At 41.3% G+C, this 288358-nt stretch overlaps 3 protein-coding genes across 5 annotated transcripts; 2 read left to right on the plus strand and 1 right to left on the minus strand.

The window, feature by feature from the left end:
* The first annotated feature begins 15756 nt into the window (after positions 1–15756).
* LOC140732532 (collagen alpha-1(XXVIII) chain-like) lies at positions 15757–78856 on the plus strand. The gene is made up of 12 exons (XM_073055301.1): positions 15757–15843; positions 16263–16429; positions 18701–19251; positions 21052–21072; positions 21226–21285; positions 23219–23272; positions 42576–42620; positions 44920–44946; positions 46029–46073; positions 56811–56855; positions 63204–63257; positions 78704–78856. Exons 2-12 carry the CDS (start codon positions 16285–16287, stop codon positions 78854–78856), a joined length of 1200 nt encoding a protein of 399 aa, XP_072911402.1. The 5' UTR covers positions 15757–15843; positions 16263–16284.
* Positions 78857–86617: 7761 nt separating this feature from the next.
* On the plus strand, positions 86618–212216 carry LOC140732055 (uncharacterized). 3 transcript variants are annotated; one of them, XM_073054178.1, is made up of 26 exons: positions 86618–86687; positions 88230–88298; positions 101588–101656; positions 108237–108305; positions 109533–109601; positions 111127–111195; positions 116745–116813; positions 120629–120700; positions 132037–132105; positions 138710–138781; positions 145389–145457; positions 153427–153495; positions 153634–153702; positions 158667–158735; positions 159831–159899; positions 160943–161011; positions 162654–162722; positions 166318–166398; positions 166507–166542; positions 168007–168043; positions 176232–176786; positions 179411–179592; positions 181391–181616; positions 187095–187270; positions 205690–205769; positions 212040–212216. In XM_073054178.1, exons 1-26 carry the CDS (start codon positions 86652–86654, stop codon positions 212128–212130), a joined length of 2610 nt encoding a protein of 869 aa, XP_072910279.1. In that variant the 5' UTR covers positions 86618–86651; the 3' UTR covers positions 212131–212216. The 3 variants fall into 3 exon arrangements, with proteins under 3 accessions (XP_072910279.1, XP_072910281.1, XP_072910280.1); XM_073054180.1 differs by lacking the exons at positions 205690–205769; positions 212040–212216 and adding an exon at positions 195209–199384; XM_073054179.1 differs by lacking the exons at positions 205690–205769; positions 212040–212216 and adding an exon at positions 189548–189935.
* A 534-nt stretch (positions 212217–212750) lies between these two features.
* Positions 212751–237311, minus strand: LOC140732056 (glycoprotein-N-acetylgalactosamine 3-beta-galactosyltransferase 1-like). Its single transcript, XM_073054181.1, has 4 exons — positions 237062–237311; positions 230420–230665; positions 222127–222794; positions 212751–217928 (listed from the first exon to the last, which is right to left on the minus strand). The coding sequence occupies exons 2-4, from the start codon at positions 230643–230645 to the stop codon at positions 217785–217787; spliced, it is 1038 nt and encodes a 345-aa protein (XP_072910282.1). The 5' UTR covers positions 230646–230665; positions 237062–237311; the 3' UTR covers positions 212751–217784.
* Between the last annotated feature and the right edge of the window lie 51047 nt (positions 237312–288358).

Here is a 288358-nt window from a genome sequence, read left to right on the forward strand (position 1 = left end):
GGAAGTGGCCAACTATGTGAGCACATTATTAAACTTCAAGATCTTAACAAGCATCTACTGTAATATTACACAGAGTGCCATTTATGCTATCTTTGAGAGAGCATGGGAATTCATCCCTCTTTGGGGTGTCTCCAAGACTGCAATCCAAAAAAGATGCCATTAATTTCTCACAAATTGCAAAATTTCTCCCTGAAGTTCAGAGGGCAATATATGGAAATCAAATAGCATAAATTGCAATACAGCCTTTTATTGTAAAATCCTGGAATTTTCTGCAGGTTCCATTTCTTAAATACAAGCAGCAGTGACACATTTTCTGTTCAACGCCACATTTCAATGTAGCTGTTCTAATGTTTCCCACTCTATTAAGGAAAGAAAGTTAAGTTTGCGACTGGTTTCTAGGCAATAAGCAAATCTTTCTGTGGTTGTAATTGTAATAAACTTTTTATTACAATCTGAATCATGCTATTCTGAGCTACTGGAGACTAGTTTACTCCACCTGGTCAATGGTGATCTGAATGATGATATGGAAGACCTAGCAATGGTTCAAATTTGAATACCCCTGACATGCCATTGAATGCCAGGGATATTCAAATTTGGGCCAATCAGCTGAGTTGACTGCCCTTAAGAGCAACTTACTTACTTATTGCCCTTTACACCACTGGCATTTAGGCAGCAATGAAGGTCCTCCATTTCTAGTGGTGTTCAGGGCCCTCTTCATCGTGTCAGTAGCTTCCTAAGTTCTCACTGCTGTCTGCAATGCAAATGAATACCGTCGCACTCAGATATAGAAGGATTCTTCATTGCTATTTCCATAACGGTTTTGTTTTATTAGTCAGGTTTGTTAACCCTGAGCTGGATCCTCGGATCTGGAGGACAGGTAGACCACTCTTAGTCTAGCCTCAACCCTTTGACCTGTTTGGCATGGGTGATCCTACCAAGAGTCAACTCATTAAAGCCCTGACTCCAGCCAACATCGCTCTCCAAGTCATTGAGGCAAGCCTCCAAACCCAATAAGAAAGCTGTGATCCTCTTGGAGGCCTTACGAGCAAGGCAACATTTAACTGAGTACAGCTTCAAGGGGGCTTGGTAAGTCAGAAGTCAATGGGCGTCAAGGGGAAAACACCGGAGCCAAACTTGCACAAAGGAAAATCATTGATGTTGGTGGTGGTTAATCATCTCTGCTGTACTCTCTGAGAGCCTTTGGCTATTTCATCAATGATCTTTCTTCATCACGATGACTTCACAATGTTCAACTCCATTTAATTCCAAAGCAAATGAAGCGGTCCATGTTTGTGTGCACCCAGACCTAGGAAACTCTGAGCTGTGGACTGAAAAATGCAAGGCAATTACATCTCCAAAATAGTCCAGCCAACTACTCCTCTCATTTATTGGCATTACCATTGTTGACACTCTCACGTCATCATTCAGGAGATTACCATTGACCAGGAGTTCAACTTGACACAAATATTATGGGCAATAAAGGCAGACTGGGTATCTTGTAGCAAACAACTCTCCTGCCAGAAAAAGCCTTTCCATCACCTATAGGCCGTCAGTTGGATGAATACTTGTTTGAATGTGTGTAGCTCCAGCAGTACTCAAAAAAGCTTCAAATTATCCAGGCAAAACAGTTCACTTTAGTGGAATTGCATCCATCATGCTAAGCAATTACTCCCTTATTACTGAGTGCATGAATCAAATGAAAATTTGGTTTATTATTGTCACATATAACAAGGTGTAATGAAAAACTTTTCTTTTATACCAATCCATACAGATTAATTCATTGCAACAGTGCATTGAGGTAGTACAAGGTAAAACAATAAGAGAATAAAGAGCAAAATTAAGAGTTACAGTACAGAGAAAGTGAAGTCAGATAGACATAAGGCACAAGGTCACAATGAGGTAGATTGTGAGGTTGAGTACATCTTGTTGTACCAGGAAAGCATTCAATAGTCTTATAACAGTGGGACAGATGCTGTCCTTGAGCTTTGTAGTATGTACCTTCTTCCCGATGGGAGGGGGAAGAAGAGAAAATGTCTGTTATGGGTGGAATCTATGATCATGTTATCTTTAGTGAGAATTGTGGTCAGAGTACACATGCAGGGAAGTCTGGTTTCTGTGATGTGCTCAGCTCTGTCCACAACTCTGCAGTTTCTTACACTTGCAGGCTGAGCAGCTGAGCTACCATAAGACCATAAGATAGAGGAGCAGAATTAGGCCATTTGGCCCTTCAAGTCTGTTCCACCATTTCATCATGGCTGATCCAATTTTCCTTTCAGCCCCAATATCCTGCCTTCTCCCCGTATCCCTTCATGCTTTGTCCAATCAAGAATCAATCAAGCTCTGCCTTAAATATACAAAAAGACTTGGTCTCCACAGCTGTGGCAAAGAATTCTATGGATTCACCACTCCCTGGCTAAAGAAATTCCTCCTCATCTCCATTCTAAAAGGAAATCCCTCTATTCTGAGGCTGTGCCTCTGGTCTTAGACTTTCTACATCCACTCTATCAAGGCCTTTCATCATTCAATAGGTTTCAATGAGGTCACCCCTCATTCTTCTGAATTCAAGTGAATACAGGCCCAGAGCCATCAGACTCTCTTCATATGACACACCATTCAATTCTGGAATCATTTTTGTGAACCTCTTTTGAACCCTCGCCAGTTGTAGCACATCCTTTCTAAGACAAGGGGCCAAAAACAGGTCACAATGCTCCAAGTGAGGCCTCACCAGTGCTTTATAAAGTCACAACATTATATCCTTGCTTTTATATTCTAATCCTCTCAAAATGAATGCTAACATTGCATTTGCCTTCCTCAGCACAGACTCAACCTGCAAATTAACCTTCATGGAATCCTGCACAAGGACTCCCAAGTCCCTTTGTGCCTCCGTTTTTTTTTTTGTATTTCCTTTCCATTTAGAAAATAGTCAACCCTTTCATTACTTATACCAAAGTGCATGACCGTACACTTCCCAACATCTGCCACTTCTTTGCCCATTCTGCCTAAATCTTTTTGTAGCCTCTCTACTTCCTCAAAACTAACTGCCCCCCCACCTATCTTCATATTATCTGCAAACTTTCCAACAAAGCTATAAATTTCATCATCCAAATTATTGACATATAATGTAAAAATTATCGATCCCAACACAGACGTCTGTGGAACACTTCTAGACGCCAGCAGCAAACCAGAAAAAGCTCCCTTTATTCCCATTCTATGCCTACTGCCAATCAGCCACTGCTTTATCCATGCTAGGGTCTTTCCTGTAATATCTTGAGCATGTAGCTTGTTAAGCAGCCTCATGTGTGGTACCTTGTCAAAGGCCTTCTGAAAATCCAAGTACTCATCATCAACTGATTCTCCTTTGCCTATCCTGCTTGTTATTTCTTCAAAAACTTCCAACAGGCTTGCTAGGCAAGATTTTCCCTTGAGGAAAACATGCTGACTACAGCCTATTTTATCATGTGCCTCCAAATACCCTGAGACCTCATCCTTAATAATTAACTCCAACATCTTCCCAACTACTGAGGTTAGACTAACTGACCTGTAGCTTCCTTTCTTCTGCCTTGCTCCCTTCTTGAAGAGAGGAATGACATTGCTATTTTCTAGTCTTCCAGAACCACTGCAGGATCTAGTGATTCTTGAAAGATCATTTCTAATGCCTCAATCTCTTCAGCCACCTCTTTCAGAACCCTGGCGTGGACACCATCTGGTCCAGGTGACTTATCTACCTCTAGACCTTGCATTTTTCCAAGTGCCTTCTCTCCATTTATGGTAATTTCACACACTTTATGACCCCTGATATCTAGAACTTCCACCATACTGCTAGCGTCTTCCACAGTGAAGACTAATGCAAAATACTTATTCAGTTCATCCACCATTTCATTGTCCCCCTTTACATGATATGTACCAAATCATGATACAACTGGATAAGATGTTTTCTGTGATGCCTCAATAGAAATTGGTGAGGGAGAAAGAGGAATGCCAAACTTCTTCACCACTCTGAAGAGATGGAGGTGCTGGTCAGCTTTCTGGGTTGTGGTGTCAACATGACTGGACGAGGGCAGGCTATTGGTGATGTTCATGTCAAGGTACTTGAACTCAGAATCAGGTGATACCTCACACACTTTTGATCTTTTGAAGGATTTCAGGTTCCCTGGCTCCCATCATTTTATTTTTACTATGGATGTCCAGTCCTTATACACACCCATTCCCTCCAGGAAGGCCTCAAAGCTCTGTTTATTTCTGGACACCAGACCCAACCAGTTCCCCTCCACCACCACTCTCTTCTGCCTAGTGGAACTTGTCCTCACTCTAAATAATTTCTCCTTCCTTCAAACAAAAGGTGTAGCCATGGGCACTCGCATGGGTCCCAGCTATGCCCGCCTGTTTGTCGGCTATGTGGATCAGTCTATATTCCAAGCCTACACTGGTGACCATCCTGCACTTTTCCTATGCTACATTGTTGCTGCTTCCTGCACCCATGCTGAACTTGTTGATTTCATCCACTTTGCCTCCAACTTCCACCCTGCCCTCAAATTCACTTTGTCCATTTCCAACACTTCCCTTCCCTTTCTCGATCTCACTGTCTCTATCTCCAGAGACAGCTTATCCACCAATGTCTATTACAGCCAACGGACTCTCACAGCTACCTGGACTGTATCTCGTCCCACCCTGTTACTTGTTAAAATGCCATCCCCTTCTCTCAACTCTTCCGTCTCCGCCACATCTGCTCTCAGGATGAAGCTTTTCATTCTAGAACAAAGGTGATGTCCTTTTTTCAAAGAAAGGGACTTCCCTTCCTCCAGCATCACTTCCATTTCATGCACATCTGCTCTTACCCCATCCTCCTGTGACACTACCAGGAATAGGGTTCTTCTTGCCCTCACCTACCACCCAACCAGCCTTTGCGTCCAGCACAAAATTCTCTGAAACTTCCACCACCTCCAACTGGATCCCACCACCAAACACATCTCCCCCCACTTTCTGCTTTCTGCAGAGATTGCTCCCTATGTGACTCCCTTGTCCATTCATCCCTCCCCACTGATCTCCTGGCACATATCCTTGCAAGCGGAACAAGTGCTTCACCTGCCCCTACACCTCTTCCCTCATGATTATTCAAGTTCCTAAACAGTCCTTCCAGCTGAGGTGACACCTCACCTGTGAGTCTGCTGGGGTCACTTACTGTGTTCGGTGCTCCCTGTGTGGCCTCTTGTATATCGGTGAGACCCGACGTAGATTGGGAGACCGCTTTGCTGAGCATCTACGCTCTGTCTGCCAGCACAACCAGGATCTCCCAGTGGCCACCCAATTTAATTCCACTTCCTATTCCGATATGTCCATCCATGGCCTCCTCCACTGTTAGGATAAGGCCACACTTAGGTTGGAGAAACAACATCTTATATTCTGTTTGGTTAACCTCCAACCTGATGGCATGACCATTGATTTCCCAAACTTCCGTTAATGCCTCCACACCCCCTTCACCATTTCCCATCCCCTTGTCCCTCTCTCATGTTATCTCCTTGCCCACCCATCGCCTCCCTCTGCTGCGCCTCCCCCCGCCCCCTTTCTTATTTTTTCCATGGCCTTCTGTCTCTTTCACTAATCAATTTCTTACTCTTTACTTCATCCCTTTCCCTCCAAGTTTCACCTATCACCTAGTTTTTCTCTCTCCCCTCCCCCCCCCCACCTTTCAAATCTACTCCTCAACTTATTTTCTCTAGTTCTGCCGAAGGGTTTTGGCCCAAAATGTCGACTGTACTTTTTTTTCCATAGATGCTGCTTGGCATGCTGAGTTCCTGCAGCATTTTGTGTGTGTTGCTCGGATTTCCAGCAACTGCAGAGTTTCTCTTGTTTGTGAGACAAAAAGTACTGAGGTCGTGTTCATAGATTCATTGTTCATTCAGAAATGTGATAGCCGAAGGGAAAAAGCCATTCCTGAAATGTTGAATGTGTGTCTTCAGGATCCTATAGGTCTTCCTTGATGGTAACAATAACAAGAGGGCATATCAGGGTAATGGGAGTCCTTAACCATGGATGCCACCTTTTTGAGGCATCTGGTTTTGAAAATGTCCTGAGTTCTGTCGAGGTTAGTGTCCATGATGGAGCTGGCTGAGTTTACAACTTCCTGCAGCTTTCTCCCATTCTGTGCAGTGGCCCCCTCCATACCAGATGGTGATAGACCTGGTTAGTATGCTCTCCATGGTGCATGCGTAAAAGTTTGTGAATGTCTTTGGTGGCATACCGATTCTCCTCAGAGTCCTAATGAAATACAGCTGCTGTTGCATCTTCTTTGTAATTGCGCCAATATGTTGGGTCCAGAATAGATCTTCAGAGATGTTGACATCCAGGAACTTGAAACTGCTCACCCTTTCCATTGCTGTTCCTTCAGTGAGGGTTGGTGTGTGCTCCATTGACTTCCCCTTCCTGGTCCATAATCAGTTCCTTGGTCTTACTGATGTTGAATGCAAGGTTGTTGCTGTAACACCACTCCACCAGCTGATCTATCTCACTCCTGTATGTCTCCTCATCACCATTTGAAATTCTGGCAACAATAGCTGTGTTGCTGGCAAATTTATAGAAGGTGTTTGAGTTGTGCCTAGCCACACAGTCATGAGTGTAGAGAGAGTAGAGCAGTGGGCTAAACACGCATCCTTAAGATGCATTAGTATTCATTGTCAGTGAGGAGGTGTTATTTCCAATCTGCACAGACTGTCACCTCCCGGTGAAGAAGTCAAAGATCCATTTGCAGAGAGAGGTACAGAGGCACAGTTTTTGGAGTTTGTTGAACATGAGATTCAGTTAATAACCAACAGCCTGTTATACGGGGGCGACGGAGGAGAACCAAAGTGCAGGACACTGGCATGTCGACTCAGTTGGGGAGGCTGGCGTAGACCTGAACGTAGAGCAGGAAACCAGAGGGATCTTCACAAGGAGACGGGATTCACAGGGACTCTCTAGAAACTAGAGCGGAACTTAGAACTACCGGTTCTGATCGGAACAGGGAAGGAAGTATCACACGAGAATTGACCAACGAACTGGCAACCAGTGATAGAGTCATCATCATATTTATTTCCCAATCTCTGATGAAAGCCAGATGTACGGTAATTGGGTAACTAGTAGCAATTGACTGAAATTGGGGCATAATCGGGGAGAAAGTAGTGTTAAAGGGGAACGGCCAACTGGAACCATGACACAGCCTAACATACAATGGGTGTAGCTATTGTCCATGTGATCCTAGGCTGAGTGGAGAGCCAGTGATACTGCATCAGGTATAGATCAATTGTAGCTATAGGCAAATTGCAGCAGCTCCTGGTCCTTGCTTAGGCACGCAAACCTCTTAAAGCACTTCATCACAGTAGATGTGAGTGCCACTGGGTGATAGTTATTGAGGCATCTCACCCGCTCTTCTTGGGCACTGGTATGATTGTCACCCTTTTGAAGCAGATGACAACTTTCAATTGCAGCAGTGAGAGATTGAAAATGTGCTGAACTCTCCCACCAGTTGGTTAGCACAGGTTTTCAGAGCCCCGTCAGGGGCTAATCCCATGTGAGGGTTTACCTGTTGAAAGATGTTCTGACATTGGATTCTGAGACAGTGATCACAGGGTCACCAGATACTGCAGGGATTTGCACAGGTGTAGTTTTATTCTCCCTTTCAAAGTGTGCATAAAAGGTGTTGGGCTTATCTGGAGTGAAACATCACAGCCATGCATAATGTTAGGATGGCTTTGTAGGATGTAATGGCCTGCAAACCCTCCCAGAGCTAATGTGCATCCAATTCCATCTCTAACCCCAAATTAGAATTGTCTTTTCATCCTTACCATAGTCTTCCATTGTTTGTCCCTGGATGTCTTGTATATTTCTGGACCACCAGTCTTGAATGCCCTCAGCAGACTACAAATCTCCTGCTTCATCCACGGCTTTTGATCTTTGTATGTCCAATATGTTCTTGAAGGCATACGCTCTTCCACACAGGTCTTGATGAAGTCATTAACAACTGTTGGAGTCATTTGGACTCTAAGAAAAATCAACAAACAGAACAGAATCTGAAGATACTGGAAATCAAAGCAACACACACAAAATGCTGGAAGAACTCAGCAGGCCAGGCAGCATCCATGGAAAAGAGTACAGCTGACATTTCACGTACTGCTGAAGAGTCTCAGCCTGAAACATCAACTGTATTCTTTGCCATAGATGCTGTCTGGCATGCTGAGTTCCTCCAGCATTTTGCGTGTTTCTAAGATGAGACCCTGAATATTGTCCCATGTGTTGACTCAAAGCAATCCTTTGCCTCCCTTGACCATAGCTTTTTTTTTGTCCCCTCCACTCATGCTGCAGTCTTTAGTTTCTGCTTATGCATTGGATGGAGAAATACAGCCAGATGTCCAGACTTCCAAAGTGCTGGCATGTGATGGCACAGGAACTGTTCTTAATGATGGTGTTACAGTGGTCAAGTGTGTTAGCTACTCTGGTTCCACAGGTGATATGTTGGTGGTTATTGTTCAGAGACTTACTCAAGCTGGCCTGGTTGAAATCTCCGGCAATGATAGGAAACTCTCAACCCTAAAAATCTCTTTCAATATTTTTACTAATTTCTACATAGAAGAATACAGAATACAAGAAGAAATATATTATAAGTCAAAAAAAGATAAAATAATAGCAAATACATTATATTTGAATCACACTTGCAATCTCATTACCCTATATTCATTTAAATTAAATTAAATTGTAATATTGAAATGTGATAATTTTACTATACAAAAATAAGAATCTAAGCCCACTACCAAGATCAAAGCTGTTTGGTAAAGAAAGAAAAAAGGGAAAAAATCCTCATCATATAGTGAAATATGTTATTAGCCAACATCTGTACTTTACAGAGGTTTTGAAAATAGTTCAAAAATGGTCTCCACAATGTTTGAAAGTCTTGACTAGATTCAGAAATTGAACAACGGATCTTCTCTAAATTTAAGCATAACGTTTGTTTGTTGGAGGAAGTCTCTTTTCGTTTGAGCAATTGTCAGCTAAATATAGCTTACCAAAAACCCACTTTTTTCAATATCTACAAATTAGAGACTTTCTCCGATCTCAATTATATACATTTCCTAAAAGTCCCTATAAGAACTTATTGGATGTCATTTCTAATTTGAAACCTTTTCACAATGGCTCAATATCCAATATTTATGGCTTGTTGCTGGGAATGAGAAATGCTCCTTTAGACAAAATTAAAAATCTTTGGGAACAAGATTTACAGACTTCAATTTCTGAGGAAACTTGGAATGAAGTTTTTAAATTGGTTAACACTTCATTGTTACGTGCCCGCCACTCCCTCCTACAATTTTTTTTCATTTTTAGTATCTTTTTATTGAAACATTATCTTCTACAGCTATAAAATGATACAAAACTTCAACAAGTTGATATATATACAATTAATAAAGCTGAAGAAAAGAACTTATCAAAAAAAGATAATATATGATAATGAAAAAGTTTTTTTTTATATAAAGAAAAGAAGGAAAAAATGAGAACCCAACTTACTAAAAAAAAAGAAACCCCACTAACTACAAGAGAAAGAAAAAGAAAAAGGAAAAAAAAAACATTAGGAATCAACTCCCGGAGCAATACGACTTACCATCATCCATACATATAAAAAAAGAATCATCAACTGCCAATTCATGTTTATATAAAATAAAATTGGAAGGAAACCATATAAAATAATTCAAATTAAATGATAATGTTTGGCATCTTCTCTCATAATCAAATCGAGGATCAAAAGTTCTACTTCTGATTTTTTTCCAAAATAAGACATAGCATTACTTGAGAAAACCATTGAATTAATATAGGGACAGAGGTGTCTTTCCATTTCAATAAAATAGCCCTTCTTGCCAACAATATAACAAATGCAATTACATGTTGGTCTGAAGATGAAATACCCTGAATATGAAGCGGAACTATTCCAAATAGAACGGTTAATGAATTAGGTTGTAAATTAATTTTCAGAGCTTTAGAAATTGTAGTAAATAAAGATTTCCAAAAAGATTTTAATGAAGGACATGACCAGAACATATGAGACAAAGTGGCTACTTTCAGTGATTGTCTATGTTAGGAAATATTTTAGATAGTGTCTCCTTTGTTAAATAATAACGGTGAACAATTTTAAATTGAATTAAACAGTGATTGACACATATCAAAGATGAATTGACCATTTTCAGAACTTGCAACCAATCTTCGTGAATAAAGGTCATATTAAGTTCTCTGTCCCAATCTTGTTTAATCTTTAGTGAGAGTTTTTTTTTGTAGTAAAAATAAATTATAAATTCTACCAATAGAACCTCTTACTAAAGGATTCATATTCAAAGTAGTATCCAACAAATCAGATTCTTGCATATATGGAAACTTAGATAAGTATTTTTGTATAAAATGTCTGACCTGTAAATATTGCAAACAGTGTGAATGAGAGAGTATTTGCTAATTAACTCTTCAAAAGTCATCCATTGACTATCACAAAATAAACCTACAAAAAAACAGATCCCCTTATTTCTCCATAATAGAAAAATGGAATCAGTTATTGAAGGTTTAAATAAAAAATTTCAATATAGAGAGCTAGACAATTTAAATTGTTTAATTTTTTTAAAATTGTGAAACTGAAACCAAATCCATAAGGACTGTTTAATAACAGGGTAGATATTTAAATTTGGAATTTTAGAGAGTAATAAAGGTAATGGAGCTCTTAATAATGAGGTTAAATGAAATTGTTTGATAGCTTTTAATTCCAAATCAATCCCAGCTGGTTTTTGGCTCTTGTCGAGCCAATATAGCCAAAAACATAATTGTCCAATATTAACAGCCCAGTAATACAATCTTAAATTAGGAAGTGCAAGTCCACCATTTTTTTTTGATTTTTGTAAATGATACTTATTAATTCTTGGTCTTTTATTGTTCCAAATAAAGGATGAAATAATACAGTTAATTTGATCAAAATTTTTTTTTGTTGAAAAGATAGGTATATTTTGAAAAATATATAAAACTCTAGGTAAAATCATCATTTTCATGGCATGGATATGACCTATTAAAGAAAGCGTGTGGGTTCCATCTAGAAAATAATTGTTTCATAAAGTCCATTAAAGGAACTATATTAGCTTTATAAAGATCTTCATATTTTTTAGTAATTGTAATACCTAAATATTTAAAAGAATTAACAATTCTCAAGTCAAGTCAAGTCAAGTCAACTTTTATTGTCATTGACCATAACTGCTGGTACAGTACATTGTAACAATGAGACAACATTTTTCAGGACCATGGTGTTACATGACACAGTACAAAAAACTAGACTGAACTATGTAATAAAAAAAACAACAACAACAACACATGAAAGCTACACTAGACTACAGACCTACACTGGACTTCATAAAGTGCACAAAAACAGTGCAGGCATTACAATAAATAATAAACAGGACAGTAGGGCAAGGTGTCATTCTAAATGGAATATTGTTATATATGAAAACAGGAGCATTTAATGAAAACAATTCACCTTTACTTAAGTTAAGTTTATATCCTGAAAATTTTCTAAAATCATTTAGTATTTCCAGAAGATTAGGAATAGGTTCTTCAGGGTTCGAAATATAAACCAAAAGATCATCTGCGTAAAAAGAAATCTTATGTATAGTCCCATTTATAGAGATACCATGAATATTTTTAGCTTCATGAAGTGTTATGGCCAAAGGCACCAGTACAAGATTAAATAATAAAGGGCTTAATGGGCATCCCTGTCTAGTACCTTGTGAAAGTGAAAAAAGGAGGACCTAAGATTATTTGTAATAACAGTAGCAGTAGGATTTTTATAGATAATTTAAATCCACCTATTGAAATTATTACCAAAGCCAAATTTTTCTAATACCTTAAACAGATATGTCCACTCAACTCTATCAAATGCCTTTTCTGCGTCAAAAGAAATAACACATTGAGGTTTCTTAGGTAGTGATGAATATATAACGTTCATCATTCTCCAAACATTGGAGAAAGAGCAACGGCCTTTAATAAAGCCTGTTTGATCCATAGAAACAATTTTAATTAAAATATTTTCCAAACGGTTAGCTATTATCTTAGAGAGAATTTTTGTGTCCACATTTAATAATGAAATAGAAGAAAGTAAATTACCCTTCTCAAAAGATTCATGAAATATTTCCAAAAGATATGGAGAAAGTAATTTTTCAAATTTTTTGTAAAATCCTACTGAATAGCCATCAAGTCCAGGAGCTTTTCCTGATTGCATTGACAACATAGTTTTCTGAATTTCATGCTCAGTAATTGGAGATCTGTTGATCTTCAACAGTAATTTGAGGAAATTTAATCTTATGTGAAAAAGCATTCATTTTAGAGGAATCTGCAGGAAATTGAGATTTATAAAGATCAGAAAAAAATCCTGAAAAATATTATTAATGTCTTCATGGTTACAGTACTTACTAAATCCTGATTCTCTTTATGAATCTTCAAAATTTGTCTTTTATCTCTAGCTGCCCTTAATTGGGAAGCTAAGAGCTTATTATTTTTATCCCCAGAAATATAAAACTGACTTTTCATTTTAAGCAAATATCTTTCAATAGGATAAGTTAACAATAAGTTATATTGCGATTGTAATTCCACTCTTCTTTTAAACAAATCAATATTTGGAGAGGTTGCATTGAAGTTATCTAAATCTTTAATTTGTTTGGAAATTTTATCTAATTCCATTCTTGTCTGTTTCTTCAGCTTAGCTATATATGAAATAATCTGACCACATAAATAAGCTTTTAATGTATCCCAAATCACTAATTTTGAAACATTTTCTGTATTAAAATCAGTAACTTATTTGAAAATGATACCCTCCTACAATTTAAAGTGGTCCATAGGGCCCACATGACCAAGGATAAGCTACCTCGTTTTTATTCGGATATATCTCCCTATTGTGATAGATGTAACAATGGAGAAGCTTCACTAATTCATATGTTTTGGACATATCCAAGTCTTGAAAAATACTGGAAGGAAGCATTCCAAACTTTCTCTGTACTTTTCAAAGTCAATTTTAAGCCTAACCCTTTGACTGCCTTATTTGGTATTGTTGGAGGAAAAGATATTATTTTGGAGACATCTGATTTGCATATTTTGGCTTTTATTTCTCTTATAGTTAGGAGGGTGCTCTTGCTTAAATGGAAGGATGTTGTTCCACCTACTCACACTCAATGGTTACATGATGTTATGTCATGCTTAAATTTAGAGAACCCTAAAAATCACAAATTCCTCAAATCAATGTGTCACGGTCCAGTCCGCGGACTCCAGACTCCGGGTCCTCCGGCTGCCCCTTGTTTTGGTTGGACTTAATCATCAGCACCTGATGCTCATCTTGAGGCTGGGAATATAATTGGCCCTGAGATTGAGTGTGGTTGGGGGATTGTCTTGTCAAGATTCCTTGGGAGTAAATGGCTGGTGGAAGGCTAGAATGGCCACTTGCCATCTTTAGGGCACGTTGAAGAACCATTGCTTCTTGGAGCCTTGCTGTCAATAGTCGGAGCTGTCATTGCGGTATGGAGTCGGCCGTTTCCCGGGCCAGCTGGGTGGCCGTCAGCCACTCCGAGCTAGGTAGGGATCCAGTTATATCCGTAGCCAGTCAAGGTTGCTGGCCGTAACTGCGACTTGGAGTAACCCCAATGCAGAGATGGAATTGTCTGTCGTTCCTTGGTGTTTGTCTCTTCCTGTCCTCGCCCCATGGGGTAAGTCAGGCCGTTCTGCCATTGCCCTGCGGGATGATCTGTCTTGACTTGTCCTCTCCTCCGTGGGGGAAGTCAGGCCGTTCTGCCGTTGCCCTGTGGGGGGAATCTGTCTTGTCTTTGCCTCCATCGGGTAAGTCAGGCCGTTCTGCCGTTACCCGATGGGTGGACCTGCCCCACCTTGGTGTGGAGTGAAAGTTGAGTCCCGGCTTGTCGAAGGATAAGTCCCGGTTCTATGTTGATGTACAGTTCCTAGTCTGCCTCCAAGCTCCAGCCTCTGAGTTATGCAAGCCTCAAGACCCCAGCTTTGTCTTCGCCTGGTTTGGGGTCCAAGCCCGAGATAAGACCCTGGTTTCTGGGTCCTTGTCCAGTCTTGGGCTCGGAGTCCAGGCCCAGGCTCCTTGTTCCCAGTCCCCCTTCCTGGTCCTGCTTCCCTAGCCTAGTCTGTGACCTGTCCCGTCCTTTAGTTTTGTCCCATCCTGTTCCTAGTACTTCAGTGTCTGTGTCCTACATTTGGGTCCATTCCCAATGCCATATGCCACAATGATACCCTCAACCCTCCAATTCTCAGCAACCAGAGCACTTGCACTGCCTCCGCCCCTTCCTAAGTCAACCTCTTCTATTTTGAAGAAGACTAGCTCTTTTTTGCTGATACCGAGAGAAAGGTTGTTGTCATGACACCATGTCATTAGGTTCTTTATCTTCTTCCTGTAGTGTGACTGAGATTAAGGCAACTAAGGCAGTATTCTCTGCCAACATGTAGATGGAGTTAGAATCTGCCTACATAGTCATGAGCTTATAGGGAATAGAGTAGTGGGCTGAGGACACCAATTTGTGGAGCACCAGTGCTGAGTATAATAATGGTGGAGGAATTGCAGCTTATCCTTGCTGACTGGTCAGGAAGTCAAAGATCCAGTTACAAAGGAAGGTGTTGAATCCCAGGTTTAGGAGATTGGAGGGAACTTTGCTTGGAACTAAAGTATTGAAGGCAGAGCTGTAGTCAATAAGCAATAATTTTTTTTTGCCTTTACTGTCCAGATGCTCCAGGGATGACTATAGGGTCTGGGAAATAGCAACCTATTTCTGCACAAGGTGAATTGCAGCAGATAAAGGTGTCTGGGGGTCTGGAGTGAACACTTAATAGGACCAGCTTCTGAGTTCCTCCAGGTGTGTGTGTGTGTGTGTGTGTGTGTGTGTGTGTGTGTGTGTGTGTGTGTGTGTGTGTGTGTGTGTGTGTGTGTGTGTGTGTGTGTGTGTGTGTGTGTGTGTGTGTTGCTTGGATTTCAAGCATCTGCAGATTTTCTCTTGTTTGGAAAGAATGCAGCAAGGAAAGATTAAAAATGTTTGCAAATACTTCTGGCAGATGATCAGTGCAAGATCTAAGGCCAAAGAAACCATACAGGTCCGTTGCTTTTCCAGTAATTCACTCTCTGGAAGACTGATCCTACACCTGCAATGGTGACTGTGGGTTGAGATGTATTCGAGGCTATTGGGGTGGGTGATGACATTCCAATCCCCTTCTGTTCAAATCATGCATCTTAATGTATAGTTGTTTTTATATATTCTATGGTATTTATTTTCCTTTAACTGCTTGCAAGAAAACGATTCTCAAGGTAGTATATGGTAATATTTGGTTACAGGGTATATGATTTGGTAATAAATTCTACTTTGACTTTGAATGCATTGAGCTCATTAGGAAGGGATGCGCTGTTGTCTGTGATGCTGCCTGACGGTGTATTGGAGCCCGTTATAGCATGTAAGCCCTGGCAATAATTAAGAGTAGTCTCGCTCTGTATTTCGAACTTGTACTTGTCTCCTAGCATCCTTGCTACCTTTACGGAGTAGTGTCTCGATTTCTTGTGAAGCTCCTGGTCTGAATGCCGCAGTTCTAGACTTCAGTGGGGAGAATATCTCCCGTCAGATAGAGAAATTAAAATATAGGTCAGGAAATACAGATTCCCTCCCACCGCCCGCGTCTCGTAATATCCGCGACCCGTTCCAATTCACCAAAGCGCTTCGGGGGGTTTAGCTCACTCAACTGTGGAAAGCCCCGGAATGGAGTTTTACCCCTAGGAAAGGGCTGCAAGTTCTCTTCCGATTTTCAGACAGAGTAAGATTTAGATAGAACTTTGATTTTAAAATCTTTCCGTATCGTTATTAGTATATTCTTTCGTGTGGACTTTCTTGCCTCGCTTTCTTTAGATTTATTTCTAAGCATTAAACTTCCTTGCTGCACTTGTTGCTTAGGGAGGAAAACAGAATAATTTGCGATTTCTAATCCTCATCGACCAAGCCAGCTGTTTAATCGGTCCGTTAGTGATTTTCTTTGCTGTATCACAGATTTGACAACCACTGGTTTATGAAAGCCTATTAATACTTGGAGAAGGGCGATGTTAATTTTACTAGATAATAGATCAGTGGAAATGTAATTGTGCTTAATGCGTTGATTAATATCTGTGTCGATGAGAGACAGCTTTTGGTCATAATGTGAGCTGGGTAAAAATTGCTCTTGCTTTTCTGTTTGACAAGGATAGGTGACGGCATTGAGAGGATGGCACCTGGATTCGTGAGAGCGATTGTTTCACTGTTCGCTTTTCTGACTTTGGTTCCAACTGAAATTGGCAGCCGCAACGTTGGTAGGAAGAAGGGGAGAAAACAGCCTGCGTCAATTATCCAGCAATTGGACCAAGCCACAGGTAGTTTAATCTTGCCTAGATTTATACACCGGGTAGCTCGATCTTAATGATCTCTTCTCATCGCGACAGATTTAGCACATGTTTATTTTAGGACAGTGCTTTACCCACATTTCACGACTCATTTTATCAGGGCCTCGACTGTCTCTTCGTTTCCCTCGACAGATGCTGCCTAACCCGCTGAGTTCCTCCAGCAGTTTGCTTTGTGCAAGCGTGTGGAGTTGCGTTGGATCTTCCGGGTATCCGAGAGGCGGCGCTTTGGGATAAATTAATCCTCACTTGTGAATAAAGTTTAATTCTGTGTTAGGGACGGTTGCAAAGCAGTCGAGGAAAAATACACAAGCTTAGAGAAAAAAAAAACCAATCCGATTGAATGTGTGGATAGTTTGTACATATGATAAATTTAATCATGTATTTTTAAAACTGTTGAGTTGTTGCATGAACCGGTCCTGGCCGCGGGACTGAGTGATGTTGCAATTCAAAAAATGGCAGGAGGGCTGGAAAGATTTGGAGTAAGGAATTCAATATAGCGGAACGCAGGCGATGAATCTTCTGTTTTAAATCGCACTTTTGAAGGAAAATTCCAGGTTTATGGCCGTTACGGGAGCAAGTAAACTGTATGGTGTAAAACTGCCAAAGCAAACAGGAATAGGAGATTTGTAGTCACTGGACCTGCACAGTACATCCTCTTGAATTGTAAGAGGGATAGCTACTTTCCATAGAGCAAAACAAGGAACTAACTTGGGAGATTACTCTAATGCATTTTGGTTCTTAAAACGGTGATTATAGTTAGTAAAAAAACTCATTTGTTCCGAAATGCTTTTACATAACCTAAGATTTGAAGGTCTCTAAGTTATGAGAGCATAGATCAGATAACTAAATTATATGTTCACCATAATGGAATGACTATGATGAGCTAAACTGCAAAATTGAGGGAAAATAATATTCATTTTTTCAGGTAATATTGTTTGCCACTTAGCTGAAATCTTGACCTAAGTTTTGGTTTAGTCGGGTTTCATTGACGTTTATGTAACCTGGGAAAGGCATTAATTTAATACAGGGGAGACTGGAAAGCTGAGAAGAAGAATGATTGATGTTTGTGAAATGTTGTCCAAACATTTCAAAAAAAAACCCCTCAAGTTTGGGAAATAATTTAAGGGAACACAGAAAAAAATGCTGGAGGAACTCAGCAGGTCAGGCAGCATCTACAGAAAAGAGTAAACAGTTGAAGTTTGGGGTCAAGACCCTCCTTTGGGGAGTTTGCTTTCTGCATAAATGATAGAGCCAGAAAACTAAATTTTGCTCAATTGCCACCAATGAAACCTAAAATGTTATTCTTACAATCTGATTTTTGATCATTGCCACAGCTTGTGATTATTTTAATGTTGTCCTCTATAGACTTCAGTTGAAGATTTTTTAATCATTGTGACAAAATATCAGTTAATAAGATCTGCTTGTAAATGAATATAGAAAACACCTCCAAATGCTACAGGGACATCGGGACTTGCGCCACCAAGTTCAAGAACAATTACTAAACTACATTCTCTTGCCCCATCATTGAAATGTTCCTGCAACCATTGATTTCACTTTAAGGACTCTTTACCTCAATACATATCACATGTTTTTTGTTACTTACTGCTATTTTCTTATATTTGCATTCACACAATTTGTTGTCTTCAGCACTCTGGTTGATATTTCATTGGTCCTGTTCTAGTTACTGTTCTATAGATTTGATGAGTATGCTCACAAGAAAGGGTTGTATATGGTGACACATATTAGTTTGATAATAATATTTACTTTGAACTTTGAACAGCTGTATGAAGCTGAGTCATAACTAATGGTACCATGTTCGGTAGAATGATAGGTTTTAAGGAACATCTTAAATAAGCAAAAAGAAATGGAATCATAGATGAGGTACAGTTATTCAGTTTATACTGACTTGATACAAAACCTCAAGTGATTTGGACACATAAAAATAATTGTATATTTTAAAGTATTATGTTAGAGTATGTTCAAGAGTTGCAATCTTTTTATTTACAATGTCATTCCCGGAGTCTTTTGTTAAATAATTGGGTCAGAAAAGCATCCGCGCTTAGTGATCAGGACTCTTAAAGTATAAAAGTACAGCAAGTTTTAAATTTTTGAGAGAATGGAGTACTAAACTCTTGCAAGTTTTGGAAAGGAGCTTGATAAATTTTGTTTAGTAGCATCCTTAGCTATATTAAGTAGTAAGATAAACATTTAAATACACTCACAAGATAACTTTATTTTCAGATCTCAGCTGCACTATAGAAGTTGCTTTCATTTTGGATAGCTCTGAAAGTGCCAAAGATTTCTTATTTGAAAAAGAGAAGGAATTTGTGATTGAGTTCACTGAAAAAGCTTCTCAGACCAATAAGTCAAAAAAACTGAACCTGCACTGGAGAATGGCAGTTCTACAGTACAGTAGTTCAGTCAAGATGGACCACAGTTTCCGAGACTGGCAAGGCCTAGATCTATTCAAGAATCGTGTGCGATCCATGATACACATTGGCCATGGCACATACACTTCATATGCCATAGGAAATGCGACTCGACTCTTCCAGACTGAGGCAAGGCAGAACAGTGTGAGGATTGCCATTTTAATGACAGATGGAGTGGATCATCCTCGCAATCCAAACCTTCAAGATGTTGCAGCTCATGCTAAGCAGAATGGAATTTTCTTATTTTGTATCGGGCCTTCACATATTTCTTCAGAACTGTCGACAGTGGCAAGTCTTCCAGCGTCACAATTTGTTCATGGCATTAGGGATACCAACCTTACAAGCAATATACTCCATGAAATAGTAAGTGAATTGTACTTGGAATTCGTATGATAATTATTTGGAAATGAAATATATGACTTAAATTGATTGAATTCTCACCTCATTATCTATTAACATTTTAAAATTAAAACAATACCTGGAAAATGAATTAAGTTTGTTTGCTTGTAAGTCAAAAGACTGATTAACTTTATGGATTAGCAAATAGTAACCAAGGATGATCTTTATATTCCTTTTACCTCTTATTGTGAAGATGTTTTTAACGGCATATGTATTTGCCTGATGCTAATTTTTAAGTGTGATAGGCAATTTCCAATTGAAGTGTTAACTTGCCTTTACTTTAGGTGTTGTTGATGTGCTACATTTTTAAAGAAAACTATTTCTAGTTTATGTTAACTCTCAATTTTTAGTTCTCAATTTCATGCTAATAATGTTCCTGATCTCCATAGCAGATAATTTATTATGTGATCTAAATACAATCTATGATACACTATTTCCCCACAAATACAGTTCATCAGACTCTGAGAAGACCCAATGTCCCTATTGCTGAATATTAGTTGTCTTATTCACTATTTTCATATGTCCTTTCATCATTTTACCACTCAACATCCAAAGTGGAGTTGAAAGAATGTCTAATATGTTTAGTATTCCTGACAACGGATGAATTTCTATGCAATCATCTCTCGTATTTCTTGCCTTTGGTTGTTCTGGCTGCTTTCTAGTGGAATTTCATGAGAATATTTTGAAATGAACCCAGCTTTTAATATCAAAAGGCTCTGTAGATCCGTAGATTTCCTACCTCACTCCTTGTGTCAGTGATTATATGCTCTATTCCTGACATCAAATTACAATGAAGACCTTTATTTCTTGATTAGAATTCTCTTCCATGTTGGACCTCAGGCATGTGTTTCATTACATAGTGTCTGCATAAGTACATATTGTAAACACTTCTCAGAGACCAAAATGACACAAGCAATTGATTCAAAGTGATCTTTTAAATAATTTAACCTTTGTAGTTGAAACAGAATTATGACAACTACATTCTTCTTTAACAGTTTAATGCTATAAGGATTCTTGGAAGCAAAATAATGCATTGGTGTTCCAATGTTTATAAATGCAGTTTAATAATGAAAAAAAGAGCTAATAAGAATTCTTATTTTAATTGGATATTTCTAAACTGTAAATTGACTCCTGACGTATATGTACAAGTATATTCTTATTTCACTATTTGGTTAATTATTCACTCCAAATATAATTGCCTTTTTCCTCAAATTAAAAGAAGTGAAGAATACTTCCACAGTATCTGGGAGATGAATTGTAATTCAAATTCAAGTTTATTTTCATCTGAATGTAGAACTAAATGAAACAACATTCCTCCAGACCACAGTGCGGCCACAATACATATATCACACATAGGCCATAAAAAAAAATAGTATCACAAATAGTTTAATAAAATAATCTCTTGAGATTGATAACTGAATATAGTGGGTGCCAAATTGAGCTTACATGAATGCACTTTCAAGATATTAGTTGTGTACCTGCATAAGTTTGAAACCACTCAAGGTTGGTTTTCTGTTCATATCTTAAACAACTGGCTTATTTGCTTGTATGGATTACTTGTCCTCTCATGTAACCTGTTTATTTTACTCATGGGAAAAGTTTCCACGATTTGTAGAACATCTGACAAAATTAACCCTATGGCTAATGATAAATATAAAACTGTCATGCATTATGTAACTTGTAATTCTGAAAAGATCTGAATCACCATTCATAACAGTTTATTATGCAAATTAACTGAAATCTGTTTCCTTTTTTTTACTTTAGTTGAAAATTGCCAACGAGTCGGTAAGTCTTGCATCAGCTTTACTATTGCTGAATATACATGCGCTCATGTAGTAACTAAGTCTTCAAACTTGAGCAGTGAGATTTTATACACTTCTAAAAAAATTAAATCAATTACCATGGATGCATGTAATTTATTTTTTATTTGTAAAACAGTGTCCAAAAGAAAAGCCATGTACATGTGAAAAGGGGGATAGAGGAAAAGATGGAGCTCCTGTAAGTATTGGCAAGAAATATGTACTGAATCTGATGAAAGCTGCCCTACTGAACAGATGCCAATTGTTAGCATTAATTTTTTTTCCTGACCAACAAATAATTAGGGTGAGGAATATTGGCGGATACTCCAGCTACACAAAATATGTCATAAGATAACATGACATGTAAATAACTCTAAAACAAAATCTAGGCCTCCATGTGAATTTTTTTTTCTTCTGGAAGCAGCAGAGCAGAAGATCACAAGGTTTGCTTCAGTGAGGAAGCTCTTTCAGATTATTTAACCTTAAACTTCCAGTATTAATTGATCCACAGGATTGAAGAGCTTTCCTGTGTTACGTACCCCGTAACTGGGTCACTTACCAGCAAAGATAGAGAGGTCCGTTGAAGTCTGATGGTACTATTTTTAACAGTATTTATTGATAAAATACACAAATAATATCAATGCAAACATACAGATAATATACGTCATCAATACTAAATCTAAAAGCGCGGGTATAATAATAATCAATAAGAAATAGCTCTATCGTTGTCTAGGGGATAATATATTGTCCGATGGAAATATAAAAGTCACTCAAGTTCATTCAAGCTGCAGCTTTTGGTTGGAGAGAGGGACGGAGGTTTAACTTGCCCATTCCTTTTATGATGTCAATCCTTCGAGAGTCGTTGGGGGCTGATTTCCCCTTTGTTGTTAGCTAAAGCCGTTCTTCTGTGGCAAGGCCACCAATTCCGAGGCAAATGGAAAAGGACGCACGTGGCTTTCCACCGGCTTTCGCTATTACGCTGTTACAGGATTTCGAGCGTTTCTTCTGGTGCGTCTGAGGGGCTGTTCCCACAGACCCTCTTTTATCCTGACTCACAGGGTCTCAGATGTCAATCAGGGTGGAATGATGCCAGCCCTCCACCAACCCCCCTCGGTTCATTGCCTGGGGGGCTTCAATGAATCGTACAGTACTCAATACACAATTCTGTCTCCAAGAGATAATGGCCGTTATCCGTGGCTTTGTCTCTCGGAGGCCCAGGACACATTCCAAACATTGAGGAATCTGCGTGTCTCTCTCTCATTTCCTGGGTCTCCTGACCTGAATTAATAGCGATCTTGCGATTCTCAAAAAGGAGGGAGCTACAGGCGTAACACCTGCTTCCATTAAATTGTTGACTGCTCTCCGTGGAAAGGAAATCTTTTTCATTCTCACAAGGAAATCTTTCTCAAAACCATGAACTAACATCACCCACCCCTGCTTTACAAAGCTTGAATTTTGAATTGTTTACAACATGAGAGGTCATGAAGACTTGATTGACTATCACTTTAGTTCAGAGCTTACTGGCAAACTTCCACTGGCTAAATTCATCACCCACGCACTCCCTACACCCCACACACATGCCACCCTCCATGCCCAGTAGACCAAATTATCATTATTATCTTCTGTCCTGCAGTAGCATGGAGTGAGTAACCACAGAACTGTAGTGAAGAAGCTTCATGTCAAAATGCTCCTGAAAATTTACATAGTGAATAAAAAGATAGAACTGTTCACTTTTAAATAATAAAAAGGCACGAGATATCAAAACATTTAATTGAAACAAATTTTAAAAGGGTATTGTTATTTTCTGAAGCCCCACAATCAGTATTGAAATCGGCAGAGCTGCAGATTCTAACCAATCTAGTCAATCATAAGAGGGAAAATTACCAGTGAATCTGAAAACAAGAAGAGTTCTGCCAGATGGTTTCACATGGAGATTTTGGCTTTTTGCATTTCACAGCAACTGAATTGCCAGCAAGATCTGAACAATCATCAGATAAACAGTTTCACACGTTTTAGTTGGAATGCATAGATAAACCACCTAGAAGAAATCAGCTAATGATGTGTTTATAAAATGTGAAATATGATGTATTGTAATTTTGGTAAACATTATACTAAAATTTAGATATTAATAGGGAAGAAGAGGAGATCGAGGTCAAGATGGCAGTCCTGGTGAAAAAGGAGAACAGGTACTGGAAAAAGTATTTAAAAACATAATATCTATATATTTAAATGCTACATTAGTTGGAAACAAATGGCTAGCAAGAGTAGCTTCTATATAAATGCACAGACAAGAGAAAATCTGCAGATGCTGGAAATCCAAGCAACACACACGAAATGCTGGAGGAACTCAGCAGGCCAGGCAGCATCTATGGAAAAAAAACACAGTTGACGTTTCGGGCCAAAACCCTTTGGTGGGATTTGAAAGGTGGGGGGAGAGGAGGGAGAAACACCAGGTGATAGGTGAAACTTGGAGGGGGAGGGATGAAGTTGATTGGTGAAACAGACAGAAGGCCATGGACAAAAGAAAGGGAGGGAGAGGCACACCAGAGGGAGGTGAAGAGTGAGCAAGGAGATAACTTTAAAGGGGATGGGAAATGGTGAAGTGGGGGGTGGCATTACTGGAAGTTTGAGAAATCGATGTTCATGCCATTTGGCTGGTTCATGCCAAATTGAACATAAGGTGTTGTTCCTCCAACCTAAGTGTGGCCTCATCACGACAGAGAAGGAGGCCATGGATGGACATATAGGAATGAGAATGGGAAGTGGAATTAATATGGGTGGCCACTGAGAGATTCTGCTTGTTCTGGCAGATGGAGTGGCGATGCTCAGTGAAGTGGTCTCCCAATCTATGTTGGGTCTCACCGATATACAGGCGCCCACATATATAGCACTGAACACAGTATATGACCCCAACAGACTCACAGATGTAGTGTTGCCTCACTTGGAAGGATTGTTTGAGTCCTTGAATGGTAGTGAGGGAGGAGGTGTAGGGGAAGGTGTAGCACTTGTACGGCTTGCAAGGATAAGTGCCAGGAGATCAGTGGGGAGGGATGAATGGACAAGGGAGTTGCGTAGGGAGCAATCCCTGCGGAAAGCAGAAAGTGGGGGTGGGGTGGGAAGGGAAAGATATGTTTGGTGGTGGGATCCAGTTGGAGGTGGCAGAAGTTTCGGAGAAATAAGTGCTGGACGCATAGGCGGCTGGGGTGGTAGATGAGGACAAGAAGACCCCTATCCCTGGTAGTGTGGTGGGAGGATGGGGAAGAGCAGATATGTGAAAAATGGAAGAGATTTGGTTGAGTGCAGTGTTGATGGAGGAAGGGAAGCCCCTTTCTTTGAAAAAGGAGGACATCTCCTTCATTCTAGAATGAAAAGCTTCATCCTGAGAGCAGTCATGGCGGAGACAGAAGAGTTGAGAGAAGGGGATGACGTTTTTATAAGTAGCAGGGTGGGATGTGATATGGTCCAGGTAGCTGTGAGAGTCCGTTGGCTGTAATAGTCATCGGTGGATAAGCTGTCTCCGGAGACAGAGACAGTGAGATCGAGAAAGGGAAGGGAAGTGACAGAAATGGACCAGGTGAATTTGAGGGCAGGGTGGAAGTTGGAGGTAAAGTGGATGAAATTGACAAATTCAGCACAGTTGCAGGAATCAGCACCAATGCAGTCGTCGATGTAGCATAGGAAAAGTGCGTGAAGGTCACCAGTGTAGGCTTGGAACATTGACGTTCAACATAGCCGACAAACAGGCAGGCATAGCTGGGACCCATGCGAGTGCCCATGGCTACACCTTTTGTTTGACAGACTGATAGACATACTTTATTGATCCCGAGGGAAATTGGGTTTTGTTACAGTCGCACCAACCAAGAATAGTGTAGAAATGTAGCAATATAAAGCCATAAATAATTAAATAATAATAAGTAAATTATGCCAAGTGGAAATAAGTCCAGGACCAGCCTATTGGCTTAGGGTGTCTGACACTCCTAGGGAGGAGTTGTAAAGTTTGATGGCCACAGGCAGGAATAACTTCCTATGACGCTCAGGGTTGCATCTCGGTGAAATGAGTCTCTGGCTGAATGTACTCCTGTGCCTAACCAGTACATTATCGAGTGGATGGGAGACATTGTCCAAGATGGCATGCAACTTGGACAGCATCCTCTTTTCAGACACCACTGTCAGAGAGTCCAGTTCCACCCCCACGACATCACTGGCCTTACAAATGAGTTTGTTGATTCTGTTGGTGTCTGCTACCCTCAGCCTGCTGCCCCAGCACACAACAGCAAACATGATAGCACTGGCCACCACAGACTCATAGAACATCCTCAGCATCGTCCAGCAGATGTTAAAGGACCTCAGTCTCCTCAGGAAGTAGAGATGGCTCTGACCTTTCTTGTAGACAGCCTCAGTGTTCTTTGACCAGTCCAGTTTATTGTCAATTCGTATCCCCAGGTATTTGTAATCCTCCACCATGTCCACACTGACCCCTTGGATGGAAACAGGAGTCACCGGTGCCTTAGCCCTCCTCAGGTCCACCACCAGCTCCTTAGTCTTTTTCACATTAAGCTGCAGATGATTCTGCTCGCACAATGTGACAGAGTTTCTCACCGTCACCCTGTACTCAGCCTCATCTCCCTTGCTGATGCATCCAACTATGGCAGAGTCATCAGAAAACTTCTGAAGATGGCAAGACTCTGTGCAGTAGTTGAAGTCCGAGGTGTAGATGGTGAAGAGAAAGGGAGACAGGACAGTCCCCTGTGGAGCCCCAGTGCTGCTGACAACTCTGACTGACACACAGTGTTGCAAGCGCACATACTGTGGTCTGCCAGTCAAGTAATCAATAATCCATGACACCAGGGAAGCATCCACCTGCATCACTGTCAGCTTCTCACCCAGCAGAGCAGGGCGGATGGTGTTGAACGCACTGGAGAAGTCAAAAAACATGACCCTCACAGTGCTCGCCGGCTTGTCCAGGTGGGCGTAGACATGGTTCAGCAGGTAGACGAAGGCATCCTCAACTCCTAGTGGGGGCTGGTAGGTGAACTGGAGGGGGTCTAAGTGTGGCCTAACCATAGGCCGGAGCTGCTCTAGAACAAGTCTTTCCAGGGTCTTCATGATGTGGGAGGTCAATGCCACCAGTCTGTAGTCATTGGAGCCACTGGGGCTTTGGTACAGGGATGAGGCAGGACATCTTCCACAGCACAGGAACCCTCTGGAGACTCAGGCTCAGGTTGAAGACATGGTGAAGTACTCCACATAGCTGGGGGGCACAGGCTTTGAGCACCCTGTGGCTGACACCATCCAGGCCTGCAGCCTTGCTTGGGTGGAGACGTTTCAGCTGTGAAGCCCACCATGGTGGTTTCAGGTGGGGGAGGGGTAGTCATGAGAGCAGGGTGGGGGGCTGTGAGGAGGGGTAGGAGGAGAGAGTGGAGTATGTGTTGGTTGGAGGCCGACAACAGATGAATCGTGGGGGATGGGCAGGGGCCACAGTGTCAAATCTGTTGAAGAACAGGTTAAGTTCGTTGGCCCTGTCCACACTGCCTTCAGCTCCTCTGTTGCTAGTTTGCCGGAACCCAGTGATGGTCCTCATCCCACACCAGACCTCTCTCATGTTGTTCTGCTGGAGTTTCCACTCAAGCTTCCTCCCATACCTGTCTTTAGCCTCCCTGATCTTGGTTTTCAGGTCCCTCTGTATTGTCCTCAGCTCCTCCCTATTTCCATCTCTAAACACCCTCTTTTTAGCGTTCAGGATGTCCTTAATGTCCTTTGTTACCCATGGCTTGTTATTTGAATAACAAAGGACAGTTCTTGCCAGAACATTGCAGTCCACACAGAAGTTGATGTAACCAGTGATGCACTCTGTGAGCCCATCAATGTCCTCTCCATGTGGCTCACAGAGTGCCTGTCAGTCTGTCACCTCAAAACAATCCTGGAGTGCCTCATAAACCTCCCCCGAACATTTCCTCACTGTCCTCGAGGTTGCAGGTTTACTCTTCACCAGAGGCACGTAGCAGGGTTTGAGATGCACCAGGTTGTGATCTGACCTTCCCAGTGGGGGGAGGGGAGAGGAGCTGTATGCATCCTTAACGTTAGCATACATCAAGTCCAGGGTCCTCTCCCCTCTGGTTGAACAGCTCACATAGTGAGTGAAGTTGGGCAGGGTTCTAGCCATGGTAACATGGTTGAAGTCACCCGAGATGGTAATGAGGGCACTAGGGTGCTGGGTTTATAGTCTGGCTATGACGGGGTGAATGATGTTACATGCCGATGTCGGGTTGGCAGAGGGAGGGATGTACACAACAACCACAATTACATGAGGTTTCCCTTGGCAAATAATATGGCCGGAGTCCAACAACAAAAAGTTCAATGTCCGGGCTACAAACACGTTCCTTGATTGTAATATGCCCAGGATTGCACCTTCTGTTGTTAACCAGAACAGCAAGCCCCCCCTCCTTTACGCTTACCGCTCTCAATGCAGGAAGGAAGTGGGAGGAGCCAAAGGAGAAATTATTAAGAGTGAGGACTAGTTCTGGTAGAAAGAGGAGAGTGGTGGTGAAGGGGAACTGGCTGGGTCTGGTGTCCAGAAAGAAACGGAGGGCTTTGAGGCCTTCATGGTGGGGGATGAAGGTGTATAGGGACTGGACATCCATAGTAAAAATAAGATGATGGGGGTCAGGGAACCTGAAATCATTGAAAAGATCAAGAGTGTGTGAGGTGTCACAAATGTAGGTAGGAATGGTCTGAACTAGGTGGGATAAAGCAGAGTTGAGGTATGCAGGTGAGTTCAGTGGGGCAGGAACAAGCTAAAACAATGGGTCTACCTGGATAAGCAAGTTTGTAGATTGTGGGTAGGAGTTAGAATCGGGAGGTGTGGGGTGTGCTAACTATAAGGTTGGTGGCAGTGGGTGGGATATCCCCAGAGTCAATAAGGTTGGTGACGGTGTGAGGGACAATGGCCTGGTGTTCCTTAGTGGGATCCTGTTCGAGGGCTAAGTAAGAGAAGGCATCTGAGAGTTGGTGCTGGGCCTCAGCAAGATAGAGGTCAGTACGCCATCCCCTATCTGTGGGTTTGGTGGTGAGGTTAGGATTAGTGCGGAGGGAGTGGAGAGCCAAGTGTTTGGAAGGGGTGAGGCTGGAATTGGAGAGAGGAGTGTTAAAGACTAGACAGTTAATGTCACATCGGCAGTTGGCAATGAAAAGGTCCAAAGCAGGCAGAAGATCAAAGCGGGGTGTCTGGGAAGAGGAGGAAGGTTGAAGATGGGAGAAAGGGTCATCGTTGCGGAAGGGGGAGTCCTTGCCAAAGAAATAGGCTTGGAGTCGGAGGCGGGGGAAGAAGAACTCAGTGTTGTAGCGGGTGTGGAACTCACTGAGATGTGGCCACAGAGGAACAAACGTGAGGCCCTTACTGAGGATAGAATGTTCTGCCTCAGAGAGGGGGAAGTAAGAGGAAATGGTGAAAACCCGGCATGGTTGAGAGCTGGGGTCAGAGAGGGGAAGGGGTTTAGTAGTGTCTGAGGGGAAGGGAGGTTTGGAATGTTCAGCAAAGGTGAGGTGAGAGGAAGATAGAGAGCACCCAAGAGCTGGCGGTGGGACCTGAAAGAAAGAGGATAGCGGAATGGTGGTGGGTAAGGGGAGATGGGGGTTCCAGCGGCAGCATGTGAAGACCTGGCCTGGAGGTCAAGGCTGGATTCGGAGTTGAAGTTACGCAGTCGGCAATCTATATAAATGCTGCCATGTTTGGATCATCACAATGACAAAGGTATGTTTTACAGTTCGTGAAGGCTGTAAATCGGAAATAATTTCCTCTCCTGTATACCTTTATAAATTAATAAAAAGTACGTTTTCCTTTCTCTCATTATAGTAATTTCTTCCATTAAGAGCAAAATCCAAGAAGAATATTGAATTTTACATCACATACTTCTCTCACATTCAACATCTCAGATCATTATCTTCTGAGAGCCTGGAATTCACCCAGTATATTGGACACTTGTCCAGAATATAATGAGGAAATTCTTGTTAGTGTTATTGTACTTACCATTCCCACTGAGATTCTCCAAATTTGGGTGCTCATGGAATAGGAAATCCAGAGAAATACATTAAGCAGTAAATGCTTGCAGAGCAGGGGCCATCTTGTGCTTTTACAGTGGCCACAGGCTTAGCCACTCCTGAGAAATAGGAAAATTAAAAGAGTGTTAAATTTCATTATAAATTTGGTTCTGGTGCAATCGTGTGGCAGTTCACTTCCATGGAACCTTTCTTCACAAGATGGTTTTATTTGGAATGATTGATGCTAAGATGTATTTGAATATGGAAATTGAAAATGGATGTTTTCTTACAAAATCTGACAATCAAAGAAATATTTGTACTCACAAACTCTGGCTGGGATGAACATGTACCCAAGAAAGTAATGCAGCCAGTTAGGATTTAATTAGTCGAAAATGGTGAATGTGTAGATCATTTTCAGGGAGAGGAACTGGAAATGGTTAGCAAATTCAAGAAGTTGTTAGATAATAGGGAAAACATTAAGAAGTGTTTGAAGTTGAGATTGTTTAATAATGCACTCAATGGCCACTTTATTGACTACGGGAGGTAACTAATAAAGTGATCACTAGGTGTATATCTGAATGTTCACACTCTTCTGCTGCTGTAGCCTATCCACTTTGAGGTTTAATATTTTGTGTGTTCAGATATGCTCTTGAAGCAGGATGCTAATTTTATCAGAAACATTGAACACTAAAGCTGATTGGATATTTGCACTAATGAGCAGGTATGCAGGTGTACCAAGGAAAAGTGGCCACTGAGTGTATATTTCAGATCAAAATAATCTGCACTTGCAATTCATTTATGTTGAAGGGTGGATTTAGAAACCAGAAATCATGGAGCAAATATAAAAGATGACATTTGTAGTATTTTTGTTCAACAACCTCTTCGATTTGATCCTTTCTTCATTTTGCCCACTGATTCTCTTGAGTGTCTTCCAAAGTGATAGGAGTTCCATCCCCTATTCATTAAGGTAAATTTTCAGCCTGGATGGTACCATTCAACTAGGCTGTGGGTAAATTTAATCATACTCCAAAAGTCAAAGTCAAGTTTATTGTTATAGGCACAAGCACCTGTAAACACAGGTACAATGTAAAACTTACTTGCAACAGATCACAGGCACAGCAGCATATAAGCAGCATTCACAAGAAAAGCATAAATGATACACTACTCTTACAAGAAAGAACACAGAACATAAAAAGTCCCTTTTAGTGTAAAATAATCAGAGTGATCATAGTATTGCTAGACTGTAATGATTATGGAGTTTTTTTGGTAGGCTCAAGACCTGAATGGTTGAAGGGAAGTAGCTCCTGCTCTGTGGTAGCTGTGAAAAGCTGGTGTGACCTAGATGGTGGGGATCTTTACTGAAAGATGTTTCCTGAGGCAAAGGTTCCTGTAGATACTGCTAGTGGTGTGGAAGATGTACCAGTGATTGCCTTGGACAGAGTCTGTTATTCTCTGCAGCTTCTTGTGTTCCTGCACATTCAAACTGGTGTTCTAGACCATGATGCAATCATTCAGGTTACTTCCAACAACACATTTGCAGAAGATTGTTAGAGTAATTGATGATAAGATGAAACTCCTTGACCTCCTGAGAATAGATGCTGTTGGATGTAGAGCCATGTACCTGTCTGTATTGTATTTGTGTTGCCCAACCTCATTCTGGGTTAATGGAATTTATCATGTTAGCGGGTGATGCGCGGTGTAGGGTGGTGGTTAAAGTAGAAGAATATAGTCACCAGTTCCCCTCCATGGTGGCATAGAGAGGGGGTGAGTAGGGAACACATTTTTCATTAACTGTTCATCCGTGTTTGAATTTGATCCATTTATGTTCATCTTTGACCGCTCATCTTTGTTTTATGTGAATTACTGAAGAGTCAAATTAATTTTATTATTGGCTTGCATTAAAGGATTAAACCTACTTTATCGACTTGGAATTCAGTTACTGTAGTTGGAAGCGTGTAATACAGTGCGATACTCCCTCACCTAGCCTCTCAGCATCTTTTAATTTGTTTTCAACTAGTTGCGACATTTCGTTGAAGAAAAACATGCCTTGTCTTCCAATAGGCAATGCTTCCCAAGTTCCAATGTATGTTATGATTCTGGATAAAACAGGTGACATGCAAGGTGATGGAAGACCAAGTGACAGTGTGTCAAATGTTGAAAGCAGAAGGACTAGTTTATGGAGCTGTGCTGCAGGAAGAAAATCTTCTGTATCAACTACCTCCTCTGCAAACAGAGGCTGGTTTAGCTGCACTGGTAGCACATCGATGATTACTGAAGGACAAATGTGCTGGAAGAACAAGACGAGCAGCTACAGAAAAAGAAGCAACAGCTTAAGGTGGAGGAAGAAATCGCTGCAAATATGGCTAAAGTTAGTGTGCAAAGGGCCTCAAGCGTGTTGAGTACTAAAGGCGCTGCAACAGGACTTTCCAATGGCGTGAATTCCTTTCTTGAAAAAGCACAAAGTAAAACAACAACACTCACTGTCAATGCTGATTTGTTCATTCCTCGAGGATCTACGAAACATGTACAAAATCCCCTTGAGGTCATTTGGGTATTTACTCTCAGCCTGCACTATTGAGGCACTTAACCAACATCACATCCAATAGCTCAAAGTGCCCATGAGAGCATTTACTTACAGGGTGGAAAAACCCATGTTTTAGATGAAGGATCAAAACAGTATTTTTGATATTATAAGGAAGCAAAATGAAATAATCCAAGAACGTCACCTTTCATCTTTGCCTAAAAGAGTGAGTCAAGTTTTTAATGATATATTGCTGATTCATGCATTCATAAAGACCTTTGAAAATAGTGTTGAAAGCAAAACTGACAGCCATTGTATTTACTTGGGCCCTTATCTCCTAAGTGGAGTATGGGCCATTGGTGACCTCCATCGTCTTCTACAGTCAATGGTATGTTTGGAGTTATCAATGTTTTTGCAATCCATTGCATCGGCTGCCCAGGGGATTGGCCTATACAGCTTCTCCAGTGTGCTGTAGACTGGACTTGACAGTTTCCACCTCCCACAATGGAGACCATAAGAGACCATAAGACATAGGAGCATTAAATACCCCCAACAACCTTGTCTCCACAGATGCCTGTGGTAACAAATTCCACAAATTCATCACCTTCTGGCTAAAGAAATTTCTCCGCATCTCTTTTTTAAATGGACGTTCCTCTATCCTGAGGTTGTGCCCTCTTGTCCTAGACTCCCCCACCCTGGGAAACATACTTTCCACATCTACTCTGTCTAGGCTTTTCACATTCTAAAGATTTCAATGAGATCCTGCCCCCCCCATCTTTCTAAATTCCAGCGAGTACAAACCCAGAGCTATCAAATGTTCCTAGTATGAATACCCTTTCACTCCTGGAATCATCCCTGTGAACCTCCTCTGAACCCTCTCCAAAGCCAGTACATCTTTTCTTAGATGAGGAGCCCAAAACTGTTCACAATACTCAAGGTGAAGCCTCACCAGTGTCTTGTAAAGCCTCAGCATCATATTCTTGATCATGTATTCTAGATCTCTTGAAATGAATGCTAACATTGCATTTGCCTTCCTCACCTGCAAGTTAACTTTTAATGTGCTCTGCACAAAGACTCCCAAGTCCTTTTGCATCTCAAATTTTTGGATTTTCTCCCTGTTTAGAAAATAGTCTGCACATTTATTTCTATTATCAAAGTGCATGACCATACATTTTCCAACATTGCATTTCATTTGTCACTCCCTTGCCCATTCTCCTTATCTGCCTAAGTTCTTTTGCAGCCTACCTGTTTCCTCACCATTATCTGCTCCTCTACCAATCTTCTATCATCCGCAAATGTGGCAACAAAGCCATCTATTCCATCATCTAAATCATTGATATACAGCGTAAAAAGAAGCAGTCCCAACATGGACCCCTGCGGAATACCACTAGTCACTGACAGCCAATCAAAAAAGGATCCTTTTATTCCCACTCACTGCCTCCTACTGATCAGCCAATGCTCTAGCTGTGCCAGTAACTTTCCTGTGATACGATGGACTCTTAACTTGGTAAGCAGGCTTGTGTGTGTCACCTTGTCAAAGGCCTTCTGAAAGTCCAAATATACAACATCCCCTTTATCTATCCTATGTGCCCTCTCCTCAAAGATCTCCAACAGGTTTGTCAACCAAGATTTTCCCTTAAGGAAACCATGCTGACTTTGTCCTGTCTTGTCCAGTGTCAGCAGGTACTCCATAACCTCATCCTTAACAATTGACTCCAACAGTTTCCCAATCATCGTAGTCAGGCTAATTTGTCTATAATTTCCTTTCTGCTGCCTTCCTCCTTTTGTAAAGACTGGAGTGACATTTGCAATTTTTCAGACCTTTGGCACCATGCAGGAGCCCAATGGGTTTTGAAAGTTCATTACTAATGCCTCCACAATATCTACCGTTACTTCTTTCAGAACCCTAGGGTGTATTTCATCTGGTTCGGGTGACTTATGTACCTTTAGATCTTCCAGCTTTTTGAGCACCTTCTCCCTTGTAATAGTAACTGCACTCCTCTTCCCTCACACCCTTCAACATCTGGCACACTGCTAGTGTCTTCTACAGTGAACACTGATGCAAAACACTCATTTAGTTCATCTGCTATCTCCTTCTCTCCCTTTATTTCTCTGGCCTTATGTTCTAGCAGTCCTATATCCACTCTAATCTCTCTTTTATTTTTTACATATTTGAAAAAGCTTTTTCTATCGACTTTGATATTGTTTGCTAGCTTGCTTTCATATTTCATTGTCTAAGATTTTTAAAGCTTCCCTGTCCTGTCTTCCCACTAATTTTTGCTTTATTGTTTGTCCTCTCTTTTGCTTTTCTTTTAGTTTCCACATCTCTTGTCAGCCATGGTTATATTATTTTGCCACTTCTTCATTTTTGGAATACATCTATCCTGGACTTTCCTCATTTTCCCTAGAAACTCACACTATTGCTGCTCTGCTGTCATCCTTGCCAGCATCTCCTTCCAATATACTTTGGCCAACTCCTCCCTCATGCCACTGTAATTTCCTTTACTCCGCTGAAATACTACTATGTCAGACTTTACTTTCTCCCTATCAAATTTCAAGTTGAACTCAATCATATTGTTCTTTTACCTTAAACTCCCTAATCATCTCCGGTTCATTACAATACACCCAATCCAGTATAGCCAATCCCCTAGTAGGCTCAATGATAAATTGCTCTAAAAAGCCATCTCATAGCCATTCGATAAACCCACTCTCTTGGGATCTGTTTCCAACCCTATTTTCCCAATCGACCTGCATGTTGAAATCTCCCATGACTACCATAACATTGCTCTTTTGACACATCTTTTCTATTTCCTGTTGCAATCTGTGGTCCACATCTCAGCTATTGTTGGGAGGCCTGTACATAACTGCCATCCACGTCCTTTTACCCTTGCAGTTTCTTAACTCAACCCAAAAGGATTCAACATTTTCTGATCCTATGTCACATCTTTCTACTGATTTGATGCCATTCTTTACCAGCAAAGCCAGGCCGCCTCCTCTGCCGACCTTCCTGTCCCTCCGATACAACGTGTAACCTTGGACTTTCAGCTCCCAACTATCGTCATCCTTCAGCCATGATTCAGTGATGGTCACAACATCCTGCCAATGTAGAGTGCAACAAGAACCTCTGCCTTATTTCTTATACTCTGTGCATTGAGACATAACACTTTGAGTGCTGCATTTGCTACGCTTTTTGTTTCTGCATCCCTAATGCACTGATATTCATCTTGCTGGCTGAAATTATGTCCTATCATCTGCCTGCCCTTCCTGACAGTCTGCCTGTATGTTATCTTTGCTTTTGTAAAAATCATCCATGCTATTCTGAGTTCCTTCCCTCCAGTTCCCACCCCTCTGCCAATTTAGTTTAAATCCTCCTCAACAGCTCTAACAAACCTGGTCATGAGAATATCAGTTCCCCTTGGGTTCAGGTGCAGCCCATCACTTTGGAATAGGTCATACCTCCTCCAGAAGAGATCCCAATGATCCAAGAAACTGAAGCCTTGCTGCCTGCACCAGCTTCTCAGCCACACATTAATCTGCCAAGTCATCCTGTTTCTACCCTCATTGGTGTGTGGCACAAGCCGCAATCCAGAAATTACTACCCGGGAGGTCCTGCTTCTCAGCTTTCTGCCCAGGTCTCTAAATTCTGTTTTCAGGACCTCTTTGTTTTTCCTTCCTATGCCATTGGTTCCACAATGTACCAAGGTATCTGGCTGCTCTTCCTCCCTCTCCAAAATGTTGTCGATGTGATCGGAGACATCCCTGATCTTGGCACCAGGGAGGCAACGTACCATCCAAGTGCCCCGTCACATCCACAGAATCTCCTGTCTGTTCCCCTGACTATCACTATTGCTCCCCTCTTCCCCCTCTTTCCCTTCGGCACCACGGACCTATGCTCAGTGCTAGAGGCGTAGGGTTGGACTTCGAGAGGCTGACGAGACTTTGTGACAGCTTCTATTTCCTTGAACAGTACACTAGGGGTCACCCCCAGGGACCTTGTTAGAAGTTGCCACCATGCTGACCTGAAGAGAACATAGATATATAAATATATATATTTGATTAAGCATTACTGTTCCTTTTAGATGATTATCGTGATGCATGAGGGCCTTGCTTAAAGCAAACATGAAGCATGAAGGTACACCCATATTTCGGGCTCTGTTTTCAAATTAATTTAATGTTTTGAAGTTACAAAACATATGACATTGAGATATTTTTAAAAATTAACTTGATGTGGCTACCAATCTGTTGCAGCGAGACGTTCAAAATAAAATAAAGTACAGAGAGAGAACTTCAAAATAGAGCAGCATGTGTCTCTGGAAGGGATGATGCGATTGAATTTTCTTTTTTTTTAAAAAAGGCCATAAATGGAAGAATTCAGGGTTCATAAACTGTGAGTACCAGGTGATACTAATTATTTAAAAAAATCAGAAATGACTGCATATATTGGAAAGATTGATGAGTTTGATAAAATAATGGGTAATTGGCTCATGTATGCTGAACTATTGAAGCAGTAATTTGAAGCAAATTAAATACCCAAAAAGAAGCAAATGGCAATTTTGCTGAGTTCATTAGGTTTATGACACATACATAGTTTGCTTCACAGTTTGACTGTACCAACCAAACCACCAGAAACGAACTTTGCCACTTTGGTAAAAGCAGTGCAGGAACACTTCAAACCCAAGCTAATCTTAATTGCAGAAAGCTTTAGGCTTCATAAATAGAATCGAAAAGAAAGTGAGTCCATTTCAGTATATGTGGCTGAATTGAAGAGATTTTCTAAGCATTGTCAGTTTGGTAAAGGTCTTAATGATACACTAAGTTAGCATTCAAAAACACTCCTTACTGAAGCACAGCTTACATTTAAAAGAGCAATGGAAATCACTATTTCAATGGAAACCGTAGACAGAGATGCATTTGAGTCACAGTCAGAGCATGATCAAAATTGCAACGTCTAAACAGAAACCTGCCTGAGTGAACAAATTGTGCTACCATTGTGGCAGGAGCTCACATCCACCAGATTAATGCAGATTTAAAGGCAAATTATCCAGGAATAGCAACAATGTAGGACATATCGAAGAGCATGTTGGACAGACAAAAATAAATGGACTGCATAGCGAAGAGAAAATGCTGAGAAGTCAGGTTGCAGTTTCAAAAGAGTACTAATCTGCATGCTGCTGATGGACTGGGTGCTACAAGGCTGCCTAGACACTCAGTGTTAGCTGGATGACTTCATTGTTACTGGCAAGGGTGCCAAGTAGCTTTTCCAAAATGTCCAGACGTTATTAAAAAGCTAGAAGTTTTATGGGCTCAGAGAATGAGACAGCAAGTGTGAATTCTTCAAGTCAAGCATTACTTAATGCGGTAAAATGATCGATGCATAAGGATTACATAAGTGTGCTGAGAAAATTCAAGCAGTGGTGAATTCCCCAAGGCCAAAGGACGTGTCATAATTATGGTTAGGATATGTCAATTACTACAACAGGTTCTTGCCAAATCTGGCTACTATGCTCCACCCATTGAACTCATTACTACAGATTGTGAAGAAATTGCAACAGCCAAAACCATGTGACGTGCCTTTCAAAAAGGTAAAGGAAATGGTGACACAAGACACTATACTCACACATTATGATCCACACTGCCCAGTGAAGCTTGCCTGTGATGCCTCACTTTATGGCATAGTGCAGTCGTGTTGTGTGATGAGAACATTCCTTAGCCTTTGCATCATGTACCCTGACCTCTGCAGAGAAAAGTTACACCTAGATTGACAGACAGGCCTTTTGTCTGGTTTGGGGTGTATAATGTTTCACCCAGTACTTGTTATCTGAGGGACTTTACCCTCATTACTGATCATCAACTACCAGTGCTCATTTTCAATCCACCAGTGGTGTTCCAAGGGCGGCAGCAGCATGAGTGCAGAGTTGGGCTGTTTCTTGGAGGACCCAATTACAAGTTTGAATTCAAGAGGATGTATAATCATGGAAATGCTGAGGGACTGTCCCATTTACCCTTGGAAAAGAAAGTACAGGAAAAATTTAAAGAGAAAGACACTCCTCTTAATTTATTCTCCCTATGCAAATTGAAAGTCTCCCTATTACGGCAGAGATGATCCAAAGGGAAACCAGAAAAGACCCCACACTGTCTCAGGTCTACATGGCCACCCAAAATTGCTGGTATATGCAATAGCAATCCCACTTCCCCCATTTTTACCAGTGCCGGGATGAAGGTGCCCTTGCCTTCTGTGGGGATTGAGGTTTGTTGTATTATTCAAGCTGAGAGCTAAAGTGTTGGAGGAGCTACATGCTGGTCATCCAGCCATGGTTCTAAGCTTTTTCTAGTGGCCTGGGACAGATGAACAGATCGAGCAGCTTGTACGGGATACCAACGTGTCCAGAAGATGCCGAGGGCTGCACCTTGCCATCATTGGGAATGGCCTACATTACTGTGGATTTTGTCAGGCCATTCATGGGCACAAATTTCTTGGTAGTAGTGGATGCAGCTATAAAGTGGTCAAAAGTGTTCCCGGTAGTTCCACTACAGTGTCACGCACTGATGATCTATTGAGAAGTCCTTTTGCAAGGATTGGTGTTCCAGAACACTTAGTCAGTGACAATGGACCACAGTTTATGGCGGAACAGTTTCAATCATTCCTAAAAGTGAATGGAATAAGGCATATTACACCTGCACCATACCACCCAGCTACAAATGGCTTGGCAGAAAGGTTTGTCTAGAGTCTAAAGAACACACTGTGAGCAACGTCAGCAGGACACACTACACTAACTCTGAACCAGAAGCTCGCCAATTTCCTCTTTGCATATCGTAGTGCAACACACCCCACAACCAACAACTCACCAGCTACGCTGTTCCTGGGTTGTCCCTCGCATTCATACTTGGATCTCCTCAAACCCAGTCTCAGAAAGAGGATGCAGGGCAAACTGAAGGCTTCTCAAATAAGGTAGTTTGATGTTCCACTCCTGAACAAACAGTTCTGGTGAGGGACCACAGAGATTATCCAAACTGGGTGCCAGAAAGATTATGGCAGAACTGGACCACTTTCCTACACAGTGGAGATTGAGACTGATATACCCTGGAAAAGACACACCGATCAGTAGAGAGCAGATTCAATTGATAGGGAAGAAATTTGGCCACTGTTATCAGAGCCATTTCCTGCAGTCTCAAGTCAACTTCTACAACTGCCACAGAGGCGGCCCCGGAACCTAAGATTGCTTCACAGCCACAAGTCTCACCTACCAAACAGTAATCCCTCTTTTCAGGAAAGAAGTTGTCCCACAAGAATAAGAAATCCACTACAGTGGTTAAGTCTTTAAGCCTGAATGGGACTTTAAAAATTTACTATCTGTATGTCTGTATATATTAGTTGTATTTCATGTATCTAGTTGAGATGCATACAACATTGAGTTGGAGTTTATAGCAGGTAGGAGTTTTGTTTGTTTAGTGTTTCAGTTCTGTTTGAGTAATCTTGTGTGTGTGTGTGAGTATATATATATATAGTCTGATTAAGCATTAGTGTTCCCTTAAATAATTATGGGTTATATGTAAAACTAAGTTAATTGTATACGTCATTACACTACCACATGATATGTGCACGCTTCACTTAAACTCGAAGTTCCACTTGTATTTCAGACTCCCCACATCTTTTTTTGAATTAATTTAATGTTTTGAAGTTACAAAACATAACACCCATCAAATCTGAAGATGTGAAAGCTCTTCAAGATTTGTTGTTTTCTTTTCCAGTCTAAGACCTGGAGGCTGTTGCAATGCCATGGAAGTGCAGTTCATATATCAGCTGGATATGCCTGCCAAGATGTTGACTGTTATGAAGAAATTACCCTATATGCTTAGGGAAAGAAAGAGAATGGTGGCCTGTGAACTACAAGAAAGGCACTACCATAGGGCTACTTTCATTGAGCTTAGTAATTTTATTGAAAGGCAAATAAAGATTGCCCGCCTGGTGTTTGGGTGTATACAGGATATGCTACATCAGCAAAGGTGTGAACAAAACCAAGTCACAGCTTCATTCCAGAGCTCAGGGAAGCAGCTTTGCCATGGCGAGAAGTAGAGTTCAAACTGAACCTGGAACTCACGGAAGGAAAACTGTCTCATCAGCCAAAAGGGTTTGGCTGTTCAGTGGGGTGAACACAGATTGGATTTATGCCCTCGGCTGGAAGTAAAGGGCTCATAGTGAGAAGATTGTCTTCCTAAAGGAAAATGGTGTCTGGAAATAACTCGGAATACATGTGGCTCAGGTGGTTGATGGTTTTGGGTTGAGCTGTTCTCAGATCTTTGCAATCCATCTGCAGACGTTTCCTCATCAGACGAGGAAACATCATCAGTGCGCTGTTTGTTTGTAGTGAGTTCTCTGAATGCTTGGTCTTTATATACTTATCAATCAGCTGACTAGTTGTCATTCAGGAAACTCAGTTGTGACGTAGGGAAAGGGGTTTCATTGCTAACAGGTTGCGTGGCAAATTCTGTGCATTATGGTCTGGTATTTTGTCCGAATTGGCTTATAAAAAGGTCTACATGTCAGTTTACAGAGTTGTTTTGGGGAAACAATGCTTCTAGGAATTCTGCTTGTGTGTTTGCTTGTGCCATGACTTTCATTGATTCCCAGTTGAATTTAGGTCCCTCTTGATCTTGGATAGAGACAAGGGAGAGTTGGTCATGACACTTTACAGCCAGGTGACATTCATGAATCCTTTTGGATAGTTCTCACCTACTTTAGCTGATTGTAATATTTGATGCAGTACCTACATTGAATTTTGAAGACCCCATTAGTCTTGTCCAGAAGCTTGGTTTGTTCTTTTGGTCTGCAGAGTACTTTCCTCAATGTCGCTGTTGGCTTATGTGCGACTGAAATTGTATGTTCCTGGAGCAGTCGGGCTGTCATTGCCAAGATATTTTGAATGCATTTGAATGCAAAGGACTACCTTTCAGGGTGCATATTGGTTGGTGTGTTGTCGACTTCATAGGCATCTTCATATGAAGTTACGTGGGTATCAGTTCCATGCGAATACTTTGTACAGACATTTCTCCTCTTAGCTTTTAATTCTGCTGTGATGCAGTGTGCCTCTGATCTTCAAAACAAAGTTTGATACAGCTCTTCTTATGTGCATTTGGGTGGTTGCTGTGATTGTTTAGGATCTGATCTGTTTGTGTCCTCTTACAATCAATGGATGTCTCCAAAGTGCCATCTGTGTTTCTACTGACAAGCATGTCCAAGAATGTCAGTTTCCCCTCAATTTCTTTTCCATAGTGAACTCAATATTGACAAACACATCGTTGATTAGTTTATAAAGTTCTTTGTCTGTTTGTGTACTGGATACATCACCAAAGATTGCAGGAAGTGTCTTTCATGCAAGGTATGCAGTTTTAAGCATCCCAGCATCCCAAAGGAAAGGGGAGCAGAACCAGAACAAGCCGTGAAATAATCAGGCATAGCAGTGAGTCATGCCTTGGTACTTAATGGCCTTGCAGGGGCTGGTGATCATGATTGTAAACTTCCTATAGATCCAGTACAAGCAAAGTCTCAGAAGGGTAACAAGACAGTGGTTACTTACGCTTTCCTAGATTAAGAGAGTACAACAGTGTTCAGCACAGCAGATCTCATGAACAAGCTCAAACTCGTCCTTGTTTGAATTTGATCCAATTACATTTGTCTTTGCTCATATTTGTTTTACATGAATTACAGAAGAGTCAAATGATTTTACTGTTGGCTTGTATCAAAGGTTTAAACACATTTTTTTGATTTGGAATTCGGTTAGTTGGAAGCGCGTCACACAGTGTGATACTCCCTCACTTAGCCTCTCAGCATCTTTTAGTTTGTTTTCAACTAGTCACTATAGTTGGGTTTTCCTTGGCATTATACCGTATCTTATGTGCTGGGCCCAGGACATATCATTGATATGTTAACACCCAGGAATTTAGAGCTGCTGACTTTATCTACTCCCTATCTCCCAATGTAGACCTGCACATCTTCATCTTCCTAAAGACAACAAGCAGCTCTTTAGCTTTGCTAGCACTGATTGAGTAGATGTTGTGGCACCACTCAACGAGATGTTCTATCTCACTCCAGTAAGCTGATTCATCATCAACAGTAGTGTGGCTGGTAAATTAGAAGATGGCATTTATGTTGGTATCACCTATGTAAACTTTGGACATTCCTCCTGTTACCATATTCATTCAGGGTTGAGCCAGTGTCACTGGGGTTGTGAGAACAGCTGAACTACCTGCAGTGCTATTGCGCTGCTCAATGCATTACCGATCGTTAGTAGCAGTGATTTGAGATAGTAAATGTCAGTAGGGCGGTTTCCTTTGGATACGAATCAGTTTCTAAAATTTGGTTGTCTCCACCTCAATGGTTTAGTTTTCTTGTAAATTAAAGGCAGCATTGCATGAAAGAACATCAGTATTATGTCCCATTCTCGAATGTGGTCTACTATCTCTCAATAAGAACTGAAATAGGGGAACAGTTAATATATAGTAAAAATCATATTTAAAATGTGTGAATTTTTTTGGAGAGCAATTAAGAGAGAAAATAATTTAATATGGCTAAAGAAGAATTCAAGTTTAGTGGATTATTTGTTTGGTGGGGTTGTGAGTTGAGGAAAGTTGAATAAGGCTAATGAAGATCATGGAGAATTGATTGGTCAATGTACAAGATACATTAAATGATTACCTTTTAACTAAGTAAATTTAGCCAATTAACATCATACTTTATTCCACCTGAAACAGGTAATTGATTATCTTCTGGTATCTATTTCTGTATTTAACTATGATTTATACAGCTGTTTAATTTCATTAATTCTGAGCAATATTACATTATCCAAACATATGGCTAAATGTTTAAAATTAAAAATCTTATTTTAAAACAATGAAAATATGTCAGACTGTTGTTTTTGATTCTTTGTTGTCAGGGAGCACGAGGCTTAAAAGGAGAGCCCGGAATTCCTGGAGAAGAGGTGAGTGCACTTTTGATTTAGTATTGCTTTGGTAAACACGTATAAATGATTGGATGTCTATTTTGTTTATTGGAATTTGTATATCTTTACATCAACGTGAAAAGTTAAACAAATCCGCAGTTTGAGCTGATTCAGTCTCATATCATCACTATATAACCACAGTTCAGATTATCCAAGAACGCTTGACAAGATGCTGTTATTTTTAAAATATTAGCATAAAGACAATTTACCTTTGCTTCATTAATATCATAGTTCTACAATGATTAAATGTAGAGCTATATGAGGGTGTCAGCACAACCTAAATCGGCCAGAACCAAGTTATATCCATTTGAATGTTGCGAGCTGCAGCAGTGAATTATTGGTTCGCAGTTAATCCTCTTTGTTATTTTCCTTCTGGGTAAATATTTTACAACCTGGATGGAAGATTTCAGCTCCAGCCTAAATTTATCATTAGATTTTGGTTTAAAACTCATTAATTTTCAACAAAAGAATCAGACACTTTATTTCTCCCTGTCAGCTTGATCCACTCGTCTGCATCCTAAAGTCTTTGTTCCTGTTATGCATTCATTTTGTATTAGTCTCTAAAGAAAATAGCAATTACTAGAACCAAGCCTTGTAACCTAAAGAGCTTGTGTCAAGTCCAATAAAGTTATGGCTTAATTGCTATACCTAATTATTTTCTTAGTTGTACCTTGATTCCTCTCTCCTTGAGCTACTTCCCAAGGCTCCTATATTCCATATGTAATTTCTCCTACTAACAAAGAACCTTCCTTCTATTCACCCGAAACAACATGATCTTCCTTGTCCAGGCTACTTATGAAGGCTCCTCTCAGTCTCCTCCCAGCTAACAGGAGTCACCTGCCACTCATCACCTGCTACTTATTTAAACCCACCTCTCATCCACAGTACTTGATTCACCCATTGAACCAGCCGGCCTCAACCAGTTGCCTCTAGCCTTCAGTTACTTGGTTGCCTTTGATTTTATTGCCTGTTGTGTTTCATTTCATGACCCCTTATGGTTTATTATTTTGCAGTTTATTATTAAAGTTATCGCTCAGTGGTAAATCGTCTTCACCTCTCTACTTCTGGGTCAAGCCTGCTCTCCATTTCCCGACAGGATGAGCGAGCCAGCGATTGACCCAGCAGTGTTAGCATGCCTACAACAGACCTGACAAATCAACCCATGTCAAGCTTGCTGAGCAATTCAACTTCATCTCCCACCGATCTGGCTCTAAGAACACCAAGGTGGATGCTCTGTCATGACAGTTTGACCCAGGTACAATGGAGATCAGCTCACAGCCCATTGTAGCATCCTTGCAGATCCTCATCTGATCATCTGGGATCTTGAGAAGCAGATTTGCCAGGCCCTACAGCAAGAGCCTGCTTCGGCTAACACAACTGACGTGAAACCTGTTGGCCATGAGCTCTGGGGCATTCCAGAGGGCCCACTCTTCACCCCTCTCTGGCCATCTAGGTGCACAATGGACTTTGAATTTTCTTACATCGGTTCTGGTGGCCCACAATGATTGCAGATTCATGTCAGGTCATTACTGTTTGCTGTCAATGTGCCCTGTCCAGTTCCTCCATCAGAGGCCTTCTGGGCTCTTATGGCCCCATACGGTCTTCCGATGCATGTAGTTCCATATCATCATGGATTTCATCAGAGGTTTGCCACCTTCTGATGGGTCCACGGTGGTCATGACAGTGGTAGACTGGTTCTCCAAGGTGGACCATGTCATTGCCCTCCTCAAACTTCCATCAGCTACTGAGATGGCAGATCTGGTTCTTTAACATGTAGAAGGGTTAGAGGTGGTGAAGCATTGGAGAAACTTCTCCACTTGCTGAGTGGCTATTTCTGACTGCCTGTTGATCTGCAGGTGATAGCCAGAGGACAAACTCACTGAGGTGCAGAGGAGGGAGCAGAAGGCTTGCCAGAAGTGGGAGACAGATTTTAGGCTCCGGTCTGACATGATGTTCTGAGGGAAACTGTGGAGGCAAACGACATGTTCTGCTCTGGGCCAAACTGGCAGACAGAAAGAGATGAAAAGACAAATTTTGATTCCTCAAATGCACTTGGAGAAGTCCGTGTGTTATTGCATCTGGTATTCCTTCTGTACTGATCACCAGTCCAATACCTTTCCATACCTTCTTCATACTTCCCCTTAGTGTTTGCAACTGAAATTTGTCAAATAGCAATAACCATAATTCATGGATTTGTAATGCGTGAATATTAGAACTGATCTTGAAAATGCTATGGTACTCTGACAGATTATTGTAAATCTTTTTGTATTTCCAATAGGGCGATGCTGGGTTCAAAGGAAACAAGGTAGATCATACTTTCATTAATTTCAAGTGTACAATGCTTTACTCTGAACGCAGAGTCTTCCTTCTCATTGGTTTGTTTTCATGGATCTTCAAAACTCTGCAGCAACAAAGCAATTCACTTGAATTGCTGAACAATCCGGAGGGGAGGTAAAAGCCTGTGTGTATCAACATTATTCACTTTGGAGATGTAGAAGTGACCTATTTTAGGAATGAATAGGTAGATAATGATTTGCTGATCATTCTGTTACATGTATGCGGATCTCTCCTCCACAAAAGGTGTTGCATGAAGTTCAAAGAACATGGGTGAAAGTTATAAAGAAATATTTTAGTAGAATATGAAGTATTTTCTATTAAATTTCACTTGAAGTAGGAGTAACCTCTTATTGGTTGATAGCAGGAGGAGGTGGATTATTTAAGGAGGGAAATCTCATTTAAATTAAACTACTGGAAGAGAATTCATGGACACTCATATGAATGTCTAGCAAACTCCTGAAGGAGATGTGGAAGAAAATTTCCAGGAATTTAATTATATTTCAGAAATCTGCTGAATTGTCAATATCTCTCAGAAAATTACATCAAAATAAGCTTGGCAAAGAAGAAGGCAGATAGTGGGGCAGAATAATATGTATGCTTAAAATTCTGAAATGACTTGACAAAGTATATGGAAACAGATTGCTTTTCACTATAAAGGAGTATAGATTCAGAGATAATAGACATTGGACTAAATGTAAGAAATTCGGAATGGAAATCAGAACAAGTTAGTTGTGTGGAGAGAAATGAAAGTTGTGTTGGTGAATTCCGGGGTTTCATGGTAGACTAAAAGATATGGTTCACAGAGGGAATTTAATCTTACAAAACTGAGTGAAATAAATGCTAGTACTATTGACTAGATTTGTTGGTAGCTAGTTTCTATGTTTATTTTGAATATTTAACTTAAAAATAAACCTTCAACCTTTGAAGCAATGAACAACAATGAAAACAAAGGTTATTCAATTGTTCAAAGAGATAAATATTGGCTGGTTTAACATTGTATTCAAATTTTCAAATTGTAGCTCCTTTTTATTATTATTATTCCCTGTGCAGGGCTCGAAAGGAGAATGTGGGTTCCCAGGAATAAAAGGTGAAAGTGTAGGTATCTTTTTACATTGCTGTGATAGCTTTTGAAATGTTTATTTAACCTATTTTCTTTATTAAAAGTTAAGAGCTTGCGTTCAAAAAGTGCCAGTCACAACAGCAATATTGAGTTCCTGTACTGTAATTTCTATAACTCAACAATTTTTCTATAACTTTAATTGCATGTATGAAACTTATTTTAACCTTTGCCTCTCCTCACTCCCTCCACCATCCCCCATCCTTTCCTTGAAGCAACATGCTAACAGGTCCCAGTTCCAAATATATGATCAACACACCTTCCCCGGGAATGACTGAGAATAGGAATTTGTGGTATGGGAATAATGTAGTGAAATTCACATTTTTGGCAGTGCCTTTTCTCAGCCCAAAGCAGATTGCTTAAATAACTGACCATAATTTACACAGTCTAACTCGGAACCCAATGGGAAAATAATTCTATCAGCTGCCATTTAGGTGCCATGTAAATTGAACTTGGGCAGTCATAATCAAAATCTAAGTTCCAAAATTCAGTTTTTTCTAATTTATCACTAGTTATGACCATATTTATAATCATTCTCAGAAGAATCACAGAATAGCTGATGCATAAATTGAAAACTAAAATAATAAAGAATATCATTCTAACACTGAGCTGGAAGTAGATTTTATTTTGGGTGGAATATAGAGAATGGTGCTAAATAATGCTATAACTGAGTGCCTAAGAGTGGAAAAATGTTCTGTATCTCTGATGGCATCCCTTATTTAAATGAGCACTTCAACCAAGTATTGATGGTACTCCAGTACTCAACTAAAATCACTAAAAATAATACAGCTGCATAGCTACGCTGCTATGTGTTTTGCACCCATACTCCAACAGTGACCATGCAGGAAATATGTTGTGGAACACATTTCTATGTTCCCTAATCAAAAGATATGGTAGAAATATTTGGTTCTTAACCAAAGTCTAAAATTTGTTCTAAGTGAGATGATTTTTTCTTATTGTTTTAAAACTAATGCCCTATAATTATTTCATGATTTTAGCCATTTCTTAGATCTATAATCTCCTTATAATATCTCAAAAATTTATCTGATTGCTCTCTTTTGAAGCAACTTGGGACTGACTACTAGATTAATGCACTCTGAATCAATTAGCTGAAGTTTCATGGAAATAGTTAAACAGTATGAAAAGCACAAACTGAGTAATAAATTCTGTATTGAAATGAAATTCAGAACAAATTAGAACACTGCTTATAGCAGTACAGTGCTATAAAACTGTATTAGCTCCTAATAGTTATTGACAGAGGAACAAAATTGGCATTATCTAGTGCAGATAATGGACTGCCTTCATACAATGCTATCAAAGATTCTGTCCTCCAAATCTTCATTTTCATTGTAACATTTACGATGATTGTCAATACCGTCAAATTCTCCATAGTTCTTAACTTGTTGAAGTAGTGAAACAGTTAAAATTTCACTCCCAGCCTTTTCTAACAACTCTAAGACTGAATGCTGGAAACCATAGTGAGCAAAACAATCCTGAATTGTCTTACTACTTATTTCAAGCCAATATTCAGTGATAAAAAAATCACTGCTTTCCGAGCACAAACATGCAACTGATGTTATTTAAAAACTGTTCGCTGTAAGCAATGCATAATGTTTAACAGCCACACATGCATGCAACTGACATGAGCTCGGCAACAGTCTCCTGTCACAATTAAGTGGTGGTGTCACAAATAAATCAATTCGTTATTGTTCTTTGAGTCCTCCCAATGAAATGGCTGCTCTGAGTAACTGATGACCCAAATAACTGTGGGGAGTGGCGAGCACGCACACACGCACGCACGCACACACACACATGCGCACACACACACGCACACACACACGCACGCGCACGCACGTGCGCACACACACACACACACACACCTCTCTTAGAATGTATTTCTAGAATGTTTGGATGTAAAAATAGGTCTATCCTGGTTTGATATTTGAGAAGATTTCTGGTTATTAGTTCTTTGATCACCTACCTAATGCTATATCTGATCCTGTGCTTCAATTTTGTTCTCCTGTTTGATTCCTATATTCTCCGAATATTTGTTTCAACCTTAAGTTTACTCAATAATTGAGTAAGAAAGTACCAATAATTTAGAGTCATAGAGAAGTACTAGTATATTTTGGCTGTCCGTCGATTTTTGATGATGACTGAGGCCTGGGCAAGGTTGCAGTTGCCCAAGCTGCTAGTCTCCCCTCTCCACGCCACCAATGTTGTCCAAGGGAAGGGCATTAGGACCCATACAGCTTGGCACTGGTGTCGTCACAGAGCAATGTGTGGTTAAGTGCCTTGCTCAAGGACACAACATGCAGCCTCAGCTAAGGCTCGTACTAGCGACCTTCAGATCACTAGACTGATGCCTTAATCGCTTGGCCACGTGCCACACCATAGAGAAGTACAGCATAGAAACAGGTGCTTCGGTCCATCTAGTCCATGCTGAAAACAGTTAAATTGCCTCCTCCCAATTACCTGCACCTTGACAAAAACCCTCCATATCCCTACCAACCATGTACCCATCCAAACCTCTTAAATGTTGAAACCAAGCTCATATAGACCACTGTGGAGATGGACTAGCAATCTGTTGATAGTTGCATTAGTCCCAGTGCTACCTAACCCCTTATGGTCTGTCTGAATAGGCCTTTCTTACTACCTGAGTACCTTGTCTGTCCTGTCCTGCGGAGCTCCCTTTTTTTAGGTGGTATAAATCTCGCTAAGAGTCATAGAACATTACATTAAAGACACTGGCCCTTTGGCCCATCCAGTCCATGTCTTGTCCCATGGACCTCCATCCGAACCATAGCCCTCCATATCCCCATCCATGTACCTACTCAAATTGCTCTTAATTGTTGAAATCGACTTTGTGTCCACCACTTGCGCTGGCAGCTCATTGCACACTCTCACGATCCTCTGAGTGAAGAAGTTTCCTCTCATGTTCCCTATAAATTTTACACTTTTAACCCTCAAGCAATAACCTCTGGTTGCAGTTCCACCCAACCTCAGTGGAAAGAACCTGCTTGCATTTACCCTATTTATATCCCTCATAATTTTGTATACCTCTAACAAATGTCCACTCAGTCTTCTATGTTCTAAATACAAACCTAACCTATTCAATCTTTCCTTATGACTCAGGTCCTCCAGACTCGGCAACATTCTTGTAAATTTTCTCTGCACTCTTTCAGCTTTGTTTACATCTTTCCTGTTGGTAGGTGACACAATCCTCCAAATTAGGCCTCATCAATGTCTTATACAATTTCAACATAACATCCCATCTCCTGTACTCGATACATTGATTTATGAAGGTCAATATGCTAAAAGCTTCCTTTACAACCCTATTTACCTGCGACACCAATTTCAATGAATTATGAACCTGTATTCCCAGATCCCTTTGTTCTACCACACTCCTCAGTGCCCTACCATTCACTGTGTAAGACTTGCCCTGGTGGTCCTACCAAAGTGCAAAATCTCACATTTATCTGTATTAAGTTCTATCTGCCATTTTTCAGCCTGCTTTTCCAGATGATACAAATCCCTCTGCAAGCCATGATAGCCTCCTTCACTGTCCACTACAACCCTAATCTTTGTGTCATCTGCAAATCTGCTGATCCAGTTAACCACGTTATCATCCAGATCATTGATATAGATGACAAGCAACAAAGGACCCTGCGCACGCACTGGTCATAGGCCTCCAGTGAGAGAAGCAACCCTCTACTACCACTCTCTGCCTTCTCCCACAAAGCCAATGTCTAATCAAATTTACTAGCGCATCCTCAATGCCAAATGATAGAACCTTCTCGACCAGCCCCCCCATGTGGGACCTTGTCAAATGCCTTACTGAAGTTCATGTAGACAACATCCACTTTTCTGGTAATTTCTTCGAAAAACTCTTGAGATTGGTTAGACATGTCCTACCACGCACAAAGCCATGCTGGCTATCCTTAATCACCCCATGTCTATCCAAATACTTGTCTATCTGGTCTCTTGGAATACTTTCCAATAGCTTTCCCACAAGTGATGTCAGACTCAGTGGCCTATCATTTCCTGGTTTCTGTTTAGAGCCTTTTTAAAGTTTGCTGATACCAAGGTTCCCTACCTATCTATTGGGCCAGTGCTATCTCTTTGCATATTTGCTTTGAAACTAATGGCATTGTAGTCACTAGATGCAAATTGCTCCCCAATACAAACTTCTGTCATCTGCCCAGTCTCAGTTAAAGTATCACGCACTCTCTCATTGAGACTTTTGCATGCTGATGAAGGAAACTTTCCTGAACACATTTGACAAAATCTATCCCATCTAGTTCTTTTAAGTATGGGATAGTTAAAATCACCTACTTTAACAACCTTGTGTTTCTTGCAACAGTCTGTGATCTCTTTACAGATTAGTTCCTCTAAGTATCTGGGACTGTTAAGTGGTCTGTAATAGAGCCACGTAAGCATGGTCATTCTTTTCTTATTTCTCAGTTCCACCCGTAATGCTTCACTAGTCCAGCTCTCTAGTCTGTCCTGACAGAGCACTGCTGTGGCGTTTTCCCTGACTAGTCACACCACCCCTCTCCTTTAATCCCTCCCGCTCTGTCAAATCTAAAACAACAGAACCCAGGAATATTGAGCTGCCAGTCCTGCCCCTCCTGCAACCAAATCACACTAATTCACTAACCGCATCATAATTCCAGGTGGTGATCCATGTCCTGAGCTCATCTGCTTTTCCTATGATACCTCTTGCACTGAGATATGAGTTCAGGACAGTAGTCACACCATGCTCATCCTATTGATTCCTGACTTTGTCTGAGGTCTTATCAGCATCTGCCTCCACACTAACATCACCACTAACTGTTCTGGCACTCTGGTTTCCATCCCCCTGCAACTCTAGTTTAAACCCCACCATGCAGCATTAACAAACCTTCCCACTAGGATATTAGTCCCCATCCAGTTCATGTGTAAACTGTCCATTCTGTCCAGGTCCCACCTTCACTGAAAGAGAGTCCAATGATTCAACAATCTTATGAGACCCTAAGATTTAGGAGCAGAAGTAGGCCATTCGAGTCTGCTCCACCATTCAATCATGGGCTGATCCACTTCATCCAGTCATCCCACTCCCCTGCTTACACCCCATACCCTTTGATGCCCTGGCTAATCAAGAACCTATCTATCTCTGCCTTAAATACTCCCAATGACTTGGCCTCCACAGCCGCTCATGGCAACAAATTCCACAGATTTACCACCCTCTGACTAAAGTAATTTCTTTGCATCTCAGTTCTAAAAGGACATCCTTCAATCCTGAAGTCATGCCCTCTTGTCCTAGAATCCCCTACCATGAGAAATAACTTTGCCATATCTAATCTGTTCAGGCCTTTTAACATTTGGAATGTTTCTATGAGATCCCCTCTCATTCTCCTGAACTCCAGGGAATACAGCCCAAGAGCTGCCAGATGTTCCTCATATGGTAACTCTTTCATTCCTGGAATTATTCCCATGTATCTTCTCTGAACCCGCCCCAATGTCAGTATATCCTTTCTAAAATAAGGAGCCCAAAACTGCACACAATACTCCAAGTGTGATCTCACGAATACCTGATAGAGCCTCAACATCACCTCCTGACTCTTATATTCTATACCTCTAGAAATGAATGCCAACATTGCATTCGCCTTCTTCACCACCGACTCAACCTGGAGATTAACATTTAGGGTATCTTGCACAAGGACTTCCAAGTCTCTTTGCATCTCTGCATTTTGAATTCTCTCCCCATCTAAATAATAGTCTGCCTGTTTATTTCTTCCACCAAAGTGCATGACCATACACTTTCCAACACTGTATTTCATTTGTCACTCCTTTGCCCATTCCCCTAAATGATCTAAGTCTCTCTGCAGGCTCTCTGTTTTCTCCACACTACCCACTCTTCCACCTATCTTTGTATCATTGGCAAATTTAGCCACAAATCCCTTAATACCGTCGTCCAAATCATTCACATACATCGTAAAAAGTAACGGTTCCAACACCGATCCCTGTGGAACTCCATTGGTAACTGGCAGCCAGCCAGAATAGGGTCCCTTTATTCCCACTCTCTGTTTTCTGCCGACCAACCAAAGCTCCACCCACGCTAGTAACTTTCCTGTAATTCCATGGACTCTTATCTTGCCAAGCAGCCTCATGTGCGGCATCTTGTCAAAGGCTTTCTGAAAATCCAAGTACACCATGTCTACTGCATCTCCTTTGTCTAACCTCCTTGTAATTTACTCAAAGAATTGCAATACGTTGGTCAGGCAGGATCTTCCTTTCAGGAAACCATGCTGACTTGTCATGTGCCTCCAGATACGTCATAATCTCATCCCTAACAATTGATTCTAACAACTTCCCAACCACTGATGTCAGGCTAACAGGTCTATAGTTTCCTTTCTGCTGCCTCCCACCCTTCTTGAATAGTGGAGTACCATTTACAATTTTCCAGTCATCTGGTACAATGCCAGAATCTATCAATTCTTGAAAGATCATCGTTAACGCCTCTGCAATCTCTCCAGCTACTTCCTTCAGAACCCGAGGGTGCATTCCATTAGGTCCAGGAGATTTATCCAAACTCAGACAATTAAGCTTCCTGAGGACCTCCTCAGTTGTAATTTTCACTGCATAAACCCCATTTCCCTGACACTCTTGAATGTCCGGTATACTTCAGACGTCTTCCACTGTGAAGACGGATGCAAAATATGCATTCAGTTCCTCTGCCTTCTCTGCATCTTTCATTACAATATTTAGTGTCATTTAGTATAGGTCCTATATCCAACCTCGACTCTCTTTTACCTGTTATATACTTAAAAAAGCTTTTAATATCTTCTTTGATATTAGTCACCAGCTTCCTGTCATAATTAATTTTTTCTTTCCGAATGACCTTCTTAGTTTCCTTCTGCAAGTTTTAAAAGCTCCCATTCCTCTATCTTCCCACTAACTCTGGCTTCTCTTTTGCTTTTACTTTGACTCTGACTTCACTTGTCAGCCACGGTAGTGTACTTCTTCCCTTTGAAAATTTCTTCTTATTTGGAATATATCTGTCTTGCACTTCCCTCATTTTTCGCAGAAACTCCAGCCATTGCTGCTCTGCTGTCCTTCCTGCAAATGTCCCTTTCTAGTCAACTTCAGCCAGTTCCCCTCTCGTGCCATTGAAATTTCCTTTATTCCACTGAAATGCCGACACATTAGATTTTCCCTCTCAAATTTCAAACTGAACTCGGTCATATTGTGATCACTGTTCCCTAAGCGTTCCTTAACTTTAAGCTGTCTTAACACCTCCTGATCATTGCACAACACCAAATCCAGCACAGCCAATCCCCTAGTGGGCTCAGCAACAAGCTGTTCTGAAAAGCCATCCCTTCGACATTCTACAAGTTCTCTCTCTTGAGGTCCAGTACTGGCCTGGTTTTCCCAATTCACTTCCATGTTAAAATCCCCAGTGATTATCATGACATTGCCTTTCTGACATATGTGCCTTTTCTATCTCCTGCTGTAATTTGTAATCCACATCCCGGCTGCTGTTTGGAGGGGGGTATACAACTGCCATTAGGGTCCTTTTACCCTTGCCATTTCTTAACTCAACCCATACAGACCCTACACCTTCTAATCCTATGTCATCTCTTTCCAATGATTTAATATTATTTCTTAAATGCAGAGCCACACCGCTCCCTCTGCCAACTAACCTATCTTTGCGATACACTGTATATCCTCGGATGTTCAGCTCCCAATGGCAGCCATCGTTTAGCCAAGTTTCAGAGATGGCCACAATGTCATACTTGCCAATCTGTAGCTGAATTTCAAGATAGTCCATTTTATTTCTTATGCTACGTGAATTCAAATACAACACTCACAGTCCAGTATTTGTTGCTTTCTGTTTTAAGTGCACCATGCCTCTATTGTCCTGTAATTCATGCCACTGGCTTTGATTAAGCCTCACCTCTTGTCTGTTCTATCTACATTTGTATAATCTCTGTTGCATGCTATCTTTGACTTATTTCTGTTATCCTCTTCCTCAGCCCTATCACTCCGGTTCCCATCCCCCTGCCAAATTAGTTTAAACCCTCCCTAACAGCTCTATTAAATGTACCTGCTAGGATACTGGACCCCTTTGGGTTCAGGTGTAACCCGTCCTTTTTGTACAGGTCGTACCTCCCCCAGAAAAATCCCAGTGATCCAGGAATCTGAAGCCCTGCCCCTGACACCAGTCTCTCAGCCACGCATTAATACACCTGATCATGCTATTCTTGCACTCACTAGCACGTGGCACAGGCAGCAATCCCGAGATTACTACCCTTGAGGTCCTGCTTTTAAGCTTCCTACCTAACTCCATGAATTCTTTCTTCAGGACCTCGTCCCTTTTTCTACCTATGTCATTGGTACCAACATGTAACAAGACTTCTGGCTGGTCACCCTCTCCCTTCAGAATACTCTGTACCTGATCCGAGACATCCCGTACCCTGGCACCTGGGAAGCAACATACCAAACGGGTATCTCTATCAGGCTGACAGAACCTCTTGTCTGTTCCCCTCACTATGGAATCCCCTATCACTACGGCATTTCTCATCTTCCTCTTTCCCTTCTACACCAGGGAACCAGGCTCAGTGCCAGAGACCCGATCGCTATGGTCGTTCTCTGTCAGGTCATCCCCCTCAACTGTATCTGAAACAAGATAACAATTATTGGGGGGGGGGGGGGATGGCCACAGGGGTGCGCTTTATCATCTGAACTCTTTCCCTCGTTTCCCTGACTGTCAGCCACTTATCTGACTCCTGCAGCCTTGGGGTGACTAGCTCCCTGTAGCTCCTCTCTATCTCCTGTTCACTCTCCCTAATAAGCTGTAGGTCGTCGAACCGCAGCTCCAGATCCCTAACACAGTCTCTCAGGAGCTGCATCTCGGTGCACCTGGCTCAGATGTGGCCATCTGGGAGACTGGAAGATTCCCTAGACTCCCATATCCGACACCCAGAGCAAAGTACTAACCCTACCGACATGCTCTCTATCCCTCAAAAACCTCCTACACCAACTCCTTAACCATGTATTAAACTGTATAATCTTCCTAGTTCTGGCCTCTCCAGCATGTGGCATGGGTAGCAATCCAGACATTGCAAGCCTGGAAGTCCTGCCTTTAACTTAGCACATAAGTCCCTGAACTCCCTATGCAGAACCTTATCACTTGTCCTACCCATGTCATTGGTACCTACATGGACCACGATTTCTGGCTGTTTCTTAAGTGAGAGAGTGAACAGCCAGAAGTCATGGCTGAGGACTCGTTCCGAGTTATCCTGGACCCCGGAGGCAACATACCATCTGGGAATCTCATCCTCACCCATAGATCCTCCTGTCCATTCTCCTAACTAATGAATCCTCTATCACTACAGCATGTCCCTTCACCCACTCCCCTTCCCTTCTGAGTCATGGAGGCAGACTCAGAGCCCAAAGCCCGACCACTGTGACTTTCCTCTGTTAGGTCAAATCCCAACCCCCTCCCCCCCCACAAATGGTATCCAAAGTGATATACTTGTTGTTGAGGGGGATGGCCACAGGGCTGCTTGCACTGGCACCTTAATTCCTTTCTCCTTCCTGACTGTCACCCAGTTTCCTGTGTCCTGCGCCTTAGGTGTAACTACCTCTATCTGTCCTATCTATTACTCATTCAGCCTCCTGAATGATCAGAAGTTCATCCAGTTCCAGCTCCAACTCCTTAACACAGTTTGTTAGAAGCTGCAGCTGAATGCATTCTTGCAGTTGTAGTGGTCAGGGACACTGGAGGTCTCCCTGCCTTCCCACATCCCACAAGAGGAGCATTCCACTGTATCTCCACTGTCCTAGCTGAGCAGTTAAAAGGAAGGGATGGAAAATAAACTTAACCTAGAGCTTTTCTTTGCTTTCTCTGACTGGAGCCTCGAAGATCTAAAGCCTCAAGATCACCACTCTGACTCCGTCCACTCAGACAACGGCCGCTGCATTTGCCCCTGCCTTCCTTTAATTTGCTCTTGCTAATCAATCTCAAACATGGATTGGTCGCTGGCTAAAGCTCTATTAGTCTGCCGTGACCTGCTGCTGCCTCTTCCTCCTCTGGCATTGGACCCAAGTGAAATCTCCTCCTCTCAAACTTCTGATGTCCAGACATTGGTTGCTGGTCAAAGCTCAGTTTCAAATCATCTACAGTACATAAAGAAATTGCTTGTCATTTTATACATGGGTGGTTGACCTCTGCCTTGTGATTATCCTCCAAATCCTACAAGGAGAAAACAGCTTCTCTGTTTCTATCCTGTCAGCCCATCTCAGAATCATACGTTTCTGATTCTTCTGAATTTTTCTTTATTGGACTAGTATGTTATCCCTAGCTGCTACCTCCACCTACTTACTGAAGAAACACACCTACTTTTATGGATGAGTATTTACTATTTCATCATCATTTTAAAACACTTGTGTGTTTTTCTCTTCTTACCAAAGTGCAGCACTTCACATTTCCCCTCACAGAATAGAAAAATGTTGAACAGAGTAAATAACCTGCAAACTTCAATGAAACTTAACATGCTTCTGCTTTCTTAAGCTCAAAATGATGGCACTAATTTAGAATGCACTGTTTAATTTTTGCATTCCTTTCCAAGCAGTTCACACATGCTTTGGGTATTGACAGTTCATCAAGTATGATCTCTAATTAATATATTTGCCTGTGAAGCTTACTGATGTTGTCATTGTTCTTCTAGGGTCCTGAAGGGCCACCAGGTCCAAATGGACAAAGAGGACCACCGGTAAGGGAACATTCATGATATGTCAGTTCCCAGTTTCAAACACAACAATCAAATTAATTATATTTATTCATTATGGCTGTGTTTGTAATTTTGATAATACTTTTATTTTCATTATTGATGAAGAATTAATAGGTATCTTAAGTAATGGGATCTCTCCCCACCATCTTATTGGAAATATCAGAGACTACATTGCATCTAGGTCAGGACAGGGACAATGAGCAAGCTGCACTCCATAAATGTGATGACGATCACAGGTTGGATTAGGCTCATAATTCAGTCTCTTCATTTTTGGGAATTCCTTGGTGAGTAGAAATTAGTTTTGATTTTCAAGACAAAGTTTAAAATAAGATGGAAATGAGTGAAGTATTTAAGTGATTCTTTAACCTGCCATTTCCTCAGGCTTCCTATTATTTCTAAGTAAAAGAGACTAGTATAGTCTGACTGTTTCATATAACCCATTCTAATCTTCATCAAGATCCTAGTTAATCTTGTCTTGGCCCCAAATGTACTTTCCACTTGATTCCTTATCACACTTCACTGTTCTCCAATTATCTGTCAATCTCCACTTCAGTGACGCAGGCTATAGAGCTCTCCGAGTCAGACAATTCAAAACAGTCATGGGACTTACATGAGAATGAATTCTCCCTCATTTTAAAATGGTCAAGACTTTTTTCAAAAAAATGTGCCTACTTCTGGATCTCCACATAAGGGGAAAATCCTTATGATGACAAGGCCCTTCAGAATCAAACATATTTCAACAACATTAATGGTTCAATGGGAGATGGAGCTTTACACTATTTTGCCATTTTATGAATCATTTGTTATTAATCCAGAGAGGAAGATGAGGAAGGTATCTCCTTGAAGAAATAATTTTTTTTGGAATCAAATTAAGCCATTTCTTTCTATGCTCAAAATTGTATTCAAGGGTGAAGTCATTAACTGCAAGGTCCCCATCAGATAAACACAAAAAAGATAGTTAGTGGCTGTTTTGTTTGGTGTATGATGTTATGACAATCCAATCCTAAAGGAAATGGGCCTCAATTTGTTCTCAAGCCACTTGGGTGGAGAAAACAGTTGGTGTGAGTCTTGATTATTGAGGCAGTGTGATCATTCCTCCTTACGTCATCAGCCTGACAGTTCAACCACATTACAAGTCAACAATCTCCAGATGCATTGCATTACATGGAAACTTTCTTACTTAAGCAGAGAGGCAGGCATTATGGCAGCTTGCATTATAGTGGCCTGGTTTAGGTGGTAAAAATGATGAGAAGGAAAGCTATTGATGGTCTGCCTCATGGTTTCCAGTGGTTTCCCATTTAATCCTTCCCTTAGTTAAACAACATTCACAAGGAATATTCAGAGGGCCTCTTTTTTTTCCCACTGGTGCATTTACACCCTGATGTGTCACACCTACCACACAGTGCAAAGAAAATCAACTATAAAGTACAATCTAGTAAAGGAAAGTGGTACATTAGTGAAAGAAGAGAATAACAAAATAATGTACAAAAGTTAGTAAAGAAATGCTGGAGTGAATCTTTGTTTAATGCCCAAGACTGTGATTAATCTCTATATATAAGATAGTGTGATGGAGCCAGACAGTTCGGAAATAAGTCATTCAGCCCACCACATTCAGTGGGCACCCATCCATTTCCAACTTCAGCATTTGCCTAGCCTTTGAAGTCAAAGTAATCTACTGTAGGTGCTCTTCCAGACACTTCTGAAATTGCGGTCAGTGACTCTTCTTCCACCACTCCCTCTGGTGCATCTACTCATCACTCTCTGGGTGATAAAGGTGCCCCTCAGATCTCCCACCCATTGCCCTAAATCTATACCATCTAGTTTTATTCATCTCTGTGGAAAACTTTCCTGCATTCTATCTTATCTAAACCCATCTTAGTTATAAACCTCAGTTATGTCATCCCTTATCCTCGACTTGTGGGGAAAAGGTCTCACCAGATAACTGAGACACTCCCTCTTAGTCAATCTGGTGAACCTCCTCTAAACCATCTCCAACACTGTTACATCTTCCCCAGGCTATTGGGCAGGCAGTGCTTTAACTGAGATATGAGTAGTGTTTTATAAAATTGGAACAGAACCTCCTTGCTTTTGTATTCAACACCCTGATTAAGGAAGGCCAGTATTACTTGTGTCTTCTTAACCACACTATTTATCTGTAATGCCAACTTCAATGATCTTTAGACTTTTAAAGAGGTCCCTCTCTTTAAAATGGCCTAGAACTTCATTATTCATGATATAGGTCCTAGCTTCATAATTGTTGAAAATACATCACATCTTTCCTGTAGGTAGGTAACCAGAACTACATTCAATACTTTAAATTAGGCCTCACTAAGGTCTTATATAACCTCAACATAACATCTCATCTCCTGCACTCAATCCGTTAATTTATGAAGGTCAATGTGCCAAAAGCTTTCTTTATGACCCTATCCAATTTCAAAGAATTATGGACCTGTATTCTTAGATCCCTTTGTTCCACCACACTCAGTGTCCGACTCTTCACTGTGTAAGACCTACCTTGGTTGATCTTACCAAAGTGCAACGCCTTACATTTATCTGCATTAAATTCAATCTGCCATTTTTCCAGCTGGTCCAAATCCTGCTGCAAGCTGTGATAGTCTTCCTCACTATCCACTGCTCCCCCTATCTTGGTGTCATCTGCAGATTTACTGATCCAGTTAATCACATCATCATCATCCAGATTGTTGATATAGATAACAAACAATGGACCCAGCACTGCTCCCTGTGGCACTCTACTAGTCACAGGCCTCCAGTCAGACCGACAATCATCTGCTGCCACTCTCTGGCTTCTCCCACAAAGCCAATGTCTAATCCAATTTACTACCAGTGACTGAACCTTCTTGACCAACCTCCTACGTAGGACCTTGTCAAATGCTTTGCTAAAGTCTATGGTACAGGGGTGATTGATAAGTTTGTGGCCTAAGGTAGAAGGAGGCAATTGTGGAAAACCTAGCACATTTATTTTTCAACATAGTCCCCTCCTACATTTACACACTCAGTCCACCAGTCATGGAGCATATGGATCTTGGACCACAAGTGTCCACAGCAGGGATGATTGATAAGTTTGTGGCCTAAGGTAGAAGGAGATGAGTTATACAGCTCTCATTACACGCACATGCAGTTCAACTCTTTGAGTGATTATGCAGAAAGTTTGAAGTTAATAACTGTGTCATAATTTCAGTCTTTGATCTGTAGCCTGAGCTCATCTGCTTTTCCTACAATACTTCTTGCATTGAAATATATGCTGTGCAGGATGTAAGTCGCACCACGCTCAACCTGGTGATTCCTGACTGCCTGAGGTCTTACCAACATCTCTCTCCACTATCTGTTCTGGTTTTCTGGTTCCCATCTTCCTGCAACTCTAGTGTAAACACATCCCTCCTGCCCCTGTGTAACACTAGCAAACCTTCCTGCTGGGATATTAGTCCTCCTCCAGTTCAGGTGCAAACTGTGTTTTCTCTACAGGTCTCACTTTCCCTGGAAACGAGCCCAATGATCCAAAAATCTGACACCTTTTCTCCTAAACCAACTTCTTAGCCACCTGTTAAACTGTATGATCTACCTACTTCAGGCTTCATTAGTACATGGCATGGGTAGCAATCCTGAGATCACAAAACCTGGAGGTCCTACCCTTAACTAAGCACCTAACTCCCTGAACTCACTTTGCAGAACCTCGTCTCTCTTCCTACCTATGTCATTGGTACCTACATGGACCATGACCCCTCCCATTTAAGAATGCTGAGAACTTGATCTGCGATGTCCCGGACCCTGGCACTCGGGAGACAACATACAATCCAGGAATCTGGTCCTCATCTGCAGAATCTCCTTTCTGTTCGCCTTCTTTATGAATCCCCATCACTGCAGCTCACCTCTTCTCCCCCCACAACCCACTTCCCTTCTGAGCCACAGAGTCAGCCTCAGTGCCAGAGAACTGATCACTCTGACTTTCCTCTGCTCAGCCATTCCCTCCCCCCAAATAGTATCCTGTTATTGAGGGGGATGGCCACAGGAGATTCTGCACTGGCTGTTTCACCCCTTTCCCTGTCTTCCACCTGCACCCATGGCTTCATGTGACCGTGATCAGAAGGGGAGGGGGTAGAGGGTTGCTAAATAAGCGCTACACCGTTCTCAAGGGTGACGTGTAAGCTAGCAGAGGGAAAAAGTGCTTTACATCTCCTTTGGGAGAGACATATCTCCTCCATGCCGCACTATTCCAGACAAATTTTGATAATAATGAAATAATATAAAACATGATCAAATCATGTAGCCATAGGAATGCTTTATATCTTAATAGCAAAAAAAGAGCAATTGGTAAAGGCATGGTAAAGTAACAGTTCTGGTACTGCTATTACAGTGCCAAAGACACAGTTTCAATTTTTGCTTCTGTCTGTAAAGAGTTTGTACATTCTCCCTGTGACCACATGGGTTTCCTCTGGGTACTCCAGTCTTTTCCCACATTCCATAGATGTATGGGCGAGTGGGTAACTTGGTCACATGGGTGCAATTGGCTGGTGCGGGTTAGTTGGGCGGGAAGGGGCTGTTACAATGCTGTATCTCTAAGCAAAAGCTATCAGTTATAACTTAATGGCTTATGGAGAGGCAAGTATGTGTCCTCACTGTAATGAAGCAAATTTTTCTGTCTGTCTGCATAACCTCACTTTTTTCATATACAGTACTGTGCAAAAGTCTTAGTCACATATATATAGAGCTAGGGTGCCTAAGACCTTTGCGCAGTACTGTATTTATCAACGTGGAGGTAGAAGAAGGGAAATTATAAGCCAGTTACTCTGACCTCAGTGGTTGGGAAGAAGTTGGAGTCAATTGTTAAGGATGTGGTTCTGGGGCTCTTGGAGGCACATGATAAAATAGGTTGCAGTCAGCATTCTTTCCTCAAGGGAAAATCTTGCCTGACAAATCTGTTGGAATTCTTTGAAGAAATAACAAGCAGGATAGACAAGGGACAATTGGTCGATGTTGTGTACTTGGATTGTCAGATGGCCTTTGACAAGGTGCCACACACAAGGCTGTTTAACAAGTTAAGAGCCCATGGTATTACAGGAGTGATTCTAACATGAATAAAGCAGTGGCTGATTGGCAGGAGGCTGAGTGTGGGAATAAACCTTTTCTGGTTGGTTGCCGGTGACTAGTGGTGTTCCACTGAGGTCTATGTTGGGACCTATTCTTTTTATGTTATGTGTCAATGATTTAGATGATAAAATTGGCTTTGTTGCAAAGTTTGCAGACAATATGAAGATAGGTGGAGGAGCAGGTAGGGCTAGAGAAGGATGTAGGCAGATTAGGAGAATGGGCAAAGAAATGGCAGATGGAATACAGTGTTGGAAAGTGTATGGTCATGCACTTTGGCAGAAGAAATAAAAGGGGTGACTATTTTCTAAATGGAGAGAAAATACAAAAAACCGAGGTGTAAATGGACTTGGGAGACATTGTGCAGGATTCCCTAAAGGTTCATTTGCAGGTTGACCTTGTGGTGAGGGAATACGATGTTAGCATTCATTTCAAGACGACAAGAATATAAAAGCAAGGATGTAATGTTGAGATTTTATAAAGCACTGGTGAGGCTTCACTTGGAGTATTGTGAGCAGTTTTGGGCCCCTTATCTGAGAAAGGATGTGCTAACACTGGAGTGGGTTCAAAAGGGTTTGCAAAAATGATTCCAGGATTGAACAGCTTGTCATATGATGGTTTTTCATACATTTGATGGCTCTGGGCATGTGTTCACTGGAATTCAGAAGAATGAGTAGTGGCCTAATTGAAAACATGAGAAAACATGCAGTTGCTGGTAACGCAAAGCAATACAATTGAATTGTGACCTAATTGAAACGTATTGAAAGCTGAATGGCCTTGATAGAGTGCATGTGAAGAGAATGTTTCCTATGGTGGGAGAGTCTAGGACCAGAAGACACAACCTCAGAATAGAGTGGCATCCATTTAGAATGGAGATGAGGAGGAATTTCTTTAGCCAAAGAGTAGTGAACCTGTGGAATTCGTTGCCACAGCCAGTTGTGCAGGTCAAGTCTTTACGTATATTTAAGGCAGAGGTTGATAGATTCTTGATTGGTCAGGGCATGAAGGGATGTGAGACAGGAGATTGGAGCTGAGTGGGAAAACAGATCAGCCATGATGAAATGGCAGAGCAGACTCCATGGGCCAAATGGCCTAATTCTGCTTCTACATATTATGGTCTTATAATTACCACAGGATGTTGGAAAATTTATGAAAAAATGTTATATTAATACAGTGATAAAACAATATAATTAAGGAAAATCTGAATATTTTATTCTTTTTCAACAGGGACCAGCTGGCACAGCTGGTGAGCAAGGCCCTGAAGGAATCCAGGGCTCAAAGGTAGGGAATGCTCATTATTTGTGCTAATTGTTTGAATCTCCACTAAAAATGCATAAAACTCAAGTGTATCAACATGCCATTTTATTCTATTTTAATGAAGATATGAATATCAATATTTATGAAAATAAGAAATAACAAGTAAGTTTTGTTCAACTTGCCTTTGTGTTTTTTTCTAATATTCTCTAACTCAAAAGGGATGTGTTGACTGATTTTTCCATCTTGTATCTTGCTGGAGCAACGCAGTGATGTTTGAATTAATGATACATCTTCAGACTCAGGATGGATGTCAGTGAAAACTGAGGAGGTTTATAATTTAGTTTTGAATGATTATTATAAATGTAGCATACTAAGGCAGTGATTTTTGACATTGAAAGGCAAGGTAAAATGGATGATAGTGGATTGATAATTTGCCTTAAATCTTTCTTGCATTTCTTTTGTTTGCATTCATCGGTTTTATTTCAATGTAATAATTTATTAACACTTCTGTCTTTCTTAATAATGGACTCCAACATCTTCCCAATCACTGAAGTCAGGCTGACTGGCCTATACTTTCCTTTCTCCTGCCTCCCTCTCTTACGGAGGAGCAGAGTCACATTTGCAATTTTCCAGTCCTCTGGACCAATTCCAGAGTCTAGTGCTTCCTGAAAGATAATTTCTAATGCCTCCATAACCTCTTCAGCTACCTCTTTCAGAACCCTTGGTTGTAGTCTATCTGGTCCAGCTGACTTATCTAGCTTCAGACCATTCAGCTTCCCAAGAATCTTTTCCCCAGTAATAGCAACTGCACTCACTTCTGCCCCATGACACTCTTGAATTTCAAGCATTCTAAGGTCTTCCATAGTGAAGAGTGACTGACACTAACCTGTATAAGAAGAAGAAGGCCCTTAACTCTGAGTGGAGTCATCAGGATGCCGTCGTGACAGTGTTTTTTAGCAGGCTTTCTTATTTTTACGAGGCCGAGCAGCTAGCTCGACACTCAACCCAGCACAGATGGAAAGCGTGCAAGGGAGGGAACCTGTATAAGGAAGCATTTTTTGTTTGTGTTATTGCTCATTTTAATAAGTCAACTGTGAAAAACATTATCAGCTAGTGTACTTACTTCTGCTTCATGCTAACAAATGCAGTGGGGCATTGCCAGAGGAGACTAACAAAATCCAGATGTGAAAGATGTGATGGTGACCCTGAATCTCCTCTTCACAGGATCTTTACAAGCTGCTGCAAACAGATGTCTGTGATGTCTCGGTATTTGCTGTTCACTCCAGCAGCAGAATCTTCATCAATCTGAAACATTAATTCTGCTTCCCTTTTGACAAATGCAGACTGGCCTCCAACATTTTCTGCTCTGGTGGCTGAGGTGCACACTCAGGCACTTCACAGGAAACAGCTGTTAGTCCTAACTGGCTGTTCCTGTCAAATCATATCGGAAGCTTCAGTGAGATCATGTTGGAAATCAATATACTGAACAGTTTCAGTTGGCATATGAATAAAACAGTAAAAGGAAAGGAATTAAATAACAGGATCTCTTCTTTTAAAAGGGAGTAGTGAGGGTTATTGTACTAATTAAAATTAAAGGTAGGATGAGGCACTAAAAAAAGCCTGAGGAGAGAAAAGATAAGCTAGTGAAAAATATTAGAGGTTACCAAAACCTCTAATGATATAGGAAGAGTAAAAAAGAGATAAGAGTGGATTTTAGACTACTAGAAAATGATGCGGGGGGGGGGGGGGCAATGAAATGGTGGATGAACTAAATAAGTATTTTGCATCAGTCTTCACTGTGGAAGACAGTAGCAGTATGCCAGAAATGTGAGAGTGTCAGAGGGCAGAAGTGAGTGTGGTTGCTATTAATAAGGTGAAGGTTCTTGGGAAACTGAAAGGTCTGAAGGTAGATGAATCACCTGGACCAGATGGTGTACATCCCTGGGTGCTGAAAGAGGTGGTGGAAGAGATTATTCAGGCATTAGTGATAATCTTCCAAGAACCATTAGATTCTGGAATTGTTCTGGAGGTCTGGAAAATTGCAAATATCATTCCATCCTTTAAGAAGGGAGTGAGACAGAAGAAAGGAAATTGTAGGCCAGTTCGCCTGACTTCAGTGATTGGGAAGATGTTGGGGTCCATCATTAAGGAAGAGGCTTTGAGGTACTTGGATGAGCATGATAATATGAGCCAAAGTCAGCATAGTTTCCTTAAGGGAAAATATTGGCTGACAAATCTGTTGGAATTCTTTGAGGAAATAACAGGCAGGGTAGACAAAAGAATCAATGGATGTTGTGTACTTTGATTTTCCACAGGCCTTTGATAAGATGGAAGAAGGAATAAAGGCATAGACTATTTGGTAAATGAGGAATGAATTAAAAAAAATCAGGGGTGCAAAGGGACTTGGGTGTCCTTGTGTAGGATTCCCTAAAGATCAATTTGCAGGTTGAGTCTGTGATGAGGAAGGTAAATGCAATGTTAGCATTCATGTTGAGAGGACTAGAAAACAAGATCAAGGATGTGATGCTGAGGATTTATAAAACATTTGTCAGACTGCACTTGTGAGCAGTTTTGAGCCCCTTCCCTCAGAAAGATGTGCTGACATTCCAAAAGATCCAGAGGAGGTTCACAATAATGATGTTGGGAATGGAAGGGTTAATGTGTGAAGAACATTTGATGACTTTGGGCCCGTACTTTCTGGAGTTTTGAAGCATGAGCTTGGGGATCTCATTGAAACCTATTGAATATTGATAGGCCTAGACAGAGTGGAAAGGGTGTTTCCTATGGTAGGTCAGCGTACGACCACAGGGCACAGCCTCAGAAAAGAGAGGCATCCATTTAGAAGAGAGATGAGCAGGAATCCAGAGGGTGGTGAATCTGGAATTTATTGCCAAATTGGCTGTACAAGCCAAGTCATTGAGTATATTTAAAACAGAGGTTAATAGGTTCTTGGTTAGTAAGGGTTTCTAAGGTTACGGGGAGAAGGCAGGAGAATGGGGTAGAGAGGGATGATGAATCAACCCTGATAGAATGGTGGAGTACTCAATCCGCCAACAAAACTATGGTCTAATCAACATAATGGATACCGATCCTGTGCACTGTCTTTTATCTGGAGATACGTAAGCCGGCCATCAGAGGGAACGGTTGAAGCAAACTTTAAAGGGAGGCTGGAATAGCAAACATAAGAGAAGTGAATGAGCTTGTGCTCATAGCAGGAATGGAAGCTGGATTGAACCTGTAGTACACTCTGGCATGGCTGTACTGTGCATTCCTTTCTATTGTCACAAATTCTATGTAGTTCCACTTTCTCTCTCTACAAAGCTGTCTGCTTTGATTCCTAATTGTAGAATAGATGAGCCTGAGTTATCATATTCTTCATATATTAGGTGCCACAGTAGTGTTGCGGTTAGCACAGCACTATTACAGCTTGGGAGTTCAATTCCGGCACTGTTCTTTAAAGAGTCTATGTATGTCTTCCCCGTTGAATGTGTCCGTTTTCCCCAAGTCATCTAGTTTCCTCCCACAGTCCAAAACCCTACCGAATAGGTTAATTGGTCATTGTAAATTGTCTTCTGATTAGGTTGTGGGGTTGCTGAGGCAGTGTAGCTCAAAGGGTCACACTGAATAAAATAAAATATTGTTCACAAGATGTTGTTGGTTTGCTTGGGAGTCGCTGTCTGCAATAAATGATATTCTATTGTTTTGTCTCGTCTAAGTGCGGCTTTCATGGTACCTGATATTCTAGATGATTAAGTATTTTCATTTCTTTTTAAATGGCATTACAATTTTTTTAATGAACCAGGAGAGATGAAAGGTAGTACAGGACCCAGTGAGTAAAAGAGACAAGAAGTTGGACACAAGTGGGTGGAAAGAGCACAGGAATTTCTTCCCACTTTCTCCAAACTTGAGGTGTAGCCATGCCTGCCTCTTCATTGACTAGATTGAACAGTTTGTGTTTGAAGGCTTCCTAGGTAATTCTCCCCAACTCTTCCTCCATTACATTGATGACTGCATTGGTGCTGCTTCATGTAACCATGCTGAGCTCTGCAATTTTATCAACTTTCCTCCAAATTTCAACACTGCTCTTAACTTCACTTGGTCCATCTCTGACACCTCCTGCTCTTTTTCAATCTTTCTGAATCCATTCTGGAGATAAACTGTCAACTGACAGCTTTTATAAACCTACTGTTATCTATACCTCTTCCCACCCTATCTCCTGCAAAAATGTCATTCCCTTTCTCAGTTCCTTTGCCTCCACCGCATCTGTCCCTGGGATGGCACTTTCCATTCCAGGTCATCAGAGGTATTCTCCTACTTCAAAGAATGGGGTTTCTCTTCCTCCACCACTGATGCTGCCCTTACCCACATCACCTCATTTCCCAAGTGTCCACACTCACCCCATCTTTCTGCTGCCTTAACAGAGACAGAAGTTTCTTTTGTCCTTACCAACCACCCCATCAGCCTTCACATCTAACGCATCATCCTTTGTAACTTAAGCCATCTCCAAAGGGATCCTACCACTAAACATACCTTTACCTCCTCCTCCCCTGCTTTCTGCAATTCTCTGCGATTCCTTGTCCATTCATCCCTCTCTCCTGGCACTTATCCCTGCAAACAGCATAAGCACTACACCTGGCCATAGGTATCCACCCTCACCCCCTTTCATGGCCCCAAATAGTCCTTCCAGGTGAGGGAACACTCCACCTGTGAATCTGTCTGGATCATCCAGTACTCCTGTTGCAGTCTCTCTAAATCGGTGAGACCGTCAGAAATTGGGGGACTGCTTCGTTGAGCACTCCACTCCATCAGCCATAAGCAGAACTTTCCAGTGACCAAACATTTTAATTCCTATTTCCATTCCTGTTCTGACATGTCAACCCATGACCTCCTCTTGTGCCAAGATCAGGCCATCCTCAGAGTGGAGAAGCAACACCTTGTATTCCACCTGGGTAGCCTTCAACCTGATGGAATGAATATCAATTTCTCCTTCTGGTTAAAAAAAAATCTCTCCCCTTCTCCTCTTCCTCTGTTCCCCACTCTGGCCTTTTACCTCTTCTCACCTGCTTATCACTTCCCCTCGAGTCCCCTCCTCCTTCCCTTTCTCTTATGGTCTGCTTTCCTCTCCTATCAAATTCTTTCTTCTCCAGCCTTTGACCTCTCCCACTCACGCAGTTTCACCTTTTAGCTAGCTTCCTTCCACTCCTCATACCTCATTATTCTGTCGTCTTCTCCTTCCCTCTCAGTGCTGAAGGAGGGCCTCGGCCTAAAATGTCAACTGTTTATTCATTTCCATAGATGTTGCCTGACCTGCTGAGTTCCTCTAGCATTTTGGGAGTGTTACAGGTAATGAGGCCTTGTTGAGTTGAAAGGGTGTGTGGCAATAGTGCCAAGATATCTGGATTAATTGTCAGTTAGTGTATTATCAGAGTTTTATTGCGCTTGCAATAACACCCAAGAAAGCCACAATTACCTCATCTGGCAATAAGTCTGGAATGCTTCTTCAAGTGAGAGTACCAGAAAAATGATTCAGTGTGGTAAAACTAGGGAAGCAAGAAAAAACATGTGCTTTAAGTGAGCCGAGAAGTTTGAGATGTCATAAGGTGCCATAAGGTGGGCGTTGGGAACGGATCCAAATGCAAGACACAGACACTGAAGTACTAGGGAGAGGACTAGGTGCATCAAGAAAGCAAGGGAAGTGGGGAAGAAACGACACTGGACAAGACTAGGAGACAGGGCATGGGCTAGGACTAGAGTAGGAAAGTGGGACCTGGATGAGGAACTAGGAACTGGGAACTAGGAAGTAGGAACCTGGACAAGGACTCCGAGCCAGAGACTGGACAGGGACCTGGAACCTGGGTCTTAACATGGGCTCGGACTCCAGATCCGGGCTCGGACTGGACATGGCAAGGCAACAGGACTGGACGTGGGGGCAGGATGCGGAACTCCAGGGCTGGACGAGGATATGAAGCTCAGATATGGTCTTGATTGAGGGAGAGCAGGAATGCAGAGCCTAGGTTGAGGGACAGCAAAGCAGAAGCAGGGAGAGGCATAGCTAGGCACAGCCGCTAGCCCTGGGTGAGACCAGGACTCACGGCCTAGGCTACAACTTGGACTTGGACACAGACTGGAACCTCCTCAGAGCCTTGGACTGAAGCACAGGTACACAGAACACAGAGCCAGGACCCCACCTTGGGAACAGGACATAGGGCCAGGGCTTTACACAGAGTCAGGATCCCTCCTTGGGGACAGGACTCATACACAGACACTAAACACAGGGACACAAGGAGACAGTTCCAAGCTCAACAATAGATAGTTCCTTCTGTTGGCATGGCAATGCTCCATTCTCACTCCAGCAGCTGAATTTGACAGCAATACAGGCAAGGACACAGGCATGGTTTGCCAGCAAGGCTTCAGAGGGAGGGAAAGAAGGAAACAGTCCAACCTCTGGGTAATGGCAAGGACAGGATACCAACAAACCAAACCAGCAACCACACTTGAATCCAGGGCCACTTATATTCCAGCCCCAATATGAGAATCAGGTGTCTGTGATTAAGCCCAACTGAAGCAATGGACAGCCATAAGACCCGGAGTCCGGAGCCCAGGGACCGGACTGTGAACCGGAATGTGGAGTTCACGGACCAAAGCATGACATGAGAAGTGCCCTTGAAAGCTCATTCATTCTTTAAATGAATAGAGTCAAGAGGCTACAGGGAGATACATCAGGATATTGACTGGGCTAAAGGATTTTATTATAGGAGGGAGTCAAAGGACTGGAGGAACACACAAAATTCGATGCTCAGGCAGCATTTATGGAAGAGATAGATAGTTTCTCACAGGACTGGAAAGAAAGAAGAGAAATAGCTGGATTAAAAGGTGGAGGGAAGGAGTGGTGCAAGGGCTGATGGGTAATAAGATCTGTATCTCCAGGTGAGAGGCCGAACCACTGACTCCTTTGCTACCTTGACAAAATCTCTCCCCACCCTGTCACCTGCAAGTGTGCAATTCTCTTCCCTCCGTTCACCTGTCTCCAGTGCATCTACTTTCCCAACGAAGCTTTCCACTTCAGGATATCTGAAATGCCCTCTTTAATTTGGAAAATGTGGATTTCCCTTTTGCTACTGATATAGTCCTCATTGGCATCTCTTCTACATCTCACATGGTGCCCTCACTCCACCTCAATCCACACCCACGACCCCCCACCCCCCACAACCAGGCAAACATAACAGAGATGGGGTTCCTTGCCCTGCCCTACACGACCCGAATTATCATTCCCTGAAACTTTAGCCGAGGAAACCGCAGCAGCAAGCATACCTTCTCCTCTTTCTGATTTCCACAGGGATTGCTTTTCCCGTGACTCACTTCTCTGTTCTTTCCTCCCCACCAATCACCTTCCAGACACTGTACCTGCCCCTACACCTTTCCCCCTGCTAACACTCAGTCCATGAAGGGGAGTGTGAATACGTAAATACATTAGTGTCATTTTTTTTGCATCCAGTGCTCTTGGTGTGACCTCCTCTGTGTTGGTGATACCCAATGCAGATTAGGAGATTGCTTCCTCAAGCACCTTTGCTCCAGCTGCCAAAATAGCCAGGATTTCCCAGTGATTAGCCACTTAATTCTATTTCCCACCACACACCAACTTGTCTGTTCATGGCTTCCTATCCTAACAAGTCAAGGCTAGATGCAGATTAGAGGAACAGAACCTCATGTCCCGCCTTGTTAGTCTCCAACTTGATGATGTAATCATCAATTTCTCTAACTTTTGGTAATCACAGTCTTTCTCCTCCCCCCCCCCCCATTTTCCTCATACCATCACACTTGCTCCTTTTCTTGTCCCATCCTCTCAATCTTCCCATCAACCACATTTTCCTTCTTCTGATTTCCCTCTTCTGTCCCTTTGCTTTATTCCTTTGTCCAATGTCTCCTCCTATCTGATTTCATCTTCTTTAACTCTTCGTCACTTCTACCTCTCACTTCCCAGCTTCTTATATCATTGCCTCTCCCGCCCTCCCTCACCTGCCTATCATCTGCCCCTTACCTAGATCCACCTATCACCTGCTAGCTGTTGCTCCACCATTTTACTCTGGCTGTCTCCCTTCTTTCTTTGGTCCTGATAAAGGTGTGTCAACCCAATACATTGACTGTCCATTAATCTTCATAGATGCTGTCCTATCTGCTGAGTTCCTCCAGCATTTTGTCTGTTGCTCCAGATTTCCAGCATTTGTCAGCTTTCATGTCTTCATTGTTTAAGCCGGCCTTGTTTTCCCTGGACCTAATAATGCTCAGGGTCAAACTGGAAAGGCTTATAAACTTACAGGAGGGTTAGATGAGGCAGATAGTCGAAACCTGTTTCTCATGCCAAACACATGAGGACACTGGTTTAAGAGAGTGGGGACCATTTTAAAGGGGATTTGAATAGGAAGCTTTTCATAAAGAGCATGGTTGATATCTGGAATGGCTGCCAAAGGACGTGGTTAAGGGGATGTGCAATTACAACATTTAACAGGCCATCAGATAGCACTTGGATAGGTGGAGCCTAGAAGGACATGGACCTAATGCAGGCAAATGGGATTAGTGTAGATTGGGAGAACACTTGGATACAGATGTTATGGGCAGAGAGCATGTTTCTCGGTTGTGTGACTTAATTCCGAGCAGGTTCAGTCCCCTTTCAAGTACAGGCCTCTTGACACTTGGCAAGTTCAGTTACATCAAAAAATGTTTTCAGGACTAGTTTGCTGAATTGAGATGGATGCCTTTTGAACCAATGATTGGAGACTGGAGTTTCCAGAACAACAGAAAGCCCTATTGGTGAGCAGTTGCAAGATGGCTGTCAGCAATAGCCAAATCATTCTGCTACTGTGGTCACTTTCTGATTGAGAACAATAGTAATGACGGCCAGTTACTCCAGTCAGTAAAATCGAGAATTGGTAAACCCGCAATGCTGGGATACGATGTGTACTGGGAGTATTTCCATCACCTTCGGATCAGGTGGACCAAGGTATTCTTGTGCACTTAGTCAAAAGAATCCCTTAGAGTCAAGAGTGAGAGAGACTGTTGGGTTCAGTTACCTATTGTGGTTAGCTGTTTGTGTGGACTGATGGAGTGTTCTATGGAGGTATAGGCCAAGGTAAATTTCTTTTAAAAAAAAAAGCCTAAAATTATTTGGTTAAATATATAACTTGTTACTACTAGTCCTCGGTTTCACTACAGAGAAAGGCACAAGACGTCATGGTAACACTCCCAATATATGTATTGGTACCTGGTGGATTACATCAGGGTCCAATGGGAGATCCTGAAGAAGGCAAGTTTATACCCTGACAGATGCAAATCAATAACCAATCTGTTCTATTAATTTTAATGCCTTATCACAAAATGATGGCAGCAATTGAACTGTTACTGCAGGAAAACTTAGTATAGATATCAAGTATCTTTCAAACAAAGTTAATCTCAGATGGCCTGATACCTCACGGTGTTCACAAAGTCTGGACAGCCCTAATGACATCATAATTGACACAATGGCGAGACAATTAGCTTCTCTCCTAGATGAGGATAACTAGGAGATCTGGCAATTAATTAACAATGACCACAAGATATACTTGGATTCAAATCACCACACTTCATGGGAACCCTCGACTATACTTACTTACTGCCCATTCTGCTGCTGGTGTTTTAGGCAGAAATGAAGGTCTTCCACCTCTGGCAATGTTCAGTGCTCCCTTCATTGTGTCAGTAACTTCCTCTTGGTTTTCACTACTGTCAGTCATGCGGGTGTTGGGTGGAGACTCAGATGTAGGATTCTTCATTGCTGTTACCATAACAATTTTGTTTTACCTGTCAGGGTTGTTAGCCTTGAGCTGAACCCATGAACCTGGGGGACTGGTGGACTATTCTTAGCCTGGCCATTGACCTGTTTGGCATGGGCGACCTTACCAAGAGCTAAAGCATAAAGCCCTGACTCCAGCCCAGAGCTCTCTGGGTCATTGAGGCATGCAAGCCTCCAAACCTTCTGACAAGGTTGCGGTCCTCTTGAAGGCTCTACTAAACCAGCACCTGAAATCTACAAGAAAAAGTTGTAAGCTAAATGGTTAGATGGAAAGGGTGCAAACGATCCAGTGATTTACTGATAACTATGATGTACGCTGACGGATGTCAGCATTGTCAAGGCTGTCCAAGATTCCAATATGAAGTAAGGTGTAAATCTCATCAATGATGGAAAAGCAATTAGAGAAGACAGACATTGTGATCAAGTTCTTCTTCACCTTAAGTGAGTCAGTGCACTCTGGCCGCACAAAGATAAGTATATTTCAAGGTCAACACCTCAAACCTAGCGATGAGTTGCCATCCTTGGCCTATCTTGTATGCTGAGTCAGACGACCAAAAGTAGACACTTCATTGCACTGGAAATATTTTATCAGTAATCCTCCCTCAAAATCCTGTATACTGCCTATCTCCAACAGGTGATGCACATTGTTTGTATTGTTGATCCCAGATGAATTAAGCAATCACTATTGAATTTCAACAAGGCAAGGGATTATCAGGGTGGCAGAGGAAATGCTTCAAGAATTTTCCAATTTAAAAAAATTGCAACATCCTCCCCCCTCCACCTCCTCTCTCCACTCCCCTTAGGAATCTCTGACTCAACAGGAACATTTGGGGATGACACTGAGTTTCTTTGTTGGAAGCATATAGAAGACCAGTAAAAGTAGTGACGAGAATGGTCAGGTTCCTCTGGATTCACCTGTGGTAGAGTCTGTGGTCCACAGAATGTTGAGAACTCGACTGGAAATAAGTTGCACTCGTCATCAAAGGACTACCCAGGAAGTACTTGAAGCTGACATTTCCTCTTCTCCACCCTTTGTCTATTTATTTTAAACCTCCCTTGCTCCCTCTGTAGTTATAGCCTTCTTGCTGCTCCCTGAATATTCAAAGCTGATAATTATATTTCTTTGAAAAATACACCCTTCTTTGTACTTGGAAACCATTGCCTCATTTTTTAACCTCAAACATTTATTTTCTATCAAATCTGTATCTATTTCCTGCAACTCCACATCGGAGTGCTAACTCCTGTTGACAATCTGCATTTCTATGTTTCCTTGCTCTTTATGCACAGACAAGGTACCCCATGCAAGGCTTTTTCAGATAGTAAGGAGGCATAGGATCCAAGGTGACATTGTTTTGTGGATCCAGAACTGGTTTGCCCACAGAAGGCAAAGAGTGGTTGTAGACGGGTCATATTCTGCAAGGAGGTCGGTCACCAATGGTGTGCTTCAGGGACCCTTACTCTCTGTGATTTTTATAAATGACCTGGATGAAGAAGTGGAGGGATGGGTTAGTAAATTTGCTGATGAGACAAAGGTTGGGATATTGTGGATAGTTTGGAGGGCTGTCAGAGGTTACAGTGGGACATTGATAGGATGCAAAACTGGGCTGAGAAGTGGCAGATGGATTTCAACCCAGACATGTGAGGTGGTTCATTTTGGTCAGTCAAATATGATGGCAGAATATAGTATTAATGATAAGACTCTTGACAGTGTGGAGGATCAGAGGGATCTTGGGGTCTGAGTCCGCTGGACACTCAAAGCTGATGCGCAGGTTGACTCTGTGGTTAAGAAAGCATACGGTGCATTAGCCTTCATCAATCGTGGGACTGAGTTTAGGAGCCGAGAGGTAATGTTACAGCTATATATATGACTCTGGTCAGACTCCACTTAGAGTGCTGTGCTCAGTTCTGGTTGCCTCACTATAGGAAGGATGTGGAAACCATAGAAAGGGTGCAGAGGAGATTTACAAGGATGTTGTCTGGATTGGGGAGCATGCCTTATGAGAATAGGTTGAGTGAACTCGGCCTTTTCTCCTTGGAGCGACGGAGGATGAGAGGTGACCTGATAGAGGTATACAAGATGATGAGAGGCATTGATCATGTGGATAGTCAAAGGCTTTCTCCCAGGGCTAAAATGGCTAGCACAAGAGGGCACAGTTTTAAGGTGCTTGGAAGCAGGTACAGAGGAGATGGCAGGGGTAAGTTTTTTATGTAGAGAGTGGTGAGTGCATGGAGTGGGCTGCCAGCGATGGTGGTGGAGGTGGATATGATAGGGTCTTTTAAGAGACTCCTGGACAGGTACATGCAGCTCAGAAAAATAGAGGGCTATGGGTAACCCTAGGTAATTTCTAAGGTAAGGACATGTTTGACACAGCATTGTGGGCCGAAGGGCCAGTATTGTGCTGTGGGTTTTTTATGTTTCTAAGATACAAGTAAAGAAAAAATTACAGTGTGAGGCAATAATGAGTTCTTGAGAGAGGTCTGGGAATGGATGACATTTTTAAACACATAAGGGGTTGGGTGTAAGATTTTTTGAGAAAGATGCAGTGATGATCCTAAAATAACACAGCAACACAGGCAGCATATTTAATAGCACACAAATGGGAAAATGAATCACTTAACTTGTTTACTCATTTTTGCTTCATATAAAGAGCAGGCATTTATGTTGTGACACGCCAACAGGAAAATAAACCAGTGTCAATTTTAAATTTAGAGCTTGTTAATTTCCAACGGACAGAGTTCCAAATGACTCTTTTTAGTTATTGGCATTTCCAAATGACAAGTAGTCATTGTTAGAACCCACGGAATTGCAACTATTTTAAACTGCTTCTGCAGTTACATTGAGAAACAATAGGTCCTTAGTTCTTAGTACTTTGATTGCTCCTTAAGACTTCTGACAGATTCCTAAATGCTTACAACATCTTTTCAGAAAGAGTGACTCCTAACTATTTACACCGCAGTTCGTATGTCCAAAATTCTTATTTTCAATTATTTGATCATTTTCAAAACAAAATGCAAAAATGGTCTAGATGCTGCAAATCATCCAAAAGGAAGAAATGTTGGGTAGTATCTCATAGGTCAGGAAGCAGGGTCAGAGGAAAAACAAACAGCAAGAGCAGTGGCAAATATTTGAAAAGTAACAATATAAAGAGAAGGGGGAATAAATGTGGATATGCATGCACACAATGGAAAAGAAACCTTTGGAGGAAAGCAATTAAGCTGAGAAAGAAGGCAAAATAAAAGATACCAAATAAATTAAACTATACATGAGAGACAGTTATTCTATATTAAATTACTTCCTCTTAGTTTCACCCTGTTAGTCCCAATTTTCCATGTCTTTGACAACATGTAGGCATACAATTTAATAAACATAACACACACAAAATGCTGGTGGAACACAGCAGGCCAGGCAGCATCTATAGGGAGAAGCGCTGTCGACATTTCGGGCCAAGACCCTTCAGTCCTGACGAAGGGTCTCAGCCCGAAACGTCGACAGCGCTTCTCCCTATAGATGCTGCCTGGCCTGCTGTGTTCCACCAGCATTTTGTGTGTGTTGTTGTTTGAATTTCCAGCATCTGCAGATTTCCTCGTGTTTGCTTAATAAACATAAGAAAGTTTGCAGATGTTGGAAATCCAGAACAACACTCACAAAATGTTGGCCTAAACAGTTGACATTTCCATAGGTGCTTCCTGATCTGCTGAGTTCCTCCAGTGTTTTGTGTGTGATGTGGTTGGCGTACAATGATAGTTTCTGGTAATCTGCTTTTATGTGTTTGAAGTGACAGTTAATTATAATTTTCTTCCAATTTGTTACACAACTTGTTTTTATTACAACAACATTTGCACATTAGCATAGATGAGTTTGTTCCTTGATGCACATACAGCAAAATTCTCTCCCTGCCATTGTATATTTGTATATTTAGGGATACTGTGTGGCATATGTCCTACCTTCCAACCCAGCAACCCCACAACCCCGATTAACCATATCCTAATTACGGGACAACTCACAATGACCAATTAATCTACCCAGTACGTCTTTGGACAGTGGGGGGGGGGAAACCGGAGCACCCAGAGATAACCCATGCATTCCACAGGGAGGACTCCTTGTAGAAAGTCACTGGAATTGAACTGCCTGGGCGGTAACAGCATTGCACTAACCACTGTATCCTTGGTGGAAGTGAGTTTAGTAGAGTCCTGCTCTTGCTTCTACTCACCTGAGCTGATTTCTGGAGGCTTGTTTGTCTCTTAATTGCTTGTATATTGGGACAAGCAATCACTTGGTTAGAGAATGCAACTTTTCTTGACTGAACTATTTGTAGTTGGAAAAATAAAAAACTTTAAAGGTGACTAGCAGATAGGGCGAAAGATCTGGGAAAAGTTTCTGTACCGAATGATCCAGTATAGAAGTTATAATATCAGAGTTCAGCAACTTGATGTATGAACAATGTCAACATTCAGCATTTTGTTCTGTAAACAAAAAAAATTACAAAGAATCTTTAAAAACGTCATGGTTCACTTTTCAAGATTTCAAGCAGTTGCACAACATGGCCTGGCTTGGATTAATTAATTTTAGGCAGGTTTTACAGGTTCTATATTTAATAGTACATTTTCCTATCCTTCATTTCCTCTTTGGCATTTGAAAGTTCTTCGCATGGATTAATTAAATAGAAAATAGAGTTACAAGCTGTTCCTTGTTGAAACCATTTACATGGGATTATTTTGGCTTTTCAATATTCAACACGTCTCAATGAGATCCACCCTCATTTATCTAAACTCCAAGTATTGGCCCAGAGCCACCAAGCACATCCTCATATGCTGACTGTTTCACTCCCAGCTTCATTTCCTCGATCCTCTCCAAAGCCAGAACATCTTTTCTTAGATAAGAGGCCCAAAACGGTGCACAATACACAAAATGCAGCTGACCAGTGCCTTATAAAGCCTCAGATTACATCCCTGCTTTTATATTTTAGTCCACTCCAAATAAATGCTGACATTGCATTTGCCTTCCTTACCACTGACTCAACCTACAAGTTAACCTTTAGGGAATTCTGCACAAGGAATCCCAGGTCTCTTTGTGCCCCTGAATTCTGAATTTTCTCCCCATTTAGAAAATAATCTACACTTGTATTCCTTCTTTCAATGTTCATGATCACACACTTTTCTACACAATATTCTGTCAATTCTTTTCCTTTTCTCTGAATCTGACCAAGTCCTTCTGCAGACTCCCTGCTATCTCAACACTACCTGCCCCTCCACCTATCTTTGTATCATCTGCAAACTTGGCACAAAGCCATCAATTTCATCATCCAGATCATTGACATATAACCACTGAAGTCAGCCTAACAGGCCTATAATGTCTTTTCTTCTGCCTCCCTCCCTTCTTTAAGAGTGGAAGGTCATTTTCAATTTACCGGTCTTCTGGAACCAGTCCCCTGGATGTCAGAATACCTCTGCAGTTTCAGTGTATTGGGTGCTAACGAAGCAAGTGCATGAGAAACTCTTTCAGTGGGACGATACAAAGATTAGCTTTAATTGTAACATGTATATCAAATTAATGTCCCAGGCAAGGCATAGAACTGCATGCAGGCGCAGGGGTCCACAAGGACTATGAGGATGATGGAGTCCTTTTAACCGTTAATGGTACTCCCAGGTGTCCCTTGGGCAAGGACTAGCGCCTGTCAGCCTCCCTTACCAGGGTTACGGTGAAGACACTGGCAGCAGGGTGTTGGATGACAGCATTGGTAGAGGAACTCAACAGATTAACGGCAATAACGTCAACTGCACAGGCGGAAGAACGCCATAATGGCATCAATGGCTGGGCAATTTGGTCAGTGAGTGACCACTGCTCTGTGAGAAGGGCATGGGGGACCACTCACAGAATCCTCTTTCCTCCAAGACAACCACTTTCACTCCATGACGGGACCAATGAATGACAAAAACCTTTCCATGGGCAGTGGGACCCGCAGGCTGGATCACGGTACCAATGCTACTAGGGAAGAGGCTGATGGCACTTCAAGTACCTCTGATCATAATGACAACACTGGAGGAAATCCTCTTCCAGGAACCCCGGAATCTGACACAACCAGTGCTGGAACGGAGACCCTCAGACTTAACAAACATTATATCAATATTGGCATTTGGAATGTTCGCACTCTAAGAAGAACAAGGAAACTTCACCTTCTCATCGATGAAATCAGTAGAATCGGCTGCGATATCATTGGAACAACAGAGATCAGATGGTCTGACAGAGGTCATTTTACAACAAAGAACAGCTACACAATGTATTACTCCAGATCTGAGAAAGGAGGAAGAGCAGGTGTTGTGTTCATCTTGAAGCAAGAAATAGCTAAAGCAGTACTAGGCTACAACCCTTTGAACGAACGACTAATGTCCATCCGCATACAATGCAAGCCTTTCCCAATCACACTCGTTGTCAACTTCTCACCAACTAGCGATGCAGAGAAGGAAGAGCCTGAGGGATACTACAACAACCTGCAAGGCCTCATTGATGATACTCTGAAAACTGATGTTGTGCTCATTCTCGGTGATTTCAATGTAAAAGTAGGTCAAACATCTCTGAATAAGGAAGCCATGGGAAACAGCAGTTCAGGAACACCAAATGAACGGGGGACTTGGCTAGTTGGGTTCTTCAAGAAAACCACCTCTGTATAATGAAGACAATATTTGATCAATGCCCTCGGCGCAGATACACATAGACAGCTCCTGATGGTAAAACCGGGGACCAGATTGATTACTTCCTCACCAACAATAGATGGAAATCAAATATTCTGAAATGCAGGACATATCTGGGAGCTGACTGTGATACTGATCATCAACTGCTGTTGGCCAAGATGAAGCTCAGGGTTAAGAACATAAAGTGAGCAAAACCACCAGTCCGATATGATCTCTCAGACATACCAAATTCTTTCAGCATAGAGGTTTGCAACAGTTTTGAAGCCCTGCTCAACTTACAAGAAGAGGTCCAACCAGAAGAACGTTGGAATGCAATAAGAGATGCATTGACAACAGCAGCAGAGAAACACACTCCAAAGCGACGCAAGCACAAAGGCACAGAATGGACCACAAATGAGACGCTGCCTGCAGTACAACAGAAGAGATTGGTGAAAGATCAGAAAGGAACACCAAGTAAGAAATATAAGGAGCTGAAGCGTGAAGTACAACGACGCTGCAGGCTTGACAAAGAGGAGTACCTCCAACGCATCTGCTCCAACATGGAAAATGAGGCAAATAAAGGCAACAGAAAGATAGCTTATGCTGCAGTAAAATAACTTACCGGCACCTTCACAACAAGAATTGGTGCAATCAAAAATTCTGACGGAAGATGCAGATGTGAGGGAAAGGTGGCTTGAGGACACCAAGAAACTCTATGAAGATCACAAGAATGAAAACCGTGACAAAGCCACTGACTGGACAACACTAGAACATGAACCAGAGCCACTCTTCTCAGAGGCAGAAAGAGCAATCGAGAAGATTAAAAAGAATAAAGCACCTGGTTCAGACAACATACCAGCAAAACTAATGAAAGCAACAGGCACGTCAATGGACCACATCTTGCATCGCATTGTCTGCACCATCTGGAAGACTGGCAAATGGCCAACAGACTGGTGCAAATCTGTCTACATTCCAATTCCTAAGAAAGGGAAGCTCCTGCAGTGCAGTAATTACAGAACAATTGTATTGATATCACACACCAGCAAGGTTCTATTCTTAATTATTTCTGAGAGACTGAAGAACTACTGTTATGAAACCGGTAACTGGTTTCACTTACCAGCAAAGATAGATATGTCAGTTGAAGTCCGATGGTACTATTTTCAAAAGTTTTATTAATAAAGGGGCACAAAAATTAAGGTTTATACAAACATTCAGATAACATGCGTCAATACTCAATCTAAAACGCAGGTACATTAATAATCACTCAGAAATAAGCTCTTTCGTTGTCTAGGGTATAATACTGAGTCCAATTGGAAATATAAAGAGTCACTCTGAAGTCTGCAGGCTTTTGGTTTCACGTGTTGGAGAGAGAGAAGAGAGATTGTTAGGAAAAGAGAACACTTGCCGTTGTCTTTATGAATCAAATCCTCAGCCTCAGAGGATTTGGCTTCCCCGTTGTTAGTTAAAAGCGATCTTCCGTTGGTTCCAGCCACAAACCCCGCATTCGGAATTTAACGCACGTGGCTTATTTCAAAATGGCTTCCCGTTCCCACGGGAAGCGTTATCGTGCTTCTTGGTGTCTCCTTGGTGCGTCTGAGGGTCGTCCTCTTTCAGACCCTTCTTTATACTGCCTCACGGGATCTCAGGTGTCAATCAGGTTGCAGGTGATGCAATCTCTCTCTCAACCAGCCCACTTTGCCCGAGGGCTTTACAATGTCCCTGCGAGTTGGCACGTCTGCAGTCCCCAGGTGTCTCCTGAGAACAATGCCACAGTCACCAGCTTTTGTCCCAGTGGAATGTCTTTCCATTTCCTGTGTCCATTCAGCCTGTCTCTCTCTCTCTCTTGGGTCATTGACCCCCCTTTTACTAGGGCTCTTGCAATTCTCACAAAGGAGGGGGCTGGTATCATAACACCTCCCCTCTTAAAAAGGTTTTTACCAGCGGTTAAAACCCAGAGTGGTACAGTCTTACAGAAATTTTGAATCTAATACAATACAGAAGCTTTTCTTTTCACTACAGAGTAATACAGTTATACATTCAAGTCAGCATCTAAACAGTTAACAAGTACAGTGCCCCTTTTCTTTAATACCTTACCCTACCGTGCCCTACATCGCATACTCAATTCAACACCTGGATAAACAATCCGCTAGCACATTATCACTCCCCTTTATGTGCTGGATCTTAATATCAAATTCTTGTAGCATCAGACTCCATCTCAATAACCAGCTTATTTATTTGCTTTCTTCAGCAACATAACTAAGGAGGTGTGATCTTAGCTTAGGTGCATCTACAAAAGTTTATGCGAATACTAATCGTTTTGGTCGGTTTACTTCGCCGGCAGGTCTCCAAAGGTCTGTCTTTATTATTCACAGGCTTTGGCGCAACCCGTAAAACCTGCTTTGCTGTTTAAAAAAAATGGCATCCCCATTAACCGTCACCTCTTTTCTGGCGAGTCCCCCCGTTGGGACTTTGAGTAATTTGGTGTGGTGAACTCCCGCCCGCCTCGTTCATCGGGGCTATTTTTTCAACACCATGCCCCAAGCTGTCAAGACCCTTCAGGCTATTTGTTTTTAATTCCAACTCCTCTTTCAGGTAGCATTTCGAATGCAACCTCTTCACACCCCACCCTGGCGTAACAATAGAGTGGGGGGCCCCGCTATTTCCCGACTCACTCTGTGAGCGATCTGCCAGGTTTAAAATTTCTTCCTTCGACTTGGGAACTACAGACTTTCCGTTTCCTTCAATAACAATCCTCATTCCCCCTTTAAATTCGGCATTAACCTTGGCCCCACTCTCGAATACAAACACCGTGGAACTCACACTTCCCACGGTTACCAAGGTTAACCCTTTTCCTACTGAACCAACCCTATCTGATCCACAAAGACGGCCGCCCCGTCCCCCTGAATCAAACACCTCAGACTTCCTCTGAGCTCTGTTACCAGGTTCAGCACCACGTGCGCCCCCATCTTGGACACACTCAAACGGGACATTGGCCCCTTCCAGGCTTTCAATACCCGTACCTTTTTCAAATTCTAACGTCTCCCGATCCTTCCAGTTACTCTCTAGGCAGCCCCCCGTTGGGGAAGGCGCAACCCTGCGAGCTGAAACAACCTCCTCGGCCATTTCAGCTGACTTCTCCACAGCAAGGATACCCTTCCTCTCTAAGACTGCCCTCATTTCACTCTCGGGACCATCGAGAACACCTTTAGAACTCTGAACTTCTTCAAACAATTCTGCCAAACCAGACAGATTAACCATGTCCAACTCTGGACATTTTAACAACTTTATCCGTTTCTCAACTTTAGTTCCTACCTCTAGGACCTTTCTCTTCACTAAGGGCAGGGCTATTTCCTCTCCCTTACCCCCTTTTACTATACTGCTTTCTGTTTTACCACCCTCGGAACCCTCATGGTACAGGGTCGGTAAAAACATCTTGGCCAGATTACTGCTGGCTTCATTTAAACTGTCCTCTTTCTCAGCCGCTTTTTCCGACAGGCTGCGAGTGACCGCGCATGCGCGATAGCTTTGGGACTCTAGGGGCGGGGCCACCGCACTCGCCAGTCTGCGGGTCGGCATCATGGCTGCCCAAATCCTCCCTCCTGCTAACACACTTTGTAACAACGCGACCCACTGCTCTTGTGGCCACTTCTGGTTCACTGCCACCTTTTCAAAAAGCAAGAAATAACTATCAACATCCGTCTCTTCGAACGGAGGTACTACTTTCAGCTCCCGACTAACATTAAACCGCTCTCTCCTTAGCTCCTCCCTCTCTCTTTCTCTCCCCGCTGCCGCTCTCTCGGCTGCTGCTAACTCTCTGATCCGAATTTCATGCTGTCTTTGCCTCTCAGCGTGATCCTGCTCGTTTTCCACCTCTAACCCCTTCGCCAAATTTAACAAGTCTGATTTGGTGCTCATAAATTCACACACGTCCATCTTTGCTGGTTTTTCTGTCTGGCTACCTGCGTACCAGATCCAAATTAATTTTTTTTTTTTTTGACTTACAATCCCGATTGACTGACCTCCCCCTTTTTGGTGTCAAATCCCGAGACGAGAACCCCACTTGTTATGAAACCGGTAACTGGTTTCACTTACCAGCAAAGATAGATATGTCAGTTGAAGTCCGATGGTACTATTTTCAAAAGTTTTATTAATAAAGGGGCACAAAAATTAAGGTTTATACAAACATTCAGATAACATGCGTCAATACTCAATCTAAAACGCAGGTACATTAATAATCACTCAGAAATAAGCTCTTTCGTTGTCTAGGGTATAATACTGAGTCCAATTGGAAATATAAAGAGTCACTCTGAAGTCTGCAGGCTTTTGGTTTCACGTGTTGGAGAGAGAGAAGAGAGATTGTTAGGAAAAGAGAACACTTGCCGTTGTCTTTATGAATCAAATCCTCAGCCTCAGAGGATTTGGCTTCCCCGTTGTTAGTTAAAAGCGATCTTCCGTTGGTTCCAGCCACAAACCCCGCATTCGGAATTTAACGCACGTGGCTTATTTCAAAATGGCTTCCCGTTCCCACGGGAAGCGTTATCGTGCTTCTTGGTGTCTCCTTGGTGCGTCTGAGGGTCGTCCTCTTTCAGACCCTTCTTTATACTGCCTCACGGGATCTCAGGTGTCAATCAGGTTGCAGGTGATGCAATCTCTCTCTCAACCAGCCCACTTTGCCCGAGGGCTTTACAATGTCCCTGCGAGTTGGCACGTCTGCAGTCCCCAGGTGTCTCCTGAGAACAATGCCACAGTCACCAGCTTTTGTCCCAGTGGAATGTCTTTCCATTTCCTGTGTCCATTCAGCCTGTCTCTCTCTCTCTCTTGGGTCATTGACCCCCCTTTTACTAGGGCTCTTGCAATTCTCACAAAGGAGGGGGCTGGTATCATAACACTACGTAGATCGAGAAATTGCACTCGAATAGGCTGGTTTCAGGAGTGGCTGAGGTACCAGGGACCAGCTCTTCAATATGTGCCTAATAATGGAGAAAATGAGAGCGGTCAATACCCCCCTGTACATCTGCTTCATAGACTACTCAAAGGCATTTGACTGTGCCCAATACACCAAACTGTGGATGACAATGATTCTAGGAACACTGTATGCTGCGCAATCCTCCAGCCTTCGGACCACATCTGGCGAGACTGAATCATTCTGCGATGGGAAAGGAGTCCACCAAGGCTGCATCCTTTCTCCACACCTTTTTTAACGTTTACACGGAGATGATCATGAGACTGGCGATTCCAGACAACGCTGGCATTAAAATAGGAGGAAGAACCATCAGTAACTTGAGATACGCAGATGACACAGCCCTGCTAGCCACAACAGAAGAAGACCTACAAACACTACTCAATAATGATGCAAAAGTCTCTGCTGAATTTGGATTGCTGGTAAATGTCAAAAAGACCAAAGTTATGGTGATAAGCAAAACTGTAATTCAAGCTGACATCTACATTGGAAACGACAAGATCGAACAAGTGTCCTCCTTCATATACCTTGGTGCAGAACTAAATGACACAAAAGAATGCAGTGAGGAAATGAGGTGAAGGCTAGCAATGGCACGCACAAGCACTACCAAACTCTGGAACATCTGGAAAGTTAGATCTGTGAGCACTGACACCGAGATACGCCTCCTCAAGAGTCTCGTCTGGCCAGTAACCCAATATGGCTGTGAAACATGGACCCTAAAAGCAGCTGATGAAAAGAAGTTGACAGCACTTGAGATGTGGACATACAGACGGTTCCTCAGGGTATCAGACATTGAAAGGAGATCCAACAATTTCATTCTAGAAAAGATAGGCACGAAACCAATACTCCTGGAAACCATTATCCAAAGGAAACTTCGTTATTTTGAACACATCTCAAGAACTAATGACACACTGGAACGCAGTGTGATTGAAGGCAGAGAAAGCAGGGAAGGAAGCAATTCCCTAGGTAGACAGAGGACAACCTGGATCGACAACATCAAGAAGTGGACCAGCCTCACCGCCAGAGATGCAAGGGGTTTGACTGCCGACAGATCGCAGTGGAAGAAAGTGGTTGCCGAGGCTCTGGCAGAGTATGGCACATGATGATGGTAATGATGATATCAAATCATTGAAGAGTACAGTGAAATCTAATGTTTGCATCAACATCCAACACAGTCTGAGATGTACAATTGTTGCCATGGTTCTGGCACCAACATATCATGCCCATAACTTACTAATCCTAACTCATAAGCCTTTGGAATATGTGTGGAAACTGGATCACCTGGAGGAAACCCACGCAGCACTAGCTCCTCACGGGCAGCAGTGGTAATTGAACCCAGATCTTACAGATGCCACTGTACGATGATATGGCTTTCTGACAACTTTTGTCTTTTGGGAACATTAGACATACTTCCCCACTACGAAGTGTCAATAATGCTTGCAAATAACAGTGATCTATCGTATCTGGATCATTGTTGTATCTTGGGGCATTTGGTGAGGAGTGGGGACTGTGGTATGATGTTATTGGCAAAAAAAAACTAGCAGAATTGCTGAGTAATTTTGATTTCATATTTGTAACCAATTGAGTGACTATTGTATATCATCCATGACATTATCAATTATATGTAGTCCTTCTCTCCCTTCCAACCATTATGCTTTAAATTATCTCAAATAATTGTACATGATTTCAAATCCTATCATCAAAAGTGTCACTCAAAGCATGTGTTCCACTGGGGGTGAGGACAATTTCTGAAGATTTGAGCTGTCTGTTTGTTAAGTAATAACAGCTAAAAATGTCTACCAGTGTACTATTAATCTCACAGGTAATATGTAGGTTATGTGGAATTTCTAGTCATTAGGTCTTGCTTTAAGAATGATTGATTGCCTTGTTACATGATCTTTTTACTAAGTTATCTTTTTTTTCTCTCCTAAAGGGTGATCGTGGTCTTACTGGTTTAGAAGGTCCAATGGGAAACCCTGGAATTGGATACCCAGGACCAAAAGTAATTAACAACATCCTATTTCTGTCTGTATTGAAATTAGATTTGGTTTGTCAAATGCCTTACCTTTCAGAAAACCAACCTTTTCATTTCTGCTGAGAATTTATGAGAGATAATCAGCAACATGCTACAAGAGACAAATATACCAGGGCTATGTGCCACACCAAAAGTCATCCTACTATTAATCTCCTTCTTGGGAGCATTACCCAACCCACCAGTCATCCAGCCAAATCCTATTGTATTTTCATGTGACAACTTTTAAATGTAATAAATCCCTAAGTTTTTCACTGGGCACAAGGAATTAGAATTTTCTGTGCTGGACGTTTTTGTGTTAGGTAGGTCAGGACAAGTGGCATAGTATCTAACTAATCGACATGTTGAATTTATAGGACTTAGTGTGACTGACTTAACTGAGTCCAATGACCACAAATGCATGAAAGTCTATGTCAGTTGATGGAAGTTCATGCAGAATTTTGGAGATGGACCGGGTATCTTGTAAACTGTAGTAAAAATTTAAATGTATCTCTTACACACATACTTATTGTGATATAGATTGGGGTCACTTAGTCCATTTGGTTGTCTTTCTTCAACTTATTCTCTCACACATAGTATTTTTGATTCTTCTGCTGCTTGCCCACCACTATGCTACAATGCCACTCCATTCATTTTATGTACCTCTTACCTTTCCTAAACAATATTCATTTCAGTAACCCTTTCATGAACTATTAAAATAATATTTTGAAAGTAGATTGCTTAAACAAAATTCAGAATGCATAGATTATGTTAACAATATGAAAGTGCATGAAATTGGAGGTAATCTATTGGCTCAGGTAACTAAATGGGAGGCAAGAAATCACATAGGAACAAAGGGTAAATCTTCTGGTTGTCAGGATCTTATTAAAGGTATCTCAGGCGGATTTGTAATAGGGTCATAGAATCTCATTGTAAAATGTCAAAATTGTGGGTGACTAGAAACATTTAGAGTTCAAGTACAGTAAACACGACTTTTGCAGAGTGGTTCAACGTTAATCCTGTTCCACCACTGATTTTCCCAAATACCGTTTAAGAAGATAATGAATGCTGGTATTTGGTTTGGGGATTGACATTATTTGATTGCTGCCAACACAGTCTTTCTGGGTGCCTTACCTCAGAAAGGATATGTTGGCTTTGTGCTCTATCTTCTGTGTACGTCCGTTTTTTGTGGAATAAAACTCAGATGGATTCTATGAGAGTTAAATAATTGACTATTTCTCCCATGCAGTGTGAATGTAAATAATGTACCCCACATATTAACTTTATACCGACAACAGATTTCCTTATGTTGAATAGTGTAATAAATAAAGTTTTCCTTTATAAAAAAATTAAGGCAATTTCCTTTGTCCATTTTCAGAATATGTTTTTCAGAAAATTATTAGTTTATTTCTTGTAAATGAGTCAATGAAGTTTTACAATATTCAGTGATTTATTTTTAAATTGTTTTCAATAAACAATGCAAAGCAATGCCAAGTAAATGAAATGTATTATTTTTGTTTTTTTTATTGTTAGGGTGCAAAAGGTTCACAAGGAGCATCTGGTCCTCTTGGTCCTCCTGGGATTGGAGAACCTGGATTACCTGTAAGCAACGTTAAATCTTTTTAAAGCAAAATTATACTGTAAGGTTGGTTTATAATATTTCTCCTAAATAGGAAACTACTGAACGATTATTTTAATGCAATAATTTAACCTGTTTTACATCACTATTTTATTTCACTTTTCTCATTTGAAGGTGGGTGTGAACAATACAGAGGGTATTGAAGATTATGTAAATGAAATGTTTATTTGGTGGAATGGGAATAAGCTGCAAAATATGTTCTTTGATGGTACAATAAGGATAAGGCTCCAGCTGTAGATTTTGGAAGCACATCAACTGATTGAAGCACATCTTAAGAGATTAATGTAGCTATGCTTTCCTTCAAAGCATTCTTTTCATACGTCCCCAGCAATTCGGAGGCCTACAATTCTCCAACTTCTTTAGATTCCTTATCCCAAGGGCTCCTTTTTGTAGATCACTCAGTGACCCATGCCTAGTAACATTGTCTAATCATCCCATTATTGATTCGCTGGTGTGAAGGAGCAAATGCACAAAGCCAGATGGGAGAAACATGACGTGAATATTAAGTGATAAGACAAGCAGACTCCTTTCTCTAAATTACTGTCCTGTGCTGAAGTCTCTCTTTAAAGATTTCACTCTAGTTTCCATTTGTTTTGGCACCACATACACCTCTTTAAATAGGATTTATAGAAATTAGTACTCCAATATATTCTTAAGTTAACACTCTAAGTAAATTCTTCCATCAGTACCCCTTGAGTCACGACTGGGTTATGTTTAATAGAGTAGATGTGAAACAATTGTACTGTGCTGCTACATTGATGTTAGGATTTATCTGTTTGCTCCCATTAGTTTAGCATGGTTGGGAGTTTGTGCACTGGGTTGGAAAGCTTCAGAGTAATTTAGGCTGTAAGAACAACAAAAACAGTCAAAAGTTTAGTGGAATTAAAGCTATGTGGGAGAAGATCATTTTTATTTTCTGGAAGACATTAGGCATTACTTCTATCTGTACAACTTGAAGTGACATGAACAGTTTTGATTGACGCCTGCATCAAGCTGCCATGGTCACGTTTGTGGTCTGCATGTTAACTTAAAGGTAGTGTTCTCTGTGAATGTGCTTGTACAGTTTGGCAACAGTACAGGAAAGAAAGCATTATTGTGCATACCAAATTACCTTGCAGGGAGCAGTTAGTCACCTTTACCAAAAGTAGGCAGAGAAATTAGGTGATAAGTGTATTTGTGAACAGTATTAGAGTTAGACTTACATCTTCACTGACTATCCAGGAATCAAACAAAGCAAGACTCCTCCTTGCTCTATCAAAGATCACATTTAATTTTTATTCATTTAAAATTGGACAAGTTCTGTAACACACAGCTTCGGTAAAAATGAGAAAATGAAGTTAAAATGGATGAGTTGCCCAGTTGTACAGATTATTTAGAATAAGCTTCATCCTGAGTTTATGCCTTCTTCACATTCTTTAGATTGAGTATGCTTTACAATTTCATCACATCCTGAAACCCAAAGGGAACTATTTTTAACCACATTTCTACTGCTTAAATTAACTTAGGCATTTGCATATGCAGCTTCCTGTTTTATAATATAGTGCATGGTTCCCTAAAAACACCAAGTTCAAAGTAAATTTATTATCAAAGTACAAATATGTCACCATATACAACTCTGAGATTCATTTTGTTGTGGGCATTCTCAGCAAATAGTAACTATAACATAATAATGAAAGAGAGTGCTGAAGAAGACACATGGCATAGCGAAAATGTTACGCGCACCCATCCGCACCAGCTTCTGAGGATTAGACACTCTAACTCCCTGGAGTATGGGTAGCTGGTGCGGCCCTTTTAAAGATTCAGGGAAGTCCCGCTAAGTGGCAGTCTCATGTTTTGGACACCAGGGATTGAACGCTTAAGGAGTGTCTGATCTGAGGTTCGGTGCTCAGTTGTAAACCTTCCTAGTGATTTTGTCTTGTGTTTGTTCTGTGCTCAGTTCTCAATCCAGTTTGAGACCACGTCTCAATCCAGTTTGAGACCGCGTCTCGATGCAGTTTGATAGCGTGTCTCGATCCTTGCTTAGAATACTCCAGCATTTGGGTCCAAGCCATCCCTGTCAAGGACTCTCGTCACAGAAAGTGTAGAAAACATTGACAAAGATGTTGCCAGGAGCGGTGGGCTTGAATTCTAAAGACAGACTGGATAGACTGGGAATATTTTACCTGGAGTGAAGAAAGGACGATGGGTGACCTTGCAGAGATAGGTAATATGATGAGAGCTGCAGACGGGGTCGAGGTCAGAGTCTGTTTCCATACTATGAGTGTCTGAAACAAAGACATAAATTTAATGTGAGCAAGGTTAAAGGTAAAATTTTCACACAAATGAGCTGCCAGAGTGGGTGGTAGAGACATTTAAGAGACATCTGGACGGCCCCTTGAAAGAGAAGTCTTAGAGGGATGTAGAATTAATGCAGGCATGTGGCACAATACAGATGGTACGATGGTCAGCATTGACATGGAGGGTTACGTCTTGTTTCTGTGCCGTGCAACTCCATGGTTCTAAAATAAAACATCGGGGAATAATGAAAAGAGGAACACTGAAAGAGGACACTTGATTTCTAAAATGTGCACCACATTACAATGTGATAGTTATTCACGACTCTCAAGTTATCGTCTCCCACACTTCCCAATTTTCTCTAGCAAAGTTTAAAAATGAAGTTCGACCATCGCGTTCTCAAAAAGTACTTTTAGCAGTTTGCACTGCTGTTAAAAGGGTTTGGATTTCCTATTTCATTTGGCAATGAGATACATCTTTCTAAACTTTAGATTCTAGTACATTCCTCTCAGCGGCTCAGCTGTGTGTGAGAGAGCAGCCTAAAAACTTGTACTGCAACATAGTTGGCAGGACGCATGTTGCTCTTGCATAAAATGATTGTGCATCCCATCATAAATTAAATTGTGGTAGGCGTCAGTCCCTTTGCATATTTAAACAAAGTGCTTCAATTCCAACTTCCACAACAAAACTGTCTTTCCCATACCAAAATCTCTCTGGAAAGCCAGAACATATTTGTGACCTTAAAAGCAGAGTTCAAAGAGCTGCCTGTTAGGATGTAACCAAACAGATAAATCAGCAATAAATTTTAGAATCATGATTAAAGGGAATAACCAGTAAGAACAACTCAAAGCAAATTAAATAGTCAAAGAAATGCCCAGTTCATATTCTGTCTAAGTAGCCTGCATTCTGATGGCATGAACATTGACTTCTCTAATTTTTGGTATAATATTTCCCCTTCCCTTTTCTCTTTTTCCATTCCTTATTCTGATTACTCTCTCTCCCTTCTCATCACCTGCCAATCACATCCTTCTGGTTCTCCTCTACCTTTGCTTTCTTCCATGGTCTGTTGTCGTCTCCTCTTAGATTCCTTCTTTCTCAACCCTTTTTGTCTTCTAATTATCCCCTCGCAGTTTCTTAATTCAACTGCCTACCACCCCACCCCCCCACCTAACATGGTCTCATCTATCACCTCCCAGCTTATACTCCTTGCCCTCCCTTCCTCCTAACTGCTTATTCTGTCTTCTGCCCCTTCCTTTCCAGTCCTGATGAAGAGTCTCAACACAAAATTTTGACCGTTTATTCTGCTCCATAGATAGTGCCTGACTTGCTGTGTTCCTCCAGCATTTTGTATGTGTTTTCAGATTTTCAGAATCTGCAAAATCTCTTGAGTTAAAGAAATACCCAGTCTGCATTTTTTTTCATAGAGTCATAGAGAAGTACAGAACAAAAACAGGCCATTTGGGCCATCTAGTCCATGCCAAAACCACTTTTGCTGCTTACTCCCATTGACCTGCTCCAGGAAAATAGCCCTCCATGCCCCTACTATCTATGTACCTATATGAACTTCACTTAAATGTTGGAAGTGAGCTTGCATGCACCATTTATGCCGACAGCTTGTTTCACACCTTCATGACACACTGTGTGAATAAGTTTCCTCTCATGTTCCCCTTAAATTCTCACCTTTCACCCTTAACCCATGACCTCCAGTTGTAGTCCCACCCAACTTCAGCAGAAAAGGCCTGCTTGCATTTACTCTATCTATACCTCTCATAATTTTGTATACATCTATGAAATCTCCTCTCAATCTTCTATGTTCTAAGGAATAAAGTCCTAACTTATTCAATCTTTCCTTATAACTCAGATCCTCCAGACCCGGCAACATCCTTGTAAATTTCGTTGTATCTTTCAATCTTATATACATCTTTTCTGTTGGTAGGTGACCAAAACTGCACACAATACTCTAAATTAAGCATCACCCACGTCTTTTACAACTTCAACATAACATCCCATCTTCTGCACTCAATACATTAATTTATGAAGGCCAATGTACCAAAATTTTCTTTACGACCCTATCTACCTCTGATGCCACTTTCAATGAATTATGGACCCATATTCGCAGATCCCTTTGTTGTACAATACTTATCAGTGCCCTACTGTTCACTCTAAAAGACCTACCCTGGTTGGTCCTACCAAAGTGCAACATGTTGCACTTGTCTGCATCAAATTCCATCTGTCATTTTTAAACCTACTTTTCCAGCTGATATAGGTCCCTCTGCAAGCCATGATGGCCTTCCTCACTGCCTACTGCACCCCCAATCTTGGTGTCATCCACAAATTTACTGATCCAGTTTACCAGATTGTCATCAGATTGTTGATATAGATGACAAACAACAACAGACCCAGCACTGGTCCTTGCAGTACAGCACTTGTCACAGGCCTCTGGTCAGAGAAGCAGCCCTCTACTACCACTCTCTGGCTTCATCCACACAGCGTCTAATCCAATTCACTACCTCATCTTGAATGCTGAGCAACTGAATCTTCTTGGCCGATCTCCCATGCGGGACCTTGTCAACTGCCTTACTAGAGTCCATGTAGACGACATCCACTGCCTTGCCTTCATCCACTTTCCTGGTAACTTCCTTGAAAAACTCTGTAAGATTTGTTCGACATGACCTACCACGCACAAAGCCATGCTGTCTAGCCTTAACCAGTCCATGTCTATCCAAATACTTACATATCAAATTCACTTAGAATACCTTCCTACACCTTTTCCACAACTGATGTCTGACCTCTAATATGCTTAGAGCCTATCTTAAATCATGGAATGACATTGGCTAATCTCCAAACCTCTGGTACCTTTCCTATCGCTAATGATTTTTTAAATACCTCTGCTAGGGCCTCTGACATTTCTGCACTTGCCTCCCATAGGGTCAGAGGGAACACCTTGTCAGGCCCTGGAGATTTATCCAGCTTGAGTAGCAAACACATCCCCCTCTGTATTCTGTACAGGGTCCATGAAGTTGATGCCACCTTTGCCTCACTTTTATAGACTCCTGTGTCCATCTCCTGAGTAATTACAGATGCAAAAATAATATGTAAGATCTCTCCCATCTGTTTTGGTTCCACACATGGATTACTATTCTGATTTTTCAGAGGACCAATTTTGTCCCTTGCAATACTTTTGCTCTTAACATACCAGTAGAATCCTTTAGGATTCTCTTTCACCTTGTCTGTGAGAGCAACTTCGTGCCCTTTTTCAGCCTTCCTGATTTCTTCTTAAGTGTTCTCGTGCATTTTTTTATAGTCTATATGCATTTCATTTGTTCCTACCTGCCTATAACTGCTATGCATCTCATTTTTTCTCTTAACCAGAGCCTCAATATCTCTTGAAAACCAAGGTTCCCTACACTTGTTATCTTTTCCTTTTATTCTGATGGGCACATACAAGCTTTGTGCTCTCAAAATTTCACTTTTGATGGCCTCCCACTTTCCAAGTACACCTTTGCCAAAAAACAGCCTGTCCTAATCTACACTTGCCACATCTTTTCTAATTCCATCAAAATAGGCCTCTCTAATTTGGAATCTCAGCCTGTGGACCAGATCTATCTTTTTGCACATTTACAAGAAAACTAATGGCATTGTGGTCTAGATGTAAAATGTTCTCCTACATGAACTTCTGTCACCTGCCCTGTCCCATTCCCTAATAGCAAGTCAAGTATTGCACAGTCTTGAGTTGGGACTTCTACGTACTGATTAAAAATACTTTCCAGAACACATTTGACAAACTCTATCCTATCTAGTGCTTTCAGTCCCAGTCTATATGTGGGAAGTTAAAATCACCTACTATAACAACCTTATGTTTCATGCAACAGTCTGTGATCTCTCTGCAAATTTGTTCCTCTAAATCCCTTGGACGGTTGGGTGGTCTGTAATATAGCCCTATTAATATGGTCATACCCTTCTCATTTCTCAGTTCCACCCGTAACGCCTCACTAGACGAGTTCTCCAGTCTACCCTGTCTCAGCACTGCCCTGACATTTTCCCTCAATAGTAACACCACCCCTCCTCCTTTAATCCCTCCCACTCTTTCATGTCTAAAACAATGCAAGCCCAGAATATTGAGCTGTCCCTCCTGCAATCAAGTCTTACTGATGGCTACAATGTCATAATTCCAGGTTTTGATCCTTGTCCTGAGCTCACCTGTCTTCCTTACGATACTTATTGCATCAAAATACACATGGCTCAGGATGCTAGTCACACCATGCTCAACCTTTTGATTCCTGACTTTGTCTGAGGTCTTACCAACATCTCTCTCCACAGCCTCCCCACGAACTGTTCAGGCACTCTGGTTCCAAGTCTAGTTTCATGAGATTTGTTTTCAGCAAAACACATAGAGTTTTATCCTGATGTTAATTCTCACGAAGTCATGTTCAACTGGCAGAAAGCATATCATGTTCTATGATTACCACAGTGCCTTGAGGATTCTATTTCCCTCTCAGTGCTGATTAAATAACCAGCAACCCCAGCAACATGATCCCATTAGGAAAAGGACATCGTGTCTTCATACCACATCAGTCACTCAGTTCCTGAAGAAGTAACCCAATTTCCACTCCACTGCTTTCCACCACCGCCTGCTTCAATCTGTGAGCTGAACGCACAGGGAAATATGCATTTGAAGTCTGCCAAAAGTATTAAACTAGGTTGAATCCAGCATGTTTGTCAGAAACAGGATGGAAATTGCTTCTCCACAATCTTGGCGTCAGTCCTAACTGAGAAGAACATTCTGCTTTGTTTTCTAGCAACACACACAAAATGCTGGCAGAATGCAGCAGGCCAGGCAGCATCTATAGGAAGAAGTACAGTCGACATTTTGGGTCGAGATCCTTCGTCAGGACTAACGGAAAAAAGAGATAGTAAGAGATTTGAAAGTGGGGGGGAGGGGGAGACCCGAAATGATAGGAGAAGACAGGAGGGGGAGGGATGAAGCTAAGAGCTGGAAAGCTGATTGGCAAAAGGGATACAGAGCTGGAGAAGGGGGCAATATCATAGAATGGAAGGCCTTGGAAGAAAGAAAGGGGGAGGGAGGCACTAGAGGAAGATGGAGAACAGGCAATGAGTTATTGTGAGAAGGAAAGAGGGAAAGAAATTTTTTAAAAAGAATTAGGGATGGGGTAAAAAGGGGAGGACGGGCATTAACAGAAGTTAGAGAAATCAATGTTCATCCCATCAGGTTAGAGGCTACGCAGATGGAGTATAAGGTGTTGTTCCTCCAACCTGAGTGTGGCTTCATCTTGACAGTAGAGGAGGCCATGGATTGACATATTGGAATGAGAATGGGACACGGAATTAAAATGTGTCACCACTGGGAGATCCTGCTTCCTCTGGCAGACAGAGCGTAGGTGTTCAGCGAAACGGTCTCCCAGTCTGCGTCAGGTCTCACCAATATGTAAAAGGCCACACCAGGAGCACCAGACGCAGTATACCACACCAGCAGACTCACAGGTGAAGTGTCGCCTCAACTGGAAGGACTGTCTGAGATCTCCGGTACCTCCAGTGCTGCTGTGTTTGAGCCTCGATTTTATTGGTGAATACTAGGAAGCCAAAGAAAATGGTGAGGCCCCACAGTTGATCCTAAATGCAGGAGTCAGTGGATCAGTGCCAACTCCTTGAAAGCAAATTGGGGGGAGGTAAAGATGTGCTTGGTGGTGGGATCCCATTGGAGATGGCTCGACATATGAAGCCACACTCAGGTTGGGGGAACAACACCTTATATTCCATCTGCGTAGCCTCCAACCTGATGGCATGAACATTGATTTCTCTAACTTCTGTTAATGCCCCTCCTCCCCTTCTTACCCCATCCCTTATTTAAAAAAAAATGTTTTTCTTTCTCTCTTTCCCTCTCACAATAACTCCTTGCCTGTTCTCCATCTTCCTCTGGTGTTCCCCTCCCTCTTTCTTTCTTGCAAGGCCTTCCGTCCTATGATACTCCCCCCTTCTCCAGCTCTGTATCCTTTTTGCCAATCAACTTCCCAGCTCTTAGCTTCATCCCTCCCCCTCCTGTTTTCTCCTATCATTTTGGGTCTCCCCCTCCCCCTCCCACTTTCAAATCTCTTACTATCTCTTCTATCGGTTAGTCCTGACAAAGGGTCTCGGCCCAAAACGTCGACTGTACTTCTTCCTATAAATGTTGCCTGGCCTGCTGCGTTCCACCAGCATTTTGTGTGTGTTGCTTGAATTTCCAGCATCTGCAGATTTTCTCATAGCTGCTTTGTTTTCTCACAAGTTAGAACATGAGTTGAATGTACGTGTAATTATGGGAGGTCCCACTACCCAAATTCTCACTCCCAGCACCAAGACAGAAGAACTGAACGATCACATCTTGTATTTAAATCCCATAGTATGAATTTTTTTTTTGGTCTATAATCGCTATCAGAATGAGAATCAGGTTTAATATAACCATATAACAATTACAGCACGGAAACAGGCCATCTCAGCCCTTCTAGTCCATGCTGCATGCTTACTCTCACCTAGTCCCACCGTCCTGCACTCAGCCCATAACCCTCCATTCCTTTCCTGTCCATATACCTATCCAATTTTACTTTAAATGACAAAATCGAACCTGCCTCTACCACTTCTACTGGAATATCACCAGCATGTGTCACAAAATTTGTTGTTATGCAGCAGCAGTACATCGCAATACATAATATAAACTCTGAATTATAGTAAGAAATATAAAAATTAAATTAAGTAAGTAGTGCAAATGAAGTTCTGAGTTAGTGTATGTGGGCTTAATGTGCATTCACTGTCCACATACAGTGAAACTTTGATAGTTCACCATTTGACTGAAAATTAGGTAGTTCACATCCAGCTCACTAAGTGCTAACTTTGCCTCTCTCTTTACAGTTCCTGCCTTCAGTTCCCGTGTTCCCTTTAAGGTAGCAGGTGCTGATTTTTTAGTTCTCCTTCATACACTGGAGCCCCAGTTCTCACCCCCCTCTAAGCTCACCTATTTCCCATATTTACTCCTCTGAAAATCACCTTGTCTATTCCTGTGCTCCCGTGAAACTGATCTGTTTCTCTTCCCCACAACCGCTTGAAAATTTAGTGTTTCTTTTTACCCTCACTATTTTGAAACTTAACAGGTACTTGTTTCAGGTAATTCCTTTATACATACCAGGTCTACAGGGACAATATGTTATTCTGCTGTGTAGCGTCTAAAGCAAAGGAAGAAAAAGTGTGTTGAAGTATTAATAGGGAATACCAACCTAGTCCAGAGTCTGTTGAATTAATAGAGTTTTGCTGTAATGGTAAAAGCATTAACATAGGATTCAGTTTCCCAGACCTGGAACATTAAATCATCTTCTTCCCACTGCTAAGTTTTTCCAGCATTATCCATTTTTATTTCAGTAATGGAATATTGTTTGGTTTGCTTACACACAATATACTTGAGAACAATCTGGTTTATGTATCTGTTTTGGACAAAAGCAACAGAAACCGTTTGTGTAGATTCAGTGCAAGTTCACCAGAGTTGATAGAGGTTTGCAAAGTTAGTCCATTTTTACTGGTGATGAGAAGTTGAGGAGTAGAGAAGAGTATAAGTAACCATGGATTAAAATGATAACAAAGACAATTGAAAGGAAACTTAACACAAATGCAAAAGAAAAAAAACTGTCAGTTTTTACCAAGGGTTCACGTTATGGAAAGTCACTATATGGACTATTTCCTACACCTCCATAATTGGACATTATCATCTCCTCAAAACAAACAATCCATCATCTAATCAGGCACGTTGATACAAATTTGGATACCTTGGTACTTCACTTTGGGAGTGCAGAATAGTAATATGAGAAATTGAAGCGTATTAATAAGACATAGGAGCAGCATTAGGAAATTCAGCCCATTGTGTCTGCTCCACCATGCAATCTTGGCTGATTTATTATTCCTTCTCAACTCCATTCTCAAGCCTTCTCCCTGTAACATCTGACATCCTTACTAATCAAGAACCTATCAATTGATCAGAGGCTCTTCAGAGGTCCAGAATGGGGCATACGGCATATTGCTTACGATCATTCTATTAAGTGAAAAAGGATCTAGTGCTTTCCTGGCGTATATGGCACATAAACTCTGCTTGGGCTTCCAGCTGAGTACAGATATTGAGTGTAACCAATGCTTCATTGACAATCTCTGCCATCTTCTTTAGGGGTGATTCCCGGGCATGTCTTGTCCAGTGGTATTTATACCCCCATAGTCTGTCCCTAATTTTATTAATAAAACTAGAGGAAAAGAATTTTAACAAAGATGAAGATCTCACTCTAAGTGGGAACTGGAATTCGATTGTAAACAAGATGCAAGAGTGAAAACCTGATTGGACGAGGACTAACCAATCAGGAGGGATGGACTATGAGGATATAAATACCACCTGGGAGTGAGAACTTGGGTAGTGGGACCTCCCATAATTACAGACATATTCAACTCATGTTCTAACTCGTGAGAAGACAAAGTTCTTCTTAGTTAGGACTGCTGTCAAGATTGTAAGGAAGTTATTTTCATCCTGTTTCTGGAAAATATACCAGATTCAACCTAGTTTAATACTTTTGGCAGACTTCAAATGTGTATTTCTGTGTACCTTGCAGCTCACAAATTGAAGGTCTTTTTTCTCTTGCAGTTCTTTAACCGTGCCCACAATGGTTCTACATTTTCTGATCCTACATCATTTCTTACCAACCAAGCCACCCCACCCCTCAGCCAACATGTCTGTCTAGAAATGATTACCTTTCTCAGTTCTGTTTTTTAAATTTTGTTCCTCAGTGCTCATATTCCCCCAGCTGAACCCTTTCCTTGTTCTACCTCTGTCATTAGTACCAATATGGACCACCACAACTGGGTTGTTCCCCTTCCACTCCAAATTCCCCTCAAATCAAATGAAGTGTCTGACCCCAGGTACCCAATCAAAGAATGCAGTCTTTGGAACAAAAAATCCTTATGAGTGAGAGTTTTGATTATACTATCCCCTTTTCTCTTCTCTCTCCCCTCTTGAATGTCCCCCTGAACCATGGTGCCACAGTCAGGTTGCTCACTTATCCTAATGGGAGTTCCTTTAACATGGACTGGTTGACTATTTGGCTTTGTGCTTATTGATGTTAAACTTTAAGTTGTTTTGGGTGTGTAGGCTGCTCTGTTATGTGGGGAATCTGAAAATGGGTGTGATTTTTTTTTTCCCCCCAGTCAGCAGTTCTATAACCCACCATTGGTCTAATATATTATTTCTGGTCTTCCTGACCAGGTAGGTTGAATAAATGTGATGACAGCATCCATTTCAACTCCAGACTTTAATGGGGCATTGCAAATGTGACACTCAGTTCTGGGATTCCTGCTGGTTTAAAATGTGTCTGGTGTCGTTTTGACTGCTTGTCGAGTTTCTAACTTGAATTTTAATTTCACGCAGCTGGAGTACATGCTGAACCAAGGCATCAATGTTATAGTCCTTTAAAATAATCTCCAGTTAACAAGAGTGATCTTTTACCCCAAATGTTGTAACAAAGCCTTTCAAAGAAACAGGTGGAAAGTGTCTAAGGGGTTACTTTGCTTATTGCTAGATGCTTCTGCTGAGATCTCCGGTACCTCTAGTGCTGCTGTGTTTGAGCCTCGATTTTATTGGTGAATACTAGGAAGCCAAAGAAAATGGTGAGGCCCCACTGCAGGAGTCAGTGGATCAGTGCCAACTCCTTGAAAGGTTATCACTTTTAATCTGTCACCAAGACTCAAAACCTATGTCTTTCTATTTCAAATTCAGTCCAAGCTGCCTATAATGAAAACTACTCTATGCTTTTACATAATAAACACCAATTTAAAGTAACATCCCAAATTTCATTGCTTCCTGTGTCACAGCAACAGTTACTTAACAATAACCAGGCATATTTCATTTAAAATAAGTAAATTTCTCCCAATTTCTTTAAAATTATGGAGGGCTGCTCTTTGAAATTTGAGTATGGTTCTAGCTCAGTCATTCTGCATTCAGTTGAGGATGTGCAGAGTCCATTGACAGAGTGAAGTGACAGATACAGAACCTTCTGGAGTAAATTGAACTGCAGTTTTGGAGCAGAAGTTTAGTATTTGTGAACACTGTTACCCATGTTCTGAAAGGCTGTGCTGTAACAGTCCTTGTCGAAAGGCATTGAATCACCGCATGTTTGTGATGTTAGGTTCTGAACCATCAGTTTCTCTGTTATTCAAAATGTCACAAATACTGTTGTGTTTGGCTCTTGAACACTGTAAGACATTATAATTACGACAAATGACCTTTCTGATGCAGAAAATGTGTTTTAAATATCAAAGAAAACTCAGTTATTACCTGGCTGGTCAGAGTTAAATGTGGGAAATTGGACATGGTGAGATGATCGACCTCATATAGTAAATGAACAAAGCCTAGAAAAGTTTTAAGATTTTTGTCTGTGGTTTGACTTATTTCACTAAAGCATTAATTGAATTAATCCACCAAATGCAGCTAAAAATATACAGTACATCAGAAATAATGGCTGATGTTATTGGGGCAGCAGGGTAGCTTTGTGGTTAGCACAATGAATTACAGTATAGGTGACTTGTGCTCAATTCCCGCCACTGCCTGTAAGGAGTTTGTTTGTTCACCCTGTGACCATGTGGGTTTCTTCTGGGTGCTCCAGTTTCCTCCCACAATCCAAGAAATACCGCTTGCTAGGTTAATTGGTCATTGTAAATTGCCCCTGTAATTAGGCTAAGATAAAGAGTCAAAGGCTATGGGGAGAAGGCAGGAAAATGGGGTTGAGATGGCTATTTAATCAGACAGGATGGAATGTCAGAGCAGACTCAACGGGCCAAGTGTCCTAAATCTGCTCCTATGCCGTATGGTTCTGTGGTCTATTTGATCTCCTAATTTGTTTCTCAAAATGGCAACTGGTAGCATGAAACTTTACATTCTGTTTATCTTTTCCACACTTGATAGGGTTATAGAGGAGATGCTGGTGCAAAGGGTGAAAAAGGACTGCCAGGACAAGGTGCTCCAGGACCAAAGGTCAGGAATTACTTACAGCTCAAAAGAACATCTTAAAGCGTTCCCTTCTGGTTGATGACCAAATGCAAGACTGATGTGCTGACCTGAAAGCTGAGCAGTAAAGCTTCAGTTATTTAATTCCAGCCGGTCTTTGTCTATATGATTAGAGTGTTTCCAGGTTGTGGAAAGATGGAACCGAGCAGATATCCTGTTCATTATTATTAACCTGTAATTGGAAAGTGCCTTTTTTGTGCATTTTAGCTTGTCTGTTGTAATGTTTTGTTGTAAGTAAGTTACAAACATTATCCATTTTATCTTGTCTGTTATAATGTCTCTTTGCAAACAAGTTACAAAACATTATCCACACATAAAGATGCAATAGTTAGTTGATAGACTGCCATTGCTGCATCTAGGAGATGAAATGATTAGGGAATGTCCATTAGAAATTTCCGAAAGTTTGTCAGATATTTTACTGACTTTAATGAGAAAAGCCGAGAATTAAAATAACATCAAATGCCAAATGCAGATGCTTGTATGGAGGAGTGAGCATGAACTTTAAAAATTGAGCACAGCCTTTCAGAACGTTCCAGCGGGCTTGAGGTATTGTAATTTCTTAGGCACTTGGCAAACAACTTAAAAAGAAATGGTGCAGCCATTGTGTGAGTGGACAGGGTTAGAGCGGAGAGCTGGGGATTTGGTTCAAGAAGTGTCAGCAAGAAGAGGTGAAGACTTAGTTAAGTTTCTGGTATGTATATTTTTACTTTCTTTGCCTATTGGTCCTAGGTAGAGTGGCAAGAATGGTTCCAGGGTCAATAGTGTGTTCTTTGTGTCAGATGTGGGAATTCTGGAAGCTCTCCAGTCTCCCTGATGACTATGTCTGAGTGAAGTTTATCCAGCCGCAGCTCCTTACAGACTAGGGAACTGAAGCTGCAGCTGGATGACGTATAGCTCATACAGGACAATGAGGAGGTGGGAGGTAAGAGCTACAAAGAGACTGTCACCTTAAGTTGCAGAAGGCAGGTAGCTGGGTAGCTGTCAGGAGAGGGTAAGGGGATAGGAAAACAGTGCAGAGTACACCTCAATAACAGGCATAAGACTTGGGATACTAGGGCTCTAGAAGGTTACAAGGTAACCGGGAAGGATCTTAAGCGATGACTTAGGAGAATTAGAAAGGGGAATGAGAAGGCCTTCTCAAGCAGGATTAAGGAAAAGCCCAGGTCATTCTACATGCATATGAAGAACATGAGGATGACTAGTGTGAGGGTAGTATTAATGAGGGACAGAAGAAGAAACATGTGCCTAGATTCAGAAGAGGTAGGGAACATCCTTAAAGAATACTTTCCTCCAGTATTGTGTATACTTGGCACGAGGGACCTTGACGTTTGTGAAGACAGCATAAAACAGGCTGATAAACTGGGCATTAAGAAAGCAAATGGGCTGGAACCTTTGAAAATCATTAGGATAATAAGTTCCCAGGGCTGGATAAAATAAACCCCAGGTTATTACAGGAAGTGGGGTAAGAATTTGCTGCATCTGATCTGATGATCTTTGAATCCTCACCAGCCACTGGTCACAGCAGTTGTACGAGATGATTGGAGGGTGGCAAATGTTTCTTTGTTCAAGAATGAATGTAGGGACAACTCTGGGAATTATAGACCAGAGAATCTTACTTCACTGGTGGGCAAATTACTGGAGAAGGTTCTTAGAGACGGATTTACAAGTATTTGGAGAAGGGGCAGGACATGCCTCAGGAATTTAATTTTTTGAGGATGTGATAAACACATTGACAGAACTGTGGCAAATGTAGGAGAATTAGTGTGGTGTTCACCAGAGGGAATATTAGGCTACTTATTTTGTGGAGAGATATACATTTAGTGATTGGGAGTTGGATGTAGAGGCTGACGGTTCAAAAATGGCAGTGAGAGGAGTTGTGGTAGTCTTTGAGAATGCATGAAATTACAGAATTGTACAGAGTGGGAAGAAACCATTTGGTTCATCGAGTCTACATTAGATCTTTCAAAGAAAAATACAGATTTCTTCATATGCCTGAAATTTTGTCTCCTCTGAGTACTCGTCCATTCTTTTTGTTATGCAAACTACCACTGAATTTGTTTCATTACCTTTAGGTAGTGTGTTCCTAATCATAACTGCAGGTTGATCTCACGTGGGCTCTGGTTCTTTTGTTCTTTATCCCTGCCATCTTCCAAACCTCCCACTATGTCCTTGATAAAATGAAACAAATTCGAGACTGTTTCAACTGGAGTGAAGATTGATTTTTACATGGAATTGGACCACGCTGAATAGGTCCTTTGACCCACGATTACTGCTCCGATTATGGATTTGCAGTCTAAACTAATCCAATCTGCCTTCATAAGATTCATATCCCTCTTCCCTGCCTGTTCATTTGTCTTTCTAAATATTTATTAAATGTTGCTGTCAGCTTCTACCAATTCTCCTGGCACCTGCCATCCTCTGTGTAAAACAATTTACTTCATAAATCTTCTTTAAGCTTCCCCCTCTCACCTTTAAAACTATAGTATTTACTATTTCCAACCTGGGAAACCAAAGCCTGTCCATCTAACCAATCTATCCCTCTCATAATTTTACATCATTCTGTCAGAATGCTCTCCGTGTTTTGCTACGTTCCTGCAAAAAAGTTCCATGATTGTCCAACCATTTCTTATAGCTAATACTCTCCAAACCAAGCAACAACCTGATAAACCTCTCTGAAAGACTTCATATCTCCTTGTGTCACTTCTTGCTGGGAAGTAATGGATTTGTACCCCAGGATCCCTCTGTACATCAATGCTCTTTCGGGTCCAGCCATTTACTGTGTACATTCCCTTACTCAATCTCCCAAAGTGCAACACCTCAAATCAGTTCTTTGAAAGAATGACTAATTACCTCTTTGCTTTTCTCTTCAATGCTGTAGCATTTGCTTGCTTCCTTTTGGTAATTTCTGTAGAAGATTTTTTTTTTAGGTAAAAACGTGGTCGTTCAAAAAAGGGAAGGTTTTTGCATGCTGCCTTATCAAGCTGATGTCTTGAGCTGAAATGCCATTTTAGCCTGCAAAAATACAAACAAGTAGTTTTGTAAAACACATCATGCCTCAAAACTTGTTAAGGAGCTGATGCCATTTAAATTACCTTCTAGTGCTCATCAATAAGATTACATAGAATTCTGGTGGATTACAGTTCGCCAAATGTTTTCTCCTAAAAGCAGTTTGCTGAATGTCAGTCCATAAGTATTGTGAGCTTTTCCTGAAAGTATTGTAACTTACTGCTGGTGGGTTGAAAACAATTTTGAATCACAGGCAGAGACTTTCTAAGACTATACCAAAACTTGAGTAATAGCTATTCTGAAAAATGATCTCAGCATTTCAAAAGACAGCGTTGTGTCACTGCACACCATTGGATATCAGGAGATGGAGAGTGCTTAATCTCGGGCAATGCACTAGGTAGCCCTTCAGTCAGTCAAGGTATAGGATGAAGTCCTGAGGCCAAGCTGAGATGTACCGATACAGCGGAGGAGAAGGTCAGCAGGACAAGGAGCCTTACAGCCCTTTCCCTCTGTGAGTACACCGCACTATTTCCTTTCTGAACCTTCTTCACTAGCTCAGTATGACACCTGAAGCCTGCGTACATGCTCATTTTGTCCATGAATCTTGAAGCCTGCACTCAGTGTACTCCTCACCAGCAGTGGAATATGGAACTGGCAAATCCTGCCCCACAGAGCTAATACCCGAAGAGCTGCTGAGTACTGAATCAGCATTTCTGCTTACTGTCTCCAGGCAATGTCAAATAATGGTGATCACTAATTTTAACAAAAGTTCATCACTCAGTTTCAAAAGCATGAAACTAAAAGAGTCCTGGTGAAGAGTGTCATCCAGAAACATTGACTGTTTACTATTTTCCACAGATGCACCCTGTCCTGCTGAATTTTTCCAGCCTCTTGTGTGTATTGCTTTGATTTCCGGTGTCTGCAGATTGTCTCTTGTTTGTGAAACCAAAATTCCCAGTTGTTTTGTTTGTTTCCACACTTCTACTAAAATAATATCCTAATGCTCTACTCGAGCCAGAGTGAAAGCGACTGATGTTTTGAAGCAGGGGATTAGGGAGCATAAGGAAAGAAGATTTAAAGCTCGGCTTCTCATAATTAAATTACAAAAGGGATGGTAGTTAAAGGCAAAATGAGGTGTACTTGAATAACTTTAAGAAAGAGGTTTGTAATAAAGGAGGGTTAAATAGTTACATCTGAATAGTATAGTGGGAGGATAATATGGAAAATGTGACAAGTGGATGCCTTAGTCTGGGAAAACAATGGAGAAAGGAGAGTAGACCCCAGAAGACTGAACCTATTCAGTAATCGTGTTTGGAGGATTTTTATCCCAATCACAAGCGAAGACCACTTTTGCTCCTTTCTTACACTCAAATGTAACTATTAGAGTTTTTTGCAATGCTCTATATGGCTCACAAGAACCTAAAGTTTTGTGTTTTCCTTTGAGAGATTTTGTTTTAACCCAGGTTCTATGTTCTTCATCAGGTAAATCCTGAGATCTGGATGCACTTTGTGGAGAGATAAAATTGCTCATACAAATTAGCTGACCTCTGTTTCTTCATACATTTATTTTAACCTTCAAGCAAATAGAAATAAAATAACCTTTCAGAATCTTTAAGATGATTTAAAACTGAACATGGGATCCTAACTGAAAAACAAATATAAGTTTTCATTCACTCCTGGAATAAGTATTTTTTTTTATTGGATACAATCCAGGATTTTCAACCATTTAATGCAGATGTTTGTTTTCTCAATTATTTTCATTTTGTTGACAATTACTCATGCTCTTTTCTCTTACACTATTTAATTTTAAGCAGACTTGGACCAATCATTGTCAATTCTAAGATTTTGGTAAACCTACACACCTGCAATAACGTGTTTGCATGAGACTTTACAATTCATTCTATTTCCCTTTTAATGCTAAATAGCATTAATGTTAAAATACTCCTGTGTGCTTTTCATTATTGTTTAACAACTAGCAGTACAAAATTAAAAATACATCCAAAAACAGTTCAACAAGGAAAATCACTTATATTCTTTCAAATTTCAGAAACCAAGGACGCTTTGTTGACAAGCTCAAAATTCTACGAATGCTAGATTATTCTGATTCATGAATTAAGATCAAATTAATGATATAATGTGACATGAGAGTTGGTTACTGTATGTTGGACGTAGGAATAAGTGTGATTAGAATATTTTTGGCCTTAAGTTACAATCTCAGATCTACTGAAATCATTATAATGCCTAAAGGAAATCCGCCAAAATCAAATTGTGTATGGAATCATTTACCACCCCCTCCCCACTTTTTTTAAAAGTTATTGTGCAAAGATTAAATGTTCCGGAAAGTATTGGATTGAAAAATCTATTGCCTCATTTTGGTAAAGGAATGATGAAGGAAAGATTGAAAAAATAATTTGTATTTAATTATACCAACACCACCATATTTTCTGAGAACACAAAAGCTAATAAATGACTTCTGAAGGGCAAATAATCTACTATTTTGCATATGCAAGGCTACTGAAGAACCAATAAGATTTTACAAGTGTAACTAATCTGTCTCAGTGATTTTCATTGAGAGACCTGTGCTGGCCATGATAATAGATCTCTTTTATATTCAGGTATTACTATATAGTTTATAGATCAAAATGAACTGCCTGTTGAAGCAATGGCATGAACTCAGTTTTTCCTTTCCATGGATGCTAACCTACTAAATGTTTGAGGTATTTTCAGCATTGTTTGCGAGCACACTCGTTGTCAGCCATCTTGTTCAACCAAACGTGTTTTCAATTTCCCATCTTCAACGCTTTTAGTAAAGTTTGTGTTTAAAGAAAACAGGCATGTTCAATAAATATGTTTTAAAACCAACAAGTAAAGGAGCATCGATGGATCTATATCTAAAGCTTTAGGCAAAAGATACATTTTTCAATGCGCTGAAAAGGTCTTCAATCAGTTATTGGAATCTGGCACTCACAGCTTTTGAGGTTGCTGGGAGCAGAATCAATCATTGCCTTTAAATGGGAATTGGAAGTACACTTCAGAAGGAAAAGTTCTCAGAACTCTGGGAAAGGATTGAAAGTATGGGAGACGTAGGGACAGAATGGACTTGATGAGGCAAGTGGCCTCCTTCAGAACTATGAATTAAAAGATTTATTGAATGTTACAATGATTCCATAAACATATAGAAACAGTTTTCTTAATTGCTCACAGAACAGGATATTCACAGAGCCATAGAGCATAGAAACGGGGACTACAGCCCGCCATGTCTATACATCACCAAAAAATAAAACATCTAGGCTAATCACACTTTGCTTCCTGTCTCCCAGTCAACTCCACCCAACCCACCAAAATTATGATGCACCTATTTGGCTTGTAGGAGAAAATAGAGTACCTGTGGTGGACCCACACTACCTGGAGCAGACCAGCAACATATTTAGGCTGATCTTACATTTTTATGAATGCTTACGAACTAAAGTTGCAATATATTTACTTGAACATATATATTTTCGATATATTTATTGATTCTGCATGGACTTAACATTTGCAGGGTGAAATTGGGTATAGTGGACCTAAAGGTTCTCGAGGACCTCCTGGAGCAGGAATCAAAGGTGTCAAGGTAAGAATATTTGCCAGTCTTTATTTCTAGTATGTTAAAATCTGCAAAGAACTCATAGAATGACCCTGTGGTTTAACATAGTGTGAAGATATGCTGAGTTACTTTGATCAAGAAAGCCACTGATAAAGTCCAATTTTAACTCAGTCAAATGGAGCAATTTGGCTTCAACACTGTTATACTAGGGAAATAAATATTTGGACAAGTATTCCTCTCCTTAATATTATATAGAATGACTGCTATAGTGTATTTTCATGAAGACAGAATGGATTCAGTTCCCATATTTAGCAAGTTAGTAAAATTTCTTGAGTACATTGTAACACTCAGCAAATTTCCGATGGGAAGGGAGCTGCTGAGTATGAAACAGACCCCAAGTTTGAGATCTGCCTCTTTTGTTATGTTGTTAGCCAAATGACCACCTGAACCTGGTGCAAACACTACTTAAAAAAGACTTGGCTGATATCGAAACACTTCTATCCAATATCGCTCTCAAAGAATATTGGACCATATTGCATTGAACCCTGAGCAGTTGAAAGATGTTTGTAATGCTTCCAAATATCGCTAATGAGCAAAAAGATTTAGAAATCATTGAAAAAAGTTAAAATAATTAAAAATAAGTCTATTTGAATCCATATTTTAACATGTTAGTTAATTAAGGGGCATTAGTATTAATTAAATGAGGAAACACCTTTACTATTCACTTAGTGAATCAGACCAGCCTGTGGATGGCAAATAGATGAGGATTCAAAAGCAATGTATTGCCATCTCCTCAGCTCAGTATATTACAGAATTCCCCAGATCCGGCCAACTGTTGTTCCCTTTATAGCCCAGTGTTAGTAAGGAGGTGCCCTGGTGAATATAGCCATGACTGTAAATATCTGAGGACCAGCATCCTAACTGAACATTGGGAAATTATCCCTTTATTTCCATGTAAAATCCCAAATCCAGCAATGCTGTTATTGGAGAGAAATGGGGGAGTTTCTAAGAGAAACCAGTGCCGATATTAAAAGAAGCAGAAGAAAAATCTAACATCAAAAAAGTATTTGCACCAATTTAGCACAAAAGTACAAAATATAGCTGGAAAGGTATAATCAAATTCTACATGGGTTCATGCTTATTACATAACAAAACTTAATTTTTGATGTTTAGTTCCTGGATTATCCTTCAGTTTTTAAACATTAAGGGGAAGTATATTTGAAGTAAAGATATTTTTGTCTCTGTTTTCCACAGGGCGACATTGGGTATCCTGGACCATCTGGTCCAAAAGGCACAGCAGGAATTGGTTTGCCAGGCCAAAAGGTGATGTAACATTAATCTATTACTTCCCTATAATAGTCATAGAGAGATGCCATGTGGAATTAAAGCAGATCCTGGAAGCAACTTTTCACCTAGGAGAAACCAGATTTGACATTCTCACCCTGTATTATGTCCTGTTTTTGTATTTTGCTGTGTGAGTTCAATGCACAGCAAATGGAACGCTGGTGCTACTGAAAATTGAATGTAGGATACTAATATAAATTATTAACCACAAAATGTTAACAACATATTTCACAATGGTAATTTATGCACATCTCCCTGAAGATTGGTCCAATCTCAATGCGCCTTATCCAAAGTCTCTTGATCAGTTAACTACTGAAGAAAGGGGACTGGACAGTTCAGATTCTAGCAGAGGAGTAGTCTCCTTTCCCTGCTCTTTTTCTTGTGGATGAAAACTACTTGTCTTTGAACAAAGAACAGGGAAACTTGTCCTTCTGCACTACTGAGATATTAATTCTGCACTGTACATATTATAATATTAATTACACAATGTTCACATTTTCATATTCAATGCCTATATAAGAAAACTGACTTATTCATAAAGCCTGTGGACCAAATTTAAATTGGAATACTCTGCCCTTGACTCTTGATTCTTACTTTCCTGCTTGTTATAAAATGTAAGGAGGCCATTCAAATTATCAAATCCATGCTAGTTCCAGCTGGGTAGCTTCATTTTCTTTAGCCCTGCAAAGTGTTCTTTCACATATGTGCATCAACTTACTATGGTCTTTCCCCTCCACTTCCACTGTAGGATTACAGTACTTATAATCAATATACAATCAGGTGTTTTGGTATGGGAAGAAACTGGAGCAGGGGGGTTGGGGAGGGGGAATGGTCTTGGAGAATATGAATTATCATGTCCTCTCAAGTCAGTGCAGGGGGATTTTCTTCCTCTCCTCCACTGAAACTTCTAATAAAATGGAAACTGAATGGAGTCCCAGTTCTGATTCTCTGACTGAAGATTGAATCTGACCAGCGAACAGTCTGCCTGAGGGACTCCAGCAGTATCTGTACAGGGAGAGAGATTGTTGACGTTTCTGACTGAAACACTGTCTCGGTTCCTCTCCCCTCACAGATGCTGCTTGACCTGCTGAGCTCCCCTAGCAGTTTGTGAGTTGTTCCAGATCCCAGTGTTTGCTTCTCTTCTGTCTCTCATCTGATCATCCTGACTCCTTGTTTATCCCCAAACTTAGAAATGTGTTTCAGTGTCTTGTAGTTTGATTCTACTTTTACATGTTGCACATCCAGCAATTCCACTGGCTTGATTGGTCACTTATTATGTTACTCGACTAAAAAATAAATTGCACTGTTAGCATTAATTGGAGTAAAGTTTGGTTTGGTAGAGAATATATTTTTGTTTTGAATAAGAGAGCCAATTAAAGTGACCATCATATACGCTATCCAGTGAAGAATATATGGCAAGGAACTAAAAACCAGATAAATATAACATTGGAAGCCACTTAAGTAACAATGCACTGAAACTTAACAGATGTAATTTTTTATGCAGGGAGACCAAGGCTTTATAGGACCACCTGGGCCAAGAGGTGCAACAGGAGAAGGACTCATTGGAGAAAAGGTACCAAGTAAAATTACTTTCATGAAATGAACATCTTTTATAGCTTGCATATAGTACCTCAAAGAAAATGGACTGTATTTTCTCATACAGAAAGAAAAAAAATTGTGGCATTGAGGAATTTAACAAGTTAGCAATTTCCTTCTGCGTCTTCTGTTCATCTGATACTCTGAAGCAAGTTCAGTAGTGTGCAGTGGTAGGCAGTCACACCTGGACACCACTCCTGTGATTATTATTACCATTTCCCTCATGGACAGCATGGGCCACTCTTGTAGAAACAGCACTCTTAGCACATATGGGGATACCTTCTATATTGCTTGTAGGGGATTTGTGGAATTTAGCACTGGAGTCCAGGAGATATAGATACTCCTCAGGTAGTGTATTTAACAGAAAAAGTTATTAAGGAGGTAAAAATGGAATATGAAAGTAAACTAGCCAATAATATTAAAGAGGATACATGAAGTTTCTTAAGATACGTAAAGTGCATGCAGAAGAGAGACGACAGTGGATATTGGATGATTGGAAAACAATGCTGGAGGTAGTAATGGAGGACAAGGAAATGGTGGATGAATTGAATAGGCATTTTGCACCAGTCTTCACTGTGGAAGACACTAGCAGAATGGTGGAAATTCCAGGAGTCATGAAGAGTGTGAATTTACCATTATTAGGGAGAAGGTTCTTTGGAAACTGAAAGATCTGAAGGTAGGTAAGTCACCTAGACCAGATGATGTACACCCCAGGGTTCTGATAGAGGTGGTGGAAGAGATTTGGAAGCATTAGCAATGATCTTTCAGAATCACTAGATTCTGAAATGGTTCTTGAAGACTGGAAAATTGCAAATGTCACTCCACTCTTCAAGAAGGGAGAGAGGCAGAAAAAAAGAAACTATGGGTCAGTTAGTCTGATTTCTGTGGTTGGGAGGATGTTGGAGTTGTTTATTAAGGTTGAGGCACATGATAAAATAGACTGTAGTCAGCATGGTTTCCTCAAGGAAAAATCTTGTCTGACGAATCTGTTAGAATCCTTTGAAGAAATAACAAGCAGGATAGACAAAGGAGAATTGGTTGCTGTTGTGTACCTGGATTTTCAGAAGTCCTTTGGGAAGGTGCCACGCATGAGGCTGCTTATCAAGCTACAAACCCAAGGTATTACAGGAAAGATTCTAACATGGATAAAGCAGTGGTTATTTGGCAGGAGGCAAAGTGTGAAAATAAAGGGAGCCTTTTCTGGTTGGCTGTTGTCAGCTAGTGGTGTTACATAGGGGTCTGTGTTAGGACCAATTCTTTTTATGTCGTATGTCAATGATTTGGATGATGGAATTGATGGCTGTGTTGCAAAGTTTGAAGACAATATGAAGATAGGTGGAGGAGCAGGTAGTTTTGAGGAAGTAGAGAGGCTACACAAGAACAGATCAGGAGAATGGGCAAAGAAGTGGCAGATGGAATACAGTGTCTGGAAGTGTATGGTCATGCACTTTGGTAGAAGAAATGAAAGGGTTGACTATTTTCTAAATGGAGAGAAAATACAAAAAAAACTGAGGTGTAAAGGGGCTTGGGAGTCCTTGTGCATGATTCCCTAGATGTTAATTTACAGTTTGAGCCAGTGGTGAGGGAATGAGATGTTAGTATTAATTTCAAGAGAACAAGAATAAAAAAGCTCACAACATTGAGACTTTAAAAAACACTGCTGAGGCCTCACTCAGAGTATTGTGAGCAGTTTTGGGCCCCTTATCTTAGAAGGAATGTACTGAAATTGGAGAAGGTTCAAAGGAGGTTTAGGAAAATGATTCCAGGATTGAATGGCTTGTCATATTCAGATTCAGATTCAGTTTATTGTCATTTAGAAACCACAAATGCAATGCAGTTAAAAAATGAGACAATGTTCCTCCAGAATGATATCACAAAAGCATATGACAAACTTACTAGAATTCAGAAGAATGAGGGATGACCTAATTGAAAGCTATCAAATGATGAAAGTTCTTGATAGAGTGGATGTGGAGAGGATGTTACCTATGGTGGGAGAGTCTAAGACCAGAGGACACAGCCCCAGAATAGAGGGACATCCTGTTAGAACGGAGATGAGGAGTAATTTCTTTAGCCAGGAAATGGTGGATCTATGGAATATGTTGCCACAGGCAGCTTTGGAGGCCTAGTCTTTATGCATATTTAAGAAAGAGGTTGATAGATTCTGGATTGGTCAGGGCATGAAGGGATACGGGAGGAAGATAGGAGACTAGGACTGAGAGGAAAATTGAATTAGCCGTGGTGAAATGCTGGTGCATATTTAATGGGCCAAATGGTCTAATTCTGCTGCTATATCTTGTGGTCTTATGCTGTTAGCTTTCCCTTAGGCCATCTAGTTACACCCTCCACCATCCCACCTAGTCTTGATTTTAACTGCTATACTCCAGATCACAATTTTTGCCCATCTTCCTCACTAACTATTGATCTGATGCCTGAGTCCTGCCCATTTCCAAATCCCTTTTCTAATCTTCCAGCTCAAGCCTCTATTGAAAACCATCAAGTCTCTCTCTTCTGCAACACACCCCCCCCTTCCCCAACTCTATGTTCTTTACCCAGGCAGCTAATTTCTGTGTGCATTTTGCTGTGCTGATATTCAGGGAATACAATTAATGTGCTTCATATGTTCCTGTATTTTGCTGCAGCAGTTTTTTGAATGAAGCGTTCAATGGACAGCTGTATTCTGGCCTATTTATGTGGTTGAACATGGCCCATTTATTTTCTAGACCAAATATTTTAAATAATGGGTTGAGGAATGGTATGCACACTTCCTCTAGCCCACCCACAAGCTGTTCAGGATTTCATTTGCTGTTTGTACACGTTCGAAGGTTAAATCTCTGAAGAAAAAGAATATGCATTATATTTCCAACAGTTTCATTACTAGCATTTTAATCTTTTCAGATCATAGGTTTTCAAGACTTCATAAGTTTATGAAATTTAATTCCCAAAATTCCTTTAATATCACAGCTCTCAGTAACTGGTTTGATGCTCTCTCTTAAATTAGCTGATATTTTTCTCTATTTCAATTCTCATTTAAACCAAGATGACAAGGAGGTCTTGTTAAATAGCTAATTATAATGCTCTGGTATTGAGCTACTGAATCTGTGAGAGTGTATTTTAATGAAATGTGTTGCAATTTGCAATATGGAAATAGACCATTCAGTTCTGGCTATATCAGCTTTTGCCCTTGAAAGAAATTAATAATTCTAATCACATTTTCCCACTATATTTCTTCAACTCCTGGTGTCTGGTTGTCCCATTATAGGAAGGATGTTGAGGCTTTAATAGAGTGAAGAAGGGGTTAATCAGGACACCGCTTAGATTCGAGGGCATTTGCTATAAGGCGAGGTTGGACAAACTTGGATTGCTTTTTCTACAGCAGTGGAAGCTGAGAAGAGATCTGATAGAAGTTTATAAGATTATGAGGAGCATAGCTAGACAGCCGGTGTATTTTTCCCTGGATCTAACATCGGAGGCATGCATTAAAGGTGAGAGTGGATGTGCTCAAAGGTAATGTGCAGGGCAAGTTTTTTTAATCTAGTGAGTAGTGGGATTGTGCTACTAGGGTTGGCATTAGAGGAAAGAATGATGGTGGTGTTTAAAAAGCTGTAAGATAGACACATGGATATGAAGAGAATGAAAGGATATGGACTTGTGTCAGTAGAAGGGATGAGTTAAGTTAGGTCTGCCTGGTCCTGTGCTTTTCTACATCTATGTGTTATGTTCCTGACCCTTTAGCCACCTAAACAATTTTACCTCGAATGATAACTTAGTTTTAAATCAAATGGTTCAATTTAATATCAGAGAATGTATACAGATTACAACCTGAAATTCTTACTCTTTGCAGGCATCCACAAAACAAGAATCCCAAAGAATGATTGATAGGAACTTCAGAGCCCCAAGCCCCCCCTCCCCCCCACTTGCATCAGTGGAAGTACCACCCTACTCCCACCATGCAAGCAATAGCAAAAGGCCCCAAAGATACTTTGATCTGGATTCCATCAAAAACTACAATACATAACCCAGCACCTCGCTATCTCAGACAGGTTCTCTCTCAGGGGAAAGATCTCTCCTGCAACAACGAGAGCAGGAGACCAGCAACTCACTGTTCCAATATTACAATCTTCCACTTTGCTTCTCCAGGTTCCCCCCACCCCCCCACCCCACCCACCATTCTCGGGGACTGACAAGAAAGGGAGAGAGGGAGGGATATTGCTTGAGTACAGGGGCCTTCTTCTGACAGCTGCTGTCTCATTGCTTCAGTCAGTGAAATTGGTGAGGAACAGGGTCATCTATGGGGCCGCACCCCGAAGGTGCATGTCCTCCAAAATGCCAGGCTGGTGAACTTATGGAGAACTGTAGTTCGAGCTATCACTGTGCATCATGGATTCTGACAGAATCCCAGCCACCTTGATGAGAAAAGAAAGACGTAGGAAAGGAAGAATAAGCTGTTTTGTGTATGATCTGGAAGAAGTTGCCAGGGTCTACAAAAACCTCTGATGCTATCTTCAAGGCCTGACTTAGAAATGTGACACTTGTTCTTGCCAATAAGTTTAACTTATCACAGAGCCATAAAGAGATATTCAATACAGAAATGGGCCAACTGGTCTATCCTGACCCAGTTGCTAGTGTTTAGCCCATAACATTCCAATCCGTGTACCTTGATGACTGCCTTTTAAAAGCTGTTATTGTATGTCCCTCAACCATTTCCTCTGGTAGCTCATTCCATATCCGTCCACCCTTTGTGTAAAAAGAAATTAATCTTCAAGTTTCTATAAATCTCTTCCCTTCACCTTAAGCCTGCGCCCTCTATTCTTGATTCCCTAACTCTGGGAAAGAGGCTGAGTTCATTTCCCCTATTTATGCCCCTTGTCCTATGTTGTAAGTCAATTACATCATTTCTTTCATCATTGGTCCCTTTGGTTAAACTCAGATATTAGACTCTATGATGTTGTATTTATCCTAAACTACCTTCCTTACATTAGGTAGCAGTCTAGCAAAATTGTGCTGTACCCTTTCTGAAGCTTCTATATCCTTATTTTAGTGAGGTGTGTTGTGCTTCAAATAGGTTTATTGAGATCAAAATAATGTTTTACATGAATTCTTCATTAACTTTTGAATTTTATATTCAGCTTTTGTTGAAATAAACTATGTTTTTCTAACAATATAAATGAGTTGAAGACCTTCTGATGTTCCATAATATTGAGTCTAATTCATTAAAAGCAACAGTTAACGGTGCAAAATTAGCAACAAAGCCCACTGCCCAATCCAAAGACCTGGACAGTGGACCCTCGACTAAACTGTTGACTTGGTGAAATCCAACACCTCTGTACTGCTTTGATCAATTATTTCAATACTTGGATCTCAGGAACCAAGAAAAGCCTTTTCTCAAATAGTGTTTTTCTCTTTTAATTTCTGACCTTTGTATTAAAGTGAATGAAATGTTTAAAAAGTATTTCATTGCAATCTGGTAATCATTAAACAAGTTAAATAATATTAAATATATCAAATAACTGATATACTACATAACAGGGAGAACGAGGATTCCCTGGAGAGAAGGGTCAAAGAGGATTGGGAGGAAGAGGACCTCCAGGTCCTAAAGTGAGTATGTTTTAACCTGTCTATGAATTTTACATCACCAATTAGCAACAAAAAAAAATGTTATCTCAAAATGTGTGCATTTCATGGAAAAATATTATGAGATATCCAATTATTGTTACATTTATAAATCAGAATCAGATTTATTATCATTGACTTGTATGTTGTGAAATTTGTTCTGTGCAAAGACATAAAAGTACTGTAAACTATAAAATAAATAAATATTTCAATATAACAGAATGAAAGGGTAGTCGTACTAAACATGGTGTTGGGTAATGAGCCTGTCCAGATGGGAGAACACTGACTTTCAGGATAGCTATAAATTAGGATAAGTAAGATCCTTTGGGAGAATTTTAAATTGGATTAAGGCAAATGATGAGAGCATTAGGCAGAAACCAAGAAGAGTTAATGGGGAACACCTTTTCTCCGGTAAGTCCACATCAGACATGTGGAGGGTGCTTAAAGATCATCTGCAGAGAGTACAGAAATGGTATGTTCCTGTTAGAAGGAAGGATGGGCATGGAATGATAAGAGAACCTTGGATGTCAAGACAGGTGATGAATTTAGTCAAGGTGAAAAGGGAGAAGTATGTATAGCTTCGGAGTTAGGATCAAACAAAGCACATGAAGAGTATAAAGAAGCCAGAAAAGAACTAAAGAAGGGATTTAGGAAAATCAGGAAGAGCCATGAAGAGTCCTTGGCAAGTAGGATAAAGGTGAATCCCAAGGCACTCTATGCATACATCAGAACAAGAGGATAACTAGGGAGAGGATGGGACCACTCAAGGATAAAGGGGGGAACATTTGCTTGGAAGTGGAGAACATGTATGAGGTATGTAATGAGTACTTTGCCAAGTATTTACCAAGGAAAAGGATATGGAGGACCAGGAGATCAGAACTAAGTGTATAAATATATTAGGGTGTTTAGAGGTCAAGGAGGACGAAGTGCTGGACTTCTGAATGAGTATTAAGGTAGATAAGTCTCCAGGGACTGATGGGATTCAGCTCAGGTTAATGAAGGAGATTTCTGGGCCCTTGACCAGTATCTTTGTGTCCTCTCTAGCCATCGGCAAGGTCCCAGAGAACTGGCAAGTGCATAATTTTGTACCTGTATTTAAGAAGGGAAGGGAAAATCCTGAGAACTATAGACTGGTGAGTCTCACATCAGTTGTAGGGAAATTTGCTGGAGAAAATTCTAGGTATAGGATAAATATGAGGATTTGGAGACCCATAGCCTAATTAAGGAGAGCCAGCCTGGCTTCGTGTATGGCAGGACATGCTTTACCAGCCTGATTGAATTTTTGACAAGGTGAGAGAGAGTGATGTAGTCAAGTCAATGGATGTTGTCTATATGGATTTTAGTAAGGTGTTTCACAAATTCCCTCATGGAAGGCTAATCCAGACGATTAAGACTTGGTGAATTCAATACTGGTTTGCACATAGAAGACAGTGGATAGTGGTTGAAGGAACATATTCGACCTGGAGGTCTGAAATTAATGGTGTTCTACAGGGATCTGTGCTGGGACTTCTGCTGTTTGTGATCTATATAACAGACCTGGATGAAAATGTAGATGGATGGATTTGTAAATTTGCAAATGATGACAAGATTGGTGGAGTTGTGGATAGTGTAGAAGATTGGCAAGAATAAAGAACACAGAACGATATAGATCAATTGCAGACATGGGCAGAGAAATGGAGTTTAACCCAGACAAATGTGAGGTGTTGCACCTTGGTGGGGCAAATGCAAGGAGACAGTACACTGTTAAGGGCAAGACCTTTAACAGTGTTGCTTAGCAGAGAGATTTTGGGGTCCCAAGTTCATTGGTCCTTGAAAGTGGCTACACAGGTCACTAGCGTGGTTAAAAAGGCTTATAGAAAGCTTGCTTTTATTAGTCAAGACACTGAGTTCAAAAGTCAAGAGGTTATGTTGCAGCTTTATAGAACTCTGGTGAGGCCACATCTGGAGAACTGCATGCAGTTCTGGTCGCACCCCCCCCCCCCCCCAAAGGAAGGATGTTGAGGCTTTAGAGAGGATGTAGAAGAGGTTTACCAGGATGGTGCCTGGTTTAGAGGGCATGTGCTAACGAGAAGCTGGATAAACCCGGGTTATTTTCTGTGGCGGAGGCTGAGGGGAGATCTGATAGAGGTTGATAAGATTATGAGAGCCATAGATAGAGTAGACAGGGAGTATCTTTTTCCTAGGGTAATACCAGAAGGCATGTATTGAAGGTGTGAGGGGTCAGTTTTTTACTCAGAGTGGTGGATGCCAGGAATGTGCTGCCTGGTATGGTGTTAGAGGCAAATACATTGGAGGTTTTTGAGATGTTTGGATAGGCACATGGATGTAAGGAGATGGTGGGATATGGACATGCTGTAGGTAGGTGGGATTAGTGTTTGTGTGTTTCTGATTTGCTTTTTAGCTGGTTCAATACAACATTGTGGGCTGAATGGCCTGTTCCTGTGCTGTACTGTTCTGTGTTGTATGTAGTCATAGACCATTGACAAATCTGATGGTATAAGGTAAGAAGCTGTTACTGAATCACTGAGTGAGGGTCTTCAGGCTCATATTGGTTCCCACCCTCCCGATGACAGTAGCCAGAAGAATGCATGTCCCAGATGTTGAGGCTCATTAGTTTTGGATGCCACCTTCTTGAGGATATCCTTGACGTTGGAGAGGGTGGTGTTGGAGCTGCCTATGTGTATATGGGCCTCTGCAGCCTCTTGTGACCTTTTGCAGTGGAACCGCCATACCAAGTTTTGATGCAACCAGTCAGAATGATCTGCACTGTGAATCCACAGAAATCTGCAGAAGTCTTCGATGACATACCAAATCTACTCAAACTCCTAACGAAGTAGAGATACTGGTGTGCTTTCATCAATTGGGCTCGGCCCAGGACAGATCCTTTGGAAATGCTAAAACCCAGGAGCTTGTAGCTACTTTCCTTTTCCACTGCTGACGCCTCAAATAGGACTGGTGGTGTTCTCCTGACCGATGTCTCCAATGTATGATTATTGTGGTGAATTTATTTATTTTATTTAATAATACAGGAGTCTGCCCTTCTGGCCCTTTGAGCCAAGCCCCCGCAGCAACCTCACAACCCTGATTAACCCCAACCTAATCACAGGACAATTTACAATGACCAATTAACCTAACCGGTATGTCTTTAGACTGTGGTGGGAAACTGGAGCACTGTGGAAAACCCACACATTCCACAGGGAGGAAGTACAGAGACTGCTCACAGAATGGTGCTGGAATTGAACTTCAAACTCTGCGATGCCCTGAGCTGTAGTGGTGTGTTGCTGTGCTACTCTGGCGTCCATTTGCTCCAAGTGGAAATTCAGGGTATCTTCTAAAGTGGCACTGGTATTAGGCCAAAGTATTTGTTAAACTTTTTCATGTTCCTTGACTCCTGCATGATTCTTGGAAGCCAGCTTGCTGTTACATTCTGAAGCCTGTATAGATGAATTGCATGAACCAGTTTAGTATTCCCTTATAGGCATTGAAGATCATAGCATGATTTTAAAAAAATATTTAACAGGCTAGAAGGATAATCACAGAGAAGGAGCCTATTACATGTAATAGTATCTTAAAATTAAAATTAGACTGCTTAAGGGCAAAATCTGACAACACCCATTCGTACAAACTGGAATGTAACTTCATGAAGCAGTGATTCTTGATAAGTTAACTGAAATGTTTAAAATGGGGATAGATGTACAATTTTCAGGCTGTTGTCTGTTCTGATTGTAGTTTGATAAATCATAGAACATATATAGGACCTTGATTCTATTTCAAATGATGCCACTGATCCTTTTTTTCAGGGAGATCCTGGAGTGCCAGGGGCAGCAGGAACTCCTGGAATTCCTGGTGATTTGGGATCGAAGGGAACAAAGGTATTATTAATATTTATACCACTTCTTACTCTTTGTTCTCCCTCCTTTTCGAGGCAGCAGTAATTCATACCATTATTATGTTCTGTACACAGCTGGCAGTCCTTTATCTAAACACTCATGATATTAAAGTTTAGCACCAGACTAAAGAGTAAACCAGGCTTTTCTCCAGCTATCAATGGCCCATTAAGTTTCTCCACTGTTATTGTTAGCTAGGATTTCAATGTTTTCATTCTGTACCTTCATAAAGTTTATGAACATGTAGTTGTGAACAAATTCCTAAGCAATATGAACTAAAACTGCCTGCAGGTTGCAGCAGACAAACTTTATAATCACACCTGTAGATATATGATTTAAAACATTCCTTCAGTGATGGAACGTCAAATGCTTTGCTTCATCTTCTAAACCTGTTTTTCCACTTCAACAGTTGTTGATTCAGGTTGAATGTTTGCTCAACCTGGAGTTGTGTCACAATGTCAGTAGTAACAAATTTTTATGTGTGGTGTTTTATCTGTCTCGTTGTCATTCACTCTATTTCAACATGGAATTCTAAATTCTGATTTGACAAAACATCCAGTTTACTGATGCCTGGATTTTAGCTTTTGTGGGCAACACAAAAGAACGGGTATCCTAGAGTTGCACTGAAGGGAAGCTTTAAGTGATTCCCCAGTGCACTTGCAAACCTGACTGACAGGACAGGGACTTTGTGGGCAGAGCTACACAGTTGAAATGTTCAAGAGCAGACGAGAAAAGGTGAAAACTTTCAGCCTGGAGATTCAGATTGTGGAGTGAGAAGTGTCTGATAGTGGTTGGGTATATTGACTGCAGTGTGAGTGTTATGGTGATGGAGGTGGGTTTGCACAGATGCTTGGGCAAATGGTGCCGATGATGATTGAATTGAATTGAATTTTGGTTTATTGTCATTTAGAGACCACAACTGCAATGCAGTTAAAAAATGAAACAATGTTCCTCCAGAATGATATCACAAAAGCACATGACAAAACAGACTACACCAGAAAATCCACATAACGTTTGGCAATCCCCAATCCAGAGTCCGGAGAGGCTGCTGCATATTAATATTGCGCTACCATCTTAGCACGTTCCCTGGAAAGGAGCTCCAAACCCATCAGACAAAACAAGGCTACCCAGACACACCAAGTCAGGAGACCAACTCTACTACCCAACAAACCAAAAACTAAAGCTACAAGACCTACACAAAACCACATAGTTACAACAGTGCAAACAATACCATAATTGATAAAAAAAAGACCACAGTAAAAATAGTCTAAAGATGTTAAAAGACTATAAGTTCGAAAGAAACCACCACACAGTTTCCACAAGTCCTCAGGGTCCCAATAGACTCATCATCTCATGCAGGCGGCAGAAGGGAATACCCATGCTATTGACTTCCACGGTGCCGCCGGACTCAGCCTCGCAGATGCAGCACACGGTGAAAGCGCCCCGACTGCAGCGGACTCTGAGTCCATTGAAACTCCAAGCCTCCGACCATCCCCTCCGGCACAGCCTCTCTGAGCACCCTCCTCTGCCAAGCGCACTACGATGCCCCCGCCACCGGCCACCGGCAACACGACCCTGAGGACTGGGTGCCTGTTCTTCCCAGCAGAGACCCGGACCTCACAACAGCAGCAGCAACGAAGAAGGCCTTCCTGGAGACTTCCAGATGTTCCTCCGTGCTCCCACGTCCGTTTTTCATCACATTAGAATTGTGTACGGCACCCCGCTTGACGAATAACAGATATCAACTCTGGGGAGGCCGCTGCAAACTGCGTCGCGCTGCCATCTTGAAGATGGTTTGAAAGCTGTATGATCTGACAGTGATCAGAGAACCTTTAGTGGAGGTTAACTGGTGGTTTATTGGTGGCCTATTGCTGTGGAAGAAACTTCCTCTTCCTGATTGACAGGGCAGTGGTGCATGAAACTCTGTCCTCCACCACCACCTTTCCAAGGACTGAAAAATCTGGTGACCTACAACTGAAAATTTAAGATAGTGTGCCTCACCTCTAGCCCGGATAATTAAATAACAAACTCACTTGCTGCAGTCTCACTGGTCAATTACTCTTTCCTCTGTCTCTGAAATGGATGTGTTTTTTCTGTTTTTATCCTCTATGCCAATCTAAACCTTTCTTTTTTGTTAGTTAAGATTTCTAGTTGCCTCTTGTCTGTAAATTCATTTTAAGGAACTGATATGAATCAAACGTTCACTGCCATCTCACCTTTGATATTTAAGTTTGATTTGAACCCAAAGGGAATAGAGATATTTTTCTCAGTGGTCAAAGTTTCTGAAAACAGTGAGTTTCAGCATTCATCCTGCCAGTTAAGATTTATTTCATGAAACTGCCCTCTGATTTGGAATTAGTGCACATTTTAAAGGTGCAAATTGGGAAACTTATCTGGGCTGTTCCAGACGTGATTTAACTGAGTGAGACTATTATTTTACCTGGTGTCAGTCACAAATGAAGTTCTGCAGTTGCAAATATTGTGGCGCACCATCCGTCACAAGCATGATTTCCCAGTTGCCGGACATTTTAGTTCCAAATCCCATTCCCGTTCCGATGTGTCAAGTCCATAGCATCCCCATGTGTCAAGATGAGGCCATGCACAGGCTGAAGGAGCAACACTTTATATTCCATCTGAGTGGTCTCCAAGCTGATGGCACAAATATCAACTTCTCTTTCCAGTAAGCAAATTCTACCCCCACCTTCCTCGATTTCCCACTCTAAAGTGTACCTCTTCTCAACTGCCTATTACTTCCCCCTGAGAAAAACCCCTCCCCCTTCACTTTCTCCTATGGTCCATTCTCCACTCCTATCAGATTCCTTCCTTTTAGGCCCTTAGCCTTTCCCCAACCTGGCTTCACCTATCACCTTCTGGCTAGCCTCCTTCCCCTCCCCTAACTTTTTTATTCTAGCATCCTCCCCCTTCCTTCTCAGTCCCGAAGAAGGTTCTCTGCCCAAAGGGTTGACTGATAATTTATTTCCACTGATGCTGCCTGCCCTGCTGAGTTCTTCCAGCATTTTGTGTGTGTTGCTTCAGATTTCCAGCACCTGCAGACTTGCTCGTGTTTAAACGTTAATGGATGCAACCTACAAATTTGGGTCGGTAGTCACAGAAACAAGAATCAACAAGCAGCTAATTTGCAGGAATAAAGAACCCCTAACTGATGTTTATCTCACAGTAGCTGCTGACTCATTGAACAGAGAACAAACTGTACAGCACAGGAACAGAGCCTTCAGCTCCCAGTGTTGTGCTGAAACAGCTAAAATACAAATCAAACCACCCAAACACTAATCCCACTAAGTCCATATCCCTCCATCTTCCTTACATCCATGTGCCTATGCAAATGTCTCTTAAAAGCCTCTAATGAATTTGCCTCTACCACCGTACCAGGCAGTGCATTCCAGGCATCCACCACTCTTTGAGTAAAACAAAATTACCTCTCACATCCCCCTTGAACCTATTCCCTCTCACCTTTCCTACTCACCCTCTGGTATTGGACATTTCAACCCTGGGAAAACAGATATTCTCTGTCCACACTATCTACGCCTCCCATAAACTTGTAAACACTGATCAGATCTTCTCTCAGCCTCTGACACTCCAGAGAAAACAACCCAAGTTTATCCAGCCTCCCGTGATAGCACATTCCCTCTAAACCGGGCAGCATCGTGGTAAACCTCTTCTGCTACCTCTCCAAAGCCTCACATCCTTTATTTAATGGGGCAACCAGAACTGTACACAATACTCCAGATGTGGCCGAATCAGAGTTCTATAGTTGCAACATAACCTCCTGACTTTTGAACTCAATGCCTTGACTAATAAATGCAAGCATTCCATAAGCCTTCTTAACCACCTTATTAACCTGTGTAGCCACTTTCAAGGATCTATGAACTTGGATCCCTCTGCTCAGCAACACTCTTCAGGACTTTGCCCTTAAAAGTGTGGTATATCATTGCATTTGCCCTACCGAGGTGCAACATCTCTCATTTATCTGGGTTAAACTCCATCCGCCAGTTCAGAGCCCATATTTGTAACTGATCTATATCGTGCTGTATTCTTTGCCAGACTATCCACAACTCCATCAATCTTGGTATCATCTGTAAACTTACAAACACACCCTTCTACATTTTCATCCAGGTCATTTATATACATCACAAACAGCAGAGGTCCCAGCACAGATCCCTGTAGAACTCCACAAATTACAAACCTCCAGCTCAAATAAGCCCTTTGACCACTACTCTCTGTCTTCTATGCACAAACCAGTTCTGAATCCAAACAGCCAATTCCCTGCAGATCCCATACATCTTAATCTTTTGGATTAGTCTCCCATGAGGGACTTTGTCAACCGCTTTACTAAAATCCATGTAGACAACATCCACTGCTCTACTCCCATCAATCTCTCTCATCACCTTGTCAAAAAGCTCAATCAAGCTGGTAAGGCATGACCTGCCGTGCACAAAGCCATGCTGGCTCTCCCTAATTAGGTCATGGGTTTCCAAATACTCATAAATCCTATCCCTAAGAATTTTCTCCAGCAACTTCGCTGCAACTGACGTGAGACTCACCAGTCTATTGTTCCCAGCATTTTCCTTTGTTCACCTCTGAAGTAGAGGTACAACTTTAATCATTCACTCGTCCTCCGGGACCTCACCTGTGGCTGGAAAGGACACAGATATTGGTCAAAGGCCCAGAAATCTTGTCTCTTGCCTCTTTTGTTAACCTGGGGTAAATCCCATCAGGTGCTGGGTCTTATCCACCTTAATACTCATTAGGAGGCCCAATATTTCCTCTTCCTTGACTTCTAAATGCCCTAATATACATTGCACACTGATTTCCTGACTAAATTCATCACCTCTCTTGATGTCCAAGGTTTCATCTTTCCATCCCTGTCCTTCCTTCTAACAGGAACATACTTTTCTTGTGCTCTGTGCAATTAATCTTTAAACACCCTCCACATGTCTGATGTGGAGTTGCAAGAGAAAAGGTATTCCCAATTAATGCTTCTTAGTTCCTAACTAATGCCCTCGTAATTTGCTCTACAATTTAAAACTCTCCCACAAGGACCGTACCTATCCTTGTCTATAGCTATCCTGAGTGTTAAGAAGTTGTCACTGTTCCTTAACTGGTCACCCACTGAAAGGCCCGTCACCTGGCCAGGCTCATTACTCAACACCAGGTCCAGTACAGACCCTCCTCTCATTGGACTGTCCACATATTGATTTTAAGAAACCTTCTTGAATGCACTTAACAAATTCAGCCCCATCTAAACCCCTTGCACTAAGATCTCAGTTTATAATTGGGAAGCTGAAATACCCCACGACAACAACCATAATATTGTTACACTTTTCCTTAATCTGATTACATATCTGTTCCTCAATGTCCCTGTTTCTATTAGGCTATCTGTAGTATGATCCCATCAGTGTGGTTTCACTCTTCCTATTCCTTGTACATTAATTACCCATTCCTGCCCCTCTCTCAATCAAGTTTCAGTAATAGCCACTGCATTGTAGTTTCATGTACTGATCAATGCTCTAAGTTCATCACCCTTACCCATAATATTCCTAGCTTCAAAATATGTACACTTTAAACTATTCGAATCATCATACCTGTTATTTCAATTTTGCCTTTCAATATTTCCCCTGACACCTACCTTCTAGTCCAATCCTTCCTTTCCCGACACGGTGCTCTGGTTTCCAGTTCTCTGCAAAACTAGTTCAAACTCTCCTGTGTAGCGTCAGAAAACCTCCTGGCCAGGATCTTGGTTTCCTTCCAGTTCAGGTGCAACCTATCCCTCCTGTACTGATCCCGCCTTCCCAGAAAAGGTTCCAATGATCCAACAACTGGAAACCCTGCCCCCTGCACCATCTCCACAACCATTCAGTCATCCGTGTTGTCAGCCTATTCCTACCTGCACTAGCCGATGTCATTGAGAGTAATCTGGTGGTCCTTCTCATTAGCCTCTTTCCTGACTTATTATACTCACTGCGTAGGACCTCTTCCCATTCCCCGCCTGTGTCATTGGTGCCAATATGCATTGCGACCTCTGGCTGTTTCCTGAACCCTCCCCACCAAGAATATCCTGCATCTGCTCTGACTCATTTTAAATTGCTCATTGAGAATGCAGAAATCTCACTTTGTGTACTGTCTCTGACTCTACACAATGTTATGTGTTCCACGTGCAACTGTACAGATAAAGTTTTATCACATAAATACTGGTGAAAACCACCTCAATATTTTCTTTGTTAACAGAAGAGATTCTGCAGATGCTGAAATCTTGAGCAACATACACAAAATACTTGCAGGCAGTGTAGCACCGCTGAGAAGAGCCAAATGAAACACAAACACTGTAATGTTCTTGCGTCAGTCACTTTATGGTGAATGAGTACAACGTGTGCTGCCTTTCCCCCTCAGCAGGCAGGCATCAGCAATCATTCGTGTGCTGAAGATTGAATGCAAGTCAATGGCAGATTCAGTGCTCGATACTATAAAAGAACACCATACACACAGATTCGGGATGCAGAGGCAGAAATAAACAGGAGTTACAGGGAGATAGTCACCCCTAAGAGTCAGGAGGTAGGTAGCGGGGTGACTGTCAGGAGAGGGAAGGGGAATAGACAGAATGAGCAGAGCACCACTGTGGCTGTTCCCATCAATAATAAGTATACCATTTTGGATACTGTTGGTGGGGATGACCTACCAGGGACAAGTTTCAGTGGTTGCGTCTCTGGCACTGAGACTGGACCCTCAGCTCAGAAGGGAAGGAGGGAAAAGAAGAGAGCAGTAGTGGTAGGGGATTCGATAGTTAGGGGGACAAATAGGAGGTTCTGTGGAAGAGATCGAGAACCCCAGATGGTCTGTTGCCTCCTTGGTGCCAAGGTCTGCGATATCTCGGATCAAGTTCTCAGTATTCTCAAGAAGGAGGGTGAGCAGCCAGATGTCGTTGTCCATGTAGGGACCAATGACGTGGATAGGAAGAAGGAGGAGGTCCTGCAAAGAGAATTTAGGGAGTTAGGTGCAAAGTTGAAGGACAGGATCTCCAGGGTTGCAATCTCAGGATTGCTACCCATGCCATGTGCTAGTGAGGCTAGAAAGAGGAAGATAATGCAGCTAAATACGTGGCTAAGGAGTTGGTGCAGGAGGGAGTGCTTCATGTTTCTGGACAATTGGGCCTTGTTCCAGGGAAGGTGGGACCTGTTCTGACGGGACAGGTTGCACCTGAAATGGAGGGGGACTAACATCCCTGTGGGAAGATTTCCTAGATCTGCTCCGGAGGGTTTAAACTAGATTGGCAGGGGGAGGGGAAACCAGAGTGTTAGAGCAAATAGTGAGGTGGAGGAGGATAAAGGTCATGCGAGAGCTGCAAGTATAGTGCATGGAGTAAAGCCAGATTTAACATATAAAGAGGCTTTGAGGAAAGAGCAGCAGAATAAAGGGTGTAAAGGTAGTAAGGTAGAAGGGCTAAAGTGTGTGGACTTCAATGCAAGAAGCATCAGGAACAAAGGTGATGAACTGAGAGCTTGGATACATACATGGAATTATGATGTAGTGGCCATTACAGAGACTTGATTGGCACCAGGGCAGGAATGGATTCTCAATATTCCTGGGGTTCAGTGTTTTAAAAGGGATGGGGGGGAGAAGGGGGAGGAGGGGTGGCATTTCTGGTCAGCGATACTATTACAGCTACAGGAAGGGTGGGTATTGTAGCAGGATCCTCTTTTGAGTCAGTATGGGTGGAAGTCAGGAACAGGAAGGGAGCAGTTACTCTACTGGGAGTATTCTATAGGCCCCCTGGTAGCAGCAGAGATACCGAGGAGCAGATTGGGAGGTAGATTTTGGAAAGGTGCAAGAATAACAGTGTTGTTATCATGGGTGACTTTAACTTCCCTAATATTGATTAGCACCTGATTAGTTCCAATGGTTTAGACAGGGCAGAATTTGTTAAGTGCATCCAGGACGGATTCCTGTCACAGTATGTTAACAGGCCGACTAGGGGGAATGCCATACTAAATCTAGTATTAGGTAACAAACCGGGTCAGGTCACAGATCTGTCAGTGGGTGAGGAAGACAGTGACCACCTCTCCCTGGCCTTCAGCATTATCATGGAAAAGGATAGAATCAGAGAGGACAGGAAAAATTTTTTATTGGGGAAGGGCAAATTACGAGGCTATAAGGCTAGAACTTGCGGGTGTGAATTGGGATGATGTTTTTGCAGGGAAATGCGCTATGGACATGTGGTCGATGTTTAGGGATCTCCTGCAGGATGTTAGGGATAAATTTGTCCCGGTAAGGAAGATAAAGAATGGTAGGGTGAAGGAACCGTGGGTGACAAGTGAGGTGGAGAATCTAGTCAGGTGGAAGAAAGCAGCATACGTGAGGTTTAGGAAGCAAGGATCAGATGAGTCTATTGAGGAATATAGGGTAGCAAGAAAGGAGCTTAAGAAGGGGCTGAGAAGAGCAAGAAGGGGGCATGAGAAGGCCTTGGTGAGTAGGGTAAAGGAAAACCCCAAGGCATTCTTCAATTATGTGAAGAAGAAAAGGATGACAGGAGTGAAGGTAGGACCAATTAGAGATAAAGGTGGGAAGATGTGCCTGGAGACTGTGGAAGTGAGTGAGGTCCTCAGTGAATACTTCTCTTCAGTAATCACCAATGAGAGGGAACTTGATGTTGGTGAGGACAATATGAGTGAGGTTGATGTTCTGGAGCATGTTGATATTAAGGGAGAAGAGGTGTTGGAGTTGTTAAAATACATTAGGACGGATGAGTCCACGGGGCCTGATGGAATATTCCCCAGGCTGCTCCACGAGGTGAGGGAAGAGATTGCTGAGCCTCTGGCTAGGATCTTTATGTCCTCGTTGTCCATGGGAATGGTACCGGGGGACTGGAGTGAGGCGAATGTTGTCCCTTTGTTCAAAAAAGTTAGTAGGGATAGTCCAGGTAATTATAGACCAGTGAGCCTTACGTCTGTGGTGGGAAAGCTGTTGGAAAAGATTCTTAGAGATAGAATCGATGGGCATTTAGAGAATCATGGTCTGATCAGGGACAGTCAGCATGGCTTTGTGAAGGGCAGATTGTGTCTAACAAGCCTGATAGAGTTCTTTGAGAATGTGACCAGGCATATAGATGAGGGTAGTGCAGTGGATGTGATCTACATGGATTTTAGCAAGGCATTTGACAAGGTACCACATGGTAGGCTTATTCAGAAAGTCAGAAGGCATGGGATCCAGGGAAGTTTGGCCAGGTGGATTCAAAATTGGCTTGCCCGCAGAAAGCAGAGGGCCGTGGTGGAGGGAGTACTTTCGGATTGGAGGGTTGTGACTAGTGATTCCCACAAGGATCAGTTCTGGGACCTCTACTTTTCGTGATTTTTATTAAAGACCTGGATGTGGGGGTAGAAGGGTGGGTTGGCAAGTTTGCAGATGACACAAAGATTGGTGGTGTTGTAGATAGTGTAGAGGATTGTCGAAGATTGCAGAGAGACATTGATAGGATGCAGAAGTGGGCTGAGAAGTGGCAGATGGAGTTCAACCCAGAGAAGTGTGAGGTGGTACACTTTGGAAGGACAAACTCCAAGGCAGAGTACAAAGTAAATGGCAGGATACTTGGGAGTGTGGAGGAGCAGAGGGATCTGGGGGTGCATGTCCACAGATCCCTGAAAGTTGCTTCACCGGTAGATAGGGTAGTTAAGAAAACTTATGAGGTGTTAGCTTTCATAAGTCAAGGGATAGAGTTTAAGAGTCACGGGGTAATGATGCAGCTCTATAAAACTCTGGTTAGGACACACTTGGAGTACTGTGTCCAGTTCTGGTTGCCTCAATATAGGAAGGATGTGGAAGCATTGGAAAGGGTACAGAGGAGATTTACCAGGATGCTGCCTGGTTTAGAGAGTATGCATTTTGGGTTGATCCGAGATTAAAGGAACTAGGGCTTTACTCTCTGGAGAGAAGGAGGATGAGAGGAGACATGATAGAGGTATACAAGATAATAAGTGAATAGATAAGAGTGGACAGCCTCTTCCCCAGGGCACCACTGCTCAGTACAAGAGGATATGGCTTTAAGGTAAGGGGAGGGAAGTTCAAGGGGGATATTAGAGGAAGGTTTTTTACTCAGAGTGGTTGGTGCGTGGAATGCACTGCCTGAGTCAGTGGTGGAGGCAGATACACTCGTGAAATTTAAGAGACTACTAGACAGGTATATGGAGGAATTTAAGGTGGGGGGGGGGTTATATGGGAGGCAGGGTTTAAGGGTTGGCACAACATTGTGGGCCGAAGGGCCTGTACTGTGCTGTATTGTTCTATGTTCTATCCCTTCACATGTAACATTTGTAATGATTTCATACATTTAAATTACCACATTAGACATAAAATGATCACAGTACAGTTGGTCCTCCTTAACTGCAAATTCCGCATCCGCGAATTCAACCAACCGCAAATCGCAAAAACCCAGAAGTGCTCTTCCAGCACTTGTTGTTCGAGCATGTACAGACATTTTTTTCTTGTCATTATTCCCTAAACAATGCAGTATAACAACTATTTTACATAGCATTTACATTGTATTAGGTATTATAAGTAATCTAGAGATGATTTAAAGTATACGGGAGGATGTGCGTGGGTTATCGGGATTAAAAAAAATTGGAAGTTCTCTTACTGAGTAAATAGGAACAGGTATATCCGGTATTATTTAGCATCAGTTAGTCAAATGTTTGTCTTAGTACATAGTATATATTTTACCTTTCTATGCATATAAAACACTTAAGAACGTATGTTTCAGCACCCTTTCCACCGTGCCGGGTTGATGTGGAGGATCAAAAACCCCAAACCCCAAAACCTAATAATTAAACCACTGCGTTGCTTAGTAATAATTGTAGCTTTCATCGGGGCAGAGCTTTTCTCACTTTATCCTTTAAAATTGTTCCGATCGTTGACCGACGTAGCCTAATGCTTTTCCAGTGACCGATGTCGTTTCACCTCTTTCCGATCGCTTTATTATTTCCACTTTATTTTCAGTCGTGATCATGATTATTTTTGTGAACAGAAACACTGCACATTCAGAGCTCTGGCGCTGGGTCTTATTGTCCATCGCACTGAGACAGGTTAAATAAGGTCTGGGGTTCCGCTGGGTCCTAAGATCCACCGTATTGAAACGGGTTGAATAAGAGACTTGAGCATCCGCGAGGGTTCCCGGAACCAATCCCTCGCGGATAAGGAGTCTCTCTATATATATATATATAAACTGTGCAATTTACCTTCAATTTACAAACGTACTTTGTTTTATTATTTGATCTTTCATGATTATTCAACAGTAAAGGCTCATTTTATTTTGCTAGGGTGACCAGGGAAATCCAGGTCCAGCTGGCCCACCGGGTTTTGGCATCAAAGGAGTGCCAGGCAAACAGGTAAAATTCTTATTCGTTTAGCACCAAATGTTCCTCTTTAATTTATGGCATTTTAAATATTGAATGTACTGAGACTGTGCACTGACTGACCTGCTGATTTTCAACGTATCTGTCCATATGAATTCCAGTTTTGCTAGCTTGCTCTTAAATGAGTACAGCAAGCTCATTTCCAACTCACTTTTAGCTCCAAATGAATTTTATTTCCACAGTCAGTGGTGCTCCGCTTTTGCCCGGTGTGCTTGTTTGATTTGATTTGAAGCCATGTGTGTACAAAGCTATTTCATAATTTGATCTTCAAAGTTTAGATTGATGAAAACAAAATAGTAAAAAATGATTATAACACTTAGGCATCTTCTGTTAAACCGTTTGTCCAAAGCATGAATAAAATGTTAACACATCTTGCTTAGCAGCAGCAGTATTCTGTCTGAACTTAGTCTCCTTCAAGGATCCAGCAGAAGATAGCATCCTTCTCAGGGGCAGTGATGGAACTGTGGTTTCTACTGTAAACTGATTTGCAGATAATTTCCTTTGGCAATGCTCAACCTAACAAATCTAACAACCTTGTCTATGTCTTTGCTATTGGGGACTGCTACATCTTTATCAGAATCTACAGCATTCTGATGAGTTAGGCAACAAATACAGCTCTGCTCCCCGGGCAAATATGTGTAGCACACACATTTGTAACTATTTGTGTTATTTTCTTTTCATAATATAGCAAAATTTTAAAAAAAACAAGAAATGCTGTTTCTGATCATGCATATGGACTCCCAAAGTCCAGGTGATATTGTGAGCTTGAAGATGGGGTCAGCTTCTATTGTATCACTTAGCCCCTAACAAAAAATATGTATGATTTAGGAACTGGACTGGGCCTCTTGGTCCCTCAGATCTGCTCTGCCATTTAATAAGATCATAGTTGATCTGATTCTCAGTTCAACTCCACATTCCCATCTACCCACTTCAACCTGTACTAAAGCTTGGGACACATACCACCAAACTCCAGGACATTTCTATCCTGCTGTTGCAAGACTCTCGATCAGACCTCTCGTATGATAGATTCAGAATCAGAATTAAGTTTATTGTTACTGACATACTGTATGTTGTGAAATTTATTTTGTGACAGCTGTAAAAGGCATAAAAAAAGTTACAATAATATATAGTGCAAAAGAGACAAACTCTTAGCCTTTCAGTCTACTTCGTCATGACCCTCACACCCTATTTGTATGTCTGTGTTGCACATTCGCTATAAATGTAACTCTCTATTCTGTGTTCTGTTATTCTTTATTCCTTCTGTACTTCCTCTCTACATATGCAAGGAATGGTCTACCCGGTAATTAGACAGAAATTGTGAGGAATAAGACAGCAATTGCCAAGAGAACAGTCCTCTGTTCTTCACAAAATGCCGAAAGCATCCCATAGATTTATACCCGAATCCTTATCCCAAGAGCTCCTAATTCTGAAAACATACAAATGGATTCTGCCACCACTGAAAGAATATTTTCTGTCATTAGTATTATTTTTTAGAACTGGCAATAACACCTTTTTTAATAGCTTAATGGAGACAAAATGAATAATATTCTTTAATATTTTTCAGTTTAGTTTTAAAACCCGTGAGAAATATTATTACCAGGTTTTTTTTACTAGTATAACCATCCAAGGAACAAATAGACAAATATGATTTTTATTAGAAAATGAAGTATTAAGTCATCAAAATGGCATTCGCTATCTGCCAATTCCTCCAATAAAACTTCTAACTTTCTTTCATTGTACTTGTGTATCTAGGAAAAGAGTAACTTATCTAAACAATATATTTTGTTTTTGTTTAAGTGTACTATAGTCTGATTTTCTCTGTGCTTCCCCTGCCACCAACATCATCATCCTCTGTTGCCTTCTCATATATTCTCCCTTGCTCTCTACCATATAATGGGGCTTCTTTTTGTTATTTCCCTCTTTTTTCTCGGCACAGAAAACGTGCTTTATCTCCAACATCTTTGATGAAAGATCAGCAACACATTCCCACATATGACAATGTTAAACCAATTACCAATGACTATTGCCTTATACACTCTTGCTTATCAAATATCTATCCACTTTGCCCTTAACAATTATTCAGACTGTTTCTCCTGCTCTCACAAAGAGTAAGAGGGAGCAAAGGAGGGAAATTTTGGGATTGGAGCATGGTGCATATCTTAGATGCCAGATCCAATAATGCAGAGAAAAGGAGACCAACAGCAGAGATAGCGCCCTATATGATCTCAGGTTTTGTGAGCTCCTCAGGGAGAAAAGCAGAAGAAGATGGCTTGCAATGTAGAAGAGATGCCTAGGTTTATTTTTCTGCCTTCTTGGATGGTCCTGGCAAATGGGACTGGTTTGCTTAGTCACTGTTGATACAACAACTCTGCCATCCCAGGAACCAACCCTTGGGTAGGTTTTAATGGGGCTTCACATGATCCAGCCAGATTTGGTCGTTAATGGCTAAACAAACCATTTACCATGTTCATTCAAGTCACATCTTTGGACTGGAGAAGTAGGCACAATGAAAATGGGTAAAGGTTTAATTAGTAACAATTAGATCTGTTTGCTTTCCTCTTTAATGTCCACTTGACTATAATTAACCAAATGTGTGCTGGTAGGTTAATTGGCTACTGAAAGTTGGCTGTAAATGCAGAATCAAAAAGAAATTGACGGCATGGGTGTGAGGTCATAGATTGTAGTGGTACAGTGATTTAAGCAGAAAGGGACTGGGATTGATGGGGTTGCTCTGCTGGGAGATAGCATGGTTCCAAAAGGCTAAAAGGTCTTCATCTGTGTCAAAATAAATAATGCATACATTGAAAGCATTCATAAGTATTTATTCAACTTGTAGGACAAGGAAATTCACATAGTCGATGCTAATGCAGATAAAAATGTCCTTTGCATCATTTTACTCTGTGTTGCCCTGATAATATTACACGGTTCTGAAGACGAGAAAAACTGTTCCTACTATATTCACATGATAAACATGAATTATATAAATGTACAGTTAAAGACCCTGCTGCAAAATCTGATGCTAAGTTCAACTAATATTTCCAGCCGAACGCTATGACTGATGAGACCTCCTCAGAGAAAGCACCACCAGACTGAAAGAAAAGTAGCATTAAATATTGGCAATCGAAGCAAGTTTGAGAAATCTGCCGGTGTTACTGAAGAGAAAGGATAGTTTAATATGTTGAACATAACTTTCATTAGAACTGAAAACAAATTAATTGGTGGAGAAAAGGAGGGCAATGAGAATGCTAGTTTAATCACAGAGAGGAAATTCAAACTACAAAATAGACAAGGAGCACATTGTCAAATTATACAAAAGATCATTGCAGTGAAGCAGTGAAAGATGTCAGATGGACATAATTGCAAACTGCCAATATAAAAAGGCCATCTAAAGAGAAAAGAGACCAGCTGATCAAAAGGATGGAACTGAGTTGACAGAGGTCTACAGTGGAAACATGCTGTATCCTAGGTAATTTCCCCCCACCCCCAGAGGAAAAGCTACTGCCCTTTAATTTGACATATTTTCCAGAATGGAATTTTTGTTTCCTTGTGGAATAGTCTCAGTGAATAGCTTGACAGCTGTTGGTCTAAATATGTGAGAACTAGAGCCAGCACAATAAGACCTAAGAAATTCAAACAACAACACACACAAAATGCTGGTGGAACACAGCAGGCCAGGCAGCATCTATAGGGAGAAGCACTGTCGACGTTTCGGGCTGAGACCCTTCGTCAGGACTAACTGAAAGGAAAGATAGTAAGAGATTTGAAAGTAGTCGGGGGAGGGGGAAATGCAAAATGATAGGAGAAGACCAGAGGGGGTGGGATGAAGCTAGGAGCTGGAAAGGTGATTGGCGAAAGTGATACAGAGCTGGAGAAGGGAAAGGATCATGGGACGGGAGGCCTCGGGAGAAAGAAAGGGGGAGGGGGAGCACTGGAGGGAGATGGAGAACAGGCTGAGTGATGGGCAGAGAGAGAGAAAAAAACAAACAACTAAATATGTCAGGAATGGGGTAAGAAGGGGAGGAGGGGCATTAACGGAAGTTAGAGAAGTCAATGTTCATGCCATCAGGTTGGAGGCTACCCAGCTGGTATATAAGGTGTTGTTCCTCCAACCTGAGTTTGGATTCATTTTGACAGTAGAGGAGGCCATGGATAGACATATCAGAATGGGAATGGGACGTGGAATTAAAATGTGTGGCCACTGGGAGATCGGGTCTCATCAATATATAAAAGGCCACACTGGGAGCACCGGACACAGTATACCACACCAGCTGACTCACAGGTGAAGTGTTGCCTCACCTGGAAGGACTGTCTGGGGCCCTGAATGGTGGTGAGGGAGGAAGTGTAAGGGCAGGTGTAGACCGTTTCGCTGAAAGACCCAACGCAGACTGGGAGACCGTTTCGCTGAACACCTACGCTCGGTCCGCCAGAGAAAGCAGGATCTCCCAGTGGCCACACATTTTAATTCCATGTCCCATTCCCATTCTGATATGTCTATCCATGGCCTCCTCTACTGTCAAAATAAATCCAAACTCAGGTGGAGGAACAACACTTTATATACTGGCTGGGTAGCCTCCAACCTGATGGCATGAACATTGACTTCTCTAACTTCCGTTAATGCCCCTCCTCCCATTCTTACCCCATCCCTGATATATTTAGTTCTTTTCCCCCCCTCCTTTTCTCTCTCTCTCTCTCTCTCTGCCCATCACTCTGCCTGTTCTCCATCTCCCTCTGGTGCTCCCCCCACCTTTCTTTCTCCCGAGGCCTCCTGTCCCATGACCCTTTCCCTTCTCCAGCTCTGTATCCCTTTCGCCAATCACCTTTCCAGCTCTTAGCTTCATCCCACCCCCTCCGGTCTTCTCCTATCATTTCGCATTTCCCCCTCCCCCCACTACTTTCAAATCTCTTACTATCTTTCCTTTTGGTTAGTCCTGACAAAGGGTCTCAGCCCGAAACGTCGACAGTGCTTCTCCTTATAGATGCTGCCTGGCCTGCTGTGTTCCACCAGCATTTTGTGTGTGTTGTTTGAATTTCCAGCATCTGCAGATTTCCTCGTGTTTGCTCTTTAAGTACAAGCAGAATTAGGCCACTCAGCCCATTAAATCTGCTCCACCATTCCACCATGTCTGATTTATTATCCCTCTCAACAAAAATAGTATGTTGGCCTTTGTTTGCGGGAGGATTTGAGTTAAGATTGCAGATACCAAGATCTGGTGCAGCATCGGGAATATTGCATACAGCTCTGACGTCCCTACCTTCCATAAACTGAGTTTAATGATGTTCACGAGACTGATCTCTGGAATGACATATTTGTCATATAAGGAACTGTTAAGCTGACTAGGTCCTGAATTTAGAAGAGTAAGGAGTGATTTCATTGAAACGTGCAAAGTTTATATATACTGTAGTTGCTGAGATCGATGTGGATTTGATGATTCTCCTTGTTGGGATACTTGGAACCAGAGGACGTGGATGCATAATAAGGGGTTCTTCAGGATTGGGACAAGAAGTAACGTACCTTGGGAATTTTCTACCCAAGCCAGAAAGGTTCTGTCACTGAGTATATTCAAGACAGAGTTTAATAAGTTGTTAGACTTTAAGGGATTCAAGAGAAATAGCGTTAGGGAAGTGTCATGGAGGTGAAAGATCAAGCATGATCATTTGATTGGTGGGGTAGGTAAGTAAGATGGCTCAAACAACACACTTTTTGTTCTGTTTCCTTTATTATATAGAGCAGGGGAGAGTATCGGCACATCTTCTAGACCAAATAGACTATTAAGTGCTTCCTCCTGGGCCCCCAAACTTCGCTGCTGTCCTGGCACCACCTCTGTCTGTAGGGTCATGATCAGGATCAAGCATCCCTTGAGTTGGGGTTGTAGCCCTTATCCCTCTTCCCACTAATATAGCAGTACGATCCTTGTTTGTCGTTGCTGCCTCTGCTATATTGGTCTTTATTTGATTGAGAATCAATCCTATCAACTAGTCTGGGTGAATATATTGCTTTAAAAACAAAAGCAGCTTGTTGGGTTAAAACTGCATGTGGTGAAAAGTAAAATTTATAGCTGAGGACCTTGCCCCACTATTTGAAAACATGGCACTGGAATATCAGGACCAAGCTTATTACTGCAAGATTAAGATGGAATTATTTATTTTCAAATATATAATATAATATAAACTTCTCTGCTTTTCAGGAACACTGGAGACTTGTGTACTGCCAGTGAGACATCAGAGAGTGATTTTATTTTTAACTTAGTGAGGTGTTTGGGCATCAGTTCCCTCGCATCAGTCTTGTGCAGCCACTGAAATCCCCAAAGTAAATTTCTCAAATATGATAGAGATTAGGAAAACAATGCTGTAAAAACAAAAAAAAATTTCTTACTAATATTTTTTAGAAAATCTGACAAGTTCAACTGGCTACACAGTGTGAGCAAGTTTGTCTTCACTAACTACTAAGCAGTATTTGAGGGATGTGACCTGAGAGCTTTCTGCAACAGAGTTCCACATAAAAATAAAGTTGAAAAATGTGTTTGTAGTTTGTTACTGAGTAAGTTTGTTATTCTGGAACTTTCTTACTGTGTTCTAGGGTGAGCCTGGTAAAAGGGGACCCAGTGGTTTTCTTGGATATCCTGGACCAGCCGGACCTATTGGACCCAAGGTAAATTCCTTTATATTGGTCTTATTCTTCAGAACCAAATGGAAAATCCCATTCAGCTAAATTTTACTTGTAAATAGTAATTTAGCTCTCCAATAAAATAATGCATTTCTAATTGTTAATAAAATCATTAATTTATGGCACTGTAAAGCCATTTGTAGAAAAGCCACACAACACAGAAAAAGGCCTCCTGGCTCATTGTGTTCAAACCAACTATGAAGCACCAGTCTAATACTAATCCCATTTTTTTCCCCACATCCCTCTCAGCCCTTCCATTCGCTTTGCCGCCCCAATTGCAGTTTACAGTAGTTAACTCACTATCCAGCTCAGTTCATCTTTGGGAGAAAAGTGCTGCATCCAAAGAAACCACAAAGGGATTACTCGAGAATGTATCTGGTTTACAGCCTGAGCATCTAGGCTCTGGAGGTTTGAGACAGCACTGTGACCCTATTTAACTGAGTTTTTAATGTTTAATTCTATTGGCTGCTCTCTCCCTAATTGAACAAAGTTAGATAATGACCTGCTTAGCAAGTCATGCACAATTTAATAAAGCTCATTTGAAACAGATGTTCATATATAATTATGTTAATAATGGCATCTTATATGAAGTTAACTGGAAGCACAAATTACTCACCACCTCCCACAGTAGGCCCAGACAATACAGATAATTTGCACCCAGTGCATAATCAATAGGAACATTTATCAGAACATTGGGCAAAAAGGATTTCAGTAGTCCAAATGACCTAATGCTGAATTAAGGTGTGCGAAGTGCTTGGATTGCATTCTGGCCCTTTGATGTGTGGGGGAAAAATACTCTATTATTCCATCACCTTGCTTGCAGTTTCCATGGTATATTAATACTTTCCTTACAACATTCGTTACAGGGCTGTTGAGTTCTGATGGGAGATGAGTAAGGGAGATGGGGCAGTGGGATGAAATCAGAAGAGTGCTTACCATCTTAACAATGAGACTGAAGGAAACAGTAATTCTGTATGCAATTCCCTCATGTAAGTTCAGTGAGAAGGGTTTCAGTGATACGAGTCCAAAACAAAGGTGGAGAGCAGAGCCTCTCATGGTGCACTTGGATGAGGATATGTCACCAGATGGTGCACATGCTGCTGAAGCAACGGAGAAGTTTTTTGGCTTCAGATTTTACCACAAGGGAAACGTCTGATTTATTTCTTCTGGAAAGGAAACTAGAACATGTTGCAGGTGAAAGGCACAATACTGATCTCACTTCAGAGTCAATGTGACTAGTGAAGAGTTTTGTAAATTTAGGGTGAATAAATCTGAGGGACTTGATAAAATGCATTGCAGGAATTTTTAGGGAATAAGACAGGAAATTATAGAAATTATATGAATTATAAAATGCTACAGAAGTCAGCGGAATTACTGGAATGATGCCAAGAATTGCAGCAAGGCAGCTGCTATTGATTTTTTTCTTCTGTGGTAGGAAAATATAAGGTCATCCATTTTGAATTAAATTCTAAAGTAATGATAATATCCTGGAACATCTGTACAGAGATAAAATGATAAAAGCAAGCAATAGTGCCGATTATGAAAGGATCTTCCTTGTTGACAGTCTTTTATGGTGTAACAAAGGAGCTTTCTGACAACTTAGGGAAACTAAGACTGCAAATAAAGAAATCAAACCATAGTCAGTGGTAGCATTTCTACTGGATGATAGATACAAATGTAAGAGGATTGTCTCAGCTTCACAATATGTGCCCTTTGTGGTAGCTGTGGAACTAAACCTGTAGAGCTGATAGTGACAATAAAAAGTCCTGGATATATGCAATTGTCAATTAGAGTTCAGTGAAAAGGTGCGTGAAGTGCCTGAGAAATGGCCAAACATTCTAAATGACAATGTTGTGCAATTTTTATTAGGAATCTCTTCATGGGTGCTAGAGGATCAAGTGGTTCCACACATCACTTTAGCCTTAATCCTAAGGAGCTGAAATCTAAAAAGGATGTCGATATTAGTCCCCTAATGTCAAGGCAAAATGTAACTTCTTATAGTAATGAGAAATCATAATAAAAATGAATCAACTAGAATCACACTCAATGTAAAAAAGAATTTTGGTGTATTTTGGAGTCTAATCATCTTAGATTGAAGACATTGACTTGCTTAGCAGTTCATTGGTCAGTGTCTTCAGTCCAAATATCATCATAATTATCATTGTCATTTCTTGCATTGTAAAGTCAGAAGTAGCTGTGTTTGCTGATCGTTACACAGTGTCCAATTCCTCAAAGAATGACCTAGTTCATACTTGCATATAAGAAGACTTAGACACCTGTCCAGCACAGACTGATAAGTGGCAAAAATGTTATGCCACTGAAGAGTCATCTAGTGACTATCTCCATCTTTGGAGAGTTTAACCGTCTACCCACAATCTTCACTGCCATTGGCATCACAGAGTCTTTAATATTACAGGGGTAATTATTAGACAGCTATATGTGGCTACAAGAGCAGGATAGAGTCTGGATGGGGTGCCACCTAGTACAGTGGTTAGCGTGATACTCTCACAGCTCAGGGTGACGGAGTTCGGAGTTCAATTCTGGAACCATCTGTAAGACGTTTGTAAGTTCTTCCCGTGAGTGCATGGGCTTCCTTCAGGTGCTCCTGTATCCTCCCACAGTCCAAAGACATACCAGGTAGTAGGTTAATTGTAAATCATCCTATGATTAGGTAGGTAGTCCTCCGTTAGTCTCGATAGACCATGGATTTGCGCCTTGGAAAGTTTCCAGGGTGCAAGCCTGGGCAAGGTTTTTTTTTATGGAAGACTGGCAGTTGCCCAAGCTGCAAGCCTCCCCTCTCCACGCCACCAATGTTGTCCAAGGGAAGGGCACTAGGACCCATACAACTTGGCACCGGTGTCGTCGCAGAGCAATGTGTGGTTATGTGCCTTGCTCAAGGACACACACGCAGCCTCAGCCAAGGCTCAAACTAGTGACCTTCAGATCACTAGACTGATGCCTTAACCACTTGGCCACGCGCCAACACCATCCTGTGATTAGGCTAGGGTTAAATAGGGGGTTGCTGGGCAGTGTGGCTTGTTGGGCTGGAAGGGCCTGTTCTTCACTCTACCTCTAAATAAAATAAAACAAAATAATTTCTGTGGCGAGTGACTGTCATTCGAAACCTTTCAACCATGAAAATTATATTACTGGGAATCATTTCTAAGCAAAGGCAGTCAATGATGATTAAACTTTCTGTCACTTCCAGTGCTCTAGAAGAGTTTTTTGGCTATTCGAGGAAAGAGGTATTTGAATACCTAGCACAAAATCCAAGGTCTACTGGACAGCAAAGACGCTTCTCCTCCTTTGTATGTCAGAGACTTAAGCTATCAACCCAAAGCACTGGAGAATTGTCACTAATGCTGTTTCTACAAAACTCTTCAAATCCACTAAAAGCACGTGAACAAAAATCAGGGTCCTCATGTAGGGTTTCAATCTGAACTGTTATTAATTTCTTTTCTCCAGCGATATTACTCAACCTGCTGAATTTCTCCAACAGATTGTTTGTTGTTTCAGATTCGAACACATGCAGTCTCTTGTTTCTCTCTGAATCAATATCAGTGTCCTCTTCCGAGTCACCATCCCCAGTGAAACTCAAATTGGCTTCTTAGGTCAGGGTATGACATTTTCAACAGATGGACTGAAGACACCATTCAAGGATATCCACAAAACCAAAATCCTTGGGAAAAATGCAAGATCTCCATTGACTCCTAGGGGACCCTGACCAATGATAGCTCACAATGGAGGAGCATTTGGGATGGCACTGAGAATCTCAAACCTGTGCATTGGGAGCAGACAGAAACCCAGCATTAACAACAGCGAACATGCCTCAGTTCCCTAACTTCTCACCCTCAAAATCTGTGATTCCACATTCAGCTCAATAGTCGCCTTCAAACTCTCAGGACCGGAGTGAAACCGGGTCATCCTTGATATCAAGAAGCAGGCTGAGCGGGTTCCTGGCATGTAGTTATTGGTTAAGTGCAATTCTGCTGTACTATAAATTATTGGATGCTGGAGGAAGGTGTTAAGAGTTCGTTGGACAGCAAGAAGATCCAACAAGTCAATACTTGAAGAAATACAGCCAGACTGCTCACTAGGAGGCTTGATTACGAGACAAGAGCTCAGATATTTCGGCCACATCATGAGAAGACAGGATTCCTTGGAGAAGTCTCTCACGTTAGGTAAAATAGAATGTAAAGAAGGAGAGGACAATAGCGGCTACGATGGATAGATAATATTACTCAGACAATGCATATGACCTTGGGGGATCTTAGAGAGGCAGTTTCCAACAAGAAGGCTTGGTGTGCAAGAGTCCCTAAGGTCACAAAGAGTTGAACTCAACTTAATGACTGAACAACAAACACATAAATCAATGTGTAAAGTTCCATTTGTTAGAATGTACAAAATGTATGGCAGCGTTGATCTGATAAATGGCAAACAGATTAGCTGACAGAATAGAGGCCAGATGTTGTGGAGTTATTGGTGAAGTCTGCAGATTCCCAGTGGAAGTTAAATGAAATATGAATTGGTTTTTTGGGTTGAAAAGCTGTAGGCCTTGACCAGCTATTTCTGCTTGTGATCAGAACCTGAAGATGGAGTTGAAGGGCAGTACATTCAACATTAGTTTAAGAAATCATTCAACGTATGCACTTTCAAGCTGTGAAGTTAATTCATGAAGAATATGGATTTGCTGATATATGTTGGCTAATTAAGATACAAATTAAATAGATTTCTTTCAAAAAATATCATTTTGTGAGCAGGAATCAGAATGAGAAAATGAGGTGCAATGCGTGGTATGCTTGTGAGGAAAGAGGTAACGTGAGACTTTCCATAAATCAGATTTTCCACATGATCTGTTATTGATTTTGAATGGATATTAATTGTTTTGAATGGTCAGCAACAACTTCAGGATGTTTGACAACAAACTAGATGGACAATCTGTTCTCAGTTAATAATACACCTGCTACACAATTCATCCAATTCCTAGTCACCTTCTGGATAGGGAAGGTTTAGAGGGATACGGGCCAAACCCAGACAGATGGGATAGTCTTAGGGACACCTTGAGTTCAGCCAAAGGGCATGTTTCTGTATTGTACAGTATATGCCATGAATCTAGTATTTTGTCCAAATGGTCTATTGTAACCCAGAAAGGTCAAAAACAGGAGGTGAAGAACCTAAATGATGGTGGATTGCATGAATGATGGTGTAGAGATCAGTAGTAGTTAATGGCTAATGGGAAAAATGGGAGATGAAAGACACGCAAATATTATTAAGACGTTTTCTAATTGCTTGCATGTTCATACTATAAAACTTCATTCTGTTCAATTCTATATGATAGACATTATTTAATAAATGGGGTAAATTCATTTTTTATGTTAATGAAATTACTAAACTCTTAACATGGCTTTTGGATAAATTTACGAAAGGAAACACAGAAAGCTGCGTTTTGTGGGGTAATTATTAATTTTAATATAGAAGGAGGCCATTTGGTCTATCAGGTTCATCCCAACACTAGGAAAAATTCCCTCAGTTCCATTCCTCCTCTCTTTATTTCCCTGTAGTCCCACAACTTTATCAAATCTCATAGCTGTGGAACTAATCCAGTTAGTCCATCTAGTCTACATTGATTCTGAAAGTAATCCATTCAGTGCGGTCCCCCACACTTCCCTGTAACCTGTTGTCTTTCACATGTCTATCAATTATCCCAGACTCTCTAGCTTCCCATCTGCGCCTGGTGAAATTTGTAAAGGTCAGTCAGTCCACCGGTACATCTTTGCGATGTGGGAGGAAAGTGCAGCTCTTGGAGGAAAGCCGCACCATCTCTGGAAGAATGCAGAAGCTCTTTTGTTCTCGCATGCACTTCAAATTCCCTTTGACTTTTTTGCCACTATATTAAAGGTTAATTTACAGGAACCAATGGGAGATGGGACCACGCACCACTCATACAAACTCTTCTCCCTCCTGTCGTCTGGGAAAAGGCACTGAAGCATTCAGGCTATCACGACCAGACTATGTAATAGTTTCTTCCCCCAGGCTATCAGACTCCTCAATACCCAGAGCCTGGACTGACATCAACTTACTGCCCTATTGTCCTGTTTATTATTTATTGTAATGCCTGCACTGTTTTGTGCACTTTATGCAGTCCTGGGTAGGTCTGTAGTCTAGTGTAGTTTTTTTTTTCTGTGTTGTTTTTTACATAGTTCAGTGTAGTTTTTGTACTGTTTCATGTAACACCATGGTCCTGAAAAACGTTGTCTCATTTTTACTATGTACTGTACCAGCAGTTATGTTCGAAATGACAATAAAAGTGACTTGACTTGACTTGAGAAAACTGTACCACCCAATGGAGCACAGTCATAGAGAGAACACACGAACTGCACAGTCTACACTCCTGACTTGGGGTCCTGAGAGTCTGAGGCAGCAGCGCTGATTGCTGTGACCAAATCAAAGCAATTCATAATTACTGTCTGTGGAAAATACGGCTGTTTTCAAGTTTCCATTATTGAGCTGTCTACAGCTTGAATCTGCTTTGAGTTTGAGTTTGCTAAAGGTTTGAAAGCACTGTAATGACCTCATTTCCTTCCAATTACAGGGGGAGCCTGGTCTGCGTGGTGAGGTTGGATTACCTGGACCTGCAGGAAAAGGGATTGCAGGACCAAAGGTAAAACCAGATCAATCTGTTAAAATGCTTTCAGAGTGAAGGCATTCTATGGCAATGAAGACAGTCTTAGTCAACCAAAACTGTCTCCACTGTCATAGAATGCCTTTAGAGTTGGTGCATAATACTACTGGATCAGTTTTGGGAACTTTGAAACTAAGAGAGAACTTGAAAATTACCCTGAAAGTGTCTTAAGTTGAAATCTCAGCGTTCAAATAGGGAGCCTGTGGTGGACAGATCAAAATGGTGGCTCATTAGGTAACACCTCTGTAACAATCGAGCAATGTCAGTTGGAAGTAAGTAGTCAGGTGTGTGTGGTTCTAAAGCTGCTAGTCCTACAGTAACGCTAATAAACTGAGGCTCTCAGCTGGGAGACTGGAGATGTGCTGTTCCCTGTGTTTTCATGTTTACCTTAATAACAGAGACACTTTGCAGAAATAGAAATGCATTCAGCCCTTTGAGCTAGTCCAATGTTCAGTTAGTTCATGGCTGATCTCCAATCCATTTACAGCCTTTGTTCTATTTCCCTTGTTAATCTTATCCATCCCTGAAAATTTTAATTGACATAAGTTCAGTCATGTGGAAATTGCTTTCCAAATACTTATTTTTCATGTAGGAGAAGTACTTTAAATGACCTGAACTGCTTGAGTTCTTTCAAGGTGAATCCTTATGTCAAGATAGGAGTTATTCTGCTACACATTCAAAGGAAAGTAAGAGATATTCATTTTGGCTACATGACTTAAACTCTCATTTTATGTGTTCACTTCCCTATGGAATTTGGCCAGAAATATTTTAGATTTATTTGAAATCAGCCATATATACTCAGTGACCACTTTATTAGATACCTCCTGTACTTGAGTCTCTGTTCATGGTCTTCTGTTGCTGTGGACCATCCACTCCAAATTCAACGTCTTGTGCATTCAGAGATGCTCTTTTGCACACCACTGTTGTAACACGTGGTTATGTGAGTTACTATCACCTTTCTGTCAGCTTGGGAACCAGTCTGACCATTCTCCTCTGAGGTATCTCATTAACACAGTATTTTCTTCCACAGGACTGCCACTCATGAGATTTTTTTTTGTTTTTTTTTACATCATTCCCTGTAAACTAGAGACTGTTGTGCGTGAAATCCCAGGAGATACTCAAACCATCCAGTGTGACGCCAGCCATCATTCCATAATCAACATCACTTAGATCATGTTTCTTCCCCATTCTGATGCTTGGCCTGAACAACTGAACGTCTTTACTGTGTTTGCACTGAGTTGCTCACACGTGCTTTGCTGATTAGATATTTATATTAATGAACTGCTGTAAGGTGTATCTAATAAAATTGCCACTGATTGTGAGTACAGCTCAGCCTTATAAACGAAAGCTGACCACCACATTTTTGACAGTGTCAATATCACATTGGTGTGTTGCTAAACAAGTTCTGGTTATAATTTGAGGCAAAGAGTGGAGCTGGTGATGTCAGCCTGGTCTATTCAATTTCCCGACCCCTATTATAACAGGAATCAGAATCCGGTTTATTACCACCGGCATGTGTCATGAAATTTGTTAGTTTAGCAGCAAGAGTTCAATGCAATGCATTATATAGAAAAAGAAGAAAAAAAACAATAATAAAAAATAAATAAATCAATTCCAGTATATGTATATTGAATAGATTAAAAATAGTGCAAAAAACAGAAATAACATACTTTAAAAAAGTGATGTAGTGTCCAAGGGTTCAATGTCCATTTAGGAATCGGATGGCAAAGGGGAAGAAGCTTTTCCTGAATCACTGAGTGTGTGCCTTCAGGCTTCTGTACCTCCTACCTGATGGTAACAGAGAGAAAAGGGCATGCATGTCCTGGGTGCTGGAGGTCTTTAATAATGGACACTGCCTTTCTGAGACACCGCTTCTTGAAGATGTCCTAGGTACTTTGTAGGCTAGTACTCAAAATGGAGCCGACTAGATTTACAACCTTCTGCAGCTTCTTTTGATCCTGTGCAGTAGCCCCCCTCCATACCGGACAGTGATGCAGCCTGTCAGAATGCTCTCCATGGTCTATCTATAGAAAGTTTTGACTGTATTTGCTGACATACCAAATCTCTTCAAAATCCTAATGAAGTATAACGGCTTTGATATGTTGGGACCAGGTTAGATCTTCAGAGATCTTGACACCCAGGAACTTGAAACGGCTCACTCTCCACAATTATCAGGGACGGCTCCTACGCTTCATAAAGTGGTGTCTAATTCATTGGGCAGTAGTTAGAAATTAGGGATGTATAACTGAAAGCAAAAATTCCATCAGAAAGAAGTAGCTTTGACGAAGCGTTTGAATGTGAAAAGAAATGAAGTAGAATATTTAAGGACAGAAAATCAAAAATGAAATTGACATGCTGAAAAAGATCTGAAGCAAGGTTAGAGAGAGAAATGTGCTGGAAATGCACATCAGGCAGCATATGTGGAAAGAATAAAATAGTTAATATTCGGATTGGAGTCCTTTTATCAGTACTGGGAAAGAGAGAAGAAATTATGTTATGTTGGAGGAAGGGATGAGCAAGAGAAAAGAGAATATATGTGATAAGGTCAGGCCAGGGCATGAGATGTTATGGGAATGTTAGAGAATGACAAAGAAATGTGTGGCATGTTGCATATAGCTAATCTTTATATGACATTGGAGAGACAAAGGTCAGGCCTATTGTCACTGATGAATATCTTAAAGCTAATATTTCCATTTAAAGATTAAAGATTCAAAAACTTTATTGTCATTCTAACCGTACATCGGCTCTGCAGGGCAGAATGAGACAGCGTTTCCCAGGAGCAGTGCAATCATAACATAACAGACGCAACACTAAATAATAAACATAACAATAAATAGTAAAACACAACAGCCACATGTCAGTTTGATGCACCATCAATAACTCTCAGAGACGGGAGGCAAAAGATAGGCTTTTATTAGCTGCAAACGTGACCACAACATCTTGGAGACTGAGGGAGGAGCAGTGCCTCCAATCGCCTTTAAACAGGGGTCTGTGGGAGGAGCCACAGAACAGTCAGCAGAGGGGCGTGTCCAGACAGGTATACACATAGTTTACCACACAGTTAAAAACAAGTTATAAGTGTCCAGTGCAAGTTAAAAGTGTCCAAAGCAGAGTCAGGTAGAGCAGCTATTTAGCAGTCTGACTGCCTGTGGGAGGAAGCTGTTTAGTAGCCTTGTGGTTTTAGTTTTGATGCTCCTGTAATGTTTACCTGATGGCAGAAGAACAAACAGTTCATGGAGAGAGTGTGAGGGGTCTTTAATGATGTACTGTGTCTTCTGGAGACATCAACTCTGAAAGAGGTCTTGGACAGAAGGTAGGGAGACCCCAATAACTTCTCTGCTCCCCTAACCACCCTCTGCAAGGCTTTTTTGTCGGCAGCACTGCAGCTGGAGTACCAGGCTGTGATGCAAAAGGTCAGCACACTCTCAACCATGCCTCTGTAGAATGTAGTTAAGATGTTAGTGGGGAGTGGTGCTTGTTTAAGTTTCCTCAGAAAGTGCAATCTCTGCTGGGCCTGTTTCACAATCCCAGTGCTGTTCCTGGACCAGGTGAGATTGTCCGAGATCTGCACCCCAAGGAACTTGATGTTTTCCACTCTCTCCACTGTGGAGCCGCTGATGCTGAGGGGTGTGTGCTCAGGCTGAGACCGTCTGAAATTGACGATCATCTCCTTGGTTTTGGTGACATTAAGCATTAAGTTGTTGTCACTGCACCAGCTCTCTAGGCATTTAACCTCCTCCCTGTACATTGTTTCATCAATTTTGTTGATGAGCCCCACCACTAGAGGAAGTGGGTTATTTACTGTTAAAGAAATTGTTATGAAGGTCACAACGTGCCCAAAAGATGAGGTGTTTAGCCTCAAGCTAGTGCTGGTCTTTAGTAAAATCGTACAGAAGAGGGTGGATAATTGAAGAGGCGGGCAACAGGTTGCTCAGGTTTGCTGCTGGAGGCTGAACTTAAATCACCCTGCTGTATTTGATTTCTCCAAGATTAAGGAGAGCAGATTGTGAAATGCACTAGAATGGCAGAAATACAAGTGAATCACTTCTTCTCCCAAGTACCTGGAGGGCAGGAGGAGACAGGTGAAAGCACAGATGCAGTGTTTGCTGTATTTGTATGGGAAAATGCTGCAGGATGGAGAATGGTTTTTGGAATGGACCAAGGAGCAACTTTGGGAGCACTCTCCACAAAACGCTAAAAGGGAAGGGGAACAGAAGATGTGTCTGATGGTGGAATCTTGATGAACATGGCAGAAAATGTGAAGAATGATGGGATGAAAAGTGTGTATGAGGGCAACCACTTTCTTCCTGGGTGGGGGGAAGGGGGGGAGTTGAGAAATAAGTGAGACAAGGAATCTGACCTCAAGAAAGGGGAAGCCACTAGCACAGGTAAAAGGAAGATGGGTCATAAGTGCTTGTGTGGGAAGTCTCAACCTTAGAGCAGTTATTATAGATATAGAGGAACTAGGAGGATGGAATGGAGTCCTTACTGGAGGGAAGGTGGGAAGAAGTATAGTGGATATCTGTATGAATCTTTAGGTTTATAATAGATGTTTGTGGCAAGTCTCTCCCTTGAGAGATCTAAAAAGGAAAGGGAAGAATCAGAGATGAATTATAAATATGCAGGCAGATTGGACATGAACCGGTACAGCAGGACAGCAAATGTAGTTAAATCTTCCATTCTGTTCAATGCGGTTGTCAATATACAGAAAGTAGTTGAGAGCAGAGTCCTGAGCAGAACAAGCAGAGTTTTCATTATGTACAGTAAAGTGCCATTAACCCAGCGTTCTTTGGTGATGCTGGACTAGCAGATTTTTATGGACCGTAGAATAATAATCTACTGATACTCCAACCCCAAATAGAATAATACATTTTACGGTGAAGTAGTCAGTTCCAAATGAGTCCCAGAACCAAGGCTTCAGTGAGGGCAAAGAGTGTATGGGAACCAAGACTCCAGTGAATGGAAAGAGGGCATAGAAACTGGGATCCTGATAGGGCAAATGTGAAACCCTTAGGATTTCCAAATGATTGGATAGTGGAGTTTTACTGTAACTATTTATGTGATCTCTTGACTTTCAGAAAGCTCCTCGCACCTTGTAAAGTTGTGCTGAATCATCATCATAATGGTAAAGTAGTAGAAATATTGGATTATAAAGTAGGTCTACAGTAGCCAGGACAGCAAAGGGAGTAAATGGGCGATGCAAAAAAATAGAACGTGAAGTGAGATAAAAGATATTGCAAAGGTTGCAGAGAATTAGATCCCTTAGCCCAAGTACTCTTTGTCAGTAACTTTTTTTATTAGCTTATATGTGACATTGCTCTCGGACAAACTTTAGACAATTTTGTGGCTAGTGCTGCCCTAGGACTGAGCCTTACACATCTGGAGTAAATCTAATGCTGCTCTTGTACTGAGCCATATGATATATCCAGTTCCAACACTTGCCTTAATTGGGATCTTCTTCTTCCTTACACACATTTTAAAGGTTATGGTTATGAATATGCTGAGGCGATGTGGTTATTACTCATGATTGATGTGAAGAGGGGGTGATATTGAATCGTAGGGAATGAATGCTGAGGTAAAAATGAATTGTTCTCATGTTCCACCTGGATCTGAAGGCACACTAGAATTTTCCCTTAGTTGCAGGAAAGCAGCTTTAGTGCAGAGATTTTTAAATTTTTGTTTGAGTCTACACCAGCAATCAAGCTCTAAGCAACATTTCTGAAAAAAGGCCAAACAGAAGATTGTGTCAGGAAACTGACATTTTTTGTATTGCACAATCAGCTCACCAAGAATGAGGCAGGGAGCTCCTTAAAAGGGAAGTTCTTGGAGAAACTACTCAATTCTGAATGGGCATTCCTGGGGCTTGCAATTATACTCTGGGTGACTGTGACTTGAATGTGCCCAGAGTATTCTGGGCTCCTTTGTGCATTTAGAGAAGTTATGTAATCAGACATTTTTGCTCAAAACTGGACTGATTAATGCAAAGGCAAAAAAATACACAAGTGCAAAGTGCTTAAAACACAGATTCAGGCACTGGAAATATCAAATTATCCCTTTTCACAAAATTCTGACATATATTTCAACTGCATTTTATATTTATCTACAAGGCTGAACTTCCTGCAACTAATGAGCTATGATAGATTACAATCACATCCAGACCCGAGTGCTTCTTCTAATTGATGCTTCAATGTGAAATTGTCAGTGCTGCTATTTTTCTGACTAAAAAATATAAAATGATTGTGCCAGAAGTGGCTTAAACCCAGACTTGTGACTTAGATGTGAGAGTATTGCCAATAGGGTCAGATCAAACTGTGTTGTTCCAGATTTCAGTATCTGCAGTCTCTTATGTCTCCAAATCAAATTAAGGATAACCTGGACAAAACCAATCAATAAAATTACTATATGTTCTGTTGAAGGAGTTAATTTTTTGACTTTTGCTTAACGTTTTATCCAGAGACTGACTTCCTATTTAGAGGGGATAAAGGGTGAACAAAACTAGGCGTTGCATTGTGCTAGTGAAACATAGAACTAGTATCTGAATTTTATTTGTCCCAGAAATGGAAAGAAATTATTATTTCAGTAATAATATAAATGCACAGCTAGAAATATACCTATAATTACAAAACAGTCCTACTAAATTTAACTATTGTGTCATATACTGATTTGTCATCTCAGATCAGCAAGGAAATCTGTAGACTTGTTTGTTACAAACTCTGTCACAACAATTAATATAATTGGATTTGAGATGATTTCTCACTTCTTCCCTTAGCAAATCTATGAATCCATCTTACTTTTATACAGGTGTCACATTCTTAAAGAAAATGTAATGAGCTGAGCTATATGCATTCATTGAAAAGGATCACTCAACAGAATTAAAATATGGACAATGTTTGAACTCTGCTCATTTGTTAGCACTGTCAATATCGATGTGGTAAAAACTGAGAACTAGTCAAGGAGTTAAACATAATTTATGTAGCCACCTTTTATAGCTCAGAAAACTCAGTAAGTTACTTTGGAAAATTACTATTAATATGTAAGCAAACTTACATATTTACATTGATGTGTAAACAAATGTAGCTAACAATGTGTACATATCAAGGATCTACATTTAATAATAGAATGAAATACCAGATAATCAATTTTATGATCTGTTGGTTGAGAGAATGGTCATTACTCTGGTCTTCAAAATGTTTCAGCCAATAAGGCAGATGCATTGTCTCAGGGCGGATTTTTTGTAGTAGTAGGAATCATAATAGTATACTCGGATATCAAATTAGTATATGTGTTCGGATACCTGAGCACTGATCAACTTCACAACTTTCTTGTACAATCAAACTAATGCATGTGGTGTTGGATATACCGACAGTATGAAAGTAACCATACGAAGACGGGTTATGCCCTGGGCCTTCGCATAAACTCGTAATTATTTATTTGTGCCATAGCATTATTTTGGCAAAAGTAAATAAAGCTTTGTGTATTTCTTGATTCATTCACTCAATATTCATTTTGTTCTTTAAAGGTTTCTGAAGGCAAGGACAGGGTTTATACAGCAGCTGACTAGACCAATAACTTACCAGTTGGTTATAACACATTGAATTTTTCCTGCTGCTATGATCAAATTGTGCGACAGAAGCTCAGCGAGAAGATGACTGCCAGTGCTGGAACAAATCTGTTTAAAAGAACAAATGTAATTAAATTTAATTTGAAAGACAGATATAATCTGAAAATACAGAGAAATATGTGAGTTAAGAGAATCAAATGTGTTATTGTATGGATGCAACACTCATCAGAAATGGTTTCTAAACCTCCAGTTAGGTGTTTTGTAATTTGAGGATTTTAACCCCTATGTGTTGTATCTGCTCACCAAGATAACCAGAGAATCATGCATATTGATATTTAAATTATATTCTTTGAAAATCACTGTATACCTAACTTGCTTCTGTTGCAGGGTGATCGGGGGCCGCCAGGGCCACAAGGTCCTATTGGGGACCCAGGAGTTGGCTTAACGGGACCCAAGGTAATGGATGTTGTCACAAAAATGAATAGGTCTGAAGATAGCATATCCTTGATATTTGATTTAATTTTACTTTTAAAATGATGTCTGGTATATATTAAAATAGGAGTAAATTTCAGCTCTTTATTGTCTCTATATTAGGGACGTCATGGAGATCCTGGATTACCTGGACCAGCTGGAGCCAAAGGAGATGGTTATCCTGGCCCTCAGGCAAGTATTGTGGTAGCTTTAATGAAATGTTTTCTTTAACTTTTGCAGAGTTATCATGAACACACAACTTGTATGACCTAGTTAGTGACAAGTCCCTGGAGCGAAATCAGATGAATATATTGCTTTCAGCCTTTTACTTTGCAAGTCATGGTCTATGTTTGCAGCCATTTACTTGGTGCCAAAATGCCTCTCCATATAGGCCTGCTGTGTTCCACCAGCATTTTGTGGGTGTGTTGTTTGAATTTCCAGCATCTGCAGATTTCCTCGTGTTTCCCATTAACTGGGCTGTTTTTCAGAACTGGGATGGTTCAGTAAGGAGTATCAAGACTGAAAGAAGCAACACTGTCAACGCTGGTGAATAGCATATGTTAATGTTGTTAGCCATGAGTTCAAAATACTGAACATGCTCGTATAAACTCAATGAAATTTTCTGACAGTCTTTAAAATGGCCTCTGTAAAGCTCAGTGAGCTAATACATGAGAATCGCTACTTAAAGGAAAAATTGCAAAATTGTTGTCAAAGCAATTGACTTTAATTGATTCTCAATATCGGATGTGGCAGGATCCCTAGATGTCCTTAAAAAGGTAAGTAAACTTGTTGATGCACCATCAATAACTCACGCTGAGACGTAGGAAGCGAGATATCGGCTTTTATTGACTGGAAGAATAAACAACACTACATCCTGGGGAAAATGAGGAAGAGCAGCAGCCCACAGTCGCCTCTACACAGGGGTCCGCGGGAGGAGCCACAGGAGCAGTCAGCAGGGTCTGTGGGAGGAGCCACAGGAGCAGTCAGACAGGTATATCTAGTTCACCACATTCACCCCCCCTTTGTTTTAAAAGAGTCCCCAAGTATATTTACAGGTTAAGTCTATCAGGTGGTGGAATTGTTCGCTGCGATAAAAGCCCTGCGCCAGCTCTTCACTCTGTTCGGATATCCCTGCTATATCCACAGTGATAGAGGGTCCTCCTTTATGAGTGACGAGTTGCGCCGGTTCCTGCTAGCTAGGGGCATTGCTACTAGTCGAACCACGAGTTATAATCCCCGGGGGAATGGCCAGGTGGAGAGGGAGAATGCCACAGTGTGGAAGGCCACACTTTTAGCCCTTAAGTCAAAAGGGTTGCCGGAGGTGGTGATGGCACAGGTGCCGGAGGTGGTGATAGATAGATAGATAGATACTTTATTCATCCCCATGGGGAAATTCAACTTTTTTTCCAATGTCCCATACACTTGTTGTAGCAAAACTACTTACATACAATACTTAACTCAGTAAAAAAAAATATGATATGCATCTAAATCACTATCTCAAAAAGCATTAATAATAGCTTTTAAAAAGTTCTTAAGTCCTGGTGGTAGAATTGTAAAGCCTAATGGCATTGGGGTGTATTGACCTCTTCATCCTGTCTGAGGAGCATTGCATCGATAGTAACCTGTCGCTGAAACTGCTTCTCTGTCTCTGGATGGTGCTATGTAGAGGATGTTCAGAGTTATCCATAATTGACCGTAGCCTACTCAGCGCCCTTCGCTCAGCTACCGATGTTAAACTCTCCAGTACTTTGCCCACGACAGAGCCCGCCTTCCTTACCAGCTTATTAAGACGTGAGGCGTCCCTCTTCTTAATGCTTCCTCCCCAACACGCCACCACAAAGAAGAGGGCGCTCTCCACAACTGACCTATAGAACATCTTCAGCATCTCACTACAGACATTGAATGACGCCAACTTTCTTAGGAAGTACAGTCGACTCTGTGCCTTCCTGCACAAGGCATCTGTGTTGGCAGTCCAGTCTAGCTTCTCGTCTAACTGTACTCCCAGATACTTGTAGGTCTTAACCTGCTCCACACATTCTCCATTAATGATCACTGGCTCCATATGAGGCCTAGATCTCCTAAAGTCCACCACCATCTCCTTGGTCTTGGTGATATTGAGACGCAGGTAGTTTGAGTTTCACCATCTCACAAAGTCCTGTATCAGTTTCCTATACTCCTCCTCCTGTCCATTCCTGACACACCCCACTATGGCCGTGTCATCAGCGAACTTCTGCACATGGCAGGACTCCGAGTTATATTGGAAGTCTGATGTGTACAGGGTGAACAGGACCGGAGAGAGTCCGGTTCCCTGCGGCGCCCCTGTGCTGCTGACCACCGTGTCAGACCTACAGTCTCCCAACCGAGGTGGCGTTTGCACCGGAGACGGAGAGTGGGTTGGTTCTGTCCCAACTGGAGGTGTCAGGGATCCCTCGCGTGTGTGCGAGGCCCCCGGAATAGACGCGTACGAGATGCCCGGTACATGAGCGTCGTGAGGAGTCTGGGTGTGGCACGGTGTGTGCGGTGTCACCTCGGGTACAGGGTTTATAGTTACCGTGGAGTATACGGGGTAGTGGTCTGCTGCTCCGGCGGGCGCCAGGTCGCGGACAGAGACCGTGTCCTCCCGCCCATCAGGCAAGACCACGTAGGCATACTGGGGATTAGCATGCAGGAGGTAATAGAGCCTGCCACCCACCTCGAAGGTGGTGTAGGGGCGGTCCTCTGGGCGGATGGGGAGCTGGTGATAAGCGGATTTCAGATCTATTGTTGAGTACACCTTGTACTGAGCTATCTGGTTGACCATATCCGCAATGCGGGGTAGGGGGTACGGGTCAAGCTGCGTGAATCTATTGATGGTCTGGCTATAGTCCACAACCATCCTATTTTTCTGCCCAGTCCGAAGAACCACCACCTGGGACCGCCAAGGGCTTGTGCTTGGCTCAATGATCCCCTCCCCGAGCAGCCGCTGCACCTGTGCTCAAGGCCACCCGCCCTTTTGAGCGACTGAGTGTTGACTTTAAGGGCCCCCTTCCCTCCACCGACCGCAATGTCTATTTTCTCAGTATTATTGACGAGTACTCGCGATTCCCCTTTGCCATTCCCTGCCCCGACACTACTACCACGTCTGTCATAAAAGCCCTGCGCCAGCTCTTCACTCTGTTCAGATATCCCTGCTATATCCACAGTGATAGAGGGTCCTCCTTTATGAGTGACGAGTTGCACCGGTTCCTGCTAGCTAGGGGCATTGCTACTAGTTGAACCACGAGTTACAATCCCCGGGGGAATGGACAGTTGGAGAGAGAGAATGCCACAGTGTAGAAGGCCACACTTTTAGCCCTTAAGTCAAAAGGGTTGCCGGTCTCCCGATGGCAGGAGGTCCTCCCTGAGGCACTCCACTCTATCCGCTCCCTGTTGTGTACGTCCACTAATGCCACCCCTCACGAACGCCTATTCTCTTTTCCCAGGAAGTCTGTCACTGGGACCACCCTACCAGTTTGGCTGATGTCCCCGGGGCCAGTGCTGCTACGTAAACATGCGAGGAGTAATAAGTACTCCCCGCTGGTCGAGAGGGTTCACCTCCTGCATGCTAATCCCCAGTATGCCTACGTGGTCTTGCCTGATGGGCGGGAGGACATGGTCTCTGTCCGCGACCTGGCGCCCGCCGGAGCAGCAGACCACTACCCCGAACATTCCACGGTAACTATGAACCCTGTACCTGAGGTGACACCGCACACACCGTGCCACACCCAGACTCCTCACGACGCTCATGTACCGGGCATCTCGTACGCGTCTATTCCGGGGGCCTCGCACACACGCGAGGGATCCCTGACACCTCCAGTTGGGACAGAACCAACCCACTCTCCGTCTCCGGTGCAAACGCCACCTCCGGCTCCTGTGCCATCACCACCTCCGGCACCTGTGCAATTGCAGCCGGAGCTACGTAGATCGCAGCGAACGATTCGACCACCTGATAGACTTAACCTGTAAATATAGTGTTGTTTATTCTTCCAGTCAATAAAATTGATGCACCATCAATAACTCACACTGAGACGTAGGAAACGAGATATTGGCTTTTATTGACTGGAAGAATAAACAACACTACATCCTGGGGAAAATGAGGAAGAGCAGCAGCCCACAGTCACCTCTACACAGGGGTCCGTGGGAGGAGCCACAGGAGCAGTCAGCAGGGTCTGTGGGAGGAGCCACAGGAGCAGTCAGACAGGTATATCTAGTTCACCACACTTGTGTTAGAGATTCTCTTAAATTGGTAGTATAGAGAGAGGTCCAAATATCTGACCTGGCATGCCAATATATGTCTAAGTCGGTACAATGTTTTTCATGGATGCCATGATATACCCATGCCTTGCCACACCTCATATTCGAATTGGTGACACACTCAAGTTTGAGAGGCACTGTCACAAAAATATGATCTGCTTCTCCTCCATTTTCCTGTCGTGGCAATTGGAATAGTACAAGTTGTATGGGAAGAGTATGCTTAGGTTTGGCAAAGATGGTGATCAGAAGCTGAATGCTCTTCCAGAGAAGTGAACTAACTGCACAAAGGTTAGTCCATGGAAGCTTCACTCATCTGCTGGAAACCTGCATACATAATTTTAAAAGTTTACCCAGTAAAATAGGGAAATCATCCTAATACTTTTAGTAAACAAATCTTGATAGTTTGTCAGATCAATTGCAATTTACTTGTTTGTTTTAAATTTAGTAACACAACTCTTCAAAACATGCCTAGCAATTCATAGTAGCAGCAGTGTGTTGAACTCCACTTCTGAAAATCAATTCCATTCAACAAATTTTATAAATAGAGTGCATTATAAACATTCTATGAAATTCATATTGTGCTGTGAACTGGGTATGGTTTTCTGTTTCTACATTTCTGTGGTATACAATTACACCATAGTAGAGAGGCTATTTTAAAATGCCTATTGATCTCTTTTCACCTATTGCCTGTAATGTTGAAATGTTTGTCATTTACATAAATAAACATGTTTTCCTTAATTTCACACATAAATTATGAATTAGGCAATATTTTAATATTCTTGATTACCACAAACATCAAATACAATAGTCATGTAATAATCCATTTGCCTAAATTCTTCTAGCATTGCTATGAATACAGAAGTATTTACACCATTTTATTTTAGGGTGTAGCAGGGCTGCCAGGTCCACGTGGCGATCCAGGAAATGATGGCAGAGGATTTCCCGGACAAAAGGTAAATCTGCTCTTCTGCTTTTCAGTTTCAGAAATAGAGTTGACAATTGAGTGTCCACAGAAGGATGGTAATTGGAGGAGGGATACGTAGTAACAGCAAATCATTGATACCATTTGTTGACCAAAAAAAACCCCACACTTGAACACTTGAGCAGTGGTCAAAATCAAAATCTCTTGAGTGCAGTATTAAGGAACATCCCACCCCACCCCCACCCCCCATCACCCAGGACATGGCCTCTCCTCATTGCCACTATCAGAATTGAGGTTCAGAAGACTGACTGCGCACACTCGACGATTCAGGAACAGCTTCTTCCCCCCGCCATCTGATTTCTGAATGGACATTGAACCCATGAACACCACCTCACTACTTTTGTTTGTTTCTATTTTTGCACTACTTACTTAATTTAATGATTTTATGTATATGTACTTAAAATAATTCACAATTCTTTCTATTATTATGTATTGCATTGGACTGCTGCTGCAAAGTTAGCAAATTTCACGACATTTGCCGGTGATATTAAACCTGATTCTGAAGCCCTGTTTACATAGTGCCTCCAGTATTGCCAAAGACCCCTCCCGTCATTCCCACAATCTCTTTGACCTCCTGCTGTCTGGCAGAAGGTACCACAACACAAGAACCAGAGCTGTCAGGCTGGGTAACAGCTTCTTGGCCCAGGCTGTAATACTTCTTAACAGCCGGCTGCCACCCAGCACAAACGTACACTCTGCCTGAATGCCTCCCGACCCCACACTCCAACTCACAGACACATTCTCATCCTGCATTAGTTACTTTTCATCTTCTATTCAAAGATTTATACGACTGCTTGTTTTATTATGATAGTGCCAGTAACATCATAAATATGGACCTTGCGCTTTTGGCAACATGCCAATCTTCAGGCCACGTCACTCAGAGTCTTGTGCTAACACTATCATGTGACTGTATGTGCTGGACTGTACATGTGTTGTGTGTGACTATACGTACTGTGTTTTGCATTATTGCCACAGAAAAACGATGTTTTGTTTAGCTGTATACACGTGTATGGTTGAATGATAATAAAATTAAACTTACAACTTGAACATGAAATATCATTTTCAGGGTGAAACTGGCCCTCCAGGATCACCAGGCCCAGTTGGAATTCCAGGAAAAGGATATCCTGGTGAAAAGGTTAGTTTTGATAACCAAAATGTAGCCCTTGCATATCTAAATAGTTGTATCCTTGTTACTCATTTTCCTAAACTAATATTTGGACAGTGCATATCAGAAATTATCAGCCAACTGTTAACATATCAATGTAAGAATAAATGATCAAAAATAGATTTAGCCTGGAGTAAATCATATTTCCAATCACTTCACGGTGAAATCACAATGACTGTGGGATCTGAGAGGAAACACCCAATCAAACTGAATTTTGATCAAGCTGAAGCTTAAATAGGGTTGCCACTTGAAAACTAGTACAGCTTCTGCAAAATTCCTCTTGATTGTTAAGACTATTCAGTGGGCAATCAGCTTGGTGATATAGTAGCTGCAATAGAACCTCTGGAATAGAGTCTTCACTGTGGATGAAAAGTTTTTGTTTAAAACTGTGCTTACTTCTGGAAATTAATAATGTTAGTCCAATTTCTGTTCGGAGTCATTTACATAATCAAACCTGTGGTAGAATCAGAAAGCTTTGAAATTGAAAATATTATTTCTTTCATATATATCAGTAACAGCCTGCTGAAAATTGATTCATCGCAAAAAAATGAAATAAAAATATAATCAACTTCCACCAGATTGTAACTGAGAAGTTATTTGGAAAAACATACAGAGCCATGTAGTCTTTTGTTGTAATAAATGTTTTCAACTGGTACCCTTTAAACAAAAAAGGGAATCTGCGAAGACCAGCGAACAAGCACAATCAGAAGGAATTTGCACAGTGTCTTATTTGTCTTGGAAGCATGGCAGGCTACTGATAATTTCTGGAGTGATTTTCTGAACCATTATAAGAGTTCACTGTTCTTATACATTGAATGTATTTGTTACTAACTTGGAATGAAAATGCTGTATGAAATTAAACCCACCGCCTTATCTATTCCGATTCAAGAACAACGTAAAAACTCTTGTCAAAGGGTTACAATATATTGCATCAGAGTTGACCCAAAAATCTCACCTAGGCCAAGGAAATATGTTATTTTAATTGCCTCTGTTGTCTGTTTATACATTATTAGGGCGCGATTGGAAGGATTGGTTTACCTGGCCCAAAGGGGCCCCAAGGAAATAGCATACAAGGGCCAAAGGTAATAAAACAGAGCATTTAAAGCAGAATCAGAATCAGGTTTAACATCACTGGCCTATGTTGTGAAATTTGTTGTTTTGCAGCAGTAGTACTTTGCAATACATAAATATCATAAATTACTATATATGCAATTAAATAATTAATCCAAAAAGAGATCTTCAAGGAGCAGTGCCTCAGAAAGGTGGTGTCCATCATTAAGGACCCCATCACCCATGACATGTCCTCTTCTCACTGTTACCATCAGGTAGGAGGTACACACTCCTGAAGGCACACACTCAGTGATTCAGGAACAGCTTCTTCCCCTCTGCCATCCGATTCCTAAATGGACATTGAACCTGTGAACACTACCACCCTTTTATTTCTGTTTTTGCACTATTTTAATTTAATTATATACACACACACACACTTACTGTAATTGATTTACTTATTTACTTTTTTTCTTTCTGTATTATTTTGTATTGCTTTGTCCTGCTGCCACTTAGTTAACAGATTTCACAACACGTGCTAATGATATTAACCTAATTCCGATTCTGATTCTGAAAAAGTACTGAGGTAGTTCGTCTATTATGTGGTTTATAAATTTGTTTTTTTTAGCTGGCTTTTAGTTTTGACCAGCTCATTACTGTGATAGTAGCATTAAGAGATGCATCTGCTGGTGAAGGGGGGAATGGAGTTCTGCTGATCAGGAGTGTAACTTTTTTTTGAAACGCTCCGTACTCGTTGTGTTGCTCCTACCAGGTTCCTCTGTCTCTTCCTAAGACCTCACAGTCAAACATTTGCTGCCGGTTTTTTATTACCCTTAAGGCATCCCCTTTATTCTCAGTATCCAGCCCCTCTCAACAAATGGTTTCCTATTTTCCAGTTTTGATGATGAGTGCTTGATTCAGTGCACTTCTCTGTTTCTCTGTTACTCTCCCCACCTGTGGTGTTTGTTCTGCCAAGTGTTTTCTGTTCCTGTGTTGGATTTTGAGCATCTGCCGTTTTGTTCTTGAACATTTTGCTTAACCTAATGTCCTCTGGCAAGAGAGGTGAAATTTAAATAGCTTTCTTAAAACAAAGCATGCTGCTGATTTTCCTTATACAACAATGGCCAGTCATCCAGAAGGTATTGAAAATAAGTTTAATGCAGGTGGAAAGAGCTTGATACAGAGCTGTTCCTGTCCTGCCCCAAGTTTGGAGTAATAGCTGGACAATGGACATGGTTCAATGGGCTACTTCTGCCTGAAAATATAGACTTCAATGAGGTGTAGCTCACTATAACTTTGCATAGCTTCCGTCTGACAGGGTGCTCCTATCTTCCCCCTTTCCCACCGTAAAACCACCTCTAAGTGGAATGCTTGCTAATCTCCGGGACCAAGTGTTCTGTCAGGAAGCTTGAAGTCAAGTCAAAGTACTTCAACATCTAAAAGTTCCTGCACACCACTGGATGATTGAAGAAGCATAGCCACAGCCTGTAGTAAGCACCAGCTAACAACCTGCAGCTAGTTGGTTATCCTTCATAGCAGTAATAGGGGAGTGGAAGGTGGGGTATTTCCTGCTCCTGAGGATGTGTAAGTCAAAGCCCTGTTATATTCAAGAACATAAAGCTGTCTAGTATCAGCGCCTCTCTTGCAGCACGTAATGAGTAAATTTTACCTCTGCAGGGAGAACCAGGATCTCCTGGTTTGATGGGTCCTAGAGGGCCAGCAGGTGAAGGTATACCAGGACGAAAGGTAAATAAAAACCATTGCCACTTTCAGTATTATTCTTAAGAATGCTTACTCATTTATTTGAAACTTCAAGATCTATTTTAATTCATAGAGGTACAGTCTCTTAAGCCAGTTAGGGAGGTTGTCCATTCATCTTTCCCCACTAATCTCCCTCCCAGTATTTATCCCTGCAGGCAGCCCAAGTGCTGCACTTGCCCATTTACCTTCATTCAGGGCCCCAAACAGTCCTTCCAGGTGAGGCAACACCTCTCCTGCGAATCTGCTGGCGTCATCTATTGACCGTAAGACCATATGACATAGGAGTTATATTAGGCCATGTGGCCCATCGAGTCTGTTCCACCATTCAATCATGTCTGATCCTTTTACCCCCTCCTCAGCCCTGCTCCTCGACCTTCTTCCCATAACTTTTGATGCCGTTTTCCAATCACGAACCTATCAAACTCTGCCTTAAATACACCAAACAATCTGGCCTCCACTGTTGCCTGTGGTAATAAATTCCACAAATTCACCATCCTCTGGCTAAAGAAATTTCTCTGCATCTCTGTTTTAATGGATGCCACTCTATCCTGAGGCTGTGCCCTCTTGTACTAGACACCCCCCCCCCACCATGGGAAACATCCTTTCCATCTTTACGCTGTCTAGACCTTTGAACATTGAAAAGGTTTCCAAAAGATCATAACATATAGGAGCAGAAGTAGGCTACTTGGCTAATCGATTCTGCTCCACCATTCAATCATGGGCTGATCCAATTCTTCCAGTCATCCCCACTCCCCTTTCTTCTCCCCATAACCTTTGATGCCCTGGCTAATCAAGAACATATCTATCTCTGCCTTAAATACACCCGGTGACTTGGCCTCCACAGCCGCTCATGGCAACAAATTCCACAGATTTACAACCCTCTGACTAAAGTAATTTCTCTGCATCTCTGTTTTAAATTGACGTCCTTCAATCCTGAAGTCATGCCTTCTTGGCCTAGAATCCCCTACCATGGGAAATAACTTTGCCATATCTAATCTGTTCAGGCCTTTTTACATTTGAAGTGCTTCTATGAGATCCCTCCTCATTCTGCTGACCTCCAGGGAATACAGCCCAAGAGCTGCCAGACGTTCCTCATACGGTAACCCTTTCATTCCTGGAATTATTCTCATGAATCTTCTCTGAACCCTCTTCAATGTCTGTATATCCTTTCTAAAATAAGGAGCTCAAAACTGCACACAGTACTCCAAGTGTGGTCTCATGAGTGCCTCATAGAGCCTCAACATCACATCCCTGCTCTTATATTCTATACTTCTAGAAATGAATGCCAACATTGCATTCGCCTTCTTCATCATCGACTTGATCTGGAGGTTAACCTTTAGGGTATCTTGCACAAGGACTCTCAAGTCCATTTGCATTTCCGCATGTTGAATTCTCTCCCCATCTAAATAATAGTCTGCCTGTTTATTTCTTCCACCAAAGTGCATGATCATACACTTTTCTACATTGTATTTCATTTGCCACTTCTTTGCCCATTCCCCTAAACTACCTAAGTCTCTCTGTTTCCTCAACACTACCCACTCCTCCACCTATCTTGTAGATTTGGCAGGTTGTGTTCATCCTTATCGTTGATTTAGATATAGTTGATGACGACAAGATTGGGAATGTAATGGACAGCAAGGAAAAGTATGAAAGCTTGCAGTGGAATCTAGACCTGCTGGCAAAATGGCCTGAAAAATGGCAGATGGAATTTGAAGCAGACAAATGTGAGGTGTTACACTTTGGGAGGACATACCAGGGTAGGACTTACACAGTGAGTGGTAGGGAACTGAGAACTGTGGTAGAACAGAGGGATCTGGGAATACAGGTCCATAATTCCTTGAAAGTGGTGTCACAGGTAGATATGGTTGTATAGAAAGCTTTCAGCACATTGCCCTCCATAAATCAATATATAGAGTACAGACATTAGGATGTTATGTTGAAATTGCATAAGACGTTGGTGGAGGCTTATTTAGAGTTTTGTGTGCAGTTTTGATCACCTACCTGCAGGGAACATGGCAATAAGATTGAAAGAGTACAGAGAAAATCTACAAGGATGTTACTGGGACATGAGGACCCGAGTTATCAGGAACAGTTGAATTGTTTAGTACTTTATTCAAAAGAGGATAGAGGTATACAAAATTACGATGGTTATAGACAGAATTAATGCAAGCAGGCTTTTTGCATTGAGTTTGGGTGAGACTACAATTAGAGGCTATGGGTTAAAGGTGAAAGGTGTAATGTTTAAGGGGAACATGAAGGGGAACTTCTTCACTCAGAGAGTGGTGGGAGTTTGGAATAAGTTGCCAGCATAATTGATGGATGTGAGGTTGATCACAATACTCAAGAGAAATTTGGATAGGTACATATATGGGAGGTCTATGAAGAGCTATGGACCAGGTGCGTCAATGGGACTGGACAATTTAATGGTTTGACACAGGCTAGATGGGCCAAAGGGCCTATTTTTGTGCTGTAGTGTTCTATACTCCAATGGTAGCCAATGCCTCATAAAGAAGAAAGAGTATAGACAAAGAACATTTAAATGTTAAAATATTTTTCATATGAAGGGAATTAAGAAGCTGTAATTTCTATTGAAGGATATATAAAAGGATCAAGGGCACTGTCAGTTTTATGTTAAATGTAATGTTATCACAATTGCAGGAATAATTGTGGTAACACAACATTTTATTTCTCTGAGATATGATTAGAAGCATTGCATTAACTTTTAATCCCAATCTTACATCCATTTTATTCAGATGATTTTCTAGTAATTTTGTTAATCAATGCTACCATTATTCTTCTAGTGATATAATTGCATTACAGGATCAATTATATGACTAACTTGATCAATGCATACCACTCAACTCAAAGTCTGACTTCTGCACTTATTACAGACTTTTTGGTCTAGTCATTTCTGTCGGCCCAGTTATAGTTAGTGCACTTCCACTGCAAATTAATTCATTTCCAAGACCCAACTCACAACGCCACTCTATATTGCCATACATTCCATGTTACATCTTTACCCCCAGGGATAAACATTTCTCTGAACTTAGTGTGCCTCAGTGATGGCTTCCTCCTTTCCCAGCCTTAGCACTTGACCACTGGATATGCTTGAAAAATATCTCGAACTTCACATTAAGGACAGAGCAGAGAATAGACTAGTCATGACCACATTCACAAAAACGCGTTGCTGTATCTCCTAGCTTGTTGAAATATCTTTTCATCTTCCACAGCCCATTTTCTCTGAATGCTCCGTGAAATATGTGTGCATTATTTTGGGTCAAAGGCATTTTTCGAGGGCCGAGGAAAAATGTTGCTATCTGGAGAAAACGCATTCCTTTCAGGATTATTTCAAGATACAGTTACTGTGTTTATAGAAGTCATAAAGAAACAAAATGTGTTAAAAGTGAAATGAAGTAGAAAATTCTGAAAATGTGCAACACCAAGTGATAGAAAAAGATCAACTTTTAATTTGGCCTCAGTCAGATTTGAGGAGTTTATATTTGTATGCTGTGAATTAATTGAACACTTACTGTTGATTTTTGGTGGAAATGTATTTAATATTTACATGTTCTTCTCATAGGGAGATCGTGGATATAAAGGAGAAAGAGGGAGTAAAGGAAACAAAGGTGATGAAGGAATCCCTGGCATTGATGGTGATCCAGTAAGATACTTATTTCCAGATAAAACGTGAAAGATTGCATGGTTTGGTTTTGTGAACAAATATTTAGGATACATGGGAAATGACGTCTTGTGTTTTCTAAATCTGTAGGGAAAGAAGGGTGAGAAGGGTGAACCAGGTTTCACAGTAAGTATCTAAACAGACGTTTTGTTGTGTGTCTACAAAGGAGCACCATATTGAGTGAGGACAGGATTGAGAGAATTTGTTATTTTAATATAGTAACAAGTTTAATTTCCACAGTGTTCATCAATCACTCATTTGTTTAAGCAGAAGAGTGGCTGCTACTCCTGAGAAAAGGCGTAATTGCCCTTTTTTTAGACATTTATACCTTCAGGGTTTCCATCAAGTTACAGCAACCCTTTGAACTTACTTCCATTTGCATTACATTCTCAAAAGGTTCTTGGTAAGGTTATGCCTTTGAACATTGTGCAAAAGCACTAAGGACTATTTTTTTTAATGTGTTCTTTATGGATGTTTCTTGTTATTTCATTCCAAGGAATATATACCAGTAACTATAGTGAATTAGAGATAATCTTGGTGTTTTCCACTCCGATTAAATATCTTACACTTTGATCTCTCTGCTACATTGCAGTTGTATGTCTTTGTGATGGAATTTTGGCAACTTTGTGAAGCTTCGGAATGAAATGAACAATATCCTAAACTCTGTTGATTTCATCAATGGCAGCTTCTACAAAATTCTATTTTCAAAGTTAATTTTTAAATGAGTCATTGTTAGCAAAGCACCAGCTGGTCTGTTGGACCTTCACACAGAGGGACCTTCAAGGCCTTATAAACGAGACTGATGCCAGTAGTGTTAGGAGGGGACAGGAGATCACTTGAGGCCAGAAAAGGAGGTGACGGTGGTGCATTAAAGATTATATGAGTTCACAAGACATTAAAGGAGAGTTCTACACCATTATAAATGCATCAATTCCTTGTTTCCACTAACTAAGAGCAGGTCTGCATACTGGGGAGGTTGCCGTCTATACTGGGAGTGTTCCACCAAAGCCCTTCATATGAGCAGTCTAGGTGGATGTCTTGTCTCCTCAGACTCTCTGGGAATGGGACCTTAGCTGATGACTTTTGTTTCATGCTCCAAAGTTCAGATAACCCCCACATTACTCAGGTCATAGGGTGCTATCAGCAATGAAGCAGCCAAACATCGATGCTTAAAATGCTTACTGTTGCTTGGTGAAGAAGCCTAGTTTAAATACCCCAATTGTGCTTAATTGTACTGAGAGTGAACAGCCAAGGTCACAAGGTGCAACCAAAAACACCTGGCAAAGATTAAAATAGGTTGGCATAACTAGCAACATCAGCAGCTACAGGCAAACATCAGATGCACTAATACAGAGGTTTGGGTTCTACAGACTTCATCTGGAAATGATTGCTAGGTGGATCTAACTTGGAGAAAATTATCTCAGACTACTTCAGAGAAACACCTTGTCATTACTTTCTATGGGTTTGCTCAAAGGTTGAATAGTACTGTGTAATGAGCTAATTCATGTTTGGTTTAGAAGACCGTTTTATTGTGTGGCCTCAATGTATTGAAAATGTAAAGTCTATTTTATCTTTCCATCTTTTCTTTAGAGAGAGGAAGTAATCAGGTTGATTAGAATGATCTGTGGTAAGTAGAAGTGTATACATTAATTCAATATGATATAAAGGGTACTTTTAAAGCAGTTGTCCATTTTCTATTTAAACTGATTGATCATGGATATGAAAGGGCATTTTGTTCAAACTAATGTCCACAAAATACTGGAGGAACTCAGCAAGTCAGCAGCATCGATGGAAATGAATAAGCAGTTGATGTTTCGGACTGAGGCCCTCCTTCAGGAGTCATAAAGAAGGGTCTGAGCCCAAAATGTTGATTACTTACTCATTTCCATAGATGCTGCCTGACTTGCTGAGTTCCTCCGGCATCTTGCATGAGTTGCTTTGGATTTCCAGCATTTGCAGACTTTCTTATGTTTGTGTTCAAATGAGAGTGAATGAAGATTGAGTTGTGTACTCTGCTAAAGTTAGACACTCAAACCAAATGAGTCATGCTCGCTTTTCAAAGTGAGTGTGAGGACACAATTGTATTTCACTGTTGTCATTGCTTGTCGTCTTGACACCAAAGGCAGACATATGCTAGAATTCAGGATAAAAACATTCCTCAATCATCTCCCATCAGATTGGAGATACAGTGGAGCATGGTTAACATTTGGTTCAATAAATGTCAGATATTATGAAATTCAAAAAGTCCAGAAAGGGGTGTAGGAATGAAATTGATCTTTAGTATTGGAATATCATGATTAAACTGGGACATTTGGAGGATATATCAGTATTAATTTATAATGTTGACATTTGCATTGAAATCCTGAGTGAAATTCTAAGGCTTCTGAAAAAGCAAATGTTGCTCTGCCTGCAGAAAATTAAATATTCATAGAGATCACCTCACAATAAATCTACTATTCAATGCTTTATCAATTGAGCAACTTCACCAACACAAAATATGCAGTAGACTTTGACACCAACTACTTAGCTTACAATCACTTTCATCATTATTCCTGAACAATTTCATGATCAGTTTAAGGTTTCAGTTTAAGAACATAGCTATTTTTTTCTGATTGAATTATTTTTTTAAAACAAAGGATTCAAAGGGCAATTAAATTATATATAAAAATGGTGGCACTTGATATATTTACCTTCCTTGTCATTAATCTGCTTCGTAAAAGAACTGCCAATCGAAATCCAAAGTATTACATTAAGTCAATTACAATGGGGATTTGAGTTTGATTCTAACATGTGCAATAGTTATCATAATGCTCTTTAATCTTATTGTAATGCTTATTGTCAGTTCTGAAAGCATAATCATTATCTTTTTACGTTTGGATATTAGCAGTCTAGAAGCAAAGATGGATTTTCCTGCATGCCCAAATTATGCATATAATGATAAATGCAAACTTTTCTTTCTTTTCAAATCTTTTTATTGTTATTATTCAAAAATAACACAGGTACATTGAAGTAACAACACTTACAATGCTTCAAAAAAAAGAAATTATCTTAAAGATTGAAAATTTTTGTGAATTAAAAAAATCCCTACTAAACAAGAAAAGTGAGGAAAAAAAAGAAACCCATTGGGGGTACAACCCCGGAGCCATGCGTCATACAGAAAGCTTCTAAAAATAAACATCAAACCGCCAACAAGAAAGAAAGATATATCAAAAAAAAATTACACTTAGATCATGGAGGAAATCTATCAGTTAACTGAAATGATAGTAACGAACAAATGAGCCCCATCTCTTCTCAAAATCAAATAAAGGTTCGACTTCTAATTTTCTCCAAGTTAAGACACAGCGTCACTTGAGAGAACTATTGTGAAAAAGTAGGAGCTGATATATCCTTCCAGTTCAACAAGATGGCCCTCCTAGCTATCAATGTAACAAACGCAATAACATCTTGGTCAGACACAGAAATACCATGGATATTTTGAGGAATTATTCCAAAAAGCACAGTCAATTTATTAGGTTGTAAGTTGATTCTGAGTGCTTTAGAAATTGTTGAAAAGACTGACTTCCAAAACTGTTTTAATATAGAACATGACCAGGACATATGTGTCAGTGTAGCTATCTCAGTTTTACATCTATCACAATACTTGTCAACAATGGGAAACATTTTAGAAAGTCTCTCCTTCGTCAAATGGTAACGATGTACAATTTTAAATTGAATCAGTGAAGGACTAGCACAGATCGAAGAAGAGTTAACTCATTTCAGAATCCACGTCCAATCCTCCCATATAAAAGTCAAATTGAGTTCCTTCTCCCAATTCTGTTTAATCTTAAGTAAAGGACGCTTATCCCATTGTAATAATAAATTATAAATTCTTCCAATAGAACCTTTTATCGAAGGGTTCATATTCATAATAGTTGAATGTTGGGGAGACCCGCCGCAGACTGGGAGACCATTTTGCCGAACACCGGCGCTCAGTCCTCCAGCAGTGGCGGGATCTCCCTGTGGCCACACACTTCAATTCCACAGACCACTCCCACTCCGACATATCTGTCCATGGCCTCCTCTAACGTCAAGATGAGGCCACACGCAGGTCGATGGAGCAATACCTTATCTCTCGCCTAGGTAGCCTCCTACCTGTCAGCATGAACATTCAACTCACAGACCTCCATTGATACCCCTGCCCCTCCCCCTTACCCCATCCCTATCTATAATTTTAGTCTGGTTCTCTTTCTCTCTCTTCCCCTCCCCCACTATAATCTCCCCCCAGCCCTACCTTTCTTTGTCTTTTATTTCCCATAATTCTCCACCCTCCCCCAGCCCATTTCCCTCCAGCCTATCACTTCCTAACTCTCTACTTTATCCCTCCCCCCACTTCTTATCCCCCCTCGACCACCCCATGTTACTTCCCTCCTGATGAAGGGTTTCAGCCCGAAATGTCGTCACTACCTCCTCCCATAGATGCTGTCTGGCCTGCTGAGTTCTGCCAACATTTTGTGTTTTTATTTATTTCCAGCATCCGCAGATTCACTCGTGTTGCCTTTGATATTAAATTTTCTCTTTAGTCTGATATCCACAATGCTCCTGCTCATATGGGTATTTAATATCTGTGATAATTTTGTTTAAGTATTCCAATAAAATAATGGTGCATGTCTCCCTTTACCCCTAAATCACTGGCCCCATGCCTTTGTGCTTTAATTTACAGTATGTTCCAGTATAGGTCAGTCTTTGACTGGGAGGTTAGCTCCCCACATTAGTGCTTGAGCTTGTGTGCACAAGCAGCCAAGTGGACTCTCGGAAGGACATTGATGGCTACTGATTCTCAGCTGTCCCAAAATCACTTGCTGCCAAAGATATTACTCAAGACAAGTAAATAAATCTTTTATTAACAATTAGAAAGCTGAAAAGCAACGTGTGCACTGAAAATTAATTAGAATCATTAAAACTAATGTAAAGAAAAATAAAGACGTGACTACATATATTTCGCACTGGAGCTGACGTGGAGTTGGAAGGGGACTTCCTTGTCTTTGCTCTTATGGTAACGTTTGCTGCCCTGTTGGATTCTGTGAAGACTCCATGGTAGTTGCACAGCATCCAACAGGGACTGGGCAGAAGTTGTCGCTGACAACTCAGGCCAGTGCTGGTGCTGGAAACCAGGACTGCAACAGGGATACTGGGTGGTACAACATTAGATTAGCAACTGAGATGGAAACCTGGCCAACTGCTGCACTATGACACGCTCCGGAGTTCATCCTCCCTCCTCCCCACCTGCCACCATCTCCCCAGAAGTATCTATCATTACAGTTCCTCACCATAACCCCTCACCACCTGCCTCCATTTCTCAGCCATTTATTGTACCACCTGAACACACTTCACGTTTTACTTGTACACTCATGATACCCAGAACCAAATGACTGCTAGCTCCTTTGTCTGCAATGTTGCTTCTGACCTGCCACTCAATGGGAAATGTTGGACCTGATCAGTCTCTAGCATTCACTGTTAGATAAATTGAAATTACTTAAGGAAAGCCAAAGCAACTGTTTTATTTCCTGCCACAAATATAAGACTATAAGATCTTAAGAAATAGGAGCAGAATTAGGCCATTTGGCCCATCGAGTCTGCTCTGCCATTCAATCATGGCTGATTTTGTTCTCCCCTCCTCAGCCCTACTCCTCAGTCTTCTTCCAATAACCTTTGATGCTGTGTCCAGTTGCGAACCTATCAAGCTCTGCCTTAAATACCCCCAATGATCTGGCCTCCACAGCTGCCTGTGGTAATAAATTCCACAAGTTCACCACCCTCTGGCTAAAGAAATTTCTCCACATCTCTGTTTTAAATGGATGACCCTCTGTCCTGAGTCTGTGCCCTCTTGTCCTAGACTCTCCCACCATGGGAAACATCCTTTCCACATCTACTCTGTCTAGCTTTTCAGCATTTCTAAGGTTTCAATGAGATCCCCCCCCATCCTTCTAAATTCCAGCAAGTACAGACCCAGAGCCATCAAACATTCCTCATATGATAATCCTTTCATTCCTGGAATCATCTTTGTGAACCCCCTCTGGACCCGCTCAAATGCCAGCACAACTGTTCTTAGATAAGGAGCCCCAAACTGTTCACAATACTCAAGTTGCAGCCTCACTGGTGCCTTATAAAGCCTCAGCATCACATCCCTGCTCTTGTACTTTAGACCTCTTGAAATGAATGCTAACATTGCATTTGCCTTCCTCACCACCGACTCTACCCGCAAGATAACCTTTAAGGAGTTCTGCACAAGGATTCCCTTGTCGCTTTGTATCTCAGCTTTTTGGATTTTCTCCACATTTAGATAATAGTCTGCACATTTACCAAATGCATGACCATGCATTTTCCAACCTTGTATTTCATTTGCCACTCTCGTGCCCATTCTCCTAATCTGTCTAAGTCCTTTTGCATCCTACCTGTTACCGCCAACTACCTGCCCCTCCACCAATCTTCGTATCATCTGCACATGTTGTAACAAACCCATATATTCCATAATCTACATCATTGATATACAGTATACCATAAAAGAAATGGTTCCAACAGTGACTCCTGCGGAACACCACTAGTCACTGGCAGCCAACCAGTTATTGGCTGGTTGGTAGAAAGCAGTTATTCCCACTCACTGCTTTCTACCAACCAGCCAATGCTCTAAACATGTTAGTAATTTTCTTGTAATACCATGGGCTCTTAACTTGGTAAGCAGCCTCATGTGTGGCACCTTGTCAAAGGCCTTCTGAAAGCCCAAATATACACCATCCACTACATCCCCTTTATCTATCCTACTTGTAATCTCCTCAAAGAATTCCAATAGGTTTGTCAGGGAGGATTTTCCCCGAAGGAAACCATGCTGACTTTCTCCTATCTTGACCTATGTCACCAAGTACTCCATAACCTCATCCTTAACAATTGACTCTGACATCTTCCCAGCCACTGAGGTCAGGCTAATTGGTCTATAATTTCCTTTCTGCTGCTTTCCTCCTTTCTTAAAGAGTGGAGTGACATTTGCATTATGTTCTCAGCTACTGACTTGGCTCACGACCAAGAGCGTATCCAAACAGTTTACTACTTTAACTGTTAAACTAAATTGAAACCAAACTTTCTTTTCTTCCCTTTGCTTGAACTCGACTGCATTCCACTCCAGTCTCAGCTTACTTGCTATCAAATCCCTCCTCTGTCCTTTGTATCACTAAGCCTGACTGTTAAAATACTTCCCTAGCTAGCTTCTAATTTTTCACACTTGGTAAACACGAGTTCACCCAGAATTTACTGCTGGTACTAAAATTACCCCCATTGAGTTCCCTCATCCCTTCCATGCTTGATGATCTACATTGGTTCCAGGGTGAGCATTTCTCACCACTTTTCAGTCTCACCATGGCCTTGCCAGTCTGTATGTCTACAGGCAAGCTTCACCCTCTTCCAGGCTCTTGCTCATTTCCATTTCTTATCATCTTGTCATTCACCCATTGGCAGTTATGCTTTCTGCTGACATTCCTCTCTGCTTTGGAAAACCCTTCCTAAATCTCTCTCTCCATCTTAAGATGATCCTTTACACCCACCTCTTTGCCAGAACTTTTGGCCACCATTTTAATATTTCTTTCTCTGAGTACATCTAGATTTTACTTTGGTAGAGCTCCAGGGAGCACTGAAGGAAATCTTGCTATTCAGGGACACTATGCAAAATCAAGTTGCTGTTGGTGATTAATTGAAGAAAGTTATTAATGTTCATTTGCCAATGTCAGCAGCAGTGAAAACTGTTTTATGATCTAATGTTCTGACGGTAGCTAATGATGAAGTGAGAAAACAAAATAATATCAGTAATGGTGACTATTACCCTACTAGTTCACTGATGTTTTTTGGAAGGAGGAAACCTTTCACTCTTATGATCCAGATTCACGCTGATACAGTCAGCTCTATGTTGAAATTATCAAGCAATGCCACTGACCTTACCAAAGGTGAGGCAGCATCTCACAAACAGCTGCTCAAGGGGAAATAAGGATTGGCAGCAAATGCTCAGAAACCAACATGGAGACCATAACAATACCTTCAACAACATGCTTCTTGCGTGGTTCTCGAGGAAAACTTCTCTGGGTGCAATAGCATCCAATAAATTCTCATACTTACAAAAGTTGATTGAAACAATGAAATAATTAAGTCCCTATACACTTCTATTACCCCATCAAAGAGGCTTTAAAACTCTCCACTTCCTTCTTAACAACAAACCGGACTAGTTTCCCTTCACCTATCTGGCGGAACTGGTCCTTACCCTCAACAATTTCTCTTTTAGCTGCTCCAACTCTCTTCAAACTCAAGCTGTAGCCATGGACACCAACATGGGCCCCAGACATGTCTGTCTTTTTGTTGGCTACATGGAATAGCCCATGTTTCAAACCTTTCCTTCTCTACTGCACTACAACTCCTTACCTCTCTCTGCACTACGTTGATGATTGCATTGGTGCTGCTTCATGCACCCATCCTGAGTTCATCAATTTCATCAACTTTGCCTCCAACTTGCACCCTGCCCTTAATTTTACTTGGTCCATTTCTGATACCTCTCTCCCCTTTCTCAATCTCTCTGTCTTCATATCTGGAGATAAATTCTTAACCTATAATTTTTATAAACCTAAAGGGTCCCATGGTTATCTTCTTCCCACCAAATCACTCTTCTCAGTTCCTTCATCTCTGCTGCACCTGTTCCCAGGATATCAGAGGTGTTTTTATCCTTCAAAGAGCCAGGTTTCTCTTCCTCCACCATTGATGCTGCCCTCACCCGTATCTCCTCCATTTCTCAAACATCTGCAATCACCCCATCTTCCCACCGCCTTCCTCTTGCCCTCACCTCATCCCGTGAACCTTTGCATCCAACACATCATTCTCCACAACTTCTGCCATTTTCAATGGGATCATACTACCAAACATATCTTTACTTCCCCCCGACTCTCAGAATGGAGGAGCAACATCATATATTTTGTTGATGTAGCCTTCAACATGATGGCATGAACATCAATATATCCAACTTCTGGTAATTTTTCCCCCTTCCCTCTTCTTCAATTCCTCCCTCTGCCCCCCCTTACCTATTCTCCTCACCTGCCTATCACCATCCCCTTGTGCCTCTCCTCTTTCCCTTTCTCTCAAGGTCCACTTACCTTTCCTATCAGATTTCTTCTCCTCCAGCCCTTTACCTTTTCCACCGATCACCTCCCAGCTTCTTACTTCAACTCACTTCCCACCCACCAGGCTTCAACTATCAGCTTCCAGCTTGTACTCCTTCTCCTACCCCACCTCCTTCTGGCATCTTCCCCTTCCTTTGCAGTCCAGGTGAAAGGTCTCAGCCAGAAATGTTAACTATTTACTCATTTCAATAGGTGCTGCCTGGCCTTCTGAGTTCCTCCAGCAATTTTTGTGTGTTGCTCTAATAATTACAGTTAGATTAAGTTATGATACAATGGACTCTTGATCTCACAATCTACCCCATTATGATCTTGCACCTTATTATCTACACTGCATTTTCTTTATAGCTGTTGCACTTTATTCTGAACTCTGTTATCGTTTTATCTTGATCTAGCTCTGTGCACTGCATAATGATTTGATCTGTATAAGTAATAGGCAAGACATACTTTTCACTGTATTTTGGTACCTGTGACAATAATAAACCAATTCCAATCTCCAGCAAAGCTTCCCAGCAAGTCATCTCCCTCTGGTGATAAGGAATTACTTCTTCATTTATATGTAATTGTTAATGCTGATGTTCTTATACTTTTCAATCTACATCCAAAACGTTGACATTTAGTTCTTTATTTCAGGGTGTGGAAGGAAATGCAAAGAGCAACCTCTTGAACTGGTGTTTGTGATAGACAGCTCTGAAAGCGTTGGGCCTGAAAACTTTGAAATTGTTAAAGAGTTTGTCAGTGCTCTGATAGACCGAGTTACTGGCAACAGAGAAGCTTTCCGGATCGGTGTGATAGTTTACAGCCTTGAAGCTCAAGTAATCATTCACTTACGGCAAGGCATAAGTCTGGAGAAAGCTAAAACATTAATTCAGGACATGCAGTACTTAGGAGAAGGCACCTACACTGGAACTGCCATAAAGATGGCAAATCAAGTTTTCAAGTTCGCTAGGAAAGAAGCACGCAAGGTAGCAATAGTAATAACTGATGGACAGACGGACATGAGAGATCCAACAAATCTGAAAACAGCAGTGAAAGAAGCCCATTCTGTACACACAGAGGTGTTTACAATTGGGATAGCCAATACAACAGATCCTTTCTACTCTAACTTTAAGAAAGAAATTAACCTGATTGCATCTGACCCTGACGAGGAATATGTTTATCTCATTGATGACTTTTTGACTCTTTCCAGTAAGTATGAAATTGGTAAAGAATGCATTTTGCTTCCTGGCATTTTAATAATGAGCATGTAAGTAATACTATAATAATTTTAACACCAAGCTTTACCTACCAGAAAGGGGTCACATCGCAAGTTAAAATCATTGCAACGTCAGTCAGTTTCATTGCCTTTGCACTGCATGCTAGTTTAGTAGTGATCTTTTTCTCATTACCTCTTCTTCCTCTGTATACTCCATTCCTGATTACTGACACTGTTCCTAGAAACAGTGTTTAGCTCTTCTCAGTCATTGCCACCTGCTGGACTGGATAATTGGCCCAGCTTTGGGCAAGAGTCAGGTAGCTACATTTAAGAGATTCCAATCTATGACTCTAGCCCATTGCTTGTTCCCAGCTCCCCCCCAAATAAACTCCAAACTCACCTCTTAATTGTCAGTGTACTACTATAGATATGAAAACAGCAGCAACAATCTTACAACAGTCAAAGAGACATGCACTGAAACAGTCCCTTTGACTTATCTAGTCCATGCTGAACTGTTAAATTGCCTAGTCCCATCGACCCGCATCTGGACCACGGCCCCCCACGTTGTTCCCGTCTGTGCACTTTCCAACAACTTCTGCTGGCAGCTTGCTCCACAACACTACTATCCTGAGTGAAGAAGCTCCCCCTCAGATTCCCCTTAAATATTTCACCTTTTATTCTTAACCTATGACTTCCTGCTTTAGCCTCACCCACACTCAGAGAAAAAAGCCAGCAGGCATTTTTGCTATCTGTACCCTTCATAACATTATATACATCTATCAAATCTCCACTCCTTCTCCTACGCTCTAGGGAATAAAGTCCTAACCTATTTAACTTTTCCCTATAACTCAGGTCAAGTCCTAGCAACATCCTTGTAGATTTTCTCTGTACTCTTTCAATCTTATTAATATCTTTCCTGTAAGTAGGTAACCAGAACTGAACACAATACTCCAAATTAGGCCTCACTAAGGTCTTAAGCAACATCAACATAACATCCTAGCACATGTACTCAGTACTTCCATTTATAAAGGCCAAAGTGCCAAACGTTCTCTTTATGGCCCTATCTACCTGTTACACCATCTTCAGGGAATTATGGATCTATATTCCCAGATCCTTCTGTTCTACCATACACCTCATTATCCCACTGTTCACTGTTTAAGTCCTACCTTGTTTTATCGTCCGAAAATTCAGCATCTCATACTGGTCAGCATTAAGTTCAATTTGCCATTTTCAGCCCATTTTTCCATCTGGTCCAGATCCCGCTGCAAACTTTGATAGCCTTTCACTACACACCCGATCTTGGTGTCATCCATAAATTTGCTGATCCAATTTAACACATTATCATCCAGTTCGTTGACAGGCTGTAGATGTCACACAACAATGGAGCCAGCACTGAACCCCGTGCACACCTCTAGTCACATTCCTCTAGTCAGAGAGACAAACATCTACTACCACTTTCTGACTTCTCTTGCACCCAATTAACTATCTCATCCTGAATGCCAAGTGACTGAGTCTATTTGGCCATATTCTTACGCGGGACTTTGTCAAAGGCCTTGCTGACATGCATATAGACAACATCCACTGCCTTTCCTTCATCACCTTTCCTGAAAACTTCCTCAAAGAATGCTATAATATTAGTTAGACACAACCTGCCATGGAGAAAACCATGTTGACTATCCTTAACCAGGCCCTGTTTGTCTAAGTACCTATATATCCAGTCCCTTAGAATCATCATCATCATCATTATGTGCCATGTCTTATGACATGGGTGATCATAGTTTTTCCATGACCATGATTGTTCTTGGCAGATTTTTCTATAGAAGTGGTTTACCATTGCTGCCTTCTGGGCAGTGTCTTTACAAGATGGGTAACACCAGCCAGTATCGACAGTCTTCAGAGATTGTCTACCTGACGTCAGTGGTCACATAATGAGGGCTTGTGATATGCACCAGTTGCTCATATGACCATCCACCTCCTGCTCTCATGGCTTCACATGACCTTGATCTGGGGGGAGGGGGGAGGCTAAGCAGGTGAAACACCTTGTCCAAGAATGATCTGCAGGCTAGCAGAGGGAAGGAGCTCCTTACACCTCCTTTGGTAGAAATGTATCTCCACCTTGCCACCTTTGTAATAATTTATGAAAAAGTTAACTAAAGCTATTCAGACCTGCACATTTGAATGTAATGCATATGTGTGCAATAAAAGAGACTAGGTTGTCATGGTAACATACTCAGAAAATTTTAGTACTTATTGACAGAAGGCCAATAGTTTTGGTATTGGTGGAAAAGCTGGTGGGAGAGGAAGCCCAAGCTGAGTGCTTAAATTTCTCCCAGCAGGTTTCAAAGGATCTTGACAAAAGTCCAGGAACAATTCTCCCACCTAACCTGCTTCCAGCCAAGAGAGTGGGTAGCAGATCATCAAAGAAGAAGAAAAAAAAGCAGAAAAAAACTTACTAAAATAAGATCTTCCTGAGTTCTCAAAATCAACCAAAAATGTCCCAGAATGTTGTTTTCATTGTTTGGAAGATGTGATGAGCCCGCTCACCTGTCAGCTTTTAAGAGATTTGATTCTATAGGTTGTTGGATGATTTTTTAAATGTTTTCTTTTTCCATTTCAGCTCTTGAAAGTAAACTGTTTGTCAGGATCTGTGAGCCAGAGAATGATGCACTGTTCAATTCAGTTACCAGCTCCATGCTTCCTCCTGGTGTATCACAGGCCTTCAGTCCAGTTTATCCAACACCAGCCTATGACAACCTACACATCAACATCGTGCATGAGGATGACCTATACATCACAGAGGTGCATTAGAGATGGAATTGCAAATACATTTAGTAGCTTAATCCTATGTATTGGTGATTTCTGAAGGTGCTTGGAACTGAAGTAAAAAGCTGGAAATATTCAGCAAGTCAGGCATAGAGGGAAAGAGACATTTACTTACTTGGTCATGGGAATGGCCACATTTATTTTCATTTGCTGATTACCAATACTCGCTGCTCTACAGCATTTACTCGACTCTGCACTGAACTGAGCCTAAGACTCTAGCCTGCTCCGGGCTTCGTGCCTCAGGATTTATTTTTGTTCTAAATGCTATTTGCTTACTTTTCTTGTTTGCACAATTTGGTTTTTTTTTTCTTTCTCTGCACATTGGGTGCTTGTCAATCTTTTTTGAATAGGTACTTTTGGGTTTCTTTGTTTTGTGGCTGCCTGTAAGGAGTCAAATCTCAAAGTTTTACAATACATACATACTTTGATAAATGTACTTTGAATTTTAAAATACATAGAGGAAATGGTTAAGCCAAAGAAAATGCCTGTTCATCCCTCACAATATTTTCATGAAGCAAATGAAATTATACTAGCATCTGGTGGTATCATGATTATTCTTACAGAGTATAGATCAAATTGAAATGTCAGATTTTTAAAAAAAGATTACCTGAATTTAAATTCCCCAGCTGTCATGAGGAGATTCAAACATGTCTTTGCATCAATGATGCAGACCCACATTGGCTACTCTCCTAACCAAACCCATAAGTTTATTGATCCACCCACCCTCCTCATCCCAATGTGGAACATGGCAGAATATAGTCAGCTGAGAAGCAGGAACATACTTCCTCCCCTGATTGCCCCTGCCTTCCTGCCAGGCAGCACATCTTAAAATTGACACTTGCAACAAGGTTTATTTGAAGTGTACACAATCAGACCTTCCTATAGTTTCTGCCCTGACTTCAAAGCTTAGCCTGGAGGCTGAGCAGATGAACAGTGGAAGTTTCTGTACCAGGCCGGCCGTGACCAGAACAAAGTCTACTACCAGACGGCTACAGCAGAATTAGCTTCCGATATTAACAGGAGCAGCAAAGGATCATCTGGAAGAACTCAGCATGTCAAGCAGCATCTGGGGAGGGGTGGTGGGCCGGGAGGGTGTTTGTCAATGTCTTGGGTTGAAACCCTGCATCAGGAATACTGCTCAACCTACTGTGTTCCTCTAAGCTACATGACCCACTGGGTCCCTCTAGCAGATATTTTCTTGATGTAGATTTCAGCATCTGCAGTCACTTGTGTCTCCAAGTTTTAGTGTGGGCCAGGAAGAGTAGGAAAACTGCTACAGGCATTCCCAGAAAAACATAATTTGTTCCTGCCCTCAGCTTCCCCCCTGTCCTCCCCCAATTGCAAATGCTCCCTCATGATTTTGTTGGCGACAGATCCCATCCTGCTGATGTTTCAATTAATATATCAGCCTAGGTTCAAGCAGAGCCTAGAAAGATGTTGGGAAATTGAGTCTATGTACACTCATTCCCTTGTGTTGTGGTACATAATGCCAAGCTCTTCAGCAGGTTTCTGAACAACTTATTCCCCAGCCACCATTAGAAATAGTACTCCAAATTTCAGTATTTAATGCCACTTTTATCTTTGCAAATTAAAATCTTTTAAAACCAGTGCATTTGAGAAATCCATTCTTTACAAGATTTTTCACTCTGGTAGGTTTCTCCACTCCATTTTGTTTTCGGCTGTCCAGAATCACAGATGTTAAATCCAGATGATTGAAAGTATCTGTAATCTCAATTATTGGAATATTTTCAAGTGTCCCTGTTTCTCTTTGTAGCGCAGCTCTCCAGGAATTAGCACAAACAAACCAGAGACAAATGGCAGTGAAGAATTGCTTATGAGTCATGGAGAAGCACTTCCACTTCCAAGACCACAGGGACCATTTGGAAGGCCTGGAGAAGGACCTGGACCTACTGACCAAGGTGCACTGCAAAAGTCAAATCCTTCCACTGTTCCACCAATATTCACTACAGCAAGCGTGCTGGAGGAGGCAGTTCGCAAAGGTACGTAAAAATAATTCACAGAAGTTCATAAGAATAGTGGCTGTTTATCCAGATTATCACGATGCCTTTCTGGCCATATTTCTGGACAAAATAAAGATAGAAAGGGGGCAGATAGTTTTGAGATGCAGGGAGTCTGCAGAAGGACTTAGACAGATTAGGAGAATAGACAAAGAAGTAGTGGATAGGATATATTGTAGGGAAGTGTATGGTCTTGCACCTTGGTAGAAGGAATAAAAGGCATAGACTGTTTTCTAGATGGGTTTCAAATTCAGAAATCAGGGGTACAAAGAGACCTGGGAGTCCTCGTGCAGGATTTCTAAAGGTTAACTCGCAGGCTGAGTCGGTGGTGAGGAAGGTAAATGCGATGCTAGCATTCATTTTGAGAGGACTAGAAAATAAAAGCAAGGGTGTAATGCTGAGGTTTCATAAGGCAGACTACACTTGGAGTGTTTTGAGCCATTTCTGGCCCCTTATCTATGGAATTTATTATATTAAAATGTTGTCACATGAAAGCACAATAGGATTTGGTTGGATGACTGGTGGGTTGAGTAATGCTGTCAAGAAGAAGACTAATAGTAGGGTGAATTTTGTTGTAGCACACAGCCTAGGAATTTTGATATTTGCTCTTATTGCTAACTATGTAACAAAGTTTATCTCACAAATTCTCAGCAGCAATGAAAAGGTCGGTTTTCTGAAAAGTAAGGCATTTGTCAAACCAAATCTATTTTCAATACAGACAGAAATAGAATGTTGTTAATTACTTTTAGACCTGGGTATCCAATTCCAGGGTTTCCCATTGGACCTTCTAAACCAGTAAGACGACAACCACCCTTTAGGGAAAATAAAAGATGAACTAATAAATAAGATAAAGTAACAAGGCAATCAATCAATCTTAAGCAAAATCTAATGACTAGAAATTACACTTAACCTGCATATTACCAGTGAGATAAATAGAACACAGGCAGAGATTTTTAGCTGTTAATGCTTATCAGACAACTCAAATCTCAGAAATTTCTTCACCCCCGTGGAACACATGCTTCAAATGGCATTTTAGGTTACAGGAGTTGAAATCAGGTAAAATTATTTGAGGTAATTTAAAGCTGAATGGTGGAGGAGAGAAGGAGTACTACACAAGGGTGATAATGGCATGGAGGATACACAACAGGCTTCATTGGTTACAAATATAAAGTCAGAACTACTCAGCAATTCTGCTAGTTTCTTGCCACATCACACCACAGTCCCCACTCCTCACCAAGTCCCCCAAGATACAACAATGATCCAGATACAATAGATCACTGCTATTTGCAAGCATTATTGACACTCCAATGTTCTTAAAAAGACTAATGTTGTCAGAAAGCTATATTAGAACTGCATAGCACAGCAGATAACACATCGCCTGACGGTGGCAGCTCTAAGATCCAGGTTCTGTTACCGCTGCTGTGGGTTTCCACTGGGTGTTCTGATTTCCTCACCCATTCCAAAGATGTACGAGTTACTGTAGGCTTTGTAGTTTGTGGGCATGGCTACGCTGCCGCCAGAAGTATGGCGACATGCGGTCTGCGCCCCCGATCATCTCAGATTGTATCGGGTGTTGATGCCAACACCGCATTTCACTGTGTGTTTCAACGTTTTGATGCACATGCTGCAATTAAAGCTAATCTTTGTATCTTCCCACTGAAAGAGTTTCTCATGCCTTTGCTTAGCACTGAAACTGCAGAGGTATTCTGGCATCCAGGGGAGTGGTTCCGGAGGAGTGGAAAATTGAAAATGACACTCCACTCTTTAAGAATGGAGGGAGGCAAAAGACAAAACGGGGAGAAGATTCTGAAATCAGAGTTGCAAAGAGAGTTGGGAGTCCTTGTACAGGATTCCCTAAAGATTAACTTGCGAGTTGAGTCAGTGGTAAGAAAGGCAAATGCATTGTTAACATTCATTTTGAGAGGACTAGAATATAAAAGCAAGGATATAATGCTGAGGCTTTATAAGACAGGCCACACTTGGAGTATTGTGAGCAGTTTTGTGTCTGTTATCTAAGAAAGGATGTGCTGGCATTGGGAGAGGGTCCAGAGGAGGTTCGTGAGAATGATTCTGAGAATGAAAGGGTTAACATATGAAGAATGTTTGACTCTGGGGCTGTACTCGCTGCAGTTTAGAAGAATGCGGGAGGACCCCATTGAAGCCCATCAGATATTGAATGCCTCGATTGAGTGGATGTGGAGAGGATGTTTCCAATTGTGCGGGTGCCTAGGACCAGGGGCACAGCCTCAAAATAGAAGGACATCCTTTTAGAACAGAGAAGAGGAGCAATTTCTTTAGCCAGAAGATGTTGAATCTATGCAATTCATTGCCACAGCCAGCTGTGAGTATGTTGAAAGCGAAGGTTGATGGTCCTGAACAAGTAAGGATATCAAAGGTTATGGGGAGAAGGCTGGAGAATGTATTTGAGGGAGATAATAAATCAGCCATGATGGAGGAGTGGAGCAGACTTGATGGGATGAATGGCTTAATTTTGCTCCTACATCTTATGGTCTTATGATCTAATGATCTGTAACTCAATTTAAGCACTTTTAAAAGGTTGCCTCGCATTCTCTTACATTCCAAGGAATAAATATCTATGCTGGTTTTCTCTCTCTCTCTCTCTCTCCCCCCCTCTCTCTCTCCCTCTCTCTCCCTCTCTCTCCCCCTCTCTCCCCCTCTCTCCCCCTCTCTCCCCCTCTCTCCCCCCTCTCCCCCCTCTCCCCCCTCTCCCCCTCTCCCCCTCTCCCCCTCTCCCCCTCTCCCCCTCTCCCCTCCTCTCCCCTCTCTCCCCTCTCTCCCCTCTCTCCCCTCTCCCCCCCTCTCCCCCCCTCCCCCTCACTCTCCCCCCTCACTCTCCCCACTCTCCCCCTCTCTCCCCCCTCTCTCCCCCCTCTCTCCCCCCTCTCTCCCCCCTCTCTCCCCCCCTCTCTCCCCCCTCTCTCCCCCCCTCTCTCCCCCCACTCTCCCCCCCACTCTCCCCCCTCTCTCCCCCCTCTCTCCCCCCTCTCCCCTCCTCTCCCCCCCTCTCTCCCCCCTCTCTCCCCCCTCTCTCCCCCCCACTCTCCCCCCCACTCTCCCCCCTCACTCCCCCCCCTCACTCTCCCCCCTCACTCTCCCCCCACTCTCCCCCCACTCTCCCCCTCTCCCCCTCTCCCTCCCCCTCTCCCTCCCCCTCTCCCTCCCCCTCTCCCCCCCTCTCCCTCCCCCTCTCTCCCCTCTCTCTCCCCCTCTCTCCCCCCCCTCTCTCTCTTCCCCCTCTCTCTCTCCTCTCTCACTCCCTCTCTCTCTCCCTCTCTCTCTCTCTCTCCCCTCTCTCTCTCTCTCTCCCTCTCTCTCTCTCTCCCTCTCTCTCTCTCTCCCTCTCTCTCTCTCTCCCTCTCTCTCTCTCCCCCTCACTCTCTATCTCCCTCTCTCTCTCTATTCAGGCCCTCTAGTCATAGCAACTTCCTCTTCTGTACTCTTTCCAGTTTGACTACGTCTTTCCTATGCCAAAACTGTACAGTGTACTCCAAAAGTACAATGTGTTATACTACTGAAGACGTGTTTATGAGGCAGGGAGAATCATTTCCAATTTCAAAACCACAGCGGTCATTTGAAGGGCTGACCACTGACCAAGGTGTACTGCAAAAGTCAAATCCTTTCACTGTTTCACCAATGTTCACTCCACCAGAAGTGCTGGAGGAGAAAGTTCACAAAGGGGCAAACTTTGCTAAGCAAATGACTCAGCCACTTTCCTCAATTCACATCCTGATATTTTTATATCATCTATCAAAGGCTCCTGTCAACTTCTGTTATTATACAGAGTGAGCAATACAGTGCAAAGCTCAGCCCCTTACAGACTCACAGTACAGAACACATTTATGGATTCTGTTGTCAGAATAGCCTTTTATAACCACATTTACCAGTTTTTTTTTTCCAAATCCTACACAGAAAACTAATGTGTGAACCTAGTTAAGTGAACTTCATGATTTAAAAAAAATCTTAAATAGTACTTCCTGACACAATGATAAAATAGATAGGCGGAGGTGTGGATTTTATGCTAACCAGTCATGCATTTTGTTGGGTAAAATTCCCTGCCTTAATCAAATAGTCCTTTGGACTCTGGGTGGAGATTGCCTGCTGTTGGCTTACAAGCATTGTTTCAGCTGTTGGTTTAAGATTAAAACAAACTGCAAATATTAAACCACAGAAGTATGTTTAAGATTATTTAAGCAAATACATTTTTTGTTTGATAACTTTAAAACATCTTTCTTCTGTCTACAACAAGCCAGGGTTGTTTGTGCTGGGACCAATGGGCACTCACGTGGCTCCAAGCTATGCCTGCCTGTCTATTAGCAATGTGGAATGGGCTATGTTCCAGTCTTAAACTGGTGTCCATCCCCCACTTTTCCTATACTACATTGATGATTGCATTGTTGCTGCTTCCTGCACCCATGTTGAACTTGTCGACTTCATCCACTTTGCCTCCAACTTCCACCCTGCTCTCAAATTTGCCTGGTCCATTTCCGACACCTCCCTCCACTTTCTTGAACTCTGTATCACTGGAGACAGCTTATCTACTGATGTCAATTCTAAACCCATGGACTCTCACAATTACTTGGACTATACCTCTTCACACCCTGTTACTTGTAAAAATGCCATCACCTTCTCTCAATCCCTCCATCCCCACCGCATCCCCATCCCATCGTTTTCAATCCAAAACAAAGGAGGTGTCCTCCTCCTTCAAAGAAAGGGGCTTCCCTTCCCCCAACATGAATGCTGCCCTCAGTTCCAGCTCCAACTCCTTAACGTGGCTTGTTAGAAGCTGCAGCTGGATGCGCTTGTCACAGTTGTAGTCATCATGGATACTGGAGGTCTCCCTGCCTTCCCACATCCTGCAAGAGGAGCATTCCACTATCCTGCCTGTCAACCCTGCTGCCCTAGCTGAGCAGATATAACGAAGAGAAGGAAAAATTTGAGCTTTTCTTTTCTTCCTTTTTCTCCGACTGAAGCCTCTCTTCGCAGAAGCCTCAAAGAGCCAAAGCCTCAATATCACCACTCTGTCCACTCAGATGATTGCCGCTGCCTTCCTTTAATGTGCTGTTGCTAATTAATCCCAGACACCGATTGGTCGTTGGTCAAAACTGTTTTTCACTGTACTGATCTGCTGTTGCTTTTTATCCTCGGGCAGTGGACCTGATTGAAGCCCCCTCCTCTCAAAACTTCCAATGTCCAGATTGGCCGCTGGTCAAAGCTATTTAAATGGGACTCCATCTTAAACGAGTCCGTGCCACTACCAATGGGAAACCCAGAGCTAGTCAAGGAGCAGATGGCAGGAGTTGTTTCCATCTGCTCGTAATAGTAGGTGAAGGGAGAAAATATGATAGTGATGGTAGGTGGGCTAGGAGCACTGTAATTCATGACTAATTTTCATGTTTTGAGAAGTTGAATGTAACATTTTCATATGATTTTGGGCTACAGATCCAGCCTGTGATGAACCCCTTGATCAAGGGCCATGCAGGAGTTATGTTATTAAGTGGTACTATGATACTGCAGCTGATTCATGTGCACAGTTCTGGTACGGAGGATGCGGAGGAAATCAGAATCTCTTTCAGACTCAGGATGAATGCCACAGCAAATGCTTAAAGTTGACAAAGGTGAGTCCCATTCACAGGCTAGGTCGAATATCAGTGAGTTTTCTGTGCTAGGTGACTATCATCTAACATGTTCAAAGATCCCCTGCACTTTTTTGCTCAGCAAGCCCTTCAATCTTAGCAAAGACATTGCATCTCATAACAGAACATCAAAACATATTTTTTCTATATTAATACTTTGGAAGAAAAATTGAGGGCAGTGAGGGCACAGAATGTACTTGGAGTGGGGATAGGCGTCCGAGCACTATGACCAAACAGGCTGCCTAGGCCCCAGCGCAGAGCGTTTCCTGAAGTAAAACTGCAGTGCAAGTCTTGATCCCAGCAATCTACCTGAAGTTGCAATATCCAGCATTATTAGGAGCCGAGGGAGTAGATTTAGGATGGAGAGGAGGAGGAACTGCTTTTCCCAGAGAGTGGTGAATCTGTGGAATTCTCTGCCCAATGCAGCAGTGGAGGCTACCTCAGCAAATATATTTAAGAGAAAGTTGTATAGATTTTTAAATAGTAGGGGAATTAAGGGTTATGGGGAAAAGGTAGGCAGGTGGAGATGAGTCCATGGCCAGATCAGCCATGATCTTATTGAATGGCGGAGCAGGCTCGACAGGCCAGATAGCCCACTCCTGCTCCTATTTTTTATGTTCTTATGAGCCATTACTGCTCATTTCTTGAGGAAACAAGGTGAGATGAGAATGCCCTTGATATCAAGGCACCATTTGCCTAAGGAGCACCTAGTGAAACCTAAACTAAACTGGAAAGTATTTGAGCCACTCAGCAGGTCAGGCAGCACAGTGAAGAAAGAAAAATGATAGGCTCCTATCCCGTGATTACAACACAACACAATATAGTTAATCTGTGAACAGTTGGGGATGTCACACACAACTCAAATCCTAACTATTTACTCCATCCTCAAAATAACATGTGTAAAGACATTTCACAAAACAAAGGAGGAAGAATGGATTGGGTATAATACCCCAGCTGTAGCCAAGCAATGTTGTTTAGGTAATGCTATAATCACCTTGCTCTTACCCTCTGTCTCCTGGCTAATTAAAAGATATGCCATATGCCTTTTTAACCACCTTTAAAATGTGCTGCCACTTTTAGCAGTTCCTAGACACGAACGCTAAGATAGAGCTTTACCTAACATGAGGGGAAGGGGGAATTCAAATGATGGAAAGTATGTTAAATCAAAAGAAGGGAGAGAGCATGTGTGTCCAGTAGTGAAGTGGGGGAATAAAAATCAAACCACGGCGAAAAAGCAGACAGGAAACGTAATCAAGCATGTGCATCTGAAGTTGGAACCAGATTAACTAACAGTTTAATTTACGGTAATAGCTATTACATAAACATGGACTGGAAACTCAATATTTTGGAATTGGGGGAAAGAGAAAGGAGGCAGGCTCGCATTGTTAATCCAGGAGGGTATCCATGTGGCGATGAAGGATGAATGTGCTCAGAGATTCATGGTGTGGAATTGGCCTGGATGGAAGCAAGGAATATCTGGGGGAAGGGTGTCTATGGGCCTCTGTTCCTTGCAGCAAGATAAAGGATATATGGATAAATGGATAAATAATGAACAATTTTTAAAAAGGACACTGTAATGTCACAGATGATTATAGCCCTTTGAGAGGAGTCTCAAGATGGCGCTTATGGAGTGAAGCGGTTTTAGGCTTCGCTCCAATCCTTTTACTTTTTTTTACCTACAAGCACCCCCTAATTGATCTTTTTATACCTATTCTAAAGGGGTTCAGGCATGTGAAATCTTTTTCAATTATTTGAATCATTTTCAACTCGTTGAAATGTCTAAAGTAAAGGAATCAAAACAGACGAAAGAACCGTTAACTTTAGAAGCAATTGTGAAGCTTATGGACGACAGACTTGAAAAACTGGAGAATAAATTAACCTCAAAGCTTTCTACGTTCGATGAAATTTTAAAGACACTTGACACAAAACTTCAATCACTTACATTGGATTCACAAAAACAACAAGCAAGAATTTTAGTTCTTGAAGATGCCGCTCGCCAGAGAGATCGTATAATTGAAACTCTGCAACAACAGCAAGTTTTGACTTCTCAACAGCTGGATCGTTATAAATCTAAAATCACTGATCTTGAAAACCGCTCTCGAAGACAAAATCTCCGGATAATTGGGATTCCGGAAAAATTTGAGAACGGCGATCTCACTGCATTTTTCTCCAAATTTTTAATGGATATCTTCGGCTCAGAAATATTGGATACCCCTCCAATAATCGACTGTACACATCACATTTCTCATTTTCAATCAGATTCAGGTTTGAAACCATGACAAGTAATTCTCCGGATCCATTATCCTCATACCAAAGAACGTTTGATTCGGGCTGCCCAGAAAAAGGGTATGATCAGCTTTCAAGATTTTAAATTCCGTATTCTGGAAGACTATAGTCCCGAAGTTTTAAGGGCAAGAATGGCTCTTAAATCGGTTATGTCGGAAATTCATCAGGAAGGCTACAAGCAAGTGCTGTTATTTCCAGCACAATTGAGAGTTACTCTCAAAGATGGGACTTATCGGCTGTTCAAATCTCCAGCGGATGCTCAAAGATTCCTTGAAGAATAATACTTTATTGTTTCTACGGGTTGGCTAATGTAATAATTAGTTTATAGATTTGGATCTTTTATAAAATGATTTTTCTTTTACGTGATGGCTTACACGTATTTCTTACACACGGTAAAAGTCCGTTTTTGGTTTATTCTGAGTTTGTTCTTTTTATATTATTATTCTGTTAGTTTTGAAAGTAACTCATTAGGGTTTCCTTTTAAGTTCATATACACTTTCTTATATTTTTAACGTTTAACTATTAAGATTTTAAAAAAGTAAATAATTTTCTAAGATGTCGTTTCTTCTCCCCGAAAGACCTTAGTGCTTGGATACGTCATATCCATTTTGATGTGTCTGAATAAGTTTAAGGACTTTCTTTTAAAACACTAATACAATATTATCCATTTATGGGTTTTATCATTTTAATTTTTTTTAAATCCTTTTGTTTTATATATATAATACTAATTTTATACTTTAATCTTTGTTATACTAACCCTTTCTTATAATATGGGTGGTTTGTATCTTTTATTTAACTTTTTTGTTTGAGTTGCCGTCTTGAGACATGGGGGTAAATTTAGTATTAGATCGCTTGCTTGCCTCTTTTTGGCTTTTTTCCTGGGGTTTTGAGGGTGGAGGGAGGGGGATTTTTCTTTTTGCTTGCTTCACGCTTAGCTTTACTTCATGGGCTGATTCAAAACTACTAAAATGGTTGCAGTGTCATGACTTCCGGTTCCTCCTTGAACTTACTTCCCTCTTCCGGATTCATGAGTTCATTTTTTTTTAACCTTATGTGTTAATTGTAATAAATATTGGCAATATGGATAAGATTATTAATTTTGTTTCTTGGAATACTAATGGTTTAAATCATCCGATCAAACAGAAAAAAATATTCAAAGTATTCCACAGAATGAATGCTAATATTATCCTTGTACAAGAGACTCATGTGAGGAAGGCGGATAGTCAATGTCTTTTTAGGTTTTGGAAAGGCCAACAGTATCACTCGAATTCCCAAGCCAAAGTAAGAGGCGTTTCTATTTTTATAGATTCTTCAACCTCCTTTATACACTATGAAACAATTTCAGACCCACAAGGTAGATTTTTGCTTATTAGTGGTTTTCTTTTTAATCAAAAAGTTGTTTTAGTTAATGTTTATGCTCCAAACACTGATTGTCCTGAATGTTTTAAGTGTCTATTTACATCCCTTCCTAATTTGAATCAGTACATTCTGATAATGGGTGGGGATTTTAACTGTTGTTTAAACCCTTCAATGGATAGATCTAAGCCCACCCAAGCTCTTCCGAATAAATCGGCCTCTCTTATTAATTCCTTTATGATTGATTCTGGAATTTCCAAAATTTGCCATTTTTTACACCCCAATGACAAAGAGTTTTCATACTTTTCTCATGTTTATCATAATTATTCAAGAATTGATTACTTTTTTATTGATCACCATTTACTTACAGATGTTATTGATTGTGAATATGACTCCATTACCATTTCTGACCATGCACCTTTGAAGCTATCCATTAAGACAATGGACTAATTGTAATTAATTAATTAAAAGTACTAATGCTAAATCTTGGAGGTTCAACTCTATTTTATTGCAGGACTTAGACTTCCTTAATTTTATTAAACAACAAATTGATTTGTTTTTCTCAAAAAATTCTACAGCAGAGATCTCTAGTGGAATTTTATGGGACACTTTTAAAGCATTTATTCGTGGATAGATTATTTCATACTCTGCTGGAGTTAGGAAACGAACTAATTCTAAAATATTAACATTGGTTGATAAAATCAAAGCAATTGATAAGATTTATTCAGTGACCCCCAGCAAACAACTTTATAAAGAAAGAGTTGAACTTAAAATGGAGCATAGTTTGTTATTATCCTCTTCGATTGAAAATCAGTTAATTAAATCTAGAACCCAGTTTTATGTACATGGAGATAAGTCTGGCAAATTATTGGCTAATCAATTGAAAACTGCTTCAGTTAAACGACAAATTACTAGGATTCGTAAACGAGATGGCACTCTGACGATCGACCATAAAGAGATAAATAAAGCCTTTCAAGATTTTTATAATTATATCAATCAGAATTTGTTGAGGATGCTTCTATAATAGATGAATTTTTAAGAAAATTGAATATCCCAAAATTAACAACAGAGGATAGTGTATTCCGAGATGCACCTATTACGGAAACTGAAATAAAAAAGGCTACTTTTTCAATGAATTCCGGTAAAGCTCTTGGTCTGGATGGTTATACTGTAGATTTTTTTAAATCCTTTTCCTCTATACTCTCTCCTTGGCTTTGTAAAATTTTTAAAGATGCGTTAACTATAGGTAAATTGCCACAATCTTTTTATGAAGCCTCTATTTCCTTAATTCTTAAAAAAGATAAAGACCCCACTGAATGTGCATCCTATTGGCCTATATCCTTGCTGAATACGGATTTTAAGATTTTTAGTAAAATTTTGGCCACTAGATTAGAAAATATATTACCTCGAATTATTTCTGAAGATCAGACTGGATTTATTAAAAACCGCTACTCATCTTTTAACATTAGAAAATTAATTAATATTATTTATACTCCTTCACCCAAAATACCAGAATGTGTCATTTCCTTAGATGCTGAAAAAGCATTTGATAGAGTTGAATGGCCATATTTATTTAATACGTTGCAGTATTTTAACTTTAGTTCGAAATTTATATCATGGATTAAATTAATATACTATAAACCCTTGGCTTCGGTCTTTACCAATAATCAAAAAAAATTTTTCAGTTATTCTGTGGTACAAGCCAAGGATGTCCTTTAAGTCCTTCACTATTTGACATTGTTTTGGAACCTTTAGCTATAGCCATTCGTGAATCACCTAATATTTTGTGTATTACTCGTGGGGAAGGGATGTATAAGTTATCATTGTATGCTGATGATTTGTTACTATACATATCCGACCCTGAGAGATCTATTCCTGCTATTTCGTCCTTGCTTGGTCAGTTTAGTAACTTTTCTGGTTACAAATTGAATTTTAATAAGAGCGAATTATTTCCATTAAATATGCAAGTTCCAATTTATAAACATTTACCATTTAAAGTTGTCACAGATTATTTTACTTATTTGGGTATTAAAATTACCAAAAAACATAAAGATTTATTTAAAGTTAATTTCTTACCTTTAATTGACCAAATTAAGCAACTTGTTACCAGGTGGTCTCCACTATCTTTGTCATTGGTTGGTCGAATTAATGCTATTAAGATGATGGTATTACCCAAATTCTTATATTTATTTCAAGCATTACCAATTTTTATTCCTAAATCTTTTTTTGATATTATTGACTCCAAAATATCTTCCTATCTGTGGCAGAATAAAAATCCTAGACTAAGCAAAAAATATTTACAGAAGCCTAAGAAGGAGGGTGGTTTGGCTTTGCCAAACTTGAGATTTTACTATTGGGCAGTTAATATTCGATATTTAATATTTTGGACACAAGAATCGACTATAGCAGCTTGCCCACAATGGGTAAATTTGGAATTTAAATCTGTACAAGACTTTCCATTGTTTTCAATTTTAGGATTTTCACTTCCTTTTTCTTTATCTAAATTGAATAAACAAATAACTAATCCTATAGTTAAACATACATTGCGAATATGGTTTCAATTTTGTAAATTTTTTGGCTTAAATAAGTTCATCTTATCAAGCCCTATAATATCTAACTTTCTTTTTCGGCCCTCTTTTATGGATCAAGCCTTTGTTTTATGGAAAACAAAAGGTATAACATGTTTTCATGATCTATTTTTAGATAATAGTTTTATGTCCTTTGAACAGCTATCTAATAAATATAATTTACCTAAAACTCATTTTTTTAGATATTTGCAAGTTAGAAATTTTTTGAATAATGAGTTACAATCTTTTCCGAAATTATGTCCATCGGACATTATGGAATTTTTTTTAGCTCTGAATCCTTGTCAGAAGGGTTTAGTAGCCATCATTTATAATATGATCATGAAAATACAGCCAGAAGTATCAGAAAAAATTAAGAAGGAATGGGAAAAAGAACTTCATTGTCTTATACCCACTGAGCAGTGGGAGAAAATTTTACAATTAGTCAATTCTTCTTCTATTTGTGCTAAACATGCCCTAATACAATTTACGGTTGTACATAGGGCTCATATGTCTAAGGATAAACTTGCTCGATTTTATTCTTATGTTAATCCAACCTGTGACAGATGTCATTCTGATGTTGCTTCATTGACCCACATGTTTTGGTCTTGCCCTTGTTTGCAAAATTACTGGAAAGATATTTTCGGTATTATTTCAACAGTTTTGAATATCATTTTCCAACTGCATCCTATTACTGCAATTTTCGGTTTACCAATGGCGGATAATAGTCGTTTATCCCCCTCAACTCGACGGATGATTGCATTTGTTACATTAATGGCTAGAAGATCTATTTTATTGAATTGGAAAGAAATTCATCCTCCAACTATATTTCAGTGGTTTTCTCAAACTATATCTTGTTTGAGCTTAGAAAAAATTAGAAGTGTTGTCTTTGATCCTTCAGTTAAATTTGAAGAAACTTGGAGACCATTTATTCAACATTTTCATATGAGTTAAATTGTCTTTTCCTAAACCTCACTTTTATTATCCTTAATTATTTGGATGGAGGTTCAGAGTTATTGGCACTACTGTATATATTTGACATAATGCAATGGCCCACGTTGGTTAGTTTTTTTTTCTCTTTTTTTGGGGGGGGTTATTTTTTTTTACTTCTTTTGTTCGTAATTATCATGAGTTTGGGAGGTTATTATATATTGATTATCATCTATTTGAATGTTTATTTAAACTATTAACTATGTACTCTCAAACTCTCTGTATTCATGTTTCATTTATGTTTGTTTAAAAATTAATAAAAAGATTTAAAAAGAAAGATAGAATAAGTCGAGCTGGCAAGGATTCTGTGTCAGAGGCATTTGTGGAGTACACCTGCTATTGTTGCTAAAATCGGGACCCATCCAGGAAGAGACTCTTTGAGATTTGATCTTGTATGATGAGGTACAATTAACAAGAGATTGATAGGTGGAGGCAGACAAGATAAATGCTAAAAAAAAAGTCAAGCAGAGTTGTGTGGAGAGGAGGGTGATAAATGGGAACACAAAGTCTACAAGGGCTGGAAACAGATAAATAGGTATCATTGTTTTAATGATCATCTGATTATTTAAAATTTGTATTCTTTCACTATTTGTGTGTTGTCCTTGTGTTCATAGGAAGCACTTTTTTTCTTATATTGTACTGAAAATAACAGGATTTGTTCCTGCAAATCAGAGTACTGTTTTTGAATTTGTAACAATGATATAACACTTATTTTTTATTACAGAAGTGAATAGAAGGATTAATTTGTAAAGTCTTTAAGGAGAATCCTTGTGACCTGGAGAAAATTCACCACTCTGCAGAACCCAAAACATTATTTTAATTTGGAGCTAATTATATTATTTTCTGTGTGGCAGAGAGTTGAAGCACAAAATAGAATTGGATTTAAAAAGTCAGTAATTAATAAAGCACCGTAAAGACTGCTATAATAAAATGTTCTTATTACCTGTTGTGTTCTACTTCAGCCAGATCAACTTCCACTTGATGAGAAAGATATTATCAACAGAATTTCTTGTGGGTAAAATTCCCCCAAATTATTCCTGTTGCCAGAGGCACTCTCTCTATATTACTTCGAATTGAATAGAATTTCACAGCATTGAAATAAGATCTTTAGTCCAGCAAACCTATGCTAGTACCTACTGCTTTACTAATTCATCTAACTTTAATGGCATAACTCTTCATTCCTGTTTCCATGTGCTTATTTAGAATCCCCTTAAATGCATCATGTTATTCATCTTCTGTTGGCCTGATCCAATGATGGAAGACTGGAACACTATTTAAATCCCACCATAGACAACTGGGGGATTTAAATTCAGTTAACTATGTCTGGAATTAAAAAATAATCTCGTTATCAGTGACCAAAAAACATTTGGATTTTTATATATGTTAACCTGATTCATAAGTCTTCTGGGGAAGCTACTCTTAGCTAGAACTGTATGTGATTCCAGAACTACAATGACATGGTTGATTTGGAACTGTCCTTCCAATGGCTTTGTAAGCCATTCACTTGGCAAAAAGGAAACTTACCTCCCTGTTCTCAAGGACAATTGTGGATAGTCTCCCCAGGGACATCTGCATACACATACTGTGAATATATTTAAAAATTATGCCAGGGTGTTACACATTCTGCTGGTAAAATGTTCATTCTGAATTCATGTTCTCCAGCTTTGGACACCTCTCTTCCTCAAAAACTTTCACATTAATTGCTGTAAAGAATTGTAACAAACTCTATCAGTACACCCTTCTAGAAATTAAAGCCAAAGCCTTTTAAAATTATCATGCTTTATTTTGTTTTCTTCAGGAATTAGGATGTAGTTTACACTATGGCTAACATCAGCCAATTTTGGTGCAGCATCCTATTCTTCGGGAATGTAGCTTAAATATGTTGAACAGTGCTGAGTTCTCTAACCATCTTCAATTTAGCTGGTTTGGAATGTGTCACATATATTGCATGTGCATGGATGTCCAAATATTTAGAATTATCAAAACTGACAAAAATAGAAAGCCACTTGGTCAGTTCAAGATGTAGGATAACTTTAACATAATCTTTATCTTGTTGTGCAACCACCAACATTCCGAAGGCTACTTCCTAATATGAAATAGTGAAACCTGCAACTGAGATCCAAGTGCCAAAATTTCTCCTGTAAATGTATTTTACATGCATTCCTGAGTAAAATAAAGCTGAAATCTTCCTGAGGAGTTGAGAGTCTCCAGCATAAATAGACTTAAGTACAGGCCAGCCACAATCTAAATGAATGCTGTAAGACGTACAAGAGGCTAAACTCAGGATCTGTTGGAAGAGACCAAGATCTGAGCAGGAATGTCCTTGCATGATTTTTAATAGCTAGTTTGCCCATTATCCAGAAGATAAAGTTAAATTGATTTTCCCTCATTTAGTAATAACCCATGAAATAAATAAATAGTTGAATTTGTGTTAATCTCATAAATGTAGGCTAGTTAGATCAATAAATTAATAATGGCCAATTACTACTGGGTAAGTTGCCACCGATTGGGTTAAGTGAATACTGTGGACAGTAATATAATGGAAGTGAAAAAAAAGACAAACTTTCAGCAGGTCGAGCGGCATCTATGGAGAAAAAGTCACCATTTCAAATCAACGCCTATCATTAGTTACTCTTGCCATAGAGGCTGCCTAATGAAGCATTGAATACAGTAACTTGTTTTTAATTTGAACTGTGTGAGCAATTAAAGGACACACACATGAAACTGATACATTTCAAGGTAGAATTAAATCAAACAATCTTTATAATTAATGACTAGAAAAATATTGAGTTAATGCAGTTTGTTAAAATCTCTAAATAATATAAAGGGGAAAGGTCAAATTCAAAGTGTAGAAAAAGAAACATAGGCATGGGTAGTTACAAAGCTGAGTTATAACTATTAAATAATTAACTATTTTAGTTTTCTGTTTTATTTTGTTTTCTTCAGGAAATAGGATATAGTTTACGCTTTGGTTAATGTGCCAATTCTAGTGCAGCATCCTATTCTTAGGTGCTCTAGCTTAAATATGTTGAACAGTGCTAATTTCTCTAACCATCTTCAATTTAGCTGCTTTAGTGAAGTGCCTTGGAATGTGTCATAAACATTGCACGTGTATATTTAAAATTATTAAAGCTGACAAAAATAGAAAGCCACTTGATCTGTCATGTCAGAGAGAGCTTTTTGCTAAAACAATTAAATATTGAATGCTTTGCTCTGTTCTTGTTCTATTGTTCTGTATTTTTGCATTCCAGACATTTATTTAGACTCCATAATCCAACAACTCACTCTCTTAAATAAATTTCTCCTAATCTTCTTCTTACTGCTACTTGTAACTTATATCCCAGACCTTAGTCATTGGCTTCTAAAGCAAGATACCTTTTTTATGATTTCAACTTAACAAAATATTTCCCCTGTTTATTATTTAGAGATTTTAACAAAATGCATTAACTCAAAGTTTATTTTTATTCATTACATACAAAGATTGTTTGATTTTAATTTAGTACTGCAGCACTTCTGTTTGTAAAGAAAACATGTTCAAGATAGGTGGAATTTTAAGATTTGATGGTAGTAAAGAAGAATGGGAATTTTTGGCTAGTCCTGACCAGTACTTGTCCTTCTATCATTCCAGAAGAAGTTTTACTGACTGTTCAGTCATTATGGGTATCCGTCCATACAACAGATTGTAATGTTTATTCTCATTATGGGAATGGCATAATATACTTCAGTCTGAGTGGAGCTTTGTAATATTTCTGAAAGCCATTGTATGATGCTATATAATTTTCTTCTAGAATTACATAGTGTATAGTTAAAAAATGTATCTTACGAGTAAGGAAAAGCTTTCTAAAGGAAATTGCTTTAACTAACAATTAATGGTTGAAAACACTGAGAACCAAAAATACCAAAAACAATAGCTCAATAACGCTACATATATTCAGAAACTGTGACCAGTCAGGCTGCCCAAAATGTTTTGCACCTGGTCTGCAAAAAGTAGCTGATTTTTAGCTATGTCTAATGGTAATCTAATGTCCCTTTGTGCTATAAATAATGCAGGTTGATCTTTTGGCATCTCTTTACAAACACCCTGGGCAGTTAACATTGTGAGTAAACTGCTTGATAACAAAACTAAAACTCTTTACAAGATCTAGTCTAATTACTTGTGAAGAAAGAAATGTCATTTCAGTAGATGCATATTATCCAGGGATATATTTTCCATGTTCTGTTCTGCCAGTTTTAGATATCACAGAATGATTATAATGCAAAAAGAAGCATTTAGCCCATTGAATCTATACTAGGTCTATGCAGGAACAGTCCAGCTGATCCCACCCCTGTCCTCTTTCTGTTGTCCCATCCTTAAACCAGTTTCCTTTTGAATGGTAAATTGAATCTGACTACATTTCCCCTGACAGCCCAATCATTCCATGTGTAAAGACACTTTTCTTCATAGCCCCTTCAGTACTTTTTACAAACACTTTCATTCATCTTTCCCCGTTTTCTTGTTCCCCTGGCATCCACAGTACTTGGATTTGTGGCACTTGCATCAAGGAAACATTTAGCAGTGAGCATCTTTCACCAATATGTTAACGTCACGATTCAGAAACCAAGGACTGTTCTTTTTTAACATTCTTCTACACAACTACCACTTTTTGTGTGGGGAAGTGCATACTGGTCTGTAGCTTATCACCAAAGATCATACCACTGTTGATGAAAGATCAGTCATTTTGACCCTGAGTTTGTTTTATTACATGCTGAGATTAACATTGAAACTTAGCAGAAATTTCCTCAAAAATAGAATCAAAGAATGACTTGTATGCCAGTAAATATTTACAATTTGGGTAAATGCACTTAAATGTATAATTTCTGTGTATTTCTGACTGAGCCAATAAAGTTTCAAAGTACTATATTGCAAGTCTGCATTCTTACTGGTGTAATATCCTGGTTTAAGACCATACTTTATTTTATTAATACAGTTATGCTGTTGCGTATTTTGTTTTCTGCAGATTTTCTCAAAATGCAGTGTGTTCCTCTAATTACATTATACAATTGGGTATTTCATTTTTTGCTGTTTAAAGCAATTCAGTTCATTAAGTCAGGCTTGTTGTATTAGCCAATGGGAGCGTTTTGGCCAATAAATTGTCCCAGAACGTTCTAGAGGGAATGGGGCATAGCCATTTTCAAGAGAAAGCGCAGGATTGAAGAAGGAGAAAGAAGCAACCGCAGCGAAGAACATGGTGAAACACTCACAGGACCCATTTGGAAGAATACATACTGCTGACGGAAAATCCTCACGTAGACAATGATCCCACGGAGGACATACCATCAGGGGCACAATTGAGAGCATCCTGACCGGCTGCATCATTCCCTGGTATGGGAACTGTACCTCCCATAATCGCAGAATTCTGTAGAGAGTGGTGTGGACAGCCCAGCGCATCTGTAGTTGTGAACTTCCCATGATTTAGGACATTTACAAAGTCAGATGTGTAAAAAGGGCCCATAGGATCATTGGGGACCTAACTCATCCCAACCACAATCCTTTCCAGCTGCTACCATCAGGGAAACGGTACCGCAGCATTAAAGCCAGGACCAACAGGCTCCAGGACAGCTTCTTCCACCAGGCCATCAGACTGATTAACTCCTGTTGATTTGATTGTATTTCTATGTTACGTTATTCTATTTATTATAAATTAGTATGATTGCACATTGCACATTTAGATGGAGACATAACATAAAGATTTTTACTCCTCATGTATATAAAGGATATAAGAAATAAAGTCAATTCTAATTCTTCTAGTTAGCTGGTTATCACACAAACTTAGAAACATAAAAACATAGAAAACCTACAGCACAATACCGGCCCTTTGGCCCACCAAGCTGAGCTGAACATGTCCCTACCTTAGAAATTACCTAGGGTTACCCATTGCTCTCTATTGTTCTGAGCTCCACGTACCTGTCCAGGAGTCTCTTAAAAGGTGCTATCATATCAGCCTCCACCACCGTCGCCGGCAGCCCATTCCATGCACTCACCACTCTCTGAGTAAAAAAACTTACCCCTGACATCTCCTCTGTACCTACTTCCAAGCACCTTAAAACTGTGTCCTCTCATGATAGCCATTTCAGCCCTGGGAACAAGCTTCTAACTGTCCACACGATCAATGCCTCTCATCATCTTATACACCTCTATCAGGCCACCTTGGCCTTTTCATTGTTATTCAATAGACAATAGGTGCAGAAGTAGACTATTCGGCCCTTCAAGCCTGCACCGCCATTCTGAGATCATGGCTGATCATCTACTATCAATACCCGGTTCCTGCCTTGTCCCCATATCCCTTGATTCCCCTATCCATAAGATACCTATCTAGCTCCTTCTTGAAAGCATCCAGAGAATTGGCCTCCACTGCCTTCTGAGGCAGTGCATTCCAGACCCCCACAACTCTCTGGGAGAAGAAGTTTTTCCTTAACTCTGTCCTAAATGACCTACCCCTTATTCTCAAACCATGTCCTCTGGTACTGGACTCTCCCAGCATCTGGAACATATTTCCTGCCTCTATCTTGTCCAATCCCTTAATAATCTTATATGTTGCAATCAGATCTCCTCTCAATCTCCTTAATTCCAGCATGTACAAGCCCAGTCTCTCTAACCTCCCTGCGTAAGACAGTACGGACATCCCAGGAATTAACCTTGTGAATCTACGCTGCACTTCCTCTACAGCCAGGATGTCCTTCCTTAAACCTGGAGACCAAAACTGTACACAATACTCCAGGTGTGGTCTCACCAGGGCCCTGTACAAATGCAAAAGGATTTCTTTGCTCTTCTACTCAATTCCCTTTGTAATAAAGGCCAACATTCCATTAGCCTTCTTCACTGCCTGCTGCACTTGCTCATTCACCTTCAGTGACTGATGAACAAGGACTCCGAGATCTCTTTGTATTACTCCCTTACCCAACTCTATACCATTCAGATAATAATCTGCCTTCCTGTTCTTACTCCCAAAGTGGATAACCTCACACTTATTCACATTAAATGTCATCTGCCAAGTATCTGCCCACTCACCCAGCCTATCCAAGTCACCCTGAATTCTCCTAACATCCTCATCACGTCACACTGCCACCCAGCTTAGTATCATCAGCAAACTTGCTGATGTTATTCTCAATGCCTTCATCTAAATCGTTGATGTAAATCATAAACAGCTGTGGTCCCAATACCGAGCCCTGTGGTACCCCACTAGTCACCACCTGCCATTCCGAGAAACACCCATTCACCGCTACCCTTTGCTTTCTATCTGCCAACCAGTTTTCTATCCATGTCAATATCTTCCCCCCAATGCCATGAGCTCTGATTTTACCCACCAATCTCTTATGTGGGACCTTATCAAATGCCTTCTGAAAATCGAGGTACACTACATCCACTGGATCTCCTGTAACTTCCTAGTTACATCCTCGAAAAATCCAATAGCTTAGTCAAGCATGATTTGCCCTTGGTAAATCCATGCTGGCTCGGCCCAATCCTATCACTGCTATCTAGATATGCCACTATTTCATCCTTAATAATGGACTCTAGCATCTTCCCCACTACTGACGTTAGGCTGACTGGACGATAGTTCTCTGTTTTCTCCCTCCCTCCTTTCTTAAAAAGTGGGATAACATTAGCCATTCTCCAATCCTCAGGAAATGATCCTGAATCTAAGGAACATTGGAAAATGATTACCAACGCATCCGCAATTTCCAGAGCCACCTCCTTTAGTACCCTAGGATGCAGACCATCTGGACCTGGGGATTTATCAGCCTTCAGTCCCATCAGTCTACTCATCACCGTTTCCTTCCTAATGTCAATCTGTTTCATTTCCCCTGTTACCCTATGTCCTTGACCCATCCATACATCTGGGAGATTGCTTTTGTCTTCCCTAGTGAAGACAGATCTAAAGTACTTATTAAATTCTTCTGCCATTTCTCTGTTTCCCCTAACAATTTCACCCAATTCATTCTTCAAGGGCCCAACATTGTTCTTAACTATCTTCTTTCTCTTCACATACCTAAAAAAGCTTTTGCTATCCTCCTTTATATCCCTGGCTAGCTTGCGTTCGTACCTCATTTTTTCTCCCTGTCTTTCCTTTTTAGTTAAGTTCTGTTGTTCCTTAAAAATTTCCCAATCATCTGTCTTCCCACTCACCTTAGATCTGTCATACTTATTTTTTTTAATGCTATGCAATCTCTAACTTCCTTTGTCAACCACTGTGGCCCCTTTCCCCCCTTTGAATCCTTCCTTCTCCAAGGGATGAACTGATTTTGCACCTTGTGCATTATTCCCAAGAATACCTGCCATTGTTGTTCCACTGTCTTTTCTGCTAGGATATCCGTCCAGTCAACTTTGGCCAGCTCCTCCCTCATGGCTCCATAGTCCCCTTTGTTCAACCGCAACACTGACACCTCCGATCAGCCCTTATCCTTCTCAAATTGCAGATAAAAACTTATTATGGTCACTACCTCCTAATGGCTCCTTTACTGCAAGATCGTTTATCAAATCCTGTTCATTACACAACACTAAATCCAGAATAGCCTTGTCCCTGGTCGGCTCTCGTACAAGCTATTCCAAGAATGCATCCCGTAGGCACTCTACAAACTCCCTATCCGGGGTCCAGCACCAACCTGATTCTCCCAGTTCACCTGCATGTTGAAATCCCCCATAACTACTGCGACATTACCTTTGCCACATGCCAATGTTAACTCCCTGTTCAACTTGCACCCAATATCCATGTTACTGTTTGGGGACCTGTAGACAACACCCATTAGGGTCTTTTTGCCCTTACTGTTCCTCAGTTCTATCCACACAGACTCTACTTCTCCTGATCCTATGTCCCCCCTTCCAAAGGACTGAATCTCATTCCTTACCAACAGGGCCACCCCACCCCCTCTCCCCACATTTCTGTCCCTACGATAGCATGTATACCCCTGTACATTCATTTCCCAGGTCTGATCTCCCTGCAGCCATGTCTCCATTATCCCAGCAACATCATAGTTACCAATTTGCACCTGAGCTTCAAGCTCATCCACCTTATTTCTGACACTTAGTGTATTCAGATGTAGAATTTTTAGCCCATTTCTCCTCTCTCTGTTTAAATTGCTGCCTATTGTGCTTAACCCAGCTCCCCGAGCTCCCATCGGGCTATACGCCCCTTGAATTTTGTTGTCCTTCCTAAATTTACTTATTCTTTCTGCACATTTAACTCCATGTTCCGTCAGACCATCCCTCTGTACACGTGTCCTCCTTATCACTTGTTCCGCCTCACCTTTCTCTACTACACACTTAATATTCCGGAACCGTATAGTCCCCACCTGTCCTTTATTCTTCATCTCGCTATCCTTTCTCACATTCTGGATCCCTGCCCCCTGCAAATTTAGTTTAAACCCCCCCGAGCAGCACTAGCAAAATTTCCTGCAAGAATGTTAGTACCGTTCCAGTTCAGGTGTAAACCGACCCGTCGGAACAGATCCCACTTTCCCTGGAACAAAGCCCAATTATCTAAAAAGCTGAAGCCCTCCCTCCTGCACCATCCTCTCAGCCACGTATTAATCTGTATTCCCCATGCATTGTAGAGTTATGTTGTTCACAGTACTAGTTAACTAATTATGAGCCTACGTTGACACTGGTAACTCATAATTCGTGGGATATCTGCTTTCATATTGCTGTCCCTATAGAGACATCTTAGATGTTGTACTTCTAAGGGTATGCCAGCCCATTCAACAGCACTTTCACACTTCTATCACAATTTTATCCAAAAGCAACGTTCTGCAGAAATCTTGGAAAATTCAGGGGAACAGTGTCAGTGTTGTAGGTTAATGACTGCCCTTCATGGTTTGATCTAACTTCACATTGTCAATGACTGGAGTCATCAGTCAAGAAGTATTGCAATCATGAGATCATTAGCAATTCTCTTCTATGGGAAAAAAGAAATAAACTGACTTTAAGAGATATTTGTAAAAGTTCAAAGGGATTTGAATAGTGTGAAAATTTTAAACAAGTTTTAATAACAAATATGCTTAAGATAGTTTAAATCACAGAAAATTAATATATTAAATATGGAGAAATAAACACATCAATGGAATTAACTTTTTCATCAAGTTTGTAAATCCGTTCAAATGAATTTATACAAACTATCCTCAGAACTTTGCCACCAGCCATATACCGTAGTTCAGTACATTTGTCCTTTGTAGCTGGGCAATGGAAGTGGCTTCCAGATTCACTAGTGCCTGATCTCCAGCTCATCTCTGACTTCTCATTTAACATATAATCATTAATAAAACAAATTAATAAAGTAAAATCCAAGATTCCAAGGACCAGGAATGGAGAGTTACAAAGCCTTACAAAGCCTCTAATTTGAGTTATACTGAGCCATGATGTAGCAAATATTGTCCAGCATTTTTTTGAAAATCTATAAGATGGAGTATTTATAAATGCATTTTAAAAATGTTGTGTGTCTTGAGAGTCTTGAATTTTATCATTTATTTATTTATATGGGTGTGCAATTGGTCCTTCCAGCTCTTGGAGCCACACCACCCAGCAAACCTCAATTTAACCCTAGCCTAACCATAAACCCACACGATCATGGGGAGAATGTACAGACTCCTTACAGGCAGTGGTGGGATTATTATATACCAGTGCATTATTACATCTTATGGCCAGAAAATTTATCCACTCTAAAACTGTCAGACAGAGAAGTAAAAGTTTTTATTGTGGGAAGACAATGTAAATGCTAATGTTAATCTTCTCCCATTCGGAATTATGAAAGTCAGCCTAAGCATACTCATAATAATGCACACATTATTTCCACTTTTCTTGCTTAAATACTTCATGTTTGTGTAATAGTTGACTCACTTATTCACAACTGTTTGTAGCAAATGAAAGACTTTTCCTTGTTGAGCAACAGCCCACCAATAGCTAACATAATAATCTTATTAACAGAATGTAAATTTCATTCAAAACTAAACCTGTGCTGTGTAAATCTTCCACAAGAATGAAGCCTACATTAATTTCAGTGGAAGGGTGGAGCTATAAGGGGCATAAGTTTAATTGAGATTTCCCTGTTTTAATTAATTGAGCTAATTGAAATGCTTTAAGCCTTTTAACTCTGTTCTTCAAATTTGTTTACATTTTTTATTACATTAATTAAAAAGTTTATAAAGTTTTGATAGTTTTGTGTTTTCAATTGCCAGGGAGATGGCACTTCACAGTCTTCACAGAGAATCAGGAATCAGTTTTCACCAGCAAGTCATCACAAGATAAAGAAGGAAAAGTGAGTGTTCAACAGGGCGAGTCTGATTCTGCCACGATACCCGGAATCATTATTTAATTAATTGAAATTCATATTATATATTCACAACACCAAGTTGGCTATCTTGTTAGATGATAATCCAAATGGTTAAACGTAATCTGACTTGTCCCAGCAGAAGGGAAAAGTGGGGTTGGGGGAGAAGAGGCATGCTGTGGTGATAGGGGATTCAGTAGTTAGGGGACAGACAGGAGGTTATATGGGTCAGAATGAGATAGATAGATAGATAGATTATTGATCCCTAAGGAAATTACAGTGTCATGGTAGGAGTACAAGTGCACAGATATAAATATTAGAAGAGAAGTAGAATGAATAACAAATAAGTTACCACAAGCAGTCTAACAGGAGGGGGTCATCACTGCCCCAACTATAGGTTGACTCATTATAGAGCCTAATGGCTGAGGGTAAGAATGACCTCATTTAACGCTCTTTGGAGCAGCACAGTTGTCTTAATCTATTACAAAAAGTGCTACTCTGTTCAGCCAAGGTGGTGTGTAGAGGGTGAGAAACTTTGTTCAGAATTGCCAGGATTTTCCGCAGGGTCCTTTCTTCTACTACAGCCTCCAGTGTGTCCAGTTTGACTCCTATAACTGAGCCAGCCTTTCCAATCAGTTCATTGAACCTGATGGCATTACCTGTGTTGATGCCATTGCCCCAGCACACATACCGCATAGAAGACTGTACCAGTGACAACAGTCTGGTGGAACATGTGAAGGAGAGGCCTGCATATTCCGAAGGACCTCAGTCTCCTCAGGAAGTAGAGGCAACTCTGGCCCTTCTTGAACACAACCTCTGTTTTGGTGCATCACTCAATGGTATGTTGCCTCCTGGGTACCAGGGTCCAGGACATCTCGGATTGAATCCTTAGCGTTCTTAAGTAAGAGGGTGAACAACCAGAAGTCGTGGTCCATGTAGGTACCAATGACATGGGTAGGATGAATGGTGAGGTTCTGCACAGGGAGTTCAGGAAGTTATGTGCTAAGTTAAAGGACAGGGGATTAAACAATCCCCTAGGTGGTGATCTCAGGATTGTTACCTATGCTACGTGCTAGTGAGACCAAAACTAGGAAGATTATACAGTTTAATACGTGCCTAAGGAGTTGGTGTAGGAGGGAAGGCAGAAGATTTTTGGATCATTGAGCTCTCTTCCAGGGAAGGTTGGACTTGGACAGAAAGGACAATTTGCACCTGAACTGGAGGGGACTAATATCCTAGTGGGAAGATTTGTTAATTCTGCAAGGTGGGGTTTAAAATAGAGTTGCGGGGGGATACGAACAAGAGTTCCAGAACAGTTAGTGGAGCGGCTGTGGAGGCAGATGTTGATTAGATGAGAAAGGGTGGCATTACTAGTCAGGGAAAATGTCATGGCAGAGCTCCACCAGGACAGACTGGAGAACTCAGCTAGTGAGGCATTATGGGTGGAACTGAGAAATAAGAAAGGTATGACCATGTTAATCGGGCTATATTACAGACCAACACACCAGTCCTAGGGACTTAGAGGAAGAAATTTTTAAAGAGAGCACAGACTGTTAGAAGAAACATAAGGTTGTTAATAGTAGGTGATTTTAACTTTCCACATATTGACTGGGACTCCTGTACTGTAAAAGGACTAGATGGGATAGTTTGTCAGATGTGTTCAAGAAAGTTTCCTTCATCAGTATGTTGAAGTCCCAACATCAGAGCATGTGCGATACTGGATCTGATATTAGGGAATGAGACAGGGCAGTTGACAGAAGTTGTTTAGGAGAACTCTTTACATCCAGTGACCACAATGATATTAGTTTCAAAGTAAATATGCCAAGAAATAGGTCTGGACTGCTGGTTGTGATTCTAAATTGGAGAAAGGTGAATTTTGATGATATCAGAAATGATCAAGCCAGTGTGGATAGGGACAGGTTGTTTTCTAGCAAAGGTGTACATGGAAAGTGGAAGGCCTTCAGAACTGAAATTTTGAACAAAGCTTGTATGTGCCTGCCAGAATAAAAAGTAAAGATAACAAGAGTAGCAAACCTTAGTTTTCAAGAGATATTGAGGCCCTGGTTAAGAGAAAAAAGGAGGTGCATAGCAGGTATAGGCAGGTAGGAACAAATGTGGTGCTTATGGGGTGCAAGAGAAATCTTAAAAAAGAAATCAGGAAGGCTAAATGAAGGCATGAAGTTGCACTAGCAGACAAGGTGAAGGAGAACCCGAAGGATTCTACAGGCACGCTGAGAGCAAAAGAATTGCTAAGGTCCTCCAGAAGACCAGAATGGTAATCCATGTGTGGAGCCAAGACAGACGGGGGAGATCTTGAATGCATTCTTTGCATTTGTATTTACTCAGGAGATGGACAAAGAGTCTATAGAAGTGGGGCAAAGTGGCATCAGCTTCATGGACCTTGTACAAAATACTGAGGAGAATGTGTTTGCTACCCTGAAGCAAGTCAGGGTGGATAAATCCCTAGGGCCTGACGAGGTGTTCTCTCAGACCCTACGAGACGCAAGTGCACAAATTAACATGGCCCTTGCAGAGATGCTTAAAACATCCTTAGCGATAGAAGAGGTACCAGAGGATTGGAGGATAGCCAATGTTGTTCTGTGGTTTAAGACAGGGTCTAAACATAAACCAGGAAATTATTGGTGAGTTGTACATCAGTTGTGGGAAAGTAACTGGAAGGTTTTCTAAGGGAACAGGTATATGAGTATTTGGATAGACAGGGACTGATCAAGGATAGTCAGTGTGGCTTTGTGTGTGGTAGGTCATCTCTAACCAATCTCATAGAGGTTTTCAAAGAAGTTACCAGGAAACTGGATGAAGGCAAGGTAGTGAATGTTGTTTATGTGGACTTTGGTAAGGCTTTTTAAAAAGTTCCCATATGGGATGCTGGTCAAGAAGATTCAATCACTGGCATTCAAGATGAGGTAATAAATTGGATTAGACATTCACTTTGTGGGAGAAGGCAGAGAGTGGTAGTAGATGGTTGCCTCTCTGACTGGACGCCTGTGACTAGTGGTCTGCTGCAGGGATCGGTGCTGGGTCCTTTGTTGTTTGTCATCTATGTCAACAATCTGGATGATAATGTGGTTAACTGGATCAGCAAATTTGTGGATGACACCAAGATTGGGGGTGTAGTGGACAGTGAGGAAAGGCTATCATGGCTTGCAGAGGGACCTGCATCAGCTGGAAAAATGGGCTGAAAAACGGTAGATGGAATTTAACGTAGACAAGTACGAGGTTTTGCATTTTGGTAGGACCAGCCAAGGTAGGTCTTGCACAGTAAATGGGAGGGCACTGAGGAGTGGTAGAACAAAAGGATCTGGTAACACAGGTATATAATTTGTTGAAAGTCATGTCACAGGTAGATAGGATCATAAAGAAATCATTGGCCTTCATAATGTATTGAGTACAGAAGATGCGACGTTATGTTGAAGTTGTTTAAGAAGGTTGGTGAGGCCTAATTTGGAGAATTGTGTGCAGTTTCGGCAACCTACCAGCCAGAAGCATATAAACAAGGTTGAAAGAGTGCAGAGAAACTTCACAGGGATGTTGCCAGGTCTGGAGTTATGGAAGATTGAAAACGTTAGGACTGTGTTCTTTAGAATGTAGAAGATTGAGAGATTTGATAGAGGAATACAAAATTATGAGGGGTATAGATAGGGTAAATACAAACAGGTTTTTTCCACTGAGGTTGGGTGGGACTAACAACCAGAGGTCATGGGTTAAGGGTGAAAGGTGAAAAGTTTAAGAGGAACATGATAGAATACTTCTTCAATCAGAGGTTTGGGAAAGTGTGGAATGACCTGCCAGCACAAGTGGTGCATGTGAGCTCGATTTCAACATTTAAGGGAAGTGTGGATAGGTACATGGATAGTAGGGATTAGCTCCAGGGGCAGGTCATTGGGAGCAGGTAGCTTAAATCGTTTTGGCATAAACTAGATAGGCCAAAAGGCCTGTTTCCATGCTGTACTACTCTATGACAGACAGTGCAGACAGTGTAGTAAACCGTGCAAACACATCCTTAAGTTGTGTACTGTACTGTGTGATATGACATTTGATACTTCGTGGTTCAACCATTATTGTTAAGCAGTTTGCAAATAAAGGATGTTTGGTTAGACAATCTATCATACTGTCTTACTAACCAGCAATGTGGAATGTAGAATCCATCATTATACGTGCTACATTAGTGATGTATTTCTGGGATTGCTGCTGAGAAAACAGCAAGGCAGTAAGTGTGATGGAAAGGGAGCAGAGTTCACTAGTCAGAACAGTAATGGTGGCAGGGGTACAATGTGAGGGATATGTTAGTGAGGTGGAAAAGCATGAGAGATTGCAGTCACACACACAAAATGCTGGTGGAACACAGCAGGCCAGGCAGCATCTATAAGGAGAAGCACTGTCGACATTTCAGGCCGAGACCCTTCATCAGGATTAACCGAAAGGAAAGATAGCAAGAGATTTGAAAGTAGGAGGGGGAGGGGAAAATGCGAAATGATAGAAGACCGGAGGGGGTGGGGTGATTGGCAAAAGGGATACAGAGCTGGAGAAGGGAAAGGATCATGGGACGGGAGGCCTAGGGAGAAAGAAAGGGGGAGGGGAGCACCAGAGGGAGATGGAGAACAGGCAGAGTGATGGGCAGAAAGAGGGAAAAAAAGGAGGGGAAAAAAACTTAATATATATGGTATGGGGTAAGAAGGCGAGGAGGGGCATTAACGGAAGTTAGAGGTCAATGTTTATGCCATCAGGTTGGAGGCTACCCAGCCAGTATTTAAGGTGTTGCTCCTCCAACTTGAGTGTGGCTTCATCTTGACAGTAGAGGAGGCCATGGTTAGACATATCAGAATGGGACGTGGAATTAAAATGTGTGGCCACTGGGAGATCCTGCTTTCTCTGGTGGACAGAGCATAGGTGTTCAGCGAAACGGTCTCCCAGTCTGTGTCGGGTCTCACCAATATATAAAAGGCCACACCGGGAGCACCGGACGCAGTATACCACACCAGCGGACTCACAGCCATTTGATCCATGTAGAACAGATGGGGATGCTGATACACATTTCTCCCAGTTATGTTACCCTACAACATCTAATGGACTATTCCATCAAAACACGATTTTGCCTCTTTTCACAGTTGCTAATAGATCCGTATTATCTACAGTTTCAGTTCTGGTTTTTAGATGTCTAGCATTTGCAATATCACATTTTAATTTTAGCTTTTTGATTTGATTGAGACAAGATAAGACTGCTGCTAGGAGAAGCGTCTGTGAATCAGAATTTACTTCAGATCTACTAGGATTGGGTGTGAAATGCACAATTGTTCTGAAAAGGTATCCCATCCAGAGGGTAATTAACTGTTGCAAATTCAGAGATGGCAATTCAATCTCATTGACTGCATGTTTTATTTGAGCATGTTATACTGACTGGCATGTCTAATCAAAGGTTGTTGATCATGTATCTGCTGGGAAAAAAGTCACAAGGCTCCTGGAAGTAATTCACTCTTGCCTTAAGCGAATGATATAATACCATGACTTACTTGCCAAAAATAAAAGTAAATGTGACAGGTAAATCTTGATTAGGTGTGAACCCTCGAAACAAAGACATGAATAATTTGGCAACACGAGTGAATCTGCAGATGCTGGAAATAAATAAAAACACAAAATGCTGGCAGAACTCAGCAGGCCAGACAGCATCTATGGGAGGAGGTAGTGACGACGTTTCGGGCCGAAACCCTTCATCAGGAGGGAAGTAACATGGGATGGTCGAGGGGGGATAAGAAGTGGGGGGAAGGATGAAGAAGAGAGCTAGGAAGTGATAGGCTGGAGGGAAATGGACTAGGGGGAAGGTGGAGAATTATGGGAAATAAAAGAGAAAGAAAGGTAGGACTGGGGGGAGATTATAGTGAGGGGGGGAAGAGAGAGAAAGAGAACCAGTCTAAAATTTATAGATAGGGATGGGGTAAGGGGGAGGGGCAGGGGTATCAACGTTCAATGAATGTTCATGCCAGCAGGTAGGAGGCTACCTAGGCGGGAGATAAGGTGTTGCTCCATCGACCTGCGTGTGGCCTCATCTTGACGTTAGAGGAGGCCATGGACAGACATGTCGGAGTGGGAGCGGTCTGTGGAATTGAAGTGTGTGGCCACAGGGAGATCCCGCCACTGCTGGAGGACACGCCGCAGACTGGGAGACCGTTTCGCCAAACACCGGCGCTCAGTCATTTTCTCGATATGCATTGCTTATTTATTATTTTCTTTTCGTATTTGCAGTTTGTCATCTTTTGCAGACTGGTTGTTTGTCCTACCCGACAGGCGTGGTCTTTCATTGACGTATTGTCAGCGTTTTCTGTATTTACTGTGAATGCATACAAGAAAGTTAATCTCACGGCTGCACATGCTGACCTACGTACCTGGATAATAAATTTACTTTGAACTTTGAGTTAAGAAGGCTACAATATAATTAACAATAAAATAAAGAGTTGGCCCCAGAGATAATATTGAGCATTGCTGGAACAATGTAGAAGATCAAGGGTAGAGGTCAGAGTAGGAGTGAAATAGAGAATGTGACAGGAGCTTATAGTCCTGTGTGCATACTGAGTGTTCTGTATAATGATCACCAAGTCTGTGTTTGGTTTCCACTGGAGAGGAGAATACAACCTTAATATTTCAGCTTTCTACTCAGTGACTTCAGCTATCTGTTATACCCATTTACACTTCGTCCATTTTTCACATCACACCTTTATAGCACTTGAATCCAGATAGATACTTGTTGACTGTTTTCTAACATTTATTCTTGTAAGCCCACATTCTCTTACCTTGACGTCTGCAACCAGGATGTAAACGTAGCCATTTAAAGACATCGGTAAAGAGCTAGGATCAAAACATAGCAGTAGCTACTTCAAATGAAAGCATGATTAGTGCAAGTGTATCCGTCATTGTTGATAATGATCTAAACTAAAATAACCACCCAGACCACACACATTCTTGCGATTCAAACAGATTTTTACTTTCTTTGTGCACAAGGACAACAGCATGGCACCTGTCATCAACACAGTTCTGAAGTCAGGACAGTAAACTGCATTTGTTAAATAGAATTGGCTTGTTAATTATGCATATTGACCATTTGGTAAGTTGCATATGTTTGAACTCCTTACTTGCAAGATTAATTGCTATTCACAATAGAGGTGTTAAATGTCAATCAAAACTTCAAGCTGATAGCTGATGATATTTTGAAGTTAGTAAAGCAATTGTCCCTTAGTCATTAGGTGCATTTCATATTCTTCTGTTATTCCCATCTCGTCTGTGTCCACATCCCCCTCCCTTGTATGTTCTAGGCTGAGTACATACTGCCACAGTCATTCTCACCTATCTGCCTACAATGGGTGAAGTTAACTCCAGCAGTCTTCCTTGTCTGTGCTTAGCGACACACCACCACAGTTATCCTTACCCGAATGCTATCTTTAACCCTTGTATTACTACAACTCCCAAACATCTTAATAAGGTTACTATTAAAATAATTGTAATAAACATCACTTCATTTTATTAAAAACATTTACAGTAATTCACAGATTCATAAGAATGTAGAATCATTGTATAATTATTCATTGTATAAATTTAAAAAATTCAATTGAATAATTTTATTAGAAACTTACCATAAAGGCGTAATATATAAATTTCATACTACAAATATAAGCAATAAAAATAAGACTGTAAGTACTTTATTTCTACAGTTGCTAGCTCCCAACTAGAAATACCAAGTCTTACCAGACCTACAGTAGGTGCACTATATTACTGTTTCCAAGTTATTAAACACAACCTGTGGAAAATTCTAAACTTATAAATGGATTGTTACAGATCACATTAATAAATGTGAACTTGACTGTTAAGAAGCTTATTTTCCATAACTTCCAATTATTAACCATGTAAAGCCTTGCAAAAGAACATCTGACTGCACGTTCATTTTTATGATGTCTTGAAGAAAACTGCAGCTACAGACTATGTCATGCTTTCCGTGGAAAAAGAGAGCCACTCAAGATATCAAAATCTGTTTGAGAAGGAAGTTACCATTAATAACTCTTCTCTCACAATCGGACGTCAACTGTTGGCTTACTGTATACTTTCATTATTGAGGTTATGAATGGACAGCCATCAAAGATTGCTTTAGCTACATGTTATAGAGACACGCATAACAGTTTTTTAGTTTTGGAATCTTGCTTTGGGCCTGTTACTATAACATACCCAGAGTGAGACTAAATGCATGATATCTGCTGTACATCACCATAGATATTGCAGTGAAGTTCTTTGAGGGAACACACATTTCTCATTTTCTAAACTAAATACCTTTTTTTTTAAAAAAAGGTTGTGTATGGTGGAACCTCCCTTTGTACAGGGAACTAAACTCTTAAACACATTGAATTTATTAGAACAAAGTTTTGAATATCCTCTTTGGAAAAACTAAAACCCACACTCGAGGTTTTGCATACAATCTTCAAATCTTAGTTACCTTTTCCAGTTTATTTACACTAATTTTTTATGTTTTCCACACCAAATTTTGAACCCCAATGCAAAAAAAACATAGAATGTCACATTGTTAGAAAATTTCATTGGAAACGTCCATAATCCACATGCTGTTCATTTGATGCATAAATTTTAAGGTCTTTTACATACAGATCATGAAACGGGTACAGGGTATACTGGGTAGAATTTTACCATACAAGGTGTATTTCAAGCATTGTACATGTAAATCAACTACTCAAGTTAAACAGACCAACTAAAATGTTTTAAAACAAACATCAAAAAACTATGAACACGAGATTCTGCAAATGCTAGAAATCTAGACACAATGTTGGAGGAACTCAGCAGGTCAGGCAACATCTATGGTAAGGAATAAATAGTCAACATTTCAGGCAGAGACCCTTAATCAGGATTTCATCATTACTCTCTCTCTCTCTCTCTATGCTACCTGCGATTGTTAACGGATTACTGTTTTCCTTGGAAGATCTTAATATTTTGAGAGAATGCATAAACTGTTTATATTTCCTCTCACTATTCAACAACTTGTGTTGTCAAAAGCAAGCAGGAAAATAATCCAGTTTAATCTGGACAGATTTACACTTACTAATGTGCCAGATAAAACATGTCACAAGAAGGAAAGCAATGGAATAAAACAGGAAATGAAATAGTAGAGATAAAAAAGTGAGCAACAGTAAATGTAACAGCACTGAAGTATTTTCTCCCCCAGGAAAACATACCATGGAGTTACCAAGGGTTGGTACTCGGATGAGTACATTTCTTAACACGTATTAACTTGCACTGGGACATAGATGACACTGTGATCTTATGAACTTCCACGTCTGTAAATAAGGCATTGGATTTAAACTAGCTAGAGAGCTGGGATAGATTTACCCACCAACTGGTCTTCTCCTTAAGAATTCTGGGATTTACCACTGAAAATGTATTCACTATGTTTATTTCATCTGATTTCAGCAGAGTTTTGCCAAAAGCCGGTTACTGGTATATTTATTGAGCAACCTACACTGATTAATTGGCTGCACAGCAATACTAAATAAAAGCAAATTTTAATAATATATTAACATTAAGTAACTTACGAAGATTTGTGTATGCACAAGAATCTCAGCTTGTGTGCTTCATTAAAGTATGTGACTGACAGAATATTTTAAAACATTTACTCCCCATATGAAGGAATTTTCCAATTTAAAATTATATAATGTACACAAATGTAGTGCAATGGCATCAAATATAACTACATATCAAAGGTTTAATTTCTCTTGTTTTAAACAAGTGTTGCACTGTTATTCAAATAATATCCTGGAAATACTCAGCAGGTCGAACTATGTCATCAATCTGAAACAATAACTATTCCTCTCTCCTCTGATCCTGCCTGACCTACTAAATATTTAAAGCATTCACAGTAGTTCAGGTATCCAGCATTTGCATTTTTGTCTTTCAGCATTTATTATCCTGTTTGCCAGGTCCAGCAATGTCAAAATGCAAAAATATTTAGGAAAAAGTGATTACATCATCCCATGAGCTGTACAAATGGGGAGAACCAGAATACAAAGAAAAATTATCAGAACATTTGTTGTGCCCTTGGATAAAAGGTTTTTCCACTTTAAAATTCTATTTTTGAAAAATTAATTTTCCACTTCAGCCACAAGTTTACATGTTGATTAAAGATATTAATATATTAAAAACATTTCACTTGAAAATGCTGTGACCATGGACTTGTTTACTTTTAAGATCTATTCAGTGATACATTAATATAAACACACAATATTCAATTCACATATTGCATTCCTCCAAATAAGTCTTTGTCCTGGATATGAAAACTCAACACCAAATTTAAATATTCAATAGGCATAATTTAAAAGCAGAAAAAAAATGCAATTTTGATTTAATAGTAATAATAGTCAAATAAAACTCTGATAATATGGGATTTCTGAATAATCGGATCCCAATGGTTTGGATTCTGACTTACTCATTAGTCCAATTCTTGTGCTGGATATCCACAGAGCAATTCAGGCTAATTCAGTCAGAGCTGAGTTTGGTGTCCAGATCGCCAAGGTCAAAAGCGCATGCAGGCTTCCACTGGGGTCTGAGTGTGTACATTTCCTTTAAATGCACGGGATTCACTGAAACATATTATACTGCTGTCTAAGGTTTCTTTGAAAAAGCAGGTGTGTTTGGGAATCAGTCACAACCAACATACAGAAAATCTGCTAGTCTGGCATTTACAAAGTTTCACAGGAACTGGACCATCAGATTTTGTTTTATTTCAGATTGTTACTGACAGCAGAAGAGCTTCAAACCATTAAAGGAAATTTAAAAATCAATACATTTTTATAAAGAGGTGATTAAAATTTTGAACATTCTTTCAAAGCACAATTGAAGCAAAAAAAAACTTTTTTTAAAAAATAGAAGTACTCCAGGTATGCATTTGACAAACAGGAAGGTTAAAATAGCATGGAGTGTGCGAAGAGGCTTGAGGATTTAAACTAAGAATCACATTGAGAAACATTTTCACAGTGTGTAAGTGAGTGTTACGTCACCAGCAGGCCTTCAACAAACTGGTGTTCTCAATACATAGGCAATGCAGGGCTGGGGGGGGGGGGGGGGTGGGGGGAGGTAATTGACTGGTGCTTCAATTATGTCTTCATTTTGATTTTGCTTAATAGCGTGAAATGAATGTGTGAATGGGCAGTTTAAGACTTCTTCCCAATTCACATACAGTACCAAGTTACATTTACTTTGATATTCTTATTCCATATTTACATCCAATGATTACTCCCAAATTTAAACTAAACCATGTATATTATTTCCTTTGATTACACATGCAAAGATGATCTTTGAAATGCTGTACAATTGTCAGAACTGTTTGTTCTCCTGATATCAATCTTCTGCTTTGAATCTTGTTAAGGGTACAATTCTGTAACTGTTATAATTTTTCTGGGGGTGGGGAATTAAACTACCTGTAAAGGGGGTGACTCCATATAGGTAAAGGCCTCCAGGAAAGTGTAATGATCTTTGTACCCATAAGCAAGACCATAAACAGTATTTCTCTTCATCCTCATAGAGCAAAATTGAATCTAGTTAAAATGTCCTCAAGCTGTTGCTGAAAGACCGCAGCAAACCAAAACAAATGAACGATACTCTTATCATCTGCATTTAAATAACAAAAAGAAAGGCAACATTTTTCCCACTAAACCATGACGGAACTACAAGTTACTTATAGTGATAAAAAAACCATTCTAGTTAAATCAAGGCCATAGTAAATAAAAAAACAAAATTAACTGATGTCCTTATGTTGATCAATTCATCCATTTTCATAGAATTACTTCTGTGGCTTGTAAATCTTGTACTGTCCAGTGCAACTTGCCTGAAGAGGAATCTCGAAAACACTTTAGACGACTGTTCATTTCTAACACACAGATTTGGACAATTTTGTCACCTGCAGTGTCATTTAAACACAAGTTTTACAGAAATCTATGTAATTTCCTATTTTGTTGCTTCAGAGTCTGGATTATATCTATACTTGTAGCCATATGGTCGTAGATGGTAAGTCAAATATTCTAAGTAGTACATGGTTTTAGAGTTAATGTAGTGGAACGACACTGCCAGATCAGAACAGCATCCAGGACCCTAAAGCGAAAACAAATTGTATCAAAAAACATCGAAATGCAACAACCCTCCCAAGTAACACCAATTTGCTTAACAAACTCACCTTTACAGAATTCACGAAACACTATCATTTCTCTAAAACTCACGTTTCTTCACAGAAGTGCAGAGAACATGGCTTCACATTAAAAAAAGGTAAAGATTTGGACTGTTGGCTCAGAAGGCTGTACTACTTATGCACAATCTATATTTCCTCTGTCCAGCTAGTATGCTCCGTAACTGTCGCAATATTTACACTATCAGAATATTTCCCCATAATTCCTACATTATTTCATATTTTCAGAGAAATTCCCTTTGGTCCACTGATCTCCCTCACCCAGCTCTTCTTCCATCAAGGTCAAATAGTTTCTCTTTCTCTTTTCTGATAAAGATGCCCAGATCTAAACCACAAATACTGAGCTACGGGTTTTCAGCATTTGGTTTTGTTTCTCCATTTTTCATTCTTACTCATGATATGTAAGATTCCCACTGCCTGACTCTGATCTGCAGGAAATGTAGATGAAGTCTTTCCTTCTTCTGTAGAGCATCAGTAACTTCCCTAAAGAGCAGCAAAACTGTGGCATATAACAAGCAGCAGTGACCTGGAATACTGTAGGAGGCAAGAAAATAAAATGTCTGGGACTTCAACCAGGGTTGGAGGTGGTCAAGTTTCAATAAGAACCACCCTTGTGAAGCTTCTGGAGGTTTTCTGTAATAAACCACACTTCATCACTTCCCCCTGGTCCCCATAGCTGTCTACAAAGTCCCCAACCATCTTTGGTGCATTTCTATCTTAAGCAGCAGAACTAGCAGTTCTGGGTAAACTATATTGAAAGTGTGTAGTATCAGAATGAGAAATCTACAGGTTAGGCTGTCATGAATCACAGTGCTAGAAACACCCAACTAAAGATCAAGAGTGATTGACACTTCCAATGCACGACTGCAAGGGAAAACAGCCTTGGTAAAAGCTGAACGGTATGAAAGTAATCAACATTCCTCACGCTTTGGACAAAACAGGTAGAAAATTACATCGAAGGGCTAGAATGTGATTTTGGCGCCAATAAAACTGGGTGTGGTCTTGAATTTGTCACACGTTACCAAGAAGCTCATAACTGTCCATTTTGCTCCACCCTAGATTAAACTCATTTACATCCACGTAGGATTATTTTTCTTATGAAAACAAAGATTCAATAGATTACAAAATATCTCATGTTTTTTGGGTGACAAACACTTCATTGCTCATCTTATTAGCATTTTGTGATCCTGTGTATTACAGCCTTTGACTGCAGAAATTGCATCTTCACCTTCAGCTATCATAGCTCAGGTATACTTTGACAATCTTTGCTTTGAGTGGCTGGTTGTGAAACACATTAAAGCCTTCCTCCAAGCTACACTGGACTCTTTCCAGTCTGCTTATTGCTCAAATCGATCCACAGATGATGCAATAGCCTCTGTCCTGTCCCACCAGGAAACTGGGGTCTCATATGCCAGACTGCTGTTTATAGAATTCAGTTCAGTGTTCAGCACTATCATACCCCTGAAACTGGTGGGGAAATTCTCCTTGCCCAAGTCTCAACACCTCTCTCTGTAATTGGATTCTGGACTTCTTAACAGTAAGGCCACACTAAGTCCGTATGGGCAACATCTCTTGTCTCATTACGCTGAGCGCAAGTTGAACGCTGATCCAATCCAATTTGCCTACTGGCACAAAAGGTCAACTGGTTCTTCACTCAACCCTCCACAGCAAAGATCCGCACATCAGGATGCTCTTCACTGACCATAGCTTAGCATTTAATACTATCACCTTCTTAAGACTAATCAATTTTCTTAAAGACCTTAGCCTCAATACCTCCTTGTGCAACTGGATCCCCCATTTCCTCACTTGCAGATACCACAGTTCAAATTGGCAACATTTCCTCCACAATCCTCGTCAACACAAGTGCGCCACAAGGCTGTGTGCTGAGCACCCCATTCCACTCACTGGTTGTTTGCCCATCCTGCTGGGTGTGTTCTTTCAGTGATTCTATTGCGTTTCTTGTACGCACTGAAATTGCCTGCATGAAAATTAATCTCAGGGTTGCAGATACGTATGCACTTTGATAATAAATTTACATTGCACTTTGCATTCTTGAAATTTGCCTTGTTTAACTGTTGTATAGAAACTAACAGCCAGAAAGTCATGGCTCTGTTTTACGGAACGCTGGTAGGTCACACCTGCAGTGCCATGTGAAGTTCTGATCTGCACGGTAGAGGAAGAGGAAGAATATGACTATAGAGGTGAGCTTACAGAGGAAATTCATCAAGATGTTGCCTGCATTGGAGCACTTCTGTTACAAAGGAGAAACTTGATAAGCTGGGTCAGAACGGAGGTGCAACATAATTAGACAAGATAATGAGGAGTATAGATAGTGGAGATGGCAAAAATCGTTTTCTAGTGTTGGCTCTAAGATAAGAAAGTTTGGAAGGGATCCAAGGGGGAATTTTTTTCTCTCCCACAGTGGGTAGCAGGAATGCACTGCCTGAAGAGGAGGGGGAGATAAATATCTTAAGAAGCACCTTGCCAAATACTTGAACAACCCAAAGCATTAATGAGAATAATGAGATTAGCATAGATGGGTAAAACTGGTGGCATGGAGACAGTAGGCCGGAGGCCCAGGTGTGTATCTCTGTGATTCTAAATACAGAGCACTGTACTTGGATGCAATGACATGCCCACATTTTTTTTTTAAAAAAGAGCAAAAGCCAAAATCCAACAAGATAAAATAAAAATCCATTCTCTTATTTCCCCAAATAAGGTTACATAACAAAAACAAGCAAGGAGAGAAATGTATGTGATAAGACAGATACATCAGAAAGAGAGAAACTTACAAATTCACATGGCCTCTCGGGTTAGGTCAGACTGTAACCTTCAACCTGTCGGTCTAATAAACCTGGTATGAATTGTTGCTAAAGCAGAAAGCAGACTCATAAAACCCTGAAGTTTGAACGCCAATTTATAATGGGAAAAAAAACTAGAAGTTGCATGCGACTTTGTTACAGAATTCACCTAGAGAATTAAAAACATTTGCATTTTTACCTCTAGAGGCAACCTACTTTTGCATCCCTTACCAATCCCTAACTTTTTCAGAAAAAGCCAGAGGGCACGGTGGTAAAGGATTCTATAAACAAAAAGAAAAATGAGCAGCTACTCGTCCTACAGAATATACTCTCCACATGCAGATACCAACTCTTAACAACTGGTGCCCATTTTGAAGGGAGCCAAGGATATGAATTGATTATCACTATGTAATCATCGATTTTAGGTGATCTATGTGTTCTTGTACATCAGTCAATGAAAGCAAGCATGCAGGTACAGCAGGCAGTGAAGAAAGCTAATGGCATGCTGGCCTTTATAACAAGAGGAATTGAGTATAGGAGTAAAGAGGTCCTTCTGCAGCTGTACAGTGTCCTGGTGAGACCCCACCTGGAGTATTGTGTGTAGTTTTGGTCTCCAAATTTGAGGAAGGACATTCTTGCTATTGAGGGAGTGCCGCATAGGTTCACAAGGTTAATTCCTGGAATGGCGGGACTGTCATATGTTGAAAGATTGGAGCACCTGGGCTTGTATACACTGGAATTTAGAAGAATGAGAGGGGATCTGATTGAAACATATAAGATTATTAAGGGATTGGACACGCTGGAGGCAGAAAGCATGTTCCCGCTGATGGGCGAGTCCAGAACTAGAGGCCACAGTTTAAGAATAAGGGGTAGGCCATTTAGAACAGAGATGCGGAAAAACTTTTTCACCCAGAGAGTGGTGGATATGTGGAACGCTCTGCCCCAGAAGGCAGTGGAGGCCAAGTCTCTGGATGCATTCAAGAGAGAGTTAGATAGAGCTCTTATAGATAGTGGGGTCAAGGGATATGGGGAGAGGGCAGGAACGGGGTACTGATTGTGAATGATCAGCCATGATCACAGTGAATGGCAGTGCTGGCTAGAAGGGCTGAATGGCCTACTCCTGCACCTACTGTCTATTGTCTATTAAATACCTTATGTGTTAACTATTTTCCGCCTCCAATGCGCAAATAAGATCTGGAGAACGGTTTAGACAAATCCAACTTGTTTGAGAAAGACAATGATTAAAAGGAATGAGATGAAAAAAATCATTAATGATGTGCCTTTCAAATAATGCTTAATGTCTCACCTCTTCAGTGGGGTAATAGCAATAGTTCCAGTACCAGAATGTTTTGGGTAGAAAACTTTTTGACAAATGATGCTCTGGTGGAAAAGGATGAAAGGTGTCCCTTTTATTTGTGTCCCTGGAATCTCCAGCTTCGACATTAACAGTTTCCAAACATCTGCCCATGGCCAAGTCTTCTGTGGATGTAAAATGAGTGCATTTCCCAGTCTTGAAGCCATCAACAAACCTCTTCACGGCTTCTTTGCTAAGTACATATCCAGCTCCACCACTCATGTACCCTTGCTTAACAAATGGCTTAAACTTTCTTCCAAAGAATATGGGCTGGTCAGGCGAATACTTTGATAATAGCCAGCGCAGATTTTCAACAATCACATATGTGTCATCATCTGCTTTCAAGAACCAATCAGCTTCATTCAAGTGATGTTCAAAAACATAATGAAAAGCTTTGATAGTTTTCCAATACAACTGGTCTCTTCCTTCTTTAACACCCAATCCCACTGTGGGGAAATCTTTATCTTCTTCAGAACTCATGTAAAGCACAACGTTGCATTTTTTAGCCCAGGTGGCTTTGACGTGTTTAGTCTTTGTTGCCAGATTCTGGGGCCCAGTCATTACCCAACAAAGGATTCGCACTCTCTTATATAGATCATCAGCAACACTTCTGTTTTCATCTGGAAGGAAAAATTCATGCATTTTTGTTTAAAAACAATGATAAAATATTAGAGAGAGGAATAGCCAAAAGGTAACTGCTAAACTTCAACATTGAGTATCAATATTATTTTACCTAAAATATCTGTGAAAGTTATTTAGGAAGGAAAAAAAAAACATAACTGCAGTAAATGCAAATTCCAAAATAGCTACACAGCTCATTCAACACACACAAAATGCTGGAGGAACGCAACAGGCCAGGCAGCATCAATGGAAAAGAGTACAGTCGATGTTTCAGGCCAAAAAGATGAGCGGTGGAGATCTCCAGCATTTTGTGTGTGTAGCTCGGACTTCCAGCTTCTGCAGATTTTCTCTTGTTTGGACACAGTTCATTCATTCTTCTCCTCCTCATTCAAATATCTTTCTTTTATGTGCAGAGGGAACAATAAACTTAAAGCAAATATAACTTAGTCAATATGAAGTGTGATTCAAGTTGGAGATAAGACAGGGGTTTGGGAAAGAGGTCAGAATATCGGAGGAGTTGTTCAGAATATTGTAGACTGTGTTAAAGCAGATGTGATGGTCTCCCCATATGTTGAAGCAAAAGCCAAGATAAAAGAAAAATCCATTCTCTTCATTTCCCCAAATAAGGTTACATGACATAAAACAAGCCACCTGAAAGAGATGTGTGTGATAAAACAGATGCAGCAGGAAGCACAAGATAAACTAAGTAGAAACAGCAAGTGTTGTGGTAACCCTTTATCGAAGGAATAGGGATACGTAAAACTGGAAGATCCTCAAATGATAGAATCAGAATCAGGTGAGGTAGTTAATTCTGCTGCCTCATTGTTCCAGGGACTTAGGTATGATCTGGGTTGCACAATCTTGCTGGAGCACTGGATGCACACATAGGTATCCCTTCATTGGCCCAGCTTCTTTTCACATCCCAAAGGCATACTGATACTTTAAATGCTTGCAGCAAATTACTCCAACTTACTGAAGTATCAAAAAGGGAAATTGATGGACTTAAGAGAGAATAAATTGCAATGTACATGTAAATACAGAGATTGGGATGGGCATGGCATGGACCCAATTGTCATAATGGCCTCTGTGCACTGTAAGTAAAAGACCAGTCGGTTCTCGGGGGAAATTGTATTGATTCGCAATAGTTAGATTAATACTCCAAATTATTAAATCCTGTTCTCACTTCTTAAAGTGAAAACTTAAGAGCTATGTTCCCTCTAAGCTGTGCGCGTGCGCACACACGTTTTTCAACCAGCGCACAAAGGAAATTAATGTGCGCACAAAAGGTTAGTTACCTAAAATAATGTAGTAATTAATAATTATCCTTATTGAAAATAATCTTTTAGCTAACTGCTTCTGTTAACTATTTAGTCGTTTTTCAAATACCACAATGCATGTCACTAATTTACTTCACCTCACCTTTCCTGTTCCGGTTTGTACAGCTGCATCACGACGGCAGCCATCTTTGGCGGACAGTGTTCATATCATAAAGTTTACAAAGATCTGTTTCAAATCCTGTAGATAGCTTACTAAGTTTTTATTGAAAAAAATATTGATTCACTATGTCAAAGTCAAAAGAAGCGAAGGGCGTGAAGCACAAAAGAACTGCAAATTTGTTTAAAGTTGAATGGCTTAACAAAATAGTAGAAACTGCTACATCGAAAGCTCATGAAGTCATGAACGTTCAGCTACGAGAAATGTTTATGTATGATTCGGAAACTGGAGTTATCTGTTTGTATTGTCGTGATGCAAAAGTTGTTGGAGAATTTGCTAGTGGAAAGAAGTGGGATGATATTTGGAAACTTGACTTTTTGAAGCGTCATTTGGCAAGTAAATCGCGTTTGGATGGTGTACAGAAGCTCAGGCAACAGAACCTGTCATTACCCGTTACAGGAGTGCTACGCATGTTACGGTTAAGTGCAGATGAGCGACAGCGAAAATGATCAAACCCAGAGGAGATCAAAATTCTTATCGAAAGATGAGGTACAAGAATGGTCAGCTTTTGATTTCTCCGCAATTGCAGATTGTGACTTCAGATTTGGCGATGAACAAGTTAATGCCTTATGTCTAAAATATCACGATTTTCTAGCTGAAAATACTGCAATAGTTAGACAGTTTAATGATTTCAAATTTTCCGTGCAAGAAAGAATTAAATCCAAACTGATTTCAAATTTTGCTCAAATGGTGGCATTTGTACTTCAAAATGAACAGTTTTGCGACCTTGCACAGTTGATGGACATTGGGGGAACCTTTCCTACGTCTAGTGCGGACTGTGAGCGAGGTTTTAGCCTAACGAATCAACTCAAAAACAAGCTGAGAAATCGTTTAGGTGAATGGCATTTGGATATGTTAATGAGAATCAAAAGCTATCAATTGGACAGAAGTTCTATTAGTCTAGATAGAGTTTACAAAGAATGGGTAAATGCCAAAGACGGGAGAGAAAAAATAACTGAGTGACTTAAATATGTATGTTGCTTTGTTATTCTGTGAAGTTTTATGTCAAATATTTTGAAAACCTACATAAACAGTGCCACGTGTGCATTCAGTGTGCATGTACTTTTGTCACAGGAAAATAATTCGCACAACGTAAGATTTTTGTGCACACTGACTATTAAAAATTAGAGGGAACATTGCTTAAGAGCCTAAATGGAATAGGATTTCTACAAATTACTCCAGGGCACTTCACCACAAAGGGGAGGAAAGAAGCTCTAACTTGGGCAGAGTGAAGAAAACTAACAGAATTTAATGGACAATTTCAGAAATGTTCTGGAAATAGTACAACGAGAAGAATCAAGTTGAAGGAACATAGAGAGAGAAGTAAAAAAAAAAGTAAGTTCATGTTAACTGGAGGTTTTGCTGGTAATATCTGGGTTGGATGAAGTGATTAACAACATATTCTAACTTTAAGTATCAAGCAACGGGAACAAAAGGGTTGAATTATAAATTCAATATATACTAATGGTAGTATTTCTTTTTCAGAAGAAAGTTATAATCCAAAATATGGAGATGGGATTCCTCCACAGCAAATAATGAATCAGAGTCATCGTCACTCAGGACAGGTTCAGTATGGATAGAAATAACCTGTTTAAACAAATGTGGTTGCCATATCTGATGAAGGGTCTCGGCCCAAAATGTCGACTGTTTACTCTTTTCCATTGATGCTGCCTGACTTGCTGAGTTCCATCAGCCTTGTGTGTATGTTGCTTAGCTTTCCAGCATCTGCACATTTTCCTCTTGTTTATGATTTACCAACTCTTACTGGAACACAAACCATTAAAAATGTGCATCTTTAAAGATAATTTTGAATCATTTATTTATAGTGTCATCTGAACTGTTGATTATTCTACAATGTCTCAATTGTTGGAATATAACCAATATTAATATTAACAGAAACCAGTCTTCAGATCTGAATGTGGATTGCAGATTGTATTTAAAATGCAGCTCAGAACAATGGTCTTCCTAGAGCTGCATTTTGGGAATAATTGCAGACTAGAAAGTGCCCAATGGCCCTGAATCTGCATGTGCATGACTGCAATAAACAACCCATTCATCCGGGACGTCTGTATATGTATGAATGCAGCTCCAGGACAGCGGTAATTAACTTCAGGGACCTTTGATCAGATTTTTAGTAGACAAAAATCTGATATAATGTTGGGTCAGGGTGACTCTCTCCAAAGTAACTTCAAATGCTGTCAGCTTGCATGTGCTGAATAAAGACTTTTATCCAACCACCTGTGTCTCTCCCCAGTGGCTATTAGCGACAAGATTTGGGGGCTTGTCCGGGATACGGTTGTGACCCATCATGTGGTCAGCATTCTCAGTAGGTGAGCATTTTTAAGACGTACAAACAAGCTGGTCAGGCAGCATCCGTTGAAACAAGCAGTCAATGTTTCAGGCCGAGACCCTTTGTCAGGACTGAAGAAGGAGGGGGAAGGGGCCCTATAAAGAAGGTGGGGGGAGGGTGGAAGATGCCAGGTGAAAGACCAATCAGAGGAAAGATCAAGGGGTGAGGGAGGGGAAGCAGGGAGGGGATAAGCAGGAGAGGTGAAGAAGAAATCTAAGGGGAAAGCACTATAGGTAGTAGAAGAAGGTAGAGTCATGACAGAGGTGATAGTCAGCTAGAAGAGGAGGCAGAGTGAAGGTGGGAAGTGGGAGGGAGGGAATTACCGGAAGTTGGAGAACTCGGAGTTCATACCAAGGGGCATTTTTAAGAATTGCATCCACGCTTCGACCTCTTCAGGTCAATGAGGTATCACGAACATGGCCAAGAGTTGAATTGAGATGTATAAAAGTAGCGTGGTGTACACACGTGTGCATGCACTTGTATAAGAGATCGGACATTTTTCTGTTAATTTGGTGACACAGGATTACCAGTTGCAAAGGGTGGTAACTGATGGTTCAGAACACCGTTCGGGAAATGTATAGAGACAGGCTCATTAGCAAGTTTGTTTGTTTTAAGAATAAGTCTGTAATCTTGGTGTAACTGTTTTAATGCCTGTTGTATTTGTTTGCATTTATGAGTTCAGACACACATAAGCGACAGATTGGAGAGTACGCATTCTGTGGTTTTAAGTGTGTACTGTTTGATTTTTATCCATTATTTATAATTTGCGTAGTGTGGGAATTAGTATGGAGATATTTGAGGAAGAGGTTATCCCCAGATACATCTGTTGGAATGGCACCTATTAAGGTCAGGCAATGCCAGCTTGAGAACCCTGATGACCCGAGCCAGCCCTTGACCCTGATCACTACCATCCAAAAGCCCTTCACCCCCAACAGGAAGCAGAGCATTTTGTCAGAGCTGCCCTCACTTAAAGTCGCCAGTAGAAAAGCAGAATTCTGTCATCGGCTCGTGAAAGTGATTGAATCGGGTTTAATATCAGAAATTTGCTAACTTTGCAGCAGCAGTACAATGCAATACATGATAAATACAGAAAACCGAATTACAGCAGCTAAATATATGTATACTACATAGTTAAATTAAGTAGTGCAAAAACTGAAATTTTATAAAATGTAATGAGGTAGTGCTCATGGACTCGATGAACTTTTAGGAATTGGATGGCAGACGGGAAGAAGCTGTTCCTGAATCGCTGAGTGTGTGCCTTCAAGCTTCTGTACCTCCTACCTGATAGTAACAATGAGAAGAGGGCATGCCCTGGGTGATGGGGGTCCTTGATGATGGAAGTCGCTTTTCTGAGGCACTGCTCCATGAAGTTGACTTGGATACTATGGAGGCTAGTACCCATGATGGAGATGACTAATTTTATAACACTCCAGGTTACTACAATCCTGTACAGTTGCTCCCCCACCAGACGGTGATGCAGCCAGTCAGAATGCTCTCCACGGTACACGTGTAAATGTTTTCGGTGACAAACCACATCTCCGCAAACTTCTAATGAAATATAGCTGCTGTCTTGTTTCTTTGTAGCTGCATCGATATGTTAGGACCAGGTTAGATCCTCAGACATACTGACATCCAGGAATATGAAAGTACTCACTCTCTCCACTTCTGATCCCTCTATGAGGATTGGTTTGTGTTCCCTCATCCTACCCTTTGTGAAGTCCACAACTGGTTCTTTGGTCTCATTGGCATTGAGTGCAAGGTTGCTACTGCAACAACACTCAACCAACTGGTATATCTTGGTCCTATTCACCCTCACATCACCATCTGAGATTCCGCCAACAATGGATGTATCATCAGTAAATTTATAGATGGCCTTTGAGCTGTGCCTAGTCAGAGACATGGGTATAGCGAGAGTAGAGCAGTGGGCTAAGCACACATCCCTGACATTCGTCAGTGCTGATTGCCTGCGAGGTGGAGGTGTTATTTCCAATCTGCACAGATTGTGGCACAGCTGTTATTACCAATCCCCGCACACTGAGGGATTGAGCTAAGAGCAGCAATATATTGTGAACACAGAGACAGAGAGGGAGAGAAGACAGTCCTCCCACAGCAAGGTGACCAGCTCATGATAAGGGAGCTGCCTGAAAAGTCAGGCTTTGCTCCCAGGTGGATAGGCCCAAAGGTGGTGCCATGGATGAATGACACCTTTGTTTGTGTACTGCCTGGACGAGGTAGCCTGGATTCACGTTGAATTGCATGACTCACCTTCTTGTCACCCCCACAGACAGAGTGGAAGAGCAAGTTTGCCCAGTAACAGTATCATTGCAGAGAACCTATGTGACGAACAGCAGCCAGCTGCATCACACCTGGCCACAGCTGATGGAAATAGATCCACAGCAAATGCAGATGCAGAAGACACTGGGAACACGGCAAGCAAGCTGCGAAAAGCGTGTTAAACGGTAACTGTGCTCTGTAACGAGGGCTGGTTCTTGAAGGTACATGACCAGAGAGTAACCACTGATAGCCAGTGCTGAATTTTAGCCATCAGAGAATGAAGGGGTGAAGATAAAGAATGTGATTATTCTGCAATCAGCCAGCAGGGAAAGAGGCAACAGGTATACAAATGATGAAACTGCATTTTAAAGATTTGGTCAAATATCTGGAATGAACTCTGCATAGAGTCTTATAGGTAGCCATTAGGGATGATGATGTAGATGTAGATATGCGTTGGGGATACGATAGGGAATTGGGCAAGTGGTATTTTTGCTGTCCTATTTGACTGGATCCTCCTTAAGGTTTGGCCTTTCCTGGAACAGTTCTATTTTTGTCCAGGAGGGTGAAGTGGGGGTGGGAGGACTGTTAGGACATATTCTGGGGTTATGGAATATAGCATATATTAATTTCAACAGCAACCAGTCTTTAGATCTGAAAGCAAATTGCAGATTGAATTTAAAATGCAGCTCAGAACAATGGCCTTCCTGGAGCTGCATTTTGGGGTTAACTGCAGACCAGGAAACACCCCTGGTGGCATGCCTTTTTGCACCCAGGGCATGCCCTTTTCTCACTGTTACCATCAGGTAGGAGGTACAGAAGCCCAAAGGCACACACTCAGCGATTCAGGAACAGCTTCTTCCCCTCTGCCATCCAATTCCTAAATGGACATTGAAGCTTTGGACACTACCTCACTTTTTAAAAAAAAATATACAGTATTTCTGTTTTTGCATGTTTTTTAAAATCTATTCAATATACGTAATCGATTTACTTGCTTATTTATTATTATTTTTATTTTATTTATTATTACTATTTTTTCTCTCTGCTAGATTATGTATTGCATTGAACTGCTGCTGCTAAGTTAACAAATTTCACGTCACATGCCGGTGATAATAAACCTGATTCTGATTCTGACCTGAAATGTCTGTGTATGTGTGCTTGCAACTCAGAGATGACGGTGATTAACACTCATTTTGGGCGGGTTGGCATGAAGATCTTGGTATTTGATAATTATATGAAACTCAAAGGAAGCGTTGCAAATGTATTGTAACCATAGATATTGTTCCGTTGTTACCTTTGATCAGATTTTTAGCAGATAAAAACATGATACAACGTTGGGTCAGGGAGTCTCTCTCCAGAGTAACTCCCAATGCTGTGAGCTTGTGTGCTGAATAAAGACTTTTATACTACCAGCTGTGTCTCTCTCCAGTGGCTTTCGTTGACAGTCACAACAATCACAATGGAAGAATATCAATTTATAACCATGTCATTATACGAAAGGATAGATACCTTTATGTTGACTGATGTCAGCATTGAAGTTCATCTCTCCTTTAAGATGGTGGTGTTGATGGTGGTCAAATTCTTCTAAGTGTCCATGTGGATCGTTGAAGAGCAGATGCTTGTGCTGCTGCTGCTCTGTGTTTATTACTTTGATCATGAAGTAGCAGATGAGAAATCCTAATCCCAGGCCACACAAAAACATGAACAGAGATACTACAGATCTTGAGACGGCCATTTTCAAGTTGTAATAATCAGCTGGGAAGAAGAGGAAAACAGGTCATCCATGCAGATTGCAGATAGATTGTGATACTTCATTATTCACAAATGTTAACAAACTATTAGACAATAAATGGTTGAGGGGATTTTCCTTATGAAAAAATCATTGGCAAAAAGAAAACATTCAAGTTATCTTTTTCTGTTGCATTTACTTTCATATTTCTGTGCTAACATAGTAACCTTCATTTGTACAAAGTGCTTTGTCCTCAATTACACTACATCTTTTTAAACGCAAGACAAACTCCAGATGGTTAAAAATATACTGTATATATAATTACAGGCAGGCAACTGTAGGAACGATAGTTTAAGTTTAGGTCGTCAGTGATTTTCAAGAATGAATATTTTTACCCCTTGATACTTTAGGCAGGGAGAGAAATAACTGGAAAATCGATATTGCAGATAGGTAGCAAGGCTGGTATTCTGAATGAACAGTCATCAATCTGAAAAGTTATCACTTCTTCCTGCAATATATTTTCTGACTTTCTAATTGTAACAATTTCAGTTCCTCGAACCTGAAATAAAAACAACTTTGATGGGTATATTTAAACCAGAGGTCTACAGGTTCCTGATGATTATAATGATCTTGCACTGTATGAATATGGAATAGACCTGTTCTGCTGAAACTTCTTTCCACCTATTCTCCACCCTGCCTTGCATAACCCTGATTTAGTCTGTAGCAACATAAAATGCTGGAGGAACTCAGCAGGCCAGGCTGCGTCTGTGGAGTAGAGTACTATTGACGTATCGGGTTGAGATTTCTTCAGTACTGGAAAGGAAGGGGAGAAGCCAGAATAAGAAGAGGGAGGAAGAAGTACAAGGTGGCAGGTGATAGGTGAAACTGGGGGGGGGGGGGGGGGTAAAGTAAAGAGCTGGGAAGTTGATTGGTGAAAGAGATAAAGGGTTGGAGAAGGGGGAAATCTGATAGGGGAGGGTAGAGGGCTATGGAAGAAAGGGAAGGGGGAAGAGCATGAGAGGGTGGTGATGGGCAAGTAAGGAGACAAGGAGGGAGAGAGAGGGAAACAGGAATGGGAAATGATAGGAGGGGGCAATTACCAGAAGTTCAAGAAATCGAAGTCCATGCCATCAGGTTGGAGGCTACCCAAACACAATATAAGGTGTTGCTCCTCCAACCTGAGTTTGGCCTTATCGTGACAGAGATCTGTTTTCACTTTGACATAGTAGAGTCTTTTTCTGTTGATCAGTGTCAAAAAAGCCAAATTAAATCCACCATGACTCAAAGTTGTAAAACAATAAAGCACAAAAACTTCTGAGGGGGGAATGAACACTTTTGTGAGCAGGTTCCCCCCCCCCCCCCACAGAGGTTGGGTGGGACTACAACAGGGTCATGGGTTAAGGGTGAAAGGTGAAATGTTTAAGGGGAACATGATGGGGAAACTTCATCAGAGGATGGTGAGAGTGTGGAATGAGCTGCCAGCGCAAGTGCTGGATGCAAAGTCGATTTCAACGTTTAAGAGCAATTTGAATAGCTACATGGATGGGGGATATGAAGGGCTATGGTTTGGATGGGAAAGACAGATTTATCGTGGATGGGTCGAACTATTAAAATGGGCTCTTTTTAAAAAAAAAATTGAGGGTAGGGATATTACAGTGACAAAAACTAAATTTTATTTACCTAGGGGAAGCCACATAAACGTAATGCAACCATAGCTGAGGATTTTATTAGTTGGGTACGAAGAGGGAAGAACAGTGGTAGAGAGTGAAAGGATTTGAATAGGAGATACATGAATAGGTCCTCACTCATGGAAGACAAGAAACAAATGATGTACAGGACAGGACAGAAAGAACAGCGTGCAAAAGGGGGGAAAAAACTTCAATTATCCAACCAAATGAGCATCCAGGTTGCTGAACTGAATGTTACAGCACCCAGAGGCCCGTCCATTTCCACCATTCTGACAGCAAGCACATGCAACAGCCTAACAGGACATCTGCCTGTAGCTGGTACAAGAGGACAAGGAACTGCTACCTTCAGCGGAGACCTTTAATCGTGCAAATTAGAATAGCAGACAGCACTGAGTCACAAAACTAAAGCTCAAGAAGGATAACCCAACAGCAGTAAGAAAACGACAAGATAGCCAGAAAGAAAGCTACAGAAGGATATGAATGAGATCCAGGGAATGATTTACCCTTCTAACACGGAACTTCATGCTAGAATCTCAATGTAACTTCGAAAGGACCTTATAAAGGTTGACTCTACCACTGAAGTGAGGCCAATGGATATCATGCTCTCAAGGGCAGCATGTAAATGACGAGGAACATAGTGTGCAACTATTGTGTGAAAGAGATTCCTATATAAAACAATAATAAGGCTTGCTTTAAACAGCATGCTGTTTCCAACTGTAAGTCACAATAAAATCGACACAATCAGTATTTAGAAACATTTGAAACAACTTTACAGACTTCTGAACAGCTCACCAAAATCTGAGAGCCTCCACAAAGCTCATGAAACAGATTCAACAAGTCAGAATAAAAACTAACAGAAGTGAAAGCCATCTCGTGGTGGATAACTTCTCATACTGGGGCAGCAGTGTACACATTCATACCAAGATCAACATTGCATCAAACATGTTTACACTGTTTAACATATTATTGACATTTGGATTAATCATACTCAGATATCTGAAATGCTCAATTAGTCAAATAAAAAGCTTTAGTTACAATATGAATAAGTGATTGTTTTAACTGAAATGTACATTGAGAATTCAGTCAAGTCTGTTAAAATGGACACTTTGAAAAGTATTCAAATTCTGTTGATCAAACAGGCCAAGATGAGACATTATCACTAATTAGCTGATAGATGCAATACGTGCTGCTTCCCGGCAACTACTTGGTTCTTGAACCAACCAGCACAACCAAAATCAATACAGTTCAGCAGCATTAAGCCTACTTTGACCACCTTGCCCTAAGATGGACTTTGATTTGTTTTAAATGTGTTCAATCTTGTCAAAACTGTGTCTAATTTATGTTTAGTTTACATTTTCTTGCAAATGCTGCTTACACACTCGGTGCCCGTGAAGCTGCTGCAGTCAGGTTTTTTACTGCACTGGAAAATAAACTCAACTTTGACTAACAGAACAAAGTACAAAGAATAGAATGATACAGAGAGGTATGAACAGATGAAATACAGATGTGAGGTTGAGCAAATAGCAACAAATAACAATGAATGTACAACTGAGGCAAAGGCATTGAGAGGCATCCCGAAGCCAAAGAGAAAAGATGAGTGAGTGTCAGTCTGCATAGTAACCCAAGCATTGGTTACTCTCGTGATTAATTCTAAATCAATAAACACAGCAAGGAGGATTGATTTAGTGGGACATGTGTGTCGCATAATTAAGACTGGATTTGATTTTTAAAAAAGATGAAAAGTGTAAACAAAGAACTACAGGGGGTACAAAAATAGGGCCCAGAAACCAAGAACAAACCCCACATTTGGAAAGGTGCAATGTGCTAGCGCAGCTTCATCAACTGATCCCAGTGATGAGTAATATTTGAGACAGGTTGCAAGTCCTGGAATGTCTGCTCGCCTTTAAGCAAATATCGCCTACACTATGGGTCTATTTGCTTGTAAAATTAAGTATTGAAGGTTAGATTACACAATTGTTACACCTCTGCTCTCTCCCCCTCTCCTCCCATCCACGGCAAGGACGGGGTTTCGCCTTGTCCATATCTCACACCTACCAATCTCCACACTCACTGTGCAGTCTGCAATGTGATTTAGTGCACTGCATATGGTGCTGACAAGGTGGTCTCTAGACTACAGAAAACTAGCTTTACAGAGCCCTTCGGTCAGCAAGGGTGACCCTGAACACCCGCTAATTTAATGGGCGACCATGGCAGGACAGGACGAAGGGTCTCGGCCCAAAACGTCAACAGTGCTTCTCCTTATAGATGCTGCCTGGCCTGCTGTGTTCCACCAGCATTTTGTGTGTGTTGCTTGAATTTCCAGCATCTGCAGATTTCCTCGTGTTAGCTAATTTAATGCTCCACTCAACAGCAGCTTCTCTGCTTTTGATCTTTTACAATAATTGAGCTGGCTGGGTCTCGACACCTTCCTCTGCAGCTGGATTTTGGACTCCTTAACAGCAAGGCCACAGTCAGTCCCTCTTCCCATTACGCTGAGCACTGGTGCTCCCCAAGGCTGGGCCCACTGTTGCTCACACTGATGACGTGTGACTGTCTCAGGATCCGGATTAAACGGTGTTATCAAGCTTATGGATGACACACAGTGCTTGGCCTCATCAAGAACGATGACGAGACGGAGTATGGAGAGGAAGTGAAGCGTCTGGTGGACTGGTGTGAGAAGAACGACCCAAGCTTGAATGTGGAGAAGACAAAGGAAATCTTTGTGGACTTCAGGAAGGTGCAGATGAAACCATTCCTCTCTGTGAATAGATGGCTCTTCTGTACAGAGGGTTAAGTGCACCAAGTTCCTTGGAGTTCTCATCACGGATTACCTCACCTGGTCCCTTAACGTCACCTTCTGAACAAGAAGGTACAGCAGCACCTCCATTCTTAAGAAGATTGAGGCAAGCAAGGCTCCCCACCCCCCCCCCCCCCCAACTGCATTTGACAGGAGTGCCATTGAAAGCATCCTGACAGTCAATCCTCCACCTAGAATGGGAGCAGTCGAGCATCGGACCACAAGTCCCTACAATGCACCTTGGAAACAGTTGAGAGGATCATTGGGGTCTCCCTACCATCCATCAAGGTCATTTATCAAGAGCGTTGCATACACAGGGTCCTTAGTATCATTCAGGATCCCACCCATCCATCCGGCATTCTCTTTGACTTACTACCATTGGGCAGGAGACAATGATGGATAAAAACAAGAATGGTTAGAATGTAAAACAGTTCCTTCCTCTCAGGCATTAGCTTCGGAACTCCCTGCTTCATAGTATTTAAAGTGTCACTGGTTAATCTGTTCTGTACTTTACAATATTTAATACTAATGCACTTTTGTTTGTTATTTATGTGTAATTCATCTGTAGATTTTATCCTTACCTTAATAAGTTATTGTGTGTTATGTGTACCACCGTGCTTTACATCCTAGTTTGGAAAAATATTGCCCCATTTCTGTATATATTATATGCTTATATACAGTTATGTAATTAAATAACATTAAACTTGACTTGAAATACTGGAATTATCCAGAACATTCACATCCAGTGAACAATCAAATGTTAAAAATGTACTAACCAACCCCAACGCAAGAATGAAAAACCACATTCCATCTTGACACTGCAACCCTGAGGATACAACTGAATTCAAGACTGAGCCACAAAGTTATCAGTAATTAAGAGTGATCAATCTGTTGTGCTACTTGCCATTTCCATCTGCACATTTACCGTCTGACCAGTTTGGTAACCTATTGACGTAGATTTCAAACAGCTTCGTGGTTTGTATTTCAGAATTCCAGCAATTTTCTCTCCCCTTCTTTACCCCCAACTATCTACTGGATCAAGGGAATTATCCAAAAGGACCCCCAAAGCCGCTTCGCATCTCTGATGTCTGAATTTGCTCCCCGTTTAGAAAGTAGTCTATCCCTTCCTCCCTCCGAATCTCCTATCCATGATAGTACTGTATATTTCCTGTAATACCACGGGCTCTATCCTGTTGAGCACCCTCACGTGGTGGCACTTTGTTAAACGACTACTGATAAGCCAAGCGCACATCCACTGGCTCTCCTGCGTGTTATTTCCTCAAGTCGTTCCAACGGGTTTGTCAGGCAAGGCATCCCATTAAGGAGACCATGCTGACTTCGGCCTATTTTATCATGTGCCTCTAAGTACCCCGAAAATTCACCCTTCAGATTCCAGCAGCTGCTGCTTGTGTCTATCTGGATGACAAACTTGCGCAGTCAAGTTCTCGTTTGCTGCCGAAACGACTCGACTACACAGCCTGGGCTCCCGGTTCGGGGGTCTCACGCTCTTCCTAAATTAAGTTCATATTATGCGATCACGTACAACAGAAACGAACAAAAAAGAGCCAGAAGTCGCTTCCACTGGATTGTGACTAGGGCCTTCTCGTTCTCTAGCAGGGTAATTTTCCAGCATATTGAACAAATGACCGATTAAACTGTCATAAGATTTGATTTGACCCGGTTAAATGGTAGGCTGAAGCCGTATCACTACCGTAACAGTTCTTCAACGACCAGTCACCTTCTTCCCATCCGTAAGTTCCATCCCTTCCCTTCCCCGTTTCCTTGAATCAGATAGGGCCAGGTCTATCCTAGCATCACGTCTACCGCACTGCCGGCCTTCTACAAGCCACACCGCTAACATGAGACCGAATACGAGACCCCTCGCCCTCCTCTTTGTTGTCGCCAGTAATTTGACAGACGCGCCGGTGTTCGCTTACCTCGTCCTGTGAGTGTCTACACAGCTTGCACACGGAACAGTAGCCGGCCCGCTAATAAACCGCCGACCGGAACGTTATACGACCAGCCAAACCTCGGACGTCGCATTCTTGGAGCTCACGTAGCAATGAGCACGGAAGTAGGAGTGGAGTACGTCTGCTGCGAGAGGCCGTTCAGCTGCTGACTCTGCACTCACGTCCGGTTTGTTATCTGCCCTCCAACTTCTGAAAGTGCTGTTCTTTGTGTTATCAGTTCTTAAACGTCCTTTCACATGTGTGCATAAGGAGATTGTACAACAAGGTAAAAGAAGACCAAGAAAACACTGATGTTTACAAAATAGTGTGTCGATTTAATAAAGGGCAAACACCAAGCGCCAATAGCTATGTGTATAAACGCTAAGAAAGTTAATCTAGTTCCCATTTTCTAATTATACTGAATTTTAAACAATTGCATTTATAAGCTAGTCAGGCAGTAATTATTTCTTCCTGCTAGGGGCGCTACTACAAGGAGCGACGGAGATTTATATCGAAAGAAGGCTGGAGAAGGGAGGGTGGTTGTGTAATCGGTAGAGTGGAATTCAGTACTACTATAAAATAGATAAATGTCTGTCGCTAAATAAGTAATGCAAAAGTAAAAATTTTTTAAAAAAGTAGTGAGATAGTTCATGGGTTCATTGTCCATTCAGAAATCATATGGGATTGAGGAAGAAGCTGTTCCTGAATCATCGAACGTGTACCTTCGAGCTCCTGTACCTCTTTTTAATGGTAGCAATGAGAAGAGGACATGTCCTGGGTGATGGGTCCTTAATGATGGATACCGCCTTTCTGTGGCGTCGCTCGTTGAAGATGTCCTGGATACTACAGAGGCTGATACTCGTGATGGAGCTGACGAAGTTAGCAACTCTCTGCAGCTTATTTTGATTTTGTGTAGTACCCCCGCCCCCTCCATACAAGACAGTGATGACAGTATTGGCTGGCTGGGACAATCTAGGACCCGAGGGTACAGCCTCAGAATAAAAGGATGTCCCTTTACAGCAAAGATGAGGAGGAATTTCTTTATTCTGAGGGTATTGAATCTGTGGAAATAACTGCTGCAGACCTCTGTTGAGACAAGTCATTGGGTATATTTAAAACAAGAGTTGATAGCTTGTTTATTAGTAAGGGTGTAAAAGATTACAGGTTAAAAGCAGGGAAATGAGGTTGAGAGGAAAATAAATAAGACCATAAGACATAGGAGCAGAATTAGGCCATTTGGCCCATCAAGTCTTCTGCTCTATTCCATTATGCTTGTCAGTAATCTCACCAGTTGAAGTTACAAAAGAAATTTAGTTTATCATACCACCAGCACATAATTCTGTTTCCAGAAAATAGACGGAGAAAAGACAGAAATATTCTTTTGTAAGAACACCGTTAGGTTTTGTCACTCCAAAAGTAATCACAAATAAAGCACATAGAGCTGGGGATAAATGTGTATATTTTGTCATTTACTTTTGGTGAGGTACACACTTAGGTCATTGTGGCACGAATGACATATGCCATTCATGTACTTGTTACATATAACCCATAATGAACCATGAAAACAAAGAATGCTTAATTAAACATTTACAATATTATTGAAATATTAAATATAAAACTCTCCTCCTTGCTTGGCTATAAATTCCAGCTCAATAAAGAATGCATGCAACTCAGCACACATGCAGACACAGATTTTTAAAATAAATATTAGTGTACACACACACACACACACACACACACACACACACACACACACACACACACACACACACACACACACACACTCACTCACTCACTCACTCACTCACTCACTCACTCACTCACTCACTCACTCACTCACTCACTCACTCACTCACTCACTCACTCACATACACACTCACTCACTCACTCACTCACTCACTCTCGTGGATATATAATACAACTACTATGTAGGTATCTACAGCATTATAAATTTTAAATTGTTCCATTCAGGCCTAAAGATTTAGTTACTGTGGAGGATTTCTTACTCTTATAGGATCACTTTTTCCTGATAAAGTGGGGGGAAGCACTCTGCTTCTCAGGAGAGACTTGTGGCTATGAAACAGAATCAGGTTCCTGGGCCTCCTCCATGGTAGTTTAAGAAGCTGACCCTGAGATTGCAGGAAATTATCTGGCAGACGTGTTTCTTCTCTAAAAATTGACTCTGCTCTCCTCAACTGATCGATGTGTTGTCTCCAGGTGACATCAGACCCAATCTCCCCTGTGTAGGAGAGTGATCCAGTTCTGTCCTTAATCTTTCCAAGTAGCACTTTTGATCACCTCTGTAGACCCCCGCCAGGAATGCTTGTCCAGGAGTGAAATACTGTGTCTCCTTGTTCAAGGAGCCCTCAGTTTGTCTCAGCTGTTTGCCCTGCACTATCTTTCTGAGACTGGGTTTCAGGAGATCCAAGTGTGAGTGCAAGGGACGAGCCAGGAACAGAGTAGCTGGTGAGATGCTGATTGTGGAGTGTGCTACAGGACGATATGCATGGAGGCAATCGGTGAGTTTCTGATTCAATATTAGCATAGTATGTTCTGGTGCATTGCTCACTGTGTGTTCTTTAGATTCTGGACAAACATTTCCACCAAACCAATTCATTTTCAGGAATCACGAGGAAATCTGCAGATGCTGGAAATTCAAGCAACACACACAAAATGCTGGTGGAACACAGCAGGCCAGGCAGCATCTATAAGGGTGTTTCAGGCTGAGACCATCGACAGTGCTTCTGCTTATAGATGCTGCCTGGCCTGCTGTGTTCCACCAGCATTTTGTGTGTGTTGCTTCATTTTCAGGAATGACTGAAACTGTTCCACAACAAACTGTGGCCAGTTGTCAATGACTAAGTGTTCTGGAACACCAGTTCCTGAGAAGAGGCTTCTCAGCACGTCAACAGTGTGTGAGGCTGCAGTGGAGGCTATTGGGAACAGTTCCGGCCACTTTGTAGCTGCATCCATTACTACCAAGAAATCTGTGCCCATGAATGGTCCAGCAAAAGCCACATGAATCCTCTGCCAAGGTAATGCAGGCCATTCCCAGGGATGGAAAAATGCTGCTCTTGGCATCCTCTGGAGTTGTTGGCATCCTGCACAGTGCATGGCAATCTGCTGATCTATCCCAGGCCTCCAGACAAAGCTTCGAGCCAATGGTTTTACTTTGGCCACACCTAGATGGCCAGCATGTAGCTCCTCCATCACTGGCTCTCAGCTTGGATGGAACAGCTTTCAATCTGCACATAAGGCAACCTCCTTCAAGGGCAAGTTCATCCCGGTGCTGGTAAAAATGGGGGAACTGGAATTTCTGCTGTACATTCCAGCCATTTTTGGTGGCAATGTAGAATTGAGACAGTGTGGGGATCAGTTCTGGTTTCCCTTTGGATCATCTCTGCTGCAATAGAGAGACTTTCAATTTACAATAGGGAGAATACATTAAGAGGAGTGTCCTCTATTGTAATTTTTTTTAAGTATTTACTTTCCAAAGTGTAAATGGGACAGTCCATCAGCATTTCCATGATCAGTCATCTTCTTGAATTCAATCTTATAATTGCATCTTCCAAGAAACAGAGCCCATCTCTGCATTCATGCTGCTGCTGTTAGTGGAACATCCTTCTGTGGATTGGAGATGGACACTAGTGGTTGATGATGAGTAATGAGGGCAGACTCTCTCCCATACAATTACTGGTAAAGTATTTTAAATCCCAAAACCAGACTCGAGGCCTCTCTATCAATCTGTGCGTAATTTTCTCTGCAGCGGTAAGGGAGCGTGATGCAAAGGCTACGGGGCTTTCACTTCCATCACTCATAACATGTGACATAATGCTCCCGTTGATGCACCATCAATAACTCTCTGAGACGGGAGGCGAGATATCGGCTCTTATTGACTGGAAGAAAGAACAAGCAGTAATTGACCACCATGCTACATCCTGGAGACTGAGGCAGGGCTCAGGCCTCAATCGCCTTTATACAGGGGTCTGTGGGAGGAGCCACAGGAGCAGTCAGCGGGGGGCGGTGTCCAGACAGGTATATGTAGTTCACCACACTCGTACCATAAGATGAGGCATCACAGACAAGCTTCACTGGATAATGTCGATCATAACGCACGAGTACAATGTCTGACATCTACATTTTCTTTATCTTTTGGAAAGCCACCTCACACTGCTTTGTCCATTGCCATTTCTTCCTGATCTGTAGTGACCAGTTCAAGGGATGAATCCTAAAAAGGACTGCAACTGTGACATGACCTTTGACCTTGGGGCATTCACCTCTGCTTGAATTTTCTCAGCATATTTGTGTAAATCTTGTGTGACAATGATGCAACCACAGTAAGTGGTTGGTTTAAATAAATCACATTTGTCATGTTGTGCTTTGAGCCCATCATCTTCTAATATTTTTAACACTGTCTTTAGATCTTGGAGATGTTCCATGACATTCTTATCAGTAACAATGATGTCATCCAGGTAACACTGAGTGCCTGGGCAGCCTTCTAGCTCCTGCTCCATAGCTTTCTGCCAGAGTGTAGGTGCAGATACTACTCCAAAAATAAACCTATTATAGCATTAATGCCCTTTGTGAGTGTTCATGGTAAGAAATACATTGGACTCTTTTTCCATCTCCATCTGTACATAGACCTCAGCTAAGTCCACTTTGCTGAAGTGTTTTTCTCCAAGAAGGCTTTCAAAGATATCCTCTCTCCTGGGCAGAGGGTATTGATCTACTTCCAGTACAGGGTTGATAGTGACCTTAAAGTTACCAGAGATCCTGACAGACCGATGCTTCTCGGCTACTGGGGCCACTGATATTATCCATGGGCTCCACTCACGGACGAAAGAAGGAACTGGACAGATTCTGTAAAACTTGGGTGTGGCATTTTCAGTTAACTCTATTTTACCCTTGATGTCTTTGAGTTTTCTAATGCTATCCTTGAATTCAAGTTCAATTCAAGTTGAAATGTCATTCAACCATACATGAATGCATTCAAATGCAACAGTGTGACTCCGGGGTCAGGGTACAGAACACAGTACCAACAGTCACACACAGCATAAAGCACACAGGATAGCAAGCACCATTGGTATCACAATCACGCAATAAAAGAGTCCAAAATTCGTACCATCAATCTACAGCCGACCACACGACCACAATAGAGCTTATCTTCTGCTAAGTGAACACTGGGGGAGGGGGTGCACAGCACTGACTCCAGCCTGGATGCTGTGCTACACTGCCCCCGGTGGAGCTCACCAGCTCCGATGCCTCTCGCAGGCAATGTGACTGCTTGAGGCCTAATCCTTGCATGTGCAAGATAACAAGCACAAATAAAATGTCAGTAAATTACAACCATGCAAAATATAGATGTGTATAGTCCAGACCCTTTGGTCTATTGAAATCTTCAGTCAACCACAATAAAGATTGTCTTCTCCCAAGCAAACACGGGGAATGCAGCACCAATTCCAGTCCGGATGCTGCTCCACACTGCCCCCGGAGGAGTGCGCAGGCGCGGACGCCTCTCTCTTGGCAGCTGTAAACAGGCAACCCCGTGGCTTGAGGCCTAGTTCTTACTACGACTGAGGCCACGCACCTCCCCACCATCTGTCCCTGCTCTCTGCCAATAAATCAGTGAATCGAATTTGCAGCATGCCAGATTGACAGTGTTTTTGGTCAAGAAAAGCGACCAAGACAGCCACTTGCTATTAGACCAGGCATGGGCAAACTACGGCCCGGGGGCCATATGCGGCCCGTTAAGCTTTTTAATCCGGCCCGCAGAACTTGATGAAATTATATTAATAAACCTTGTTAACGTTTTTTCCCCGCAATTCTGGCATTTTCCCAATAGATGACTCACTCTATATACATTGACCTTTGCTGAGGTGCAGCGTATTATTCCACATTTGCGCTTTACTCTTTGACCTCTCACCCCTTCTGTAAAGATGAGTGGAGCTAAGAAAAGAAAAGTGGATGGAGAATGTCGAGTGTTTAATAAAGAGTGGACAACTAAATATCTTTTTACCGAACACCGATCAACTGCTGTATGCCTGATATGCCAAGAGACTGTGGCGGTTTTTAAAGAATATAATATCAGCCGTCACTTTGCCACAAAACATGCCAACTATGCTAGCAACCAGTCAACGAAAGAACGGGAAGCTAATGCTCAGAGGTTGGCAGCTAATTTACAGGCTCAACAAAAATTTTTTCACCGTCAAACTGCCATTCATGAGTCAAGTACCAAGGCGAGTTTTATGCTGTCATTCAAATTTGCAAAGGCCAGCAAGCCTCTGTCTGAAGGCGAGTTTTTAAAAGAATGTATGGTGGAGACAGCAGGTGTATTGTGTCCGGAGAGCAAAGACAAATTTGAAAAAATCAGTTTATCATGCAGGACAGTGACTCGCCGTGTGGAACTGATAAATGAAGATATAACCAGCGACTTAAATAAAAAGGCAGAGTCGTTCACGTTATATTCATTAGCACTGGATGAAAGCAACGATGTAAAAGACACTGCTCAGCTCCTCATTTTTATCTGAGGAATTAACAATACTTTTGAAATAACGGAGGAGTTTTTGACAATGGAGTCTCTGAAAGGAAAAACACGGGGAGAGGACTTGTATGACCGGGTGTCTGCAGTCATCGAAAATATGAAGCTCCCTTGGAGTAAACTTATCAACGTCACCACAGATGGATCTCCTAATTTGACTGGGAAAAATGTCGGCCTGCTGAGGAGAATACAGAATAAAGTGAAAGATGAAAATCCTGACCAGGATGTTATTTTCCTTCACTGCATCATCCACCAGGAATCTCTATGTAAATCGGTATTACAGCTGAATCATGTTGTGAATCCTGTCGTAAAACTTGTCAACTTTATACGTGCAAGGGGACTTCAGCACCGTCAGTTCATCACGTTCCTGGAGGAAACTGATGCGGATCACCAGGACCTACTTTATCACTCTCGTGTCCGCTGGTTAAGTTTGGGCAAAGTGTTTCAACGAGTATGGGAGCTCAAAGAGGAGATCGGTGCATTTTTGGAGTTACTGAGGAAGGCTGGCGAATTTCCTGAGCTGAGCAACAAGAGCTGGCTTTGTGACTTTGCGTTTGCTGTGGATATATTTTCACACATGAATGAACTGAACGTGAAGCTACAGGGGAAGGATCAGTTTGTGCATGACATGTACACAAACGTGAAAGTCTTTAAATCCAAGCTGGCTTTTTTCTCCAGGCAAATTTTGAATAAGTTATTCACTCATTTTCCCACACTAGCCACGCTGGGAGAGGCCGGCGCAAATGTGAAAAAATACAGTGAGTCACTGGATGCGCTGCACAAAGAATTCTGCCGTCGCTTTTCTGATTTTGAAAAAATTGACAAGTCACTTCAGTTGGTGGCCTGTCCCCTGTCACAAGATCCTGAAACAGCACCAGAGGAGCTACAGCTGGAACTGATCGACCTTCAGTCTGACCTCGTCTTAAAAGAGAAGTTCAACTCTCTTAAACTGAATGACTTTTATGCTTCACTTGGTAAAGAGGTGTTTCCAAACCTCCGGAAGACGGCACAGAAGATGCTGGCGTTGTTCGGCTCGACCTATTTGTGTGAACAGGCGTTCAACGTCATGAACATCAACAAAGCCAGCCACAGATCCAAGTTAACTGACCAACACCTCAGATCCATCCTGAGAATCGCCACAACAAAACTAAATCCAGACTTTGATGCGCTGGCTAAAAAGGGAGACCAACAACACTGTTCCCACTGAAATTAAAAATAAGTTTCTTCATTGTGTTATGTAAAAAATGCATTTGAAAATATTTTTTTCAATAAGCCTTACATGTTACATGTCATTTCTGTTAAGTGATGGACATGAGTAGTGCGCAGGTGCACGTACGTTCTCAAAATAAAAAATGCGCTCCAGATCAAATAACGCGCTCCGCATACTGGCGCGTTGTCACTGTTCTGTCCTTGTGCTGGTCGTTGTTGAGTTTTGGCACAGGGGACAATTGAATAAGAAGGAGCAGGACAAGTCGACCTGCATCTCCTACCGTTTTTGAAATAAAGACAGTCAGGAGGAGAGTGATGATGATAATATCTTGAAGGATAACAGAATTTTCAGTGCTTTAAAATAATAACTGTTACTATTAAAAAAAGCTGTATTTTATTCATTTAATTTTCAGTGTTTTAAAAGTCATTTCAATAAATAGCTAAATACCATGGGACTTCAAAGACAGATATTTTGTTGTAATGCATTTGTTCATTTTCAATTGAAATTAAAGCACATGTTTTCTACATATCCCATGATATTTTATTTTCTCTTATGAGGTGTATTACCAAAACACTCCGTCCATCTGCTCCTGGTCCGGCCCCCCTGTCAAATTTTAGAACCCTTTGTGGCCCACAAGTCCAAAAGTTTGCCCACCCCTGTATTAGACTGTAAGCTTCTGTCGACACAGAGAGTAGCCTCGGCCCCTTCAGCTTCTCTGCCAGCGAGCAACTCGTTGATAGTGCAGACCTGGAGTACTTTAAGTTCTAAATATATAGCAAGATCTTGTGATCATTAAAAAACATTTAAATAGGACAGTAGCACCTTTTGTTGAAATTGATTTTGTGTAATGACTAAAACAGCAAAGCCAATGCCCAATTCCATTTTAATTAATTTGCCGTTCACTTCTGGTGTAAGCCCTGTTGTTTGTCTCTCGATAGTTTTCAGTTGTAAATCTCAAGGCTACTTAGTCCTGTGTAACTCTCGTCATTATCAAAATTTTCATGAACAGCATGCAGATTAATGCTGTGTTCGAAACTGCAACTTGATTTTTTTTCTTTTTCTCTACCCTGCGCAAACCAATTAATTTTGCCTGCCTAACATGCTTTTTGTATGTGTTCTACTTTGTTGCATTTTCTGTAAGTATCACCTTTAAACCTACATTGGTCTGGTGTATGTGAGCCCCTGCCACGGAATTAACTTGTTTGGCCAGGCACCTTTCTATGTAGACATTGCAATTTTGTTCACATTCGCTTTCATTCCAGACTGCAACGCAATTGCATCTCTGCAAAAAATTGATGCAGCAATTTCAACTGCTCTTTTAAATATGATTTGTGCTTCAGTTAGGAGCTGTTTTTGAAAGCTTTCTTGTAAGATTCTGCAAACTAAGCTATCTCAGTGTATCATTAAGCCCATTATTGAACTGACAATGCTGGGACAACTTTTTTTCAATTCAGCCACATAAGCTGAAGTGGACTTCTCTTTCTTTTGATTCTGCTTACGGTGTTTTGCAATCAACAGTGGTTTTGGTTCTAAATGTTTCTGTATTACATTCGTGGTATCAGTAAAGCACACTTCAGCTGGTTTGGTTAGAATGGTTGCACTTCGAAGCAAACTGCGTGCTCTTCCACCTCCTATTATGCTCAGCAAAACTGGCAGTTGCTTTTCATTGGCTATTTCATTTTCTTCAAAATACTGGTCAATTCACTCCATATATATCAGCCAGTTATCTGCTATGCAGTCAAATGTTTCCGATGTTTCCATCTTTCCGATGTAGCCAGGCATTACTTCTCCTTTTTTAACTTTTATTATTATCACTCAGTACTTATTGTTTATGAACTTTGTCCTTTTCTTCCTTTTTTTAAAACTTGACCATCTTCTCCTCTTGCAAAGAAAAAAATGTGCTGTGCTCTTTTCTTACCATTTCTCTCCTCTTGCGAAGAAAGCGTGTCGCGCATTTAAAAAAAATTCAAACATCTCGTGGCTCAACAAGTAGTTAGTTGTAACAACAAAACACACAAAATACTGATGGAACACAGCAGGCCAGGCAGCATCTATAAGGAGAAGCGCTGTCGACGTTTCGGGCCGAGACCCTTCATCAGGACTAACCAAAAGGAAAGATAGTAAGAGATTTGAAAGTAGTTAGTTGTCTCGGGTTTGTTTTCAAACTTATTCATCACCTCTGTTACAGTGTGTAACTTCAAAACTAATCAAAAGAAAACATGGGGAGCTGGGGATAAACATGTGTACTTCATTTTTTGCTTTTGGTGAGGCACGCACATTGACATGGCAGCTTAATGACGTAACACATTCACATACTTTTAAATAAAAGCCAGAGGTGGAGAGGGAAGAAATGAAGGCATCTCGGATAGAAGCCGTGTTTTTTTAACTGATCGGGGCAAAGAGGCTAGACTGCGCAGGCGCATGATGTAGCATGCCAAAGGTTTAAAAAAAAGACAGCCATATACAGCGGCCATCGTCAGACTGGACTGAGGCATAGTGTGACGGCTTTGGCTCAACAGACTTGGGCAAGAACAGGCAGAGGCGAGGTTTGAACGGGGCACGACTGTGCAAGTGCGTGAAAGTCGGCCCATGAGGCAGCGGGAGAATTTAAAAAGTGAGCAGAGGCTGAGGACAAACTTCACTCCAAGTGAGGTAAGGCTGGGTAAGTTCCTTTAATTGATTTAATTACCTTAGAAGTAGGTAATGCAGGCAGCAGTTAAGGCAGTTGAGTGCTCCGTTTGCAATATGTGGGAAGTCAGGGCGAGCACAGCTGTCCCTGATGACTAAACCTGCAAAAGGTGCATCCAGCTGCAGCTCCTGACAAACCGTGTTAGGGAACTGGAGCTGGAGCTGGATGAACTTCAGATCATTCGGGAGGCAGAGGTGGAAATAAACAGGAGTTTCAGGGAGATAGTCACCCCTAAGAGTCAGGAGACAGGTAGCTGGGTGACTGTCAGGAGAGGGTTGGGGTTTAGACAGAACGAGCAGAGCACTCCTGTGGCCGTTCCCATCAATAATAAGTATACCATTTTGGATACTGTTGGTGGGGATGACCTACCAGGGACAAGTTTCAGTGGTTGCGTCTCTGGCACCGAGACTGGACCCTCAGCTCAGAAGGGAAGGAGGGAGAAGAGGAGAGCAGTAGTGATAGGGGATTCAATAGTTAGGGGGGCAGATAGGAGGTTCTGTGGAAGAGTTTGAGAATCCCAGATGGTCTGTTGCCTCCCTGGTGCCAGGGTCCACGATATCTCGGATTGAGTTCTCAGTATTCTCAAGAGGGAGGGTGAGCAGCCGGATGTCGTGGTCCATGTAGGGACCAATGACATAGGTAGGAAGAGTGAGGAGGTCCTGAAAGGTGAGTTTAGGGAGTTAGGTGCCAAGTTAAAGGACAGGACCTCCAGGTTAGCAATCTCAGGATTGCTACCAGTGCCACATGCAGGTGGGTTTAGAAATATTAAGACAGTGCAGATCAACATGTGGTTGAAGACATGGTGCAGGAGGGAGGGTTTCAGATTTATAGATAATTGGGCATTTTTCCAGGGAAGGTGGGACCTGTTCCGGTGGGATGGTTTACATCTGAACTGGAGGGGGACAAATATTCTTGCAGGTAGGTTTGCTAGAGAGGCTCCAGTGGATTTAAACTAGATACAAGGGGGGAGGGGAACCAGAGTGTAGGAACAGATGTATGGGAGAAGGAAGAAAAAGAAGATAGTAAAGTTGTTTGCACCATTAGAGATAAACAGAGAGGAAGAGGTGGAGAATTTCTTAAATGCATTTATTTTAATGCTAGGAGCATTGTAAGAAAGGTGGATGAGCTTAGAGCATGGATTGATTACCTGGAAATATGATGTTGTAGCTATTAGTGAAACATAGTTGCAGGAGGGGTGTGATTGGCAACTAAATATTCCTGGATTTCATTGCTTCAGGTGTGATAGAATCAGAGGGACAAGAGGGGGAGGTGTTGCATTGCTTGTCAGAGAAAACATTACAGCGGTGCTCTGGCAGGATAGATTAGAGAGCTCATCTAGGGAGACTATTTGGGTGGAATTGAGGAATGGGAAAGGTGTAGTAACACTTATAGGGGTGTATTATAGATCACCTAATGGGGAGCAAGAATTGGAGGAGAAAATTTGTAAGGAGATAGCAGATGTTTGTAGTAAGCACAGGGTTGTGATTGTGGGAAATTTTAATTTTCCACACATAGACTGGGAAGCCCATTCTGTAAAAGGGATAGATGGTTTGGAGTTTGTAAAATGTGTGCAGGGTAGTTTTTTTGCAGCAATACATAGAAGTATTGACTAGAGAAGGGGCAGTGTTGGATCTCCTGTTAGGGAATGAGATAGGTCAGGTGGCGGATGTATGTGTTGGGAGCACTTCGGGTCCAGTGATCACAATGCCATTAGTTTCAATATAATTATGGAGAAGGATAGGACTGGACCCAGGATTGAGATTTTTGATTGGAGAAAGGCTAACTTTGAGGAGATCCAAAAGGATTTAGAAGAAGTGGATTGGGACAATTTGTTTTATGGGAAGAATGTAATAGAGAAATGGAGGTCATTTAAAGGTGAAATTTTGAGGGTACAGAATCTTTATGTTCCTGTTAGGTTGAAGGGAAAGGTTAAAAGTTTGAAAGAGCCATGGTTTTCAAGGGTTATTGGAAACTTGGTTCGGAAAAAGAGAGATATCTACAATAAATGTAGGCAGCATGGAGTAAATGAAGTGCTCGAGGAATATAAAGAATGTAAAAAGAATCTTAAGAAAGAAATTAGAAAAGCTAAAAGAAGATACGAGGTTGCTTTGGCAAGTAAGGTGAAAATAAATCCAAAGGGTTTCTACAGTTATAATAGCAAAAGGATAGTGAGGGATAAAATTGGTCCCTTAGAGAATCAGAGTGGACAGTTATATGTGGAGCCAAAAGAGATGGGGGAGATTTTGAACAATTTCTTTTCTTCGGTATTCACTAAGGAGAAGGATATTGAAATGTGTGAGGTAAGGGAAACAAGTAGAGAAGTTATGGAAACTATGATGATTAAAGAGGAGGAAGTGCTGGTGCTTTTAAGGAATATAAAAGTGGATAAATCTCTGGGTACTCACAGGATATTCCCTAGGACCTTGAGGGAAGTTAGTGTGGAAATAGCAGGGGCTCTGACAGAAATATTTCAAATGTCATTAGAAATGGGGATGGTTCCAGAGGATTGGCGTATTGCTCATGTTGTTCCATTCTTTAAAAAGGGTTCTGCAACTAAACCTAGCAATTATAGGCCTGTAAGTTTGACAGTGGTGGGTAAATTAATGGAAAGTATTCTTAGAGATGGTATATATAATTATCTGGATAGACAGGGTCTGATTAGGAACCGCCAACATGGATTTGTGCATGGAAGGTCATGTCTGACAAACCTTATTGAATTTCTTTGAAGAGGTCACTAGGAAAGTTGATGAGGGTAAAGCAGTGGATGTTTTCTATATGGACTTCAGTAAGGCGTTTGACAAGGTTCCACACAGAAGGTTAGTTAGGAAGGTTCAATTGTTAGGTATTAATATTGAAGTAGTAAAATGGATTCAACAGTGGCTGGATGGGAGATGCCAGAGAGTAGTGGTGGATAACTGTTTGTCAGGTTGGAGGCCGGTGACTAGTGATGTGCCTCAGGGATCTGTACTGGGTCCAATGTTGTTTGTCATATACATTAATGATCTGGATGATGGGGTGGTAAGTGTGAGGTGCTACATTTTGTAGGACTAATCAAAATAGGACATACATGGTAAATGGTAGGGCATTGAAGAATGCAGTAGAACAGTGATTTAGGAATAATGGTGCATAGTTCCCTGAAGGTGGAATCTCATGTGGATAGGGTGGTGAAGAAAGCTTTTGGTATGCTGGCCTTTATAAATCAGAGCATTGAGTATAGGAGTTGGGATGAAATGTTAAAATTGTACAAGGTATTGGTAAGGCCAAATTTGGAGTATTGTGTACAGTTCTGGTCACCAAATTATAGGAAAGATGTGAACAAAATAGAGAGATTACAGAGAAAATTTAATAGAATGTTACCTGGGTTTCAGCACCTAAGTTACAGAGTAAGGTTGAACAAGTTAGGTCTTTATTCTTTGGAGTGTAGAAGGTTGAGGGAGGACTTGATAGAGGTATTTAAAATTATGAGGGGGATAGATAGATAGTAACATGAGGGAGAATTTCTTTACTCAGAGAGTGGTAGCTGTGTGGAACGAGCATCCAGTAGAAGTGGTAGAGACAGGTTCGATATTATCATTTAAAGTAAAATTGGATAGATATATGGACAGGAAAGGAATGGAGGGTTATGGGCTGAGTGCAGGTTGGTGGGACTAGGTAAGAGTAAGCTTTCGACATGGACTAGAAGGGCCGAGATGGCCTGTTTCCATACTCTAATTGTTATATGGTTAATCTTCTTGCATATAATCTGCAATGAAGCATGTAAACAAAGAATACTTCATAAAACAGCATGTCAGCAAAATACTCAAATATTACTGAAACATTAAATTTATAATGGCCATTACTATTTAAAGTAGGCCAAGTACTAGAAAGGAACGGTAAAATGTTGAACTGAAAATTTCTTGCAATATCAAGAGTTGAAATACCCATGGGAGTTGTTTCTGCAGATCTGGAATCCATTGCCTGAAAGGTTGGTAAATATAGAAAGCCTCTATTTATCTAAACATTATTGGATTGTGTCCTTAAAGAGCCTATCTGCAAGGCCACAGACCCCTTGGAAGACTTTATAGTTCCTTTTCAACTAGCATGGATGTGATGTTCTAAATTCTAGCTGTATTGTGACTTTTTGGTGTATGGGGTGTCCAGGGAGGGGTAGCACCTCTGGCTTGTCATTATGAAATCTCGGGCAGCTCTTTTATCTTTGGTCCCCACCAGTCACCTCTCACCTGTGGCTACAGGAAATTGTTTGCATGCGACAGGGGCCAGTCGCTGGTACACCGCAGGCTAAACCAGGTGATGGTAGCCGGCGGCCTCATACCACCCCGGTGATATAAGGGGGCATTCCTGCCCCAGCAGGCGAAGTCAGGTCCAGTGGACTGGGCAGATGAGGTCTACAGTGAGATCCAATGGCTAGGAAGATGGTACCGCAATGCTCCGTGGAGAGTGAAGGACATGACAAGACACAGAAGGTGTTGTGGTCATCCTCTACAATCAAGGAAGACCCCAGTTTATGACACTTGTTCGCACCACTGGATCCAGACATCTGAGGTTGGCAAGAATAGAACGGCGCAGTGCAATGACCTTTCCACTTTAAAAACTCATCTGCATAAGTTTCCTGTCATTGTTGGACATGATGGACAACCACCATTGTAAACTTTATATGATTCTCTGTAGAGTGTATGAAGGACATGAGAGATAGTAACAAGATCAAATCAAGGACAATGTGCTAGATAGTGGAGCAATTAGCATAATGCAATTATAGTGCCAGCGACCTCGGTCCAGTTCCATTGCTCTCTGTAAGGAGTTTGTACATGGCTTTCCTCCTGGTGCTCTGGTTACCTCCCATGTTCCACAGATACTCGGATGTCATTGTGAGGCATAGTACCTTTGGGCCGGAAGGGCCAAGCACCATGCTGATCCTATAACATATAAATAAACAGATGTAGGAAAACAATTACCTTCTTGCTTCATGTACAGGAAACGAGCAACACTTCCAGAATTTCAACTGTTTACAAATTGATTTTTCCAAATGCCACGTGAAACAGAAATGAACATGTAATGTGAGGTTCAGGTATCATGAACATTAAGCACTGTAAAGAAGTGGGTTTTCTTTGTTACCATTTTGCTCTGCCTTTGCTCATTTGAACTAATGGCAACATGATTCTTAGGAGTACATTTGCCTGATATAAACACCAGCACAATGAGAACAGCGAAGCAGTATTTTAGAAAAGACAGAACTATTTGCTGAGTGAATCAATCACTTGGTCTTCATTCATAATGCATATACAAAATTACAAATCATTTGGTTATCCAGCATCATTTGATCTTTAATGTTCTAATAGTGGGAGGATTTAAGAAAATTGAATAAAAATACGCAAAAATACAATACTGATGTCACATTGTGTTGAGTATTTTGTAAAGCTTAGAGTAATAGAGTACTACAAAACAGAAACAGGCCCTTTGGCCAATCTAGTCCATGCTGACTTGATCTTCTGCCTAGTCCCATCTACCTGCACCTGGAACATATCCCACCTAACCCCGTCATCCATATAGCTATTCAATCTTCACTTAAATGTTACAATTGAACAAGCATCTACCACTTCCACTGGCAGCTTGTTCCACACTCACACTGCCCTCTGAGAGAGGTTTCCCCTCATGTTGTGAGGGTCACTCACGAACTCAAGTGCAGGGGTCAAATCCACTTTGGTAATTCAAATAAAACTAAAGATTTATTTCAAAAATTATCTAGGAAAACTAAAAATAGCTCAGGCAACCAATACTGAATCTGGACGGACAGGAATCACTGATGTTACACAAAAGAGCTCAGTCTCACCCAACAAGGAACCACCATGACCCAACAGAGAGGTTGGTATGTCCCCTGAAATACACCCTGAAGCTCATAGGAATTCCAGACATTGAAAATATTGTGCTAGTTAAATTATCCCAAATTAAAGAAAGGTGATTAATACAAAGCGCTTAACAATACCCGTGATCCCAGGTCAAACACCTGCAAAACAAAGTGGAAACCACAGCAAGTGCAAAGACTAACAGTTAGACACTAAAGGTAAATAACCCAAGGACAATGCATAGCCGTGAGTTGATGTTGAACAAATACAAACCACGTAGTAACTTTTTTAAACGATCCCTGATTATGACACATATCCCTCCTGAATATTTCAGCTTTCTTCCTTAAACTATGATCTTTAGTTTTAGTCTCATGCAACATAATGGGAAAGAAGCCACATGTACTCACCCTATAATTTTGTGTAACTTTATAAAATTTCTTTCAGTGCTCCAGGAATTAAAATCCAAATATATTCAGCCTTTCCCTGTAACTCAGATCCTCCAGTCCCCACAAAAGCTTTGTAAATTTTCTCTGCACTTTTTCAAGTGTATTGGTATCTTTCCTGTAGGATGGTGATCAGAACATCACACAAACTCTAAATTCGGCCTCTTGTACAATTTCGACTTAACATCCCAACTCCTATACTCAGTGGCAAAGCATGCAAAATGCTGGAGGAGCTCAGCAGATCAGGCAGCGTCAAGGGAAATAAATAAACAGTTGATGTTCCAGGCCAAGACCCTTCATCAGGACTGGAAAAAAGATGAGAAGTCAGAGCAAGAAGATGAGGGGAGGGGAGGGGAGGAAGAAGTACAAGGTGGTTGGTGATGGGTGAAGTCGGAAGAGGGGGAAGGGATGAAGTAAAGAGCAGGGAAGTTGATTGGTGAAAAGGGCTGGAGAAGAGGGAATCTGATAGGAGAGGACAGAAGATGATGGGAGAAAGGGAAGGAGGAGGAGCACCATAGGGAGGTCATAGTCAGTACCCTGAGAGTGTGAGAATAAACAAGTCAGTCAAATCCCTGTAACCATAAAAGGAAATGGCTGGGAGGTATGCTAGAGAAGAAAGTGCTCTTGAAATCCTACTACAGACATGGAGAGAAGTTGTAGGAATATAGGTTGCTCTAGGACCCATAGATAAAGAATTGTTTTTGCAGACTGTAATCAGCTGCTGAAACATCATATTCCCACCATTGTCTGTAAGGAGTTTGCATGTTCTGCCCTAGAGCATGTGGGTTTCCTCTGGGTGTTCCGGATTCCTCCCACAGTCTAAAGATGTACCGGTTGGCAGGTTAATTGGCTACTGTAAATTGTTCCATGATTAGGCTCAGATTAAGTCAGGGGTTGCTAGGCAACACAGTTTGAAGGGCCAGAAGGGCCTATTCTCCACCTTATCTCAATAAATACAGAAATAAATCTTTTCAGTGTCTCAGGACAGAATTGTTGACAATGTAGTCAAAGTCACTCTCTTGGCTCTAAGTGGAAAAAGAACTATTTTGGGGTAATAAAACAAAAAAAACCAGTCTGAAAATAAGACAAACCAAAATTACCGCCCAGCTTCTTACTTCATCCACCACCCACCCTCCTTTCCCTTCACCTGGTCTCACTTACCAGTTGCTAGCTTGTACTCCTTCCCCTACCTCCAATTTCTTATTCTGCCTCTAACCCCCTTCCTTTCCAGTCCTGAAGAAGAGTCTCGGCCTGAAACATCAACTCTTTATTCCTTTCCATAGATGTTGCTTGACTTGCTGAGTTCCTCCAGCATTTTGTGTGTGTTGCTCAAAATTTACAGCATCTGCAGAATCTCCTGAATTTTTGCTGTTCCTGACCTCTTAATTTCAGATTAAGGACAGGTTATTACTGGTCGAAGTTTCCAATGCCATTGGGATCACCTGCCTACAGAAAAGATAGAAATACACTTGAAAAAGTGCAGAGAAAATTTACAAGAGTTTTGCGGGAACTTGAGGATCTGAGTTACAGGGAAAGGTTGCGTATGCTTGGATTTTATTTCCCGGAGCACAGGAGAATAAAGGGAGATCTTATGGAGTTCTACAAAATTATAGGGTGTGTGCATTCCCTTATGTTGTATGAGATGAGAACTAAAGGTCATAGGTTTAAGCGTGAAAGGTGAAATACTCAAGGGAAATTTGTGTCACAACCAGGGGTTGTTTTTAAAATAATTACTACGTGATCCGTATTTGTTCAATACGCATTGTCCTTGGATTGTTTACCTTCTGTGTCTAATTGTTTGTCCTTGCACTTGCTGTGGATTTCACTTTGCTTTGTAGCTGTCTCATATGAGATAATGAGGATTGTTAAGCTCTTGTTTTTATCATTTTTTAAATTTGGGATAATTTAATTAGCACAATATTTTCAATGTCTGGAATTCCTGTGAGCTTCAGGGTGTATTTCAGGAGGGTATGGCAACCTCTCCGTTGGATCATGGTGGTTCCTTGTTGGGTGAGACTGAGCTCTTCTGTGTATTATCAGTGATTTCTGTTCATCTGGATTCAGTACTGTTTGGCTGAGCTCTAGTTAGTTTTCCCAGTTAATTCTTGTGATAAGTCTTTAGTTTTATTTGAATTGCTGAAGTTTCCTTGATTCCTGCACTTGAATTCAGAATCAGAATCAGAATCTGGTTTATTATCACCGGCATGTGAAGTGAAATTTGTTAACTTAGCAGCAGCAGTTCAATGCAATACATAATCTAGCAGAGACAGAAAAAATAGTAATAATAAATAAAATAAAACATAATTATAAACAAGTAAATTACATATTGAATAGATTATTTAAAAATGTGCAAAAACAGAAATACTGTATATTAAAAAAGTATATATCCAAAGCTTCAAAGTCCATTTAGGAATCAGATGGCAGAGGGGAAGAAGCTGTTCCTGAATTGCTGAGTGTGTGCCTTTGGGCTTCTGTACCTCCTACCTGATGGTAACAGTGAGAAACCCTCACGATGTGAGTGGAAACGTCTCTCAGAGGGTGCTGTGAGTGCGGAATGAGCTGCCAGTGTAAGTGGTAGACACATGAATTAACACTTTTTGGTCTTTCAGCTGAGTGCAGGTATTGATTTTAACTGATTTTAGCTCTGCCATCTTCATCAGGGATGAAGCCTTGGGCATGTCTAATCTGGTGGTATTTATAGCCCTGCCGCCCATCCCTCCTAATTATTTAATCCTCATCCAATCAGGTTCCCACTGTCCCACCTTGTTTACAATCAAATTACAGTTCTCACCTAGGGGGAGAACTTTCCACTAGTTTTATTTCAATAGTTTCCTTCCTGGTAGATGCATGTTCAATTGTAACAGTTAAGTGAAGATTGGATAGCTATATGGATGAGAGGGGTTTGGAGGGATATGTTCTAGGTGCAGGTAGACGGAACTAGGCAGAAAATCAGGTCAGCATGGACTGGATGGGCTAAAGTGCCTGTTTCTGTGCTGTAGTACTCTATTACTCTAAGCTTTACAAAATACAAAATGCAATGTGATATCAATATTGTATTTTTGCATACTTTTATTCAATTGTATTACCACCTAGTGTAAAAGCTAACAAAAGAATGCAATGCAGATAAACACGAAGTACAAGATCATAACATGGTCCTCAATAATAGATGCTGCCTTCTTGAAGCTTCACCTTTTGGTGGTGTCCTGGATGCTGGAGATGATGGAGCTGACTGAGTTTACAATTTCTGCTGCTTTTTCTGATCCTGTGCAGTGGCCCCTCCATACCAGATGGTGATGTAACCAGTTAGAAAAAGAAGAAGGAGAAAGCCCTTAACTCGGAGTGGAGTCATCGGGATGCCATCGTGACAACATTTTTTTTAGCAGGTTTTCTTGTTTTTAAGAGGCCGAATTGCTAGCTTGACGCTCAACCCAGCACAGATGGAAAGCATGCAAGGGAGCCGGCTGGATTCAAACTTGGAAGCCTTTGCTCTGAAGTCCAGTGCTGGTGCCACTATGGTAGCAGCCAGCTAACCAGTTAGAAGCAGAAGATTCAAAAGCCTGAAAGCATGTACCACCAGGCTCAAGGACAACTTTTACTTCACTGTATCAGACTTCTGAATTGACCTCTTGTATGATAAAAATGGACTCTTGACCCCACAATCTATCCTGTTATGATCCTGCACTTTATCGTTTATCTGCACTGTGCAATAAATTGATCTGTATGAACAGTATGCAAGACAAGGTTTTCACTGTATCTTGGTACATGTGACAATGATAAAACAATACTAGGCATGGCCAGGATACATTCAGGGACTTCAACCTTGATAAATATTGCTTTCATCCATGTTGTCCGCCCAGTTCTTGTGTAACAAAATGGCAGTTTTATTGTCGATAATATTACTTTGAAACTAATGCATGTTAGCATTAATTAAGGAATTAGCATAGGAGTAGGTATGTTCCTTTATCATCGCTTCAGCCAATCTATATGATGACTTTTACCTCATTCACTTTCCTGCCTGAGTCCTCAGTTTCCTATTATCCAAATATCTCTCTGAGACAAATAAGCATTGACAGCCTGCTTGGGCAGAGAATTTCCCTGTAAGTTCACACTGCGATGCCCAGTGACTCCAGAGGAAGATAACCTCTCAGTATAAATGCTGTCAACCCAAGGAGATCTGTCAATTGGCTCGGTGGAACTGCTGCTCACTCTCCTCCCCAGCCCACCTCTGTCAGCCTCTCCGCACTGTTCACAGGACTCTGCTGAACTTCCATCACCCCGCTGATTAAACCAAGCACTTGGTCTCACTGCCATGAATCTCGTACGAGGGAGAGCACGCCACAGGAGCAACTAAGCCTCAGTTGGGTACTGAGTCGCCATCCCCCAGTCCGGTCAAAACAGTCTTTCTTCAGCTTACACGGTCAAAGCTCTTTAGACTGTTTCTACTTGGTCAATGGCATTCAAAATTTGCTTAAAAACACATCAAAGTTACAGAAATTAAATAAGAATAACAGTAGGATAGACTTGTTAAACCAGTGGGCCTCTTTCCAATTTTGCATTACTCCATGACTCCATTGTGTACAAGAAATTTCTGCAGTCATATCCAAATGTCTAAAGAAATAATAAAAACATCCAGGTTGTTGATACCGTTGGGGCCATGCTACCGGCCTGTGTAATGGTGAAGGTTCAGAAATGAAATAGATCTGTAAGATCCTCAGCTCAGCTAGATTGAGCTAGATCTGTTGCTGCGCTGTGACAGGGTAGGAATTGCTGTATGAGCTTAAAGGTCAGACATCATCTCTAAAAAGAGAAGCAGAGTTTGCATTTCTGGACAATGAATTTTCATCAGATTAAAGGTGTTTTGACACAAGTGGTAAGTTCTTGTTCTCCCTCCTTATGTATGGTTTGATCTGCCGTGTCCTTCCATAAATCTAATACATCTCTGCTCCACTGATTCCATGACAAGGATAGCCTTGTAAACTGTACACAATACTTCAAATGTGGTCTCACCCAGCTACTTCACAATGAAGAGAAACTCTTTTCCCCGGATGCTGCCTGGTCTGCTGGGTTCCTCCAGCATTTTATGTGTGTCTCCCAGTTCCCTGCATAATTGCAGAAAGATACGTATGCCATCCTTGACGTTTTTGGACGATGTACCTTCATACCTTCATGACTTCACACGATAAATGCATGTTCAATTTTTGCATTTCATAAGCTGCTACTCTCAAATGCCACTCTGAGAACTGAAAAATATATATTTTTTGTGATTCATCCTAATAAAAATGTTGCACATTTTTTCTATATTAACTCTATCTCCCATTCCTTCCCTGTTCACTTAACTATGGATGAGTATGTTTAAGGGCCCCTTTCCGTGCTGTACAACTCAGTGGCTCTGATCGGATCTCCTTGGCCACCTTGAGAAGTGAATTCCAAAGATTCACTTGACTGGATAAAAAGATTCATCCTCACTTCTGATCAAAAATGGCCAACTCTTTATTTAGAGACTGCGGCCCCTAATTGGAGTCATGTCCCCGGAGTTACCATTCTACACAATTCCAATAACTATAGGTTAGCCATGATTTTCCCAAACCACTGTCAGAAATGGCTTACAGAAGAGAATTGGAAGGTATTAAAATTTATTTAATGCATATTAAATCTTCAGTGGAGATTGGGTGTTGTGTACCAAACCAGATTTGATTAGGAAGCTTAAGGTGATGGAGCCCTTATATAACAGTGATCGTAATATGATAGAATTCACCCAGCAGTTTGAGAGAGGTAAGCTAAATTCAGATGCACCGTTATTACATTGGAGTAAAGGGAATTATAGAGGCATGAGACAGGATCTGGTCAGAGTTGATTGGAAGGGGACACTAGCAGGGATGATGGCAGTGTAGCAATGGCTGGAGTTTCTGGGAGCAATTCAGAAGGCACAGTATAGATACATCCCAAAGAAGATAAAGTATTCTAAAGGCAGGATGACACAGCTGTGGCTGACAAGGGAAGTCGAAGCCAATCTAAAAGCAAAGAGAGGATATATAACAGAGAAAAAATCAGTATGAAGTTAGAGGACTGGGGAATTTTTAAAAACCAACAGAAAATTAAAAATAACATAAGGGGGGAGAAATTGAAATATGAAGGTAAGCTAGTCAATAGGCCATTGTTAAATTTGGATGGCACAGAATTCAGTCCTTCATCCACTGCATCTGCATCAACCAGCAAGCATTCACTAAACCCATCTTATTCTCCCAATATTCCCATCAGTCCCCTCAAATGTTTATGCTTACCTACACACTAGTAGCAAATAGCAATGGCGATCTGTGAGGAAACCAAAACCTAAGAGTTGATTATTGACTACCGGAGGAAGAAAATAGAGGTCCATGAGCCAGGGGATCAGAGGTGGAAGGAGTCAGTTTAAATTCCTGGGCATTGTCATATCAGAGGATTTGCCCTGGACCAGCATGTGTCATCACAACAGTGCCTCTACTTTCTTAGAAGTTTGCAAAGATTTGTTATGTCATCAAAAACTTTGAGAAACTTCTATAGATGCACAGTGTAGAGTATTGTGACTGGTTGCATCATGGCTTAGAGTGGGAACACCAATTCCCAAGAATGGAAAAGCCTACAAAAGTGGTGGATACAGCCCATTCCATCAAAAGCAAAACAGAGTAGCACATGTTCTTCAGAAGGGAAGTCATCATGGAGTTTTTTTTTTAAAGGCAATAATTGGAGGAATTCAGGATTCATAAAAAGTGAGTACTGGGTGATCATAATCATGAAAACAAAATCAGAAGTGGCTGGCTACATCAGAAAGATTGATAAGTTTGATTTCATAATGGGTCATTGTCTCATGTATACTGATCTACTGGAACAATATTCTGAAGCAAATGAAATAGTCAATGAGAACCAATTGCCTATCTTACTGAGTTCATTGCATTTAAAGGCATTGAGTTGGCTTCAGATTTTGACTGCTCGAACCAAACCTGCAGAAATGAGCTTTACTGATGTTGTAAAAGTGCTGCAGGAACACTTAAAGCCAAAACCATTATTGATTGCAGAGTGCTTTAGGTTTCATAAGTGGAATCAAAAAGAAGGGGAGTCCTTTTTAACATACTTGGCTGAATTAAAGACATTATCCAAGCATTATCAGTTCAGTAATGGTTTTAATAATGTACTGAAAGATTATTCTGTTAGTGGAATCTCACAAAAAAGCATTCATAAGCGGATCCTAACTGAAGGACAACTGACATTTTGTTGGCCAGAAGAAATTGCAGTCTGATTAAGGACAGGGGAAGCAGACAAGTTACTTTGTTTCCCCCCATCTTGTGGACTCTGAACAGTTTCTTGCTCTTGGATAATCTAATTAGAGCAACTGAATGTGGACACAGGAGGCTTCAGGTAATGATCTGCTAAACCCGAGACCATTCTCAAACAAATAGCCATTTGTTATGTGAAGGGAATGGACTCTGAACTGATCCTCGCTCTGGGATAATCTAATCAGAACAATATACCGGAGACCATTCTCAGAGGAGTAGCTACTTGTTAAGTAAAATGACAGACCTGCAATCTGTAATCATGTTAGACTCTGTCTGGGTTGCCTCATTTAACTGATTTGGACCATTCAGAGCATTTGGACACAAATACACAAGGCTGGGGTAGGCAGAGCCATGAAACAATGTTGGCTGTAGCCTTGCACAATGACCAGTAAGAAGGTGACCCAGATAGGTCAGGTGACCTTGAGCCAATGGGCTGGAGATCCAATGGTTCAATTGATGAGGAACAGTATAAGACTCAGGAATGATAACTTTCCAGCAGCCAGAGACCAACCATCACAGATAAGGAGAACCCCACGGACACATGGAGATCAGGACCATGAGGAACACCTGGCCTGTGTAGACTCCTTTCCCGGGTAATATCCTTTTCTCGTGGACTGTTCATGGACTGTCAGGGAATTCTAGTAGGGTGCACACAGAGACAGTTCGTGAACCCATGTGCTTTTAGTTAAAACAATAAAAGTTACTTGTCAGTAACTACAGATTCTCTCTGCCTCACTGATCAATATTACAAGGAGTGACTCTTGTAACAATTTAAAAGAGTATTTGAAAATGCTGTTCCAATGGAAACCGCAGACAGAGATGCAATTGAGATCCAGTCAGGAATGAACGTGAGCATGAATAAAATTGCTAAATAAAAACACAAAATGCTGGCAGAACTCAGCAGGCCAGACAGTATCTATGGGAGGAGGTAGTGACGATGTTTCGGGCCGAAACCCTTCAACAGGAGGGTTCATCATCACCCTTCATCATGAATAAAATCGCATCATCTAAACCGAAACAAGCCTGGCCTAACAAGCTGTGGTAGGAGCTCACATTCACCAAAAAAATGCAGACTTAAAGGCGAAACTTGTAGAAAATGCAATGAAGTAGGACACATACAAAGAGCATGTTGGTCAGACTGAAAGAAATGGACTGTCCAGGGAAAAGAAAAAGCTAAAGTGTCAAGTTGCAGTTTCAAAAAGAGCATTAATCTGTAAGTTGAAAACATACCGGAGAAAAGATATTCCTTTGGAATGATGTTCATAACTGTTAAATACATCAACCAACAAGCAACATTGAGCTTATGTGTGGTAAAAACAGAAGGGCCAGCACTGATTGGCTAAGAGAACTACAACTTGATTGGAGATCCATCCACCATTTGCATGCCACATACCTAGCAATGAAGCCAACTGAACGTGAATGAAGAAAAGTGCTGGATGATACCACATCTATCTCCATGCCATACACCATGAACCGATGCACAACAGATGACAAATAGGCATTGGTACTGACCCCTGTGCCTCTGGTTGGAAAGCATATTAGACCCAGGAAGGACCATGCTGCAAAGGGGAAGTGTGAAAGTAATGAATGCAGTAGTCCAGCTTCAATGGTTTTCATTGGCAATGTATCTGAGAAAGCTTCTAATATGTTAATCAGGCAGTTACTTGCGGAATATGGCTTGGTTTTAAGCTGGAAGAGAGTTCAACAAGCTTCAGGAAAGTTGCAAGCATCCACTCTGCATGCATCAAGTGGGAGAGAAAAGGCTGCTTGTAAAAGTAGATGCAAAGCCCAAAGCCCAGCTGGATGAATGGAAGGCCAAAAAGAAAGGAGTCGATGGAGGTATAAAAACAGAAGATTCACCAGATGATGTTGTGGATGCAAAAGCCAAAAGGAAAGATCAGATCATAAACGGAGCAATTGAAGGATTAATAAGAGAAGCGGCAGCAAGCAATGATCCCCTGTCCTCCCACCGGCAGGAAAAGCATCGGCATCTGCCACCGAGCACTCAAGCATGAACAAGCAACAGCAAAGACACAGACTTGCAGTACCCCGAAGATTACTCGTTCATCCGGTATTCAACCTAACATGGGCTTTCTCTCTCCCTAATAAGGGAGAAAGAGGTATCTCTGTTTCACAGCGAGGGGGGAGACATAACAAACAACTCACTGGTTTACAATGTTAAAAGTCCATTGCATCGCTTTTTCTGAGCTCTGTGTCCAAAGATCTCAGGTCTCTGGGCACACAGCCTTAGATCTTCCATCTCTCACAACACACCAATCTCCTGCCCGGACAGCGACCTTCGATCTGCCCGTCTCCAGAGCCACGAGATCTCAACTCTCTGAAGGCGAGCTGAGCTCTTAGGCTGTGCCCTTGATGTGCCCTGGTGGGGGATTTGGTCATATAGTGCAAGCTGAATCATCTGCAGCTCAACATCAGTAAGACAAAGTCCATTTTAGGAAAACTAAGTCTGCATTGCTCCCTGTACTATTGATAGTGAAGACATGGATGTGGTGAGAACCTACAAAAATCCCTGAGGAGACTGAGGTCCTTTGGAGCATGCAGGCCTCTTCTTCACATGTTCTACCTGTCTGTTGTCACCAGTACAATCTTCTATGCTTTGGTGTGCTGGGGCAATGGCATCAACATGGGTAACGCCAACAAGCCCAAAATACTGATCAGAAAGGTTAGCTCTGTTATAGGAGTCAAACTGGACACACTGGAGTTGTGGTAGAACAAAGGACCCTACAGAAAATCCTGGCAATTCTGGACCATTTCTTTCCCTCTGCATGCCCCCTTGGCTGAACAGAGAAGCACTTTTAGTAATAGAGTAAGACAACTGTGCTGCTCCAAAGAGCACTAGATGAGGTCATTCTTACCCACGGCCATTAGGCTCTATAATGAGTCAACATATAGCCAGGGATGGGATGACCCTTCTCCTGCTAGACGGCTTGAGGTAACTTATTTTTAATCCTTTCTTACTTCTCTTCTAATATTTGTATATCTGTGCAGTTGTAATGCTACTGTGACACTGTAATTTCCTCTGGGATCAATAAAGTATCTATCTTTTAATCTACTGAACTGCATTGAAATTATAGTCACTGAAAATGAGTGATTTAGTTCACTTTACCTATTGCACATAACTTATGCTCCTGACATAAACATAAAAAAGAATTTCCAACATTATAACAGTCTTCCTCTGTTTTTAATGGTCCCTCTCTTAGTTTTCCTCCTGTTTTCACTAATTCCCTTTCTTTTACAGAACAGTCTCGTTTTGTGAAATGTTTAACATTTCAACATCAACATTCAAACATTAAATCTAATGGAGGTCAGGATAGACTCCTGACACTCTGGCAAAGTGAGAGAATTATTCTACCTCTTTAGTCATTTGCCCTAAGCTATTAGGCTATGAAGAATAACTCTGTGGTGGAACACATAAATGAATATATCCGGTATAGGCTCCTGTAGTATTGGAGTGGGTGGAGATTCTCAGACAGGTGCATCTAAGTGGTCTTCAGCTAAGACTCAGGTCACTCTATTTCTTACTCTTTCTTTCATGGACTTTAAAAGTGCACAAGCACATGCCTGTTCCGCCTGTTTTCGCCTTGTGATGTTCTGATCACAAGCGATCGCGCTGCAACTCTCAAGCTGTGTTGTCTCAAAGTTTCTCACTTTTTCTAAGTCCGGTTGGTGAGGTTGGAAAAGGGAAGGAAGAATGGATAGGCTTCTTCTCAGTCTCTGGCCCATTGACAGCTCTGATGGTCGGTAGCCATTCAAAGAGGTGAGGAACAATAAGCTAGTAGTAAGTAGTACTTTTGCCTTCAGTAGGAGACTCTCAATAGTTTGCACTGCCCTTTCTGCTTCTCCATTTCCCTGTGGGCACAGTGGACTGCTTGTCTGGTGTTTGAACTCATAGCCCCTAGCAAAGGCCTTTAATTCTGCGCAGCTAAATTGTGGACTGTCGCCTGACACGAGTGCCTCTGGTATTCCATAGTGAGCAAATACAACTTTCAGGTGCTGTATAACTGCTACTGAGGACACCTTAGCATTCCATGAGTAGTGTTATGATCCCAGCCCCCTCCTTTGTGAGAATCGCAAGAGCCCTAGTGAAGGGGTGGGGGGGGGTGGGGGTCAATGACCCAAGAGAAGAGAGAGACATGCTGAATAGACACAGGAAATGGGAAAGAGAGAGACGTGCTGAATAGACACAGGAAATGGGAAAGAGAGAGACGTGCTGAATACCGTGTTCCACCGGGATGCAGAATAAGGTGACATTGACTATTGTCTCATGGAGACCACGTGTAAAGCCCTCGGGCAAAGTGGGCTGGTTGAGAGAGAGATTGACACCTGCAACCTGATTGACACCTGCGATCCCATGAGGAAGTATAAAGGAGGGTCTGGGGGGGGGGACGATCCCTTTAGACGCACCAAGGAGACACGATAGTGATCCAGTCATAGTGGGAAGCCATTTTGAAGGAAGCCACATGCGTTAGATTCTGAATCGGGAGTCTGTGGCTGGAATCATGGAAAACCGCTTTTAACTAACAACAGGGAAGCCTGCTCCCCTGATTCCATGGCTTTGCTTCGTAAGGACCCAGGCAAGTGTTCCTTTTCTCACCAATCTCTCTCTCTCTCTCTCTCTAACACGGGAAACCCAGAGGTTCCCAAAAGGCTGAAGCCTGCAGACTTCTGAATGACTTTTATATTTCCAAATGGACAATATATTATCCCCTAGACAACGATAGAGCTTATTTCTGATTATTACTATATCTGCGCTTTAGATTGAGTATTGATGATGTATGTTATCTAAATGTTTGTATTAACCTTACTTTTGTGCCCCTTTATAAATAAAAACGTTTAAAAATGGTACCATCAGACTTCAGCGGACCTCTCTATCTTTGCTGGTAAGTGATCCATTTACGGGATACGTAACAACGTGGGGCCTCGTCTCAAGATTTGAAACCAAATTGGGAGGGCAGTGAATTGGGTTTGTAAGTCAAAAAAAATTTGGATCTGGTACGCGGGTAGCCAGACGGGAAACCAGCAAAGATGGACGTGGATGAATTTATGAAAAACCCGACTGTGGAGGCGCTAGAGGCGGCCACCAAATTAGACTTGTTAAATTCGGTGAAGGGATTGGACCTCGCAGAAGTGAGGTCGTCCATGAAAAAGCGGGAGGTGCGAGGGGCCATAACTCGGTATTACATTGGGAGGAACGTGTTCGAAGCTGAGGTATTGGAAAATATCCCTGAAAAAGTACCAGCTAGTGGGATGGATCAGCTAGAGTTGGAGAAATTAAGGTTGGAACATGAATTTAAAATAAAGCAGCTGGAAGCGGCTGAGAGAGAGAAAGAACGGGCTGAGAGAGAGAAAGAATGGGCTGAGAGAGAGAAAGAACGGGCTGAGAGAGAAAGGGAGCAGGCGTTCCACATAAAGGAGATAGAGGTGAAATAGGACCAGGAGCTCCAACTAAAGGGGTTAGAGGTGAAAAAAGAGCAGGACCAAGCTGAAAAGCAAAGACAGCATGAAATTCAGCTAAAAGAGCTAGAAGTAGCCGAGAATGTGAGGGAACAAGCTGAAAAGCAAAGAGAGTATGAGGAGAAACGAGAACAGAGGGAACATGACTTGGAGATGCAGAAGTTAAAGAAAGAACGAAGAGATCTAGGGTTAGATCGAGACGAGAGGTTTAATGTTAGTCAGGAGTTGAGGGTAGTACCTCCATTCGAAGAGTCGGATGTTGATAGTTATTTCTTGCTTTTTGAAAAGGTGGCAGTAAATCAAAAGTGGCCCAAAGAGCAGTGGGTGGCGTTGTTACAAAGTGTGTTAAAGGGGAAGGCACAACGAGCATATGCTGCGTTGTCCATCGAGGAGGGGGAAGCGGAGAATTATGCCAAAGTAAAGGAGGCCATTCTCCGGAGTTACGAGCTAGTACCTGAAGCTTATAGACAAAGGTTCAGAAATTTACGGAAAGGGTGGAATCAAATGTATACTGAGCTAGCCTACGAAAAGGGTTTGCTCTTGGACCATTGGTGCACCGCGGAACAGGTGGACGGGGATTATGGGCGTATCAGGGAGTTATTTCTGATTGAGGAATTAAAAGGGTGTGTTCCGGAGGAGATCCAGATGTATTTGAATGAGAAGGCGAATAAGTCCATCTCAGAAATTGCTAGGTTCGCAGATGAATATGCCCTAACCCACGGGATAAAGCTTTCCTCGCCAAAAGGTTACCCGAGAGACCGTTAGAACAGTAGGGAAAGTCCGCCGGCTGAGGCAGAGGTCCCGCCGGGAGCTAGTGGTAAGGTTGAGGGGGAAAGGCAAGACGGCCAGAGATTTCCGGGCTTGACCTGTTTTAATTGTGGGAAGGGAGGACATATTGCCTCTAGGTGCTTTGCTTCGAGAAAGGAGCCAGAAAAAGGGAAAGCAGCGGTCCCTATCGGGTGTGCCGTGGTAATCAGTAAATCAACGAGAGAACCCCGGGTAGACAGAGTACGAGAAGGGTCAGAGACTTGGCTGTCACCCGGAACGGTGTCCGTGAAGGGGGGAGACCCACCCATTCCTGTCCGAATCTGGCGAGATACCGGGGCGGAGCTGTCGTTGATCCACCGTGAGATACTAGATTTCGGTCAGAGAAGGGGAATGGTCGCTGTGAAGGGGATAGGTACAAGAATAGAAATGGTGCCCCTACATCAGGTAATTATGGATTGTGAGCTGGTATCTGGACCAGTCGAAATATGGGTGCCATCAGAATTCCCGAGAACTGACGCGGACGTCCTCCTCGGAAATGATTTAGCCGGGGGGCAGGTTTGGACAAGGGTGACACGGCTCAAACAGCCTGTGAGGATTGCAGCCCTGCCCCTCGCATCTCCAGTTTGTACCACAGGCGCGAGCATTCGCAGCCTGTCGAGAAAGGCAGCTGAGAAAGCGAGCAGTTTAAATCTGGCCAGTATTGATTTGGCCGAGACGGTCCTACTGACCCTGTACCACGAGGGTTCTGAGGGTGGTAAACCGAAGAGTAGTAAAGTGAAAGGGGTTAAGGGAGAGGAGCGAGATCTGCCCTTAGCGAAGAGAAAGGTCCTAGAGGTAGGAAATAAAGATGAGAAATGGAAGAAGCTGTTAAAAGGTCCAGAGTTGGACATGGATGATTTGTTGGGGGTGGCAGCCCTGTTTGAAGAAGTTGAGAGTTGTCAAGGTGTTCCCGATAATGAGATGAAGGCAGTCCTAGATGAAAAGGATGCCATTACCTTGGAGAGGTCTGCTGGATTGGCAGACGAGGTTATTTCAGCCCGCGGGGTTGAGTTTACTCCGGAAGGGAGTTGCCCAGAGAGGAACTGGGAGGATCAGGGGAATTTAGAATTTGAAAAGGGTACGGGTATTGAAAGCCTGGAAGAGGCAGATGTCCCGTTTGAGTGTGTCCAAGATGTGGATGCACGTGGTACTGAACCTAGTAATGGAGCTCAGAAAAAGTCCGAGGTATTTGATTCAGTTGAAAAGGAATGCAGTCTCTGTGGGTCAGATGGACTGGGCTCAGTGAAGACAGGGTTAACCCTGGTAATTGGGGGAAGGGAGGGTTCCCAGGTGTTTGTACATGAAGGGGTGGTGAACCTTAAAGTGGAACTCGACCATGTGGGGATAAGGATTGTTATTGAAGGAAACGGAAAGTCTGTAGTTCCCAAGTCGAAGGAAGAAATCTTAAACCTGGCAGCTCGCTCACAGAGTGAGCCGGGAGATAGCGGGGCCCCCCACACTATTGTTATGCCAGGGTGGGGAGTGAAGAGGCCGCATTCGAAATGCTACTTGAACGAAGAGTTTGAATTAAAAACCAATAGCCTGAAGGGTCCTGACAAACGGGCTAGCCACCTGGGTAAAATTAAAGAATTGGGTGGAAATGGTCTAAGGGGTGTTGATAAAATGACCCCGATGAACGAGACGGGCGGGAGTTCACCACGCCAAATTACTCAAGTTCCCCACGGGGGGACTCATCGAAAAAGAGGCGACGGTTAATGGGGATGCCATTTTTAAACAGCAAAGCAGGTTGTACGGGTTTGCGCCAAAGCCTGTGAATAAAGCCCCTTTGGAGACCTGCCGGTGAAGTGAAATGACTGAAACGATTAGTATTCGCATAAACTTTTGTAGATGCACCTAAGCTAAGATCACACCTCCTTAGTTTTGTTCCTGAAGAAAAAAAATAAATAAATAGGTGGTTATTGAATTGAAGTCTGATGCTACAAGATTTTAGTACGGTACACAATGTTAAGATATTAAAGAAAGGGACACTGTAATCGTTAACTGTTTAGATACTGACTTGAATGTATAACAGTAGTACTCTGTGAAAAGAAAAGCTTGTGTATTGTGGTAGATTCAAAAATCCTGTAAGACTCTGTACCACTGTTTTTAACCGCTGGTAAAAAAACGTTTAAGAGGGGAGGTGTTATGATCCCAGCCCCCTCCTTTGTGAGAATCGCAAGAGCCCTGGTGAAGGGGGGGGGGGGGTCAATGACCCAAGAGAAGAGAGAGACGTGCTGAATAGACACAGGAAATGGGAGAGAGACAGACGTGCTGAATACCGCGTATCACAAGGATGCAGAATAAGGCGACATTGACTATTGCCTCATGGAGACCACGTGTAAAGCCCTCGGGCAAAGTGAGCTGGTTGAGAGAGAGATTGACACCTGCAACCTGATTGACACCTGCAATCCCGTGAGGAAGTATAAAGGAGGGTCTGGGGGGGACGATCCCTTTAGACGCACCAAGGAGACACGATAGCGATCCCGTCGTAGCGGGAAGCCATTTTGAAGGAAGCCACGTGCGTTAGATTCCGAATCGGGAATCTGTGGCTGGAATCACGGAAAACTGCTTTTACCTAACAACAGGGAAGCCTGCTCCCCTGATTCCACGGCTTTGCTTCGTAAGGACCCGGGCAAGTGTTCCTTTTCTCACCAATCTCTCTCTCTCTCTCTCTCCAACACGGGAAACCCAGCGGTTCCCAAAAGGCTGAAGCCTGCAGACTTCTGAATGACTTTGATATTTCCAAATGGACAATATATTATCCCCTAGACAACAATAGAGCTTATTTCTGATTGATTATTACTATACCTGCGCTTTAGATTGAGTATTGACAACATATGTTATCTAAATGTTTGTATTAACCTTACTTTTGTGCCCCTTTATAAATAAAAACGTTTAAAAATGGTACCATCAGACTTCAGCGGACCTCTCTATCTTTGCTGGTAAGTGATCCAGTTACGGGATACGTAACAGTAGTAATCCACAGTGAAAAGATATTTGTCTCTTTTCAGTTTGGAAGTGTCTATGCCTGCAATTTGCCATGGAAAGTCTGGGGCTTCTATGGGTCAGAGAGCATGATTTTTGTAGAGTTTTCTGCATGCTTCACATTGCTTTACATCATCTCCCAGCTGTGTGCTCAGACCAGGTTACCCCACAGATTGCCTTGCTCTTAGGTGACAATTTTTGATGCCTTGATGTCCTTGGTGGATTTGACTGATGATTTTGGTGTGCATAGAAGCAGGAATGACAAGTCTGGAGCCATTTAGCACAAACCATCAAGAATGGTGAATGTGTCTCTTTCAAGCCAGTAAGGTCTGAGTTCTTGAGCTCCTTTTGCAACAGCTGGCCATCCTTGTTCACAGTATTGCCTGACCTTGTTGCAGATTTGGATCTTTTTCAACTCAGTGCAAATGTCGTCCAGTTTACTCTGTGTTGCAGGGAAAAAATTCCTGAGCTAGATAGATGTTGGTACCTTCCATGTGGGTGGATTCACCTTCTGACAACTCACTTTTGTATGGCATCCTTGATAGAATGTCTGGTGTTGTGAAAGATTTGCCAGGGATATGTTCAATGTCGTATCAGTATCGCATAAGCCTCATTCTGAATCTTTGCAGATGTGGAGGTAAGTCAGCCAAGTGTTCTGAGCTAAGGAGGCTGACAAGTGTCTTGTGATCTGTTTCAAATAGAATTTAGTGCCTATCAAGAATCAACTGAAGCATTCACAAGCCCACATGAGAGCCAGTGTCTCCTTTTCAATTTGGGCGTAACACTGTTCAGTAGGAGCCAGTGCTCTTGATGCAAGTGCCATTGGTCCCCATACACCACTGCAGATTTGCATGTGCATTCCCCCGAGGCCAAAGGAAGAGACATCTACTGAGACCTAATGCTGGTGGAGAGATGAGCTCTGCTTGAAGTGATGAGAATGACTTCCCCTGTGGTGCGTCCCTGGTCCAAAAGAGAGAGGAGGTCATGTAGTGGCTTTGTTTTCTCTGCCAAATCTGGAATTAACTTTCTCAGCTGGTTTAGCATGCCTAGGAAACTGCAGGTCTCTTGATACATTTGTTGGTTTTTCCATGTTCCGAACTCCTGCCAATTTATCTGAATCTGGTAACACTCACTCTGAGGACAGTTGGTGACTGAAGAACTTTAACTCCAACTTTGCAAATCTGCATTTCTTTTAGTTCAGGGTGATTCCAGCCTACTTCAGTTTCTCCAAGGAAGCTTCCAATCTTTTGTTATGTTCCTCACTTGAGCTGCAGACGATGAGTATATTGTCCATATGGCAGTCTACTTCTTCCAATCCCTCCAAGATTTGTTTATGCTCACCAAAAGAGTTCAGGGGGTTAAATAAGATGCAAAGAGGGAGTCATTTGAAGGCTTAGTGTCCATATGATTTGATAAAGTAGTGGTCGCCAACTAGTTGATTGTGATTGACCGGTCAATCTTTGAGACTTTCCTGGTAGATCCTGGAAAAAAATGAAAAATGCGCACCGGGCAGAAAAGATCGGAAGTAAAACCCCGCAACCCGAAAAAAAACTATGCCCACAAACAGCTTTCCACAGCGGGAGCACTGCTACATCACCATTATCCTAGTCCGCATCAACCTATCTTTATGATGCAGACATCTCACCTCTCCCAGAAGTTCTGGGAGTCTCCCGCATATTGATAGTGGCTCCCTGATGCCCGAAAATTATATACAATATCCCGGAAATCGATTTTTTTTTTTGAGAGAGAGAGAGAGAGAGAAAGAGAGAATACACGCACCATGGCAGAGTGTTCCAAAATAGAAAATATAAAACGTACTTCACCCCAGACTACACTAAAGTGTAGCCCTGCCTAAGAGGAGCCAAAGATAATGACAGTGTTGCTCGCTGCACTATTTGCAACAGTGACTTTTCTATTGCCCATGGTGGGTTAAAATGTAAAAGACATGTTGAGGTGAGTTTAACAGGTGTCATTCGTTCATTAGCAGAGCTAACATTATTTAAGCTAGCTGGCTAGCTGCTAAGGAGCTACTCTGTTGCAGATATCCCACCTCTCCTGGGAGTCTCCCGCAAATTGATGGTGCTACTTCCCTGAAATGAGTTTTTGCAGGGTGGGATGTCTGATAATGCTCACATTACAACACTTCTCCCCCTTTAAATTCCAACATTCCTTAAATGTAAAAGAACTGGGAAACAAAAAACAGTGATGTCATTAGCTTGCGTACCTCTGAAACTTATACTAGTGTCTCAGTAACAGTTTACCAATACAAAACACCTGAAAACCGTGGCAGGTTCAACATTCAGTCTAACAAAGGAATCTGTCCATTCAAATATTCAGTCTGTCAGGAGGTTTGCGAGGGTGCTGTGCTGCAACAGATGAAAATTATTAAATCCAAGTATAGGAGCTGTCTTACTGACAGATGCCTCACAGACTGTCTCAAACTGGCTGTCTGTAGTTATGAGCCAAATTTCAGGGAACTAGCAGGAAGTATTCAGCTCCAGTCATTACACTGAGTGCAACAGTCAATTTTTACTCATTTATTTTTCGTGTTGAAATAAAATTAAATAATGAGACATAGAATTAAATGTGTTGTAATGTGAGCATTATAAAAATAAGTAATACCCGTCCGGAGAGATAAATGGATCTGCCAGAACCCTGAATTTGCATCTAGTTGGGTGAAGAACTTTGTTCCACCCAGCATACTCAATGTGTGCTCAATAGAGGCAGAACAAACTTCTCCCACCTCACTGCACTGCTGAATTTTGTTAGATCTACACAGATCTTCACTGTGCCATCTGGCCTGGGAACAACAACAATGCCAGCACACCAATCAGGAGGTCCATTCTTCTCGTTATGATGTCAAATGCCTCCATTCTCTCAAGTTCAGCAGTGACTTTGTTCATCAATGGGACTGGTCTACTCCCCTTTGTGGTCAGAGAGTAGGGCATCACTCCTGGCCTCAGATGAATAAGGAACTCTTCTTTCAGTACCACTAGGCCAGCGAACAGCTCCTGCCACTAAACATTGTTCAGTGAATCTAGACTTGCAATGAGGCTCAGCTCCTTATTGGCATGTTGTCCCAGTAGTGGTGAGAAGAGATTCTGAACAACATCGACCTCCTTTTTTAACTGTTCAAAAACAAGAGAAAATATGCAGATGCTAGAAATCCAAGCAGGACTGCTGAAGTGTCTTGGCCCGAAATGTCAATAGTACTCTTTTCCATAGATGCTTACTGGCTTGTTGAGCTCCCCCAGCATTTTGTGTGTGTTTCTCTTTGAATGAATGGAAACAGCAAACATTTCTTTCACATTGACCTTGTGTTTCCTTGGTCCCATGAGCACTTTCTTCGATGGGTTTAGTGCAATCCTGTTTTTCTTGCCAGTTTTGTGAGTAGACGTTCAGGGATGGCTGTGGAATCTGCCTCAGTGTCTATCTTGAACATGACTGCTTCATTGTGCAACTGAACCCTAGTATACCAGTCTTGAATCTAGAGCCCCAGGCTCTCTCTTTGTCTGAATCACGATCTTCTTTGACCTCCTGAAGGACTCTTTCTGATTGACACTAGCTTTTATAATGGCCAGCTCTATTACATTGGTGGCATTTCACTTCTGTTGCTGGGGAGAGCTCTTTGATGTAGAATGGAGACTTGGCACATCTCCTGCAGTTGGACATTTTACCTGCTCTTTGTTTCACTTGTCTTTTTTGTTTGAGCTGATCTCTACTGTCTACTCTTTCTGTAGTTTTTCTGACTGCACCTTTTTTGTTCCCTTTTTATCCAGCTTCTAGCTTTATCTCTGCATCATTTTTGTGCCCGAGTTCTGCCTTTTGCTGAGGAACATTCTCAATTTGCCTGACCATATTAATAGTTTTCTCTGGTGTGAGATTTGCCTGCAACTGAAGTCTCTCTAACAATTTGGTGGCAAGTACCCTGACAACAGCCATGTCCTTAATTAGCTTGTCTCTCAGATTTCCATTTCACATTTATCTGAGAGGGCATACAATGCTGTGATGAAGTCATTTACTTTTTCATCTGGCTCCTGTTCTCTGGAGTTGAACTTTGCCCTCACATTTCATGTTCCTGTGAAATATTCTGTAAATTTTCCCAGGACTGTCTTGTACCCCTTTTTTTGAGCATCTGTCAGTCCTAATTGATGCACCATCAATAACTCTCTGAGACGTGAGGCGAGATATCGGCTTTTATTGACTGGAAGAAAGAACAAGCAGCAATTGACCACCATGCTACATCCTGGAGACTTGCAGGGCAGGGCTCAGGCCTCAATCGCCTTTATACCGGGGTCTGTGGGAGGAGCCACGGTCAGTGGGAGGAGCCACAGGAGCAGTCAGCAGGGGGGGGGGGGGTGTGTCCAGACAGGTATATGTAGTTCACCACACTAATCTACCCATGATGTCATCTACTTTGTCACCCAAGCAGTGTATCAGTATGCTCACTTGATGTTCCTCTGAAGCCTGCGTGAGATTGCTTGCTAAATCTCTTGATCATCTGAGCCACCTCTCAAAGTGGCTTATTTATTTAGATAAATAAAATGCCCTGGGAAGCGGGTGTATTAGGTAGGTCGGTACAACAGATATTTGCTCCATTTTCCTGTTTGTTTCTTTATTTATTGTTTTAGTTATTTGGACTATAAAAGTCTTCTTTTCTCTCCCTGAGAGTTTGATTGACTCCTCTGACTTCTCTGCTGTGTCTGCATCTCTGTGCATTTCCCCAGGCTAGCGGCCACAGATTATTACAATGTATTCACTTTGGGTGTAACCCAAAAGCATTGCCCAGCAACCTTAGCCAGGTCTCAGCTCCACCTCGATGCATACAGTCAGCAACTAGCATAGGCAGTCCAGGCTGACAAGTCCCTGGACACCTCCCAGAAATATATGTGAATAAGCAGACAAACTCTGAAGAGTCTTCATAAAACTGCAGTCACCCATTTTGGAAAGACACTGCCCAGAAGAAGACAAGGGGAAAACCATTTCCATAGAAAAATTTGCCAAGAACAATCATGGTCATGAAAAGACCATAATTACACGTGTCATATGACATGACACATCACAAATAAACAATTATCATTATTGCGTTCTTTATCTGAGTGGGAGGGAGGAATGGGCTAGTTTTGCTGTTGTTTTGACCCTTGTAGTAGTCTGATTTGTTGTGTTCACTGGCATTTAGAAGAATGAGAGGACATCTCAGTGAAGTTAACAAAACTGACAAGTTAGATACAAAAATTATTTTCTCCACTGGCTGAGAGGGCTAGAATCAGGGTCATCAACTTAGAAGAAAAGGGATACTTTTTGTCGAATTAAGATTAGGAAATATTACTTCACTCAGATGATGACAAATCTTTGCAATTCTCCATTCCAGAATCCTGTGCCTTAGTTGTTGGGTTCAGTCCTCTTATAGTGATTTTCCAAAACGGATTCAATAGTAGCTTTCAGAAAGCTATGGAAGTGGACTGTTTGTCCCACTCCCTTCAGGGAGGAGGCTACATAGCATCCTCACCAGGACCACAACACTCATAAATGGCTACTTTCTCCAAGCAATAAGGTTAATCAACAAGTCCACCCACTAACTCCACCACTACTTTATTAGTTCCCGTCAGTCACATTATGTACAGCCTAGAGTCACTTGATGGACAGACAATCAATCTATGTACATGAACTAACTTATTAATTTATATCTATTGTGTCTATTATTATGGTGTTCTTTATTACTTGTGTTCTTTTTTGCCGCATCAGATCCTAGCTCTTTGCTTCATTCCTCCCCCTCTAAGTTTTACCTATCGCCTGGCATTTATCTCTCCCCTCCCTCCCACCTTTCAAATCTACTTTTCAGCTTTTTGTCTCCAGTCCTGATGAAGGGTTTCAGCCTGAAAAGTCGACTGTACTTTTTTCCATAGATGCTGCCTGGCCTGCTGAGTTCCTCCAGTATTTTGTGTGTGGTGCTTATTAGTTGTGTAACCCCTGGGTCGCCTCAGGCATCGCTCAAACTCGTTCTAGTCTAGGGGGAGCAGCCTTCGGCCCCGCCAAGCTGGGTAATCAGCTGGTGTGGATGCTGTGTGATGTCCCCGCCTCGCCCAAAAAACACAGACAGTACACCTTATGCGATTAAATGAGTACAATTTATAAAGATTACTATAACTAAGCGATTACTAACGATACAGTATATATGAATAAGAGAAAAAAAAAAGAAAGGCGCCAAACTTATCAATGTCCAAACCACTTCGTGCACAATCGTTGGAGCTCAATTACTGAAGTCTCATGGCCACCATTCGATCCCCTCCGACTTCCTCGACCCGCCTCCTGGGACCCCCACGGTGGTCGACCAGACGCTCCACACTCCTCTGTCTCCGTCTCCTCTCATCACCGAACACCTTGGGCTGGGGACCGTCGCCCAGCTTCCAGCACCCCGTCCTCTCTCTCTCACTCCATCGCCCCGACTCCCCAAAATCCCGCCAACAATCAGTTTACAGTCCCAAACAAGCTTCCAGCACTTATCATAACAAAGATGCTAGCATTCCTACTATTAACACAGGCGCCAGCATTCCTACTGTTAACAAACAAAGACGCCATTTTGATTACATACACAGTAACAAAGAAAAAGAAAAAAACCCCGTTACAGTTGCATTGTTTTTTTTTAATAGGGAACCTTCTGAGCTTTACCAAGAGGGGTTTCTTGCAGTTTGGTAGTGGTTATTTGAAAAGGGAGCTTCGAGAGCGTTGGTCCATTGTACATGGCCTATCAGCGGCTATAACCGGAGCACCAATCAGAGATAAATAGCAGGGAAGGTTCAAGCATAGAGGGGACACACTGCCTAGTGGAGTGGTCTTTGATGGAGTGATCTGATGCAGAGTGGTAGGGCTGTGGCTCATTTGGGCTTCGATGATCACAGGTCGAGGTGAGGTAAATTACCTGTGAGGAATAGAAACAGGAAGTATGTCTGTGAGGCTGGTGTTCTGTACTGGGTGTCAGATGTGGGAAGTCTGGGAGACTCCCAACCTCCCGGATGGCCACATCTGCATCGGGTGCGTTGAGCTGAAGCTCCTTAGGGATTAGGTTAGGGAACTGGAGATGTAGCTCAATGACCTTCATCTGGTCAAGGAAAGTGAGGAGGTGATAGAGAGAAGCTATAAGCAAGTAGTCACATATGGGCTTAGGGGGACAGATAAGTGGGTAACAGTCAGTTGAGAGAAGGGCAAGAAGCAGATACTAGAGAGTACCGCTGTGGCTGTCCCCCTTAACAATAAGTACTCCTGTTTGAGTACTGTTGGGGGGGGGCAGCCTAAACGGGGGAAGCAACAGTGGTCATGCCTCTGGCACAGAGTCCGGTCCTGTGGCTCAGAAGGGTAGGGAAAGGAAGAGGGCAGCAGTAATAAGGGACTCTATAGTTAGGGGGTCAGACAAGCGATTCTGTGGACTCAGGAAAGAAACACAGATGATTGTAGGTTGAGTTAAGAAACTGCAAGAGTAAAAGGACCTTGATGGCAGTTATATACAGGCCTCCAAATAGTAGCTGGATGTGCACTACAGAAATACAATGGGAAATAGAAAAGGCATGTCAAAAGGCCAATACTACATTAGTAATGGGAGATTTTAACATGCAGGTCAATTGGGGAAATCAGGTTGGAAGTGGCTCTCAAGAGAGTGGATTTGTTGAATGCCTAAAAGATGGCTTTTTGTTGGTGAGCCTACTAGGGGATCAGCTACACTGGATTGGGTGTTATGGAATGAACAGAGGCGATTAGGGAGCTTAAGGTGATGAGGGGTCTCGGCCCGAAACGTTGGCTACTCTTTTCTCACAGATGCTGCCTGACCTGCTGAGTTCTTCCAGCATTGTGTACATATTCTTTGATCCACAGCATCTGCAATTGTATTTTTATGTTTTGATTCGATACTCTGAGGAGTGTGTAATTACAATATGATTGAGTTCAACTTGAAATTTGATAAGAAGAAAGTAAAGTCTGACATAGCGGTACTTCAGTGGAGTAAAGGAAATTACAGTGGTATGAGAAAAGAATTGGAGTAAATAAATTGGAAGGAAATGGCTTAAGTTTCTGGCAAAAATAAGGAAGGTGCAGGGTAGATGTATTCCAAAAACAAAGAAATACTCAAATGGCAAAATAGTGCAACCGTGGCTGACAAGGGAAGTTAAAGCTAATGTAAAAGCAAAAGAGAGGGCATACAACAAAGCAAAAATTAATGGGAAGATAGAGGATTAGGAAGCTTTTAAGAATACTACAGAGAACAACTAAAAGAATCATTAGGAGGGAGAAGATGAAATATGAAAACAAACAAACAATATCAAGATGGATAGAAAAAGCTTTTTGAAATATATTTTTAAAAAAGAGAGATGAGAGTGGATATAGGACTGCCAGAAAATTAGGCTGGAGAAATAATAACAATACAAGGAGATGGCAAATGAACTAAGTGAGTATTTTGCATCAGTCTTCCCTAGCAGTTATCAGGGGTTGAAGGATGTGAGGGAAGAGAAGTGAGTGCAGTTACTATAACAAGAGAGTGCTCAAAAAGCTGAAAGACCTAAAGGTACATATGTCACCCAGACCAGTTGAACTGCACCCTAGGGTTCTGAAAGAGGTAGCGATAGAGATTGTGGAAGTATTAGTACCAGGTGAATGAGTAGTCTTTGAGGTACTGCAAGTCTGTGTCTTTATTGATGCTTGCTGCACGCTTGAGTGCTCAGTGCTCTTTTTGCTGGTGTGGGAAGGGGGGTCATCGCTTTGCTACCTTACGTGTGGGAGGGGGGAGTTGGGGGGAGCTTTGGGTTCTAACATTTAACTGTCATTTATTCTTTGGTGCACTCCTCTGTTTTTGTGGATGGTTGTGAAGAAAAAGAATTTCAGGACGTATATTGTATACATTTCTCTGACATTAAATGTACCTTTGAATCCTTTGATCTTTCAAGAATACTTTCAAGATCTTTTAATCACTAGCATGGATAGAGGAATGACTGACAGGCAGGAGGCAGCAAGTGGGAATAAAGGGGACTTTTCTGGATGAGTGCCAGTGACTAGTGGTGTTCCTCAGTGGTCCGTATTAGGACTGCTACTTCACATTGTTTGTCAGTGATCTGGATAATGGAATTGATGGCTTTGTGGCAATGTTTGCAGACGATATGGTGGGTGAGGGATAGGTAGTGCTGAGGAATCGATGCAATTGCAGAGGACTTAGATGAGTTGGATGAATGGGCAAAAGAAGTTGTAGATGGCATACGGTGTTGGGAAAAGCATGATAATGCATTTTGGTAAAAGTAACAGAAGTGCAGACTACTAGCTAAATGGGGAGAAAATTCAAACATTAACAGTGCAAAGGGTCTTAGGAATTCTCATGCAAGACTCCCAGAAGGTTAATTTACAGGTTGAGTCTGTGGTAAAGAAGGCAAATGCAATGTTATCTTTCATTTCAAGGGGAATAGAATATAAAATCAATGAGATGATGTTGAGCCTTTATAAGATGCTAGTGAGGCCGCACTTGGAAGTATTGTCAACAGTTTTGGGCTGCAGACCTCTGAAAGGATGTGTTGTCATTGGATAGAGTCCAGAGGAAGTTCATGAGGATGATTCCAGGAATGAAAGGATTAATATATGAGGAGTGTTGAAAGGATTAGATAAAGCGAATGTAGAGAGGATGTTTCCTATTAAAGGTGTGTCCAGAACTAGAGGACGCAGCCTCAAAATTGAGAGATAAACCTTTAGAACAGAGGTTCTTTTAGCCAGAGAGGAGTGAATCTGTGGAATGCTCTGCCACAGACTGTAGTGGAGGCCTGAACTGTGTTGATAGTCCCTAATTGGTCAGGCCATCAAAAGTTATGGCGAGAAAGCAGGTGTATGGGGTTGAGTGGGATCCGGGATGTAGTGGATGTTGTATATTTGAATTTTCAGAAGGCCTTTGACAAGGTGTCACACATGAGGCTGCTTACAAAGTTAAGAGCCCATAGTATTACAGGACAGTTCCTAGCATGGCTAGAGCACTGGTTGATTGTTTAGAGGCAGTGAGTGGGAATAAAAGGATCCTTCTCTGGTTGCCTGCCAGTGACCAGTGATGTTCCACAGGGGTCGGCATTGGGACAATTTCTTTTTATGTTGTATATCAAATATTTAGATGATGGAATAGGTGGCTTTGTTACTAAGTTTGCAGATGATATGAAGACTGGTGGAGGGGCAGGTAGTATTGAGGAAACAGGGGGCTGCAGAAGGACTTAGACAGATTAGGAGAATGGGCAAGAAAGTGGCAAATGAAATATAATTTTGGAAAATGCATGGTCATGCACATTGGTAGAAGAAATAAATGTGCAGACTATTTTCTAAATGGGGAAAATCCGAAAATCTCAGAAGCAAAGGGACTTGGGAGTCCTTGTGCAGAACACCCAAACATTTACTTGCATGAGTGTCAGTGGCAAGGAAGGCAAATGCAATGTTAGCGTTCATTTGAAGAGGTCTAGAATACAAGAACAGGAATGTGATGCTGAGGCTTTATCAGGCATTGGTTAGGCCTCACCTTGAGTATTGTGAACAGTTTTGGGCTCTTTACCGAAGAAAAGATGAGCTGGCATTGGAGAGGGTTCAGAGGAGTTTTACAAGGATGATTCTGGGAATGAAAGGGTTATCATATGAGGAACATTTGATGGTTCTGGGCCTGTACTCGCTGGAGTTTAGAAGAACGAGGGAGGATCTCATTGAAACCTTTCGAACGTTGAAAGACCTAGACAGAATAGACGTGGAAAGGATGTTTCCCATGGAGGGGGAGACTAGGACAAGAGGGTATAGCTTCAGGATAGAGGGGAATCCATTGAAAACAGAGATACAGAGAGGGTGATGAGTTTGTGGAATTTGTTACCACAGGCATCTGTGGTGGCCAGGTCATTGGGTGTACTTAAGGTGGACGTTAATAGGTTCTTGATTGGCCACGGCATCAGAAGTTACTGGGAGTGGGGGAAGGGATGAGCCATGAGTGAATGGTGGAGAGAGACCTGTTCACAAGTTTCCTTGCTTGGGAAGGCCCACAGGAGGTCACCCACAAGCTGTATTAGTGTGGAGCCCATGGGGAAACCCTTTAACTCCTTCCATTTGCAATTGAAATGACAAAACACTGATCGTATCAAAACTATTTTCCAAAGAATCTCAAATTCAAAGTCAATAAGTCAAAGGTCTCAGGCAACATCTTTAATTATCTATAAAAGAAAGTGGTCTTATTAGTACAGCAACTTTTAGAATTGTTTTCTGAAATATTTGAATCTTTCCAAAATTGTTAACTTTAAATTCCCAATTTAATTATCTACCAATGAGTAATTTCCTCAAAATCCTTATTTCCCTCAGAAATATGGGCATCTTATATCCAAAAAAAAACAGATGCACAAATTTTCATTTCTGATAACCCTTTCATTCCCAGAATCATCCTGCTCTGAACCCTCTCCAATGCCAGCACATGTTTTCTTCATTTTCTTTTCCAGATTACATCTGGCCAGTGTGGAATCTGAGTTCCTCAAAAATCAATTCCATAGAAGAAAAAATTTAAAGAAACACAAACTAAAAAAAAGACAGGACAAAATAAAAGCAATTGCTTACACTGTTCTTCTTGAAAGTAATTGTAAAACTTAAAATAAATGGTTATTTCCGACCATTAAAAGCTTTTGCACGTTTTTTCAAAGAACCAAGGGAGAGAGAGAAAGCCCCTGGGTGCGGGCCCAACATATTAACATATTGATGCAACCTCTTAAAGGTACAAGCTCTTAACATTATTATTTGCACTCTCTCTCTCACAGACACATGGAGACACACACCCTCTCTCTCAAATAAACTCACATATGGCCACACAAAAGATGCAAACCATTGACTCTTGAAGCTATTTCAGAAAATCTCATGTTCCTAAGGGTTAAACTGTTACCAAAATATTCAGTTACAATTGGACAAAACCGAGGAAATATGCTCAGATTCTAAAACAAATAAATATTGGAAGCTATTCATCAACAACATTTAACAAATTTAAAGAATGAGGTCCCCACGTTAACTGAAGTTCCATCATATTCTGACGCTTCTGAACTCCAATCTCCAATTTTTATTAGGATTTAATTTATATGAACTGTTTGCTATATAGTTCTGGGCATAATGCCCCACATTGCTACAGCTGAAACAGCAGATTCGAGCACCATACTGCCTCTGACATCAGCTTCCTTGATTGGGTAAAGGTGCATTCTAGTGCTGTGTTACTTCTCTTCTACAATCTCTCTGCTAGTTTCTGTCCTGACCTGCATTTCCACACACGATATTCCATGCATTTTCTCGAAGGAAAAACCCTTTGGAGTATTCCTAAAGTTAAACTCTGGCTCCCACGCTTCCTTCTCCCATGGTCTAAGTACCCATGCCTCAATATGTGTAGTGTCACAGGGATCAAACGGTTCCAACATCTTTCTAGATTTGTTGGTGCTATGAGACATGAATATTCTTAACCATCTATTTGTGGATTCTGGCTCTAAATAATCTTGATCTAATGCTGATCCATACACCCGTTGGATCACCATCCAGAAATGGGACGCAAGGGCAGCTGAATGTTCTCCTTTCCTTTGGTAACAGTTATATAACTCACTTCCCTCTGTTACTACCCATAACAGTTCAAATCGTATTCTTTAACTCCTCATTTGTTCCCCCAACGTGTTGCTGTACTCTGGCAAAGTGGAGTATATGTTCAGTTGCAAGCACATTATAATCAATTTCCTTTCCTTGGCATCACCATGTATTGCTCACTGGTAACTAATTGCCCAGGACATCTCCCAAGGATTATCCCTGGCCATATTTGTCCCGATATCCTTAGAAATATCCCTCAGATGCTGTACTCTGATTGGGTAGGGTTTGTTATATTTTAGTTTTGATTTCCTGCCCCCAATCCCTCCTTCTCTGATTATAACTGGGGCAGTCAGTAGCACAGGCTCCTTTTGGTTGTACACCAGCAGGAGGCTTCCTCATCATAACCATATCTGGTCACCTTATCTGCTACATCATTCCAATTCCAAATTTTCACATTCCTATTGCATATGTCCACATTCATCCTCTTCCCTTCTTTCAGATCCAAAAGCACATACTACTCCTTTCTGGCCAGCCAGTTGGCTCTACAGCTTTTGTATTTGCTTTAAACACTTGGTGTGATTTCGGAGTTATCTTTCTTTTCATGTGCTGATTTCTCTTTCTGGATCCTGGAAAGACGCATGCTGCCCATCTTTTACTTTATGCTTATTTTGCTCTATTTACATTTACCAATATTCTGCCAATTTACCAGTTCTCAGTACAGCAGCCTGTAGGGTTTAATAAATTTCAGTATTTAGTTCTGGGGCCCAGTGCCCCTGACACTCTTTCATTATTGAATGGTTTACTAATTTCTATTCGCATACTATCTCAGTAAAATTTCACGCATCCCTGCTGCTAGGTCAACCTGTATAAGTGTCCCCGACACTGAACCATCCAATACAATTGTGCACATTTCTTTCACGTGTCCAAGACGCCAGGTTGACTTAAAGTGTTCACCTCGTTCCTTACTCAAAGTTTCTGTCATCATGGTTATTACATCGGAATCATGATGAGAGAAACTGATCTACTTAAAACCATAGTGTTGATAACAGTCTATAGACCATAAGGTATAGGAGCAGAAGTAGGCCATTCAGACAATCGAGTTTGCTCTGCCATTCAATCATGGGCTGATCCAATTCTTCCGATCATCCCCACTCCCCTGCCTTCACCCCCTACCCTTTGATGCTCTGGCTAATCAAGAACCTATCTATCTCTGCCTTAAGTTCACCCAATGACTTCACCTCCACAGCCACAGATTTACCACCCTCTGACTAAAGTAATTTCTCTGCATCTCTGTTCTAAATGGATGTCCTTCAATCCTGAAGTCATGCCCTCTTGTCCTAGAATCCCCTACCATGGGAAATAACTGCCATATCTAATCTGTTGCTGCCTTTTAATAGTTTGAATGTTTCTATGAGATCTCCCTTCATTCTCCTGAACTCCAGGGAATACAGCCCAAGAGGTGCCAGACATTCGTCATACAGTAACCCTTTCATTCCTGAAATCATTCTTGTGAATCTTCTCTGAACCCTCTCCAATGTCAGTATATCCTTTCTAAAATAAGGAGCCCAAAACTGCACACAGTACTCCAAATGTGGTCTTATGAGTGCTTTATAGAGCCTCAACATCACACCCCTGTCTTATATTCCATACCTCTAGAAATGAATGTCAACATTACATTTGCTTTCTGCACCACCAACTCAAACTAGAGGTTAACCTTTAGGGTATCCTGCACAAGGACTCCCAAGTCCCTTTGCATCTCTGCATTTTGAATTCTCTCCCCATCTAAATAATAGTCTGCCCATTTATTTCTTCCACCAAAGTGCATGACCATACACTTTCCAAAATCGTATTTCATTTGCCACTTCTTTGCCCATTCTCCTAAACTATCTAAGTCTCTCTGCAGGCTACCTGGTTCCTCAACACTACCTGCTCCTCCACCTATCTTTGTATCATCGACAAATTTAGCTGCAAATCCATTAATACTGCAGTCCAAATTATTAACATACATCGTAAAAAGCAGCAGACCCAACAATGACTCCTGTGTAGCTCCACTGGTAACCAGCAGCCAGCCAGAATAGGATCTCTTTATTACCACTCTCTGTTTTCTGCCGATCAGCCAATGCTCCACCCATGCTAGCAATTTCCGTGTAATTCCATGGGCTCTTATCTTGCTCAGCAGCCTCATTTGCGACACTTTGTCGAAACCCTTCTGAAAATCCAAGTACACCACGTCTACTACACCTCCTTTGTCTACCCTGCTTGTAATTTCCTCAAAGAATTGCAGTAGTTTTGTCAGGCAGGATTTTCCTATCAGGAAACCATGCTGGCTTTGGCCTTTCTTGTCACGTGCAGGTGACAATATAGGGTGAAAGCGAGACAAAACTGAAGTCGAACTGCCAAGGGTAAAAAATCCACAGGAGCGAAAGAAACTTACTTTCCCTTCAGTGACCACACTACTCCTGAGGAGTATTCCCTAGGCAGTTCTGTCCTTGGAATTGCCTATGTCACTGATGCACTTACACAAGTGACTCTCGGTAGAACCTCCAAATTTTGTTGTGTACTATTCAGCAAGGTGTTTTAATATACAGAAGCCAGCTACAACAGAATTCAGAGTGCATCAAATTATAGACACATTTATTTACTTGCAAAGGAAGCTACTCCACATGTTATTGTCTGGAAAGTGTTTCAATCTTGTAGTTCAAAACTACAAGTTTTATATGTTTTTTGGAGCAAAGTAATTAATTCCATTCCATAACATTCCTCCGTTATCTGCATCTTTATCCGGTTCTGACATTTGCTCATTAGATGCTGTGTCCTGTTTATCTCTGTTGTCAAAACATCCCCTGCCATAAAACATACACATCTTCCTATAAGCCTTCATACAAACCAGCAAAGCACTCTGGGATCTCATAGGTTCCAATTTTTCGAATTACATTTTACAAATGTTACAACTTCATAAAGACTTCAGGTTTACAAGATATATTCCATACTCTTCATGTCTCTATGACTGTAAATTGTCAAAATATTTTTAGAACCTCCCTCATCAAGTTCCCATGACCCAACAATATCTACCTATCAATAAAATCTTTGGAACACTCAACACCTTCTAACTTCTAATGGAAATCAGTTTATACTTTCCTCAACAGCAAAATACACAGATGAATTTTAGAGGTTTCGAAATTCGTAATCATAAAGTTACCTTAGTGTTATGAACCACAAAGTTTGTAAATAAATTATATTATTTGCTATTTCATTTTCTCCATGATATTTTTTAACCTCATCCTGAATCAGACAATGTATTACCCTTATCAGCATGTTTCCATTTTATAAATTTATTAATTGCACAAAAGTTCATATTCTTTTATTCAATCCATTCTCTTACATTGTATGAGCCCAAGTTATACTTGTTTTGAGAATGCTTGATAGCAATTTTATGTCTTCCTCCTCCATATATCTGCAAGTTATTCCAAATCTAACTTCTCATTGAAATACTTCATTGTTCTGACTTTTGCTTCCTGTCCATCGTTCTGATTATTGCTTCCATCCAGTAATCTTGGAAAAGCTTTAAGTATTTCTGCCTGCATCTTCATTGCTGTCATCAAAGCTGTCTTTAAAATTGATCTCTTCAACTCAGCCTATGATCAGTCCTCTTCATATCCTCTCTCATGACTCTATATCTACTCTAATGTTCCTCAAGCATGTCTTAATGTTTCAATGTGGGTGCAATTAACTGTATTACATGACAAGAAAAAAATAAAACTTGTTACTATTGTCTAATTCTGTGCCTTTTTCTTGTTGATCATCAAGCCTAGACTCATATTGATCTTGAAAACAAATGTAAGTCATCAGAAGAAATAATGGAGGAATGGATTAATGCCTGAGGGCATTACTACCATTTTATAGGTTAATACCACCTTATACATCATTTATTTGGTTCCCTCAGGACAGCCAGAGGATGTGACTGACACTGCATTAATGCCAGACTCAGTTATGGGAATGAAGAGAAATGCCTTTACTTTTTATTTAGTTACCCAATTCTGGCAAGCATACTGCTACAAGTATACCAATACTGCTTCCCTCCCTGATGAGCTCAATTACTTCTACACTCGCTTTGACCGAGAGAACAAGGAGGTCACCCTCAAAGCGGATCTCCCACCTGGTGAACTGCCTCTCTCACTTTCCACCTCCGATGTTTGCGCCACCCTGAGCAGGGTGAATGTACGGCAGGCAGCTGGTCCGGATGGAATACCTGGCCGAGTGTTCAGAGTCTGTGCAGGGCAGTTGGCCGGGGTCTTCACGGAGATTTTCAATCTGTCCCTGGTCCAGGCGGTGGTCCCCACAAGCTTCAAGATCACCACCATCGTGCCAGAGCCGAAGCATTCCACTGCCATGGGCCTGAATGACTTCCGCCCAGTGGCACTCACCCCCATCATTGCAAAGTGCTTTGAGAGACTGTTCTATCACATCTGATATCCTGTCTGCCCACTACCCTGGACACCCATCAATTTGTCTATCGCACCAACAGGTCAACAGAGATTGCCATCTCCACGGCACTTCACTCTGCCCTGACCCACCTGGACAGCCCCAACTCTTACGTCAGAATGCTCTTCATTGACTTTAATTTGGTATTCAATATTATGGTCACCTCGAAGCTGATCGCTGAACTTTGCCAGCTTGGTAGCAGCTCATCCCTCTGCAACTGGACCTTGGACTTTCTGACTAACAGACCCCAATCAGTTAAGTTAGACAACCTCTCCTCCTCCACTCTCACCTTGTACACCGGCGTGCCTCAAGGCTGTGTGCTGAGCCCTCTTCTGTACTCCCTTTTCACCTATGACTGCGTTCCTGTACATGGTTCTCACTCCATAATCAAGTTCGCAGATGATACCACGGTGGTTGGCTTGATCAGAGGGGATGATGAGACAGCCTACAGGGACAAGGTCCAGCACCTGGCCACGTGGTGTGCCGATAACAACCTGGCCGTTAACACACAGAAGACCAAGGAGATCATTGTGGACTTCAGGCATGCTAGGAGCCACACTCACATTCCCATCTACATCAATGGAGCTGTAGTGGAGCGTGTATCAAGCTGCAAATTCCTTGGTGTCCACATTTCCGAGGATCTCACCTGGTCCCTAAACTCCTCCATCCTGATCAAAAAGGTGCAACAGCACCTCTATTTCCTGCAAAGCATCAAGAAAGATCACCTCTGTCCCAGGATACTGACGGACATTTACCGCTGTACCATTGAGAGCATACTCACCAACTGCATCTCAGTGTGGTATGGCAATTGTCCAGTATCAGACTGCAAAGCACTCCAGTGGGTGGTGAAAACTGCCCAGCAGATTATTGGCACCCAATTGCTCACTATTGAGAACATCGACCATAAACGCTGCCTGGGCA

The sequence above is a fragment of the Hemitrygon akajei genome, chromosome 8 (genome assembly GCF_048418815.1).
Source record: "Hemitrygon akajei chromosome 8, sHemAka1.3, whole genome shotgun sequence".
Classification (NCBI taxonomy): Eukaryota; Metazoa; Chordata; class Chondrichthyes; order Myliobatiformes; family Dasyatidae; genus Hemitrygon; species Hemitrygon akajei.

What these genes read in the sequence shown, in the direction of transcription:
- LOC140732055 (XM_073054178.1), top strand. Translation starts at nt 86,652, where the DNA reads ATGGGAAACCCTGGAATTGGATACCCAGGACCAAAA. An exon ending in GAGGACCTCCAGGTCCTAAA is followed by an intron (nt 116,814 to 120,628) that starts GTGAGTATGTTT and finishes CCTTTTTTTCAG; the next exon opens with GGAGATCCTGGAGTGCCAGG. An exon ending in ATGGTTATCCTGGCCCTCAG is followed by an intron (nt 153,703 to 158,666) that starts GCAAGTATTGTG and finishes ATTTTATTTTAG; the next exon opens with GGTGTAGCAGGGCTGCCAGG.
- LOC140732056 (XM_073054181.1), bottom strand. Translation starts at nt 230,645, where the DNA reads ATGGCCGTCTCAAGATCTGTAGTATCTCTGTTCATGTTTTTGTGTGGC. An exon ending in TGACATCAGTCAACATAAAG is followed by an intron (nt 222,795 to 230,419) that starts GTATCTATCCTT and finishes TTTTCCTTCCAG; the next exon opens with ATGAAAACAGAAGTGTTGCT. An exon ending in GCTATTACCCCACTGAAGAG is followed by an intron (nt 217,929 to 222,126) that starts GTGAGACATTAA and finishes TTTTCGCTTTAG; the next exon opens with GGTCCTGGATGCTGTTCTGA.
- LOC140732532 (XM_073055301.1), top strand. Translation starts at nt 16,285, where the DNA reads ATGGCACCTGGATTCGTGAGAGCGATTGTTTCACTGTTCGCTTTTCTG. An exon ending in CAGGAATAAAAGGTGAAAGT is followed by an intron (nt 46,074 to 56,810) that starts GTAGGTATCTTT and finishes TTGTTCTTCTAG; the next exon opens with GGTCCTGAAGGGCCACCAGG. An exon ending in AAGGAATCCAGGGCTCAAAG is followed by an intron (nt 63,258 to 78,703) that starts GTAGGGAATGCT and finishes TGGTACTCCCAG; the next exon opens with GTGTCCCTTGGGCAAGGACT.